This window comes from Neolamprologus multifasciatus, chromosome 13 (assembly GCF_963576455.1).
Source record: "Neolamprologus multifasciatus chromosome 13, fNeoMul1.2, whole genome shotgun sequence".
NCBI lineage: Eukaryota > Metazoa > Chordata > Actinopteri > Cichliformes > Cichlidae > Neolamprologus > Neolamprologus multifasciatus.
The window spans coordinates 8694174-8957490 of NC_140451.1; the positions used below are offsets into that span (position 1 = coordinate 8694174).

The 263317-nt window shown below is 41.2% G+C and overlaps 2 protein-coding genes and 2 long non-coding RNA genes across 4 annotated transcripts; all 4 read left to right on the plus strand.

Annotated features, from left to right (window-relative positions):
• Positions 1-39050: 39050 nt before the first annotated feature.
• On the plus strand, positions 39051-229836 carry adgra1b (adhesion G protein-coupled receptor A1b). Its single transcript, XM_085183349.1, has 19 exons — positions 39051-40308; positions 59653-59724; positions 78634-78705; positions 80980-81051; positions 81231-81302; positions 81611-81774; positions 92345-92558; positions 108487-108651; positions 112057-112276; positions 112709-112858; positions 114534-114695; positions 115030-115263; positions 166070-166280; positions 166796-167004; positions 195812-195939; positions 203047-203170; positions 211111-211256; positions 222392-222487; positions 222853-229836. The coding sequence occupies exons 1-19, from the start codon at positions 40091-40093 to the stop codon at positions 224264-224266; spliced, it is 4143 nt and encodes a 1380-aa protein (XP_085039475.1). The 5' UTR covers positions 39051-40090; the 3' UTR covers positions 224267-229836.
• On the plus strand, positions 59731-75499 carry LOC146504999 (uncharacterized). Its single transcript, XR_014877703.1, has 2 exons — positions 59731-69955; positions 72120-75499. It is a non-coding gene; the product is annotated as an uncharacterized LOC146504999 (long non-coding RNA).
• Positions 168046-177247, plus strand: LOC146505000 (uncharacterized). Its single transcript, XR_014877702.1, has 2 exons — positions 168046-174262; positions 174293-177247. It is a non-coding gene; the product is annotated as an uncharacterized LOC146505000 (long non-coding RNA).
• Positions 229837-243531: 13695 nt separating the features above from the next.
• LOC146505001 (uncharacterized) lies at positions 243532-257630 on the plus strand. Its single transcript, XM_085183615.1, has 3 exons — positions 243532-243681; positions 243785-248216; positions 257404-257630. Exons 2-3 carry the CDS (start codon positions 244331-244333, stop codon positions 257628-257630), a joined length of 4113 nt encoding a protein of 1370 aa, XP_085039741.1. The 5' UTR covers positions 243532-243681; positions 243785-244330.
• Positions 257631-263317: the final 5687 nt, after the last annotated feature.

The window sequence follows — 263317 nt, forward strand, 5'->3', positions numbered from 1 at the left end:
TTGTCACTGTCAAAATCATGGAGTCTAGAGGTGCCGCTGGTTGTCTTCAGAAAATTCAATAATCATGTGCTTATGGTAATCTGAATCAGGATCGTGGAAATAGCGTTGATGGAGCCGTATTTCTGGAGAAAGGCGGAGACTTCCTCATCAGTTTCTAATCCTGTTAAACTAGCAACTACAGAACGGGGAATTCTGACAGATTCCTGTTGTACGACATCCATTTTTTTCCAGACTTCATGATTCAGATTTGGCACTTATGAAAACACGACAGAGACAGGAATGGGAATTTAAAGAATAAGCTGGCTTTAGTGAACAGAACCATAGATTTGACCACCACCGTTTTATGGTTCTTAGACACAATTATGAAAAAGAATAAAAAATCACAAAAAGTCCAGACGGGAAGGCTTGTCATCTAAATCAGTGGAGAAATCGCCCACAGAAACAATCCAGGATACAAACAAAAATATAACATCTCATCACACAGAGTCAGAGGAATGATACCCGTATTAATTACGCTGTTCTAGATATTATCCACAACTTAGCTTTTTGTATATATCATATTTGACATCATTTTGTAATTAACATAGCAGGTGGGCGGGACACACAGCAGCAGTCTGTATTCCCATTTGTCAAAACAAACAGGAGGCTGTGTATTCTGATTGGTTGGGCAGGCTGTCGCTCTTTCCTAAGCTCTGTCTTTTTTTTACAGAAGTACCCTCATTTTATATTGGTTACACTAACCTGGTTTATTACGCGTGCATCATAAATTTTTATCTGTAGAGCTTTTGCAGTCAGCATTTCCTTTGCTTTATTTCCAGGTTTACCAAGTAGCAGCTTTTAAAAGCAAACAGCAAACAGGTTATTTAATCAGGTGTTTTGCTTTGGTAGTTTAAGACAAAAATGGAGCTAAACAGTAACCTAATTTTAGACTGTGGTGAAAAGAAATCCTAGTACAGGTGTAATTGTCTGTTCTTTAGTGTCTGATGATTGTTTCATTATCTTGTAGCCTAGCCTGTAGAAGAGTGTGTCCCTCCATGGATATGAATATGCATCCCCACAATCAACTGGGCTCCACAGTGCTGGGCAGTGAGCACAGGAGGGCCTGACTAGAGGATGTCAGGCCCTCAGGCTGCCCTCAAGAAGTCTGTTTCTTATTCTTTGGTTAGAGACACTGACACCAGTGTCCTGCTGGAGGTCATTCTGAGGCTCTGGCAGAAATTAGGAAACATTGGGAGGTAAAGTAGAGAATGACTGAGGCAGTCTTTCCAACATGAAGTTCAAGTTGCTGATTTCCTGTGTGGGTGCCTGGTGGAAAAAATATGTCTCAAAGTGTTGTCAAAGCTGTACCATCCTCCATAAACCTGTACATTGTCATTCACAAACAAAAATACATGCACAGAAATCTTTTTAAAACGTAAACATCAAAAAAAAAAACCTCTCAGCAGGGATTCAACTTCACTTTATGACGTCTGGTAAACTTATTTCCACATCATTTACTGAATGCATCACAGCATTCAGAGCCTTGATGGTCACAGACTATGCAGAGCATACACCGAAAATGAATACATTTCCCTAGGCTTCTGCAGGAAAATCACATCCCAGCTTACGTCACTGCTGAAAATATGATCACTCCTGCGCTGAGGGAGAGCAAAAACACACTCGGAGAACAGTGAATTACTCAGACACGTAGAGAGCATCCACCTCACACCTGAAAGTCTGTTTGTAATGAAGAATAAATGCTGAGATAAAACCTTTGTTTTGGCTGTATTTGAAGGCTTTGGCATTGAATTGGAGGATTTTAATGAAAATGAAGCCTAAGACTAGAAAACTGACAAAAATTGCAGTAATTTGTAGAATTCTTGTCTTATGTTCATTTTCCATTTAAAGAAAACAGTGCTTTTTATGTGTTTTTGTTTCAGATGTATGCAGCAAACATCACTAATAAAATAACGGACGGTGAGTTCCAACCCTACAATTATTAACAGTTAAACTACAGTGTTTCAGTATTTCTGCACAGAATGAAGGTAACAATGAGGATGAAGTAAATGTATTAAATACATTTTCTGTTCAAAGCACAAAAACCTAGAGAACAAATGTATATGGGAGTCTTCTCCTTGAAACCACAGGTGGTTCCTATTGATATAAGCTAATGAATTTAAACCACAGTACGCCTCTCTCTCTCTCTCTCTCTGTTCTGTTATACAGTCAGTAAACATAGCTCACCCAACAGCCTGTTCACTGCATTTCTCTCACTCTCTGACATCAATATGATAGTAATCCTTCAAATAAGGCCACATTTATTTAATTACACTTTGGATCTAAGTGTTTCAGGGATTCCCCCCACTGGTCTTCATAATCCACAGCAAAAATAATAATAAGTTGCTGTTTTTTTAAAAGTAGGCATGTGTGAGTATCTGCTTATAATAAATATAAGTATTAGAAAAATTAACTTCTATAAATACAAGACTCAGCCTGAGTACCACATGTAGCACTACAACGGCCCCTCCCAGAGCCTGGTTCTGCTGGAGGTTTCATCCTTTTAAAAAGGAGGTTTTCCTTCCCACTGCCACTGTTGCTAAATTTCTTTAGCGAGGCTAAACTTCCTGTTAATGTTTATATATCAACAATAGTAACTGAGATGGGGAACTAACATAAATGGCATACACATCTGCTTCACACCCACTACAGCGGAAAATGCTATGCTACTTTGTTAGAGTGAAGATATCTGTTCGTAGCAGGACCTCAGTGCTTGTGTGTATTATTTTTGAAAGAATATTAATAAAAGGAACAGCTACCTTTAAAATACAACAACAATGCTTTTTCCAGTTTATAAATAATAATAAAAAAACATAATTGTGCTTGTTCTAATGAAACAGCGTAGGCAGCTTTCATGTACTACAGCTAAACAGTCAGATAGATCAGTAGACCATTAGACTGTCATATGTGATGTCTCTAACTTTTATGTCTCATAAAATAAGAGGAACATGAAGAAAAAATGGTTATTATAGTGTGTCATATAATTGCACATATTATAAGCCTAATTTAACCTTGTGCTTTTAGATATTCTGCTATTACACCTACGAAACCACAGCACTGTAATTATAGTTCAAGTTTCATAAAAAATAAGTTTGAGCACTGATTTAAACTTTCACAAGTATAAATATAATTACCAATATAACTGATAATTTTTGACCATTTTTACATTGTGCCTTGATGATGTAATACCATTACACAATAGGTCAGTTAAGCTGTCCTATTGTTCACTGGATAAAACCTTAAACAGAATAGTATCCTATACATTTTCTGGATATGGGTGTAAGAAACCGAAGAATTCCATCTTATACTTACACAAAAATGAAGAAAAATAATGCAATGTCAAGCTTGATGCTCCAAGCAAAACTCACTCAATCACAAAATATTTGTCGACGTTTTTTGGTGGAAAAATATCCATTATTGAATTCTGATCAAAATGTCTCAAATGCAACATTTGCAGGCTACAGGAGGCAGGAATGGAGGCAGAGAGCAGATCAGCAGGGGCCTCACCTCCTCAGGCTGGGTTATTTATTTGTTTTACTTTACCGGATCACAGCCAGCTCAAAGCATAAGCAAACTAAGCAGTTCCCACAACAGCAGGGGTGCAAGGGCCCAACCTCTGCCCACATATATGCAGTTAGGAAGTATTTTGTACATTATCGACACAGCGCTGAGTTCATCATTCTATCATACGATTTTAAAGCAATGACAAACTGTTTTTTATTTTCCCAAATCTCCTCACAGTAGGTAAATAGGACTATTATGGAACAGTACAGTGAATATAGTGACCTCTCTTACAAATAGAATAGTTTTATTACAAACATGCAAATATAACTCAAATAACAAGAGAAAAGAAAAACTTAAAATCATCATGTTTTCATAAATATCTCTACGTCTACACAATGTTTATTACACGGCTTCTATTTTTAAGATAAGATGACCTCATTGTTTGAATAAGAGTCCACCACAGATGATTCACAGTCAAATAATCAAGATGTGATTGATGTGCAGACTTTTACTTTTAATTCAAAGGGGTTTACAAAAGATTTACATTAACAGTTTAGGAATTAAATTTCTACACAGCAAATTCAAAAGTGTTAAATGTTTTGGTGTTAGTAGTCTTAGAGTTAATTTTACTCTAAGTAGAGTCACATTCTTTTAATGTAACTCTGAGGTGTAAAATGATAGTAGTTAAAATCGAGTGTTAAAAATGAGTGTTTCTATTTCAAATCTGGAGGTGTTACAATGGAAACATTAACTCTTGACCTCTTAACTCTGAACTCCTACAGGGGCTATGACACTAATAGAGTAAATTCACAGACTCCGCCCCCAGCACGGCTCCAATCGAAGCTGAAGTGAAGCCGTTTCAGAACATTTTGCTCTACATATTTGAGTTGTTTGCCATGCTTGGTAAGTCATGTTTTCAAAGATTGTTTCAATTATTGTTAATAGTTTTTACTTCTGTGGCTCTTTGGAGTTGAGACAAAGCTGTGTGAAAGGCATTAGCCATGTTGCTCGCTGATAGCATAATATTCTGTTTTAGCTAGCTGAAAGGCATTAGCCATGTTGCTCGCTGATAGCATAATATTCTGTTTTAGCTAGCTGAAAGGTATTGTTTGCGGGCAAATACCACAGCCTTGAAAAAAAGCTTGCATGTGAATTTTCAGTCAAATTTCTTGGTCAAATACACTTAAAACAATGTCTAGAATGTGAAATGTTGATATAATAGTGCTACTTGAAGCCTGAAAACGATCTCCCATAAAAAACGAGCAAACAGCAGTAGCAGACGTCCCGACTGAGTTCTACGTTAGCACTTAGATCCCTCCAGAGTTTTGTGCACACGGTTTAGGTAAAAATGAAAAAGGCTGAGGTTTTACATTTAGTTCAGTATTACCTGTTGTCTGTGTCCTTGTCTTTTGGGAAAATACTTTACACAAGTAATGGCTCAAAAAGGATTCCTTTTTTTTTACTGTGCTGCAATTGATTTGTGCCATTAATTAGTGTCAACTAATTTTTATTCAATCTCCACATAGGATATGCTTGTGAAGATGGAATATGGGGGAGAGCAGAAGTGCGTTGAAGTTCCACAAAGTGATGAATGAAGGACATGCATATTGTATTTTGTATTTATTGAAATAAGTGATGAGAATGCTGTTATTTGCATTTACCAGCTCACCTATGTCAGACTTTTTGATAAACGAAATTCTAATGAAAGTGAGAACATGTACACTGTTACATCTTTCAGAAAATGTTTTGAAATTGTGGTGCACAGTTCAGAATAAATGTTTTTCAAAAACCATTGCGTCTTTTTAGTAAATGTTTATTTCCAAAAGAAATTTCTAGAAGTTCAGAACGGTAAAATTCCCGCTTTTTAGAATTAATTAGAAGATAACTCTTACGTAGTTAAACTAAAATACTCTTTGAGAGTTAATATATAAACTCTTAACACCAAGTGTTAAATTATCAACTCCAGAGAGATTTGGTGTTTAACACTAAATCAGAGTTAACATACCAACTCTCCAAAAAGAGTTAAATTAACACTCTCTGGTGTGGACCCATATAGACACTTTAAAAGTGTTGAAATCAAATCTGACAGTGTTAATTTGGACATGCTGGAGTCGCTCATGTTGAATGGTACACTCATATAAATTTAAATATAATACTCGTTTATAGTATTTGGACAAAAATACTTTTCCAGTCTGTAAACGCCTAAAATCTAGAACCATGAACACCAAAAAATGCCGTGTTTGTTCCCTTGGGAACAAAAAGCCAGGCTTTTAATGCAGCGGTAACCTTCAGCTGCTGCTTGTTTGGGGGTCTTGCTACCTTCAGTTTTGTCTTCAGTAGGGATGGGTATCGTTTAGGTTTTATACCGGTACTTTTACCGGTACTTTTGAAATGGTGCCGGTGCTTAAACGGTGTTCAAACCGGTGCTTAAAGAATGGAGAACACAAAGTTTATCCAAAAACCTCTCATGTTCAGCTGTTTTCCACTTTTTCTTTGGTCATTTTAGCCTTTTTTGGCCAGGGTGAAGGGAGTATCTGCCATCAAACAAGAACACAGCCGCATGTAACTACGACAGTGTTTGCTAGTTCACCTTACATACATTAATGTAATAACATGGTTAGCCTACTCAACGTAAATTACACACGAACAACATTAAGCTACTCACGCAGAGAAGAACGGCTGCTGCTGCATCATCATCCTCATCATTTCTGCTACACTGGCAGGGCTAGGGGCCAGGACTCTCCTCTTCGGGTTTTTTGGGGGATGTTGCTAACTCCGGGTCCGATAACAGGCACCACACCCGCAGTAGATGTGCACGGTGTGAGGTCTCGCAGCAAGCTATCAAATACGGTGCATTTCTCGGCTTTTAAAAAAACGCTATGCGTCACCAGGTGTTTCATCAGATTTGAGGTGTTACCTCCTTTGACAGTATCACAGTATCACCTTAAAGCACTTGTTGCAGGCTGCTGAGTTTGCATATTTTGCTGTGAAAATGCCTTGGGCATTTTTAATCTGTAGCTCTGCTCTAAAAGAACGTACGTACCTGGGCCCGCCTACTATCCTCGGAAAGGTAAAATGATTGGCTAGAATCTAAAGTGTATCACAGCTCAGGAAATAAAGCACCGAAATGTGCGCTGCTTTTCGGTCTGGTTACTACCGTTTATGTCAGAACCGGTACCATCATGGCACCGGATACCGGTACCCATCCCTAGTCTTCAGTAACTAAAAAGCATGCTTATTGGCTTAGTGGATGGAGATGAGGTGACTGGCTTGGCCATCGAAGAATATCCCATTTCTTTCCCTTAAGAAACTCTTGGGTTGCTTTTGTATTACACTTGGGGTTATTATCCAATAACTGTAAAGCTCTGTGCAATCGGTTTTGCAGCATTTGACTGAATCTGAGCAGAGAGTATAGTCCTGCATTCATCCTGCTGCTTCTATCAGGAGTCTTGTGATAGACTGGACTCCTGATAGACATCAGGTGCTCTAATGCAATGGTGAAAAAAATTCTACAAATTGCTGATGAGACCCTTTGTGAGACTGTTACAAGAACTGTAACTCCGAATATGGCAGTCATCCGAGTTCGCTGCATGCATGCAAACAAAGGAAGGGTTATCACAGACACTGCTGTGGTCGTCATGCCACCTTCACCCATTCAGTTCTACACAATCACCATCAGCAGTCCTATCAGATGCTGCTGTTAGCACGAAATCTTCCCAAAAAGTGCTTTTCCGCTCCTTGTCATGTGCAGCTGCAACACAAGAATGAACCCCCTCGTATTCACCCTCTCTCTCACCTTCTCACACAAAGACACACATGCATCTACCTCTGTCTGCCTACCACTTTGCCCATCTGCGAGATCACTGCAGAATGGCAGTGTTTAGCCTGTATTGAGAGCCCCCGTGCAGGGTGTGCAGGATGAGCCCTTATCTGCCCTGAGATCTGTGCTTCTCCCTATGGCCTGCAAACACCATGTAATTTGGCTCCAATTGGAAGCAGGCTCTGAGCTTGTTTATGTAACAAGCGTTTTGTGTGATAACGCCACCGTGCTGTCTGTCGCTCTGCCTGGCTCTCTGCAGACTTCCATCCACGCCTCTCAGTAGGCAGTGCACACTGAACACGATATCAGTGCAGCCCAAAAAGAGGGGCCACACTATCAAACAGATGCATAGCAACTTATGGAACGTTTGTATTTACAGGTAACTTTGAATCCACAGCTGGTTAATTTCAAGCTTAATGCATTTCTCTTTTCTGTCGTTCTGCATGTTCTGTTATTAAAATGCACATTCTTTTAAAAGCATAGTTAAACTGATCGTGCATAACATTATGAACATCTGCTTAATATTGTTTGTGTCCACCTTTTAAATGATTCATCTGACCAGGCCACCTTCTTCCACTGCTCAGATTGGGCACCCTGACTGGTCTGCGGCTAGTCTATGTGATATCCTCGCATCTGTGTTGTTCCTGGATCAACATAATAATGTTTGTCCAGGATTAACATTGCACCTGATTAATCACATTGTTATGATGTCATTGATGTGTGACTTGGAAAAACACCTGCTGTTGTCCACTCAGGAAAAAATCCAAAAAAGGGGGTGGTAATGGTTGGGGTTAGTGTTGGGGGTTAGAATGTGATTGCTGTTAGGGTTACAGGGCTATAGGGAGGATTTAGGGTTGAGGTTTGGTGTGTGGTGTGACGGTGTTTCCGTGTCACAAAGCCATGACATCACTACAGTGTGATTAAACACTTGCGGTGTTGAACCAGAACCAACTTTACTATAACACAAACACAACGAAGTCACATCTAGGGTTGCAGCTATTCAGCCTCATATGCAACAAACTGCGATGCACCGTGTATTCTGTACGGAGCCCCGCAAGGGACGTGGGAGAAAAAAAAAATTAGATGAAGTTTTGCAAGATCTTGCAAAAGTAACTCGGGATCTCGCAAAACTTTTGCAATATCTTGCGAAATTGACTGCATCCTTCGCAGGTCGCATTTGAAGGCCAAGTCGGTGTATCCTTCGTGACCCGACCTATCCCAGAATTCAAAGCACGGCCCAGCCAATTCGTTTCCAACAATGGTGGCAGCTACTTAGTTTTAATATTATTCGTTCTGAGTCACAAAATTAACTTTTAAGATATTTTTCAGGCATGAATGTAGCTGTGTAAACTTCAAATATCTGCTCGGTTTATCAAGACATCACATATTTGCAAAAGTGCTCCGATGTTTTCAGAGACGTCTGTTACCCACCATCTTGAAGCTAACATGAGGTCAAGGCCCACCACAGCCTAGGGGGACACCGCACTCCCGGGACATCGTGCCTCGACCTCCCGGTTGGCTTTGAGCTGGCGGCCTCCATAGGATGCGGCCAAAACATTTCATCTTTATTTTTTTTCTCCCATGTCCCTTGTGGGACTCCGTAATTTTGACACCTTTTTTATCAGAACCCACAATAAATTTTTTAGTAGTTTAAGCCATAGTAGCTCGTTTCTTGGACCAGATCACACTGATCTACGTGCTCCCCATGCAGATCAGTGAGCCTTGGCCACCCGTGATCCTTTCACTGGTTCACCACTGTTCCTTCCTTGGACTTTTGATAGATACTGACCACTGCAGACTGGAAATACCCCACAAGAACTGCAGTTTTGGAGATGCTCTGACCCAGTTCTCCAGCCATCATAATTTGGCCCTTGTTAGATTTGCTCAAATCCTTACACTTGCCTGTTTTTCCTGCTTTATCAAATCAAATTGTAAGACAAAATACTCACTTGCTCTCTCACATATCCCACCCACTAACAGTCGATGTGATGAAGACATAATCAGTGTTTATTCACTTCACCTGTCAGTGGTCATAAAATACTCTGTGTATAATGTGGTGTATTTTAGTGGAACGGTTAATACCTGGCAGTGGATTTCAAGCCAGTGTCCAAGCGTTTGTTAAGCCCATGCCTCTCTGCATGTCTCTGAGCCGCTCTCTCTGCCTGTATTCTTTTGTGTCTGACCTCAGAGATCTCACTGAGAGCCCATGATGAGTCATAGCTCAGTCTGGAGCCTCTGCATCACAGTAGGGAGTCGGGAATACAGAGCAGCTCTGGTGTTTCAACACACACAGATACACCCTCACTCAGGCACACGCATTTGCAGATGCATAAAGGTGGGCAAACAAACAGGGGAGCAGCAAACTCACAGGGAACGGTGCTGCACAAGCAACATGACCATGCATCTATGTGTGTATAAATATTCATGGAGAATGTGTCAGAGAAGTGTGTATGTGGGAATCAATCAGGTACTAACAGGTAACACCTTTGAGAACCTTGTGATCCATACCTTCAAATTAACAAAAACATTCCCGGGCACGCACGCGCTCACTCACACACAGACATTGTCATTCATAATAATACCTCCCTCATCCCAGGCAGCAGATTATCTTATTGTCTAGCCCTGATCCTGTAATATGCAGCACTGTGACGTTCCTGTGATCTTTTTCACTTTTGCGGGAATCGTCAAGAGCCCTCCACGTCCCTGATTAATTTCACTCTGCGCCGTGATTGAAATTCACGCTACCACCTAACGCACCGCTACATTCAGGCACTTTGCGCCGCTGTATTCCTTGCCATCTCTCGCCGCTCAGTGTTTGAGTTTCATCTCTCTGTGACTAAAGAGTGTGTTTTCCATTCTCCCACCCCTGCACCCCCTGAGACTGCAGCGGGATCTCATAAGAACAGCATTCTGTGATGTATATTTCAGCTACTTTCTTCAGAAAAACTCCCCTTTTTTCTTTTCTCCATCTTCCATCATGTCTTGCAGAGGCGGTTATGCAGTCATGACATCGACACCCGAAAATGTTTAGCTGGGAAGCTCCTGGATCCTTTTTTTCACCCTCTTTTTTAACAGGTTTTCAGCATTTCCCTGATCAGTGACTTGGGTTTGAGCTATGTGATATCAAACATCAGATGGGAATAAAGGATTGCACGGAGAAGATCACTCTCCAACTTAGCCTGGTGAGTCACACATGAGTTTAAATATCTCTGACCTCTAGTGGGTAAAACTGCAGAGATGAGTTATGGCTAGGACCTATTTTGTCTCAGGAAAAACAGCCACAAGTCCTGCAAAAACAATGTTCTGCATGATTAATGCCAGTCAGTCAATTCCCATTTACAAACTAGGTCTAGTGCATTTAGACATTCTGAACCTCTGTTGTTACCATGAAACACAGCAAGGGGAGTGTTCAGAGAGGGGAAAGTTTGGTTTGAACTTTCTCTTTGGCTTCCAGTGCGTCCTTATTGTTTGCACATAAACACATGCAGACGGAGTTACAGACTTTTATAAATGTGTTTGACTTGGAGAGTTTTAAAATCATGTTCAGAATTGAGGCAGCAGGCCACACACTCCAACAATTAAACTCATCAAATCAAATCATGCCCCTCATTCTTCAACAGTCCTGATGAGTAAATGTTTCTTCTTTTTTAACTCCTTGATACCAGTTTGTAACAAAAATGTCTGGTTAAGCTATAGTCCATTAATGCATCAACCTGTGCTTCACCTTCCAAGCAACGCACCGTAGCAGCACATGTACAGTGTATTAATCAGCTAACTGTGTTTGAATACTTTAATCTTTGAACACAGGCGGGCTAACTGTTTCCTTCTGCCTACACTCTTTTTATTATCTAAGCAGTGACAGAAGGCACTGTTCATGTTTATATTACCAATTTATATTTACCAATATGACCATGGATGTTAACTTGTTTTGCATACCAATGTTATTGTCATGTAACGACTGTGTGAAGGCAGGAAAAGGACCCAAAGTGCAGACTCCTCGACAGGCAAAAGTCTACTTCCAAAACTCAGCTTTACTGCTGGATGGCAAAACGTAACAAAAACCCAAAAATACAAAATAAACTTACGCAGGCAGACAGAACACACAGCATGAATGAGAGTAGATTGCAACACGGACTCAGAGAAACACAGGGCTTAAATACACAGAGGGAGCAATCAGGGAATGGGTAACAGGAGGGAAACACAGCTGGGGCAAATCAGGCCTAACGAGACAAGGGGAAGCGAAACCAGATACATTAACATCAGACAAGGACCTTCAAAATAAAACAGGAAACATGACACAGACTGAACTAAAGACACAGACTCGCACGCACTGCAACAGAGGGAACAGAGACGTGGGACCAGGGCAGACACAGACACTGACTGGACACGGGGATATAGCAGACCGGGGAGACAGCAACTAAGGATTACACAGAGACAAACCATAAGACATAACTCTAACAAAGAAACCAAAGAATAGAAATGATAAATAATATATAAACTCAAAACCCTGGGTCAACAACCCAGGCATCCTAACAGTTATAGTCATATTGGCATACCTAATGCAGAAATATATATTTATTTGTTTATTTGGAGTTTTTTCCATAAACAGAAACAGTCCTGAAGAAGGCGAATGTAAATTTGTGTTTGTCTTTAGATCACAAATAATTTTTGGGCCGGTCCAGATAGCTGGTTGGATGGTTAGCAACATGGCTAATGCTAACAGCATTACAACATTACTATTGTACAAAGCAAGACAAGATCTTATGAATGTCTGTCTAGCGCCAATTACACATTTTGGTAGTATCTTAAGTTTACATGAAAATACTAAACTGTACAAGTGTCAGGCAGGTTTTGCTACTTACTGATCTCTAGAACTCTGTATTGAAGCCCTTTAAATCTTGATCGTGTCTCTATCGTACAAATGCTTGTCACTGGCTAACTCTTGCTTGCTTTGTCCCATTTCCAGCTGCTCTCTCCTTTCCCTCCTTGTTGTTTTTCCTTTCAGTGATTGCATTTTCAAAGGTATCTGTGTATTTGCCATGCCATACCTGCTCTAATTAAATGGGTTGCTGCCAACTACCAGAAAAACAGAAGAAGACAAAGAAGAAATTACACAATAGTCATGCAGCGAGCGAGACAACGCAGCGCGTAATAGCAATAGATAAGTATTTGAAAAGAAAAAGCAGTCACTCTGACCTGGGTCCTGGAGAAAATTCCAACCCAGATGAAGGCCCTAGTATGAGTAGTGGTCAGAAGAAAGCAATAAAGGTGTACTGGGGACAAACCGAGCCAATTCTGCTATATCTGGTGCGCAGGGAAAAATGATCAATATGCTTTTTGTGGCATTTTTGTTTGGTGGTGTGCTGTGTGATTTTTCTAATGTGAAAAATGTGCTCTGGCTCCAAAGGGTTGGGAAACACTGAGCTAGATGACCACCCCTAACTTCGGCCTTATCAGATAATAAAAAGGCTAGTAACGGAAGCGGTGCTTGCCAGAAAACTGCTGCGGTATTGACTTCTGAAAATAGTTTACACCATTAGCGTAATGGGCTAACTGCTAATTTGCTGTAAACGGTAAACTGCTTCCGGATTTGCTTGAGCAATTTTCTTTAAAAATCTGATTTGGTGCAACAAAATCTGATTTCAAGTGCCTGGTGGTTGGCTAGTGAGAGCACTGAGGTAAAAAATTTTAGGAAGCTGAAAATGCTGATTTTTTCAATAGCTATTACGTAACGATAGGCTTCATAATAAAAAAATTAAAGACAAAATGTTATTTAATTTAGTGCTGTATGAATATGTGTCTGTGAATCAGTGTATGTCGGTTTTAGTAAAAAGTACTCTTTAACAGGAACGCAGAAATCCTACCAGATCTAACTGCTGGCGAGATATCAGACTTACCATCCAGAACTACTGCTATGATGACGCACAAGCTCAGGATTCTCACAGCAGGACTTGAAAAACCTGCAACCTGCTTTGGCTGCCTTCACTGTGATTTGATGCTATGTGTCCAGCATTAATAACACTGAATGTGGGCCAAAGGATTCGGGTAGTGCTAACCAGCCAAAGGAAAATAAATGCTGATATTCAAAATTGTTTAGGATGTGCGTAATGATGCAACAGTTTAATGGAATAAAAGCCAGTCCTCTCTTTTTGCTCGTTAAATATCAGATGACTTTAACAGCCAATGAACTCACCCCCCCATCACCACTGTTAAAAAAGGAAAATAAAATTTCAGTACAACAGTAATTTTAGAACTAGTTCAGTATAAAATACATGAGTGTTGCTATTTTGAATCAAAGTTGTGTGCTTTTTGGTAAGTGCGTGGTAGGAGAAACAAAAATAGAGCAACTGGTGTTACTGTTTGTTTTATGTAACACAGAATGACTCATTAATGTGCAGTATGAGAATGACACAATGGAGCAAAGAGGGATTCAGATATAGGTTAGACAAGTATCCAGCTGGCAGCGCTCCAGAACAGGTTGTGTTCTCCATTCAGAGTGACCAAGTCACAGCTATAAGCTCGTGGCCACTGCTGAACTGTTTCCACATGCAAGTTTTCTGAGCTCATTTGTTACTCCTGAAAATGAACAAGTTTGTGTTATTCCTCCCAGGTTTGGGAGATGATTTAACTTTAATTTCCTTAAGTTTAATAATTCAATATTGTCCTTAAGACAAGCCTTTAACAATGGCAAAACAAGTGAAAATGGCTTTGTTATATATGCAAGTGCATGTATGAAATTTGCATAAATCCACTATTAAATTAACATGAATGTAAAGTAGAGAACTAAACTGCAGTGACTCACTCAACCTAACTGAAAACCGTCAAAGGTCGGAAGTCAAAAGACTATTCTGCAGTTTATCAAAGCAGCAAATGTTAGCTCAGAGAGAGAGGAATAAAGAGACCAGTGAAAAAGTAGACAAGAAATCAGCAACTAAAGTAGGATTTACACAGGTATTTGCAACAGTCTGGCTTTTCTGGGGCTTTATTCAGTGCTGTAGCAGCAGCATAACCTCTGAATCTGTATGTCTGAGATGCAGCTTGACTGTCTGCTGGATGTATATTGTTCAACTATGCTGGGATGTCCTTGCTGAATTTTCTACCAAAATAAAGTTTCTGTTCAAGAAGCACTTTTATTTGCAACGGGTCACCACAGTGCATAGATCTGCATACACAATTTTGCACAGGTTGCTGATGCAACCTTCGCAGGGATTAGTGTCTCCTCCTGGTGTTACATGGAAGCTCTCTCGCGTGTTAGGGGAATGTGACCACTCAAATCATTTTATATGATCTTTTTATCGTATATAGTGACATTAGGAACAGATGGTTATGGTGATGGTTATGACCAGTGTTGGGGTCATTACACAAAGTAATGTATTACACATTACTCTTTAATTTTATTAAAATAATGTAATTAATTAATAATTAATTACTCACCTGAGAGAGTAATTTGTTGCACTACTCTTTGCATTAGTTTCTTCTTATACTGTAAAATAACCTGAAATGCATTGTCACCTAATTACCAGTTAAACCTTAGGCCAGAGACCCGTACAGCAACATAAATCCTGAACCTAATCAGGACTCACACTGGATCTTTCTTTTGTATTTACATATGAACACATAGCCGACAACACAAAGAAAACTTTAAAATGAGCCCAAACTCCAAAGAGATAATGAACAGATAGAAACGGGGGCAGCAAGCCAGACTGCTTATCCTCACTGTATTTGTAACCTGCTGAAGATCAGGCTCTGGCTGCTTGACTGGGGTCATCATGCAATCAGCTTTAACATCAGTTTGGGTTCTTACCATGCTGTCTGTGCAGATGCTTTCAAATAGCTGAAGTTCTGTTATTGCCATAATGTGGCCGTTTCTGTCGTGGATGCAGTTTTCACTTTACTGTCATGGCACAGTGGCCCGTGAAAATGGGATGGACTCAAGCGGAGATTCAAAACCGGAGGCTTGAAGTGCGGTGTAACACAAAATCTTTATTCACAACGTCTGTAGTGGTAAGGAAACTAAAAACTCAGACTAAATTTAGTGCGGAACATAAACTAGACGTCTGAGGCAGGAGAGACTAAAACAATAACTAAACTATGACAGATCACTGTGACGATGGGATGCAGGGACTGGGCGGAGGGAGCTATGGCAGACCAGGGCACTGAAACTGAGGAGAGAACTGTCAGAGTTCTGTCCAAAGAAAAGTTGCGAGTTAATCCAGGAATTATAGCATTGTGCCGCCTGATGTGCTTGCAGGTGGAGACTGTTTGGAGGGGAAGGCATGAGGCGGACGCACCTGAGCGGCACCCGCAATCACACCTCGCCGCCTTAACGTCTGTGCTCTCTATGCTGTTGTGTTGGTGTGTGTCGGGCTGTGAGCTTTAAAACCGGCTGTATGCGTACAGCAACCGTGTGTGAAAAGTGGTCAATAAAGAGATGCTGAAAAGTGTGTTCATGGAAACATCGTCGGGTCTGCCGTGATATGTTTACAATGGGACTTCTGCTCCTGAACCTCTGCGCACAGCGTGTGCAAATCGGGGCTGTACGAAGTCACTTTCATCTTTACAGGACTGTAAGCTGTCATCTGTGAGGCGTGAGCGGTGTTTCTTTTTAACATAGTTCACGGTGGAGAATAGCTGCTGACATAATGTGCATCCAAAGATCCATAATTGGCCTACCTGGGGTTGAAAGTCTTGATAAATGCACGGCGTTTCGGCGAGTATATCGGCTTCCGCAAGTGTGGCGCTTATTTTGAGCGATCAAAAAATAATAGAATATAATTTTATATTTATTTTTCAATATCACAATAATCTTCCAATTTAGAACTACAAGTTAAAAAAAACTTCAGCTAATTACTTAAAACAAAAATAAATTTCCCAAACCACGCGGCCACAGGTTGCCGACCCCTGACCTAGAATTAATGATCAGACCTTGAAGTCACTATCTGTATGTTTTTGAGGGCTGGGAAGGTACACATGTGCACCATTTGTCCCGGACTTTCAGATTAAAGAACTGTCAGCAGATCTTCAAAACCAGCCTCTGTTATATACAAGGGTAGCAAAAAAGTGCTCCCTGTCAAAGGATCAACAGTTGTACCGAGAGCAAATTGCCCCTGTCACGAGCCTTTGTACTCCCTGAGGTCCAAAAAGCTACTGTATCTCCTGAAAGTGTACTTCCCATAAAATAAGCATTCATTGTTTTCTGACTTTAAGTGGTGTTCCCATGAATCACGAGACACAAACTAAGGAGGGAAAAAAAGTCAAACCACTGAACCAAGCTCCACCAGAGGACTAGCTTTCAATCTAGCAGTCAAGTGTTTACTGCACAGAACCTCGTCTGTTTGATCCCATTGAATCATCAAGCGCTTGATTATGTTTAACTAAGAAGGTTCTCCTTTTTAAGGAATAAGGCACACATTTCAAAAGATACTCAGAATGGTTGGGCGGTTTGTGATCAACCGAGTTTGGGGTTTCTTTTTTAAACTGAGTACCCTGTCAAAGATAGCATTTTTCTGCTTTTTCTCCCATAAATGGAAAGTGTAATACCGAAATATGCCAAGGTGAAGATCAAGGTAGCTCAGCTCAATAGAAGGTTTTTCACGGAATTTTGAATTCTCCAGATGTTATGCTCATACTCTTCAAATATTTAAGGGTAGCGAGGGCGAGCAACAGTATCCTTCACGCCTGTGTAGTTTTTAATTTATATAACGTTTCAAAATGGCTTCTTATACGAGGCAGACATAGAAAGGTGTGAAATGTCAAAGGGTTAAAAGAAAAAAAAACACAGAGAAAGCAATTCTACACCACCTGAAATTCATATGCTGCCTTTATTCCTGCAGAGGAGCTGTTAAAATTGCCAGCGAAAGCAGCACGAAAGGGAGCAAGGACAAAGAGTGGCAACAGCAGCAGCGAAAGAGAGAGAGAGAGAGAGAGAGAGAGAGAGAAAGCTATGTTATTGAAATCTCTGATATCGCGTTTCATCTGAAGTCGCTGGTCCCTGTGTTGGGTTGAAGAAACTGGGGAAAGTGGGTTTTTATGGCATACCCCTGTAGTGTAATCAGGAGCGCTGGCTAAGCAGAAGTGACAGCAGCGGTTTGGGATTAGGGTCAGTAGCAGCACACGGCTTGCAGCTGAGAGAGAAAAAGGAAAAGGAGGGGGAGGCATTGTGTTTGCCAGTGGGTAGGGGCCAGCTGGTCGAGGGACCGCCTTGAGGTTTGAAAAAAAAGAAAAGAAAAGATCCTAAAGTTTCAATGCTATCAGAAATAACACATCTGCAGCCAAGGCTGATTAACCACCTAGCCACCCAGAAAAACAAGGTTTCCATTTTTTTTTTTTGACTGTCATGTAGGTCAATTAGCAGGTGTCAGAGGACGTCTTATAGAGTGAAAATTACGACAGGACCCTATTTCACCCTGGAGTCTGCACGACCTTGTGCTCATTAATGGTGCGCTGCAATCAAATGTTAGTGCCCCTCTGAGATTTGGGATAGTGTTCTACCCATAATAATGGCGCCATGTAATGCAGCTGTAAACGCATATGTTTGGCTCTCAGTGACACTTGTGATGGGTCTGAATCCATTTGCAGTCAGTTTATTTTGGTCCGGAAAAGCACACAAATAGCAAATAAGACCACTTTAGCTTTGATTGCATGCTGCCCCCTTCACTGCTTTACTTACCCAGTAATGTCTTTTAGTGTTTATTCTTGGTATTTTGACTTTTTGTTAAGAATGTGACCACTCCATAAACCCTCTTCAGGACTAGTCGGGCCTGACCTTATTTCAGCTGCTACAGGGCAACAAATGCTAGTTTGTTGCAGGGTTAACTCACACAGACAACCACTTACACTCGCATTCACACCTATGGGCAATTTAGAATTACCAAATAAGCTAACCCCACTATCTGCATGTCTTGACCAAATGTTAGATTTGAATCTGTGAAACAACAATGCTAACAACCACGCCACCGTGTTTAAAGAGGTAACCAAAGAAGATTTAACATTCTGGAAGACTCTGAATGTTTTCCCCTATTAGATCCTGAACAAGTACTTGAAATTCAGCGTGTGAAGTCTTTTTTTCAGTACAGAGGAATTAGACTTTACTGTAAAAACAAAAAACCCCAGCTTACTTTCAGTCAAAAATGTAGAGTCTTGTGTGCCTGTGTGCGCATTTTAAGCAAAAAATCAGAGACATGGAGTCTTTGTTTGCAGTCAGTAGACCTGCAAATGGTTGGTGTTTGTGTGTTACCAAAGGAGAGTGGTGGAAAAAGTTTTCACATCATTTATGTTACTGAAATCAGGTGCACCATGCTATACATCTTTAATATCAAGCACAGTCAGAGAGTCAGAGATGTCAGAGCATATGTGCTGGACAGGCGACCAACAAGGGGGCATTATCTCAACTCCCACTGTAATTTTGTCTGAAAAAACAGAGTGCATTTATGCCATCACTTACTGTTTGGAAGAGGAATTCCTGTATAATTATAGCCTATTCACTTGGCTACCTTTATAGGCTACACAACAAATTCAAGCCTAAACAACTTACTTTAAACAACATCATGAACCCGTAACTAATCACAAACAGGCATGCATAGTATATTTATTTCTAGGTGCTGAAGTGCATTAATGACCTTACCACAACACACAATTCCATTTGTTTTATAGTTTTTGTGTGATATCAGGCACACAAATGGTCTCTTTTTAGTTCCAAAGAGATGTATATGTGGGGGTTGAGTTATTTGTATTTGTTATATTTTTTAACTGCAGATAAATAATACAATTTTTCACATAAGTTACATATAAGATAAAGATTAGCTTCCAAAGCAAATCTGGTATTTGGTGTTTAAATTTGAACGGAAATATTTGCAGCAGTTGATTTAAATTTAAATAATTTTGTAAAGTAATTAAACTTTTTGAGGAAATATATTAAAGGCAAATGATTAATGATGATTTTTTTTTCCGTTTCCAAACTTACAGCTACTAAAACTACAGCATTGGTGTTATAGTGAAGCTAACACAAGTGCTCCTCCTGCTACAGCTGCTGTCACTGCATCTGCTGAGGCTGTTGCTATGTGACTGCTTTTTCAGTTACCAGGTCAGACAACTCAAGGCCTGTAAGTTAATATTTGTATTAATTTGTTGGGAATATGAGAAAAACATTGAATGATTATGTTGACTTATCGCCATAGCAGTATGGAGATCTAAACATCCTGTCCAAACATTTTCTGACTGCTTTCAGTCCGAGCATTTCTGTCCATAGTAGGGTCACAGATAGCTTCACCCAGTGTGGGTGAAGCATCATTTGCTTCAGGTGAGGCTCAATCTGCGGAACCGTTGGCAAATGCACCTTTGTCAACTTCATGTGACTCATTGTTAACCTTTGAAGCTGAGAACATGAAGACCGTTCCTGACAACTGAAGCAGTGCCACACATCATAGTTAAAATTTGCAGGCTCATTTCATGCTCTTAGAGCCTCACCCAAATCTTCCTCTGAAGAGGCAGAGTCATCCGTTAATCTGGCAGCGCTCTCTGAGGCTTCTTGAGCAGCTGAGACGGCGTTGTTTCTGCAAGTCATTTCAGATCCAACTGCGGCATCATCTGTAGCAGCGTGAGCCAAAACCGTGGCACAATCTGAGGCTGATTCTTTAGTTGTTGTGGTGTTGCCTTTTCCTGCTGATTTCACCACTGGTGAGGACACTAAGGGTACCTGAGGTTATGTCACTGGATGACGAAACTTTAATCTCACTGCAGAAGTGTAAGCCAAAAAGCAATACACACAGAAAATCATTCACTCAAAACTGGTGGCATCACACGATTTACAGGTGCTCAAACACGGGTGTGTCAGCGCATCACTTGGTGTAGTTCTCCTTTGAGGATTCAGATGCTGCATCATCCCCAGCAGGCTGACAAACTTTATCTTGTCCTCATATGTTTCCACATCTGGGTACAGCTGCATTTGGAGACATATTTCATGTATATTTCAAACACCCACTTCCTGACTTACAGATGAGTTAAATTCAATTTTACATCCACAGTACAAGGACTACCTACCACCACCAGGTCATACAGACTTTTGAACTCAGTTGCTTTGCCTCTCTGAGGTGGGAATCCAGTCCCAGTCGGTACGCTTCAGACATCTAAAAAGCAGAGAATATATTTGAGAAGACTTAAGGGGAAAGACTAAAAAAAATCTAAAACACAGAGAGAAAAGGAAAATATCCTTTGATTTGTGCATTTCAGGACAGCATTGCAGACCTGGAGTCCACGTGAAAACTTCAGGAGATCTGAGAGTGGAAGGCAAGAAGTAGTGATTAGAATGACTTCCTGCAAATGTTTGCATATTGATAAGAGTTATTGACATCAGATCAAATTATCCACAAGGAACCAAACATAGCCGAAGTTAGAACACCAATCTGGAAACAAACCGGTATCCAACAGGCTGTATGATGTAGCTTTGTTCCACCTCAGCAGCTTTTATGGCTTAGTGAGAATCTAGTTTAACTGTGAATGGTTGGACTTCCTGGTTTACCAGCATGATGTTGCTGGGTTTGATATTTGATGCCAACATTCTTCAGAGAGTTGAGCGCAGAAAACAGTTGCACGGACAAAGGAAAAACTAGACTCTGTTGTTCAAATATTTTCAAGCATGCACATTTGCACCCTAAATTAGCAGACGGTGCTTCGTGATAGACTGATGATACCTGCTATGTTATGGGTTTAATCTCATGAAGGGAGAGTGGTTTGCGGGGTAGCTTCTTTTCTAATATGTCTCAATCCAAAGTGTAGCATTTCATGTCTAGCAATACTAGACAAATGTGCCTTTTTGTTGGAAGTCCTCAATGAACCAACCAATACTCACAGGGTCACGCCCACTGACGTTTTTCAGCATGGTCAGCTGGAAAGAAAATATGAGACACTGGGCATGAAATAAAGTCAAATAACATTTAATGTTTATGATGAAGTGTGGTGGACAAGAATGACCCACCTCTCTGTTGGGCTTCTGGAACTCATTGGCGATCTTAAATATCTTTATGACCAAGAACTCTTAGGTATTTCTGCACTTAGCGACTTTGCTAAAGCAGCCATCAAAGCAGAACCGTGAAAACTGGTATTCATTAATTCTGCTGGACAAGTCCTAAGAGACATGGAGAAAACAGCTACACTGTTCCAAAAAATAGTAATGTCAAAGTATCTTACTGTATATTTTACAGTTTTGTACTGTCTTTCTAGAATATCATTAAATTTACATAAGTAGACTGTGATTTCACATTTCAAATGTAAATTAACGTTAAATCACTGTAATGTAATAAAACAGAATTTTCATGATTATTAAATGTATCTGTCTGTACATATGCATATTTCGATTGTTAAAATACATTCACAAATGTATCATGATTTCACAAATATCTGTCCATTATTTGAAAGATTGAACTGTTGAATTCAAATGTAATGCCATGGAAAAATATATAACATGATTCCTATAAGCTTGTGTTACATCCCATAAGTATTGTTATCATTGCTATTTTGGCCGATCGTGGCTCAAGAGTTGGCAGTTCGCCTCGTGATCAGAAGGTTGCTGGTTCGAGCCCTGGCTCGGACACTCTCGTTATTCTGTCCGTGGTCAAGACTCTTCACCTACTGGTGATTGCCAGAGGGGCCGTTGGTGCGATATGCCAGCCTCGCCTCTGTCAGTCTGTCCCAGGGCATGCAATCCATTATTATTTAAATTAACTGTATATTTCTGTACATTTACGTATTATGATTCATATTGCCACATTCATTGACCTTGTTTATAGGTAATTTCATTGTTTGATCACGTTAAAATGTGATGTAATGTAATGTAATGCTTTTAGACATTAAAATTTAATTTAATGTCTAAAAGCACTTGGAAAAGGCAGAATCCCATGTAAAATTAGCACAACAAACTCTATTTTCATTACTCACAATAACTGTATTTTCATGAGAAAGTTATTTTCTGTTATTTTACGGTAGTATTTTGGCGCCCCAAAGATGTTTTTTTTAACAGTGTAGCTATAGTATATTCAGTCAGCACTTGATGACATGCAGGTATGAAATCAGTGAGGGGGAAAAGTATAAACCAAAGTATATCAGTTGTACTTTATCAGTTCTAAAAACATACATTGTCTCACAGCTCCCATTTGTCACAGAACTGTATAATTTGTTTTTTAGATCACAAGCTTTTATTCACCCATTTGATCATAAATCTAAATGTAGCCTGAGGCAGACTCTTTATGTTTAACATTTTCTTTCTGTTTTCAACCTGTTCTCACAACTTTACTGTAATTTAATAGAGAAGCATTAATTGGTAATACTTAGTTTTGTAAAAACGTAAATATGTGAAGTCGAAGATAAGAAACAGTGCTCATTGACTTCTTCTTTACAGGCTACTGTCTACTATATAAAAACAGAAGCATACTTACACTAACCCTATGAAAAAGAAAACTTCAGCAGAACACAATCACTAAAGAATAGATGTACATATCTCAGCACGCAGCGTAGGACAGGAACATTTTGCAGTCTGTAATATGTGAAAACATGTTGGTGTGCAGTGTCTCTCACCTATTTGATTTGAAGATCCTGACAGCTGCAGGTTTTGGTTTGCGAGGCTTGGAAATGACATGTTTTTGTCAAGGTTTGTAGTTTCAAAGTACTCGAAAGCAGCTTCACTGTGTTTTTTGCCTGAACAGATGAAACCAAAATAAAAAAAGAGTTCTGACTGAGTTTCCAAGTATAAAAACCATTTGACACCATTTTGTTCCATTGTATTAAAAATATGAAGTCTTGAATTTGAGTCAGAGTCCAAAGCACATGCATCGCTTTTAATTCAAACCACTGAAAACTGAGGGGACACAGGAACAGCGATGCAGGCAGTGTTTGTTTAAATATTGCCAATTCTCATGAAGGGATAAGAAAAGTCTTGTCCTTTTGTCTTTCCTGTGCTCACTCCGAAATAAAACAGCAGTATATAGCAGCTCCTTAATTTTTTATACATTTAAGTTATACTCTGGGATGTTTTTTTTTTTAATTTGGCAAATGGTGCCTTCTAGTTTGGCATACATACTGTAATAATCAGTGCAGAATTTTAATGTTGCGTTCCATTGCTTTCTGAGGTGAGATATGCCAAAGCAAGCGCTTAGATCCTGCAGATCAGAGCATTTGAACGTCGACAACACACTTGAAAGGTCCTAAAGTTTGATTTATAGGGGTATGCCTACAGACTGTCGACTGCCGCAAACAACAGCCACTTTTATAGTTGCTAAATAAACAACGGAATAATCTTTTACCTTTTCTGTAATGCAACAAATTCCAATTTTTGTGATTTATCAAACCCATTACCAGTGGAAACCTTCCTCTGTCACAGCTGTCACTCTATAAAACACAAAGACAAGTAACACCATGTAAAATTTCACATATTCAGCAAATGCCCACTGATAAATCCATCATGTGTAGCCGCTAGGGTAACTATCTCTCAGCTTCCAGTGAAATGAATCACCTTGTTCCTATTGTAGGACTGGAGCTGAGCTGCACAATATAAACTAAACCAACTGTTCTAGCATCCACCAAGCTTTCTGTACTAGCGCTACATGTGTTGGAATGCAAACAAAAAAGCTGAACAAAAGCATTCAGATAGGAGGTCAAATACATTTTGAAAAGCGCCTCATCTTTGCAGTAATTTAAGCACAAAGTTTTCATTACTTTTCACAGTAATGCATGAGCTGAGTTTCAGTTCCCTCAGTGCTAGGGAACAGTTATTTGACATGCCATTAAACTGGCAATAGTGACACTATCTTTGGTGTTGCTTTAAATGAAATCGGCAGTCGGGATTAAACAACAGCATCATACGCTTTCATTTTAAGCACCTTAAGACAAATCCACCCCCGTGTGTTCTGACCCAGAGAAACAAATCAGTCATCACTTCTGCGTTAGATGTGTCACCCTCCACTGTTGCCATCTAGACAGCAATCTAAGTGAGATTTGGCAGCCGCTGGGCTATGCTCGCCTTACCTCGCTGAATCATGATGTGTGATATTTACATAGCCATAAAATCCCCTCCAGAAGTGAAATGCTCACTGCTTCCCCTAATTAAGCACAAGCAGACATAAACATAGACACAACTTCACACAGCGTAGGCACACATACGCACGAAGGATGCAACATTATACGTGCGTGACTTAACACTCGCACAGGCACACAGGAATAGAAACTTTTTATTTCACATGCAGAAAAAGACCAATTCACTTAATGTATTACTAGCATTGCTCTAGGCAAAGGGAAAGGTAGATATCAGAGTTAGTAAGCATCGAGTTTTCCATCTGTCAGAATAAACAATAACATATTTAGATGAGATAGTTGTCTCCCCTGCTACTCTTTTCAGCCAAATACCTAATGTGAAATTGCTGATCAGTATAAATCCTGTAATATCACCTCTCAGATAATACTACCGGCCTGTCTGCTCACTTCATTAGTTGAGATTGAAGGCGTTTGGGGATAGTAAAAACAGGTTCAGTGCAATATTTATAAGCGGGAACAGTAAAGTGTTGAGAGAGCTATGATTTTACTGTCAAAGCTTGCAGTGAAATGCAGATTGCTGCACAAACACCTGATGCAGACACATTTACACACACACACGCGCATACACATACACTCTACGAATAAGTCTAGTTGAAGAGCAGTCCACTCTAGATTAACTTGTCACTAAAGTTGAGGACTACAGTCCTCAGGGGTTGTCTTATCCCTGCACAGATTGGCCTGCTAGCTGCTCCTTGTTGTTTGGTGAGCTCTTATCTGCCACTTGGAGCTGTGGCAAGTCAGACTTGGATAAGAACACATTCCTGACATCGCCGACACTCAAAAAAAGGATTTGTGTTTAAAATGGCATTCAGTCTGAAAGCTTTAATTGTAGGGTAACAATTTTACAAAACAAGCTGAAAGGTATCTTTAGAATTTGCATATATACATTTACCAACCACTTTATTAGGTACACCTTTTCAGCTGCTTCTTAATGCAAATATATATAATATATGCAAATATATAATGCATATATTTAATCAGCCAATCACATGGCGGCAACTCAGTGCATTTAGGCAGACCTTTTTGAATCTGTGCCACAAGAATTAAAGCAGTTCTGAAGGCAAAAGTGGGTCCAACATAATATAGATGGTAGCTAATAAAGGTGTATCTAATAAAGTGTCCAGTGTTCATTACACATTTTACAGATTATATTTTTATTTTTCAAAAATTGACTTTTAAGTTTATTTTTTTTTAAAAAAGCAGTTTTGATAATAATAATAATAATAATAATAATAATAATAAAACATTATTTTTTAATAAAGCTTATAGTTAGTGTTCTCTTGATCGCCTAAGACTTAAGCGTATATTTATTTTCTTACTCCTTTTATATCTATTTATTGGCTTTTTTTTGCACTGATGTAACCGGAGCTCGTCATCTTCCTCTCTGTATGCTGCACTGGATATCGCAGAGATGACAAAAAAGTTTACTTTGACTTTTTCAGGCAAACCCGAACCATCTCTTAGTGTTTCTTCTTCACTCATTTCTTTCCACTAACTATTTAAACGCCAGTACTGTACTTAATTATTAGTAATTATTAAATTATTATTAAACTTTGTGTCTCTCTTCCATAGTTTGCCTTTTGGCGTGTCGCACTCCTCTCTTTCCCCTCTCCCCCCAGCCTTTAGCGGCTGATGACTGTCCCTCCCTTAGCCTGGAGCTGCCAGAGGTTTCTTCCTGTTAAAAGAGAGTTTTTCCTTCCCACTTTTGCCAAGTGCTTGCTCACAGTATAGGCTACTCTGACCCGTGCCAAATGTAGAAGCAGCCCCTGGCATGAAAAACAGACTGAAAAGCCCATTGTAACCGTTCCTTGGTGTTTTAAAACATCAGGAGGATCTTAACTCTGAAACCAAGGGACACTCCACACTCTTGTTGTAGTGACTTGTCAGTCACATGGTATGGATGACCTATTGTTCATTCTTGCTATAATAGGGGACCGTTAATTACTGAGTGAACACTGACTTTATATTCTTTAAGACTTAAAATTAGTACTTGAGCCCATAAACTCATCAGAGTGTTTACTGAGGTCTTATTGACATCTATACTATATAACTACTTTTTGCAACCAGAGGATTTGCCCACCACTGGCCATATAAAACATAGCAAGCTTAAGGCACCCACAGGCTTTACTTTTTCAAACCCAAAGCTAAAAACTATCATTTATGTATAGATTGCTGATTGGAATCACTGCATTAAGACACCACAGAGTGACTCATTCAGGAGTGAAGTACATCTCCTCGCTGCCCCAGGAGGCAACAGAGCCTGATGGCATGATAAAATACACCAGCGACCACTGAGCCGGAAAACTGTCAACTACGACCTTGGCTGAAACTGACAGGTGTCTAAAAGCACATGCATGACTGAAGCTTAGTAATAACTTTTCAATGAAGGATGTGCAGTAAAGGTCAAGCAGAATTTGCAATCTCATAAGCTGCAGAGCTGCACGGCAGGTGTGAAGTGTATATAAAAAATACAATTTAAAAAGGCTGACCCATTTTCCAGTGAAGGGAGCAGTGTAGCACACACACACACACACACACACACACACACACACACACACACACACACACACACACACACACACACACACACACACACACACACACACAGATTGTAGTGCACTACAACAGTTTCTGTATGTTTATCAGTCTTCATTTAAGCTTGCTTGTAATTTAAGCTAAACAGACACATCATCAAGAAAGCGGTGGGGGTGAAAACATCTGAGGAAGGCTGTGTGAGATTTACATCCACCCGTATCAGGACAGATTATAAAATTGCTTGAGATCTCATTTATTCAAACTTCTTGGATGGATGATGACCGCAGCAATATTTCATTTTTGTAACTAATCATCAGCCTCTCCGAGAGACACAGCACACTTGTTTATCTGTGTGAGTCACAACACTCCCATCCACAGGATAGGAAATAAATAAGTCAATAAGGTAAATGTTAGTATGACTTGAGATAATTTCTTCAACTCTGTGGGGATCTTCGAAGCTGTTACAGCTGCAAGAGTAATTACGCCGACTGCAACAATGACAAGGTTGCCCTCAGGGGATACGTGCTGAAGTAGCTTGAGCTGGTGCTAATTGAAGAGGAGGTAAATATGAGTGCACCATAACAGCTTCTTCTTTAAATACATAATTGAGTCGAAGGGCGCTTTACCATTATTCCCATTACAGTTTTTATGTTGTATATACTACGGGGCAAATTGATTTTGTAGCTGGTTTGTTTTTGCAGGAAATCTGACCTCAATCTGTCTTACAGTGACATCATCATTCAATAAACACATCTTGTTTCCTCTTTAGTGAAAATGGTTTTTCTTCGCACTAATCTTCCTGTCAAAATCTAACAAATGATCAGAGTCCGCCAGAGTAAAGTACGCCTGTAGGTTTTCTGAGCAGATCTGTGTAAATCTCGATAACTGATATGTTTGTAGCCATAAACCTTGGTAAATAACTGAAATTCAAAACAAGGTATGTAAAAAAAGACTCTAGCTACAGCTTAGATTGTTTTAAAAAAACCAACCTAAATACCTCTTCCATTAAAATATTTTTGTTCACTGAAGCCATAAAAAACAACCCGTAAACAAACTGGAAAATGATGGTGACCCGTCAGCACGCTATGTTTCTGAATAACCAGTTTAGCTTAGCCAATTCCATAAGCCTGTGTGAAGGACCTCAGATAGAACTGTGTTTTGAAAAGAGGTAATCCAAGGCCTCAATACATCAATCATGTGGTATGGATGTATGGATAGCACTTAAATCAAAGGATACTAAATAAAGCCGATTCTCACCTACTCACTGGCCAGTAGGTTCTACAATGTGAAGAAGAGAAGGAGAACTTGCTTGTCTGAAGTACATTTAAAGGCTTGTTTATCTTAAACTATGCAACATGCCATAATAAACAAATAAAATAATTGTAAAATCTGTCCAAAAATAAACATTAATAGAGAGAAATGGGTGTATTACAGTTACAGTTCAAACAGTATTTTATTTCAGTTTTTCAGTACCTTTTTTTAGGGTATCTGTGAATACTGGCTGCCTGTCTGATACCAGTGTAAATCAATAAACTGTATTCATCACTGTAACCAAGAGACTCTGGGAAACAAATCTTTGTGTGTATGGCAACATCAAGCCAAATAAAAAATAAATTAAAATATAGCAAATAAATGCACTGACCAGTATACACTTAATTATTTGAGGATAATAATAAGATAATAAATGACAGCAAATAAAAATAAATCAACAAATAAGGGATGGATGAGCAAATCGATTCCTGAGTGGTTAACTGTTGACACTTAGTCTCTAGTGGGCATTCCAGGCTCCAGTTGCCTAGGTAACCCTCTCTAATGTATTTATCACCCTGTCATTTGTACTCTCACCTCAAGTTTAAATTGGGACCCGCCCACTTTACATTGCCAGAGGTTGTTTCACCCTCCACTGGTTAAAGTTGTCAAATGTCTTTCACTTTCTATGATCTTTTCAAGCTTTTCCATATTGTTTAAAAAAAACTGTCATGTTAATAAAGCACCTTTGAATTGAACTGATGTGTCTTTTTTATTGGTTACTATACATATATGCTCACACTGACATGTCTGCAACATTGTAAAATGTTCCAACGCCTATTGGTCAGTATAATAACTATTAAATCACCCAATCTGGAAGAGATTAGATAACACGTAAAACCTTTGGCTTCAAACCTCTTTAAAACTAGTGATTATTTATCCAGATGTGTTTTTTTAGTCATATATTTTCCACGCCTCCACAAAAAAGTAATTCAATGAACAATTCATTTTAGAAACACGAACATGAAAAGACGGCTTCATTGCTCTACAATTATCAAGAGAAATAGCATAATTTAACATCTTTAAGACGTAACTAGGAGTACAGATTGTCAGAAAAAACCTAAGAAGTCAGCTTTATCATGACCCTAATTAGTCAGTGTCAGCAAGCTAAACCTGGTGTTCACATTCGAAGAGTGAAGCTGAGTGTTTTGGGCCATTCAAGGACAAATGTGGTTTAGTCTGGTAATGACGTTCAGCAGATGCAATTAGTTGTACATAGTCAAAGTACTTTTTTTTCAGTGCTTACCAACCCATGACAGAAGCAACTGGCTGTTGTTTATCTGCTATGACTCATACGTCTGGACTAAAGTTTGTTTTTCTTTATAGTTTTCCTCTAATTGTGAGTTCTGTTTTTCTTTGTGGACTGAAGGCGGTAAGAGACTTGATTGGGATGTCACTAGCCCACTCTCTGGTCTGCTTAGCTCTGCGTTCTCAACACAATGACAGGATGCAGGCTGCAGGCAGTCTGGGCCAGGGCTTGCTGGCGTTTGGGGTACAGTGGTGACCAGTTACCCACAAATGAATATAAAGAGTTTAGTCTCAAAGAGAGCCAGATGGAGAGAAAAGACTTTATTTCGGTCCGTATTTAGATCCTGTGAATGTGCCTGTAAAAATTGAGTGGTCTGTTTATTTTTGAATGTCTTGAGAATTTTCTGATGTGAATTTTGTTGAATGAAAGGAGAAGGAGTTTTCCCTTATTGAGCGTCTTGTTGAATTATTTTTTTCCCACTGGAGTTTCTGAAAATAGCTTGACCCTTTAGTGACTGACCAGCAGGCACATTAGACATGTCAAGCCCCTTTGAGGATAAATCCTGTTGTCTGCCCCCGTCTCCTTGGAGACTCAGGGGCAGCCAGTGCAGAGGTTCTTTCAAAAAGTATAATCTGAAAAAGCTTTCCTCTCCCCTAAAACCGAATTCTGGCTATTTCTCAAGTGAGAAATTTGGTCAAAGTGCATTGGCAAATTCTCTAAGGTGTGCTACCTGCTTGCTCGTGGAGGCCAGTCGTTGCTCAGTGCTGTTTGCAGCCAGGGTTCAGACTCCGCAGAACCAGCTTTGTGAGTGACGCCGGGGAATTGGCGTCAACATTTTGCTTGGCGAGCTTCCAGTGTCATGAACTGGAGGGAGTGCGAGGGAAGGGAATGGAATGAGCAGGAGAAAAAAAAGAACGGGAAATAGAGCTAATATTTTTAACTCCTGCAATGCGTCACAGAGATATATGGCCCCATCTGCTGAAAATAAAGGCATCCAGAAAGAAAGGAACCCTCAGCCAGGATCTGATGTTATTCGGTGACACACAGCTTGCCTCAGGTTATGATTCCATGATGTCTGTAAGAGGTAGTAAATATCTCCTTGTCTATTTTTGTAGCTATATTTTTATTGCCTTTCTATGTATAGATGCAAAAAGGGACGAGTTGCTGCGCATATGTGTGTGTTTAACTGCAAAGACTGTTGATTCAGCTGGAGCCTCCTGAACGCCTGACAGCCAAGTGACATCCTCCGTCACCGGGTGCCGGTGTGCAATCATGACTCATTAAGCCCAGGAAATCAAGGGAGAGCCGGAGAGTGAAAGAAACACACATTGGGACAGAGCAGAGTGAAGAGCAGTGGAGCAGAGGTTAGCAGGCCTCGGGGGCTTGTGGGCTCCAGAGCTGAGCTTCAACTTGCATACATCATGTTCCAAGACCTCCCTGGAGAGTACAGAATGTGTGAACATGAGAAACCCTTTGGGTGTGTTGATTCGAACCTGGGTTAATCTTCTCTTCATAGGAGCATATACACAAAGTCAAAACACTGAAGTGTGATTGGTCATAATAAGTTACTATGTCCCAAAAATATCAACATGGGAGTGTTGAGCATTATAAAACAAGGTTACAAATCTTGACAAACCACAGTTATTGCACACCATAAACTGCACACAAAAGATGGACATAGCACAGCGCCTTATACTGGTGTTCTTACTACTGGCCAGCAGGGGGCAACTCCTGAGGTTGCAAAATAATGTCAGCTCCCTTGTTCTATGACCTCAAAAACCTATTCACTAGCTGGGCCTATGTCCTCATTTTAGGTTTGACAGTGTTTTAGTAGATAAAGTGAATGGCTTGGACGTGAATTGAACTGCGGTTTGGGGAATGACTCGAAGTTGACTGGTGGCGACTCCCGGGCCTAGCATGTGACTGAGTCACGAATTTGGATTTTGCTGATCTTGCATATTTCTTAACCCAAACAACCCTTTAGACTTCCACCTGATTGGCTACCTGTCCAGGGTGGATGGATGGATCAAACAACTTCCGATGCTTGGTAAATGTATTCATTGTGGGGAATAAAAACCTAGATAAACTCCTGGTAAATCCAATTTAAAGCACTAACCACATTCTGAATGGGAAATTACCTTTAAGAATGTTTAAATTCATATAGTTTACTGATCACAATATAAGCATAAATCTTGCTAACTAGCAGGTTTACAAATTAAACAGGTTTTGTGTCTAAAAATGGCATGAAATCAAACCATTACAACCTTTATGAACAGTGACCAAATTACAGTTTCACTACAGATCTCCAGCGTTGTACAGCAAAAATGACGCCGCCAGGTGCGTGACCTGTCGCTCTGTAAAAAACTGAAGAGCTTGTTTTGCCAGAGACCTCAGTACCCATCTGCTGAAGCAGCTCCTGCATCCACTCCTTCATTATTGCCAAATGTTGTCATGTTCTCTGAGGAGGACTAATTTTCCTGTGTTGTTTTTTCTTAAGGTTTATATGAGTCAGTCAGGAAGAAATATGTTTGCGTCAGACCTCCACCATTAAGGTCAATATTTTAACAAGGGCAGGGTACTGGCTCGTGACAGTTGTGCAATTAAGGTAATAAATTTTCTGCGTATTCCTGCGTTACACTGATGTAGTTATTTTAACAGTAAACTTATCCATGTAGTCTGGATATGCTGAAAGATTTATTTAACCAAAGCCATGTCTACAATTTGCTGAGTGAAGGGAATTAATTGACATGAACAATAAAAACATTTGAGGATCTCGGCTTTGTGTTATAAATGTATCACTGTAAGGGTACGCACTGTAGCTGAGACATGGGACGATATCAACTGTAGATTAAAAATGTGGAGACAGACCGGTGGAAATTTCCTTAAAAAAAAAGAGAGCATTTAAACTCATACAGTTTTTGCAGGTGGCAACATCTTTAGCACTGTCTGTATTTTCCCAGGTCGATAAATCTCACCCATCTGGCATCTCATCTAGTCAAAATGAATAATTCACACCTGCGCACAAGTCTGTTTTTTACCTGTAGTTACTTTCTAAATACACAACATATGCTGAGTGCAGTGATCTGATTTAGCCTGGAGTACGCTCATCCACTTTGGTTGCTGTCAGTTTGGATATTTGCGTTGGGGGTTTGTGTACAAACCCACCAAGAGAAAAAACAAAGGCACCAAAAAAAGGAGAAAAAACTGGAGGTATGAAAGCTTCCTGCTTTTCAACCGCTCGCTCTCTGCAAAGAATATCTCGCCTTTTCTCGTGGGAGCCCTCAGATTTAATGAGCTCAGCTGTTCAAGGCTATCTGCTGTTTAAGTTCTTCTGGGAATGCTCCATGTACGTTTTTCTTTTTCTCCCGGTGATGCCAGCCGTGCCCCTCCTCCTCGTGCCCACAGGGCCGCCGCTTCCTCCCAAGTCTTTGCTGTGGCAGAGAGCTGGTGGAACATTCTGTGGGGAGGCTAAGCCACAAGAGCCAAATCAGAGGTTTTGACCAATTAGAGAGCATTTTGAGCTCAGGGTTCCGGTTTGGATGGCAAACTGAGCGGTTCACAAAAAAGTGTGAAAGCACCGAAGAAGTTGGACGCAGGTGAGGAGGAGAGGGGGAGGATGGGCTGAGGCCGCCGGCAGATCCTGACCATGAAATGCCAGTAAGAATGTGTCACTAAAAAGCCCATCTATTCTCCCTCTTGGCAAACCATCCCCTTGTTGAGGGAGGGCTTAACTGGAGGGTGTTTTTTTTTTTTGGTTAGCAGCATATGCTGTCTTGATTTCCTCCTATCCATCCGCTTTGATGCGGGTGGGAAACAGAAAAGAGATGTTTTTTGTATGAAGGCCGTGTCAAGGATGAGTGGATTTGCAATGAATTAGAGCTGGTTAAAAAATAGAAGCACTTACTGAGTGCGCGCCGTCCTGCGACGGAGATGGAAGCCGGGCCTCGATACACTTGTGCCAAAGTGCCCAGCTGTAAGCCCCTCTCAGCGCCGATGAAGAAGACGTCTCCGCAGCAGAGCCAAAGCGTGTCTTTTTAATAGAAGAGGAGGAAACGAGATAAAGAGACATCCACCGACAGGCGTGAAATATCTGCCGTGGGAGAGCTTCGGCTCTGACTCCGCGATGACCTATCTCACTACCGAGAACAAGTAGCAATTATGCTTACAGAAAGGGCCATGATAGGGCAGGATATGGGAGCCCTGCTTGTTGCCCCTTGCTATTCAAAGTTTACAGCCACTGAGGTCAGGGTTCAAATGCAAGACTCCCCTCAGGGCTGTTTTTAGATTCACGCCATCGCACAAAGCATCCTTGTTTGAAATTGAAATCTGAAATAGATTCTCTCTGATTCATAATGCGTTACTGCTTTTCTCTTTCCTATTCATTGTTTGTACTATAAATAGAGGACAACCTGAGAACCAGTGTGTTAAACCCAGTCAGGTTATGCAACTTTTGCTAACAACAAATCCATTTTGGTGAAGATCACGTCCTCCTCCTCACCCAATTTCCCCAAGAGGGCCCAGTATTGCTATCTAATTCTCATGCCCATAATTGGATCGCACTATTCATACCTATATATTTTTTCTTTCTATGCGTGTGTGCACATGTACATATCCTGGCCTTTCCCAGCTCTGCGAAATAGACAGTACTGCCCAATAGGTCAGATTACATGTAAAGGGCAGCAGGGAAATGTTTTCATTTCGCACTGCTGTGAAAAATGTCAATAGAAATAAATCTGTTTTTCTCAAACGTTTTAAAACAATTGGAAAAGCCACAGGAAGGAGTATCTTTATACCAAAGGATCAGCGTGATGTTTTGAAATATCACTTGTCTTTTTTTTAAGGAGGGACAGAGAGGAGCTTAAAGGAGCAAGTGAATTTTATGCACCATGCTGGTAGATTGCTTTCAATATTTTGTTATTTACATGACTTGTTTTAAGACTGGGAATGCAGTTAAGAATTACTTGTGTTTCTTTTATTTCTCTGCCCTTTCCTTCCCTTTTTTCTCTTTTTCTGTCAGGAAATGTTCCCAGGATACCTCATCCTCTCATTGGGTCCCCCGCTCACGCAGCTGGGATTATGGAGAGAGGCTAGAATACTTATAAGGCCGAGTTCAGCGCTGCATCGCAGACAGAGTCGGACCGTGTCTCTCCGCCAATGCTGCTTGTCAAAGCAACAAAATAAAAGCGGCGGTACGTCAGGCCTGTGCAGCTTTTATTTGTCTCTGACTTATTGTTGTGGATCGACAGACGGGAGCAGAGCGACCTCCATCAGCGCTAATGATGACAAATGAGCAGGCTGATGAAATTTCATGATGACCGTATTGAGATGTGAAAACAAGAGAGGAGTTTATGTGCCGAGATTTTTATGAGACTTCGGGGGAAAGAGTGATTACAAATGAATATACTCGACTTATTGTCCGCAGCCTCCCTTGAAAACAATATCATTGCGAAAGCTTGTCATGTGCCCTGTTTGTAAATGAGGTGAAAACGACTGGAGCTCAAGCTCATTGCTGGCATCTGGTTTGTGGCGCTCTCCTTGTATTCTCGGGTGACGGCGAGTAAGAGAAAGCTGCGGAGGCAATAACAAATCAGCACTCTCATAAAAGGGCCTCCAAAGATTCATTCTAGACATCTCTGTTTAGGTCATTATACACGCTCCAAACTTTTACTCAAGTCTTTGCGCCGTGCCGCGGTGGTTGGTGGTCAGTGGGTCCACCCAGTCGCTGCAGAAGCGCCGACATGCCAGCTCGCACCGCAGCGTCGTCCGTTCTCAAGTTTAAAAGTAGCCCTGGTTTCCCAAATCCTCTTGGCACCTTATTATAGTGAGTCTCAGTTTATTGCTGGTAAATTCATCCCAAGACCCTGTTTAACCGAGAAGGGAAACCAGATTGTTTGGTGTATAACATGTTATTAGATTTTCTACTGTTTTGTACTTCATGCTCTCTGCTTTGAATTACAATTCAACTCTGTGTCCTTATGTCCCGTTTCCCTCCCCTCATCTCTAATCCGTCACAGCAGATGTCTGCCCCTGGATTGGTTCTGCTGGAGGTTTCTTCCTGTTAAAAGGAAGTTTTTTCTTGCCACTGTTGCCAATTTCTTCCTTGTGGGGGTTGTCTGTTTGTTGGGGTTTTCTTTTTATCATAGTAGGGTCTTACCTTATAATACAAAGCACCTTGAGGTGACTGTTGTTGTGTTTTGTGCACTATATAAATAAAATAAAATAAAATTGCATCCATGCATCAGCGTAGATGTGTGCCACTCTTGTCTCTAAGTGCTGCCTTTTCTTCTCCTTTGTTCTCACTCATATGATGAAGCACTCTAAAGAAAATCCATGTATGACTTGATTCGACTTGACTTTTGTTGACTAAAATCCTCTGGGCTTTAAGCTGGTTAAAAGCCATGGGCTCATGTTGGTGTTAGTTGTGTCACAACAATACATGTCACAGGTGCCTAGTGCCCACTCGCATTTTCTCAGACTCCCACAAGCACATGGGAATATGGTAGGGAAAAAAAAGATTGCTTGTTTATGCTGAATAGATGTGTGGACAGCTCATATTTGAGCGACGGACTCATTACCTCTTGGGATTTGGAAATGAACCTGCCACAGTTCTTTAGAACAAGTTTCTAATCAGTAATAATGGACAGCAATATGCACTAACTTTGCTTTTAAATGAATGGATTACGCATGCAAAAGACATCTATATTAAATACATTACACATAAAGACACATATTTGTAATAAATACAGAGGATTAGTGGGGACACAAGTTCTGTCTTGTTATTTTTATGGAAGTATTCTTAAGGAATAGGATATTAGCATTAGAGAACTACATAAAGGCACAAATTGCAGTTGTCCACCTAATGCCTTCAAAGACCCAATTATGTTGTTCCACTCATCCATGTTTACAGCTGAGTTGTGTTGATCTTTTTCCTTTTTTTGGCTGAACTAACGTCGATCGTCTAGGCACTCTGGACTGACCTATAAACAAAAGCAAAAAAGAATCCTGCCCCCAAAAAGAGCTTTTTAAACCTCATTTTTAAGTCCTGGTGACATCAGTCCATCTGTACACGTTCAGTTTCTTATCCAATTTAGGGCTGTTAGTGGGGCTGGAACCTGTCACCGCTCTCGAGGCAGGGTGCACCCTGGACAGGTCTCCAGTCCGTCACCTGGCTAAGACTTTGAGCCAAACTCTTTCCAGGAAAGTTTGAGGCTTTGTTTTTCATTGAGGCAAGTGTGGCTGTACAACTGATTAATAAATCTTTGTTCCACTCTTTTCAGTCAGATGCAATAGTCCGTCCCGCTGTGCATTCACAAATAGCAATTATTGGAGTTTTAAATTTGAACCCTTTAAAATGCTTCAAATATAATATAAATAGGTTTTGTGTGCTTGTTTGTGTCCAGAAGGTGGAGAAACTGAGTTTTGACCAAAGTAAGGAGATTTTGGTGCAGCACTTTCTTTATGACTGATTTCACTTGTGTCAGCCAACAACCTCCACTTACCAACTGGTTTGGGACATGCATTTTTCCCTTGTGAGGTTGCTGCCCGGTTGCAAACTGGTTTCCTTGTCTCTGAGACTGTGAAATTAAACAAAACAATTCAGTAAATGAGAATCTTATAGTTTATATAACTTTTGTTTGACAGTTTGTTGGACTTGACTCAAGTGCAGACTTATGATTCCACGACTTTTCTGGGTATTGCCCTTAATGCAGGCCCCACAATTTTATTTTCTAAGTCATATAAATATTACATGACTGCTTTTCACATACCCAAAGAGCATTCGCTTTAAATTCACCTGTATGTTTAATTCAGGGATCATTTCAACCGCCACTGTCTTACTTCCAGCCAAAACACAGATGGGGCTTTATGGTACTTTTTTATTACTCTTTCACACCCTTCAGATAACACCAGTGTTAACGATTATGAAACTAGAAACCACCTGTCACATTTGCTTAAAGCTAAAACAACAATTTTTTAAGTGCAATATTCCATATTAACGGAACAGGTTTGAACACCTCGAGCCTTCATCCGAAAAGTCATGGACTAATAACGAGTGACTCTCATCCTGCTGTACCCTGGCCTCTTCAAGTTCAGCAGGTAAATATTTAGTGAGGACTGTGATCGCTTGCAGCCAGGGTCTATTCATCTCTGTCACAGAGTAATAATGGAGATCTGTGAACACTAATGTGCACGAGGGAAAACACAAGAACATGCTCTGCAGACAGACACGTTTGCGTTGCTTGACCAGGACTGACTCCATCCCTTCATTGTGCACTAATGAGGTTTTATTTTGAGTTAATACTGCAGCACTATTTTAACAATAATGTTCAGCGGGATTTCATACTTTCAATTAAAGTTGTTTGTGCCATTCAAAACAGGCTGTTGGTGTGAAAATATAGCCGCTGCCAGACAGGAAAACCTTTATAGAACACACTCGAGTACATGGATCTGTTTTCCATTAAGAACATACAAGTAGCTCAGTGAACAGTCATGGCTTGCATCCAAGGAAAGGTTTCCTTAGGGTCTATTAAAGATGGATCACTTCAAATGTTGATGTCTGCTACATCAAGTGACTTTTCTTTCGCTTCCCCAGAGGTCAGCTGGTGGGTAAGATTCTCCTCTGCACTTAGAGGTACGAGGTAAATATACATCTGTGTAAACAGATGTGACTGACAGTCTGAGGCGGTGTCGTGGGAGCACAAGGGCCTCCATATGTGGATAAACAGAGAAGGGAGGGTTGTGTCTTTCTCAGTATAGCATGCTCTTGGAGAAAAAGGGAGTCCATGTTTGCCAGTCAAAACGGAAGAATAGGAAACACGGGCTGCTTGCAGGGTCAGTGGGAGCGGCTTCAAACCCTCCTTTGTGCTCTCGGGCCTGTGCCGGAGACAATGTGGATAATGAGGGAGGATTTTGGCCCAGGGTGCAATGCACATGGACACACAAACACACAGGGGAAGCACCTCACCCTAGCCCCGGGGAACCTAACTAGCCAGCTGTCTCAGCTTCTGTCCCCCTGGGGCCAAGCCCTCTGTACAGATTATGCCCCAGAAAGAGACGAGATTGATGTCACTGGATACATCGTGTGGGCTGTACAAAGTCACTATTGCTTGATAAGAATAAGTGCACATTATAGGACAGATATTGGTCCACATCGTTTGCTTTCTGTCTCAAGAGGAATCAAATGACATCTTGGATGGAATAAAAAACAAACAAACTAGAGTTCATCCAAGCTCATCAAAGTTAATCTAATTTCAAAGAAATGCCCCAGTTCACACTCTCTTTTAAGTACCTCTAAATCCTAAAACATAAAGACATTTAAAGTAGTCTTTTCTATATTTACTCATTAATCATCTTCATGAGGCCAACAATGCGTTTCTGTGTCAACCTCCAGCTCATATTCTTAATTTATTGCCATCAGTGAAATGAACTCCAGGTTTACAAGTGTGTCCTCTGCTCGTAAAATGCCAACATCTGCGGCAGCCTCTCACTGCAGCAAATCAAAACCGAGCAATATGGAAACTAACGAGTTAAAAAACAAGATTCTACTTTCGTTTAGGGGGCATGTAAAATAGTAGAACATCATGTTTCCCAAGATAACAATTCAAGACATTTTCCCCCCGAAAATGTGTGTTTCGCCTGTTCACCAGCGCTGTGGCTCATTTTCAGTTTGTGTACAGGTCACGGGAATTGGGTTCCTTCGTCCCTGAGTGACTGAAGAGACTAAAACAAACAGCAGCACTTTTCATCAGGCAGTGTAAATGTTTGTGTTTGAGAAATCATGGGTCTAGAGGATCTCCGGGGACTCTCTGAGGTGGCAAAGACGAGAAAATAGTTTAATTTAGCCCATCTGTGATCCCACTCATTGATTATTATTTGGATGAGAGGATGGGCTTCTCCCCCCTGTTGCTTTCAGTAAGCGCAATCCGAAAGAAAAAGAAGCCGAAAGTCTTTTTCAGGACGTTATCTAACGGCCTCTTGTAGCAATGAGAAGTTTATGAGCCCACACCGACGCCTGTAAGGACTGGACGGGGAGGGACTTTCGGGACACTACATGCGCAACAAGTCCAAGGGCGCATAAACTGCGTGATGACAAAGAATGACAACACGGCATGCAGCGGTTCAAACAGAAGCACTTTAAATGGATCATGAAGGGAATATTTCTTGATTTCTCCATGCTGCCAGCGCGAAAGGTAGTGTCGCCGAAAAGTTTGACTTTGAAAACGCACTTTTGGAAGTTTTCTCCAGAGCACATGACAGAAGCCGGCTTGTAAGACTGTTGTTCAGAAATGTCAGCATTTAAAACCCGCGATGTTTAACTTTATTCCTGGTTTAAAAGCAATAAAACAGCGAAAGTATTCAGCTCATTACAGCGCAGCAGGTGACGAGCGGGGTTTGGGATCTGGATTTCGGCTCAGGAACGGAGGAAACTTTATTGTAACGGGAGTCAATGTGAAATGGTCACTGTTTGTCACAGAAGCTGGGACGACATCACTTGAAAATAGCGTGTTTCTTTCTTTTTTTTCCCTTTCTTCTTCTTATATTTTAAGTTATCTCAGTCCACAATGAGGGCGCTGAATTTATTGTGCGTAATAGTCCTGCTGTGCAAGTCGAGCCTGAGCAATAGAAACTGCCCGGATCTGATCATTGACAGCTGTCACTGCTCCGTTGAGAGGTCCAAGGAGTTGAGCAGGCAGCAGGTCCGAATCAAAGTTGTGTGCGACGACGTGGATCTGATGGACACCTTACAGCCCAGCTTCTTACCCAACAGGACCGTTTCGCTGTAAGTAGGAGCAGTCAAAACTTTCACGTCACTAATATAAAGCGCACACACGAGGTAGTGTGTGTTTGTGAGACTCAACATATAACGGATTATCAGGAAGAAAACAGTGTGGGGAAAAAGATAATTTTATTTCCTCTATTTTCCAATTCATCTACGGGGTCCCCGGGCCCCGTTAGGGCGTCTGCCTGCATGCACAAGAGCGTTAAGTGTTATAAATTGATTCCACACAGTTAAACAACTTTGACATAATTTGCCAGTAAGTCATTTATCGAGTTGCAGAAGAATAGTACACATCAAAGAATAATGTTACCTTGTACTATTACCATAAATATGTTGTGAAATATGTGGTTGGCAGCCAGCCTTTCTGCAACCTTATTACATTATTACTTTACTGCCCCCGCCCACCCAGCCCCACTGCATTAAGGATGCCACTGAAAGGTCACTAAACTTACCCAAGATGCACTCTTCTAACAAAATGATTAAAAAAAAAGTTACACATCAGATTGGTTCCATTTCAAAATCAGAGGGCTAGCAAAGTCGCTGAGGTAATCCCCACAGTCATAGATATGACGTATAATAAGTAAATAATAATGTATAATGTAGTGTACCTACTATTCTTCTTTATCTGCCAAACCTTGAATTAACCTTGTAGTAACTTGCAATTTAAAGAATCTCTTCTGTTTTATTCTGTTTTCCACACTGTAACTGATTTCTGTGATTAGAACAGTATTATAGGGGAGCGCCAAAAGTAAGATACTATTATAGGTTTATACGGCTTATACTGGCATCCAGCTGTTAAATATACAGAAATCTGTTTACACTGCTCCGTTTAAAAAAAATAAAATCAGGATTTTTCAGTTTGATTTACTCTTATTGCTTATGGTTAAAGAAATGAGGCCGTTAGTTAGCACGTCATAATTAATTAAATAATAAAGAGATTTTATAACTGGAAAAACTGGTCAAAGACTGATCAATAAGTGAAATGAGATCATTGTTAACTCTGATGATCAGTCTATTATTTGGATGGATTAATTATAAAATTTAGCAGCATTTTTTTTTTTAATTTTTTAAATTCAATTTTTTAAATAGCAATTCTAACCCTTTTAACAGTTTTTAATGTGTTAGTCTCACATTTCCCAACAGATCAGCAGGTGAAGAAAGGAGAGATAATATGTACAAAGAAATGCAAGAAATGGGTTGCACATACACACATATCAATAGAAGGAATGACAATTACAAACCATATCACAAAAAATGGTCCAGATGAGACGCTCCAGGTTCAATAAGTTCTGTAATTCATTCTGTTTATATGGTGCAACTCAGTCTGTCGGCATTCTCAGAATGTTTTCTGGTGGGTTACTGGGAATTAATCCACCCTGAACTCTGCTCTGATGAATGACAGTTTTACATTACAGTCTTATGCATTGGCAGAGCATGCAGGAGGCATTTACTTCTCTTCCTGTTCCTGCACTGATGGGGGTGTTTAGTATGCTGTAATGAAGAGTGATCACTGTTTGTCTACATGCTGTCTGTAATTTCAAAAGGGAGAGAGCAGAAGCTAGTCCTTGTAAAATCCTGCTCTTATTACTAGATCACTAATTCAAATAATAGTTTGAAAAATCTTTTCCTTAGTGTGTTTCTGGACCCACTTTGAGATCTACCTTCCCCCTGTTAGTGACAGTCAGACTTCATCCATTGCTCACATCTGCATAAATCGTTGTCCCTACCCTCGGTGCTGTTTAGAGGTGCAGTTACCTTTACTGTATTGAAAGTCATTCAAACATTCATAGATTTTGCTCTTCCACACCCTCTTGGAGAAACCTCTCTTAGTATTCATCTGTGTCTCTCTTGTGGATGAAATAGCACTTCAAATACTTGAGGGGTTGATAACTCCCCCCCCCCCCCCCACCTGCTCCCTCTCCCCTTCTCTCTCTGCAGGTGCACAGATTGACGGCAAGATTAATAGACTGCTTTATTCACGGAAACTCGAGGTCTGCCTTTGGAGTGTAAAAGCAAATACTTAATGTAAAGGCCCTTGACAAGTTACAGGCGACTACTCATTCTGAACCACAAGCATAGTTGATTAATGGCAGCACTTTGCTTACAGCAGTTTATCTGGATTGGTGTTTGTTTCCGCGCAGGCAGAGCTGCTTTTGTTTCTTTTAAGTGGGGAATGGTTAAAAAGCTTTGTTTTATCCTCGGCGTTAGTAAAAGTGGAGGCGTTTTTAAGGTTTCACAGGTACTAACGAGGTTTGATTTTTTTCAAAGCGGTCTACACAGAAAGATAAAGTAAGGTTAACCTTCACAGTGCACAGTAAGTAAGCATCAAACTACAGCGACGCAGGTCGAAACGTCTCCTTCTTTCCGAGTTTGCCTGAGAAATTTGAGGTAGTGTGTGAGCTGTGCTATGAGCCCACATGTACAAGTAATTCTACACCTCACCCAGCACTATTCCTTGGTGAACTCCATCTTACAGCAGAGCTCTTACCGGCCAGGAAGCAGTTTTCCTGCGTTAGGAAATGTGACCTTTGTCAGGCTAAAGTGACCTCCCCTGCGTGCTCTTTTGTTTAGATGTGCTGTACAAATAAACATATATCAGGGGAAGCATGTACATACCAACCGCCCCCACCCCATAAACTGTCAGCAAATTTCCCAAATGTCCTTCGGCATGCTCTCTTTATTTTCTCCTGATCTCACCACCTACATAGACAATGAACCCCTTGTTGAGCCATTTCCTCAATGACAACCTGAGCGCAGTATGTCACGTTCAAGTGTACTAGCCCAGATCCGAGCGCCACTTCTCATTAGAGGCACAGATTGTGCTTTGTTGGTTTTCTTTTTTGCGTTTCAGTATTGTATCTATAAAATGTTTATGAGGAACAAGCCCTGCAATAATGCGGCGCCCTGCGACTGCCAAAGAAAAACAACTTAACGAGCAAATGAAAGAACATTTGCATAAACGAGAGAGATGAAAATGAACTGTATGAGAGAGCGTGTCAGTAAGTCTGTGAGCCGCACAGCGCCCTCGATTAACACCTCCGCCTGTTTTTCCTTATCGTCCATGGGGAGGGGTTGGAGTTGAAGAGTTTAGAGCTTGTCCTGACAGCTCTGTTGACCTTGGGCTCTATCTGGTGTAATCGTTTCAGCGGTGCGCCGTTTCACTGCAGAGAGCAGCGGCTGAGATCGTCGCTGACACTTGTCTTAGGCAGTGGTCCAGCAGGACCACGCCTCGCTAGATTGTGGAAGAGATGCACGGATGGTTGTGGTAGGGGGAGATGGGAGATTCAGAGTAAAAAAAAAAGCAGTTAAAGGACTTAAAGGAGTGACAGAGAGGATGCTGGGAAAGTGAGGATGTCAAGTGTTTGGTAGAAAATCACCTGAGGGCTGAGACTGATGATGAGAGTGATACTGAGGAGATGCGACCAATGCAAACAGTTGGGATGTGGAGGTGCTTGCACACTCCACACTCACAGCTTACTGTAAGTGAGCTTGTGAGTCTCTGCTCTGCTGGAATCTACACCCAAAGACATACTGCACATACAGTGCACTAGCAGAACTGACAACTTTTAATAAACATTACAATGTTTGTACTGCTGCTTTTCTCCCTCTTGCTGAGTTGCTTTGTTGCAGCCTGACCCGGGTCGTGTACTATTTGCATATTGTTTGAATACTCATATATTACCTGCTGAGAGTAGCTCAACGTGTGGAAGCTTAAACTGAGTTTCACATATTTTTCAGCTGACTGTTCTACAACCACACTTTCTACTGTAGTCCTGTGTGTTAACATAGTACAAAACAGGCAAGTCAGGCTGCAGTTTCTACACATGTTAGAGTGGTGTGCATGGATCTAGAGCCCAACCAATAAAGGACTTTTAAGACTGATACCAGTACCAATAATTGGTCAATTCAATTCAATTCTGTTTCATTTAAATAGCATCAAATCACAACCTCAAGGTGCTTTATATTGTAAGGTAGATACTCTACAATAATACAGAGAAAACCCTTACAATCAAGCTACTCCAATCACAGTGACAGTGGGAAGGAAAAACTCCCTTTTAAACTTGAAGAACCATGCGGCTGAACCACCTCAGGGAGGGGGAGCCGTCTGCTGTGATCAGATGGGGGTGTTTGGAGGAAGATAAAAATGAAATATTCCAACATACGAAAAATAAACAGATTACAGCAGGTTGTTGTGTTTACATTAGATAAACAAATAGTTAGCCAATACCCAATAATATCAGATCACTAATAAACTGGTTGGGGTCTACTTCTGGAAGGAGTCACTGGCTCAAAATAAATAGTTAAAAATATTCCCCTTCTTTCCAAAGCCAAAAATGCATTAACAAAGTTGTAAAGAATGGTTTAAGGTGTCAAGGGTTGCCCTGATCCAGTATTTGACACTGGCCAACATCATTAGACTGAATATAGAGAAAAAAAAGTGCCGTCTGATTCATTAGCTTTAACTATCATTTAAATATATATTCCATAACACAGCATGAAAAAGTTCCATAGGTAAGGATGGCAAAGCAGCCAACTAAAATGTATGACTCTTGTGTGCAAAGGATAAATAAAAGAAGGAGCAGTATTATTTACGGTCATGTTACTGTACAGGCTGTATTTCTTCATTCAGGGGAATAAAATACTTGTTCCACAGTTTGAGCACGATGTTTTCTCCACGGCGAATTAAGCAAAGTGCATGTTAACAATGAGTCAGTTTGTACACTCAAGCACATTTCACAGCTGACAAAGCTGTCAGTACTGCTTGCAGCACATAGTAATAGTAGAGACAGAATATTGCCCATACCTTGATTTCAGTACACACGAAAAATCAGAAATCCACACTCTGTTGCTTTATTAGAATTAGCATGTAGTTCACCCAACAGGTTGGTTTTCAACCTGTAACATAATGTTAATACTCAAAGTGTTTGAAATGAAATGCATTCAAGTGTTCCTCAAAACAATGTTTCTGTCTTCTACATGTTAGAAAGTGATGAAGATGCACCCCAGCCCCAGTCTGATCCGATGTTATAGAAATAAACCAAAAAACTTTCTTCTGTTATTCAGTGACTGATTTGCGAAGCATAAAGTTTTTGTTTTATGTTGTTTTGTTTTTTGTTTTTTTTTTCCCCCTTATGAAAATAACTCATTAACCACAGTGGTGTTATGTACTCTGAATCCTGTAAATAATTTATTATTATGAACTTCAAGTAAATAAATTCAGAACTTAAACAATACCATGTTCAAGAAAATTCTAAGGCACTTTTTTAAATTAAATTAATATGTGCAAAATTCTGAATGTTATATTTTTAGTCAGTTTGCCAATCAAATAAAAGCCTCTTTGTTGTCCTTTAAATGGTGCCACATCTGTAAGAAAAATGTGTTTGTGGGTTGAGCAGCAGAATTGAGTTTGTGGGTTACATCTATGAAAAACCACTGAAAAAGCAATGCCAGTGCCAAACAGCTTATTCTTCTATTAACTCTTGTTTTGAGCTTCTGATACCTCAACTGCAGTCAGGTTTAGTGCCTTAATGGCAGCACTGGTGAGCATGGACCCTGCTATAGCATCAGTTGGTGTCTGCTCCAAACACACCATGTTGGACTGATCTGGATAGGTCAACTTTCGGCTGATGTTCCACAAAGCAAGTTACAGCATTATTTTTAGTGAGCCCTTATATCATCTCCAAACTAAAGGCCAAATTCCATATAACAGGGGACTATAACATGCCAGATACAGGCTGCGAAGTTGGCGTCCCAAGAAGATGACGCTACAAGAAGACTGTTTCCTCACCCTGTCAGAACTTAGGAACTGTAGGCAGTCTTCTACAGATTTGCAGACAAGGTTTGCAGGACAATATGGCCGACAGCTCTCTACCCAGACAATACAGAACAGAGTGCACGTAGCCAATCTGTGGTCTCAAAGGGTTGCCAAGAGGCCTGCTGCACCTGCCCTTGACCGTCGGGCCCATTTGCGCTGGTGTCAGCACCATGCGCATTGGAACCTGAACAGTTGGAGAAATATGTTCAGTGATCAGTCCAGATTGTGCCTACTGCAGTTGGATCAACATGTTGATTACTGCATAGCTTTTGGTGGCAGCATTGTGATGGTGATGTCACTGGAAAAACAAGGCTTGTTATCGTTGGAAGCAACGTCAATGTTAAACGACATTAAAATTCGAATCTGCAGTTTTGGCAAACCCAATATCTCCACAGTCTGGGACCAAACTCTATCCTCCAAGCTTTGTATGGTTCTTCCAGAGCTATTGAGGCATCTGTTTGTTAAATGAATAAATAGTTAAATTGCCAATATGTCTCGATTCTTCAGATTTCAGTCATCCAATCCAACAAAAGGCACCAGAGAAGACGGAAAACATTTGACAAGGTTTTCACGAACACAGCTCACATACTCAACGCTGTTGCTCGATCCACAAATGCATTTCCCTTTTTCAATGTGGCACCATTTAAGGGGAAATAAACAGGCTTTCATCCTTAGTGTGTCATTGTCTTTCACCCACATCTGCAAACGGGGAAAAAGGCAACTTGTTACATTAAATGCTGGCATTTCAGCCAAAAATCCCTTTTTAAATATCCATCTCATATCACACAGTAAATGGTTTATTTTGTCTTCTTTCGTGTGGAGCCCAGTATTGTCCTTGTTGCAATCAGTTTCCAGAGTTAAGAGTTCAGCGATAATAAACAAATATAATTGCAGTAGTGCATTATGTTGTTTTTAATATCTTAATTTAAAAAACACAACTATAATAAAATGTTTGTGATTTACAGAAGTGTCAGCTGAAATTGATCTACTTAATTGGTGCGTGTTCTCAGACGCTAAGCTCCTTGAAAGCCTGGTTGTTCTCCAGTTTGCTAGAGAGAAAAATGAGGGCATCTGGTTTGGGCTAAAGCCAAATCTGTAGTATCCTCCTCTGTGGACCTTCGCCACCATCATCATCCTTTCAGTTGAAAGACAGGAGGGATGTTTGTGGTGTCAAGAGGGAAGTGATCAGGATAGGGCAGTAGCTCCCTCCAAACCACTACAAGAACATGTCAGTCAAAGTGCTGGCAGGGAAACATTGGAGGAAGCGTGGCCGTAAAATAGCGGGTGGATTTTAGATTAATGTGCTTCTTTGCTGTAGATGGACAGGTTGTGATTAGCATGATCAAAGGATTGAGAAGTTTATATTGATCTGCATTGTCACTGTGAACAAATACTGGATGTAAGAGCATTTTATTTTTTAGTATTGCTATAAATATAATTCTGTATATTCTTTACCCCCCATTATATTCACTCCAGCTCTTTTCTTCCTTGCTGTTATTCCTTGGGGGCTTTTCTCGTCTGCCGAGGTGCTGTTTGTGCTCTACCCTCCTCTGAGTTCTGAGTACTTCTGCATGAATATTTCATTGCACACATAGCCTGTCCATATACTCCTGTGCATTAACTCATTGAACAACCTTGTGAGTGCACAACACATCGGATCAAGACATTCAGAGTGTTAAATGCCTTAAATGATATGACATTCAGATCCACAGAGAGCTGGATGTTAATCTAAAGAGATGTGACCAAAATGACCCCGATAAAACATGGTGTATCTACCATCTCATGCTGTGAGGAGTCATGCCAATCTCTGTCTCTTTCTACTGGCTTTTCTCATTCTTATCTCCACTGATATGGAAGATTTTTAAAAAGCAAAAGGTTCAGCTTTAGTGCACTCACCAGTATCAGTCATCAAAGCTTCAGAGGGTGCAATATTTTAGATCCCCAGCACTTCTATCTTTGCTGTTGCCAAGGACCTCTTTCCTCATGTTATCCGTGTGCTCAAGAACAACAACATGAGCATTGAGCTGCTGCGTATTGGAAACATTAACAGAATATAGAAGATGTAGCTGCAGGGACGTCGGGACTGCCATGTTTGTTTGTTGGAGCTTATTGTAGGAATTTGTTGGTTTTTAGACAGAACTAACATTTGCTTCCTCGCTCCCACATCACAACTTGCTAGCTGCTATTTTAATAATTAATAAAAAGTTGATTAATGCTCATATTTGGATTAGAGTGTGGTTTGCAAGCTACATTCATAAACTGTAAAGCTCAATTCATAGCTAATTTTACCTGCTAATTAGGGGGTAAGGTCGTCACCATGCTAGAATTTCAAACTTGATATCAATACAGGAATAATATAATAATAATAATAATTAATAATACAATCAATAATACAGGAAAATACTCTTTATTTCTTCCATCCATCCACTTCTCCTTTTCAGGGTCGTGGGGGGTGCTGGAGCCTATCCCAGCTGTCACAGGGCGAGAGGCGGGGTACACCCTGGACAGGTCACCAGTCTGTCGCAGGGCCAACACACAGAGACAGACAACCATTCGCGCTCACATTCACACCTATGGGCAATTTAGATTAATCAATTAACCTATCCCCACAAGCTGCATGTCTTTGGATGGTGGGAGGAAGCCGGAGTACCCGGAGGGAACCCACGCAAACACAGGGAGAAAATGCAAATTCCACACAGAAAGACACCAGTCTGATGGTGGAATTGAACTCAGGACCTTCTTGCTGTCCGGCAACAGTGCAAACCACTGTGCCACCGCACTCCGTTTTTTTTTTTGTATTCTTCTTTATTTTTTTAGCTCATGTAAATGTATTCAGTAACAGCCCTGCTCATTTCGAGTGCTTCTGGAGACCTGGCACCATATTTCATTGATAGTTAAGCAGGCTGCCACCATTTCTGCCGAGGTGCTAGTAGATGTCTTCAATTTGGGTCTTTAAGGGAAGCAAAACTCTTTTTACACTCTAATAACTGTGCCTGTTAAATTCCATTTGCTACCTAGTTCCCACATGATTGTATTATTAGAAGTAGCTTGCTAACCGCTGTTTTAATGACAGCTCAACAGTTGGCTAATGAGGGGTAACTGCTAGAAGTGAAACAGTAACATTCTTGCTGTTTAATACTTAGATGTTGTTGAAATAGGGGTTTTACTGACCACACAAAATTCTTCATAAAGACCAGGATGTTGGTCTCTAAGGTGATCTGCAAAGTTTGTGGTACTCCTGTTCATGTGTTCAGCTGGTGCTGGGAAATCTATTTTGCAAATCTTGGTCATGCCATATTTTAAAACGAGAGATTAGCCACAGTCAATCAAAAGTCATTGGCCAGTTATCAAGCAGTTTCTCAGGCTGCCCCCACCCCACCTTGTCAAATGTCATAAAGGCTTCAAAACGAGAATTCAGAAACCAGTGAGTGATGTCACGGTAGCTATTGTACACCCATCTGTGGTCAGCATATCTGAAGAAAACCTAACGTTGGTCCTTAACAAAATCTAAATGGGTGTAAATGAATGAATAAATAAATAAAAAGTCCCTATCTGTACAGTTGTGTTAAAGGGGGAAACTATGGAGGCCAAAACCTTTTTGTTCCTGTTCGTTAAAGTTCTTACGGTGGGCATTTTTATCAATAGAGTCAATAAGAATTGACATGCTGGAGCCAGTCTCAAGTGACCACTCAAGTGCGGTTTTTACCACTTCCATGTTGGCTTCATTTTACAGCCACAGAGGTGGCTGCTCTTTAAGGAAACTGCCAGTCTTCTTAATAAATAGCCATTACTCAATCTAGTTACCAGCAAATGCCAATGATATTGTCAAGGTTTCTTCAGAGGCTACAGATATATCACTTAGAAGCTGGCCTTCACACTGGCTGCCTGAAAATCTCTCTGACCTCAGTTGACATGGTTCAGGTCTGATCAGTTCTGCTTTAGACAATAATGATTCAATGATCGAGAGTTCATGACCACTGGAGCAGTCGCTGTAAATCCTACCGTAGCATGGAAAAACCAAGAATGTGTCAAAACCCAGACCTACTACCAAAAAATATTAAGTAAAGACAAATACAGTGTCTGCCAAGGATACTTCTTTGTGCTGCTCTCCCTGCCTCCTTCATACGCCGCTGAGTAAATACTAAAGTTACTTAAAGGGCCATAAATTTGAGAGAGCAGTGGAGGCCAGCTTAGAAGCATGTTGTCTTTACCCGGTTTTCTGACTAACTGTACAACAAGGTGATTAAAGCCCCGATGTGTGCTGCTTCTGTTGCAATATGTGATCCCAGTGGGAATCGTATTAGCTGTTCTATTTGTCTCACAGGAGCCTTGGCAGGCTTTTATCAGCCCTGTGTGCTAGATTATGAGCGTATGCCTGCCTCTGTGTGTGCACGAATCAGGGAGTCAGTGTATCCATTTGTGTGCACATGTAGGAGCCCTGTGCTTGCATATGTGTTTGTCACTCAGCTTCTTCACATTTTTCTCCACTCACTCAACACAAGTCACTGATGCTATATGTGTATGTCTGTGGTGAGCCTAATAGTTAAGACTGCTTAGGCTTCCAGTCACGTAGCTTCAGCATTTAGCAATGCCTGTAATCACAAAAAACAAACTTTTAAAAAATGCTTATTTTTTCTATTGAACTTTTCCTTTAAGTAATTTCTCGTGATGTGGCCTTTTTCGTATCTAAATATCATTGCTGGTTAATATATAATTCAGTAAATGAACTTTTGAATTCTTAGCCTACAATATTGTAAACTCAAATCTCTGATCTCCAATCGCCTTTATGGCTCAATCAGACTAAAGTTAAAGTAGAATGTCACGCTTCTTATGAATACGAAAAAAAATTTAATTGAATTTTTGTGGTGATCAGTTGGTTGTCCCGAGGTTGAGCGAGACTGACTGAAGTCACTCTGAGACTCAAAGGTTTGCAATTACCTGACTGACAGACTATCTACTTTATGAACACAGACTGTTTGCTGATATGTTGCAAACAGTCAATCTGAATCCGTCTGCAGTCATCAGTGCAGAGTGTAGAGCTGTTTATAAGATAGTACACTAGAGGTGACGTAATCGGAGGTTATTGTTGTGCTGGTTCTGACAACTTATCAAATTATGAAGTCACATAATTAAAATCAACAAGACATTCCTAAAGGTTAATTCCAAATTTAAGATACGCAATATTTTGCCCTAACAAGAAGATGAAATTTTGCTGTTCTGTTCAATAGCGAGCGTATGTCCAAACCCAGCGAATAGGGCACTTTGCACAAAAAAGGAAAGTAAGCGAAGACTGCACTCTTCTCTCTGATTCACTCTGATCAGAATGAAGAGCATCTAAGGCATCTGAAAAACTATATAGTTGCATGCAATATATAATAATAAAGATAAGAACTTACTTTTTTGGAGTTCCCCAACTGAAGAACTCAACTAAACAGAACTTTCTCTTTTGTGAAAGATAAGCTTCATTTTATTGCTTCATATTTAAGTCAAATCACAAGAATAACACAGAATAACACCTTACTTTATAACATTCTGTAAACACAAGTAAACAAATCTGACTAACTGATCTGCAACGGTAGAACAATTGTGATTCAGTAATGTGAAGGAAGGACTGTGTCTCAGTCAGATGACCTTCACCATCATTTAGAGGCCATGTGAACATCTGTTGGTAGCTCCTAAAGCAATTTTCCATCCAAGGTCAATGTTAGTAGATGTGAAATATGTTATTTTGGTTAGCCCCGTCTAGTAACTTGATCTTCTAAAAAAACACTGGGTTTGGCTGTTTGAAGAGAAGTGGCTTGAATCCTCGAGGCCAGCAGATCTAAATGTTTGCCATAGTTTAGATTGTGATCTTTACTCCCTTCGCTCCTCATGATCGGTGTGTTGGATTACTTCCGTGGGAGCTATTTTCGTTTCTATTCCTCCATAATGATATAGCTGAATGTCTTTGCTCCAGCCAGACTGGTTTCTAGAGCACTGACTTTGTTGGGCCTCACAGAAATATCCCAGCTGTGGTGTGGAGGGAGATTAAGAGCAAGAGCTCCTGTTTAAAGGAAGAATTTTCTTTATATTTGGCTAGGAAATGGGAAATAGGTGCAGCTATTTATTGAAACATGTCCAGACATTAAGCAGCTTTCTTGTCATTTCTTGAAGTAGTTCTCCGGGCTCCTTGAAGGACATTCAAAGCTCTTCTTTAGATATTAGCTGCCTTTTTTCTGTTCTCTATTAGAATGATCCTAAACTGCCTCAGATATGTGATTGATTAGTGTTCTACTTTGTGTTTTTCTGTCAGGTTTGCGTTTACAGAGGCAGTGTGTTTACAATCATTGTCACGTTTAAAATTAAGCCATAATAAAATAAAAAAATCCAGAATGTTTTCATTTATTATTATTATTTATTACATGGTAGATTAGACTATAATTTTCTGTGTTTATAGTTGCATCACTTCTGACATTTTGACAAGATCCCAAACACCACTGGAATGAAATGCAGTCCTAAACAATGACAGAGCCTTCAATTTGTTTTACAGATGACTGTAGACAAGCACTGTCATACCTCTCTGCTGGCGTCCTCCATACATACTGGTGACAGTCATCAGTTTTGCCTTTTACCCCTGTTTCCAGTTCTTAATAATGGCTCTTTGGCAGCCATCCTTCCACTGAGACTATTTCTAATAAGGCTTAGAAACAGTAGATGGATCAACTAAAGGTCCAGACACGTCTCTCAGGTCCCGTGTCAGGTCTTTGCTGGATTTTTTTTACTTCTCAATGACATGACTTTCAGATACTGTTCTTAAGCTGTACATAGTTTTTCAGGTATGTCACTTTTTATCCTCAACTTGTTCATGTTCCTCAAATTTTTTAAGAGCTCATTGCACACCATGCTGAGATATGTTTTCAGCTAATGGCTCTTTGGGAATCACCTTGTTGGGAAAAGACAAAGCAACACACGACAAAAACAATTTTATGCCTGTTAAACTGTGTTAATGGGAACAAATGATATGTTTTTGCAACAGGCTGCTAATAAGTGCCCAAAGAAACATTTAAAAACTGATTTCCTGTCTGATATGTGTAGACACAACACTTGCTTATCTGTTGAATCAGATGTCTTTTTATTCTTGAATTATTCCCAGGTTATGTCCAAAAACTTAAAAGTCTTGAGAACTATTACTCAGGACCACTTAAATAAAAACATGGGGGTGGCTCAAGACTTTCGTACAGTACTCCATTCTCATATTTCTCATCAAAATCTTGGCATTTTATTTTGAAAAAGGACTCCAGTGTGTATCAGTTATCAAAATACAGTCACACAAATTTACTATCAATTAACTAATCAACTGTTTAACCTTCTGCAGTTCTTCAATCGTCCAATTTTATGCTTGCAAACTCAACATTCACACAAATGAATGCCCTGTGCCATGTGGGACTTTTGTGAAAATGCAGCATTTACTAGATAAACTATACACATCTGGCTGTGGTTGGCGCTGGAACACAGTAAGCAATGACATAGACCATTTGCTGCAGCCCACAGAGACAATACTGAATCACTTCTCCTCGCTGAAAGCAGCTTATCCACAGAGAACATAATTGATAATGTAAATACAGAGTTGGATGGCTCCTCCACAAGTTTGTCATGGCCTGTTTACATAATGTTCAATTCTGTTTTTCCTGTGATTTCCTGGACGTTGCGCAGAGGCCTGAGATAGGCATGCAGGGGTCGGCAAGCAGGCACATCCACACAAATCCGCACACACATACATGCAGCATAACACAGCACAGGACACGCTTGAGTTTGCACAAACAGTGGCTGCCTGTCCCTGAGTGGGACGTCCGTCCGCAGAGGGAGGTGTAGGAACAGAATGGGAGACGCTGGAGAAAACACAGCGACAGCAGTGAGTGTCTCAGCTCGACCACATTTACCCTGCCACATTGTTCATATGTGGCTTTAGAAAAGAAGCGCAGCAGTTTTGGCACAATTTATAGTGCTAGGATTTAGAAAAAGCTCAGGAAATACCAGAATCAACTCCACCTGGCCCTTCAAACTGTTTGAGCTCTTTGGTTATCTTTCAGTAATTCTCTGTGTGAAATATTGTGATATTGACCTGCTCGGTTTTCCAAGGAGTTTCTCACCATGTCCGGCTGCTTCCATGCTGGCTTGTATCTGCTGCAATTTTCTGCATGCAGAGAGCTTTTGTCAAGACGAATTCCAACTGACACAAACGCAGCAGGATACTGATGTTTGGATCAACAACAATAGAAATCCATACAAACTCTTGCTTACTCACATTTGGTGGTCTATAAATCTCGTCCAATCTGACTCAGCTTAAAGGATCAAATTTACAAATTTACTGCACCAATGAATTACTCTCTTTTGGTATTAAAGTGCACAGGGTGCAGGTATTTTCGTGACTGGGCGTGTTGTGCAGGTCTTTGTAGGAGTTTCGGTTTTAGAGTGGAAAATCAGAAAGGTCTGATAAAGCAATTCATTGCAAATTGCACTAAATTTAATGCATTTAACTTTAGATCATGTGTTATTTTGCACCGGGTGTGGCTGTGATAGTCGCCCCTAGAAATGCTGATATACTCAAAATGAGTGAGAACGAATTTGTATATAGTTGATAGCTCAAAGTTACACTGTAAAAAAAAAACAACTAACGTTTTAACAGTTTCTGTAAGTAGTAGTTGTAATTGTGAACTGTAATTGTTATGTGTAACATTCAGTTATGGTTTAAAAATTAATCGAGAAAATTCCTTCATTTGAAAATGGCACATCATAAGATTTTTTTTCATGCACATATTACCATATTGAAACAACTGTCAAAATGCAAAAATGAATGGCACTCATACACTTCTAGACTGATCTCTGATGTCTAGTAGGTTTTATAAAAGTCTTCCTAAAATGAGAGAATTGCTTGCATTATTGCACATAACACAGTAACAGCAAGTTCATCGACGCACAGATGGGTAAGTATTTGATGGTAGATTATGTTTTGTGTTATTCTACACATCCTACAGATCAGCTGTTGCAGATTTCAAGTTTACACTATGGGATAGTTTGTAACAGCCCTTTTTCTACACAAATCCTGTGCTCCTCTGATTTATCCAGAACATAAGCAGCCCTCAGCAATTTCTAACAGAGAAGTTTGCATTAAAAAAAGACACGAAATTACCATTAAGTTGGCTCTCAGTGATCTAAATTGCCATTGCTGTAACTGGAGACTGTTTTATTTTGATTACTAGACTGCTTGTCCATTATCCAGTCTGCTTGTTTTTGATTTGTGAATTTAGGTTTTTAGTAAATTAGCCCAGTGTTAGTTGAGCTGATCACCCACAGAACTTTTTTCCCCTTCAACCCATGAGTTAATTTGGCCCTACACTTTCTAATTGACTGATTATGCCAAGCCCACATAAATTGCAAGCCTTTGAATTTCACCATGTCCCAAAACAGTAGACACAGGGCTCAAGTAATGACTACACTTGATGTAAAAAAAAAAACAGTTTTGTAAAAATAAAATGGCACAAAATAAAAGTGAGCTAAACAGGACGTTTTTGGCATGGGTAACATTTAAATTACGTTTTTACTGATAATTGAGGAATTAGTTCAGGTGGGATTTCAGTGCAGACAGATTTGACAGCTGATTGGCAAATCTCATATAGGGCATGCTATTTACATTGCTGAGCAAGGTTAGCAGCCCACCTCCATTCCAGCTCCTCCTCCTCTGCCATGCCTGACACAATCAGTGTCTTTTCTGTCATGTTAAAGCTGCTCTGTTCTGTACCACCGACAAGGTGTGCTCTTCTTCCCACAAGCAGTGGCACATAGCAGATGGAAAAAAGTGGTACTGGCACAAATGTCATATATAACTACGGTTAACCATCTCTACTATGCAAAACATGCCCACGCTCCTCCTTATTCCATACCGACGCTGATCATCAGCTGGTGACAGTATGACTTCATGCGGGTGACGAGCAGCTTTGGCCTCAGTCTTCTAACACTAAATTCAGTGGACTGTCAAACGACAGTCGTTCGTACAGCAGATAAAATAGATTTTCACTTGTTGGCTGGAAATGAGAAGCCTACTGTTTACTTCCATGTGAAATCAGCTGTCATATCATTGTTTAAAGAATTACTGCAAATTTCAAATGATAAATGTGCCTGTGGTATCAGTGTGTAAAGTGCTTTGTGCAACAATGGAACACTTGACAGCCATAGCAGCAATAACTGGATGGAGGGGCTTAGTGAAAAGTCTATTATCTCACCCGATTATTTCTATCTTTTTTTGTGCATTCTTTGTCTCTTGTATTGGCTCTGCGGCTTTTGTCCCGCCTGATCTTCCCACTAGTTCTCTGTCAAAAACAAAAAAAAAGTCATTTTGGAAGTAATAGAGATACGATCTCCTTGGAAGTTTGCTATTGGGGGAGGCCCAAATATAAATACAAGCTTAGATGTTGACACAAATTTGCTGACACGAGTTTGCGTCCATCCTGGCCTTTTGCTGAGAGGGGACTTCCTGTCATCAATTTAGCTTTTCCTGCCAAGACAAAGAGGTGCTTACCCCAAATATCACCCAGAAACAAACTTATTCAATTAAATGAGACAATTCTCCAGTGCAAGTGCAAAAAATGGCAAGTGCAAATATCATTTTTTAACCTTTCTGTCAAAAACAGAGAGAAATCTTTATAGAATTGTTTATTCTCATGACCAAAAAGACCAAATAATTATTTCCTGTTGTGAGTTCATGCCTAGTTTGCATGTCTGTTTGTGCCTTCACAAGAACATTTTCATTGTGCACACTCTGCACCCTGAGCAGTTTGGCCAGCGATTTGCCCGTTCAGCACAATGCATTGTGGGATCCTGGGGTTAAAAATGAGCATGTAGCCATAACGAGAGCACTGTCGTCACAGAAGAAATCAACACCACATTCTAATTGGCCCTCTCTCCTTAAACCTGGGTGATCATTCCCACAGCCCATTGTGTTAAAAGAAGATGGGAAGGTAGTGGTGGAAGGTGATAAAAGGATCTGACCTTGTGCAAATATGCCACTGTCTACCTGTCTGAGTGTGTGTGGGTAAGTGAGTGAAGTGGCCATTGGCTGACAAGAAGATACACAACATGTAAAGGAGAGCTCAAGGCAGCAGATCACATGGGTATGTACGTATCCACAGCATCACAGAGCGAGAGAGAGCAGCCCTGCAGCAGACGATTTAAGAGCTGGCTGGAGAAATCAATATTTTAGCAGATATAAAACCTTGAATCTCCATTGGAGTTGTATTTAAAATTATGTGAGTCTGGGCTGCAGAATAAGCGCTGCGTATATCATCATCCCCTCGACTCTTGCACCATAGCCTACAGCTATGTGTAAAGTTGCGTCTGCATCCATGTGTCTGTAAGGGCAGGGAAAATACCTTTTTTGGGTATTTTTTACCCCAACAGTCCCTATAAATACTATTACCTTTAATTACTCTAATTAAATGTGAATGAGAAAATTACGTGTATTAATTTCAATAAATGTATTACATTTATTGAAATTTTTACTTTCATTTTTTTAGTTTTTAGTTTTTTGTCGCTTGACACTAATTAGCAGCTGTTTGCATTCATATAATGTGTAACGCAATTAATGCATTCATATTGTTCATGGAAGCTTGGTTAGCAAGTTTGCTAGCATTAGCTAATAACAAGGAACCCACCAATCTGTTGAAAACAAAAAGCCTCTTTAGCCACTAAACAAACCCACAAAACGACACAAAATACTAACGCAGAAGCAAAACTAATGGATGATCACATGGTGGCTACCTTCGTCTTTTTAATACAGGGTATGTAACTGTTACATAATAAACAGTGTCTCTCCTTTGAGCTCTGTTTGGGCTTTCATTTTTGCATCACTGCTGTTTTTTGTGGTGAGGTTAAAAGATATAAAGTAAAGGAGAAAGTCAACAACCTCTGTGAAACTACAAAATAAAATCACAATTCTCCGTTGGTTTTTAGCTACAAGCAATCCTCTTCACATAGACAGTGAGTAGTGTAGTGAGTAGTAGTTTCTCATTTATAAAAGCTTTAATCTCCTTTGACTGTGTCTGTGTGGTTGGATATGATTGATTGGCACCAGGCTTCTGAACTGACACGCAAACCCTAGGTGTGGCGGTGCAGTAGTTAGCACTGTCTCACACTGCCAGGGAAGTGTTTGAACCCACTGGCCAGCCTGGGCCCTTTTGTGTGGAGTTTACACGTTCGCCCTGCCTGTCACCTCACGACCTCATGGGACAGTCTCCAACCCTGAATTGTCTAAATAGAAGAATAAAGGGATAATTGGTGCATTGTAACATGCATCATGTATTACCACCGTCTCGCTGTCTTAAGGAAATCTGAGGAAATCTGTATAATGAAAAAAACTCAAAAAGTCTTTATTTGCCAAAACATATTGTGCTCATGGAAGTCCGGCTTGAGAGAGAGACTTATTTCAGAGTGGAGCCCTGAACTACCTGTTCTTGTCTGTTGTATCATTGTATTTCCAGCAGTAACTGGTTCAGAGGTGACTTTGTGTGGTCATGTTATTCTCGACAAACATAGCAAAAGTAATTACTGCAGCGGGCTTCGAGGAGACTCGGGCCCTTATCTGGAATGCCTCTCGCACCCGCAGCAGGCGCCCGAGCTTTACGTGGTCTAATAAGTCACTCTGGGTTTTGTTTTGTTTTTTCTACAGTAAAAAAAACCCCACCTGATTACCTTGATATGCCCCATGTGTGTTTATTTGTTTTAGCTGTGCTCATTTCTGCGGATAGATAACAGAGGTTTAACAGAAATACCGCAAGTGTAGCGTGCGTTAAATTGGATTTCCCTTCGTTTTCGCGACACGATAAGGTTGTGTGCGTGTGTTTGTGCTTTCAAGTACTCTCCGAGAAGTCCTGTCCAGGCGCTATTTTTCTATTTCCCCCAAACACATGCATCACTCAGAGAAACATAGTTTCTCATTTTACATCCAGCCCAGACATAATTCATCCCCAAAAAAGGGGGAAAAAAAGAGAAAAAGCAGTGATGGCTGTCATAGAAATAATCAAAACGGAGGCACTGCGTCTCTTCTGAATATTAATTCATCACTTAAAGATCCCTGCAGTGCATTTCATTGATTTGTTTGCTGTTGTGGTGTGAGCAATGGATGACTGAATTGTGCTGACCTGGCGTTTCCTTAAGCTTTTCTATTAGGCCGATATTTTGACATGAAGGAGTGCAGGAGGGGGCGTGTGGGGGGTTGGTGGATGGCTTGGATCATTACACATCTTAACCACAAATGGCCATAAACAAGTCCAAAACGTGGCTTGGATGAGTAATTTACAGCCACAATCTCATCAGGCATAAATCCTTATCTCTTGCCAACATATTGTCAGGCAGAGGATAAACAATTTATCAGTCATTTGAATAAGTAATCTCCCCCAGCTCTGTTTTTGTGATATTTACAAATGCACCTCCCCTTACTTGCTCTGCATGCTCACCTCGACTTCTCTCTCTCTCTCATATCTTTTGCCCCTAAACAGAAACCTGAGTAACAACAAGATCTCTCTGCTGAGGAACGGCTCCTTCTATGGCTTGGCTGCCCTGGAAAAGCTGTGAGTACTTAAATCAAGCACTCTTTAATGTTTTGTCCTCCCCAGAGTCCTAATAGCTGTCATCGCAGCAGCAGTATTGCACTGTAGCTGGGAAAAGGCAAACAGGGGACATGGTGGGAATTAGGAGATCCTTGTCAGGTTTTACCCTGCAGGAGGCTTGCCAGCGTGTTTTTTTTTTCTCTTTTACCTTCCAGCCCTTGCGCTTAACCACAATTGCCACAGTAAATGTCCTAAAAGCAATAATATATAGCATCATGTTAGGGACTAATGCAGTGTGAGATCAGGGTGCTCTGACAGTGTGACTGACTGTGGCGGGCCCGTGTCGATGACTCTCGCACCATATGCAATCTCCCAGAGGGCTGTATTCATACAGCCTGATGATGAGCTCCATGATAGCTCTTCCTGTGTCCCCCCCCCCCCCCCCTCCCTAAAGTCAGCTATTGATTGCTTTCACCTCCGTGCAGCCCAGTTATAGCTGCTTTTCTACCTGATGGTGACACAGACACTGGCTGATGAGGAAATCAGAAAGGGGCTGAAATCACACAGAGCGGATGGCTTGATAACTTGCTCTGTTCAGTCAGTCATTCCCGGAGGTATGTGCATGTGAAAGCACACATATTAAGCTCACCACTCACGCCAAAACACACACACGCGCGCACGCAAACGACATCAGTGACTGCTGTGAATATTATTCCAGTCAGTTTTGGCCCCCGTCTCCCCTGACTGCTGACTGACAGTTAAATTTAGATTGGAATAATGGCAGCGGTATAATTCTGCCTCTCTTTCACTTCTTTTTGGGTGGCTGTGTCGCCTGGTGACCTACAGGATGGTGTCACCTGTCTCTCCGGGCCTTATTAGTGCCATTAAATTGTCCGACTCTCTCTCTCCAGTTCCATTGGAGTGATGGAGATGATGATTGCGAGGCTTTTAAGGACATTCAGCCAAAGGTCTGTCGCGCCTGACCTTTTGGAGCAGCAGTTGGCGGTGCCTATCCCTTCCTTCACCTCACTCCCTTGGTTCAGTCTTTCCATTCTTCCTGCCACATGCAGCATTTGGCAGAGATACGCCTGTTGCTGGAAGCTGATGCCAAACCAGGTAGCCTCAGTGAGTTGAAAGTGGCGGCCAGCTGTTCCCTCGTCTGGCACAGCCGACTGACTGCCTTCCTGTACGGCTGGCTGACTGAATGGATCTGAGGGTTGTGGAGAATTGGCAGTTGATTGACAAGCTTAATAAGGCATGTGTATATGTTTGCACCACTCTTGCTGCAGCTGCGCTCTCAATGTTCTTCAACAAACAGACCGTTTGGGGCAGGAATGGAAACTTGGATCCCACTGCAAGTTTTTTGTTTTTTTTAAATGAAACAGAAACTGATTTGCACATCTTTTCTTATTTAACGATGGCTCTAGATATGCAGATAATTTTAGTTTCATTCATTTTTATTCTGAGGCAATCTGTTTCCTTTCTAATTCAGTTTAGGCACAGACATAATAAGACAGACAAAATACTCTGTGAATGACAAACTGAAATCCAGCAAACATAGAAGGTGGAAGTTGGTAGAAGTTTTTAGTAGATTTGACAAATATATGGTACCAGATATATTATTGGCACAATATACTAAGCACACAATTTAAGAATTTATTGATGGAAGATCTATATACTGGTAAATTTACCAGAATACTGACTTATTAGATTATTTATTAGTTGTCAAATCTAAACAATATAAATTAGTAAAATGAAGAATATATGTAGTCTGCAAAATTAATGATAAATTCATATAGAAGATTTAATACATGACGGGTTGTTCATAAAGTCCCTTATAATGTGATGCTTATCCAAACATTGTGTTCTTATCCCCACAATGTTGCTGCCCGCTTTGCTGCAGTATTTTCTAAATTTTAAATGCTTTTATAGTGGCTTATTTCAATAACTTGATCGATAATCAGCTGCACCAAAAAGTTTAAATATTTGCACTGACGGTTAAAATGCATAACAAACACAACAACACACTCAATTGAACTATCAAATGTATAACTACATATGATTTGGGGATTTTGTATAAGATATTTGTATAAGTCATATGTATGTTAGCATTCACATTACCCTAGAACAGGGGTGTCCAACTCCAGGCCTCAAGGGCCGGTGTCCTGCATATTTTAGAGATCCCTGGATCAACACACCTGAATCAAATGATTAGTTCATTACCAGGACTCTGGAGAACTTCACGACATGTTGAGGAGGTAATTTAGCCATTTAAATCAGCTGTGTTGGATCACGGACACGTCTAAAACCTGCAGGACACCGGCCCATGAGGCCTGGAGTTGCCCACCCCTGCCCTAGGCAGTGTTTATGCAAATTTACATCAAGATTGATCCACTCATCTAGGAGTAGCTAGAGAACATGCAAACATATATTGTATTATTTTCAGAATCTTAGTTTAGTGCACTTGCTCTTTTGGACAAGCAGAGCAGAAAAGAAGAGCGTGAAAACTCGATGCACTCATATTTTTAGGTTTAGGCATCAGTTGAATGTTAATCAAATGTAGCACTTTTCATGAAAATCACTACAATGGTTTTACAGTGGCGCTTGGGGAAAAGTTAGGTGCTCTGGAGACAAGGTCTGAGGAAACATTTTAATAGTAATTTCACTGAACCAAATGAGCATTAACTTTTTCATCCGAGGTCATGGGGGAGCATTATTAGGCTTCCCAGTCCAATTCCGTGATGAGAGTATACTGTTTTGCTTGTAACTTACTAATCCTAGCTAGGGGCTGGACTCATATATATCATCATTATTGTTATCATCGTTGATGAATGATGGAATTTATACAGCACACTAAGCGACTTTATTAATCCCCCATAGAAGTCTCTTTTGATGTGATTTGCTTGCCCCTGTAGGCCAGATAGAGTCCTTTTAATGGAGGGTTCCTGTATTGTGGGTGATGGCCTGAATCCCCCCCACCCCCCATATGGACACCAGCCCACTGCCGTCAGCCAAACTGGGTCCCACAGGAGCAAAGCAGAAACAAAGCCCATCTCTGTTCTCTGGTCAGGACACTAAATCTAGCTTTTGCCACTTCATCATGTGTTTCCACCGCAGAAGGCCTCGCTGTGCGAAGGGTCTGTCTGAAAGAAACGAGGCGGGCATATCCTTCTCATACTGATTACACTCATGAGCAAATGTTTTTATAGGAAGATTGCACTTAATTTGAAACTATTGCGGACATTATAATATTCTATTTACATTCTTTATGTAACATCTAGAGTCCAATGTAACAATCCAACAACAACTGCAGAAAATAAATGTTTCCTTAATGATAAGGTCGAGATTCTTCGAGCACACTTCTGTTGGCTTCAAGCATGTTGTTGATTATAGGTGTCAGAGAGAGGAGTGGGTATTTTTGAGATCATGACACTGGCTATGACAGCAGATTTATCCTTCGCAGACTGTCCAAATGTTTTCTTTACTGAAAGCAGAGGATTTTTTTTTCTTCTATTTGACCAAACATTATTTGTCTAGCCCTGAGGTGTTTAGAGGCAGGCCGTCAGACTGAGCGGACCACGGCTCAGGCCGGAGACAGTATCAGAATTCAGAGTAGCGTCTGCAATTGCTCATCCTGAAAAGTGGATGTCAGAGGTGTGAGGCAGCGTCCTTTAAAAAGTTTTGCGAGTCCTGTTGTTCATACTGACAAAGTGACGTTTATTCAGTCTTCCCTGTGAATGCCTCTCCTTGGGAGGTGATTGATGATGGAGTGGCAAGGTCGCTGAAGGACACATCGCCCCGGCCGGTTGTGCATAAGAATGTGCGGCCGGGTAAAGTCCAACGCTCCGAGTGAGGAGTGCAGGTCGGGAAATGCTTCATGATTATGCGATCATAAAACAGACTGACCCTGAGGTTTTCCTGCAAGGGTTAAAGGTTAAAAGAAGCTGAAAAAATGAGAGCATTATTAGAATTCTTACAGTCCACATGCAGTTTAAAGGGAAAAAAAGCCTAAGATTACATGTGTTAGTGTAAAAGAAAAAGAAAGAAAATCAAATATTCAAATGAACCTTTCCATTACTGATTGACAATTGAATAAGTTCATTTTGTTTTCTCATTAAGAACACTTAATAGATGGAGTGAAGCCATCTGATTAAAGACTCAGAACACATTTTTAGGTAGTGCCACAGCTACTTGTTCAATCTATTTTAATTTGTTAACCATTTATGTGTAATTATTACCAACTTAACTCATAATTGTATTTATCCTCCATAGGAATGCGCTCTAGTTTTCATGTAAGACAACACTGCAGGTGAACTTGGGCTTGCTAGTGCAGTGTTAGCTTGCTTTACATTTCCCAGATTTCCCCATATCACACGAAAGCATTGCTATAACCCCCTCAACCCCCTTTGTTTACCTAAGAGAAGACGTGGAGTATGATCAAGCCTTAAATGGATCAAAGCGCATGCTTGAAATATGAATGCTTTTATTGTTATTTTAAAGGAGATCATTGTTGGGTCGCAGCTGAGGTAAAACATGTGAGGAGCATGGGTGTGACCGACTCACTGACCAAGTTTGGAGAAACAGAGGGGGAGACAGAAGAACAATCCGTCTCCCGCTCTGTTTTGGTAATCACAAATAACCGTCTCCCACGATTAAAACAAGCAGCAGATGAGGAGCGTAGACTTTCAGCACAGACTGGTTATAATATTCAGGTGTAACGTGGGAGTGTTGGGATGTGTTGTTTGCTTTGTTGTGCTATGCTATTTAAAAAAAACATCAAAAGCGTCTCTTAAAAGAACTTCACACTCTCTTTGACCTTTTGTTTTGTTCTAATAGAAATCTCTCACACTGATGAGAGGGGTAGTTCCAAAATTAGATACCGACGCTGAGCTGTTAACAAAGAAATTTTCTTCACATTTCTGGGATCCTTAGAAGCATTTCCCCCAATCTGCTATAAAACCGCCTTTGATGCTTTTGTGTAACTCTTTTAATTTTAAGTGTTGCTTGACTAAAGGTTATTTTTTTGCAAATGTGACTGCTTTTATTGCTACTTTTCTTCTAGGTCAGAAGTGAAACCTGAAAAATCCCAACAAATATTTCATTTGCACTGCCAATCGACCCACTAGGAAGGAACCTGCACTCCATCAGTGCTTGAGAAATATTAAGTGGTGGCTTTTAAACGTTTCCCCCCAAAAACAAATACATTCGCAGTTCATACAGATTATTTTTTGATTTACATGGGTCTACGGTTACTGTTTGAATAATTCGAATAAGAAGGTTGAATAATTAATTTGTGCCCACAGGTGCTGTGGTGCCTACTGTATGTAATATTTTATAATGCAAACACACACAGGGAAGTCCGCCGTTTTAAGCTCTGGCAACGGTAGCTAGAAGCCTGTCACAATGCATACACATTCACTCTGTTTAATTGGACTGAACTGTCTGACTGTCTGCCTTTTTCCCCTTCTCAGTAAGCTTTCAACACGCATTTATTTACAATTCAATAGGTGGTTATCTGCCTCAGTGAGTGTTTGTTATAATTCAGTGGATGTGACCAGGCCTTCCCTCAAAGCACCTGCAAACTGACCCATGAATATTTAACATGTGAATAAATGGTTTTAATAAACACCATCCATATTACAATCAGGTCTGGTGCCAATATACTGTAGTTTAGCATTTAGTCAAGTTAATGACAGAGCCAGTTAGAGTTTTCATGGGGACAGCCTTTCATCCAGGTTTAGGTTTAGGGAAGGCTGGAGCCTAGTCTAGTTGAGATAAGGGGAAAGGCAGGGTACATATTGACACATTTCAGTACCCACAATTATTTCAATTTTTGTTATTTTGCAACATGCAAAGTTTTGCGATTGAATGGGGTCGGTTACATAAATAGTTGAAAATCACACATCTGTTGTTGTCTTCATACACTGAAATTCACAGAAATATAACTATTAATGTAATAGTCATACAGAAATAGTTATATTTCTGTATAAATATTACATTTATGTTCAGCAATCTTCATGTTCTTTGAGTTGAGTCCTCTCGAACTGGACTCACTGACAAAGACTGATGGCAACATGTTGGCGACCTTACACAATCTGTCTAACAGCCAATTAAACAAAAGTTTGCTCGGGTAACTTTATCTCAGGATGATGTTGCATGAGAGGAGCCCTCTTGTTCATAGTATTTCTAAAGTGTTTTCATTCTATAAAATGTTGATATTTGGTGTCCCTGCATTGATACAATATCACCACACAATTTGTCGTAACACTCAGACTGGACTCATTTGAGGCTAGATGTTGCTATCTTCTCCTCTCAGATTACAACATCGGAAAAAAATAAGCGTAATCCACAAAATTGTCATCGAAATTATATCACAAATTTGTTATCTTTTTAAACACACGCTTGAGTGTGTGATTTGATCTGAGGTGGATTTTCTTTACACAGCCATATAAGGGAGGAGAGGGTGACTATGAAGGCGGGATGTAGAAAGAAAAGGTAAAAGAAACAGTATAATTTCTTTTGCCTGATATTTTTTAATTTGCTGAATACAAAGGGTAAGTGGCTACAATCCTCTGGAAACCATGAATTTGGTTTTTATGTGGCAATTCATCCAACAGTTGCTAAGATATGTTCAAGTCCACAGATCCATTTTCTTAACTGCATATTAAATTCAAGGTCATAGGGATGCTTAAGCATAACCCAGCTGTCATAGGACAGGAGGCAGGTACATCTCCACAGGTTTACCACAGAGAGACAGACAATCATCCACATCTACAATTTAGAGTCACTAAAAGTCACTAAGATCAAACATCTTTGGACTTTTAAAGGAAGCCAGAAACCTGGAAACACCCATCCAGGTACAGGGAGGAGATGAAAACACAGAAACGCCCCAGAACCCTCTTGCAGTAAGGCAAAAGTACTAACCACTGCTCCACCAATACAAAACCAGTTGGAATCACCTTAATAAGCAGCCAGTTTTCGTTTATTACTGATCTAAGAGAAATAATACCAACTGAATAGCTAGTCGTTTATACCCTCTCAGTTCTCAGAGTTCTTTCTTAGTTAAGGAAACTCCTCTTTTGTTATCTGTCAGCCTCTATCATCACTTTGTTTACTCTGACAATTAGGAGTTTTCTACAGTTATGGTTCAGTCACACTAGGATAAATAGGACAGCAACCTCCTTGAGACTTGAATAAAAAACACTGGTCGCAGAGAGAATGCACTGAATTTTTTCAGATTGGGTGACTTTCTGCTAGCAGCTGCAGCAAACAACTGATCGCCGAGATGATGAACGTGTAACACGCTTAACTTCTGCATGACCACTTTCAATTGCAAGACAGTTACACAAATCACCCAGTGGGATGCAACCGGTCTCCAAATATTTGCAGTACCACAGACTGAACGCAGTCACTATCAGACAGATCAGACAGTCTGCACTGACGAGCGCATTTATTTGCAGTGACACATCACTGTGCAAGACAGAACTCGAATGGTTGTATTCCACTTTTATTGCTATATTAAACCGAGGTTTCTGGACACCTATGTGACTTTGCAGTTAAACTGCCATCCTGCAGCTACTGCATCACTGTTTGTGGAGGCATTTCAGTTCCAGATCTATGAGGATCTGGCAGGACTCTGAATGTAAGTAATTTCTGTGTATGTATACACACTAGATTTGCTTCATATGGCAACATTTATTCATAAACAGGTTGCATGTAATTGTTAACGTGGCCCCATTCAGTCACAGACTGATAGCAGACTGACTCCGTCTTATTGCCGTTTTATTGCTTGGCACACTTTCACTCACACTAACTTGACACACAAAGCAACCATTTCAAAGGCAACAAACTTGTAAGTTAAATATACATGGTGTCAATAATGTTGGTCGTATTGCAGTCCCCAACCACTTTCCCCTAGTGTGACGGTAGCGTTACTCTAGTCGTTCCACTGGCCACCATTGTAGCTACATGGGGAGAGTGATCAACAAAACTGGGATGCCTTTTCTGTTTTGGTTGAGCAAGGAGGCCTTTATTTTCCTGCAAGATTTTGTAGCTGATGGCAGACTGATTTGAATCGTGAAAATGAGTTTTAGTAGGAAGCAGTCAAAATGCAGGTGTTCTCATTATCCTAAGACCACTGGACTGTACGGCTGAGACTTCTATTACTAAGTAAAGATAAGTGAAAGAAAAAAAATCTGCTTGAACGTTTGGGAATCACTCAAATACAGTGTGCACAGCATTTTGAAATAAATCCTTTATTTATTTCATTTTTTGGAATAACATCGATGAAAAGGTTATAGAGTTATCCAAGTTGGTGCACTGTTAGTTAAACCATTAAACCACTTTTAACTCTACCCCATCTAGTCTTGCCTGCAGCATTATGTGTGGGAGTGCAGTATCTTTGTATCGTCACTATTCTGAATATTAGTCTTCTGTTCTCAAAAACCAAGATGGCCTCGCAATCACAAATGCTGAGACAATACCGCGCCACTGAGAAATACGATGCAAGTTCAGTTAATGAAAGCACGTTGTGGTCTCATTTCATTAACTGTGCACACAATCGAATACGTCATGCGGCATCACTTTCCATTTGGATGAGTGCCCGAGTAGCCATAGGAGGCTGCAGTTTTATTTGCTTATGTACTTCAAGTAGAATTTGACTTTCAGTGAAACTGATGGCGCTCTGATGATTCAATCACCACTGAGATTTATTTATCGGGACTACGCATGATTAAATAGGGCTTGCTTTTAAAGAGAAGGCAGTATTGTGTCTGGAGCATGTGTGTGGCGTGTTCTGCGTGTGGAGATTTATCACAGCGACTGAATGCCTGTGCACGCTTCTTTATTAGTGTAACAGTGCGGTGCGGTCCTTTGGATTCGTGGAGGAATCCACCCATTAGCGTCACATTGCAAACAGGCTGCTCTCCTTGGGATCACGCGCGTCAGGAGAACCTGAGCTGCCTAACATATACAGTCCAGTTTAAATTAATTGGGAAGCACTTCAGTAGCTTTTCAAACGTTAACCACAAATGGTGGAGTTTAAACTTAGGGTCGCTACTGCTACTCAAACAGGCAGGAGGGGAGTAGAAAATTAAACACTCGTCTCATTTGAGCTACTCCAGCTGTATCTACAGCGGATATGTGGGGCAAGTCTCCCAAAGGTAGTTATCATTTGTTTGTGTGTCTGTGTGTGTGTGTGTGTGTGCGCGCGTCATAAATACTCAATAGTGGCCAGATCTTTTGTTTACCTCAGCTGAAGAGAGAAGTGGGCTTTTATTTGAGTCGGGCTACTATCTCACCACTTATATTCGATTTCCCCTTAAATATACTCCATAAGTGTATTTAATGTGCTGAAGCTACTCCTTTTTTTCACATTTTCTCCACTTTGCTGTTATATACTGCCACTGTGTCCTGTTACTTTAGATTCAGAGCTTAGAGCCTGAGGTGGCATAATCTCTTTTCTTCCTTAGAAAGCATTTGCTGAAAAACTGCAACTGTTTACGCAGGAAGTGTGGAGCTTTTGTTTGTCAGTATACACTAATATGTAGATTAAACCAGTGTGAGATATTTTCCTTTCTACATTACAGCCATAATGTAGATTTTACTGAGTTTACAATATAAGTTAGTATAGTTGTATTAGCTGTATTTTGTGTGGTTTCTCATTATGCTTGTACACATCTTCTTTATGTTCATAGTGCCAGGTCTCTGCTGCTGGTCACTTGCCTCACAGCTAGTTTTACAGAATTATGGAAGTTAATGGAGGTTTCCTTACTGGTGAGTTGCAGGCCAAAGTTGCCTCACTGTGAGTGGATCTTGGATGGGTTACAAACATATGGCTTGACTTTGTCAAAAAAAAGAAAAAAAGGTCTGAGTGTTGGTTCTTGCTGTGTGCTGGAGGGGTTTTTCCACTATCAGAGACAGAAAAGAAACAAGTTCACCTCCTAATCTAAGTGACAAATGACATGGAATATTTGGCACAGATGAGACAAAGACAAAGAACGTTTCTTTTCAATCAGATTTAAATATATATATATATATATATATATATATAAATTTATTACCAGGCTTAGGTACAATTATTTTAGAAAATTGTTTGAATCCTGCAGGGAGATCCTAAGTTGGACTGACCTGAATATTACATGCAGAGCTTATAATTCCTCCATAAAACTCTGGAGCTGTATACAAGTCCATATTTTTCCCTAAATGTAAAGTCTAGTAGACATTGTATTGGACTAAATATTAGATCTAAAAGGTATTCAATTCAATTCAATTCAATTTTATTTATATAGCGCCAAATCACAACAAATGTCGCCTCAAGGCGCTTCATAGATACAGAGAAAAGCCCAACAATCATATGACCCCCTATGAGCAAGCACTTTGGCGACAGTGGGAAGGAAAAACTCCCTTTTAACAGGAAGAAACCTCCGGCAGAACCAGGCTCAGGGAGGGGCGGCCATCTGCTGCGACCGGTTGGGGTGAGAGAAGGAAGACAGGATAAAGACATGCTGTGGAAGAGAGACAGAGATTAATAACAGATACGATTCAATACAGAGAGGTCTGTTAATACATAGTGAGTGAGAAAGGTGACTGGAAAGGAAAAACTCAATGCATCATGGGAATCCCCCGGCAGCCTACATCTATTGCAGCATAACTAAGGGAGGATTCAGGGTCACCTGGTCCAGCCCTAACTATATGCTTTAGCAAAAAGGAAGGTTTTAAGCCTAATCTTAAAAGTAGAGATAGTGTCTGTCTCCTGAATCCAAACTGGAAGCTGGTTCCACAGAAGAGGGGCCTGAAAACTGAAGGCTCTCCCTCCCATTCTACTTTTAAATACTCTAGGAACAACAAGTAGGCCTGCAGAGCGGGAGCGAAGTGCTCTAATAGGGTGATATGGTACTACAAGGTCATTAAGATAAGATGGGGCCTGATTATTTAAGACCTTGTATGTGAGGAGCAGGATTTTGAATTCAATTCTGTATTTAACAGGAAGCCAATGAAGGGAAGCCAAAACAGGAGAAATATGCTCTCTCCTTCTAGTCCCTGTCAGTACTCTTGCTGCAGCATTTTGGATTAACTGAAGGCTTTTCAGTGAGTTTTTTGGACATCCTGATAATAATGAATTGCAGTAGTCCAGCCTGGAAGTAATAAATGCATGAACTAGTTTTTCAGCGTCACTCTGAGACAGGATATTTCTAATTTTAGAGATGTTGCGCAAATGGAAGAACGCAGTCTTACATATTTGTTTAATATGTGCGTTGAAGGACATATCCTGGTCAAAAATGACTCCAAGGTTCCTCACAGTGTTACTGGAGGCCAAGGTAATGCCATCCAGAGTAAGAATCTGGTTAGATACCATATTTCTAAGCTTTTCAGCGCCGAGTACAATGACCTCAGTTTTATCTGAGTTAAGAAGCAGAAAGTTAGTGGCCATCCAAGTCTTTATGTCTTTAAGACATTCCTGCAGTTTAACTAATTGGTGTGTGTTATCTGGCTTCATGGACAGATAGAGCTGGGTGTCATCTGCATAGCAGTGAAAATGTATGCTATGTCTTCTAATGATGCTGCCTAGGGGAAGCATGTATAATGTAAACAGAATTGGTCCTAGCACCGAACCCTGTGGAACTCCATAATTAACCTCAGTGTGTGAAGAGGACTCTCCATTTACATGCACAAATTGGAGTCTATTAGATAGATATGATACAAACCACTGCAGTGCAATACCTGTAATACCTACAGCATGTTCTAATCGCTCTAATAGAATATTATGGTCAACAGTATCGAATGCTGCACTAAGGTCAAGAAGGACAAGCACAGAGATGAGTCCACTGTCAGAGGCCATAAGAAGATCATTTGTAACCTTCAATAAAGCTGTTTCTGTGCTGTGATGAACTCTGAAACCTGACTGAAACTCTTCAAATAAACCATTCCTCTGCAGATGATCTGTTAGCTGTTTGACAACTACTCTTTCAAGGATTTTTGATATGAAAGGAAGGTTGGAGATTGGCCTATAATTAGCTAAGACTGCTGGGTCTAGAGATGGCTTTTTGAGTAAAGGTTTAACTGCAGCCACCTTGAAGGCCTGTGGTACATAGCCGATTATTAGAGATAGGTTGATCATATATAAGATCGAAGAATTAATCAATGGCAGGACTTCTTTGAGCAGTTTTGTAGGAATGGGGTCTAAAAGACACGTTGATGGTTTGGAGGAAGTAATTATTGAAGTTAACTCAGAAAGATCGATTGGAAAAAAAGAGTCTAACTTAACATCAATGGAACTAAGAGTAGCTGTAGATAATATTACATCTGTGGGATGATTATTGGTAATTTTTTCTCTAATGATAAAAATTTTATTTGTGAAGAAGTTCATGAAGTCATCACTAGTTAACGTTAAAGGGATGGTTGGCTCAGGTACAAAGGTACAAATAAGTTTTATTTGATTTTAAGATGCAATGAAAATGTCACGGTGGTGGACGGACTCAGGCACAGACTGAGGTAGCACGGTTCAACAATACTTTATTAATCACTCCGGTGCGCTATGTACACGTGAAGGGGGGGACTCCAGGGTCCCGGGGATCAATAGGCCGGGGAAACACACTTCTTCACACTTGCTCCACTCCTTGTCCAAACACTCCTCACACGAGCAACCCACTCACACTCACGGGGTCCAGGAGTCAAAACGGGCGGGTCCAGATAAACCTATAAAGATAGATGAGGGTAAGTCGGTGGCAAGCACGGGAACAACTGATTCACAATGAAGCCAGGCAATACTGACGAGGGTTACTCAATATTCCAGCGACGAATAGCTCAGAGCCCCAGCCTTAAGAAGAGCCAGAGATCAACTGCAAATCACTCGAGATCAGCTGCAGATGCATGGGCCAAGGGCGGGAGCCCAATCAGAGCTCCGCCCAGGCAGACAGGTAGGAGAGAGAGAGAGAGAGAGAGAGAGAGAGAGAAACAACAAACACTTGTGGCCACACTGGGCTGGCCGGGGAGGCACAGGGATCAAGACAGAAAAGAAACTCCTTGTGTTCAGCCCAGTACTAAAGAAAATGAGGCAATACATTAATTTAACAGATAAATCATTTCCTTATTTATTCAAGTTGACTGGAAAACAGATAATATACTCTGACAGGGTGCAGCGGTTCATCAAGACTTCAGGGTAGAACTGGCCTACCTTGAGTCCAGAGCTTTCAGCAACTGAAAGCATTTGGCACATCATGAAATGAGAACTATGACAAAGAACACCCTGGACTGCTGAGAAGCTTTAATCCTATATTAGGCAACCGTCGGGCAGTATTTGTCTTCCAAAAGTCGAGTGGCTGCTCTCATTAAATCTCAGATGTTAATGGAGTGTTGTTAACAGAAGAGGGGATGCTACACCGTGGTAAACATGTTGCTGCCATCAAACTGAAGACGAGCTAATAGTTCTTTTTTAAATGGCTCTTTTTCTCAGTTTAAAGATTTGAGATGTTTTCCGTGTTGTTCTCTGAATGAAATATGTGTTTATGATATTTTCAAATAACTGCATTCTCTTTTTAATTCACATTTTACACAGTGTCCCGACTTTTTCAGCATTGGTTGTGTATTTTGAATGTGAAAGCTCTACATTTGTGGTTTGCTTTGCAAATCCATGGCCAGGCGGTCACTGATGGGTCACTACACCTGCATGACTGGAGCTTTAGCAATTTCATAGTAACAGCCACCAATTTCTAGCAACCACTTGCACCCGGTTGTGGAATACTCATTTTTCTGTAGTGGCCAGTAGTTGCCAGGCGATCTTTAACCAGTTCTCTGGGCCTATGTGACTGAGCCTTGGTGAGAAACAAATGCTTTATTTTGGTGATAAATCTGGGGTACCTTCACTCAGTGTGTGTTGATTTTTTCCCTTCCCTAAACCCCTAAGCCCTAAACAGGATAAGCAGCTAAGAGAATAGATGGATGGAAAATAACCTTGAATGAAACTTAAGCTCTTCGATGTGTCGACTTTACTATAATGACTGAGAGCGAATGTAAATCAAGCCGCTGGGAACCAGTGATGTAAGTGACAGTAAACTCAGCAGGGGTCTCAAAGCTTGTAGCAGGGAAATTACCTTGGCAAAATTAGGAATGCTAAAAACAGGGTAGAAGACATTATTGCATTTTTTTCAGGGTCCTTAACCAACAACTACAAATCCTTCAAGCTTGACACTATGATGAATGAGGACATAATGTCAGGCTGTTAATCACAGAAAAGGATGCAAAACTCAATTTCAAATAACTTCCTCTGATTGTTCTGACTTTTGGCATCCATTCTGTTGCATTATGTAGCAGACTCCACCCGTCCTGAGCCAGTTAATGACACAGAATCATAATTTATAACATTTATTTGCAGATATTTGTTGGCTCAGGCCTGATGACCTTAAAAGGTTTTGCCTGTATTGTCATCTGTGGCTTTAAACGTGACTGTATACAGGAAACCACTAACACAAACAGGGCCACAGCTGGCATGGTCTGTGAAACCCGGACTAAACATCATAACAGGACAATTATTCTCTTAATATCCAGAGGAAGTTCAGATACACGAGTAGCTACTGTAGGAAATGTGTAATTACAAATCAGCTAATTGGTTGTTTTCTGTACTTTATTCAACTCAAATCACAGCAACAGTGATTTGCCTCAAGGTGCTTTAGACTATAAGGTAAAGACCCTGCAATAGTAGAAGGAAACCCCCCAAAATCAAATGAACTCCAGTGAACAAGCACTTGGCAACAGTGGAAAGGAAAAACTCCTAGTTGGGCGTGAGGGGAAGAAAACAGGACAAAAGAAACATTGTGAAAGAGAGCCATCCATCCATCCATTCGCTTCCGCTTATCCTTTTCAGGGTTGCGGGGGGCGCTGGAGCCTATCCCAGCTGTCATAGGCGGGGTACACCCTGGACAGGTCGCCAGTCTGTCGCAGGGCCAACACACAGGGACAGACAACCATTCGCACTCACATTCACTCGCACATTCACACCTAGTGGCAATTTGGATTAATCAATTAACCTATCCCCACAAGCTGCATGTCTTTGGACGGTGGGAGGAAGCCGGAGTACCCAGAGGGTACCCACGCAAACACAGGGAGAACATGCAAACTCCACACAGAAAGACCCCGGCCTGATGGTGGAATTGAACTCAGGACCTTCTTGCTGTGCGGCAACAGTGCTAACCACCGTGCTGCCGAAAGACAGACGTCACTCTCTGGCTGGCCTGTGGCACAGTATGACTCAGGAATCTGTCCGCCGTGCCTCGCGCCGCTCCATGCTTAAGAGAAAAGCTACTCGTGCGGGTAACTCCACTTGTAGCACCAAAGTTAGTGATGAGTCTTACGTGGAGGAGGATGAGGAGGAAATGGAGAAGAAAGAGAGCCAGAGATGAATAATAACTAATAATTAAGTGGAGAGTCATGGATAAAGACAAAGAGAGTGAAAAGAGGTGAATGAAGAAGAAATACTCAGTGCATCATGGGAAGCCCCCAGCAGCCTAAGGGAAGGGTCAGGGTCACCTGATCCAGCCCTATCTATAAGCTATATCATGAAGGCATAAACACTGAAGGCTCGGCCTCTAATTGTTTTAATTTAAATTAAAAGAATTAAAATTTTAATGCAATTCTTTTTTACTTTTAAAATTTATGACACTGGTTCTCAAATTCGGGTCCAGCAAAATAATTTTCTCTCGATCATAAAAATGTGTTATATCCTGACTAAAATGAATATCTAGGTAGTGACCATTTATGACAGTCATCCATGTCCGTCATCCATCATCCACTTGCACTTCAACACAGAATACACATTATAAAAAAAGAAATTAAAAAATGGGGTAAAGTCATGTGGTCTAGTGTATTTTGGGGTATTTTTGATGTAAAAAAGATGAAATGTGACATTATGGTTGGATGCAAACTATAATGTGGTATTTAGAATCCACACATGCCAGTATCATTTCCTAAATGTTGTCAGTACAAACAATGGCAGTAAGAAGCATAGTTTTGATAAAGCTTTATGTAGGATTATTATCACGTTGACCATCAGATCAACCTGCTGACATTGAAGGAGAGGTCAGAGGTCAAATGTGACATGATATTTTAAATCTTTATATGGTACTTTCTATGTGTTGACCATATACACCACACTTGTAATAATCATAGTTTCTAAGTTTTAATGCTTTTTGTCAATTTTGTCAAATTTCATCAGAATTCATTTGAAACTTTTTGAGCGATCCTGTTTACATATAATGACATGCTCGCACAGACGGACATACAAACATGCTACCAAAAACATTACCTCCTTGGTGGAGGTAACAAGTATGTATTTTTTCTCAAATTAGTTATAATTTCATTCAGTAAGTTAATGGGTCATTAAAATAACAGCAGGAATGTTTTGCACCTATTAGCCAGTTAGGTAGCTGGTGAGAACAGGCAAAACTTTTACCTAGTCCACATCATCAAGTGATGACTGACCCATGCCAGGTTAATTGAGAAACTATGCAGGTGGTAATGTCGTATTTAGTTTTAGTGACAATACCATAAGAAGACCAAGGTGCACCACTGGACTAGAAAATTAGACACTTGAAAAGTCATAATGCTGTCAAGCTGAATCCAAATGCAATAAGATTACCCTCAGAAGTATATAATTGATATAAGCATGATTTAAAGAGCATTTTTTGTGTTTAACACTATGAATTAGAAATATCTCTCTGAAATATGCAGTTTTTACAGTGAGATTTGATCCAGTGGCATAAGAGTATTTATTGTGGTAAGATGGTATATGACAGCGGTCCCCAACCCCCGGGCCTCGGACCGTGAGTCGTTTGGTACCGGGCCGCAAGAGTTGAGGCTCAGGTGTAAAATGTATGGTTTTCAGGGTTTTTATCGGTTTTCGGCGTTATTTTGTTATCGTTTTTATCGTTAACTCGGTTTTCCTGGGTCTTTTCACGTGTGTTATGAACAAACCTTCTTTTTTTCGGTACCGGTACTAGTTTTATTTTGTTGTATTTATCCGCGACACCTTAAAGGCCGGTCCGTGAAAATATTGTGGGGCGTAAACCGGTCCGTGGCGCAAAAAAGGTTGGGGACCGCTGGTATATGATACTATGTATATTTAATCAGTGTTGGGATTATAAGGGGTTTCTCTCATGAAATCTTCCTCCACTCCAAACCTGCTTTGTGTGGTGCTTTGTGGGATTTCACATTTCCCAATAACACTTGCAAAGTAACACATTTACTGTGCGTAGACTCTCACACACAACAGTGATCTCGGCCCTTTGGTAGGGCACTCAGTCGATAAGGTGGAACATTTTGAACGTTCAGCAAATTCAGAGGCAGTAGAGCAGTGAGCTACACGACTGTTCGGGATAAAAGGAGGTGCTACAGGCGCAGTGAATGACCTTTTGACCTCAGGCCTGCACCGGCTCTTTTGTAGACTATCATACATAATCAAAGATAACTTTGGATGAGAGCGGAGATGAGAGCTAGGCGTTGGCTGACCCTGTTTGACTAGGAGGTTAGTCAGTCAGGAAAGGAACTTCAGTATTCTTCCTAGAGCGTGGTAGCCCCTTCCTGTGTGAATAACAAATCCTGGAGGATGTCCATACAAAGTCTCATTAGTGAGTAAGAGGCATACAAAGCTGGCATGCTCAGATGATGACATGTGACATGATCACTCATATATGATGAAGAGCATATATTTTTGCATATAACACATAGTTTGGATGAAAGTCCGCTTGGAGAACTTGTCACAAAGTCTTAAGAGTACAGACCAGGCGTGTGTGTGTGTGGTTTGTGTGTGGTTTGTGTGTGGGAGTGTTTTTTAGCATGGACCAAACAACAAGACACAGATCATTAACCCTAAACGAGACTCATTTTTCTGCTGCTAATGATGGCTTGTATCAGTATGACTAACTAATGCTTTAAATCAACTGAATTAACACCAGTTACTGTAAAACAGCCACAACCAAAGGTTTTCTTTGAAGTCCACCATCAGTAGGGATATAGCCATCAACGCCTTCAACCTCTAAGGGGAAATCTGCATTATTGAATGGCTCCTATAAATCTTGCAAATCCATTCTGAGCTTTTTGCTCAAAAACTGTCCCATATGTCAAATAGAAGAGCTGAAGCGTTAATTCTATTTTCACTTTGGGATGATTATTGTGTCCTTTTGGTTTTATTTTGTTTCTTCTGGCTGACCCTAAGTTGACCTGACAGATAATTTGCTAAAGTTTTAGTTGAGCTTTGTTGTTGCTCACATTTGGAAAAAGGCACTACCCTTCATCTCATTCTCATCACACTGGACATACAGTTCAGAGTCAAAGGAAACCAGGGACACAATTTCAGGAAGTTTTCTTTGGCCATCTGAGAAAACCGGAGAGGAGATTTTTCTGGAATCCAATTTTAGCATCGTCCGAGGTTTTGGGGTAGGCAGAGGGGGTGGATTAGAAGTCCTTGGCTGTAACCGCAACATGTGTGTTTTTGTCTCTTGGCTGGATGTGGTCTGGGTCTCCAGCATGCAGGAAATTGTCTGTGTCATCCAGCTAACAGGTGCTAGTCAACCCACAAATACTGTCTCAATTAGATGTCAATGTAAAATAGTGAATCTAATAGAAATTTACAAATAGTGCAAATATTTAATTTAGTTTTTTTTTTCCATTTTAAATTCCTTGGCAGTTTAGTTCTTCTTGAAAGCTTGAAAACACAATTCTTTGCTTCAGTTCTAACTGCAAGCACGCTATTATAAGGTGAACTGGACTCTGCTGTGTGCACATTGTGAAAGAAACATGTTTTGCAGGATGGTGCTGGCTTATATGGTCAGATTTCTTTAAACCAAGCAAATTGAATCTCAGAAATAATCCCTAAACATCCATAGATAGATAGAGAGACAGACTCCTATCTGACTCTTTTTCTGCGTCTCTTTTCTCCAGGGACCTGAAGAATAATTTGATAAGTACAGTGGAGCCTGGGGCTTTCCGTGGTCTGCTAGCACTGAAGAGACTGTAAGTATGATGAAGCCTTGTAATAGCCTTCTCCAGGGTACGCGGGGAGAGTCCTTTGGCTTTAGAGACAACGAGAAAGAGTATTTTAAAGTACAGAGTTGAAGAGTGGACTGAAGTGTTTGACTTAGGCAAAAGGCCTGCAGTACAGTTTTAGACATTCACAAACCTTCTGTACCTGAGCAAAGCTAACTCAGGGAAGAACAGAATAGCTGCAAGTTAGCAAACTGACTCCGAAAGCAGTCAGCTTCACAGAATAGTGTAGTTCCAGTTTGCTAACAGTATCTACCATTGGAACACTCTCAATTGGACTGCTGCAACCCCTTGAGATGAGGATGAGGATTACGGGATTGACTGAGCTTGTGAGCCCCGGCACTCTGCTGGCATGCTAACTGCCACTGTCTGGTTTTAGGACCTTACCAGGTCTGAAAAATGCAACCTCAGATCATCAACAACACATGACATAACACCCTTACTGCTTCCATACCAGCAAGTGTGAGCACCTGTATAAATGCAGTGTGCTGAAGGTGTGTTAACACAATGCCAAGGAGAAAGGACATCAGCAATGATCTGAAAGAAACAGTTGTTACTGCCCGTCAGGCCATTTCCAAGTACATCTGAGACTCTATAGACCTCAGTTAGCATGCTATATGCTAAATCTAATTCATTCAAAAGGACTGAACAAGTCTGACTTGTTTGGAAGGGCTGGCATGAGGAAGCGTCTTCTCTTTAAAAAAAGAACATAACAACACGACTTAGGTTTGCAAAGTTGCATCTGAACAAACCACAAGACTTCTGGAACAATGTCGTTTGGACTGATAAGACCAAAGTGGAGATTTTTGGCCACAAACCGCAATACCACAGTACCACAGTACCACATACCAAATGTGCATATCAGCACAAGCACCACATACCAAATGTCAAGCACAGTAGTGGAGGGGTGATGATTTGGGCTTGTTTTGCAGCCACAGGACCTCGGCGGGCACCTTGCAGTCTTTGAGTCGACCACGAATTCCTCTGAATACCAAAGTTTTCTGGAGTGAAACGTGAGGTCATCTATATGACAGCTAAAGCACTGCACACCAGCAAATCTACACCAGAATGCCTGAAAAAGCAAAGATTCAAGGTTTTGCAATGGCCCGGTCAGAACCCATACATCCTCAACCTTGACGTGCAGTGTCATGACCTTAAGAAAGCCATGCATAAATCATGGCCTGCAAACTGAAGCAACATTGTTAATGAAGAGTGGGCCAAAATTTCCTCCACAATAGTGTGAGAGACTGAAAGTCATACAGAATGACTTCATATTGTTGCTGCTAAAAGTGGTTACTGGTACTGAAGCTACTGAATCATGGAGCGTACTTAGTCAGAAGGTGTATTTTCTTTTTACAATGCCTGTAAGTAAGACTATATATAGTCACCAGGGTGTATTTTATTGCCTGCAAGTAAATGTTCTGTGTATAAAAATTACATAGCAATTTTAAAAACGTTGAATGTTACTGCCTTACTAAGTTAAAAATGGCACTATGCTTACATCAAATGAATTCTTCTTTCCAATTTTCGATTAAAGTTATGCTTCTGTTAAAGTTACAGCAACATTTCAAATGTTTTACAGACTTAATTGGAAGGCAAATATTCAAAAAGCAAATGCAGTATTAAAGGTTAGCTTTCCTTTGTTTGTGGTTTTCGTTGATTTCTTCTCTTTGGGTAATTCTCTCAATCATTACCCTCATCCTTTCTACATATAGGCTTAGGGAGTGAGTGACATGATTGCAGCCTGATAGTTAGTGGGATCTGGGCTGGCAGGGATGCAAACAGTGAGTTAGCCGCGCTGATTCGGGGCGCGTGTGCGCAAGGCTCGGAGTGCAGCGGAGTGCTAATTTAAGTGCTCCCCAACTGGTGATTATTCGAGTGCTCTGCTTATTTTCCCACAGCTGCTCCAGCAAAACAGCTCTTTAATTACAGTGTGAGGGCACGGAGCCACGGACGCGACAACGCTCAGCCACTCGCACATGGAAGCCCAATGCGTTTGCACATGTTTGTGCATTTCGTGCTCCGTGTGCCAAAAATGGTTATGTGACGAGTAAAAGATCAGGACAAATATTCCAGGAAGTTGAATAGGCTTTACAGCTGTTTAACTTCTCTGTTCAAGCAGCCATGAAAACAGACATATTGCTTTCCAGTTAGCTCCTATTCCAACTCGCTCTGCACAATAATATCAGCAAAATTCACCATATGAACAGAAGCATTTTTCTCTTTGCCTTTTTGTTCATATAGGGATCTGTCCAACAACAGGATTGGCTGCCTTTCCCCTGAAATGTTTCTCGATCTGGGTAACCTCTCGAAATTGTGAGTAATCCCCTAAAATTGGAAACATGTCTTGCATCTCTTTATGCTTTGTATTCACCAAATCTGTAGAGGATATGTTTGGTATGGTTTCAGTAATGTATGAAAAAAAAAACAGTAGTAAAGCCTTTTTGTATGTGAGGAGTGATCTGTTTCTCTCTGTGTGCTTTTCCCACAAACAGGAATTTATCTGGGAATATCTTCTCCACTCTGACCATGGGACTCTTCACACACCTAGCTGCTCTCAGAGTACTGTAAGAGAAACATACAAGTGTACAGTATAATGGCCTGATCCATTCAGTTTTCTACGTTTCACTTGTTTGTTGTAGTCAGTTATTGGCTATTTTCACTGCAGTTATTTTGGCATGTCATAGGAAGAAAATGACATTAATAATAGCTATGCAGCACACACAGTAGGTTGGAAGTCTTGCCAATGAATGACCATAATACATGCACTCAGCAACTAGACCAGTTTTTCCTGTTATGACATCAAATACGTGTTAGATGAATAAAGTCCAAACACAGGCGCATGGGTTGTAACAGTATGCTGTATTCTCACCAGGCACTTCAGCGCTGAGACTTTGTTCTGTGACTGTCAGCTGAAGTGGCTGCTCATCTGGGCTAAAAGCAACTCCGTAAAGATCGGCAATGACACGGTCTGCGTTTTCCCTACCCACCTCCACGGCCTGGAGTTTCGCAACCTACGCGAACCGCAGCTCAAATGTGGTAAGGATTTAGCTAATGGTGGTGGCTGGCATTTACTGTCTCCTAAAACTGGTGTAAATGTCGGGGCTATTTAGAACAAAAGAACTTGACTGTTGAAAGTTTTTAGCTTGCAAAATAAAATGACACTAAACACTAACCTGTTATTTATATAGGTCATATTAAACATGGCCAAAGTTTCACATAATGAGGTAATTGTATTTACAAGTAATCCCCGTGAGCCAAAACCTCAGACTACAGACTGCTCTGTTGCAGTTTCTTTCATGATGTATTTGACATGATACAGCCACTGGTAGCTGGTATAGGCTCCAGCCCCTCATGACCCTTATAAGGATAAGTGGAAGAGATGGATGGATGGATGAAAGGATGGACAACAACTGGTTGCAAGGGAAATTTGCACATTATCAGACTGGTTGCAGTGGTCCCTGGAGGTTGCTGGAAGTCACTAGGTGAAACTGATTGCAAAGAGAATGCTAAACCAAAATCCCCCCTGTGAATGTTTTATTTGCTGGCAGCTTGCGGTGGTTGACTGTAGTTTGCATGAAAGATGCCAACTTGACTGCAAACACTCACAAATATTAGCTAAGATGAAGTAAAACCTGAGAAAGTATGGTGCAAGTTGGAAATGGAAAAAGTTTGCCTCACTAGGCACAATGTTTCCAGTTTGTGCTGCACTTTTCACAGTTTCACAAGAATAGCTAGCGAGTGTTTGTAGACAAGTTAGCCTGTGATTGTCACAACCAAAGCAACCGCAAGGAAGTATTATTTAACTGGTTGGGAATACAGATTTTTTGCTAATGTGTGAGTGAGTGGAGACTGGACGTCACTCACATCTCGCTAGAACTTTATTTTTACCAATCTTTTCTTTCAACATCCAGAAACCACTCACCAACCAGTTGGGGAATGGACATTTTCCCTTGGTACTGGCAGATCCCAGATGGTCATTGACCAGTCTCTAGGCCTATGTGGCTGGAACCTCAGAATTGTCACACGCTCAAAACGGCTGAGACATTAACGCCATGTGGTTTGTGGTCATTTCTGTTTGCAGCACCTCACTCTGCACCAATTCATATAGTGTTTTTCTACTCTTGGATATCTATGATGAAAATGATGGCTTGTCTTTAATTTGGCCGTCTCATGCACACAGCTTTGGCTAAAAGTTGACTTAAAACAATTACAACTTTACAGTGAGAGGAGCTAAAAAAAACATAAAGATATATAAAAAAAGAAATAAATATGTAAATGTCTTGTTTCTGACAGAGGACAGGCTAATGGGACACTACGGCCCAGTAAAGGGTAAAAAAGAAATCGTTTGAACTTTTAAGGAGCTACTATTATTCAGTCCAAGGATAAAGTGCCCTCTGTTTATAATTCCAAGTCTGTACGTCTAACTACAGAGCCCCGCAGGGGCCATGGGAGAAAAAAAAAATTAAGACGGACTTTTGCGAGATCTCGCAAAACAAACTCAGGATCTCGCAAAAGTTTTAGCCGCATTCTTCGGAGGCCGCCAGCTCGAAGCCGACCGGGAGGTCGAGGCACGATGTGCCAGCTCGAAGCCGACCGGGAGGTCGAGGCATGATGTGCCGGGAAAGCGGTGTTCCTCCCGGCTGTAGTAGGTCTCGACCTCCCGTTAGCTTCGAGATAGTGGGTGTCAGATCTCCGAAAACGTCGGAGCACTTTTGCAAATATGTGATGTCTTGTAAACCGAGCAGGTATCTGACGTTTACACAACCACATTCACGCCTCAAAATATCTTAAAAGTGTATTTTGTGACCCAGAAAGAGTAATATTACAACTAAGTAGCTGCCACCATTGTTGGAATTCAACTTTTGCGAGATCTTGGAAAAGTTTTCCAAGATCCCCAGTTAGTTTTGCGAGATCTCGCAAAAGTCCGTCTTAATTTTTTTTTCTCCCATGTACCCTGCGGGGCTCCGTATCTCACCAATAAAAAGTGAAAAAAAACCCAATAAAAAGTGGAAAAAAAAAAGTGGTGGCTGTAGCTCAGGTGGTAGAGCAGGTCATCCACTGATCGGAAGGTTGGTGGTTTGATTCCTGGCTTCCCCTAGTCTACATGCCAAATATCCTTGGGCAAGATACTAACCCCAAATTGCTCTCTGATGCATCCATCGCATCATCCATTCTTCTGCTCAGATAAGTAGAAAAGCGCTATATAATAACCAGTCCATTTACCATAAAGTTATGAAAATAGAAATTAATATAGAACCACTTTAGAGTAATAATAAGGTATTTATATTTAAACACACATGCATTTATTTTATTACTAACGTTACGCATATTGTAGCAGATAGAACACAGATGCTGAGACAAAGAATCTGCAGTGAAGTTAAGTTTTATGGTTGAAGTGACACAACACTGCAAATTATGGCTGTATGATTATGATGTTTTATTCAAACACTTGACATTGTCAAATTGTTATACTACGTGACTTAAAATTTTACATATTTTTTCATAACTTAAGAAAGTGAAGCAAAATATTATATAAAGTCTAAGTGTACTTCATTTTCCAAGTAGCTGGAGAGTGCAGCAATGTTTTATTTGACGTAAATAAAACTGTGAGTCAGCAGTTTCCCACATTAGTTGTAGCACTGAATTTGTCCCCGCAAAATGATATCCAACAGTACCCAAATAATGCTCAATTTAATTAGCACTTTTGTTAATTTCTTAATTAATTGAGTCCACCTGTCATCCCAGGCGTAAATGAGTTTTTCAGTCTCAGGCCAGAATGAAAGCCAGCAGGTCTCTGAGTTTTGTAATTGACTGTCTGACAAATGTTTACAGGGAGAAAATGTGTGAAACGTATTATTTTTGTCAGCGGGACACAATTTCATTGTTGATAATTATAAAGACAAAGCAGTGACAGCATATAGCTCAGGTTTTTATGGACGAGAGTTATCATATCTTTTTAGTACTTGCAAATGAACAAAAGTGCATTGTACCACATAACAAAGGGCACTTGGATGTGGCGCTGGAGCACCATAATCTGAAAAGAAACCTCCTCCTACCTTCAAATTTACAACCAGAAATGTTCTGTACACTACAATCAAAGCGGTTACAAACGTTCACTCAAGCATTGTAAATACTCTGAGTGGCCATGCTATGCTGTGAGCTACCTGTTGAGCCCATCGCCATGATGACAGACTACTGCTGTGTTGCTGGTCTCCCCTGCCTGCTCCTTCCCACGTCTGCCTGCACACACTGAAACAAAGAACAGAAAGGGCAACAAAACAGATGTGGAGACACTGAAGTGAAACACGTTTGCTTAAATAATGCTACACAAATAAAGGTAACATTTTCTTTACCCTCTACAATCCAGATTGCACTCTGCTATTCTGATTTGAGGTCCACTTTTAGTCTCATTGGGTCTTCATAAACTATGCATAATAATGTTACAAAGAAAAAGCAATGTAGGTCACTGAGCCACTGTTTCAAAAGTCACATATTATGAAATGTAATAATTTGGTTTACTTTAAACGATGTTTAAAGCAAAATCTAAAGAAAAAAGTTACTTTCAAACTTTGTATAAAGTTTCTTTTCACTACAGGAGAGTAAATACGATTTGAGGGAAAAACTAAACAAAGACATATTTCAGTTGTTATTTCAGTTGTTAATGACCTTGTAGTACCATATCACCCTATTAGAGCACTTCGCTCTCGCTCTGCAGGCCTACTTGTTGTTCCTAGAGTATTTAAAAGTAGAATGGGAGGGAGAGCTTTCAGTTTTCAGGCCCCTCTTCTGTGGAACCAGCTTCCAGTTTGGATTCGGGAGACAGACACTATCTCTACTTTCAAGATTAGGCTTCAAACTTTCCTTTTTGCTAAAGCATATAGTTAGGGCTGGACCAGGTGACCCTGAATCCTCCCTTAGTTATGCTGCAATAGATGTAGGCTGCCGGGGGATTCCCATGATGCATTGAGTTTTTCCTTTCCAGTCACCTTTCTCACTCACTATGTGTTAACAGACCTCTCTGTATTGAATCGTATCTGTTATTAATCTCTGTCTCTCTTCCACAGCATGTCTTTTATCCTGTCTTCCTTCTCTCACCCCAACCGGTCGCAGCAGATGGCCGCCCCTCCCTGAGCCTGGTTCTGCCGGAGGTTTCTTCCTGTTAAAAGGGAGTTTTTCCTTCCCACTGTCGCCAAAGTGCTTGCTCATAGGGGGTCATATGATTGTTGGGCTTTTCTCTGTATCTATGAAGCGCCTTGAGGCGACATTTGTTGTGATTTGGTGCTATATAAATAAAATTGAATTGAATTGAATTGTTGGGGTTAAACTGTGGAATGATGTTGACATCAATATAAAAATGGTTTTGGTCTTTAAAAGTATGCTAAAATATATTTTGGTGGGTTCCTCGTGATAATATTGTTGCTGCTGTCTGTTTCTTGTTGCTGTTTTTTCATTTTCTACTTGGAAAGTAGGGTAGCTTTAATGATAAGAACATAGGCCAGGCATCTATACACATGTTCAGTGGTTCCTATATTAATTGTTTTGCACATTCTGTGTAGTCTGTGATGACTGAATGAATAAATAAATATCAATGTATAAGAATTAGTTGATTTTTCAGGTAATAAGGGCCTTTTAAAGAATTTTAGCATATTCTGATAATGAAAAAAAAAACTAACATTGTCATCATATTTTTTATTTGGCTGTCTGACAGCTTTACATTTTCAGGTTTGCTTTTGGTGACTTCTCATAACAAGAACCTCTAATGTCATGAAAGCTGCATTTATCAAGTGTTTTACCCATGAAAACATGATTAAGTAGAGCTATTTGGATGATAGGTTTCCTCCTCCGCTGTTATCTCTCCACCTACTGTGAACTGTTTGACAAGCTTAACATGAGCCAGTGATTTAGTGCAAATTTGCTCGACAGAAAATTGCAGGCAAAGATTGTCTCATAAAGGTGTTTTTGTGTGGTCTTTGGCCTGTTAGGCACCGCTCGTTCATCTGTAAATGCGGCGTCAGTATCCCTAAAAGGACGAAGGAGCTCCAAGATTTGCTTGTTTCTCTTTTCCTCAAGTAATAATAAATGCTCTGTTGTTTTCCCTGACTCACACACTGATGCCAAAGGACCTTCAGAAAAACCTGCTATTCACTCTGTTGAAGCCAGCGGTTGAAGGCTATAGTGTAACTGGAACTGCAAAGTGCAAAAATGTCTACACAGAGAAAACTGATTGCACTGCATGCTGTTGGAGATTTTGTCTGGGGAGCTTGCTAAATTTGTGGAAAAGTCATTTTGGCATGCGCATTGGACTTTTAAAGACCAAATATGAGTTTAAAGGCTAAAAGATTAGCACAGATATGTTGTCTATCAGCAGTGGGGGCATCAAAGTGAGTTCTTTAAGCAGATAAAATGCTATCTTTACTGACTGGAAACTGTTAGTAACAGCGAAGAAAAATCCACGAGTCTTTGCTTTCTTTTTCTTTTCTGAAAGACTGGTTACAGACAGGCAACCTCCCCCTGCCTCCCTCTGTCTCCCCTCCATTCCTCTATCTCCCTGCTCCGTGCTGCTGTCCACAGGGGAATTGTATCTCATATGTGATAGAATCATCCTCCTCTTCTCCTTACATCTGGCTCGCACAGGGGATATTGCACTGGAATGAGAAAAATCATTGTTTAGTGCTGGTGTATGTCTGTGTGTGTATGTGTATATATAATGCAAAGGGGCATTACATTGGGATGCACTGTATGCACAATGTCAAATAGTTTGCAGAAGGAAAAAAAAAACCTAATGTAGACCATGTGCAGAATACATATCTCTACCCTACAGTTTGCATTTTTGCAGTTGCATCCAGACACTGCAATGCAGACATTCTGGAGAAATTCTATGTAATCCTAACTGTATGTGTTTTTCATTTACGTAGAACAAGCCAAACCAACTACAGAGTAATTCTGCATAGTCAGTGGACAAAGAGCCATGAGTGGAATCCAGTGGCAAGACAGGAGGCACTGCTTTTAGGCCCTAAAGCATCCATCATGGAATTACAATGATAAAGTCCTGCTCTCAGGCATGCTTGGCTCCATACACGTGTCCACAGTACAACTCTATCTTACAATACCTTATCCATTAACTTGTGTAGTGCTCTGAGAGTCATATTTTAAATGTCATTTGATGATTGCAGTTTTCATATGGCTACAGTTTGTAAAGGAATGTTTTCCAGCAATGTACATCCAAGTACGTGACTATCTCTCAGCACCTGATACCACATTCTTGCTATCAAGAAAAATGATGACCTGGAATATAATAAAATTCAAACATGGAATCAAAAGTATGCTTAAAATGAGATTATCCCCTCATTGTTTTTATGAAAATTTGTCACTGAGGACAAATTTGTTTCCCTCTCCAACGGCTCCTGCCTGATGGTTTGCAGATGTTTACACCATACATTCCAGCAACAAGCTCTCATCCCTCCAGTGATACAGGTCGGGTGCTGCCTGCAAATGAGGGGGAACGGAAGAGTGCACGCGGCTTCCTTAGGAGATCAGGTGCTTCCTGTGTTGGGGTCAGGGCTGTCTGTTTGATGGACTCCTGGTTCTTTAACCCTGGTAGGAGGAGCACAACAGCCCAGACATAAAGTGCAAAACTAACGCAGCATGTTATACACTGCCCAACAAGACCCTGCTTTCTTTAGCGGTTTTTATTGCATGATGACACAGTAGTGCAACTGCACGGGTATCATGTCATTAAACTGAGTTTCACGTGCAGCATTACGTCTCTTAGCCTGTGGTGTGACTCCAATAATTTAATGATGCAAAAATATCATGAAATATACCTCAAGATAGTCTGTCATACAAGTCTTTGAAGTTCAGTCATGCACCTCTTTTAAAACCAGTTGCTTTGAGAAAGGGATAATGAAGTGACTATACAAACAGACAGTACGTGTTTGAGAATATCTGCGTGTTTTATTTTGTTTTATTTTTAGTGTGGATTTGAATTCAATTCAGTTGTGCATGAATACAGTAAATGTAGCAATAAAGAAAATAAATCCCCTAGGGGGGCAATGATCCATAACAAATGGGGGATGTGGAGGTTGGTCTATACTTTAAAAATTGCTAAATTAAAATGATTGCTCAAATAGCCGTGTTATGGACTGGTGGCCTGTCCAGGGTGTACCCCTCCTCTTGTGGACTGACAGTTGAGATAAGCTCCAGGCCCCTCCGCAACCATGAATTGGATAAGCAGTTAAGAAAATGGATGGATGGATGATTTCTTAAATTGATGAATTGAATTTGCATTTGAATGATGCAGCAGCAACAGCGCTGAATGACTTGAACCAGGACACAACTCCTACTGACACAAGCTGAAGCTTCTGTTGTCTCGCTCACTGTCTTTGACTTGGACATTCACATTTTAAGTGACTTCTACATTAAAATCTAGTGTAAAATCCCACTACAGCATGTCAATCGAGTTGAATTTGAGGTCTGGACCTTACCATTGCAAGACATTGACCCTTTTGTTTTTGAGCCATTCTGTTGTAGACCTACTGCCATGCTCAGGATCTTTGTCCTGTTGAGTGAGCCAGCTTCAGTTAAGCTTTAGCTGTCAGACGTATGGAAAAAAAATAGTAAAAACATAAAAGACTTGCATAAGATGTGGCCTACTTCATATAGTGAATCATACAAGGCTTATATGATTTACTCATGAAAGTGGCCACTTTCTCATTACTTTCATATATTGTTTTAGTAAGTATCCAAAACATACAAGTTTCATTTATATCATTTTTCAAGGGATCTTATATCTGTTTTCACTCTTGTATGCTTTTCATACAAGTTTCACACAAGACAGATACAAACTTTATAAAATGTATATATATCTTTTCCATATGGGACAGATGGCATCACATTTGACTCTAGAATACTTTGGTACATGGTGGAGTTCATGATTGGCTCAATGACTTGGTTTTTACCAAAAGTAGAGCTGTGCAGTATGTCCACAGATTTCCATCTTGGTGTCACTGCACCAAAGCACATTGTTCCAGAATTCTTGTGTATTGTTTAGATGCAACTTTGCCATACTAAGCTGCACCGTGATCTTTTTTAGAGAGGAGGTCAAGAAGAGCGGTCCAATAGTGAGTGTCTACAGCCATCTGTAAAACATGGTGGAAGCTGGGTGATGGCTGCATTTTAGCCAGTTGATGTTGTCTAAACCGATGGAGTTATTAACGCAGAAAAGTCCCATCAGATTTTGGTGCACCATGCAGTATAGTCTGAAAATTGTCTAATTGGCAATGGCTTCATTATATAGCATGAAAATGATCCCAATAAAGTGCCAGTGCAGTGAGTGAAAATACACCTGAACAGAAAACACATAATGAAACACAATCAGCACTACAGATTGGCCTGGGTTGAAGATCAAATTTAAACTTTCAAGATGATTAGAATCATACTAACTCGATGTTTACCTTTGGCTCTTCAGTTAGAGTCATCTTCCAGATCTTGGCATATCTGAATAACTTGTACTTACCTGCAATTGACAATCTGCAGTTGTTTAGAAATGGCTCCAAGAGACCTTGTGTAAATCTACAATTTTCCTTCACTAAGGTTCTTGGACTTTCCCATTTTTCCGACCATTGGTGAATCCAATGAGTCCTGTCAAAGAAGTAAATTTCATGCTAGCAAAGAGAATCTTCCAGTTGTAGTCTGTAGAAAAGTTAATTGACACTTTAGCACCTTCATCACCACTTATTAAAAGATTAAGATGACTGTATGTATATATTTCAGTCTCTATGTATAGTTGTGTCCCTGTGTAGGTTAGAGAAATTCCAAAATAAAATCAAACATGAGCACCCAATTATTATTTTTTAATCATTAAAGATGATGATTGCTGGAAAAACACCAGTTAAAGGAAATTGTTAGAACCTTCAAATTACCATTACATTCATGCACATGATGAGTGTATGGAAACTTTTGGCCACAACTGTATATTTTACATAGGATTTAAAAGAAGATGCATACATATAATCTGGTGCTAAGGCACTGCTAATTCAAAAGCATTGTACTGTTTTTTTTTTTTTTTCACAGACTCGGCTACAGTGCACATGCCCCTAGTTCTTGCACATATAATTATGTCTTTGTCCCTGTCCCTGGCTTCCTTTGGTTGTCCTACACACACTCCCAAACCCACAGCCAACAATTACATTTTGCTCTGACAGTGTCCAGTGGCCAAAGGCAAGCAGCCACACTCTGATCCTTGCCTCAAAGTGTTGTTTCAACAGTGTTAGCACCAGACTAGTCAACAATCAATGGCCCCCATGCTGTTTCTGTTGTGTTTCATGCAGAGGAGATAGCAAAGCCTCATCTGCCACTACTGTCATAGAGTCTCGACAATCTAACAGGGTCATCAAGCAATTACACTGAGATGTTGCCGTGAAGGAGGCAATATTAGTGACCAGTTTTTAAAGTCACTCTCAAAAGCATGTCACTTTTAATTACACACCTATGATTATAAACTACTTATGTAGAAAGCTGAGGTCAAGGCTCTGCTTGTCTTAATAGCTGTGATTGCCCTGTGGGTTCTATGTTACAATAAGTAATATTGCTAGCTACTGAAGGCTACTCAAGGGAAATGTCAGCTTGTGAACTTAGACCTTTTGCTACCACCCAACATGGATCTTTCACTGTTTTCCTCTTTCAAACCAATTCATCGAGCAATAAAAAGGGTTTATGAGCCACAAATTGAATTGTGTGTCTGGTGCTTTCAGCATATATAACTCATTACAAAAGACACAATGCAGGCAAAATGCCTGCTTATGTTGCTCTTTGGAGCATGTGCAAGGAACGTGAATAAAAATAAAATACCTTGATTTTCTAATTATTACATTATGTTTATATTTAAATGATTTTTTTTAACTGGATGTTTTTTTTTATTCACAGACATTTGTTTTATTGTTTCAAGCTCTGAGAGAGTTCCCAGTGTAGTGCACTGAGCTGTCAAGGCACCAATCCATGTCCTGCAAAATAGACAACACTGATCTCCAAGGGTTCAGTATGATTAGAAACATTACACTGTGTTGTATATCATATTTCAACAGTATGCTTAGATCAATCATTTTTCCAAAACCAGGTCCATTTTCTGGCACTAGACTAAACACTCCTATGGCTTCTAATCTCCTCCCAGTTGTAGCCTTTTATCTTTGGCAAAAAAGCCTGTTGACCTGGCCAGCTGCTGGCACTATTGTCAGCTTCCTATGTGAAAATTTTAGGTGTCAAGGAGAGTCCAGGGGAGCACTCTAGGCTGTCACTTTATCAGCTCCTGTTGGTTTCGCTGAGCAACAGCAACAGTGTGTGAAGAATGGGGGAGGGGTGTGACCTTGACAAAAGGTTTCTGTGTGTTTATAATATTTTAAGGAGCATGCGTGTTTGGTTTTCCCGAGAAGAATGCTTGTGGTGGAATATGTGGAAAGACCTGATGCCTGATTTGAATCAATATGTGATGCGGAGTCTGTAGAACTTCCATTCCCCGAAAATCTCCATTCTGGCTTTTTTCCTGTCCCAAAGAAGCTAAAGGAAGCTTTCCAAGATAACCATTCTACTTTAAATCTTCTTCGTGTTCCAGATGGACCTTTGGAGATGCCCCTGTTTCAGCTCATTCCCTCCCGGAGGCAGCTTGTTTTCCATGGTGACCGACTCCCCCTGCAGTGCACCGCTTCCTACTTGGACCCATCAGTGGAGCTGCTGTGGCGTCATAACGGGCACATCGTGACCACGCAGGAAGACCGAGGCATCTACGTTGAAGAAACCCTCATTCACGACTGCTGCCTGCTCACAAGGTGTGCACAGAGGATAGGGGAGTGCATCTAATGTCTGATTAGCTGTTGCACTGACCCCACATGCACACAGTCAGAGCCCGACTAAGCCCACGCAGTCAAAATCCACATACAAATATGCTGATGCATGAGGAGTTTCGTCAGAATATGCATGTGTTTACTCATGCAGCACAGCCACTTCCACGGGAACAGATGTAAAATATGCGTGCGGAAACACACACGCGCTCTCTCACTCACTCATAGAGGCTGTGATTTACCTTTTGTTATTACCGCCCTTGATAAGGATCTGAAAGGACAGGGCAAAATTGGCTTGGCACGGTGCCAACACCTCAGAGCAATCCGCGGCCCGTCTCTAGAGGTTGGCCGTCCAGCCGCTCCCCGAGCACTAGCTGTTTGCACGCTAAGAGGAACAGATGCTGAATCATAATTGCAGTGATAAATTAAAGCAGCAACACTGGCTTTTGTGCATTTTTTAAAAATGTTTATTTTTTGATATAAGACGTTGCCTCAAACCTCTGTCTTCTTCCCATCTTTGCTGCCTTAGCGCTGGCCTGCTTTGTGTCATGGGCGTGCTCACGCACTCCTCTGTTTGCGTGTTACAGTTAATGTTTTTGACATAATGCCGTGGCAACAGGGCTCAGACACAAGAACACATTGCTGCCAATTGCTTTAACTGCTGCCTTTTTCTTACTTGGCCTCTCTAACATAAATATTGATGGAGTGCTGACAGAAATATGTTTCCCTGTGTTAACGGGGCCAGAACGCCTCTTGTTGTGTGGTGTGTTTGGCAGCAGCAGCACCAGCTACTTTTCCGCTCCATTACTGGGAAGGTATAGCGTTTCCCCTGCTGCAAATACCACTGATAGTCAGTGGGCTTTGTTTGCTTTTATTATGTAAAATTAACTCAGTGGTGAATAATCGTTCTCGGTGATCCCTGTGGTGGCATAATTAGATTAAAGGTAGTGCGGGTGCTTTTAGTGATGTATTGGTGTCTTTGTGTCTCAGTGGTGATGAATGTTTTAGGTTCATTTCAATCAAGGTGTTCACCGTTAGGGATCAATACAATACTTTGTCATTCTCTTCTTAGTGCTTACAGTCGTAACAGGAAAGTGCTACCAAATACTGGCACATTTCCAAGGTCCTTAAGCCTGAATAGTTTGACATCATCCTGCTTTATATGTTCTTAATTACAATTTAACAAGAAATATTGTACTTTTTTTTTATCCGCTAAACACTATTTGGCGGCTCGTGCAGCTTGTATTGCAGATTAAGATTTTACATGCCAAATACTGTATAATCAGCTTAAAATTGTAATGCATTATGGATTTAACTACCTACTAGCATATTAACTAGTAAAATTAATCACCAGTCTTAAATGTTCCTTAAGCCTCATTTGTGGTCACCGCAACGGTTGTCACTTGTGCCAATTGTGACATCATCACAGCCCTTTATTCATTTACACTGATGCTGGAGGCATACTGGACTTGGTGGGCTTCTAAATGACAGCTATAACAGCTCAGAATAAACCTCAGCATCAGCATCACTTTTCTTTTTTTAGGGTTTTCTCCAGAATGTCTCCTCTGTTAATGTGTGTGTTTAATGTGTATGTGTTAGTCCCCATAGGGAAATTGCTCCTCTGCATTTAACCCATTCACGCAGTGAAGCAGTGGGCAGCCACCAATGCAGCGCCCGGGGAGCAGTGTGTAGGGACGGTACCTTGCTCAGGGGTACCTCAGGGTAACCGTTCAGTGGAGTCGAACCCCCGACCTTCCGATCATGGGGCCACCACTCTACCTACTGAGCTATCCCTGCCCCAGCCTTTTTCAAGTTGTCCCTATGCCCCTGCATTGCTACAACACTGAAAACTGCAATAAAGATCGACCCTCAGACACTTGTTTCCAACTGAACTGCATGTACATACACATAATCTAATATGCAGTAACTTTTTCTAATAGTGTAACAAAGGGGACAGTGGAAGTACTGCAATACTAAACTGTGTAGGTAGCGTAGGTTGTAATTCTTCAAGAAGTGAAGGGTGAGGGATACACTTAAAAGAAGAAGGATGCCCACAAGCATTGCACATGCAAGACATGACACGGCGCAGCAAAAACTACATGTTGAGTATGGTGACTAGTGCAGCTGCTGCGATAGCTCAGACCTGTCTTGTTGATAAAGATAGGAGCATCAGTTGGGTATTAAGTACAAACCCAATTGCGACAGGCTGGAAAAGTAAATGGCACTAAACAGTAACAGCTGGAGGAACATTTTGAAACTCATCAGCAATACTTTGGGGTATAAAAAGGGGGTCTTAAAGAGGCAGATGTTCTTTTTTTTTTTTTTTTTTTTTTGCCTGTCCCATTTGGTTCTTTAGCCGTCAGAATTGTTGTCTGAAGACCAACAAGGATACCCAATGGATTTATTTTGCCAAATGGATCATCATGGCATTGCTGTATTGGTCCATTTGATCAACCTTTGTTTTTATTATTTATTTTATTTTATTTTCAGTTGTTACAGACGGGACAGACATGAGTGAGGGATAGGAAAGGGAGAAAGAAAGAGGAAGGAAAAGAAAAACAGAAGGGGAGAGGGACAGTGAGAAAGGGGGGAAAAAATATCTCCGGCATCACCTGTTGAGAGAAAAAGAATAGAAAACAAGCACCATCGCATTAATCTAGCTAAGTGTAAACAGCAGTAAATACTAAATATTGAATGTTGTTGTGCAGCACGCAGGACAGACAGCGCACAATGTGCTTTGAAGTAGCAGCCAAGAAAGGTGTGATTTAAGTCTACGATCAGTGACGATCTCCCTCCGCGCCCTGGAGAGGCCTGACCAAGCAGCAGGCGCCAGGCCCCGCCAAGTAGCCACCGGGAGTGAGCTGGTACATACCTGAGCGCCCAGCCCCGGACACCAAGAACCAACAATGCACCGACCCCTGAGGGCATCAGTCACCGGCAGGGAGTGTGGTGAGGGGAGATAGGCCTCCACACTTTGGAGGGCCTGGGAGTTCCCAGAGAGGTGGAGTCTAAGACCCGACCTGACATATAGACACAGACAACCAGGCACACACAGACACAGACATGCATTCCCACCCTCATGCACACATATACAAACACTCAGCACTCACCCAACGTAGACAGATGTTCTTAGAATTAAAGATGGGCAGAGGTTCACCAGTCTGCAAAAAAACTACATCACAAAAGTGTGGTTCAATGGCATTAATTCAATTTAAGGCAGCACATCATTAAAAAGTGGCATTATTCTATTATGGAAATCACAGCATAGGTTCATAAACAGTTACAGAAATCACAGTTTGCGTGCCATCCACAAATACAGGTTAAAGCTCTGTGATGCAAAGAAAAAGCTATATGGGAACATGATCCAGAAACACTACCGTGTTCTTTGGGCTAAAGTTTGTTTAAAATGGACTGAGACAAAGTAGAAAACTGTTCTGTGGTCAGAAATTGGAATTTTGAAATTGTTTTTGAAGAGCCTGGAGAAGGAGCACCCCTATACCATTCTCTGATGGTATAGGGGTGAATTAGCGGCTATGAAATTGTCGGCTTGCACATCTGGAAAGGCGCCATCAATGCTGAACGGTTCTACAGGTTTAGAGCAGCACATGCGTCCATCCAGATGAGGTTTTTGTTATAAGGGATGCCTTGCATATTTTAGCAAGACCATGCTAAACCTCATACTGAATCTATTAACTCAGTATGGCTTCATAGTAGAAGAGTCCAAATGCTGAACGGGCCTGTCTGCAGTTTTCACCAGCTGAAAACATTTGCTGCGTTATGACATATGATGAAGAAGATCCAGGACTGTTGAGCATATAGAAGTCCAGCAGCTGTTCTCCTCACATCCCAGACATTTATATACTGTTGTTAAAGAAAGAGGGAGTGCTATACACAGTGGTACACATGGCACATGACACAATCTAAATCACAGTTTCTTATATATGTGCAAACAAGCCAGGTGAGTAATGATATTGCAATATTTTTTCAAGCTAAAAATATGTGAATGATTTCTTTACAGCTGATGAATCTGCAGTTAAGTCCAGAAAGAATAATAATGTAGGCTTTTATACTGTTTAATCATTTTTTTTTTTATAATAGTGAAGAGAATGTACTGATTTTTTACAGATTTATCATATTTCAATATCTTATTTTCCACGTCCCCGATATTTTCGTTTTATTTTCAGTTTGATTGAATTTAATCTACAGTTTTGATCTCCAACTTTTGATTTGTGAGCTCAGATTAAGATCAGATCACATTATTCGTATCCCTGTTCCTGCTGTTATACATCATTCTGCCATAATCCAAAACATTCTTTGCAAACAGTAGCTTAAAGTAAAGAGTCTGAGTACAACTTTCACCATTTGATGTCATGAGAAAGAAAACTCACTGGAGACAGTGAGATTTAGGCTCACTCAGCCCTCATTATGCATATTCGGGGGTCCAAACACCTTATGTAACAAACCCTCTATTATGGTTGTGTAGAGACTGGTGACGTCTGTCAGTGTCTCTTCCAGCCTTCTGCTTCATCAGCCATATCACTGTAGACGACACGAACCCATCTCCCTCTCCTCAAAACTTTGTCTTTCTTTTCCAGTGCAGTATCCCGATGAATTTCCCAACACTCCCATTCTGATTAGGGCCCAATTTGCAATTACGCACCACTCTTATCCCAGTATACAAAAGTAATGTAAATTTCTACTCCAAGTGGAACCTATTTAGGTCATGTTTCTCTTGGCACCTGAGAGTGTCTCCCTCATGTAGAAAACCTACAAAAAGCAGACATTAGTTCCATAGCTGATGAGTGAATAACAGAGCTTGGGGCCAACAAAAACAATCTGCTGTGCATGGGCTGAACTTCACCCTTTGCTGTATCTTAAAGTGGAGTGCTGAGAGAACAGTGTGTGGGAGGGGGGGAAATTAGTGCTTTGACTTCATCAGCCCTGCAAAAATTTTGTTAAAAAAAAAGAAAAAGAAAAAACTTAACTGATGTTTTGACCTTTGACATGCCAGATGCAGTCGATGCTTATTTAAGCACAGTGGACAAGATATTAGTCATCGCAGGCCGTGTTGGTGTCGTTCACCTTGGATAAATGTCTTCTGAGTCAGTGAGCTTCGCCCTGCATGCCCCATCAGAGGGGAAAGACTGAATACACAGGATTTAGCGCGTAGCTTAAAGCCCTCATCTGGATTTGTTGCACAGCGTTGCAGCAGTGTGAGCAGAGATGCCAAAGCCTCAGTGAAGTGACCTCTTTGAAGGTGAACCCAAAATGTTTTGCGGCTATTTTCTCATCTAAATTCTGCTTTATCCCGCTTTAGGCAGTATCAGGCAGGCAGCCAGTGTAGACATTCAAAGCCTGACAGGGTGTTTTGCTTATTGAAACGGGCATAACATTATGAAAAGTGTTTGGTTTTTTTGTTTTCTGTTTTTTCTTTTTTTGTATCTATCAGCTCCCTCTCATTTCATGCTGTGCCATGTCATCATGGCCTCTCATTGCTGGAGCAGGTGGGCCAATAAGCGAAGCTATTTACATTGCTCACAGTGAATAGCAGCAAAGAAACGGGCCCCATGAGGCCTGGTGGTTCTGCGATGCGGGTCAAACTCCTGCTGAGTAATGGTGTCGGGCCAAACTCCCAGTGTTAGCTATGCTAGCAGCAGCAGTGGGATCAGCCTGTGATTCATGTTTCATTAATCAAACATTTCAGAGCCCTGTAGCTAGCAACAGCAGACACTTTGGATGTATCTTCCTTAATCCTCTCCATTTTTAATCAGGCTAATCTTACACAAAACCTGATGTGGATGCATTACTGAAGGCAAAGAAGGCAAAGTGTTTCTAATGGTGATCTCTCTAAAAGCTCTTTTTCCATTTTGTTGCGCATAAACTTTAATTTCTTTCTGCTTTTACCAGCATCTCTTCCCTCTCTTTAAAGCATTCTGCAGGGTTTTCCTTAAATTTCTGTCTCTGTTTCTTTTTTGGTAGCTTTTTTTTCTCTCTCCTTTGTTTTCCGCGCTGGATTTCGCCATTTGTTTACGAGCTTTTGTGCAGCGTCAGTTGATAAGGAGACCAAATGTGATTATGTCCACACATACTGTAGGGTTTTACCTCTGGGTTCATCACTTTACTGCTTGCCAGTTTCACTCAATAAAGAAAAATAAAAGCTTTTAGTTACATTGGATGAAGTCAAACAACGATAACACGAGGTGTAAATTATTTATAGTCCACATTATATAGTGTAGCGCATCGAGTGGTTTAAGACATGGAGCTAATTTGATGGAAGCTGCTACAGTGGGAGTAGTATCTGTGAATTATGCCACCGTGTCTGTGTGTGTGTGTGTGTGTGTGTGTGTGCATACCATGGTTGCACACATATACTCGTTTAGGCATTTAAAAATTAACAAAATCAGTTAATGCAGATTCACAAACGATGCTGATTTGGAACATTTGCTACATAGCTGAGTTGAGGTGGGACAGATTGAAACTTTACAGTTTCATAAGCAACATTGTGTAAACAAAGTGTTAAATATCAATGCACAAGCATAAATGTTCTTAATGAGTCCTTTGGGAGCTGCTCTACAATAGTGCAGTATTACTGAGGATGTAGGTCAGTGCTTTCTGCGGCTTGTGTGTGCCTCTGCCCTATTGATTTTCACTAAGTGGTGTGATTTCTTCATATGTTCATTATGTGAAAATGACCTTTTTCCCCCTCCCTGAAAACTAAACAGGCTGCTCCATGGTTTCCCTGCTCTTCTTTCACTCTGTTTTTTTTTTCTGGGTGCAGCAGCTCACCAGGGATGTTAGTGATCATCCCTCAGCAGAATATTTAGCAGCGAAGTTGTCGGGGGGGGAAGAAGGAGAGGAAAAGGAGAGGTGAGGGTGGGAGGTTTTGTGTATGGGGGTGGGGGTATTTCCCTCTGTATTTCCCAGCATTCAGAGATTTGGCATTTGTTCAACAGTGATGTAACTGTCCCCTCTGCGGACTATTCATGTCTAGAGATAGAGATAGAGAGACGCTCTAATTTAGAGGAACTGCTATCACACTGATCTGTTTTGGTTTGTGTGCTGCAGTGACACCTATTGTGTAAACATTCCTGATAGGGTTATTATTGACGCCACACCAGCAGGTGTGGCGTCAATTTTTTTTTTCCTTTTTTTTCTGTAAACACAATAGCTTGAATCTGATAAAACTTTATAGGGGTTTAGAGCAAGGTCATGTTAACAATCTGGTGAAATCTGGATTATATCCACCAAGGCTCCCCGGATCAATTTAAGGATTTACTGGGCAAATTTTAAAAATAAGTCTTATAACTTGCTAACATGTGAAAAGTACTGGACAAAGATTCAAAATATCATGTCACATTTGACCTCTGACCTCTCCTTCAAGGTAAATAGATTGATCTGAATGTCAAAATGACATTAATACTAGAGATGGCACGATACCACTTTTTTATGTCCGATACCGATACCGATATCATAAATTTGGATATCTGCCGATACCGATATGAATCCGATATAGTGTGTTTTTTAATCAATAAAACGTTTTTTTAATATCTTGCTGCATTTTGTATAAGTTTATACTCAAGTTTAAATAAATAACAACACTAAAGCTATTCTGTTATACCTGTATGTAAAAAATACACTGCGCCCAAAATATTTCATAGTTCAGCAACACTGATCAATCTAATAAACTTAAACCTACTCAATCCTTCCTATTCTGGTATTTTAAAGAGTACTTAGCAGAAATATTAAGCAACCTAACTAATAGGGTTGCAAACTCCCAGCAAAAAACAAACAAACCACCCTCCACCTCATGATGCTTAATTGATGTAATCAAATTTAATTTGATGCAGGGGGGAAAATGCACAGAAATAAATTATTTTTCAAGAATAATTAAATAGATTCAACATCTTTCTTCAACAGAATTGCAGACTGCACAGATGGTATCTTCCCAAAGGAAAAAGTACTATAGCTTACTAGGGTATATTAGACTTAACAGTTACTATATACAGTAATGGACTTCTATAGATTTTACATCAGATTAAAACTTTGGGTGTAAGAGTCAGATAATTATTTATTAAAAGCTAGACATTTTAATTGAGAATAAGAAAGAAAAGTATGTCTTTGTGCCCCCTTTTCCCTGTTCATGCCCTATCGGCCCCCCTGGCTAAACTTTGCTAGATCCGCCCCTGCACAGTTACCAGCCGCATAGAAAAGGATCCTGGTGTACAAAGTAATATTAAATAAATTCTAACAACAGCTTATCAAGCTTAATAGTGCTGCTGTTGTTCAGCCGCTGGTTTCCTCTGTCTGGTGAGAAGTGGGCCAAAAACTAAGAAGAGAGACGGACTCGCGACAGAAAAGCCGATCAGCTAAGCATTAGCATTATCATTAAGCAGTTTCACGATTGAAGTAGCAACAGGAGAGAGAGAGAGAGAGAGGCAGTCGCTCCTAATATCTGTTGTTAAGCTTAACAGGGGAATGCTTTACAGACATTCAGAGATGAACTTACACACTTGCTTTACTTCTCTCTGGGATAACTTCCTCGGAGATGAAATGCTGGTTTGCTAGCAAGGCTACAAATACACACAGCCTCTCTATCACGTGATGCATATTGCTGCAACGTGCTACGGTTATGAGCCGAGTTACGCCGTGTAGCAAGTTTTGTGAGGTGCTTTTTTGATATTTAATGGATCGGATTACATTTTTTATTTCTCACCGATATCCGATCCAGTAATTTGGGTCAGTATCGGACCGATACCGATACGTAATATCAGATCGGTCCATCTCTAATTAATACTATTAGAACTTTGTTTTATTTTCTATGTTGACATAATATAGGTATATAGGGAATGATATATTTACATTCTAAATATAATGTTTCATTACAACCTTGCTATGTTCGGCACATTAACAGGTTACAACCATTACAGTACATGTGCAATGTTCCTGAATAAGTGTTACTGTCTATTGGGAAACAAAATGAAGATTTTTCACATGTGTTTATTAGTAAACATGTAAATACATGTTACATGTACATTAAAGTGATGACATAAATAATTTGAAAAAACTAATGGTGGTTAGGACTGTTGTCTCACAGCAAGGTCCTGAGTTCAATTCCGCCATCAGGCCGGGGTCTTTCTGTGTGGAGTTTGCATGTTCTCCCCGTGTTTGTGTGGGTTCTCTGTGGGTTCTCTGACTTCCTCCCACAGTCCAAAGACATGCAGTTCGTGGAGATAGGTTAATTGGAAACTCTAAATTGCCCATAGGTGTGAATGTAAGTGTGAATGGTTGTCTGTGTCTACGTGTTAGCCCTGCGACAGACTGGCGACCAGGGTGCACCCTGACAAGGATAAGCGGAAGAGAAAGGATGGATGGACTTGGTCCATTTTCTCAGAAATGTAACTATACGTTTCAACAGTGTTGGGGAGTAACGGAATACATGTACCGCCGTTACGTATTTAAAATACAAAATATGAGTAACTGTATTCCGTTACAGTTACCGTTTAAAAAGGTGGTATTTAGAATACAGTTACTTTGTTGAAATAAATGGATTACACGGCGGTACTTCCCTGTTTCATATTGTGGCGGGTCAGGACTGTTCGGGTTTTGTTTGACAGCTACGTTCTGTTGTTCCAGGTGGCAGTGTTACGGTTGCCATGGTCACAGGGTGACGCTCTCTTTGCGTGTTTCCTGGGTGAGAGAGGCCTTTTTGTTGTTGTTGTGCTAAGCTAATAGGCAGAATGCTACAAGTATAGCTCTAAAGAATGTAGCATCATGGGCAGTGTAGTCCGTGCTGCAGGGAGAATGGACTGCCATACCCGTTATGTGTCTGTGAGCGAGGGAGGGAGAAAAAGGAAAAGTAGGAGCTGTCATCAAGCAAAAACGGGAGCTGGAAGCATGTAAATATAATAATAACCACTGCAGCCAAGAAGAGAGCCTGACGAGCCCAGTTGTAAGTAAGCTATTAAGACTCGACTGTACACCGTGTTCGTGTTCTCCTCCAAAAACAATAAGTTCCTTTGGAGCAGCCTTTCAACACCTCTCTCTGTCTCTCGCTAGCAAAGTTAACCCAGACAACAAAGTAAAGCTAGTTTTCGGCTGAGCCCGACACAGAACCCACGTATAAGCCAGAGGTCCCTTTACTACGGTTCGGAGCCGCGGACCTTCAGTAACAGTAATAAATTACAGCAATAGTACATTCATGTAGTTGTAAACAGCACGATAATATATTAAGTAATCCAAAGTATTCAGAATACGTTACTCTCATTGAGTAACGTAACGGAATACGTTACAGAATTTTGGGGCATGTATTCTGTAATCTGTAGTGGAATACATTTTAAAAGTAACCTTGCCAACACTGCGTTTCAACTACTGCCACTGTGTGTTTCACTGTGCTCATTGTATTTAAATATATGTATCATTAAGGGACCATGTCAAAGATTGATAAATGTTCCACTAAAATCATCAGCCAGTTTGTCACCATTAAGTGTATAATGTATATTATAGTGCTTGTTCAAATATACATCCATTAAGCAAAAGAGAATTTCATTGCTTAACTTTTTTCACTGTATGTTTGTATGCCACATGATTTATGGTTCATCTATACAAGTCAAAAATATTCACCTAACAAAATTCATGAAATTATGTGCTGGAAAATGTTATAGGATTTGAAATCTCTTTGTCTTAAGTACATTTATACAGTTATTTATCTGACATTAAATTTTTGATATATCCTAAATACAGTAAACTTGACTTCATGAGTTAATATATAAAATGATGTAAAACAATCTTGATATTGTATTAAACATCACAATTTGAAAATATCCAAAAATACTATATTTCATTAAAAGTAAAAAAAAAAAAAGTCAAAGTATAAATGCAAAGAACGACGCCATTTACCAGGGCAGGGATTCTACTCACTACTATAGATTATACATTTGATACACTGTACATTAAATTAAACATTATAAAATTATTATTCATTTGTAATTCACTAATTACTTAATTCATTATAGATCACACTAGCGCTGCCTGGTCCGACTAATTTTTAGACACTATTGACAAAATTGTTTGATGATGAAAGACAGAAAAAAACTGGCATTTGGTCACGAGCACAGCAGCTCCACCTATTCAGACCTTCTGCTTAGGAAGGGTAACCAATCAGAGGAAGGTAAACATAAAGGGAGCACAAGACAACTGCCTTCATATAGTGGATGATGATAGAGCTGCACAGAGGGTCTAAGATAAATAGAAATTGGGTTGAATTGTAAATCAAACAAAGCTACTCCCTTAAAACCCAAAAATGAAAGTGAAGCGTGAAATGAGTACAAAACATCCTCTTTAAGTAAATACAACGGCATGAGCAACAGGAGCAGGTGATCCCAGTCATTAAAAGGTTCCTATGGAAACTGGAGGAGGTATTGGACAGGATGAAGTGGAGGATGGGAGAAGAGAGTTTTGGGTGAAATGAGGACGCTATCCTGTGGAAATTGTATATTATTTTTTTCACTCTAATACGCCACAGAAGAAGGTCTGGAATTCTCGGGTCTCTTCGCATCTCCGTTGCTAAATCAATAAACAATTTACTAAACCTTGGGTTTACAGACAGCAAGAGTTTCCCGTTTCATTTTCCTGTGTAAAAACAAAATGTAACCACCATAGAGTTTGATGAGTAATCTATGAATTACTGCAGACCCGTTTAATACAGGTCCTGTGCAAGTAGCCTGAGAAGCTTGACTTGATCTATGGATTTAGTCTTTCAAAATACCTCCTAATATTTTATCTATATTATCTGTTTGTATTGGGTTTCCAGACACCATGTCCTCATTGTTGTATGCTGTGCAACTGTTGTACTGTGAAGACAGGCTTGACTGTGCCAAGAAGGTTTTAATGGAGAGCCCATCCAAAGTTTAACGCAACATCCTTTCTGTTCCACAGGGCTTCATTTAAGTTTAAGTTGGGCTGGAGAAGAGACATGGGGAGAGAGAGGGTGATTGAAAATGTGAGGTTTTTGTACTGTGTCAGACAGAATAAGCATGTAAAATCATCGCAGTCAAGTTGGAGAGTATGTTATTCCTGGAGTAAGGTTCAGTAAGGCATGCAAACATTCTTACTGTATATGTAAGAAGATCTGTCATAATGACAGTACAAGGCAAAAAAATAGGTCCTTTTTAGACAACTGAAAATGTACTTTTGCTCACAAAATGCCACCACACAAATTTACACTTGCACAAAAACAAAGAGGCAGGCACATGCCTACACATTTGTTTTGTAGCCCTGAATGTCATCATCTCAGTCAAGCGTTCAAATCTGATTTAGGGTGTCTTAGAAAAGCAATCAGAAAGGAGAGCTTCAGTGGAACACAGAAGATGAAATCAGGACTCATTTTATTCATTTCCATATCTTGCTCACAGAAAGCCATTGGAGCAAAGTCATATGTTGGAAATGTTAACAGCATTCACTGAACTCCCTCCTCTTTCTAAACAAGTAGCAGTGGTGATGAGTTCACATGAAAGCACAATGTGTTTTCATTTGGAAACGTCACTGTATGATCGCATCACCTCTGTAGTAGATACAGATCACAAAGTAGAAAGATTTCATTTCAGTAACAGCTCTTTTAACTGATGAACTGATTTTGCATTTTAATGCATGGTCTTCTCATTTCAATTTATTTGCATTAGCAGTTCATATGTTAAACACGAGTCGGACTCTTGCTAGTTTACTATTATTTAAATATGTTTTGTGGTTCATTTACACCTATTTGTTTTTTGTTTCAAACAAAATTCACAGCTCTATGCAAATGTTTGCTTTTAGTGTGAAAATGAAACCCAGTGACAGCTTGTCAGCTGTCAAGTAACCAGTCTAATAAAGGATATATTCAAGCAGCATGTGCCATATGTTTTTGTAAGATTTTTTGAAAACCATGCCAACTGGTACTGTATGTGCACAACTGTGGATTTGTCACTAATCAGGTAAAGTTAAATAAATTTTTAAGTATTCACTTGGCTAAGCTAACTGGAAAAAGAGAGAAATTACTGTACCTGCACTTCTTAATCTTACTGATTACTTAATAAGCTAATTGCTTAATTTATACTTTTGCATTAGTCTATGCAGAGCTGATGACTGTAGCCTACACAAGAGGCAGACTATTGCCAGTGTTTATAATCTGTGTGGGCTGCATCAGTGGGGATGTGTAGTTATATTTCTAGGAAGGTACACCTCAGGTTACGGCACAGGGTTTCCAAAGGGTTTATGACACGGGGCCTTCATACCTGTGGTACAGATTTAACGCAGAAGGATACATACACATGCTTTAAGTTGTGGGATTTTATTGATGTGGACAGTAACTTCTTAAACTTTTTACTGCTTATGTCTGTGAAGCTTCTCAGTCATCCAGGTCATCATATTCAAAGGAGCTTGCAAAGAAAAGCGTCTGGACTTCTTTAAGTTACTTGAAGACGTTTCACCTCTCATCCGAGAAGCTTCTTCAGTTCTAAGGTCAAATGGTGGAGAGTCCCAGATATAAACCTAGTGGGAGTTAGCCACTTCACAAGCGCATGGCACAACATAGAAGAGCCACCTCCACAGGACAAGACTCAGCTGTCCATCTGCATCTTAAGGATAAAGGACACTCTTTCGAGGATGCCAATGTTCACATTTTGGACAGAGAGGACAGATGGTTTGAAAGAGGAGTGAAAGAAGCCATCTATGTCCACTGTGAGCGACCATCTTTGAACAGAGGCGGTGGTTTACGACATCAACTGTCTGCCATCTATAATCCAGTTTTGAGATCCCTTCCCAGACGCCTTAACGCCCACTCACATCCTGGGCCATCTGACCTCAGGAATTCGCATGATAAGGTGGGGCCAGGTTTCACAATGAACTCACCCGAAACTCTGGCTGATTGGTACCCACACCCAGTTTCACACCTTGACTCAGGCGATTACAGGATCATCAGGGGGTCCTTTTGTCCCTCTGTGGGGGGATACTCCCACTAGGTTTATATCTGGGACTCTCCACCATTTGACCTTAGAACTGAAGAAGCTTCTCGGATGAGAGGTGAAACGTCTTCAAGTAACTTAAAGAAGTCCAGATGCTTTTCTTTGCAAGCTCCTTTTTACTGCTTACTTTTCCAGCACATTTTTGGTCTTAGCTAATCTAAAATATAAGATGGCTTGTTTTTCAACCTTAAGTTTACTCTAAAAGCATGTGGGTTGTGTAAAACCCTCCATCACAAAGCTGCTAAGAACATTTTCAAAGTCTCTTCAATGCCTTAACAATTTGTGATAATCCTTTTATCGGATATTCAAGCTATCTTTTATTTGGCTTAGCTTAGCACAAATACTAAAAGCTAGTATGCATTGATTCCTAGTTATTTCTGTAGATAACCAATTAAAATCGTACCTCTTTTATTTCATGTGTGGGAAATTTCAAAACTAATTCTACAGTTTGATGCGGTAATGAGTGGGCTTCTGAAGAGTAAAACTAACTTTATGAGCTATTCTGAGATTTACTTATATGTCCACATCAATGCCAGTCTTTCTATTTGTTCTAGTAAATTGAAAAAAAAAAAACTAACCAGGGTTATATACATAAACTATATTGGTATTTTAACTAGTTATTTCACGTACATACTGTACTACGAATATCTGGTTCTAAGATAATATTTCTTTCTTGTTGGTTTGTTGGGAAAGCAGATAAGTTGTAGGTTTTTCATACTGTGTAGAAGATATTGTCCTGTTTTTGTTTTGCAGTATTAGGCTGGGATGTGTGAATATGTTTACATCTGTTGGTTGTTGGGATGGTTGTTTTGACTTTCTTGAAGTACATGCATGGAAGCCCGAATTGATTTTGCTAATAAGCATATTGAGACAAAAAGGATGACAGGGAGAAGGAGTGAGAGAAGCAGAAAAAAATGAAGGCATTTCATTTTTCGAAATAAATGCCTTCCTCACACCGTCTGATAAATGTTTTCTGGGATTACAGCTTTCGCACATCGGCGCCACTCAGCCACTAATCATCTTTACTCTGAAAGATTTTCGTTTCTTGTCCAGTCTGTCACTTCAGATTTTCCATGTCAGCTGTAATACTTTCCCATTTGTGCAGCATTGTTCCTAAAGTCGCATTTAAAAACTTTATGCAGCCGAGTGGGTGTATACAGTGGCATACTGTGTATTACCAACACATGCAGCTTAATTAACACACAAAAAAGGCATTAGGTTTTTACACAGACACAAAGCAAAGTGTATATTTGACTACAACTGGATTGTATTTGAAAATAAAACAGTTGGCATTTCTTAAGGAGGTAGAATTTCCATGGTGATTATTCCCGTTGCTTAGCCATCTCCAGCGGCTTTTCTGTTTTTTTTTATAACGAGTAAAATCCTCAAGATTAGTCGCGTTGGCAAATGGCCCTGCATTGGCTCTTTGTCACCGTTTCACCATTCTTTGTTTAATCAGGCATTTTCCATTGAGATAGGAATCGCTGTGACAAAGTAGGAAAGATAAGCATGAGTAATGATCATCTTAAGTCGCAGCCAACGTTTTAAGCTACCACATACTTGTATATGGACAAAGGTCCCTTGAATGAATTAGATTGGGTGAACCACGCAAGTGCACACACATCTTTGCACTCTACAGACTACAGACGTCTTAAGATAACCTTAACTCTTTATGCCTTTTGACTGACTTTAATCCTTAGTCTAATCCAAAAATAATTCAGAGCACCCTAAAATCAAGCCGCGAGAGAAAACGAATCCTAAAACTACATTTAACCCCAAATGTACGACTAGGCTCTAATTCGGTACTTCGAACTTCTCCCAAATCTCATAGGAAGAGGTTCACTGACACAACCCCCTCATGGATATGTCATTTTAAAAACACATTTTCATAGTTTTACGTGTCTTCTCTCTTCCTCCAGCGAGGTTATTCTCTCCAGCATCGATGTGCCCATTGCTGGAATCTGGGAGTGCCTGGTGACCAGTTCCCGTGGCAACACTTCTCAGCAAATGGAAATCGTGGTTCTGGAAACGTCAGCATCATACTGCCCTGCTGACAGAGTCACCAACAACAAGGGGGACTTCAGGTGAGTGACCTTGCAGCCACAGACAATGGCAGATTAGTTTTTCAGTTTTATTATACAGGCTGATTTGGAAAAAAAAAGGTCTTAAAATAATAGTAAATCTATTTTTGAGAGTTGGATAAGAAACCTGGTACATTTCATGTGTTTGTGCAGTTGTGGCTTGGCCAGGAACCACTTCTTCTCATAACCCATCACCAACATATTCTGACACATGCAGATACCCCTTCGATGTATGTTTCTCATGTGAGGAGGAAAAATAAACCCTAGCAATATCTGTATCTGGAGGCACTTACCTGCAACCAGAAGATTGCTGTCCAGAACATCTGCTTTTCCCACATTAATGTTTACTTGCATCACTTGCTTTTGCCTATATCTAGGGACAAAACTGGTTAGGTAAAGAATTGTGTTTTGTGTTAAAATACACCCTTCATAACCCACTAGCTGAATTTTGTTATCATTGGTATGAGCAAGAGTTCCCACCAATCATCACATACTCATTCTACAGAATTAGTACATGGGATTTACATTGGGATTTAGAATGACATGGTTGGAAACAATCAGTCTTTCTCTTTTCAGAGATAATAAAATCCGTCTTAACTGACACACTGATTACTGTAATAACCTATAATCTATAGCTTAACCAGCTTTTGCAGTTCTATTAACTGTTAACCTAGCTAGGTTAGACCCAAAGGTTGATTCTGTTCATCTGGACGTAGCGTTTTTAGTGGGAGAAACGTTTCGTCACTCACCCAAGTGACTTCTGGAGTCTCAGCTGACTGCAGGTTTCCCCAGCCTTATAAACAGTACATTGCACAATAACTGAAACCAGTACACTGAATGAACAATGGGCTGTGAGGTCAGTTTCTTGATCAGTAATATGAAAATTGTCATGACCATTGATCAACAACCACTGATCAAAGCCCACTGATCATTGATCAAAGACCATTGATCAATAAATAAATAATAAAAGTTGTAGTAAATATTATGTAAATAAACAATTTCCTTCAATCTGCCTGTACAATGTACTTTGGTCTTGTGCTTGGCACCAATGGACTGGTTTTCAAAGCTGAAACCAGGAAGTCTCCTGATATATAAAGCAGTAGTTTAACCCCACTATTATTTATTTCACAAGAAATATTTCCAATTATAAAGTAGCATGTTATAAAAATTAATACTCTAATCAAAGAACTAACTCACTCTGTTGCTATCCCTCTATAGCATAGGTGTCAAACTCTGGCCCTAATTACATTTGGCCCGCAAAGCCATACCAAATTATTATTAGAGCTGGCCTACTGGTATTATACAGCTAATATATATATATATTGTTTAGTATTAAGCTTTGCTTGTTCCATATTCAGTTTTTCAGCAAAACTTGTCTGAGTCCATAAGAAGAGATTCATTCTTAAATCTGGAGGAAGATTTTTTTTTTAATAAATATTAATGTTAGCCCACGATCTTGTTCCAGTTTTGAATTTTGGCCCACTGTGTATTTGAGTTTGACACCCTGCTCTATAGAGTGCCCAGTCAAGGTACTTAAGTCTGGTTTTAGGTAGTTTCGTGCTGCTTTTCGTTTCATCTTACAACTGGTGTGCCTTCCTCCTCTTCCTCCTAAGTTTGGCTCACTAGTACAGCAGAGTCTGGACAGTTCATATTATTTAATAATAATTATTATGTGCGATAGAAAAACTCCTACACACATTATGGCTCATTGTAGTCCAGATTTATATCATGACTACAGAGAACAAGATGAATAACTAAAGTCTCACATAGACCGAAGAAAAACGCCACACATCTACTGTGCACTCCATTTTCGCTGTCCTCGACTCCATGTAACCACGTTAAAACTGCATTTGTTAACATACATGCACGCACACCCTCCACCTCTCTTCCCTTGTGGGTGTGCAGTTGTCGTGTACACTCTTTTGTAGCTGCTGTACTTTACAGCCCACTTCTAGTGCAGCAAGCACAGAGGCTTTGTTTCTGCTGGAGCATTGGAGTAATGGGCTGGAAAATGAGCCCCCTTTTTTGTTGGGGGCGAAATTAATGCCATTTATTACTAAGTAGCTGCTGCAGCAGCAGCAATGTGGATGACTAGAGGTGGGGGTAAAGAGAATGGGGTGGGGAGTAGCGCGATGGCAGGTCTCTACCCTCAGAACAGATTACTAGCCTCCTGAGAGCACTGCTCCTTTATTTTAATTTTGATGAAGTCAAAAGCGTTCGTTTTCACATTAAACATTTTTTCAGCTTATTTTCTGAAGTACAATGTGATGCTGCCTCTAGCATAAAACCACAAAAATTAGACACATGCTCCTTCTTTGATTGTTGACAAATTGATCAACATGTGAGAACACAAACGGCTCTGTCCCAAGGCTACAGAAACACAGACCTTTAATATACAGTGATGCCAAGTAACAAAACCCGGAGTTCTTTTGTTATCTGCGAAATACAGGCTAGTGTCCTAGACTGTGAATGTTTGGCTGCCTTTTTACACCCTAATGAGCTTTATTTTATTGAAACACTAACAGGCATTACCCAGAAAATGGAAATGATCCATTTGACTGTAAAATCACACTAGCCTTTATCATAGGTTGGTCAGTAGAGCAGCTCCAGGACTTGGTTCTTGATGACATTATTGAGAAAGTCTCATTTCTTGCTCCAGAGGAGTCTTCAGTGAACTTTGTATTACCGTAAGAACAACACTTAATTTGAATTTCCCTTTAGGAGTAACAGGCAAGAGCAGGTTTCTGCTTGAAATATAAATCCTTCACTGACATTCTCCATCTGCCACTGTGGTGCATGTTTAAATGGGGTACGCAGGCGATTTTGTAACACTGTTTCAATATGCTGTGGAAGAGTAGAGGATGAGGTATCCTGACTTTCAGGCCCTCGTGTGGGTCAAGCTGTGCCACTCCACAAAGCCAGCTTTTCCGAAGATCACCTTGAGAGTATTTATTCTGTTGTGCCTGCAAGAAACTAAAAATACCAGAAATAACTGTGACGACGTCACACAAGTTATTTTTTCACACAACTGGAGCCACAGGAGGTAAAAGTGGATGTCTTTGGATAGTCAAATGTGGGACAAAGCCAGAGGAAGCCATCATAAGCAGAGGGGAGAAAACATCAACACCTTTAAATGTCTTTTGTGATTAACAAAAAAAAATATTTCACTGCACCAAGTGAATAGACAATAAACTTCATTTATAAAGTTAGTAAATAAAATGAATTCAGAAGTCGTTAATAAGACAGACGCATGTTTCACAGTCAAGAATCTGGGAGTCATCTGCAAAATAATTAAGCCTAGCTGTAAATCATTTATGCAAATTAATACTTTCCTAAGTACGGGGAGTATGAAATTGCCATCTGGTGCCGTTTGTGTAGATCCTGATATTTCTGATATTTTTTTGGCAGGTGGCCAAAGACGCTGGCTGGCATCCTGGCCTTCCTACCCTGTGCTCCTGCCACCTTTGGCTCTGCCCCTCACCCATCTGGCAGTGCTCCTCACCCCTCGAGCCGGGCAGAAAAGAAGGCGTGGCGACGTTGTGACCGTGCTGGGCGGTGGGCTGAGGAGGACTATACTCAGTGCCCTTATGCCAGTGAACTGACCCGTGTGCTGCATGAGCTCACCCAGGTATCAGCATTAGTGTAGATCTAGTGCCGAGAACTGCTGGGAAACAGGATTCATTTATGGATTCTGTTTCTTTTTTTTTAAATTGTCCATCAATCCTTATTTAGAAATTTTCCAGCTTACTCTTAACAGCAAGATTTCAAGTTCATATTCCCTGAAAACTACCAGTTGCTTTGATTCACCTGTAGCCTGCAGGTATTTCCAGATCTTTGTATGAAACATTTATATGCAAGCTGTTTTAGTCTACTCCTGCTCAAAGGATTCCTGCATTAAAGTGACAAAGTTTGCAAAACTACACAAATTCTTGAAATTTTCATTCATTTTATTCATCTTATCAACTGTGCAATGTTTTTGTGGAATTATTATAACAAGCCGTCATGTTCGTCCTCTCTGAAAATTGTTGCATACTACACAATATATTGATTTCTCTTCCAGATACCTATTAATACGACCAACGCTCAGCCTTTTGGACAGCAGTTGGTGGCCTTCACCAGCAAGGCGGCGCACTTCACCGATGTCATGGATGTCATTTATGTCACCCACCTGGTGGAGAGACTAACGAGGCTAGTGGAGAAACATAAAGATGTAAGAGGAAGCACAGAAATATACTACATCCAATGCATTTATAGTGGTATCATCCCAATATTTTACAACTGAATTAAACAGAATCAAACCCCTAAGATGCTGTGTAAGTGAACTGTAAAAGCAATTACAAGGTTTTGGAATAACCTGTACATCTTTGCAACCAATGTGAGTGACTGCAAGCAATGGTGGTTGCCGGGCTGCCACCAGCCGGTCTTTAGACTGCGGACACTGGGGCCTTAATGACAGTTATTTAGCCTAAATCAGCTAGTCCTACTCTTGTCAAACAGTGTTTATTAAAAGTGAAAACACATGTTGTTTCTAGGTCTCCATTGTAATACCTGACCCGTTTCACTCCCAGCCAGCTTATGCCATCGGCTCGTCTAACTGTCAGAAGAGGGACTTGATTTGCCAAGTAACTTTTCTGGGAACTCAGGACAGTAGGAGGGGAACCCTGCGAAACATATAATACCTGCAACGTGCTATTCTTGTCTACACTGACAATTAGACAGCAGCTATTAGGCCTAAAGAGGAAGGTATTTTGTTTGTTGTTATAAATCAGGGTTGAATTTGCCAAGGTCGCCCCAGACAGCCTTAGACAATAGTTCTAATTGCAGTTCCTATTCTGATCTGTGCACATGCTCATTCATTCATTTTTCCATCACCCTAAGAAAGAATAAGATTTTGTTTAATGCTCATCTAGAGGTTACCCTAAAGACCACACCATACCACATTACCCATCAGTTAGTTGCTCTTGCACTAGACAAGCAATATGACTGAAAAACCGAAAAACCAAGAAATGTCAGTGACTTGTCGATCACAGTGCAGGCCTTCTCTAAAGATACCCTACGTTATCAAGCATTTTGACTCTAACAGGGACCATGATTTACTAATTGAACATGTATTTATTAAGACTTGCAACTAGCGATTAGGACCACATAACTGATGAACGTCTGCACAACCATTGCTCACCAGATCCCAACAAGAAACCACAGAAGCTTCCTTATAAGACACAGTAACATGTTTCTCACCTCATACAATATTCCACTGGCCATTGTGGCACTTGACCCGAATGGGAATCATTGTTAAGATGCATCTCGTGTTTGGGCGAGTCATGTTTTTACCTTGAGTGAATTTCTTCAGTAGAGGCAATGGGATTGTTATACTGGCATCACACTGAAGGTCAGGTTGTGCGAGGGGGAACGGTGCTGGGCTTAGTCAGTGAAAAGAATCAATATTAGCTCTCACTTGTGCAATTATTCAACACAGGTCACTCGGGAGGACATATTATTAGGAGATACTAGGAGTTTTATCATTCCTAAGACAATGGTGACGAGACCACCCTCATTCACGGAATAAAGAACAGCCCAATGAAGCAACAATAAAAAGTACAGTAAGTAAATAGCAAACTGCCATCCTAAGGAAGCAATTATGCCCCATTGGAGCTCCTAATCTAAATTAAATCTCCCTGTAATGAATGAAGCCACCATTGCCTCCCTCACAATCCTGACTGCAGATTACAAATGTGCCTGTTCTATGATTGATGTGCACGATGAGTCTGCTTCTTCCTTGCATGTGTGCGTGTGTGTGTGTGTGTGTGTGCTGTACACGCACAGTGCAGTTTGTGTTAGTGTGAGCGAGCAACCATTTGCATAAACGTCTGCTTGTGCTTCCTCAGCTGGGGGACTATATATCAGAGATTGCCAGCAACATGATGCTGGTGGAGGAGCATATCCTGTGGATGGCACAGAATGAAGCCAGGGCGTGCACTCGAATCGTCCAGTGTGTGGAGCGAATTGCTGACCTGGCGCTGACCGGAGACAATCAGGCCATTTCTAAGGTATAGCTGGACTACAAAATAAATTACTCACACTCAAGGCCACACTTAGGGCAAGGGTTGCTTATCGCGCTAAATGACGCAAAGCTTTCACTTTTTTCTCGTGGTTTAGAATAATGAGAAGTCAATTTGGCTTAAGTAGATAGTGAAAACAAAGCAAGCTAAAGATAATTTGCTTCCTTTCTTGGTTTCCTCTTCTATTTTTCCCTCCCCATTGTCATTGGGGATAAAAGCAGTGGCTAAATTAAAAAAATATGAAATTGTCTTTCCTCCCCTCGCCGCTCTCCTACCCTTACCTCTCTCTCCCCGCTCCTAAATCCCGGGATGCTCATCTTAGGTATCTGCTAACATAGCTCTGGAGGCCTTTCTGATCCGTCCGTCAAACTTCCACGGTTTGTGCTGCACAGCCCTTCGACAGCCCCCCTCAACTGCCGCCTCACCCCGTCCTGACAGCCACTCCCACTCTGATAAGGACATGAGCAGAGAGCGTGATGCCGTGGGGGAATCGTTGCTCAGCTTCAAATGCCACACTGTCAACAACAGTGGCTCACCGGTCAGTCAGCTAAGCAAGGTAAGACGCAAGTTAATAAGCGGTGTGAAGCTTTCTAAAATAACGCCACTATCTTCTGCTGCTTGGACGTGTTAGCTAGGGGGGGAAGAAAAAATATTCTTTCCCTTCCTTTCCTTTCGTTTCCCTTTCTCACTCCCAGCAAAAAAAAAATGTTCTAAACAGACATTCACTTTTGCAATTTTTGATTCTTAGTCCAAATACAGGAGTGAGAGAAGCAGGGAAGATGCTCTGAGAGAGGACAGAAATAAAATACGAAAACAGGGGTACAGTTTGTATACTAGCTCATGGGCACAATAAAATGAATTCCCGTGCACCACGCCTTTGAAGCATGTGAGAAAGATTACCTCCTGCCCTTAAGTCTGTTGTTGCCTATTTGTCCTGGCAATCTGACACCTTTGTTGGGGTTTGTTGGCGCGCTATAGATCATCTCGTTATAGGTGGGGTTGTGGTGGGAGCAGGGACTACAAATAGGGCAGCAATTTGGGAGTCAGGGAATGCCGACCACTCCCCAGTGATGGATGAGGTGGCCTTGTGTACCTGTCACTTTAAATCAGCTGAAGCTCTACTACATCTCCAGTTGTGGTTGTCACAAATGAGAAATAGACGTGGGGCACTATACATCTGCAGACAGCAGGCAAAACACTCAACTCCCCTGGCACTGTAGTGTCATATTTGTGCAACATTTGTACAGTTTGCACCCTCCAGCTATTCAGTCCACGGATGAATTCACCAGTGTACGTGCGTGTGAACACACTGTAGGCGCATGTTCGTGTTTATGAGCAGGAAAGAGCTCATGAGTGCGTGTTTGTCTTTAAATCCACACGATTGTTTCATTTTCCCCTTTCTTCTTTGTCAAGTCTTTCAGGTTTTGTCAGCAATTAGAGCACTTTGTTTGTAGCTCCAGGCTCTGCGTAGCTTGCACGCATGTATATCATTGTACAGCGGTGTCAAAGGTTTTCAGCAGAAGTAGGTGTGTTATAGGTTTCTTTTTAATACTGAGCTCAGGGATGTGTGAGGGTCATACCAACTGTTGCAGTGATCCTTATTCAGCTACCTTTTTCTTATGATTCATCTCAGCATTTCAAATGTTTCAAACTTTTGCTCGGCACTTTTTCTGTCTCTGGAAACTGACCTAAATTAGCAGAGTCACATTCGTCGACCTCGACGAATGAGGAATCAACATTTATTTCCATTATCGACAAGTGATCTCACTGCCAGTACTTTCAGTTTTAAAAGGTTTTCTTACAGCAGAGTCCAAACAAAAAAGAATATTTTATCTTCCCACTAAACAGTTGCAGCACTGTGTGACCTTGAGAAAAATACTTTAGCTCGAAGCTCGTATGTGATGTGTAAACTTCAAGGGTTCTTATCAGTGACTCATCTCAGCTAAGTGTTTCTTCAACAGCTGCACAGAAAAGGTTCATTATTAAGACAATCAACATTTCAATTACAGATTCACATAAGAAAACTGTTGTTAGCTCAATGTCAAAATAAGAAGGTGAACCTGATTTGATAGCAGGAAATCTTAATGACTGTCAAGTTAAACTCTATTGAAGTCATTGCACAACTCTATAAAATCACATCTTCCTTGCTAACAATGGAGTGCTCAGTGCTGCTACTGATAGCTGAAAACAATTGATTTTCATAGTCTCGACATGTTCCCAGTAAAAAGACTTTTTTTGGTAAGTTATTTACTACAAGAAAGGGTAAAAGCATCCGTGTTATTGTTGAACTCTGTTAAACTGCATTTTTTCCAACATCTGAACTGTTAAGCCCGGGGCCTCTCACCAGTCTTACTGCTCTTCTCCTGTTGTTAACAGTAATGTCCACTGTACAAATCCCATAGGTTATCATTTAGCTAAACAGTATATTTGTTTTGCAATGTAAAAAAGAGAAACAAACAAAAATAGCTATATGTGACCTACAGATGACTCTCTGCCAAACTCCTGTCACTAGGGAAAAGTGGTTTATTCCCCAACCAGCTGGCAAATGCTTGGTGGTGGTTGCTGGCTGTTTCTAAGTGGAATTGGTCACAAGGAGGCTGTTGTATTAAAAATATCTTTGTGATGACTTTGGTCACTAGCAAATTGCTCCAGTTACCCATACTTTGCATGGAAAATGCTCATTTCATGTCCATACAGCATTACTACTCAGGGATTCTGACATTATCACCACAGAGCTGGCATGAAGAAATCAAAATCCTTCAAACACAAACATATGAAACTAAAGGTAGAGTGAATGTTATTTAATCTTAATTTAACAAGCCCCACTGAAGGGCCCCACATAGATGAAATACTTAGATTAAGGCCCTGTCCACACTAATATGTTTTCGTTTGAAACTAAAGATACAGACATCTTTTTCGACGTTTTCGTTCATGGAAAACACAGCTTTTTGAAAATGCTCTCCGAAGCGGATATATTTGAAAATGCAGTTTTTTGCGTCGCAGTGTGGACAGCGAACCCGGAGCCTTTTCGAAAACGATAACACATTTTAGTCATGTGATGCAGTCGTGTGACCAATTAAACCAAGATAGCAGAGGGCCATTATACAGCAGTTGTTTTGTTTGCTGTCACTTTTGACAGCCCTATTAAAGATTAATATCAGTTAGTACATGCTCCAGATAGCTTTTCTTCAAATTCTTTAATTCTCACTCGCTTTTGCAACTTTGTACTTTTGTGTTACTCGCAGCAACAACTCCACCTCATTGTTAGTCCATTTAAAAAACTCGGCGCTTTTCCTCAAAATTTTGCCACAACGTTTCAAAGAGCCTGAAAGTAAATAAGCGGCAGGCAGAAATGAGGCAGGTCGAATCTTCTTGCGTTTCATGCATGCGCAGCATTTTCAGCATTTTCAGCTGTTTCAATGTGGATGAGCAACTCTGTGAAAACAACTGAAAACGCTCGTGTGGACACGGAGCTAGTGCAGACGTAGCCTAAGGCAGCACAAAGTAGCGTGCCAATGTGTGAAGAGACAATTCTTTAGTCCAGTGTTGGGTGACTAAAAAACATGCTTTATTAGCCTAGGACGAGAACATTTTAAAGAGATAGCTATAACAGCTTTATTTGTATTGTACATTTCATTATGTGTAAACTCAATAAGCTTAACAGAGAAGACAAAAACATAAAAACTAGTGCAGGTTATAACATCTTAAGGCAGCAAAAGCAGCACAAACAAAACAAAACAACAGCACCCATCAAATGTGCGCTTGAAAGAATAAAAAGGTCTTAATTTTGTTTGTGAATATGTGCAAAGTTTTAATTGATCTTAAGTCAGCAGGAAGTTTGTTCCACAGAACAGGACCACAATAACTGAAAGCACCTTCAGAAGGCCAACAGACTGACAGCTTTGTGAACTAAAGGAAGGATTTTAAAAGTAATTCTTCATTTTACTGGGAGCCACTGGGAGAGGTAACGTGTTTCCACCTACCTGTAAGGATTCTGGCTGCTGCATTTTGAAGTCATCCTAATGTCTCAGTTCCAAAAAGCTTTGAGACATCCAGCATTTAATGTCATCAATGCAGCTCGTTAACATGTGAGGAGAGCTTAGATCAGATTAGATGCTGATGTAAAATTCCAATTCTATACAGCCCCACATTTAAAAAAAGGTGTTAGAATCAGTCTTAATACCCACAGGTGCAGGTTTTCTGCAGATGTACTGCTCTTATTTTGCATTTTTATGTAATATTTATGAGGTGCATACAATTGTCAGTGTCAGATTTACCTTTAAATAGTTAATATATTTTGGTAATTCTGGCAGAAAAAATCTCTCCAAAGGTCAGTTTTTGGAAGTGAGATGAAGAATGTTATATTATTTCCAACTCACTGAATGTGCAGAATGAATAAAGCGAGAACTCTCTGGGCGATTTACACTCTCACACCTGTGTTATGCCTCGTCTTGCTCTTTAAAGGCTCTGGGGTGTGATGCAGCGCCCTAGTATGGATCACTTCAATGTTAATTGTAGGGTGGACCAGAGTGGCATCATTTGCATGTGAAATACTCTTTTCTAACTAACAGCACCTTGAAATCAGCCTGCATAGTATCTTTTTATTGGCCTCCTCTGGCCTTAACAGTCTGTCCAAATTACTCAGGTCTTTACAAATGTCCAGTTCGCAAGCATTCATGGCTTCTAACACAGTGATGAAGACTGCCTGGTGACTTACTGTCAAATAAAAATATAAAATATAAGCAACTTTATCTGTGTGTGGTCATAATATTTTAGTTCATTAGTATATTTGTAACAGATTTAATTAGAAGATCTGATGTTTTTTACAGAGTGTGGACACCAGAAAGTGCCTGAAAACTGCACTCAATCGTTTTTCTAACCTTGATCACATGGTATCAAATTAGAGTCTTAAATTTAAAGCTTTACATAACCCTGCATTCAAATGAAACGCAATCAAAGCATAGTGTGTAAATGTTGCTATGACAATAACTCAACTCAACCTCATTCAGCTGAGATAAAGCTGCTAATTTGGAGTCTTGCACCAAGCTGCCTAAATCAGTGTTAAGTTGATGGATGAGAAAACAGAGGGATAAGCAATGCACACCAACTAATGCTTAAACAGATGCCTGTGATTAAAACCCAAAGCACAGTAGCAGACATAGTAACAGTTATCAGATATGACAATTGTCACTCTTAAGTGAGAGTGAAGGCCTGTTGTGTGAAAGTAAGCATACTTTTTTTTTTATCCAATGGGAACGTGACACAGTTGTGCAGAGTGTGAACTTGGTGTGGGCTCAACGCATTTAGTGTATCCAGAGCAGAGATAGAAATGCACATAATACACGCTTACGAACACACAATTCCCAATGAGTCATCAGTCAGCCTGTCTAACACTGCTCAGTTTAACAACACACTGTGAGGGCTACAATAGACACCTAGCACCACAGCTTGTTTTCAAGCACAGCAGTTACCCCTGAGATTAATACACACTGGAAAGGATTCACAGTCACTTGATAGTCACCAATTCAAGCTAGCTGGGACAATGTCTAAAATGTAAATTAAACCAATGATTGAAAGGATTAGAAAGCCATTGAAATGGTGTATTTGTTTGAAGATATAGAAGCACAAAACTGAGATAATGTGTTGCTTTTTGAAAAGTACACCTACTTTTGATTTGCGCTGGGAAAGGAAGATTTTGGAAACGTTTTAGGGACAATAAAACAGACGTGACATGTACACTGAAAGAAACCCATACCCTGTATTAAATGCTGTAGTTGTATATGAAATGCCTTCATTGTTTCTGACATGGATTCTTCCCCCTCAGCACCCCCATAAAAGCCTCAGACAACCAGTAGATTCAAACCACCACCATTACAACGAAGCAACAGCACTAACCACTGCACAACTGTCCATCAACAGTGATGCTGACGAATGCTTTGACTGTTCAGATGGTCCATACAAATAAGCTCACCATGCGACTCAATTGGCACAATTGACATGAAGATATTTATATATAAATTAAATAAACACATTTTAATATTACAAATAAATTGCCATCTATAATTAAATAAAGGACACTAAAAAGAGTCTGGTATCAGTTTTTTACAGTAACAGTGACAGAGAACTGTCTTTGGAAGGGGCTCTAAAAGTGAGAAACAAGCCGAGACCTAAAAATCTGCACTTGTCCATAAACTCTTCCTTTTCCAGACTGTTTCCTTCACCATCGTGTACCTGACTGAATGATCCCCTCTCTGTCTCACTCTGGCAGGAGCTCAGCACAGTTTAGAGCCATTTTGAGCCCAACTGGACTTAGACACACAGCATATGGCCCTGCTGTGCCAACACCTTGCCAAAAAGTGGCATAATAAAACAGCCAACATGAAACATGTGATCCTCACTTAACTTCTTAAAGAGCTATTTTTTTCTGTTTCTTTTTTGCATTTTTTTTTAATAGTTATTCACCAACTGTTTGCAACCAGAAAAAAAGAGATATGTTATTGGATGTTTAAAAGAAACCACATATTTGTCACGTTTCGTTTCATTTTCTGTCAGAAATAAGACCTTGTGACAGAATAAGATATTCCATGTATTTCATATTGCACATCTGAAGCAGCTTAGAAGTTCTTCCCTGAAAGCATGCTGTGATTTAATGAAGCACCCTGATGTTCACTCAGTGGCAGGTCAAATTTAGTGAGATTTATGTGAGAAAAGAAGAGGATCCAACACTGGCTGTGTAGAGGAACATAAGAAGATTATAGGTTACCTAAAAACAAAACCAACACAGCATCAAAGTGTCTAAGTGAGCTAAGGCTCGCTGCAGGTATTTGGTCAAAAAGAAAAGCAGTGGGCAAGCTGTTTGGTCCAGTGATGGTGCTAGTTGAAAAGGCAAAGGATCAACGGAAATACTGCATTTTATCCTGAAGGGAATCTGGGTGTCCAACGTAATCATTATTGAGGTATTCCAGGGAGGCTGGGATATCTCAATAAACATTATTGCCAGAATTTCACTGTTTTTTGTTGGTATGACATTGTGATTCTCATATTGAGTGTTGCTTATTGAACAAAACACCAACAATGTTCGAATCCCTGGGTGGACAAAGAAAGCAACCAGTTTCAGGTTACTGACTGTTCATTTATCGGAAGAAGATAAGCATGCACCCTCAAATCAGCCTGAATATTGAGCACCGCATTTTAATGCTGACCTCATTATCCATTTAATTGGGTTTAGTGAACTAGGTGAGAGAATTACAATTTCATACTTGACATTTATATGTTTTCTTTATGATTCCCATTAGAAATGAATTCCATGTGCTCAAAATATGTCTACATGTGAATGAATATATGCACACATTGATCTACAGTCAGTGGTTTTTACTTTCTTCAAATATGAGCTAATGTTAGCTAATGTTTGCTAACATTAGCTAACAAATTCTTGCAGATTAGATTAGATAATATACTCACACTTACTTGAACTACAAAAAAGAGTCTAAGGCTCTGGTTTCTATGTCAATTTACCTTGCAGTATCTTAAAATAATGCTTTAATGGGCTTTTATCAGTTAACTACAGAAACGATAGCAGTAGTGAAGCTGAAAGCTAAACAGCAGGGAGCCCGCATTATGTTTGTACCAAGCAATGGAATAGATAAACAGCTATTCAATGACAACCAAGTAAAATTACCTTCATTTATGTTCTATATTTCATGTTTTTGAGGAGTCTGAATGTCCAAATCAGCTAATGGTTGGGGCGTGAAAGAGACAAGCTTTGGAAATTAGCTGTGCCCAAAGAACATGTGACCAAAACTGGCAAGGTGTGTGAGAAGAGAGCAAAAGGGAAGATCAGACAGTAGGTCAAGGTTTTAAATCTGTTTTTTCAAAACTTTTTCTGCTTCTGCTTCTTCTGCTACGTCAAGTGGTTAAATGGAATAATGCCCTACAGTCTTTTAGATGACACAAGGAGTTATCAATGAAGACTGTAGGGCATTATTCCATTTAACCGGTTGACGTAGCAGAAGAAGAAGAAGCAGAGAAAATTTAAAGGCATAAATTAGAAATTAAACAAGCTTTTGAACAACAAAAAAAAAAAAAACCCTGACTGTTTTCGAGATCTTTTCAGCATCATGCCTGATTACAGCATGCTTGCCAGTTGACCTCTGGTTGGTATCACACAGTTCCACTTTGTTTAGAACAGACTCTGAACTAATTATCCCTAAATTACACAAACATATGGCATCTTATCCTATTTCCCAAGTCAGTGGGCGTTATCCTTGAACTGAATTGCAGAGTGTATGGTTCATTGAGGATGACAGTTTGGGACAATATTTACCACTTTAGATCTCCTTCTTCCTTGTCATTGACAGGTAATTAGCGGAGGCCTTTAGGCTGAACGGGTGGAGTATTTGCACCTCCCTCTCCCCTCATATAGCCTTTTGTTGCTCTACAGAGCTCCAGTGTTTTTTAATTATGCCCACCCTGTTTTGCGTGGGTGGGTGTGTTTGTTAGTCTGGTTTTTTTTTCTTTTTTTGTGTGTCTTCATGTGTGCGTTTGTGCTTTTTTTTTTTTGGTGTGAGGGTGTGTTTGGATGCGTGCCCACCAGTCGCCCTCTAGGTGAAGACTCTATCTGGGGACTCTGTTGTAGAAGAATAGAGCCGCAGGGCTGCCGCGCAGAAAACGAATCCTCTGCGTGTCAGCACTGGCATCTGAGACCACCAAATATAACCCAGTTTGTCCTGATTCAGTAAACATGGAGCTTTACAAATGCGGATGCCTAATGTCTCAATAATTTGCTTCTAATTGGGATATGTTAGGGATGTGTTGTGTACACTTCCCTAATAAGCAATACAGGATTTCAAGTACTTAACTCCAACACGAACAGTGCAAGGACTCTTCATTAGCTCGTTGACCTGTGTCTCTTTGTACGGGGGCCACAGATTGAGGAAATCCTCCCGCCATATTTGACACGCAAACGACCAGAGGTTAATTGTATGGATGCTGAACTCTGTTAAGCACCAAAGCCAAATGGCAGCAGGCATTAACAGTTATTAAGTATTAAGGTTTTATTAGTTTATGTTATGCTTCACAATAGGGCGTGGGCGTGTTGTGCATGTGTGCTGGCTTGTGCGGACAGTGTACATGCATCCTTGCTTGTGTGCGTGTGTGTAGGCAAATGGATTTATACATGCTCCGGATTTTGATTTGTGCAAACTATTTGCAGCTCATACGGTATGTGTGTGGCTAAGTGTCCATGCAGATGCATTATTCTTCAGCATGAAGGCATATAGAATTTTTACTCCCTCCCAGAGGAATCACAGCTTTTTCTCTCTTTGCAGCTCGGTGAAACAAACAGGCCTGTGATGCAGCAGTGAGAGGCCTTGAATGCTAAACACATCATAAGAGAGGAAGGCAGAGAGAGGAGGAGGAGGAGGGCAGGAGGCAAACAGAGAACTGAAATTGGAAAAAAAAAAAAAGAACAAGACTGAGTGCAATACAGCCAAAAGTGACAAATGAAGGACTAGACACAGACAGGTGGACACATCCAGGAAATAGAGAGCAAGAAGTGAGAAGGCGAGACTTAGCAGGAAACAAGAGAGGGTGATACTAAGAACAGGAGAAAGAGAGAGGAGAAATTGTTCCATCAATGACTGGAGATCAGCACACCCGGGGGACTTCTATCCATTTCCACTGAATGAGAGACAGTGATTTATTTCCCTTTTTAGAAGAGCAGAGGAGCTGATCCTCTACTTCCTGTGTAGATTCTGTGCTGGACAAGTTGTCCCCAACTGAATCAATCAGCCCATCCCATCCCCTTAAAGTGCACTCTGGCAGCATAAAGGTCATTCCTAACTTTTTTTGTTTTGCTTTTTTAAATTAAAGCCCACATAGCGCCTTCACTTTACTTACTGCCCCATCCAGTTTGTGCTTATACCCCATTAAACATTTTGCTGAATCTTCCAGGATACTCCTGTGTTTGTGCTGTGCTTACCCAGCCTGTCTGTTGGCTGTGTTGTCCAATGCAGTGTTTTGCTGCTGCATAACAATGTGGATTTTTTTTTTCATCTCACTCTGCAGCATTGTGTAGAGATGAATGGAGGCATTTGCTCATCTCTGACTATTCCCCCCCTTTTTTTATACATTTAGCCAAGATCTCATTTTCTCTGTGGTGTGACACACTCTCATCAGAAAAGCTGTACCACATACAGACAGCTTTGTCCTGACAGCTTCTGTAGGAAAATGACAACTGAAAGTTTTAGGAAAATAAATCCAATGGAAAATAGGTCATTTTAAATTATATATTGTGTCTGCATCATAATATTGCTTCCCGTCAAAAAAGACTATGTTTAAAGTATACTGCCCGTAGCCATACTGTAAACCTGCATCACTCTGGGGCTCCTCACATGAGTAGAGATGTTTCCCTGCGTGACATGAACTGACAAAGACTCAGTTGTAAACATGGTATATACTATAATTACTTTAAAATATATATTAAATTCATGTTTAGGGTGATTTTGTGTATACAGACCTTGCAAAATCTAAAAATAGTCTCGGGAAAACACAAGAGGTCATAAGAGCGCAGATGATGTCAGCTTTTGTTGTAACTTGTATACCATGCCAAGGATTACTTCACTTAGGCATAAGCCATTAACTAAGTGCTAAAGCATAGTGAGTCTGACCTACCACTGTTTGGATCAAGTATATGAAATAACCTTTAGTTAGGTTATTAAACACAAGCGGAAAAGTTCAAGTTAAATTATTTTTTTTGCAATGCAGTAGTGGGAATCCACCATTTAATAAAATTCTGAAGCTTCACTTGGTGCAAGACACATGGTATCGAAGTGGGAATGTGGGGAACAAGACTCTACACTTGCTGCTAATATTTGATTTGGTTATCAAGCCTTGTCCCATTGTTAGTGGTCTACAGGAGACATAAAGCTCAGAATAATTAAACCTTTAAAGCCGGTCGGAGCGGGCACGCTCCGTTTTCCCTAACTATTTTTAAATCCCGGTAGCACTGCAACCACGTAAGCTAGCGCCATCATTTTTTTTGCATATGAAACCAGAGGAGTTGTACTTACATGCTATGCCATCAGCTTGGCCTAGGTCACGGTTTCCTTCCACATATTGCTTTGCAAAAATTGCATAAAAAGCGCTTGCAGCAACAAAAACATAATATTCCAGAAACAGGCTTTGCCAAACCGATCAGCTGTTCATAACACTTCCTACGTTGGAATAGACGTCAGCGCGAACTATCGCATGTCTGCCATGACCTGCCCGAAACTGGAAGTGACGTCGTTTTCGCGGAAATGTAGTTTTTTTTTACCATCAGGGCCTTGTAAGCCTATAGTGGTGTTTTTAAAAGTTATGTTTGACTTTATGACTTTCTGTGTCGTTTCTGGGATGCTTAGAAGTCAAATTGAATCGCTGAAAATAGTTTATTTTGATGCATATGCTGTATTTTTGCAAATTTGCACTATAATATTTATTTTCGTTTTTTCCTGCAGTATATAAAAATTGGTGTATTTCAAAAATAAAACTATGAAGACACTCAAAATAAATTTCCTGCGGTGGGAAACTATTTTGAGCAACTTTTTTGTATTTACAGTTTTGAGGGATAAGCCTCTTAAATTTCTCTAACTAGAAATATATGTAAAAAAAACCCCAAAAAACGATTTTCAATTTTTTTGTAGTTTATTGCACTTTGTTGCAATTTATGTAATTACTATGCACTTAATGCATACATATTATTAAAATTTGGGCTATAATGGTTGTATTGATGTATAGCAACTTGAAATGCTCCCAAAAATGGCTCCTCAGCATGTAAAAATATAATATAAGCTCTGGCGGACTTGGTTCTATGGTAGGTCTTAAAGGGTTAAGAGACACAAGGATTTATTGGCGATGTAATCAAGTAGTCCATATTGGGAAAAAAAACCTCAAACAGAGAAACATGAGATTTTTGTTCATGCATTATCTTGTATCCTTGTATCCTGATCCCATAAAGCTACTGCCAGGGCATGGTGTACTTTACTAAGACTGAAGACGAAGCAAATCCAACTGGAAAAACAGAGCTGTCACACCTATTTGAGCATCTTGTGATTTACAACAAGCTAATATTAGTTTTGTTGACATTGTATTGTGACTTTTCTGCAGCATCCGTAGTTGTCACAATTCACAAACACAGCATTTCATCTTGGATCATAGGAGCTTCTTCAGATAGCATCACTCAAACTTTGTCACCTTGAAATCCGTGTAAAAGCATGGAGTGCTTTCTTTGGGCTGCTATTAATATTTTGTGGCAGTTTCTAAAATTTAGTTGCATTATACATGTATGTATATTTTGTCCCCAATTATCCAAGTAAAATCTAAAATATTTTTTCTTCTCTTACATTGGATGAATCTGTTGCTGCCTTTGAACTATTTTCCCATATTCCAATTGCTGCACTTGTTAAATTAAGCATCATCGTTTTTTTTTTCATTATTATTTTGGCATTACTGGTACTGAAATGCTAGTTTCAGCATCTTTAGTTATAGCAGATGCTTTTTCAAAAAGACAAGTTCAACCTTAATCTGTGAATTTAAACATGTAGCTCCTCATTTTTCTTGTTGTGCGATCGTGGCTCAAGAGTTGGGAGTTCGCCTTGTCGGTCATTGTGTCCTTGGGCAAGACACTTCACCCGTTGCCTACTGGTGGTGGTCAGAGGGCCCGGCGGCGCCAGTGTCCGGCAGTCTCACCTCTGTCAGTGCGCCCCAGGGTGGCTGTGGCTACAATGTAGCTTGCCATCACCAGTGTGTGAATGTGTGTGTGAATGTGTGGATGACTGGATGTGTAAAGCGCTTTGGTGTCCTTAAGGACTAGTAAAGCGCTATACAAATAAAGGCCATTTTACCATTTGTTGTGAGTAACACAGGTCAGTTGTACAGTTTCATATGTGGAAAGCCTAAATATCAGGGAAAAGCAAGTATTCTTGATCTTTCATGCATGCATGGAAAGCCAAAAGTAAGGGAGCGTAGCTGAATGACCACCTGACAGAACAGAGCTGTCATGGTGGTGGGTTGCAAAGCAGCTGGCAGAGTCAGCAGGCTAACACACCTTTGTTAGAATGCCCCATGTGAGATTTGCCAACAGGATGTGCAGAAGCATATCAGCAGAGTTTCAAAACTCTATAACAGTAGTTTGTCCTGTGATAGACTACTGACCTGCCAGGGTGTACCAACTCTCACCTAGTGTGAGCTGAGATAGGCTCCAGGTGCCCCACAATCTGGATGGATGGATGGAGCTTAGTTTGTTTAGAGACAGACACTATCTCTTCTTTTTAAGATTTGGCTTAAAACTTTCCTTTTTGCTAAAAGATATAGTTAGGGCTGGACCAGCTGACCCTGAATCCTCCCTTAGTTATGCTGCAATAGGCATAGGCTGCTGGGGGATTCCCATGATGCACTGAGTGTTTCTTCTTCAGTCACCTTTCTCACTCACTATGTGTTAATAGACCTCTCTGCATTGAATCACACTTGTTATTAATCTGTGTCTCTCTTCCACAGCATGTCTTTTGTCCTGTCTGCTTCTCTCGCCCCAACCGGTCGCGGAAGATGGCCCCGCCCCTCCCTGAGCCTGTTTTTTTTTCCCCACTCTCGCCAAAGTGCTTTGCTCATAGGGGGTTATATGATTGTTGGGCTTTTCTCTGAAGCTGAAGCTCACTTGTGAAAAGAATATTGGCAGTCAGTCATTTATCATAAATCAGTCTGTGATTTAACATGACAAGTCAGCACATACAACAAGTATAACAGAACATTAACTAAGTTAATCACAGACACAGAACAGACAAGGATCTCCAGCAACTTTCGCCAAAAATCAAAATCAAAAAACTAATAATGGCGAGTGAACTGTGATGTGTTCAGTGACCTCTGAAAAATCACAGCATACAGTCATAAAAATGTACACACCAATCTGTTTTTAATAATGAAATAAAATGATGACTACCATGACAGGTAAGTCTCCTGCTGTTATTTCGTTTTACAAACTTTTATGAACTACCTTCAGGATTACATCTCCAGCAGATAAATTCCTCCTTTAAAAAAGTAAAGATAAAAAAAAAAAAAATCTCAGGCAAACTGAAAATTGAATAGTTGTTGACATTCAGGTTTTCAGCCAACAATAGCAATATGGTTTTTATCCCAGTATAACTCTGAAAGCGAATGAGTCATACATTTCCTCCTCAAATACACAACTCACTCAGCCAGCACTAAGACTGGCCAGAACTGGAAGCCTATTGTACCTGGCAGCTGCCAGCTGTCACCACAAATCTAAGGCAAAACAAAACAAAAAGCAAAACAATCCACCGTGCGGTTGAGCATACTCGAGTATTACATCACCCGATCACCTGAACAGTTTAAATGGCTTTCTCAACTTAGCGACAGCCGTTGACATTTCATCTCTGAAGCCAGTTAACTGTGTCTCCAGTTTGACATGACATTAGGTTATTATGGTGATCTCACAAGTTGGGCTACCTGCTCTGCAACAGTCAGATGGCATTCATCACCCAGTGCCCTGTCACTGGCACCCCTGGCAGTAATAAAGAAGCACACTTTAGCACTGGCATTTTACAATCTAGACACCAGTAACCCGCTCGCATTTCATATTCGCATAGTTGTCTGATCTTTTGAACTTTGTCCCTTTATCTCTAGAACACACACACACATGCACGCACAGGCACACACTTCTGAATATAAGACGTTTTGATTTTGCACGAGACTCGTTGCAGGGGTTAAATAATACATAATTTTATTAATAATGTTAAACATCTCTTGTGTCAGATGGCGTGCAGAATATTACAGCACTACTGCTCTGCTCTCTACGCACACTATGATGCCATTAATATTAATTGTTTCACGAATTGCTGTCATAATAGCAAAACAGCTCACAAAATCCGACGTGCATATTTTAACTCTTCCTCTCACTCCCTGCTGCTCTCTCGCCTCCTCCCTTTGTCCTTCTTTGTGGCTAAAAGCAGTAAAACACTCAGCCAACTAAGTTTGCCTCCCATGTGCTGGTTAATCTGGCCTGTCTAGCGTCATCTTCCACCTTTTGCTTCTGGTCCACAAATCAAAGCTCGATCGACTCCTATTTCTATCATCTCCTTTCTCCCCCCTGTCCTCCCCTCATGCCCCGCAGCAAGCGCCTCCTTCTCTAAGAAAAGTAGGGTGCAGCAGCAGGGAGTCCTTTGCAATTCTTCTGTGTCTCGTCTCATCAGCCCCACCACAACGCCGTGTTTCTCTCAGCTTGTTCCGTGCTGCTTTCATGTGGCATCCTGCACTTTGCGGCTGTAATTAAATGTATGCTGATAGAGCATTAGGTTGCTGGTAAAGCTGGATGTCCAAGGTCAGGCTCTTAGTGTTTGACAGCTGTGCAGATAATATCAAGAGTAAACAATTGGCTGCAGACTTTTATAAGATATGTTTCCTCATAAAATTCAGCTGTGCAGCGTTTGAAATCCACATAAATCTTGCAGCACATAAAAAAAAAAGCTTTTTTGGTCATCTGCACTCTTTCTTGCACTCAGCTGCTTGAACGCAGCTTTTTGCCATATGGTGATGTAAAGTGCTTGTTAAGAAGTGCTGAAATATGTGGACAGATGTTTTAGACATGTATGCTACGTGTGTTCGGGACAGCATGCCATATGCTGCTGAGTTGGTACTCACACAGTCTTTGGTGGGCACAGGCAGCGACGTCTTTCCTTTGATGAATGAAATCCAAATCTCTCCTCACCCTCATTTCTTATTTTCACTGCCCTTCACTGTCATTTTGAAGCGATCCCTCTTTTAGGATCTTTTTCTCTAACTTCCCTTCGCTTATATCAGCTCCATCCACATCGTGTTTTCTGTGATACCCTTGAAAAGAAGAGGTTTCGTTGAGGAGGGGGCCTTTTTTTCTAATTACTCTGTGGTGTGTTTGCGTGTTGCACCATCTGTGAAGCTTCTGCTGTTCCCTCAATTAGAATTCTTAGATCGACGAGATTGGAGTTTTACTGCGCTGCCAGTGTTTGCTCAGATGGAGTCTGCTGCAAAAGCACTGACTTTCACAGCTTATAATTACAGTAAAACTGTGCTCCTCTCTCAACAGTGGGATATCACTCTCTCTCTGTATATTTCTCTCTAATTATTGTTATTCCTCATGTGGAAATAGTAGTTTTCACCCCCTATTGTATCTGTTACTGCACTGTGCAAAGCTGTAAATTTGGCATAGCAGTTACAAGTCCTCCCACAGTGTCCATAATTTTGGATTTACTGAAACAATATAAGCTGCTTATTTTGGATGATACACACACAGACGCAGAAACAAACACACGTACGCGGGATCTAAGCCTCGTGGAACGCTATGTTTAGAAGTTATCCATGGGTCCTTAAGGGTGCCCATCACCAAAACTGTTTGGGTACCGCTTAAACAAACTGAACTCTTAGCCATTTCTGGTTGGTTTAGTTGTGGTGCAAACAGTCAGTCGCAGTCTGATGCAGACTAAAAAGTTATACTAGTGTTGATTGTTGTCCTAGCAAAAAAATGTGTTTATACGAAAGCAAAGCAGCACCTTATTTCACACACTGTGTGCTTACACACCACTCCTTAATAATTAGTTATTATTAATCTCTGGCTTTCTTCCACAGTGTGTTTTTTATCCTGTGTCAATCCCCTCATCCCCGACTGGTCGCAGCAGATACCTGCACCTCCCTGGGCCTGGTTCCGCTGAAGGTTTCTTCCTGTCAAAAGGGAGTTTGTCCTTCCCACTGTCACCAAGTGCTAGGGATTTCCCTGTATTAGGGTCCTTACAATATAAAGCAATATAAACAATATAGAGTGATTTGGTGTTGGATGAATAAAATTGAATTGAATATATATCAGCTACACATAATGTCACATTAGTTTTCTGTGCTATCCATTTTTTGCTGCTTATCCAACTCAGGGTCGTGGTATGGAGATACCGTAGGCCAGACCTTCCCAAAGTGTGGGGCCCACCCCCTAGGGGGGGCGCAGAGCCATGGCAGGGGGGCGCAGGATGAAAAGGGGGGAAAAAAAACAAAACGCTTGGACACTGCTAGCATGGGCAGCAGGAGATGAAGCATCGCTGAATATGTTTCCAAACCAACTTCATTCTAAGCCAAAGACTAGAAAATATGGTGAAGCAAATCTTCCCTTTGGCTTCACCTGCACAAGTGCCGAGGTAGGTCTCCCTGCAGAATTGGTTTTCCCTTCATCAGGAGCAGCGCTGGGCTCTTCAAATCACGGACAAACAGCATCCCACATTCTTGATTTTTAGTTCACAAACACTTCTTGTAATGACTAACTACTCCTGACATTTTGGAGATATACATACTATACTATACTTTATACAGTAAATTTACAGCGGGATACAAATAACATCAGGCTGATCCTGCCGCGATTTGTTCCCCCGGTTCAAATCACGGACAAACAGTATCCTACAGCTGTTTATGTTTTTAAACCTATTTTGCATTTTTTGAAATGTATTGATAGCAATGTTGAATATTATTACACAGGAAAAAAAACAACTACACGTAAAATAATCACACCGTGACGCCTCTGCCTTTGTAAATGGAGGGACAGTAACTGTGTGTGTATGTAAGCGTGTAAAACCTGCAGATAGTCAGATTAACAGTATTTTGTCTCTATCTGCCATTCTGCAATTCCTCTCATGTAAACAATAACGTGGCGCACAGCGTGACGTGAAAAAACGCACATAGCTTTGACGTTGCGTGATGAACTCTGTATTCCTCGTCCACACGTAAACGCAAAAAAGGAGTTTTAAAAAATCTCAGTTTTCGATGATTCGAAACGCTGTTTACGTGTGGACGAAACAGCTGCGTTTTCAAAAATACTCGTGTAGGTGTGGACGTAGCGTAAAAGAGTTAGTAGTTTATTTTCTTACTACCTGTAATTTATTGCAGATTACTTGTATTTGCTTAATTGTTTACTAAATGTTTGAGGTGTGAAATAAACCGCAATGGAGCAAAATATGGATGTGTGGTTGGAGGATGTGTGCGTGCGTGTGCGTGCGGGGGGGGGGGCGCAAACATTTTTCTTGTAAAACAAAGGGGGGCCCAGCAAAAAAAGTTTGGGAATCACTGTCATATGCCGAGTGGCAGGGTGCACCCTGGACAGGTATCACACATGTCAATTTAGAACCAATTAACCATTGGAGGAAGTCAGAGAAAACCCACACGTATATGGGGAGAACCTCCAAGCACCGCACAGAAATGCCCTGTGGGGGATTTGAACCCAGGACCTTCTTGTTTTGAGACAACAGTGCTAACAAGCACACTACACATGTGCTGCTTTCTGTAAGTTGGTGGCTTCTTCTAAAAATCTAGTGGCAAAAAAGTGAGAGTTGTTAGTTTTTTTTTTTTTTTTCAGTTGTTACATTTACCCTAGCTTGTGTTCACTGACAGTGATAGTCACATTTGTATTTGTATCAGGTCACAATAAAAGCTAAAAGACAGAACTGTAACTCAAAATCACACTTTCCATTTTAATGATACAATAACAAGAAGAATGTCGGCAGCTTTTTTTTTTAGTTTCCTTTGACTGGACATCACCATTTGAATGTTTGTCTGAGATCGGTCAGATTTCCAAGAGTTTGTGTTCTCAGTAATGGAGTCTTTGAAAGATGCTTATACCTGTCAACCAACAGTTGCAAGTTCTTGATAGTGCTGAAAAAGAGCTGAGAATAAATCAAAGTCTAAACTCATGCCGAGATTACAATTTCAGAAGCTGGAATCAAATTGGTTCCAATCCCCTCTCTGGTACAATGACAGCTCCACTGTACTCTGTCCATTTAATGAGCTACTTGGGGGCCTGCTGACTTTTATTTACTTGCACTGCTGTGAGCCTAATTGTGATCGTAAATGAGCTAAGCATGAAAAACCATCTCTGCTTCAGGGGAAAGCAAACAAGTTGTAGGTAGAAAGTGCAGATTTGCTGGACAAATGCTCCAAATACAACTGAATATCATGTCTGTAAAACATAATGCAATCTCCAATTTAATTGAGTTCAACTGAGTTCAACCTGGCACTGAATTTAGTGCCAAGTTAGCACATGAGTAATTGTGGTGCATTTAAAACAAAGGTCTTATATACAGTAGATGCAGTAAAATATAGACTCACGCTTATACAACAATGCAAAAATGAACCCTTTGAGGAAGCACCGGTGAGGAAAACCACCACAGACAGGACCAGGCTTAGGAAGGGGAGCTATCTGCCTAGACTGGTTAGCATGAGGGGGGAGGGAAGAGAGAAAAGAAAAGCTCTGAGAAATAGCAGGGGAAAAAAGTATCATAATAAACACTTGGCATCATAATGATTTATAAGCTCAGATGGAGGCTCGAATGAGACCAGCATCATCTTTAAGTGGGTGAATTAAGCTTTTCAAAAGGTGCAGCTAGCTGTGATGCAGTAGTTTGTGGCTGCATAACAAACCCCCCCCCACCTAGTTTTCTTTGTAGGGCACATTTCAACCCTGTACCACCATACATTATACAGAGGGTGATGCTGCATCCAGTATCCACAATACATGTATTATTCTGTGCTATCACTACAGAAAGATGGAATCCTCCGTCCTCATTCACACTCACCTCTTGAGTTCATTGCTGCGCCTGCCCAACTGCTCCTTCTGCAGTCTACTTCTCCCACATACTCCTTCACAAACACCCTGTTATCGCTTTGGAGTCAGACTCGGAATGCACATTAGCTGTCCTCCGCTGCATAAATACAAACCATTTGCTGTAGTTTTATTGTCCAGTTTAAGGGGCTGTCTATAAATTTATGCTTTCGGGGACTGCATCATGGTTATTCAGTCTGAGTGTAGATGGGGGGAAGTGCAGAACACTGTGAATAGTCCATGGGTAGTGCATACTCACACGATGGTGCATTTGGGGGTGTCGTTGCAACAGACTATGGGTTCCCCTCTTTTTGGTTACTGGCCACACTGTTGCGAGACTGTAATCATATTATTCTTCTCTGTACCAAAGTAAAGTTAGATACTGCTGTGCGATACTGGACATTTTGGTACCGATATCAATATTTTTACCAATAAAGCCAGCTTATGTGAGGGAGAGCAATATATCATGATTTATGAGGTGAAACATCATCAAGTTGCAAATTTTAATGTGTTTTGAAACTGTGTGATTTGAAGCGCTGGAATGTAAATGTGCCTGTCTCTAAAGCATTTTGGGTCAGCTTCTGGCGTTCAAATGTTCTACAGACTACAGGGAGTGCAGAATTATTAGGCAAATGAGTATTTTGTCCACATCATCCTCTTCATGCATGTTGTCTTACTCCAAGCTGTATAGGCTCGAAAGCCTACTACCAATTAAGCATATTAGGTGATGTGCATCTCTGTAATGAGAAGGGGTGTGGTCTAATGACATCCATCCATCCATTCGCTTCCGCTTCTCCTTTTCAGGGTCGCGGGGGGCGCTGGAGCCTATCCCAGCTGTCATAGGGCGAGAGGCGGGGTACACCCTGGACAGGTCGCCAGTCTGTCGCAGGGCCAACACACAGGGACAGACGACCATTTGCACTCACATTCAATCGCACATTCACACCTAGTGACAATTTGGATTATCCAATTAACCTATCCCCACAAGCTGCATGTCTTTGGACGGTGGGAGGAAGCCAGAGTACCCGGAGGGAACCCACGCAAACACGGGGAGAACATGCAAACTCCACACAGAAAGACCCTGGCCTGATGTTGGAATTGAACTCAGGACCTTCTTGCTGTGCGGCAACAGTGCTAACCACCGTGCCACCGTGCTGCCTGGTCTAACGACATCAACACCCTATATCAGGTGTGCATAATTATTAGGCAACTTCCTTTCCTTTGGCAAAATGGGTCAAAAGAAGGACTTGACAGGCTCAGAAAAGTCAAAAATAGTGAGATATCTTGCAGAGGGATGCAGCAGTCTCAAAATTGCAAAGCTTCTGAAGCGTGATCATCGAACAATCAAGCGTTTCATTCAAAATAGTCAACAGGGTCGCAAGAAGCGTGTGGAAAAACCAAGGCGCAAAATAACTGCCCATGAACTGAGAAAAGTCAAGCGTGCAGCTGCCAAGATGCCACTTGCCACTAGTTTGGCCATATTTCAGAGCTGCAACATCACTGGAGTGCCCAAAAGCACAAGGTGTGCAATACTCAGAGACATGGCCAAGGTAAGAAAGGCTGAAAGACGACCACCACTGAACAAGACACACAAGCTGAAACGTCAAGACTGGGCCAAGAAATATCTCAAGACTGATTTTTCTAAGGTTTTATGGACTGATGAAACGAGAGTGAGTCTTGATGGGCCAGATGGATGGGCCCGTGGCTGGATTGGTAAAGGGCAGAGAGCTCCAGTCCGACTCAGACGCCAGCAAGGTGGAGGTGGAGTACTGGTTTGGGCTGGTATCATCAAAGATGAGCTTGTGGGGCCTTTTCGGGTTGAGGATGGAGTCAAGCTCAACTCCCAGTCCTACTGCCAGTTTCTGGAAGACACCTTCTTCAAGCAGTGGTACAGGAAGAAGTCTGCATCCTTCAAGAAAAACATGATTTTCATGCAGGACAATGCTCCATCACACGCGTCCAAGTACTTCACAGCGTGGCTGGCAAGAAAGGGTATAAAAGAAGAAAAACTAATGACATGGCCTCCTTGTTCACCTGATCTGAACCCCATTGAGAACCTGTGGTCCATCATCAAATGTGAGATTTACGAGGAGGGAAAACAGTACACCTCTCTGAACAGTGTCTGGGAGGCTGTGGTTGCTGCTGCACGCAATGTTGATGGTGAACAGATCACAACACTGACAGAATCCATGGATGGCAGGCTTTTGAGGGTCCTTGCAAAGAAAGGTGGCTATATTGGTCGCTGATTTGTTTTTGTTTTGTTTTTGAATGTCAGAAATGTATATTTGTGAATGTGGAGATGTTATATTGGTTTCACTGGTAAAAATAAATAATTGAAATGGGTATATATTTGTTTTTTGTTAAGTTGCCTAATATTTATGCACAGTAATAGTCACCTGCACATACAGATATCCCCCTAAAATAGCTAAAACTAAAAACAAACTAAAAACTACTTCCAAAAACATTCAGCTTTGATATTAATGAGCTTTTTGGGTTCATTGAGAACATGGTTGTTGTTCAATAATAAAATTATTCCTCAAAAATACAACTTGCCTAATAATTCTGCACTCCCTGTATAAATAAAATAGTCAGTCAACATAAAAAGGTTCAGACATTTTTCATAGAGCATATTTGGAGTTAAATTTTTTTTTATTACTCAAAAGATTGTTTATTTAACACAATTCACTGGGTTACATACTCAAATTAGAGGATAGAAATAAAGTATCGGTCCACTACTACAGCAGCGTTGGCGTTGACCTCTAATGTTAGACATGTTAGACGGTTCCTAAATTCCACATTTGAACAACTATGCAGTGAATGGTGCAAAGCATGCATTCAGGCAGCTTAACCTGTCATTGTCACATACTTGTAAAGTTCCTTGCTCTCCTCACGTAATATACAGGTATGCAAGTTGCAACCATGTTTATGCTGCGTCTTCTCATCCATCCCTCATGTTCGGCTTCATAAAACCAAGATGGCAACATTAAAAATGCTAAAATAAAGGCTTCAGAATAGTTCATGAAACAATTACTGATCTGTATTTCCACATTATAAAATAGGTATTTGTGTTGCCATGTGGGGATATATAAGGTTTTATAGGTCTGTATTGTCAACTGCATATTACAGGGCAATGAATCTTAGGTGATATAGTTTAATGTAGATGTATGGTAAGAAGCATTTTAAGTAACTGTTTATTCTAGGGAGTAAATAAGTAAAATAAAAGACTGTTTCTCTTGCACTGTGTTACCTTTTATGTATTTCTATCCAGCTTCCAGTGATACTGCATTGAAATGGCTAGCATGCTAACTCTGTTTAGTCTAATAGCTACCTGCTGTAGATGTGGAGCAGGAGGGAACTGCATTAATTACAACAGAGAAGGCTGATCTTGTTCCACAGGACTGGAATGCTAATACCTTATCAGGCCCAGCACATATGACTGCAGTTGCAGAGGGCAGGCAAGGAAATACCCGAGGAGCTGTTCAAGGCTGTTTTCTGAGGGAGTGTGTATGTGTGTGTGTGTGTTTGTGCACCTTATAGTGACTTTAGAATCGGACTAATGTCAGATTTCACAGCTGATTCTACACCCGGTTATTTGTGTTGTCTGGAAAATGTAAGCAAAACAAAAATGTTGGCTGGAACGATCACATTTTTCTATTTGATATGAAGGAAGATATCTTTCTTGTGCATGAGTTCATTTTTTTTTTGCTCCACCCCCAATTATTTCAAATCAAAATCAAAATCCTTAAAACCATTTTTTAAATATATCAATGAATTTTTACTTTTACCATCCAAAAGGATTGATCAAATTGTAGCTATGCACTGTAGCATTTTATCAACTCTAGACTGTTTTTTAGCAACAGATTTGATATGCTAGTTAGATTAACTTGCTAATAAACTACTGTGTGTGTGTGTGTGTGTGTGTGTGTGTGTGTGTGTGTTCATACCTAAAAACCCGAGTGAGTAGTCAAGGCCTGTGGCACATGAATAAATTGTATTACAGTTTAGTTTGACAAACAATATGTGTTTTGGCCCTTTCTTGAGATTTCTATAAACTTTTTAAATTGATTATTGATGATTTCAGTTATCTTGGTCTGTCTCTTCCATGCATATACTCTTGACTACACCTAGTATAAGGTAGGACACTACTGCATTATAAAAGTTCATTAAAGAGAATAATTGAACCGAGTGCACAATATCTGCTAACAAGCCAGATCGCAATCAGTGTCAGGCTATGGCTCACTGTGACTAACTTCTTTCTCATGCTAATTAAAGCCATCAAGGCACCGTAATTACCAAATTACAATGAATACACAGCAACTCGTATGGGTGACACCAGCACAGAAATATCAAACATGCTAAGCAGTTACCAGGGAATGGTTCTTTCATTCAAGTAAACAGAACAAAAGTTTAGAAAAAAAATATCCTCATCCATTCTTCACAGGCACACCTGTCTGACTGTACTGTTAGGAAGAGGATGTGTAGAATTCTCTAATTATCCTTGCTGCTGTGAGCTTGTTCTTTCTGTTCATCCCTCTCTCACATGCATTGAAGTGTGCAACCTTTTCCCCAGCTGTGTAATCCAGTGTGGCGCTACTCTGTGCTCTCCTGAAGAGCATAAGCAACTCCCAGCCCCACTAATCCATACTGGAGCTCTCAACTCTTTCTATGCACGGCACCCGACACGAATCCTAAGACGAAGGATCATCTATGTGTATTTGCCAGAAGCTCGGCTCATCTCGTTAGCTGCCTCCCTTCCTTAGTGTTCATACTGCCTGCAGCCATATTGTTCTGCCTCTGTGCAATGGCATATATGTAGGTGAAATGCAAGACAAATACTTTAGAGTTTCGACTTAAAAATATGTTCCTGGTTGGTAAGGGAAGCCACCAGCCAAAAGTTCAACCACTTTTTACTACTGACAAGTAAGGATAGATAGCAAGCATTTGTAGTTTTTGGATATATGGCAGGCGTGAGCTTTTTAGTGGCTCTTCTTCTCACCTGCAGCTCAATGAAAATCCTTTCACCAGAGGGTTTCAAGGAATTTCCATTGATTTTTCATCATAATTTGAGTGAAATGGCCTTTCAAATAGACCAGAATCAGAGGTGCCACAGTAGATTTGAGATGGAAACAATGACTTCTATGAAGTCTCCCAACAGAGAATACCCCAAAATGATTAATTAGTAATGATAATCACAAATCTGCAGGCTGTGATGTTCCCAAAGTCAGTTTATTGCTTTATTTATGATGTAAGAGAACTCCTGTGTGATGAGTTATTTAATGCTTGTAACTTATGGTTTAAAGAAAGATGTTCAATTGAGTGTTGCTATGCCTTCAGGTTCTGTATTTGATAAAATGATCATTAACTGCATATACTGAATTTGAATTCAAGGCTGAAAACCCGAATGAGCAATAATCTCGACATCCCTCAGCCTTCTCTCTTCTTCTGACCGCCCCCTATAACCGGGGAACTGAATTTTATCTATAGAGAAGCAGGTGCACAGTGTGTGCCTCGCCAAGAGATGCACATAGGTGCAGGAGTGAGACAGTCGTGTCTGATGTGTGGACCTGAGAGGTCCATCAGCTCACCCCTGGTTGCTTCAAGTTGACCGTTTGCAGTAGGCAAAAAGCTCAGATCTCTGAGAAATATCTATGGGCAGTCCACCGGCAGATCACCATGATGGACAGTACAACAAAGATGTCCCATCAAGTGTGAGTCTCAGTGTGTATGACGGTGTACCTGTCTGACAAAAAACCCTGATCTACTGCTGTCATGTCTCTGTTTGGGGAATAATTAATAGTTATGAGTTATTCGTGAAGCTCTCTTGTTCTCAGGATGGTTAAAGATTCTGCTTTTCAGTGGAGTTGCAGGTATTTAGTAGCTGCAGAGGAGAGACCTCAAACATAAAACTGATGAGCCATACCAGGAAGCTAAAAAGAGTTGTTGAAGCTGGATTGGGAAGAGGTGACATCAGCGAGGAGCAATGTGGAGAAAGAGCACTACAGATGTGATGTTTGTTTCTGAGAATGTTGATGGAGAAGTACAGATAAGGTCAGGAGGAGCTTCAATGTGTCTTGTGGATCTAGAGAAAGCATATGATAGGGTGCCAAGAGAGAAACAATAGTGCTGCATGAGGAAGTCGGGAGTGACAGAGAATTATGTGAGACTGGTGAAGGACATGTATGAAGACGGCGAGACAGTGGTGAGGTGTGCGGTAGGAGTGACAAATGGGTTTCCAGTCTTGTTTGCAGTGCTGATGGTAAAGGTGACGGATGAGGACTCTGTGGTCTGTGATGTTTGCACTGTGATCTGTGGTGAGAGGAAAGAGCAGGTGGAAGAGAGCTTCAAAAGGTGGAGGTATTCTCTGGAGAGAAGATGGATGAAAGTCGGTAGAAGCAAGAAAGAATACATGTGTGTGAATGAGAGGGACACGGGTCTAAAGGTGAACGTACAAATAGACAGATAAGTTCAAATCCCTGGGGTCAGCCATCCAGAGCAACAGAAGAGAGCGAAGGCAGGGTGAAGTGGGTGAAGTCTCAAGAATGATATGTGACAGAAGGATAGCAGTGAACAGTGAAGGATTAAAGCATGGTACTGAGACTTGTATGATGTAGGATGCAGGTCTGATGTATGATGGTGGCACTGACAAACTAAGTCATGGTGATCTCTGGAACATCTGGAAGTTGCATATTTTATGCAACTTCCTAAACACTGAAGTCCTGGGAAAATCTGGCCAGAACTTCAGCCAACACTGACAAGTTATTGTTTGTATATATAAGCTCATGTTACAATGTTTGCTTAAAATGATTAGCACACAAAGAAGGCTTACATTTGCCAGTGAGTACAAATCATTATGGAGAGCATACTGCATTTTTTAAGTATGTAGCATGGATTTGGGTGGGAATGTAGTCATTCTTCCCACTGCTAAATTGTTCAAAATCTAGTCTTAGATGGGCAGATACATGGCAGAGAGGTTATTTCAGCAATTTAGCTGAAATAGATTGGGAGCAACAGTCTGGGAACACAGCCGAATCGCCACTGGGTTCAAAGGTTGACCTGGAGTCAGTCTGTTGGCTTTTTACTTCAGTGGTGAGAAGGTTTCTTGTGTGACAATTGCGCATGATCTGCTTGGATTGAGGTTTGGCAGGTGTATGGGGGATCACACACACACACACACACACACACACACACACACACACACACCCACCCACACACACACACACACACACACACACACACACACACACACACACAGGTTTTAGGGGTCACAACAGTCTAAATAATTCACCTCACAGACCTGCAGAACAAGGTGTTTCTGACTGGAATGCAGTACCTCTCCTTTCTGAGCTGCTTCAACAGCGAGGCAGGCAGACAGTGAGATGTGTTTCTGTCCAGGCCACTGGACAGTGGCCCTTCATAATTCATGAGAGTTTGATAAGGAACTAAAAGCTTTCCCTTACTTAGACAAAAAGCAGGTGACAGAAAGGTAAAGAGAAAAGGGGCCAGATGGCTGAGAGGAAAGAGAGTCCATCAGGTGGAGAGATTAAGGTGTATAGAGCCAAGACACCGAAAGGCAGAGAAAAAGTGAGGGTAATTATAAGTGTGGAGGACTGAGAGGAAGAGACGAGGTAAGAAATAGAGACAGAGGTAGGCATAAATAAAGCATGAATGAAAGAGGGGGAGTGAGTGAATTTAAAGTTCTTTTTCTTTTCATTGAGCACACTCGGGTTGCCATTCCCACCACATATCCCGAGATGCTGGGTTGTGCCACAAGAGAATATAGGGAGAAAAATAGTCCACCACTGAGTCATCCTGCACAATAACCTGCATAAAACCTTTGACCAGCAATGACTCAAGAAGAAACACATTTTCTACAAGAGGAGCATTTCAGAAGGACATATCCATTCGAAAAAGATCTTCTCCAAGTGAATTTAAATAGGATGATTACCATGGACGACAGGTAGATAGATAGCCCTGAACACACTTTTGAATAATACAGAAATTGTGATGCTTCCTCCATCCCCCCTGAGCGCTCTGGTTTTTGCAGTTCTTTCTGGGCCTCTGTGTCCTTGGCTCTGCTTCAGTGGCAGTGTGCGATCATTAGAGCTCTTTGCTCCTGGCAGCCACACAGTGGTCCGAGGATCTGGCTGTTGTCTGAAAACCCCTGGAGGACGAAGCAACAGCCAATCCCACTGGACTACAGGAGGAGAGGAGGTGTGAGCCACGCTCCTTTTGCAATGATTGGTGCATTGTTTCAAGGCGCTAGCTGCCTGGCAGATTGACTGAGTGGGATGCATTGAAAGAGGGTGATAGGAAGGGTAGAAGGTGAGCAGTGAGGGATTGAGGATAAGAGAAACAGACAGGGAAAAAAGGCAAGCGGCTGCTGCCTACTGCACTTTTAGACATTTCTTTGCAGTTGTATTTTGGAGTTTTGGAGAACATTTGATGAGATCTGGATAAATAGAGAGGTAATTTTCCACATGTAAATTTCACTTATTTAGAGATTGCATACTTTTTTTTTGTTTACACATATTGTTAGGTTTTGTATTGTTGATTGTCATTTATGCTTAGAAATATCTACTTATATATGCTTAGAGGTGTATAATTAATTGTGTAGTGATAGGATGTGTGATCTTTAGCAGGCTGCAAAGGCTTGGTGTGCATTCCAGAGTGTTCTGGAATCCACACCTACATCCTGGGAGCATGGGAAGAGGTCGTACCTTGTTTTATTGTTTTATGGTAGGATAAACGTGGCTATATCCGTTTTAGGCTAAGTGCCTTTTGTTTAGGTGGACTGCTGGACTTTCAGACCAGCAGGTTTAGGGAAGTCTTTATGGGGTCACGCTCTGACCACACACACACACACACACACATACACACAATCCTTTGTTCACATGTATACCTATGTAAGATGTTATATGTTAATGACCCTATGCATATTCATGTTACCACAATAAAAGGAGTGCTATGGGGAACCTGGCTGAGAGTCTGACGGAGGTCAAGTGGTGGAACGACACTTGGCTCCAGGCAGGTCTCCTTCATGCATGAGTAACACGAAGAACTTTGCCTACTTGGTGTTCAATGCTTTTGCTGTGTTTTTAAATTGTCTCGTTCCAGCGGTGGGCCTGTGCTAGACAGACCCAACACATATTCTTTTAGGAAAACATTTACACCTCCTTATTCATGCAGTTAACCAATCAGCCACACATTGACAAAAAAATGCAGAAATAAAGTCAATTTTCACCTTACATATAACTGATTTTAGCATCACTGACTGCATCATGATTATTAGACAGACTTGTTTGAGGATTTCTAAAACTGCTGATTGCCTTCACCGTTACAGTCTCTATGGTTTACATGGAATAACAATTAAAAACAAAATAAAACAAAGAAAAACTTAGCGAGTAGCAGTTCTGCTGATGAACTGCCACTGAGTTGTGTGATAAAAATGTGACCTAATTAACTAACTTAACTTTGATTCTACCACAGAGCATGAAACAACCCATGTAGGCATTATTGGAATCACATCTAATAGAGCTGACTTAAAACAGCCCAAAAAAGTCCATGTTAGGAAGCAAAAACACTCAAATTTCAACCAGGGGACCAGAGTCCAGCTCTCATCTGCAAGCATTTTAGTTTTCACTGTTAGGCAGGAAAAGCGGGTTCAAAGAGTGCACACTAACCAACAGCTGAAGGCTGGAAAATGTATCCTGCTCAGATGAATATCGAACTGCACTCACGCTGCAGATTTGGCATCAGCAGCACTGACTCTGTGGATCCCGTCTGGCTTGTGATGGAGTAATGCTGATTGTTTGTTTCTTACACTTTGGGCCACTTAATACAGAACAGTCATGCTTTAAATACCACGGCCTACATGAGTCTTTCTAGTAACCATGTGCAAACTCTATAGCACCAGTTTACTATCTTCCAGCGGGCAGAGCAACAGTTCCTGCCTTGACCTGCTTTTTGTCTTTGAAACACCAAACACTGGGTCAAAACTCCCTTTGCTCTCAGAACAAAGTCCTCTTTAAGGCTAGTTTACCAAACAAAGGATGGTAGCTCAGGGTGGCAGTGTTTGGACTTTTTAACTTGATGAAACAGGGTTGTGATAGCCACAGGCTCTCACCACTGTGACAGCGTGGGCACTTTGTGTGGAGCTGGACTGGCTATAATGCAGAACACCTGGTCAGTGTTTTGCAGGGTCACTTTAGTTCTACAGGCACACACCAAATCTTCCATTTATTTGCTTTGTTTTACACTTAAAACACACAGCTCATATATGCCCATACATTTCTTTACACTACAGGGTGGGCCATTTATATGGATACACCGTAATAACATGGGAATGGTTGGTGATATTAAAGTCCTGTTTGTGGCACATTAGTATATGTGAGGGGACAAACTCCTCAAGATGGGTGGTGACCATGGTGGCCATTTAGAAGTCGGCCATCTTGGATACAACTTTTGTTATTTCAATAGGAAGAGGGCCATGTGACACATCAAACTTATTGGTAATGTCACAAGAAAAACAATGGTGTGCTTGGTTTCAACGTAACGGTATTCTTTCATGAGTTATTTACAAGTTTCTCTTTGTTCACAGCCATTGACATGTCGAAGAGGTTAACACGTGTGGAGCGGATCGAAATTGTGTTGATATCTGGTGAACGCAGTAACCGGGTCATTGCAGCAGATTTCAATGCAAGACACCCTACGAGACCATCCATCTCCCATGCTACAGTTAGCAAACTGCTTGCTGAGTTTTGTGAAACTGGTTCAGTGTTGGATTTGCCAAAATGTGGATGCAAGAAAGCCCACAGCGTAGCACTCGCCGCATGTCTAGATGCCTAGATGCCTAGATGAACAGTTACCTGGAAAGTGGATTGGTCGTCGTGGGCCAGTTGAATGGCCCCCAAGGTCTCACAATCTGACCCCCTTAGACTTTTTATCTTTGGGGTCATCTGAAGGCAATTGTCTATGGTGTGAAGATACGAGATGCGCAGCACCTGAAACTACGGATACTGGATGCCTGTGCTGGCATTTCTCCTGCGATGTTGCTAGTGTGTGAAGACTGGGAGAAGAGGGTTGCATTGACAATCCAACACAATGGGCAGCACATTGAACACATTTTATAAGTGGTCAGAAACTTAAATAACTCATGAAAGAATAAAGTTACGTTGAAACCAAGCACACCATTGTTTTTCTTGTGACATTACCAATAAGTTTGATGTGTCACATGGCCCTCTTCCTATTGAAAAAACAAAAGTTGTATCCAAGATGGCCGACTTCTAAATGGCCACCATGGTCACCACCCATCTTGAGGAGTTTGTCCCCTCACATATACTAATGTGCCACAAACAGGACTTTAATATCACCAACCATTCCCATTTTATTACGGTGTATCCATATAAATGGCCCACCCTGTACTTATACTAATCTTCACACTATGGCATCTTTTTGTCATATATTTCAGTAAACATTTGTTAATTCCTCATGAGCTGGCAGTCTATCTCCTTTTCTTGTTGTCGTCTCTAGAGCTTTAATTTTCCTTTCACTATGCAGCAGATATCAGTGGAGATGGAAGAAGGTGAGTGTCAGCCAATGGTGTGAGCTTTACCTACTGGAGTATTGTGTTTTGGGTGTTGTGTATGTTAGTGTGGAGGCACAGCGGAGTATCCCTTTCCGTCTTCACTCACATTGTTCAGCAACATTTCTTTGGTTTGGGGGGTGGTTGTCAATATTCTGTTCACCTTTACGAGACCAGCAGCTGTAACCACGCTTAATTAAACTTCAGCATAACTGGAGGGTTGAAACAATGCTTTGACTTTGTGTTGTGTGGAATACGATGGGTGGCGCTTGTTTATCTTTTTCTCCGGCCATTCCTTATCTGGAAACAGAGCGTGTGTCGGTCATGGCTCACTACTCAAACACAGCACACTGGCAAATCTCATTAGCTGTCAATATTTCAGCACTACCAAATAATCTAAGTAAACTAATACTGTGAATATGTACCGGACATCAGTGAATTATTATTTTAGAGGCTACCCAGCTAGATTAGAGGGTCAGTTATTCTGTGATTTAAACATTTAAGCAGTTAAAACGTTCAGTAAAGTATCTCTTACTCTTTTCATTATCATGCGCATCCAACGTTCATATGGTCGACACGTTTGCCAACCTACCTCAAAAATGTCGCTGACAAACTGGCAATGTTTCATCACTGCCACTGACTTTTATCTTACTGTCCCAGTCACACAGGATAAGGGACTGATGGGTGACCCCCTGGAAACCATGGTTGTTGGGGTAGAAAGTGTATTTGTTGACAGGTTGGCGAGTGATTACTGGAAGTTGCTACCAGTTGATAGGTGAAAATGGTTGCTATGAGGAACAGTAAAAGTTGCAGCTTTTGCAATGTTTTACAATCAGTAAGGCACAATCTTTACTAGGATGTTGATTATTTCCTGTTTGCGTTGCACTCTTCACACCTTCACTACCTCTCGGCCAGCAGCTGGCAACCATTTGCAGAGATGTCTGCATCTTCCCCGCAAACTATAGGCAACTGCAGCAATCCTTTAGTAATCAAAGAATTCACAAGGACAGTGCAGCACACTCTTTGTGTCCAATTTCACCTACGTAGCGACAGTGAAAAACCTCAAGCAACTACTGTTGCTGTGTGTCTGAGGCCTAAGAGAAGAGACTCTTGACCCACACACAGATAGCAAATTATGGAAATTATGGGAGGTGGAATAACTATATAAATTCTATAAACTCTGATGCACAGGCTTAAATCCAGAAAGAAATAATGCCATGCTCCACTGAGACTAGGATTAAGTTTTGTAGCTTGGATTAGCAACTAGATAGAGATGCAAGGCTTTATGTAATGGATTAAAAAAGTCCATAATGCAGTATTTTAATTCTCTACATGTTGTTTTTTGTCTTTATGGGGCAACAGACTATATGAAAATGACACCGCTATGTGACATGGAGAGCTCTTATTTCCTCATTCCTTAGGACATCTCCTGTCACATCCCATTATGATGCAGCAGCTTTGGGAATAGAAGAGGGCCTGACAGACTGAGATGAATTTAGATGTAGCGATCTTGTCTGGGATAAGCTTTAATAGATTACATTTTATGGTGATGTGGCCTGTCCCTTGTCGTGCAATGTGCACTTATCCTTTACACATGCATGGTCTCACATGCACAAACCCACAATCCCAAACAAACACGCACCTGCCTGCTCTCATCAAGACTCTATGTGTCCCTATCGCTCCCTCTCTGTCTATTATGCTGCTTCATCTCTGCACCGTTTGCCTCTCGCTCCCCACCTGTGTCTCCTCTCTGATGAGATTTAGAAGCTTCCTGAGTGACGTGTCCATTTGCCTTGACGTTAAGGAATCAGACGGGCTAAGGCTAACGATGCCCTAACTGCCTAGATTGAATATGCTGTTGTTCAGATTTGCCCTTGTCTCTCCACTCTATTTTTATCAGGACATCGCCCGGAGCGACTGGGTTGTTAGCAGCTAATGGTGGCAAAGCAACAAAAACCTGAAATTACATTTGGCACTGGGGATTTAATGGTTCAATAAAAATCAGTTTTTCCCACCACTGCCTACCTAGCCACCCACCCAGCCATCCCACCAACTACAATCTCTTTTTCACCACTCCAGTGGCCTCTGTCCACACCTCATGTGTGTAAAAGTGCACTCCAATAACACTCTAAATATGGACTCTTGATTTTTTTTTTGGCAGTGCTGCTATCCGCACGCCATATGGGTTTTAGGTTAAGAGAAATGGCTTCAAAGGATGTGACTTTAACTTGTTGGAGCATTGATTTTCAACTTCGGTCCCATCTATCTTTTACTGTGAACTTATTGATATTGGTGAGTCCCATGCCAAATCCCGATGTGACCCAACCCTCCCCATGCTGCAACCTTAATCAATATTACTCTGATGAATGATTTCATATTAAGTAAGTGACTTCACTTTCTCATTGTTTTACTGCACCTGAGTGACCTTGATAAAAAAGAAATGGTCAAATCCCCGCTTCATAGTGATTGGATATATGTCAGCGCACAGCATGAATATGAATCACATTTAAAGAAAAAAGCTGGGCAACAGATTTGGAAGACAAAGGTACTCAGACTGTATCTCAGTTGTATCACATGAGCACATTTTCAACTTATTGTTTAAGCATTCATTTTAAATCCTTTTTTGCCTCCTGGGCAAAAACCTAGTGCTTCCTGATCCAGCCAATCATAATTTATTCATTAAAAGCTGTTATCTGATTATCTCCGTTAATCGGCGTTGCGTTCTTGTAAACAGAGCATGAGGACAAAGACGAGATCCACCTGAACTTGTTCCCAGCTCCTCGGGCCTGCAGCGTGGGAGAAGAGCCAGTAAGATTTGGGCTGTGAGTGAGTGCGGCCATCGATTAAGAATTCATAATGCGAGAAGTAGGGTGGATAGGGCTTGTGTAACAGGGGATGCTAAACAAAACAACCCAAGCCAGTGCCAAACATGGAGCCAAGGCTCTCCTTGAGCCCATGAATAATGTAGCAGAGGAAAACATTTAATTCTGCTGTCGCACCACAACAGTAAACACACGATTAACATAATAACTCACAAACTCCTATACAAACCCCAGAGTGGGAGGTGTGTCCTTAGTGGTAGTGATAACTCTGACACTGCTTTGCAAATGAACTGGTGAAAGCAAACTTTTATATGTGATATGAAAAAGAGGTTTATGTCTTTTTCTCTTTGTTGGCCTTCCTTACAGTTTACTCTGCTTTGAAAAATCTGTCCTCCATAAAGTATCTTTGTTCTATTTTTATCCTAATGCCCTCATTTTCATTCAGTCCGGTCCTTCTCATAGATTTCCTTATTCAGTACTTATTTGAATGGGATTTTCAAGGCAGCTCTTCTCACACTCCAACTGCGGGAGTTAGTTTGGTTATCATCACTAGGCGGTGGTGTGGCATCACTGAATTTCCCCATATTTATATGGGTCAATTAATGGGCAGACCCCATTTAATGAGCTTTAGCCCATTAAATGAGCTTTAGCCCATTAAATGGGGTCATATTTGGGGCAGGGCTGAATTCCCTGCTAGGGGTCCATATTTATGTGTTTAGATTTTCTTATTGTGATATGAACTATGTGCAATGAAGCAAATGAATCCGAACTTTCAAAATGAATTAAAGTAGTTTTAAAAAACTATTCCTGGATCCTAAAACTGAGATGATGCTGAGTAAGGCGCTGTTTCCTTGTGACATGATGTTTCTTATTTTCTTTTATTTAAAATTTATATTTATATTTACTTTTGTGTGAATCTGAATTCTCCATCTGTCTGTCACTTTGCTGCTGGATTACGTGAATTTCCCCAACAAAGGACAATAAAGGATATTTCAATTCTATTCTATTGTATTCTACATTTTAAATTACCTACAAAAACCTTACACAGCCTTTATTTTTAAAATCTGTAAGCTGTGAGTCCTGGTTGTTTTAGTGATGCTCACGGTCTCTGTTCAAAGATCTGGTACAGACCTGTTTCCTGATATAAAATGAGACTCTTCTTTGAATCTATTAATAAGCAAATGTTTTAATGTCAGGGGTGTTTACTGTCATACAAAACTGCAGGATTTTGCAGTACTCCATGTCTTATTCCTGTTGGACTTCTGTTCTACTTCTAATCTGACAAAATATGCCTGCAGACTTCAGGTGAGAACAAAGAAACCTTTTAGCTGCAGGCAATAAATTTCAGTCAATATCCAAAACACAATCTTGACAGGTGGGAAATTACAGCAAATACCCCGTGAGCAGCTGCTCTGAAAACAACTGACATATTTGTTTATAGTACAATCACATAATACACAACAACTTAACAAAAGCAACTTCAATATCAACAAAACAAATTAAAAAGAAACAAAAGTAAATAAATAAAATAACAAAACAAACAAACAAAACCAAAAAAAAAACGTATGCTAAGCTAACACAGCTAATTTATTCCGTAGTGAGGCTAGCTCATTACACAGTTCTCTTTCTTTAGAACTAACTGAAGCTTCTTTTGTCATGTAAGAAGTTTTCTTGATGTCTGCATCTATCAGAAATATCATCACATATCATCACAGAGAGATACGCACAGTTTGCCTCCCTTCAGCACCCAGAGTCCCGTTTTTGTTCATGTATGCTTAATCTTTTTTTCTCATTTGCATTATAATTCTCTCTCTTTTATCGATTAAAGTGTTTATAAGCCACAACTTTACAGCAGTCTGAGCCAGACTCACCAGTAATGATTACAATCTTTGACAAAAAGTTCATTGTTAATCGAGACTTTGTTGCTTCCTGCTATTTGTTGAAGTCTTTCTTCTCAGTGTAATAAATACCTGCAGCATCAGACAGCAACACTGCGACTCAGCTGCCCCTGGTGCCCCTGGATTACTCACTGATTGTTTGAATGTCTCTTAGGGTGTAGGAAGTGGCTTCTGTAATCTTTAAAGTTAGGTAGTAGATGATATTGCGAAGGTACCATGGCTCATTCTGTGAATTTCATATGTACACAACACGAAGTGGCAGGAAAACGTAAAAGGTAAAATTGATCTATGTCTAAATGAGAAAATACTACCATTTTGACATATGAAGTTAGTAAGCTGTGTGTTCTTTGCAGCAAGTTAATGCTGTTCTGAAAAGGTGTTAGCAGAAGTGATAGGTAGGGAGAAAACATTTTCTAGGACTAGCCCATTAGCTTAAAGTACCATGAAGTGTTGAATGACTATTGCTGGAAAACGTCTAATTTTTAAAAAGCATTAAAAGTTGCGATTACTAAATCATTATATCACTGGAAAAATATTGCCTGATGTCAGGTGACTTTCTGAACCTGCTCAGAAGCCTCTGGCTTGTATGCACGGCGAATCATCTTACCTAGTTTTGTACTGACAAGAATCTCATTGATTGACAGCGCCTGTTTATGCTGAACTGTTTGGAGCATTTATCTGGATCCTGCAGCCCCAGGAGTGTACTTTGGCCTCGATTGGCAGCTTTGGAAGGAGCTTTAGTTGTAAATGAGAAGGCAGATGTGATACATTGTGGCCTTGAGGAAAGAGATGGATGGCAGTGTGTGTTAGGTTAAGTCTTCCAGATAGAAACCTAGGCTGGAGCCTCCCACAGGGAGCCAACAAAGGTCGATTGTGTTTGGGATGACATGACAAGTCAGTTGTGTGTAATCCTGTATACTCCTCTTTCTTTCCCCTGCCCTGGGACTGAGGACTGAGGACTACATGGAAGGTTAGTTTGTTGTTTGGCTGTGGAGCTGTGGAATAGCTGCAGTTATTGCTACATCATGGCAACAATACAATAATAATAAATCCTTTTGTGCATTATTTTTATGTTTTACAATAAAAATACAAATACTCGCCATCTGGTGTGCCAGTATAAACTATGTGGATTAAACACGTAAGGAAGAAACTGCAGCTGAAGAGTACTGCTTGCTCTTAGCATTAGCAGTGCAACTTGAGCTGATAGCTGATAGAGTTGTCCATTGTCTATCGCACAATCTCCAGACTGTTAGCTGAGCTGCTGTACGTGGGTTCTGATAAAAAAAGAGAGCTCTGGATATCACACAAAACCAGACAGCCTTCTGCTAAAACTTCAGTATATCTCTTAAGCTTGCATGCATGTCTTTACATGTCATTTTTAAATGTATATTTTAGTTATTTAAATAACTAAGAGTGTGCTACTGTACTTTATTTTTGGTATTTTACACAGTAAAATACATGCAGATATTTAAGTCTTCTCTGAACTTCCTATTGCTTCTGTGGTTAAATGGATTTTGAGATCTTAACCTCAAAATATTGGCCATGCGGAATTAGATTTGATCGCCCAGTGCTTCATGCATTGTGCGGATGAATGGCAGTTTAATGGAGTAAAAATGGGACAAACTGCAGGTGCCACAGCACCTGACGATATGCACACACGCATGACTGCACACTCCGTATGCACGAAAGCATATCGCACACGTTGCCACACATTGCTTTCATTTCTCACATCACATGTTGCTGTCTGTCTTTTTTCTTCCTGACTCTCGCTCTCACTACTTAATCCTGGATGTGAGGCGAGAGGGTACCTGAGGTGCTTTAGCTGAGTGAAAATTACATTTACACTGACATGGAAAGGCAGGTCCATCCCTGGAGTGGAACTAACGTCTGGCTGGTGCTAGCCACCGTCGAGCATCCATTCTTATACAAAGCTCCCTGGAGGCTGCAGGTTTGCAGCTCACTTTTTTCAGGAGCTTGGTGGAGGGAGGTGTCACAGTCACCGCCAACATCTCAGTCAGCTGTTTTTTTTTTCATCATTTCGCTAGCAGCCTTCCTATACTGAGTGGATGAGACAGAACCAGTGTACCATCTGCACATTTTTCTCCGTGTCTGATTTGCGTCTGATGAAACTAAACTGTCCCTTGACTCAGATTCTACTTCACGTGTGTAAGGATTAAGAGTCTTTCTAGCTGTGCGCCTACATTGCATTGATTTGGATTATTACGTGTTAGGGTATAACAAAAATGACACACATGGTAAATCCAAGAATAACTTGAAGAAAACAAACGGAGAGAACTTTATTTTCAAAAAGCTGTAAACAATTTGGAAGTTATAGATTAATTTAGCAGAGAAGAGACAAAAAAAGAATTAGATGACTGTTTCACTGAGTATCACCACCTTGAGAGAACATCTTAGTAATATTTTTTTCAAGAAAAAAAATAACATTTAAAATATTTGCTATTGTTTCTAAATGAAAGTGAAAAATGTGAAAGATAAAGGTGATGAACAGCTACTAATGGATTTTGTATGAAGCTTTGCAAACTAAAGTACCCAATTTGAATAATGCTTGACTTATTTGAAAAGCAACAAAATAAATAAATAAATATAGTGATCTTGGAAACAATCTATATAAGTATCCTGCATATTTTTTCAGTTGCTGCTGAAAAGTACGAATTGTTTTTTCCACTCTCCAAGGAGATGAAAATGAGTTCCTAAAGTAATGCGACTTGAAGGGAGGAGCATTAAGCAGCAAGTCAAATTGCTTTTTAAATGAATTTCAGGGCAAAGAAAGGAGTAGATCTTTGCTTCCCCTTCATCACTGCCACAATGGTCAATTCTCTCTGGGTAATGACACCTTGATGATAGTACTAACTTCTCCTGATGAGACCAATGGAGACAGGCTTCCTGAAAAGCGACCAATTAGCTCCAACCCCTGAGATCCATGTAGCTTAGATGCTGTGACATGGCGATGGTAACTGGGGGCATGTGGCAAGCTCCTTAGTCTGATCGAGTTAAACGTGGCCAGCGGTGGTGACCCTGAGGTTAAAGGATCACCGACAAATAGCTAGATAGTGTCTCTCTCACGACAAATGGAACAGCACCAATGAGCTTATTCGTCCCCCTCCTCTCCCTCCACCACTACCACAGCTGATCCTACTTCTGCCTGGCACTTGCAAAGTAGAGGCAAGAGTCGTGCCTCTTCACAGAAATGCCACACTGTACATCTATGCATACATTATGTTGTTTACTGTTGGTCCTGCAGGGTTCAAGGACCTCTCCCAATAAATTGCCCTCAAAAATATCCTTCTTGACTTTTGTAAGATAGAAGTTTCACTTGTCGTGAATGTCAGAATGTGATATCACTGTATGCATACACACGGGTGGGTGCATACACACAGCTAACTTTAGCTATGACAGAGTGTGGAGCTTTTAAAGAACTGCCACTTCCTCTGAGAAGAAGACCTGAGCTATAAATCATTTAGTGTGCTGTCCAATGTGGAACAGCTACAAAAATCAATCATACGCAATTGCTTCAAATCTCTGTCTTGGACTTTTTTAGAGGCTCTGCAGCTTGGACCAAGAGCTGCAGTTTCAAACATATGTTAAAGAAGGCGATGAGACAAAGGTTAGCCGGTTGTTAACACCATTACATTGCTTGTTTCCTAATCAGGGTGAAAACAAATATCTGTGATGAATGACTTCTCTTCCCCTCCCGTCCTCATTCCCTGTCTCTCTGTGGTCAATGTGTACACTAAGTGGGATGGCTAATAAGTCCCCGTTGGGCTGCATGGCTGGCTCCCAGCTAATCACTTTTTTAAACAGAATCTTCAAAGTGTGCCCTCTTGTCTGATGTTAATCTGGGCCAAGTGGAGGCTCTGTAGATTGATGGATGTAGGCAGTGGCGAGATTGGCTCAAGTAAGCTCTGCTCCATCCAAATCATCAGTCTGCCCATTTGAATAATGCGCTATGGGTGACAATGTAAAAGTTCTAACATTGACATTATTATGAGCAGCCATTAATTTTAGATAGTGATGGTGGACTTGGGTCAATGACAAGGAAAATGTTGCATTTATTCTTAAATGAAGGGTGTGCATGGAGAGAATGTGTCTCATTTATTTGTTAACGACTTACAAGACTAGACTATGGCACTGATCAGACTATGTGTTGAGTATATACTGAGACTCCCAACAGAGCTCCACTAACAAGAGCAAAATAAATGACTCCTGGGTAGGTTTTCTACACTGTGCAGTATTTTGTTATATGATCTGTTAACCTTTAAAGTAGTAGAGAAGACGCCGTTAAGATTGCCTGTTCAGTATTTATTCAGTATGCTTACATGTTATATGACATAACAACAATTGTAAAAAAAAATGGTTTATTGGGGGAAGTGGGAGAAATATGATGACACCTTGAACTGTGCTGGCTCAGAAACCAAGAATCAAATCAGGTATTAGTTTAAGATGTTTCTTGTTTAAGTTCAACCAATGGCCTTTTTTTCTCTCCCCCACTTATAATTTCCTGTTTGCAGTTTCATAAAGGCCTCAACCCCACCCAAAAAAATTATAGAGAAAAATATCACATGAAGTTTTTAAACTGCACTGTGTAGGCAGAGACAATTCCCTGGATGATTGTTTCCAAGTTGTGTAGCACCACTTCCATGACAACATGGATCAACATGGATATTTTGCTGCAGTTGGGCTAAAGAGGCAGCTTACTGACTCCAGCTTATTAGCCTTGTTTAACACATTAAATGGCTGATGAATTGAGTGCAGATCCCCGGGGATTTCGTTTGCTCAAATTAAGCCCCAATCATCTTTCTTTTTCTCATCTTACTATGAGATGGCGCTGGAGAATTTGCTGTCGGTCTTTTCGCTGAAATGGTGGACCTGATTGAGAAACAGAAGCTTTCATCTGCGCTTCTTGAGACATATATGAGTCAATTTGCTTTGGTTCCACTGTATCATGTAGGAGTGGGGGGGGGGGGGGGGGGGGGGGGATGGAACAGTGGATGGACTGTTATTGATTACAGCATGGGGAGGGGGGTCGGAACCACCAAAGTGAGCTGACTATGGTAATGCTTAAACAGATCGATTAAAGTGATGTGCATCTGAGGCACGAGTGCGCTTCAATAAATCCTCCTACCCTTGCTAAGAGCGTTGTGTTTTGGATTCTTCAGCGTGACCGAGACTGAGAGGCTTGTACAGCATAGCAAACAACATCTGTGAACAAAAACCAAAGTGTGCATAAAGACAAGCTACTGAGAATTGACTACTGCTTTGTATCATGTTAATTTAAAATATAAAGCCAAAATGAACTATTATATTTAAATTAAAATGAAATAATTCAAGTTTAGACTTTGTCTGTTTGTTGAACTGAGTTTATTTGTTTGTCTCTAAACCAAAAACCTACCAAAAAGCATGAATACATAAGATGGGCAATGTCATAGCCTGACCAGGTGTTCTCTCTTATTTGGGACTGCATAGTTTCGTTTTGTAATTTGTCTCCAATCTCACTTATAGAGAAAATGTCCCACATTCTGATTGGCTCTATTTTAGAAACTTTTCAGAAGACAGAGACGCTGGTTAAGATTAGCCTTTTCAATAAAGCATATAGTTAGGGCTGCTGTTGTGATTTGGCACCATATAAATAAAACTGAATAGAAAATCAAATTGAATGGTTATCCATCTATGTGTTAGCCCCATACATGCCAACCCTCCCAATTTTTCCGGGAGAATCCCGAATTTCAGTGCCCCTCCCAAAAATGTCCTGGAGCCACCATTCTCCCGAATTTCTCCCAAATTCCACCCAGACAAAGAAATTGCTAAACCATCCTTAATTGGGCTGCTGTTTCCGGCCTGACAATAATAACCGCGACACCTCGAAGTCAAGCATGGGAATGCCACTGGCTACTGCCCCCCCCCCCCCCCCCCCCCCGCCAAAAAAACCCAAAAAACAGCCCTTTTGAATGTCTCCCTAATTCTGAGGTGTCAAGGTTGGCAACTCAGGGCGTACCCCGCCTCTCGCCCTACGACAGTTGATCCAGGCTCCATCCAGCACCTCTCAGCATTAGTAATATCCTGGATTATCTCACACTATCATTCTCTTTGCTCCACGTTCAGTTTGTTGGAAAAGATGTGCAGCTCACGAGCATGTTTCACATCTTGGCTGACATATATCAGTTCCAATTCCAGACCTAATTTAAGACAAACAAGGTCAAGTCGACGTTCTAAACAAGCCATTTTTAGTCTCTTTTGTGCTGGTCTCCACAGCCCAAACACATTTCCCATCTGTTCACACAAAGCGGTTGCAGCTGTTGGATGGATTCCAAGTGTTTCTGTTGGGGGCTGATCTTGTGGTTATCTAGGTAGCAAGTGAAATCCACTAACCCATGTTGGCTACTGTTAGAAGCCTCTGCAGAGAAGCAAGCTTCAAACATTTCAAAGCCCTGTCTTTTCAAAGGAATCTGCCTTAAGTTGTTGACATTTTATTTCAAACTATTGTTTGAAGAGACTCACCCTTTACTGACTTTAAAATGCGGAGGCTAGATTTTTAATAAAGTCAGTGTGAGTAAGCACAGTGGGCAGAAGCCGAGCAGGTTTGGTGAATATGCCTACTTTTTTTCTTCTTTTTTTGGCTTTTTTTGATCTGTTGATTCTAAAGATATTTCTGTTACACTTCTCATCTGTATTTTCATGTTTGAGGCGTGAAGGTCTGCGCTTGCTTCGTGGCCAAACAATCACAGATCCCCATGTAGTCTGTGAAAGTCTATCAGACACATGGAGACAAAAGGGACATAATAATAATGAATGTTTTTAAAAATCTGGCCAAGGGATTGAATTGGTGATTTTGACCAGTGAGTTCATCATCACCCTGGTGAGCCAAAAATGGCCATCAAAGCCATTACAGTTTTATTTGGTTCAGCTGAAGGATTAGTGGGAAGGGATTAATATGGTGCAAGAGGGCAAAAATATACAGCACTTTCCTTCCCCTCTTCCTCTGCTTTCATTTCCCTCCCAGATCTGTTAGATTTGCCGTGCTGATGCCCAGGAGCATTTTCCAGGAGAGGAGCTTAAATGCAAAATGAGAGAGTAGGTCATTAAAGACAATCGCATCTCAGGACAATTCCATTAGCTTTAAATACATTATGGCTAAATGAAACCTTTTGCATTTTTATATAATGCTGTGTTGATTAATGAAAATGGCTCAGTAAACCAACAGTTAATACCTTTTTTAACCACGCAGCGACACCTGATTGTTCATAAATGTTATTATGGCATAAATGCTTTCATGAGGATTTGCCATTATGCATCCTTCGTCTACGTATTGAGCATTGAGCGAGCAATTTTATATCGTGTGTATATTTATAATTTACAGTTCACTGCCTTTATGCTTTGCCATTCAGCTGGAAGCAGTCGGATGGTTGCAATATCTACCACAGTCACGGGACCACAGCAGCCCCAAAATGCTTTTTGGTTGCACATGAATGGATCCACTTGATCTCCAAAGCGTTATTTTTTCTATACAGCATGAGTTGTGTTTGCTGTGTGCAGATGGTGTTGACCTCTCTAGAATCTCACAACAGCTGGTGTGTGTAGGTGGGATCCAGGGAACCACAAGGCCCGGCACGCAACATCAGTGTAATAGAAGTCCTAAAAGAAGCCAGTGCTACATTGCTAGTGTTAAATTATCATTAATGAGCTCACAGACCACTCCGTGTTGCATCACGCTCACAAGAAAATGGAATATTTAGACTTTCCTTGGGTTGATCAAATTACATGTAAAAAATTAATTATGTCTGCTTTTTAAAAAAAGAAAATCTTTGAAATACGGTTCGTGTCTGCCGCCGCCGGTCAGAGGATGGTTAATCATGTTCCCCGAGCGGAGGTCTGGAAGTCAGAAATCCCACTCTACCATGTTGTACTCGAGTTTTGCTGATGAATGACCCCGGTTCCCCACCGTCATACATATTCATGCATACCCATGTTGATGTAAAGGCACTTAGCACATGAAGCACTAGCTAGCCCTCCACTCTGTGGAGGAAACTTGTTAATTCACGCAGACTAATAAGCAGGTTTCCATGGAGACAAGATCAGAAATGGGAGGAGGCTCTGTGTGCCATCATATCTTACTGGATATTGCTATCAGCTAATACAGACTATAGATCATGTGAGGGGAACATGATACATATTTTAAACTCGTGTGTCTACATAGGGATGTGTGCTAGCGTTACAGTGTTTGGATTCACGGTAGCATGAACATCAGTTGTGAAGGTTACACTTTCATTTTTCGTTTCATTATTTCATTCCAATTGATTTGCAGAGTTCACCTCAGTCCCACGAACTGCAAACTGTTTGACGACGTGCATTTATGCGATCAATACTTGGCCCCGGCTTGCCAAAGCTGAGACTGTTGCCACATGTACAAAAAAAAAAAAAAAATCAGATGACAGGTGGAAAGTAATTGTATAATTCAATCTGTGAAGCGCACACACACCAGTTCACATCCATTCCACCTGTGTGGCGGATCTTAAATTACAATCGAAAAAAGTCCCAAAGAGACTGCAATTGTTCTGCCCCCGTCTCTCCTCAAATGGAGATGTGCTTAATCATATTGTTCGAGTCAAATGCGCCCTTTTCTGGGTAAAGCTGCCTTTACAGCAGCAAGCTGCGACAATTGATATCACTGGAGCAATGTTGTTTCCAGGCTTCAGCTGCAGCGTGCTTGAAATAAAGCTATCCGACAAGTGGAACAAAAGTGAGAAATCTATTAATGACTTCAAGCCTAAACATGACTTTAATTGTATAGCTGTCATGTCCTCTTTCACTGCTAGATTGCTGACCTGGAATAAGTGAAAGTAAATCTGGAAAAGAGTATAAAGTCAGAGGTTGTACATGTATTGAATTAAGGGGAACTCAGACATTTATCCACCGGGGCGGTCCGAACAGAGAGAGGAAAGGCCCTTTGGCATAATCCAAAGTTATGAATCGGTTTCACCTCTCAGGCAGTGCTAGCACACCCACTTTGTGTGATCGCCAGCTGTTATTGCTACGCCGAATGACCGACCATTAATCTTGTCTCTGCAACCAGCAGGTGAATCTAAGTCAAGAAGCAAGAGCATAAGATACAGAAAGTGGTGACAGTAAAGCATGAGCCAGATCAACTTCAAGAGGACTTTATGTATGTTGTAACAACCCTTTTGGGTTCTAGCACCACTAGGGGGGGTTGCCCAACTATTGTAGTAGCTATGGGGGTCTCCTAGTGGGTGTGTGTTGTTGCGGCAGCCATTCCATGCTGCTCATGTTCCATTCTCCAAGAAAACACCTTACTGTTGTAACAAGCTGGCGCTGGCGATACCAATCCCCGCGCATGTATGCTCGGACGAGTACAGCCGAGGAGACCTGGCATTATAAAGTGTAATGTTGCTGACGGCGAATAAAGGTCTGTTATTGGATTTAACCGACTGGCTTCGGGTTATTCAGCTAATCCCCACACCACACGCTCGCTGGACCTGCTAGCCGCTCCTTCCTCGTCAGACTGCTGTTACAATGTGTGTGGCAGCGCTGTGGTGGAGGTAGCGGTGGTCTTTGTTCTTACAACTTTCACCAGTAACTAAAGCAGTGACATTATTATTATTGTCCTTTTACCCATTGGAAACATAAACAACAGCACAGATCAGTTACTTTCAGCTGTTTTCATCACTTTTTAAAAATGTCCTACTTCATGCTAATACTTAAACGTGAGCTAGCTAGTGTTAGCTACCTTTTAGCATTTGAATCTCCATGACACACAGGGACGTTGTAATAAACTGAGAGTCAAGGCTCCTTACTGCCTCAATTAAGCATCACTCGGTGCTAACTAAGTGTACTGACCTCCTTCAGATAATGTTTAGAAAAGTTCAAGCCTGCAGAGCATGTATCAAAATGATGACATGGTACTGCAATTCTACCACTTCTTGCCTTTCAAAAACAGCAAACTTCACACAGCGCAGCGATTTGCTCAGTGCTGATGTTTGCAAAGCCGAGCCCTTTCAGTTTGTCTGACAGCTTCACACATGCAAGTGTCTCCAAGGAAAAAGGTGGTGATTGTTTGGGACTGTTCAGAGAAGTCCTTCTCATTGCTAACGCTGGTTTCAATTTCACTAATTAGGCATTTTTCACAAAATCCAAAATTCTGATTTATGCAGTCCATTGCCTATCGCTTCTTTAAGGATATCATTTAAATGTACTGTGAGATAGTAAGACGGTGAGCATTGAACACAATGGCAAACTTGTCAGCAAGACACACAGATTACTATTAAAATTACTATTTTAACAACCTAACATAGAGGCAAAACTATATACTTTGGGTCTGAGCCTTCCAAAACTACAAGCCCTACAATAGCCTTTTTATAGACTCCTTAAAGATTTGGAGCGATAGTCATTCCATTTTTAGACGTTTAAAACTAATTGGAGAAAGCAACATAGTTAAACTGATTATCCACAATACTTGAATGAAAATCCTTTGCAGTCTGTGTCTGCCTGGAGTCACCCATGGGCATCACAAAATACTGCGTTGCCTCCCTTGAGATGCTCTGTCTGGCTTTTACCTTCAGCCACTGCTTGTGTTCGCATGTTTTTGCATTTAGTTGTGTCTTCAGTGAATAAAATGCATTCTCAGTTGAGGTCAGTTGAGGACTTGGCCATTTGAGAACATTCTCTTGGGTCGTTTTTTAAATGATGTTTTGGGTCATTATCTATCTGTACTTTGGAGTTCTGTTTCTTTACATTTTGCAGCGTTTGACTTTATACACTGTTTCCACATCATCGCTTCTTTTTGCAGAGCTGGGCAGGTTTTTCCAGTCCAAATTTGACCTTTCACTCTTTCAGCATTAACAGATGTATAAATCCTCTTTAGAAACAGAAAAAAGCAAATCTTGACTTTTCTTAACTCTTTTTTCTTCTTCTTCTTTTATTACTAAGAAAATAATTCTTCAGTTGTCCACGTTATTGTGTCTTGTGGTTTTTTTTAGGCCTTTTGTTGTTTAATTTTAAAAGCCAACACATTGTAGTTTTGGCGACTCCTAAAGGTTCTATCGCCTCGCTGTTAGGTGTCACATGCATCCACAACACTTCAGATCACATATCAAGGGTTCCTGTCAAATACTACCAATGCAAAATCAATACTTGGAATGAACTCCATACCTTTTATTGCCTTTAATTTTTCAAGAAACACTCAGGAAACAGCAGAAACTGGCTGTCAGCTCTCAAAAGTAAGAGCATATTTTTTGTTAAAACCCTTAAAATTAAAGGTGAAAGTCTAGCTTCATTCCCATCCTGATTGCTTCATTTCCAATCTATTGTGCTGAGCAGAGACAAAATTACACAAAGTGCCACCGTCCAAATATTTATGGGTCCGACTGTAGATGGGAGATGAGTCAGAGCAATGAATAATTCTTTTTTCTTAGTGTGCGCAAATTGCTTCTTATCATTGTGGTAGTGCATAAAAATGTTTTATTTCAGAAGCCACTCTGTAGTGAGTCACGGTTATCTTTGCTTTCACTAATAACGGGCACGTAGGCTACGCTGACGTGGCAATGACTGACTAATGCGACAAACTCTTACTGACCAGTGAAATTCAAACATTTGCATTAAAGCACTATGATGGAAATGTGAATTCCCCTTTTAAGGTTCTTTTATGGCCCTTTATCAGTCACCTCGCAGCAAATTCATGAGTTTTATCCACCGCATACTCATTAATTAATCTGTAATCCAAAACGGCCTTTCAGTCAGACAGTATTGTCCATCTGCTGGGGCCTCTTGAATGTTTTTGTTACGCCACTACTGTGATGTGACAGTTTGAGTCAGAGCTGACTGAGGAGAGCGTGGCTGACAGCTGAAGCACAGCTCAGCCTCTCCAAAGACGCTGATTTCCTGCTTCATATATGCTCAAATGCCCCCACCCAACCAACTAACCAACACAACACGACGACGCCACACAACTCATGCAGGGGGGGGTAACAGATTCCTGTTGGCATGGCAACCGTGTGGGATTGTGTTTAATTTGTCTTGATAGGTAATGCTAACAACGCCACGGCGTAAAATTGCTCAAGAGCAAAACGCATTTGAATCTCGCGAGCAGCAGTCATTTGCTGTAGAGCCGTTTTTCCTTTTATTTGTATTTTCGGTGTCAGGAGATATAAGTGTGTTCAAATATTGAATAAGCTCTGGCAGCATCCTGTGTACAAGCTTTTTGTTTAAAGAGAAAAATAAATGTTTCTGAGCAAACTGTGATTTATTTTCAGAATCACTCTAAAACATCAGGGGTAGAAACAATCCCCCTGAAGTCTCCTGATGTCTACCTATTTGTCATGGATACTGCGCCTTTGACCACGTCTGTGCTGACTGGACTGCCAATGATTATGAGAAAAAAAAAGAAACAGAAAAATTATGCAAGTCTCCCATCGTGCTTGTCAGCAGTTCTTCCTGGCTGAAGGCGAGCTCAGCGAGCTGCCCTTTGAGCTAAATCCATTCCGTTCATACTTAATTTTGAAGTTTCCGCCTGCGCAAATAAATAACTGTATCGCTCCCACAGATATATCTACAAAGGCACAGAGCTGTGGCTCTTTCTAATTTTGGATCGCACACTAAAGTGGCTCTCCTAATTTTCCACCTCTTTTGTCTAAATAGCAATCGCTCCTGTAAAGTCAAAAATCTGTGTTTAAGCACGATGTTTACACTGTGATTTGGTGGCCACCCCAGGTCAAACGCCGCTGTTGTGTTTTGCCCAGCAGGCTGTTTTGCAGCTTGGTGGTTCCATCAAGCAGGGCTGTGCATCAAGGAGCAGGCAGGAGGAGACTGGAGGGAGGGAGGTGGACGAGCAAGGAACAGCTTGAAATAGGAGTTGACTGCTGACATTCACCTAACTGCCCTCTATAAGGAAAAGAATAAAAGAATAAGCAGGGGGGAGGCTAGAATGAGAGATGGAGGGGAGCGTGTGATTATGGTTACTAAGACTACAGCATGCTGCCCTGTTAAAAAAGGGAGGGGCTTGGAGGAAGGTCAGGCAGCTGAGGTACAACCAGCTAAATCAACTCTGAAGTGTGAGGTCCCCGGTGGCATTGGGGTTGAGGAAATGTAGCTGTTTAGGTTGCTCAGGAGGAACATAGATTGTTGCTGAGAATGGGACCTTACGCACGCCACGGCTTATGGCGCACACACACACACACCCCGGGGCTGTAAATCACTTTGATACGCCACATAAAAAGGGATAAAAGATGTAGGAAGAGATGCAGAGACAAGTATACGAGATATGGTTTATTTTTTGAATTTGTGCGATTTGAAAACATTTCCCCTGGGGATGATGGGTCACTCGGAATCTGTGCTCACTGCATTCGAATAGCACGCCAGGGCCCGTGTTTAACACCACCTAGATCGTCAGCTAGGCTGAAATCCTCCCTGACTCCATCCCTGATGTCTGTATCCTGTGACGTCTTGGAAACAGACTGCCAAGCTTGAGCTGCTCACAGAAAGGAAATGATGCAACATAAATTTCAAGGCAAAGATCCTCTGTCTTTCTTCCTCTCCCTCCACACACACACACACACATGCACACACACACATACACACACACCCTGCAGGGTGAAAATCAACACCTTTTCAAGAGTGAGTCAATGCAGAAACAAATAGCTAACAAAGCTGATGCTGCCGTGGTGTCTCGGACGTAAAAAGAACTGTGCTTAAGCACACAGCTGCTCTTTGGCACATTTATTTTCTAGGATACAGAAGGAACCAGGACGATCAGGACAAAGCAGAATAAAAGGCTGGACAAACGCCATGGTTACTGTAATCAACATAATACTGGACAAGGAAGCTCTTGATTAACTCGATTAAGAAATTTGGCTATCTTCCTCCTCGGCATTGATTGGGTTGAACATCTGACTAAGCAGCTACCCATTAACTGTAAGGGCACTTTCCGTGCATCCACATTCATCTCTGGCAGGAAGCTTCCCTCCCCTTTAGGTTCAAAGTGCTGATCCTCTCACGCCAGGGAGGGTGAAGCGATTGAAAGCTGATTAAAAACAGACTGCATTCGGAAAGCAAGCCGCAAGCAAGATGCCATCATTATGCCTATTATGAACGGGTATCATCAGCAGCCTTGTCATTAGCATCATTCTCCATCAGGGTCATCTGATGAATCAATGTGAGGGGTCAGTCATTTTGCTTCTTCCGAGAAATCTGTTCATGTCGCGCAAATTCTGTTAATAACCTAAGGTGCTGGCTTCATTTGAAAGAACATTTTCTGTTGTAATCACTTCTTCACAACAACAACAAAGATCTCAGCTTGTTTAATCGCTACTTCACACTCTGATGAAGATTCCTGACTAGAGAATGATCACTTTTCTGAATAAAATCACAGCTCAGATAATGTCAGCAGAAAGCCTTTTCTTTTGAAACACGCGTTTGCTTAACTTTCCGAGCACGCCACACTTCCCTCTGCTGTATTTGTGCATGGCATGTAGAATTCATGAGCTGATGCAGATATATCAGTTGCGCAGAGTTAAGTGTGTGTGGCCACACATGCTGACAGTAGCACTTTAGAAGCCTTTTTTTCTGATTAAACTTGCTCTTTGGCAGCCTAAGTGCTGCCTGTCCTGTCCTAAATGCAGTCACTCACTGGTCCACACACCCTTGAGCAACATTTCTGTCCACCAGGATGTCAAGTTACTAAATCGTGAGCGTTGCCAAAGTTCCCGAAGCTGTAATCATGCCGCTCTTGTGGGGCTGCTGGATCTTGATTGTAGCTCAGACTTTCTTGGACAGTATGGACTACTTAGTTATTTGGTCAGAATATAAAATGATCTGCTTCAGGTCATAACAAATCAGAGGGAATGTGGATCTTGAATGCAACTCTGGTGGGGATTTTTTTAATTTTACAGGCAGGTTTACATTACAGTTTGGATTTTCTTCTGCTTAAAGATGGCGAGAGTCTTCACTTTGGCATTCCCAAGCTGTGCCCCCCCCCCCCCCCCCCCCTCCAAAAAAAAAAAAAATCTTGCCAGGGATGTTATTTGTGTTCTTTGGTGTTTACAGTTGCTAAAAAGAAGATAAAGTCAGACCGGTTGTCTCTTTAAATCAAGCTGCAGTGTTGATGTGCCCTCAAGCTGAAATGGTAAGAACCATTTCCACCTCTGCGGCAGGGAGCTTGACCAAATAGGCGCACTAGAGCGCTTCAAACGTGATTCTCATTCCCTTGGTCACTTTTGGTCTATGGTCGCCTCCACTCCCGGAGAGGAAAGGATTTTTTTTCAGTTTTTTTCTTCTTCTTTCTTTTTTTTTTAACAGAGTTTTTTTCCCCCACAGCGCATCACCGACACATTATTTAATTTTTATTTTCTTCTCTCTCTCTTTCTTTTTTGTTCCATCCGCAGAACTCAGTGGCAGTCGCCTCAATCCATTTACCGCTGGCTGGTACGCCTATCTCTTCCTCGCCGTTGCAATCTGTTGATAACTCCACTTGCAAGCTGCAGTTTATTGTGTTTCGCAATGGGAAACTCTTCCCTTGCACCGGCAATTCGTCAAATCTCGCAGACGACGGGAAGCGTAGGAGCGTTTCAACACCAGTTGCTTTCACCAAATTAGGTAAGAGGAAATCCATTTTTATCATCATGCCTGTGATGTCAACGCCGTGCTGTATTTGCCGACACGGACATGCTTTACACACGCACACACGCGCGGACATAGCCGTAGTCCATCAGTTTGCTCTGCGCAACATGTTGACACACCGCTCCCGTGCGTATTCCCGGAATAAATGAAAGAACTCTGTTGCGGTTTCATTTACTCTGATTACAGAGGGCAGCGCGTGCTTCAGATCACCCTGCACACTCCGCTGCTGCATCGTGTCCGAAAACACACCATGTTTTAGCAAAAATATTATTATTTTTTGGTTTTGAAATGAAAGTTAACTGCAACACTTCACACACCAGTCTATCACCCGCAGTCAGCTGTCTGACACTTGTCTAGCCTGTGTGCATGTGTGTGTATAGCGGCCGTGGGGGTGGGGGGTTCGTCCTCTCATGCCCATGCTTTTTTTGTGCCACAGCACTTACAGACTTTCCACATGATTTCCTTTACTGAATGTGTTGCTTTCCTTGCAGATGGGTGCAGCCTCGGGAGCGCCGTGCACTCTGTTACTATTGCTCTGAGGCACTTCGCGCTGGGTGTAGACCCCACCGCAGCCTATTGGGATTTTGACCTGCTGGATGGACACGGTGGCTGGAGGGCAGAGGGCTGCCACATAACAGGCTCCGGGGGCAACACGACCACCATTCATTGCACCCACCATAATAACTTTGCTGTGCTAATGGTGAGTAGTCTCCTGTGTGGTACCGGTGTCATTCTTTTTTTTTTTTTACCATGACCTCCCCCCCCCCTCCCCTCACCCCCACCACTACATAAATGCTTCCTCCTCTGCTTAAGGCCTGTTATGGATCAAATGCATCTGTTTTCACCGTGGAATAGGCTGGAGTCACGTGTTTTAAGAAGGGACCTTTAATCGCTTCCTTTTATTGTTGCTCCTCTTCAGCAGAGGGAAAAGGATTTGTCAAATGCGTTACGGGGATTTATTGGCTTTGGAGTATGCGCTATGCTAAAAAAAAAAAAAAAAAAAAAAAAGAAAAGAAAAGAAAAAAAAGAAAAGAAAAGAAAAGAAAAATTCTTCCCCCCACCCCGTATCCTGGAAAGTTGCGGGTGTTGTATAGTCTGCCACCTTTTTTCCAAAAAGCAGCACAGCAGCTGAAATAGAAGCGATGCTCAAGAGAAGGAGCGCCTTGTCAGGAGCTATTCGCCTCCGAGCGCAAGTGGTGTGCTAATTGGTTGCAACCATCGCAGAGAGAAAAAAAAGAAAAGAAATGTTGGACTGCAAAGCGTAGGATCGTTCATCTGTGTCGCTCAAGTTGGTCTAGACGCCGACGAGATGCCTTCTTCCGACGACGTCCCTCTGTTCGAATTGATTTCATGAGGATAATACCAAAAGCGCAATGGCATCGCATCGCCCAGTCGCTCCATAGAGCTGCTGCGCCTGGTCCGCTTTTTTGGATGAAAAGAAATCCTCCGGATGTTTACCGAAGAGTGGCATTCGTTAGACTGGGAGGTCAGTCCTCGGCAGAGCATGAAAAGTGTTGTGCTTGAGATGTCGGTGCTTTTCCGAGTTGCTTCTTTTTTGTCTTCCCTTTTATCTGCATATTTTATGAAGCCGCTGTTCAATTTGGTTGTTGTTCCGAGTGTGGAAATGAGCTGGGTCGAGGATGGAGGAGAAAAAAGGAAGAAGAAGAACAGCCGCATAGGAATGGGGGGAAAAAGAGTGGGGCATGAGGGGAAAAGCGGCACATAAAAACGGCATGGGGTGGTGGTGGTGGTGGAGAAGGGGTGGGGGGTGTTGCTCGAGGGGGGGAGTGGGGTGTCTGTGGAGAACACTGAGCTGTTGTCAGATGGAGAGCAGATGTCAGATTGTCATTGCACATGTATTCTCTATCAAACGCGAGGCTCGGGCAGGCGCACCGTCAGTGGGCACCTTGTGACTGTCAGAATAAACGCTAAATCGGCATTTTTATTATTATTATTATTTTGCTCAAATTTCCCGGCTGCAGATGAATGATTTGAACTTCAAGACACGTACGATAAGTAGCAGGTAGTCATAGCGATGGTAGAAAGCCGTGACGGGAATGTCCACATCGTGGTCTAATGTGAGCTTTTGCGCCGGGGATTGCGCGTCTAATAATGCAGTCACCACACCCGCCTGCTCTCTGCAGTGCCCAAGAAAGAAGGACCTTTTATTTACGGACTTGTGACATCATTCTCCTGATGGTCTCATCTAAAATACTGTACTATTGCAACGGGGATATTTATAGCCCAGGGTGGCTTCTGCAAGTACTAAACCTGTTGCATAATCTTTTGCATGTCAATCTGAGGGGAATTGCCAATTACAGCCCGACTGCAAGTTGACCATTTTTAATTTACAGTACTCACAAGTGGGGGGGGGGCTCCATCAGTGAAGCCACCGTTTGTGACTAATGCAGTAAAAGCACAGCGACCAGCTTAAGCTCAGCTCTTGCTTTTGGTGTTCTAAAGCAAAATCAGAGTAACAAGTTGAGCCGAGTTCCACATTTCAGCTGCTGTGGGTGAAGTTAAACAAGGTGACCGTGATGTGTTTTTTATTCTCTGGGTGTCAAGTCATGGCTTAGCCATCATGCTGGTGTCTTGCATAGCTGTATCACCTCCCTTACACCTGACCCCGAGATGCTTTTATATCAACTGTCTGCAGTGTGCAGTTGAAGTGTCTGTCAGGGTTAGCAAAGGACATGCAGGGTGGGTGGATGTTGGACATTGAAATATCCCATTCCTGTTGATCTTGACTTTTTCTTTTCCATTGAGTTCTTACTGTGTCTGTGTGTGGAGATGATTAGTCTACAAATAGCATGGCAGCCTAATACAATTGTCCCTGGGCACTGATGTTTGGAATATAAAAAGCACTCTAATGACAATCTTTTTGACTTGGCTCAGAAGGAATTACACGGTAGAGAATATCCCTCTCCTGGCTTTGTGATCAGAATGCCAAAGACATGACTTTTGGATAGGATCTGTGTGGAAATTTGGTGTAGGTGTAACAAATGCCTTACTTTTTCTCTTTTTTTGACATGGGAAGGCAGGTGGCGCTGACCTGTTACCTTCCAACTAGTGATACAAGTTGTTTCAGATGTGGGTCAGGTATTAAAAAGACTCCCTCTATTTTGGATTTTTTTTTCTTCCTCTCCTTCCTGCACTGAGCTGAACATGAAGCTGTTACAATGCAGCCGCTACAGATTTCAGCACCGGGGACAGTTCCCATGCATTTCTCTGTCTTCCTCCTTCTGTCCCGCCTCCTCCTCTTGCACCCCCCCCCCTTCCCCTCCCCCATCTGCCTCCTGCAAGCCTGTGTCTGTCTGACTGAAGGGAGGGCTGACTCACTCGTTTACAGCAATGCAGCCTCATCATCAGTCTTCATCACAGTGACAAGCCTCAACCCCACATTCCCAGCAACCTTTTAACCCCTTCTACGAGACACACCCCTCTTCTGTAACCACGCTGAGTACGGTGTGCTGTCTCGGAGGTAGCAGGATTCATTTATTTATGCATGTATTTCCTGAGGAGATAATGTCGATGAAGGAGTTCATGCATTTTACTGCTGCAGCGGTCCAGACTGTTTAATATGCAGGAGCAGACCTTTAGAACGAAAGAGAGACATGGTGTGGGTGGCTGGGTTTTGTAAGTATCCAATCATAACAAAGGGCCCAAGGCCGAGGTCCAATAAGGGAAGAGCTGTTTAGAGATATATCCCCATGCACTGTACACAATATAACGAATATGTCAAGGGAAGTGGGTTCCTATAGAGTGGTGGATCCTCTGTTTTATCCTCAAGTGAAACAGGAGACCTGTTGGTTAAACACGGCAGAGTCACATACAGTGTAATGGTAAGTTTGTAGTACTGTTTAGTGTTTGCAGATGATGGCTTTAATGAGAAGATGATGACAGATGAAAGAGTCATGGTAGGCTGATTGTTTAGATCCTTTAGTTACAATACAATCCAACAAGTGCAGAATTTACAGTTAAAGCCCAAACAGTATCGGTGGGTGATGTTAACAGCTTTTTAAGAATGAGAAGCAAAAGAAGTTGACCAATGAAAGATTTGACAGATTGGCCACAAGGCTCGCAAAATTTCAAAATCTCTGGTAGCCCTTCGGGCAGGCATTCTTCAGTTTTTGGTAGCCCAAAATAAATTTAAGTAGCCCGAATAAAAAAGAAAGCTATTTTTTTTAATGTTTTGTTTCATTTACAATATTATACATTAAAGTATAATATTGTAACGGAAACAAAAGTTAATCAAAAAAATTGTTAAAATACAAATCACAACAACTGTATAAAAATTACAACCATCAACTCAAATACTTGGTTCTGATTGAACAGAAATTTCTATGAACTTGTAAGAACCGTGTAGAACATCAGTCTGTGTCATATCCTGAATCTGAAATTTCCACTGAAGTCACGGGTAAGAGGCAAGTGGAACCAAGATCTAGGCCATTTGCTTTTTGAAGTTTGCAAAGACTGATACATTTTGCCAAAGGTAGTTCACTCTTTGCAATATAGCACGCTGTTCTAAACAGCTTTTTCAGGAGTTCTTGTTGTGCTTGGTTTATTTTTAGTATGTTTTTTTTGCAATTGCTGTTTGTTCTGGGAAAGATTGCAGACTGGACAATAATGCATTTCTTGCATTTCTCATGGGTTCTGATGGGGTCTTTCTTAAAATGACTGGTCCCAGTAACAAAGGCGCTTGTCGACTCAGAAATCAAATGAAACTCACAACACACCTGGCAGAACATCATGTTATTTAGCTTGTCATATTCCAGCCACAGAAATTCTTTTGTCCATGAAACCAAAAAAGCTGCGCTTTCTTTTTGCCTCATAGTCTGATTTGTCATAACTTTTCCGTTTTGCGGTAGGCTTTTCTTTGGCTGCCCCTTCTTCACCCTGACCTGTCTTATTTGGCTGAGCAGAACTAAAATACCAGCTGAAATCCTGCTGCTTTTACACACGCACTCACATAACGGTCAGCGATTCTTTGCGCTCTCAACCTCTCACATGTTTAAGCTTGCTGCAAGAGATTTCACTTGTCGCGTTTGAATAGTAAGCTAATGAGTGATAAGACGATGTCAGAGGAATTGGTGCGCAATTAATCGTCACTCACCAATCAGTGCTGCTGCTCTCTACACACCGTTCGCGCGATCGCAAAATGAAAGTGAAAGCAAAAAACAAGCGCAAATTCAAACGCGATTTCAATATGTCACATATTGACAGTGGCTCATCGATGCCAATGACATAATTACTCAGCTACATTGGCGAAAGAATGCAAAAGCATAGACATATATTTTCCTTCCTATAATAGCCCGACGGGCAGGGCTGAGTTAGATTTTGGTAGCCCGACTGGAAAAATCGCTAGCCCCGGGACGTCGGGCTAGCGATTTTGCGAGCCCTGGGCCGTGTTGTAGGCAGATCATGGTTCTGGATGGAATGCCATCCAGCTTTAATGTCAGTAACTCATATTGCTAAAAAAAAGTTTGATACATTGGCAGGTCAGAAGCAGAGAATCTGGGTACCAGGAAATACCATGAACTAACATAATGAGATAAAAGTTCAAACTTAACCTAAGACACAGAGAACAACCGCTAACAAAATAAAACAGGAAAAAAGACAGAAGGGAACGGGTGAACCCAGACCAACTGGACAGAGGAGATGCTAAAGGACAAAATCATAGAAGCGAGACAAGAGTGGGACAGAACACGAAAGGCAACTAACTAAATACTGTTTAACCAAGATACACAAGAGACTGCTGGAAGATATAAATGATATCACGGCGAAAATCTACACAATACAAGCTATGTTACATAAAAAGGGAACAAAATTCAAACACAAGTGATTCTCAAATCCAAAAGGAATCACCATCCCACAAAAACTCAAAACCATGGGTCCAAGACCGAGGCACCATTAAGCTGTTAATACATCACTGTGACAGCAGCCGACTGAGGGAAAGCAAGTTTCAACTATTTTCTGTTATACAGAATTTGGCATTTTAGATCAGTGTTTCCCACAGTGGAGTAACAAAGGTCATGAGTTGTAAGGAAACTATAAACTGCTTTTACACACAGGGTCACGAGTAAACAGTAAAAGCCTAGAAACACTGCTTTAATCTCTGATGATGGCATGTTGCATTTATGAACTTGTATTTTTAATTCACTAGCTGGGCCCACGTCCTCATTTAAGCTTGACAGCGTTTTAGTAGGTAAAAGTGAATGCTTTGACATGAATTGAGCTGCGGTTTGGGGAAGGCCTCGAAGAGGACTGGCGATGGCTCCCGGGCTTGGCAGATCCCCATGTACTAAATAGAAGTGAAGAAGTTGAAGAATGGAGAAGAAGAAGAGAGGGAGGGTGGGGCACGTACTGGGGCAAGAACTAGGGGAACCTATATAGATGACAGCCGGAAGGAGCGTGTTTGGAGGCGTGGTCCTGCTCCTGAAATTCTGATACATAATCTCCAAAATAAAATAAGGTAACTAAACGTCACACAGTAAAGTGGATTTTTTCTCTAAAATGTTGAGGTGGTAAATGTTCAATCAAATTTACATACCAGAGTAAAGTCTGGTACCGTGACAAAGTGCGGTGAAATATTTTAAATATCCTTAGTCAGTGGTTGGCAGATTAGCTGATCTCAGTGCCAGCCCATGTCACCAGCCTGTAGCTCAGCTGATCTCCTTATACACATTCAAAATGGTAAAGCTGTTTTAGCATTAGCCTGCTTACAGTTTCTGCTGCATCTGCAGGCTACTTTGCAACCCACCTCCATTCCAACTCCTTTAATGCTGCGTCTGAACTGTAATGGACCATAGACTGAGATTTATTGTGTCATTCTAGCCCGAGTACCTCCCGTTTTAGGACACTTGCATAGATACTTTCAAAATGACCAAACAAACCATGATTCACTTGGCTGCTGCGCCTCCACCTTGAACCAAACCAGCCAAGACAGGATCCCATCTAGATAAATTACCTCTCAAAGGCTGAGCCTTCTGCAAGCCCGATACTGCTGTGACATTACTGCTGACATCTGGTGCTGACCACCAGGTCTTGTCTCCTACAGAGAGGAAGAAAATATCTGTAGGGCACAATGTCCCTAAGAATCCATCCATTCATTGTCTTATCCTTATCCTAGGTGGAATAATCCGGCTGCATTTCTCAAATATTAGATCAGATCATTGCATCAGCTTTGCTTTGGTCTATGATTCATTCAGAAATGTGTACTGCCACCTGGATCACGATCATTGTCTCCTAAGGGAAATAAAGGATGAAGGAGGGAATAGGAGCGATACATTCAGAAATCCTTCTGCCCTTTTGCTTCATCTTAAAGATGCCAACTGGCTGTGTTCTAGAAAACATCATCAAAAGGGAGTTGTTTATTCAAATTCAATCCACATTTGGTGTTTTCGTCTTCGGCAATAATGGCTAATGCACACAGACTGTAAGTTGTGCTGGATACGTGTTGCTAATTGAAAATAACCTCCCGGCTACTTTCAGATCCTCTGTAGTTCAGAAACACTGTTTTCTTGTTCGGGTCTCATTTTCTCAGTCTGTTTTGGTTTTTTTTTGTTTTTTTCCAGCAACACATAAGTTATGTGTCCTCATTAGTCCTTTGTCCACATCTGTGCTCAAGGCAGACATAATGAGACAACAAGCCAGCTTTCATTGTTCGCCCACAAGCGAGACCCAGCTCCTGCCTCCCTCGACTTTATCCTCACACCCTGGACTTTTCTATCTACGAGACGTGTTCATGCTGAAGGAGCTTTGCTGTGTGTGTTTTAGGTGATGAAGGGATTTACAGTGGTAACGATGATGACCCGTTTAGATATGCAACCATGTCTCAAAGCACTATGTTGATATTTTCTGTTGATAGGCATTGTTGTGGGAGGGGAAGAGGGATGATAGGCTATGATATCTACAGAGGGAAAGGGTGGCGATGCCTTGTGATGGCGTGTTAGATGACAGTGGATTGAAAAAAAAAGGTTTGTTTTGAGAAAACAGGCCACTTGACAATATACACTTTTTAATACGTACAATAGCCATGAACTAAATATCTCACATGCAGTAACTGTGGTTTTCAATTAGGCTATGTTGACATTCTTGTTGGGAGTTAAAGGAGAAGAAAAACACTTTTCTGGTCAGACACAGCTAAAATGTGGTTATCAAGTATTTAAGCTTAAATGATAGACAATGTGTTAATTAGTGTCCTTAAGGGCCCTTTCATAACTGGCACTAATTTGTTAACTAACTTGTTTCCTTGGTGATCTGATCACAAGCAGACTCCTCTAAGTACCAATGCGCCAATGACACACAGAGGACACGCTGAGCTCAGACCACATTCGGAGGAAGTTTGGGCAACATATGGCCAATTCTTCTAGCAGTTTGCATGCGAATGAGTCCTTGACCACACAAAAGGATCACCCACTCAACTGATGTGCTTCTTGCTGTGGAAAAACAACAACACGTTTTGTTGATCGCTATAACAGGTTCAGTGCGGACAACTATTATTAGTCATTTGTTTTACATGGCCGATTGCGCAGCTAAAAATTAAGCCCTGTTAATCATGGTTTGTGTTGACTCGTGATAGCTCCAGGTGACAGGACAAGAAGCCTGCTGAGCTGTGTCTGTAAAATGGCCTACATTTGTATAGCGCTTTACTCAGTCCCTAAGGACCCCAAAGTGCTTTACACCACATTCAGTCATTCACCCATTCACACACTGGCAATGGCAAGCTACATTGTAGCCAGAGCTGCCCTGGGGCGCACTGACAGAGGCGAGGCTGCCGGACACTGGCGCCACCGGGCCCTCTGACCACCACCAGTAGGCAACATGGGGTTGGTATCTTGCCCAAGGATATTTGGCATGCAGCCAGGAGGCTGGGATCGAACCACCGACCTTCTGATTAGTGGCTGACCTGCTCTGCCACCTGAGCTACCGCCACCCACGTAGAGCTGTTGTTGTCCTGCACATTGGGATTTGGGGTCGGCAAAAGAAAAGAATGCATTTGCTATTTAACAGGATAAGATCTCATCACAATTGGCCACTTGAGACACATACGGAGACCGACATACACTATATTGCCAAAGTATTTGCTGCCTTCACGGACATATAAACTGAAGTGACATCCCATTCTTAATCCGTAGGGTTTAATATGATGTTGGCCCACCCTTTCCAGTTATAACAGCTTTAAGTCTTCTGGGAAGGCTTTCCACAAGATTTAGGAGCGTGTTTATAGGATTTTTTTTTTACCATTCTTCTAGAAGTGTATTTGTGAGGTCAGACAGTGATGTTGGACGAAAAGGCCACCGTCTCCGCTCTAATTCATCAAGCATTAAGGGTTCTTTTCACTGGAACTAAGGTTGAAAAACAACCCCATGCAATAAACCCCCTTCCACCAAACTTTACATTTGGCACAGTGTACTCAGACAAGTACCGTTTTCCTGGCAACCGCCAAACTCAGACTTATCCATCGGATGCAGCCGCTTGGACATGGAAACCCATTCCGTGAAACTCTCCATGCACTGTTCTTGAGCTAATCTGAAGGCCACATCAAGTTTGAAGGTCTGTGGCGATTGATTCTGCAGAAAGTTGGCGACATCTGCACACTGCGTGCCTCACCATCCACTGACCCCACTCTGTGGTATTACGTGGTCAACCACTTCATGGCTGAGTTGCTGTTGTTCCCTGTGCTTTCACGTTGTTATAATACCACTAACAGTTGCCTGCTGAATATTTAGTAGCGAGAATTTTTCATGACTGGACTTGTTGCACAGGTGGCATCTTATCATAGTATATAAAGAATATAAAATATGATTCTACGAGCATGCGATAGGCTGCACATAACCTGCTTAATGTGTGTTTGTGCTTCGCCGTAATCATACAGCTCAGGCTAATTCTTTGAGTAAATGCTAATTATTTGCAGCTCACTAAGCATCGTCTACCTTTCACCCTTCACCTCACTTACGCTTGTTCCAAACATGGCAGCTGGCAGACCAACTCTAATCCGCCTCATTCTGTGGCGAGGCAACCATGCAGCTTCCTCACGGGCGGCTGGCTTAACCAGCTACGCTGAGGCTCAGGTGTGTGCTGCACTCTGTGAACTTACTGCACTTACAGTCGAGTTTGGCTTAACTTAATATTTAATAAATGCACTCGTGTTCCATTTGAAAGCATTAACTTAAATTTGATGTCGGGCACGGTTACTTTGGCACATGAGGTTTGCTGTTTGTGTGTGTGTCTGTGTGTGCATCACTGCAGACTTTCTTTCTGTTGCTTCTGTTCTGATTTAAACTCTCTGTGTTTGCTGACTTGCTTTGGTGTGAAATGGGGAAAAAAAGGGGGGGCCGGCCCACCTCCACTCCCACAGCAGATTGCTGCTTGCCAATAAGCTGACATGTAATGCAGATTGTTTTCTTCCTGACTAATGAGTTCAGAGCTCACAGACCACCATTTATCTCAGACATCAACAGTTTTGCTCTGGCGTTTACACAGTAAGCCAATACTTGGCACTTTTTTCCCTTTTTAATGTGTGGCGCTCTGTATCGGACACTCTGTTTTTAATGCAGAGTGCCCCTCCTTTACCCTGTATACAAATTGCACTGCTTTAACCTATTGTTATTCAAATTATGTATGCTCCTCAACCAGAGTGTATGAAAGATTATAATAGTGCTTCTGGCAGCAGAAAGGATTGTTGCACTTAATGTGTGCGCGCGTCCACTGTGTGCTAAGAAATCTAATGGGATATTCGGTGGTCTCACTGTTTTGATGACGTTTATATGCAGTTACTGATTAACTGGCAGCTCAGCTTGGTGCTCAGAGTTTTACACACCGGCAAACTCGCTCGCTTGAAATATGAAACTGTCCTTGCTGACAAGCTGTCTTTATAAAAGATAACGACGCAGACGCATTTTGGTTTTATTTTCAAGTTGATGATTTTGGCACACATTTTCTCAAACAATTAGTGAGATATGAGCGCTTGAATGGGAATCAGTTCTTTTTTTTGCTAGAAGTATTATGCAGATTTGAGTACATCTGACGCGCAAGTCCACGATTACTCACAAATGATTAAAATGAAACAGGTCTCGCTTGTCCTCTCGCATGCGATAGGGGCCATCTGACATAAATGATTCATGTACTAGGACACTGTTGGTGCACAGAGTCGCATCCAAACAGTATTTGAGCTTAAAAAAAAAACTGAGCTGTTCACATCATAACATGGCATCTGATCTGAAACTGTCCTGGTCAAATGTCCCCACCTCCCCATCCCCTTTTACCAGCTGTTCCCTAGTCATCAGTGCGACCCTCTCTGAACCCGAGACAGCTTGGTAGAAATGAGGGCATGCCGTGTAAACAGCCTCTTTCTGTCTCCCTCTCTCGCCTCTGTTTGAGTTTCTGTCACTGGCTTTCAATTGGGTCGCTGTATTTGTGAACTGCATTTAACTAAACTGGACAGCGACTCATTTGCACAGTGCTGGACAGTCTAGACAAACACATTAAGTGCTTTTTTTCCCTCTATTAGGCCAGTGTAGACAGCAATTCTGCACTGTGGCTGGCTAGATGTTTGGCTGGCTGACCATCTGCATGTCCACTTCTGTTGTCAGCCAAGACAACAGCAGCTCCCAGAATGCCATTGCTGCTGCTGCCGCCTGGCTGATTAGCAGCAATATATCTGAAAAGCCAAAGGGTTAAAGGTGAGAGGCATTTTCATAACAGACGCGAGAAATGAAACTCTCGCAAGTTATTTTATATCTCGCCTCAACCCGTGACCTATGCCATATGACCTTACCTCTTTATTGTTTTTGGAAAAGCACATTAGTTCCATCAGCATGCAAGAACAGTACAGCCTGGCCCAGCAGTTGCATGTTTTCTGCGTGTGTGTGTGTGTGTGCTGTAAGGGTGGAACTGCTGCTGCTTTTGCTGGTTTCTCTGCCGCAATTAGGGAGAATATATTGATCCAATGTGGCCCCCTGTGAGCTTCTATGGGGAAGATAAGCACAGCAGAAAATGAGACTTAAGTCATTTGAAGGGGTAGCGATAACACGGCAGACAAAGGGGTATATATTTTCATAAAGTCTGTTAATGGCCCTTCAGATTTCAGGGGTGACACATATTTATGCAGATTTCCAGCTGTTCAATTGTTCCTTTTTTTCATTTTGACTTGAAATATGTTCTTCACCTGTGACAGAAAATTCCACACAAAGAGCAGTTAACATGCAATTAACTGATAGCACACACCACAAAGCAGTAAGGACAGAGCAGCTGTACAGGAGCAAGCGTCTCTCTCGCACACGATTTGATCCTCAATTATAAGTATTACAAATTTTGCCAAATCCTGACACCAAACCTCAGTGTTTTATACCGCAGCACCTGATGGCATGCTTCTAAATGCCATGCTTGCCCAAAGTGTAGTTTAACAGACTGTCTTGATACCATGAATGAGCACATCCGTAGTTCATTCAGACCACAAAGTCAAGCTCAGGTGGTGATTAGCTCAACTTTATGCTAGCCACATCACTGACGGCCTGCATGCATACCGCTGTATGCATCTAATGTCTAAGTTATACTTTTTAAGTTGCTTTATGCTACAAGGTACTGTGTAGAAAGAACTTTTTATAATGTTCCCTGTGAACATGTTGCTTGAAATGGGGACCATGTATGTGACTTCCTGCAGTCAGTTGCCACCTTCAAAGCAACTTCGGTACATCAAGACAGCAGAACAGCAGGGAGTCAGTCTGCTATCAGTTTGCAATTGATAGCGATCAAGTTGGGAGTTATGTGCATGTGACAGTTAACCGTTGCTGTCTTTTGCAAATCCAACTACATAAACAGAAAATCCCATTAAAGAGAATTTCACATTAACTCCTTGCATTCAGACTCCAGCCAGAACCTCACAGATCTGAAACTGTAATTCAGAAATTCTTCTAGCGATGTTGTCTGTGAAGGTTCTCAGTCATCCAGGTCATCGTAGTCAAAGGAGCTTGCAAAGAAAAGCGTCTGGACTTCTTTAAGTTGCTTGAAGACGTTTCATCTCTCATCCGAGAAGCTTCTTCAGTTCTAAGGTCAAATGGTGGAGAGTCCCAGATATAAACCTAATGGGAGTATCCCCCCACAGAGGGACAAAAGGACCCCCTGATGATCCTGTAATCGCCTGAGCCAAGGTGTGAAACTGGGTGTGGGTCCCAATCAGCCAGAGTTTCGGGTGAATTCATTGTGAAACCTGGCCCCACCTTATCATGCGAATTCCTGAGGTCAGATGGCCCAGGATGTGAGTGGGCGTTAAGGCGTCTGGGAAGGGATCTCAAAACTGGATTATAGATGGCAGACAGTTGATGTCGTAAACCACCGCCTCTGTTCAAAGATGGTCGCTCACAGTGGACATAGATGGCTTCTTTCACTCCTCTTTCAAACCATCTGTCCTCTCTGTCCAAAATGTGAACATTGGCATCCTCGAAAGAGTGTCCTTTATCCTTAAGATGCAGATAGACAGCTGAGTCTTGTCCTGTGGAGGTGGCTCTTCTGTGTTGTGCCATGCGCTTGTGAAGTGGCTGTTTGGTCTCTACGATGTAGAGGTCTGGGCATTCCTCGCTGCACTGTACAGCATACACCACATTGTTAAGTCTGTGTAGAGATGTTGTTGACAGTAATTTAACTCCAAGTTGACTAAGGCTACGTTCACACTGCAGGTCTTAATGCTCAATTCTGATTTTTTGATCAAATCCAATTTTTTTGTCTGCTTGTTCACACTACAAATAAAATTCGACAGCAAACGCGCTCTAGTGTGAACGCTCAAACCGGCCCGCATGCGCAAAAGAAGACGTCACACACAACGTGCTCTGTTTAGACCCAGAGCAAACAGTATTGTTTGACTGATGGCTCTTAATATAAAGACTTCGGACTTTACGTTTCCCAATTTTTGCTTTAAGTTATTTTGTTATTTACATAATAATGTAGATAACCTAATAATTATCCTTATTGCTGTTTTAGAGGAGCGGTGCTTCAAAGGATAGTTGCAGATTTCTGTCAGAATCTGCAGATTATACAGTACAAATAAAATGTTCACGTTTCTCCAACATTGTCTTCCCAACAGTTTCACTAACATCTACACTGGATCGCCACGAAGCGTTTGGATGTCTTCTCCGGCGCTGATAATTGGTGTCTGTCTTGTGTCAGTGACGTAAAAGACGGATTTAATGCGACATGACCGTTCAAACAGCAGTTGCTTTCTAAAACATCGGATATGTATCGGATTCAGTACTACATACGAAAGTGACCCAGATCGGATTTGAAAATATCGGATTTGTGCCGTTCACACTGTCATAACATGATCGGATATGGGTCGCGTAGGGTAAAAAAACCCGGATTTGATGCGCTTTCGCCTGCAGTGTGAACGTAGCCATAGACGCTCAGAAACCTTGCTTTTATAAAGGAATATAACCTGAATGCAGTCAGCTGGCAATCAAGTCCTCTATTACAAAGACCCATGTCACAGACGACACAGGTTGATTGCAACAAGTTGCCAATCTGTCTGCATGTCTAACCGAGATGGCAATTATTTGCAAAGCTTTGACCAGTGATTGCAGTCAGTCTGAGGCAGACGGCAGTTTTCCGGAGAGAGGCAAACTGTGCAGTTGCGTTGCTGATCGAGAGTTCAACCTCTCAGCCTCTCAGCAACTACTTGGTCACCTTAACTACTTGCAGTCTCCAAAAGCAGGCATGTTGATGCTCCAGTTTTCTGGTATGCACACAAAAGGATGAATTCTAAAGGATTCCAAAACCCATACTTTCAAGTATAAATGTTAGACATCTAAATAACGGTCTTTTCATACACTTGTCCTAACAGAAATACTGAGTATCTCATAAATGCACTGTTTACTCCTGTTTGCTTAGTGTCTAGCGTTCATGGAAATTTGGTGAGAAAAATAAATAATAGTGAACAACGTCAGTGTCATGCTTGGCCTCATAGATCTTTGGTCACAAAAGGATGGCATCATAGAAAGAAAAACTCTAGTGATGTTTGGTATCAATACTCAGCTGAATTTAAATGCATTCACTTAGCCATTGCAAATGCAACAGGTGTAAAGCACACCTGTTGCATTTGCGGTTCATGTAGGTGCAGCAGCAGAATACGCGAAAGGGGTTGTTTAAAGTGGAATATAAACCAGAGGGTGTGACGGTTAATAAATGCACCCTTATCTGGTCACATCAACGATCTCATCGCTCTGAAACAGCTGTGCCAATCTCAGTGACGCATGACGACGAGCGTGCAACAAATGGAAAAAAAAAGCCTCTACAGGAAATTATATTGTTGTCTGGCTGGTGCAGAGAAGCACGACCTGAACACTGGCACCTCAAATCTGCAGGCAGAGGCAGAGGCAGGCCCTGCACATTAATGATAGGATACGGCAAAATATGTCATTTGTAAAAGCCCACGTTATACCATCCACGTTGGGGAGTGGGGGGGGGGGGGGGGTGGGGGGGGGACTGTCAGCTGCTCTAATCTGGAGTCTTCTGCCAAAGCAACAGAATACCAAATCATACCAGACTAGTCAGATGTGTGCAGTATTGAGTAGGATTACTGTGCAGCAGCCTGCTGTTATTTACACATGATTTAATAAAGGTAAACAGTAGACTGTCGTGTGTAATGGCATGACACTTCTCAAATCAGGTGCAGATTTGCCAGCATATGTGCCCTCAGATGGCTGCAGGGATTTAATGAACTGAGGGTGGAGCTTCTTTTTTTTTTTTTTTTTTGCTTTTTTTTTTTTTATAACAGCATAAAGCAGATGTGGACAACAAGTTACGGTAGAGTCACATGTATATTTATCAGTGCGCACAGAGCTCCAGACCTCCTGCTTCAAACATCATTTTTAAGCAGTGTTATTTAAATAAAAACACTTGCAGGCTGCTGAGTGATAAAAATGGTTTATTTCCACTTTGAGCTTCATTTTTCTCACAGCTCTGTATGCTCTGTTTAGATGCCTCCTGTCAATAAAATGGTCAAAATGGCAGCATGTTGATCCTGGGTTTTACATATATATATATATATATATATATATATATATATATATATATATATATATATATATATATATATATATATATATATATATATATATACCCCACCTCTCGCCCTATGACAGCTGGGATAGGCTCCAGCACCCCCCGTGACCCTGAAAAGGATAAGCGGAAGTGAATGGATGGATGGATGGATATATATATATATAAATAACTTGGTAACCACCCACTTGTTTTTCCTGTCTTTGCTAGTCAAATCAGCTTTTCACTCATCATTGCTGGTAGCCTCTTTCTTTGTGTAATAAGCATGTGTAAGACATACAGTATGTGCTTTTATCTGAGTAAACTCCAACATGTGTACACCTGTCTTCTCAAATGGGAAATGAAATTTTAAATGAACTGGTTCTTATCTATGACTATCCTGTTCTACCTGAGCTCTCAAAGTGCTTTATGCAACATTCCTTCACTCATTCATACAAGCACTCTGTTTCTCTAAGCTTTAGTGCTTTCTATTTAACATTCACACACACTGACACTCCAATGCATCCTCCCCAACAATATTTGGCATGAAGACTGGAGCAGCCAGGGCATGCAACAACTGCTGTGGTACGGAAAAATAGTGAATTATTGATCTGTGTGGTGACAGGCCTAATCTGAATAAAAATGTAGTGAAGTGTACATTTTGTTTTCCTCAGGTAGTAATGTGTAGTAGCGTGACAGTTGTGCACTACCGCTGGAATGAGCTGGTGCCGCTGATCGTGTTGGTAGTCTGGATCGAGCTATAAATGAAGTGACAATGTCTCAGCTTTTTTTAATTGATCTGGGCCAAATTGGCAGTTTTTTCAAGCCATGTTCAGTAGATTTGATTGGTGATTTTCGACAGGCGGTTTTTCTGTCTCACTTACTCTGATCTCTCTCCACGTTCATTCAGATAAGGCCTCGGTGCTCTTAACTGCCCAGAGGCATTACCAGAATAGGGGGGGCTCTGGTATAGTATTTCTGTGATGCAGCAATACAAGAATGTTTGCATGAATATGGTCTAATTCTCTAAAGGGGAAAAAATTGCCCGTAGGGTATATCTCCAGTGTACCGTTGCCACGTGTTTGCATATGTCACAGTGGGTTAAGATATGTGCAAAAAGTTTGAGAGTATGTGTATCTGCAGCTGGGCCTTTGAATAGCTGCTTTCAGCCTTGAAGCTTGCTCAAAAATTTGCCTTTCCGAAATCCGATTCGAGTTGCTGAGCGATATGCTTTGGTATCAAAAGTGAAAACTAATCTAAGAGCTGAAATTCTGTCTTCATTCACTGTCCTGACACTTTGCCTTTGCCTTACAAATGGCCCAAACAAGATGCAAACATGTAAATTGCCATCAGAGGAGATGGAGTGTCAACTTAAGTGTAAATGGCACAGATAGCGCAACTGTCAGATAGTAAAATGGAACCGGGTTGAGATCACCGTGAGCTATCTGTAATCAGAAATGGAAGAAAATTGCTTTGCTGTGCGAGGAGGATGCATGGAATGGAAAAGAAACTAAGGGAAAAATCCAGCCAGACTTACAGTCCCTTCCTAGGCTGAAGGGGATAATGATTTACCTGGGTGTCCTTCTCTCTCCATCTGTCTCCGTGCTTTCTGTCTCTATAATGCCATCATTCTTCATCTCCTTATCCCTCCTATCGCAGCTCTTCATTGTGGTCCCCGCTACAAGCTGTTTTCTGTTAGATGCATCGCATAACATATTCTCCGCACATTTATTCTGTGCGAAGCTGACTGCTTTCACTCAAGATCCCCCATCTGTTTTCTCCCTCAGCACCCCTGTCCCAGGGGGCTAAATGGCACCACAGTCAGAACCCACACCGGCAATGGTCAGTTTCACTTCCTGACCACGCCGAAAGCAGCAACTAAATAAAACCACGCTAAAGCCATTCATTTTCTCTTATGTTTAGTGGGGGTGGGAGCGTGACCCCTTACCTGCAAACATGCATTTTATTTGAAGAACCTGAGGTGGTAATGTGGTTTCTATGGCAATGAAAATAGAGTCACCAAAAGCCCAACGTTACAGGGTTGGTTTTTATGTAGTCAGCCAGCACTAAAAAGGGATGATAGAGGTTTGTAGTGGAGACAGAGAGACCGTGAGAGAGAGCGCACATGAAAATGGTGGACAGCAACAGATGTCCGCGTGCGAGGCGGGCTCCACGTAAATGCTCCACCTCTGCCGTGAGAAGAACCACACAGGCACACCTAAGCCTATTTACGCGCTGAGACCTCTGTAGCCAGAGAGCGATGCATTCTGTTGAGAGAGAGGCTGTTTGTATTGTGCTGCTCGCAGAGACTGGGTGTGCATCCCCCCTCCGTCGCGCCGTCTTTAAGTGTTAACAGTGCAGAACCTGTGGAGTCCTGGCCTCCTTCTCATCTATTGTTACAGGACAGAGAGAGAAAAAAAAATGGCACGCTTCGGTTCAACGCGTCAACCTGCAAAGGAACGAGGTGTGGACCGGTGTAATGTATGCTCCCACTCAGCGTGCTGAACAGCGTGCCATCTCAGAGAGCTGAGATCAGAGCGCGAGCGGGGCGCGCGTACGAGGGGCCGACGTGTTTCTTTCTGTGTGCCTAGTTTTGCCCTCATGTGGCTCTTTCATGTCCTCGCCTGTGACTATAAGCTCGTGTGTCTGTGTGCGCGCACATGTGAGCAGGCTTCCATTGAGCATTCTGTAGTGTGTAACGATTGTAAGATGAGTCACCCCTCTAAGACAACACCTACCAACCATCTCTCTCTGTCTCCGTCTCTTACACACACACACACACACACATCTAAAAATGATGAGAGACATGGGGAGCAGAGTTTCAGGCTTGCTCATACATTCACATTCAGAGAGACAGCGAGAGAAAGCAGTCTCGTTGCAGCCTCTTTGCTCCACATTTTAAAGCAATTCCTCTCAGATTTATTTTTATTGATTACGGTTCACAGAAGGAACAGATTCTCTCACATTTATTTCAGGAGCAGGGTTTGCGGCTGGAATCTAATAGCTAAACGGGTTGGTGTGATGGTTGTGTCCATGACCACACAGTCGGGTGATATTTCTTCTTCTACTCCCATTTTCACATTTTTAGTCGGCAGTTACTAAAGCTACACAGCAAACAGCTGGTTTCTATATACGTGATATGGTTAATTTGTTTCAATACATTATGAAAATATGACATGTTTTGTTAGTATATTACAGATACAGCACAAGCAAGTATATAAGAAATATATATAGCAGTATGTACGGAGGCTCAGGGTGTAGCTTGTTTAAGTCCAGAGGCCGACCGAGTGGACTTAACCATCTGCTGTAATCACATGGGGGGAAATGTTTGGGTTATTTTTTTGTATTAAACCTCGTTATTGTCCCTGTGGTTTCCCTTTTGGAGTTCAGTCAGTGGCTGAGCTGTCTCTCATTTGGGTTGTTATGTTTTAACTTTTTGTTGAGTGTTAATTTTGAGTACGGTTCTTGTTTTTAGTTGACCTCTTTTATGGGCCCACATTTTCTTAGAAATAGCTTATTTTGCTGAGTGTGTATTTCTTACATTATTTCTGTGTTTTTCTGGGTCTTTTTTGTTTTGATTTTTCGGTCGCAGCAGATGGATGCCCTTTGTTGAGCTCAGGTCTGCCTGAGGTTTTTCCTTTTCACTGTCGCCAAAGTGCTTGCTCATTGGGGGTCCTTTTGTGTTCTCTGTATTATTTTAGGGTCTTGACCTGACAATATAAAGTGTTTTGAGTTATCTTTTGTTGTGATTTGGTGCTATGTAGATAAAAGTGAAATGAATTATATAATAAAACCCATATTTTGGAAATCACACCTGTGCCTGCAGGTCCTTGGCTGCTTAGTCCCTGACAGTTGGACATTGCTGGCTGTTTGCTGTTTATATAGTGATGAGCTGAGGTCCCTCTTATCCCTCTTTGCTCCTCTTTACTGACAAACACGCAAAAAAAGGTTTTTCCTTGTTCCAGTTTCACCACAGTTGGGGTGGCTTTGTGTGCGACTACAGTTAGTCTGCAAACCGTAAAAATGAGGCATCAATGGCACCTCTCTTGGCATAAATCTATGTGTTTTCCAGCTAATTACATCCATTTCATGAACAAGGGGGTCTATTATGTTTGAGCAAATGAAACCGTAATTAACAAAACTGAATAAAAAACTAGTTCATTGCATTGATGATTTTCATTTGGCTCTGGCTAAAAAGTTTTTATGTTTTTGGGGGGCTCCAAACATTTCTGCATACGTCATGCTTCTGTGGTCTTACTTTAAGTTAAAGTGCCTCGTGCACGCTGGTGACACTACTGTGATTGCAAATAGACTTTCTGTGCGGAGTATGTGCTAATTGTGACAGTGAATTGTTTTTTTTTTGTAATAATCACACAACCGTCCACATCCGCCACCGTGTAAACTGTAGAGAAGGAAATATTTTGTGCAAAGGCCTGACAGACTTTGAATGCGTCACTTACTTTCTCGTGGCTGCGGCGCAGGAGGTAAAAGAGGTCATTGATTAATCGCAGGGGTGGGCGTTTTAATCCCCGTCTCCTGCTGTCCACATATCAAATTGTCCTGTCCGCTGCTCCCAAACGTTGCATTGCAGCGGAGTGAGTGCAGACTGATGAGCGACACATTTTCATACCTTGTGTCATGTGTACTGTGCATTCAAGACTGTGATTCGTGCTCACAAACTGGCACACGAGCCTTTAGGAACAAAGCGTCTTAAATCCCCGACTGTTGTAGTGGAGATGCTCGGTAAACACCAGTCAGCTTGTGGTCAGATTGGGCCGCTACCAGTAGCCAAGTTAGCAGAATGAGGCATCACGCTCAGGAACTGTTGCTTGAATAAATAAAAGCCCTATATTTTATTTATTCAATAAATAAATATGCCCTATATTAAAAAGCAGTCTTCTCCCTGCTTTCACATTTGTCTGTATTGATTCATTCTGTTTGTAGCAGGCTTTGAGTATTCACATTTCTTTGTTCCACTTGGGGGCGGGGGGGGGGGGGGGGGGATTTGGTGAATTATGAGCTTGTTCTCTGTTTGCAAGGTTGAACAGTGCACAGGGCTCGTTTCTTCGATAGTCATGCTTTGAATATCTGCGCGGAACAGCGATTACAATAAGTTCTGTATAGGAATTTGAATAGCCTAAAGCTAAATACAACACTTCTAATCTCGGGCTCTGGAGAAATTAATGCTAATGAAACAATGCCCCCTTGATGTTCGAGGAGATAAATACAGCACCACTGATATGTGCGCGCATCAAACGACGGTGGGCTTCATCTTTTATTCCCGAACAAGCGTCCTCATCAGCTCGTAATGCTTGTTGATTTGATGGATGCGTGCTTGATTCCACGTGATTTGATTACTCGTTCCTCGCAGTGGGCCTCGTTAGAAACTGTTGAACATTCACCGGGCGAAGTGGCGATTACGAGCATGACCGTATCTCAAAGCTATGTGCTGAGTGACAGCCACAGGGTACCGGCCGAAACACTGATGACCCGCGTTAATGGTGCATGACCATTTTCCTGACAAGTCCGGAGGTCATTCTGTCCTGCCTGCTGTCCTGTGTGTGTGTGTGTGTCTCCCTCTCTCTCTGTTATTCAGTATGTATGGGCAAGCCAGAGGTTTGATTTGCACACTCGCTGAGGTTCTGTTCCAACATTGGCACGGCCACTCAAGGATGATAAAATACAGTGCTTGGATGGGAGCTGTGAGCCGCGAGCCCGCGGGCTGTTCACTAGAAGATTTTAATTTTGTTTTTTTTTCTCTCAGCTCTTGCCTCTTTCCCAAATTGTTTGTGCATTCTTGCATTCACCAGTGTGATTACAGCTGGGAATGAGCAAAGCTGTACAGTGATATGTGAAATTCTGTGCGCCACTGGTCCAAATTTCCGTTACCATGATTAGTTACTCGTGTGATCCCCAAAAGGCATAAAGTTAAAAAAGAAACATAATTTTTTTTTTTACAGTAAAACAAACAAAAAAAAACAGATGTGTAGACAAATATAGCTTCCCAAAATGTGGTTCTGCTCTTTACATACAAAACATACAAAGCTCGCTAAACTGTGTCGCTCAATTAGAAATCACACCACTCTGTAAAAGACTTTGGCATACCCCTCCCCCGAAACTGATCAGTCCTTATCTCCTTGAGGTGCACTTAGGGAATTGGAAGAGCCTTCACAAAGGCTAGGAGGGGGGGTCTGTTGATTTCTGGGTCACATACGTAAAGAGGAGGTGAGGAAGCATAGCTTAATGAAATGAAATGTTTCTTCTTTTTTTTAGGGTTAAACCCTGTTTCACCCCAGCCGCAAGGAAAGTTGACTTATTTATTCCCATTTTATAGCATTTAATGAACAAACACTTATGTGGACTTCATGAATATACCTAAAGAAGCTATCATTATCACTTTATTCTTTTCTATTACTGGTTGTTCTCTATAAATGGCCTTTTCTTTGTGTCTACAGGTTTTCACATTCTGAATCCATCCTCGAGCTGGTTCCTTGTTCATACATGCTGGAAAACGTAAAATCCGCATGGCCTGTGCTCTTAAAATACTTTACTACTGTTTTCCCGCGAGTTAGATCAGAACTGACCAATAAAAAAAAAGCAACCCCCCTTCCTCTTGGCATAATCTGCAGGAGCTGGTTACTGTGGCATAATTAAAGTCAGTTTTAAAGGATGAAGAAAACAGCCTTCTTGGTTGTGTAACTGCTCTGGTCCTTAAATAACTGATATTTTCCTGCGTGTGAGCCGGCTGTGGTGCTCCACAGCTGTATTTGTCCTTTTGTATTGTTTGTGTTTATGTTTTTTGACAACGTTTTGCCGCCCTTGGCCGGGCGATATTTAAAAAAACAAAAGAAATAAAAGACCTTAAAAATCTCTCAGCAGCCTTCAGCTGTTAAATAGAGGATATAATAAATAATAATAGTGCAAGTTGTGTTGCTCAGCATTATTCCCAATCCCCGGGATGAAACACGACACCGAGCTTATAAGGTCTCGCACATCAGCAGTGTACTTGTCCTAGTTATATTTTCCGGGCCTGATAACCTTGCATTGCGCTGTGCTGGATCGAGATTACGGATCAAGTTTAATTGAGTCTGGTAATCTGATTTTGGCACAGGGATGGAGGATCCTGGATTAAAGTTGTAACTACAACATAAACAGGGGATCAGGGGCCTCTTTAGCTGCAGAGGCTAGGGGACAAGGGAGGCATGTTTAGATGTAACATGCCACTGCTAATCCAGCATAGGCTAAACTAAGCTGCCCTGTATGGTAATATAGTTGCCTGGCTGTAATGAATTGCACTGTCAGGGGAGGGAGGGGCTGGTCACATTGCCCTGCTGTACAGACACAGTAATAAAGTGGCCACAGTGACGTGATGTAATATGATAGCAATAATGATAATAACTGGAGTTGAAGAATCCCATTTGAAGCTCGCTGCTGCTGTCCCCAGATGACATCCCGCTATTGGCTTCTGCATGCAATGTTACAATAGGGAAGCGCTGTTTAGAGCACGCTGCGAGCTACACCAATAGCCTATCAGTCATCATGACAGCCAGGTCAACAAGGGAATTGCAACTTCACAGCCTGCATCTGTTGCATGGGACAGGAAGATCTATACATAACGTAAATATAGAGCATGTAAAACTCAGGAGTAGTAGACTTTGGGAGGCAAGGACGATAGAAAATCCTCTTTACGGTGTTACTAATAAATGAGAAAATGCCAAGTGACAGAAAAAAATGAAAAGACAAGGTGAAAAACTTTATAGCCCTTGAGTCAATGCTCAGCACTGCATATTGTGCATTCACCCCACTGAAGTCGTCTCTTCTGAATTGCTTCTGCAGTTTGCCCCCACACCACCCCAGGAGCATAAACACTGCTTCTAGAAGCCATATGAACAATTTGTTCTGGGCAGCCTGTAGTCTACCTCGCCATTTTTCTCTGGGCTGATCCATCTGCTGAAGGGAGCGTCTCCCTTCATCCTTCTTCCTTTCTTTCCCTCTATTTTCTGTCTCCGCGTGCTCTCTGGGCTGTAAGGTCTTTTTTAACCTTTATTTGTCTACTGGAGGTTTCTGCTGAGCATGCATGTTCCGTTGCAGCTCTGCCCTTCTTCACATTCATACCCCGCCGCTGTATAGTCTATGTTGCCCTATAAAAATGGCAGTTCCTCTACTGTTGGCACCTTGCTCAAGGGTACCTCTGTTGTAGTTGTTGAAGAAGGGCTGTTACTTCACTTTCAGTCAGGCTATTTCCCTCTGCCAGCCGCCTCCTTCTCCTTTAGGCTACCGCTGTCCTTCTTTAGCTTGTCTGTGAGCCGCCAGCTCTTCTGCATAATGCTTGCTTGTTTACTTTTTCTATTCCCGACTGTAACCAAACGTTAACTCTTGCACTGTCGCATCACATGACAGATGTTTGTGATGGTTGTAATTAATTTTGGAAAATTCTCTGAGAAATGATGTTGCTAGTGTCTGATTTTTCCTGTAGGGCTGGAGATTATTGAACATTTTCATAGTAATATTTCAGCATTCTTCGAATATCTCGTTTAAGCATTTGATCCATTGAATATCCAAAAATACAAACACCCATTTTCCACATGGCACAGTAAGTCTGCGTACTTTCGCAGTCTTAGAAACATTTTTATTTTGGTGTTTTTGATTGTGATTAATGAAGGATCAGAATTGCTGCAGATTAATTTACTGTATATCATCTAACTAAATTGTTGTTTCTGCTCTCGTTAATGTATTAACAATATGATTGCTCTCTTGGCAGTCATCACCAAAACTAAATGCCTTCTACGTATTAGGAATCTGACTTAAGATGCCCTGTGTGCAAATGCTATGTCTGCTGGTTAAGCTGTGTAGACCTTTGTTCAGCTTTGGAGGCACCTGATTTTAAGCTCCTCTGTCAACAGCGCAGCTTGGCGATGTTAGTCTGTCTTAGTTTAGCTGGCTGCTGGGAAAGGTACATTCTGCTGTTAGCAGGGCTTTGAGGCTAATAATCAATATCCAATTTGCATAACTAATGCTATTTCTAAATGCGTTTCAAGTATCTTCACGTATGCTGCTGGAAGAATTGAGCAAATTAAGCAGGTTCTAAAATTGCTTGATTATTGACGTGGTGTTAATGGACAAATGTTTCACAATGGCAAAAGCTTGAAAAGATGGTGAAACTCTATATAATGGCATGCTGTAAAGGATTTGAAAACACACTAAAGGTAATGTTAAGTTGCAAGTCAGTTGATGTTTTTTAGCTATTATACCTCTGTGTTTATTTACACTGATCAGATACACGTGGAGGTACACTGGTTGTATTCTATAAGGGTTATATAAGGGTTATGTCCTATCCTATTTTCCTACAGACAGGGTCTGCTGGGATTTCATCCTGTTTGAAGGGGGTCTTTCCTTTCTGCTGTCACCAAGTGCTTGCTCAAAAAAGGAACCTTTGATTATTGGGGGTTTCTTTGTATTATTTTGGGTCTTTTCATACATTTTAAAGTGCTTTGAGGTGACCGTCTTTGTGATTTGGCGATATACTAATAGAATTGAATTGAATATGTCCATCTGGGCCCAAGATGTTGGCAGCAGATCAACTGGGAAGTCAACCATGACGGAATCAAGATTGTTATTATGCAAAGAAAGTGGGATGTTGAAGCTTAACACTTTGAGCTTTTTCTGTGTTTTTTACTGTTCCTCGACATGGACATGTCTTGTGGTCAGTGGGGATATTTCTTCACTGAAAAGTGGAATTGCCATTAGAGTCTCGGGGGGACTTTAGATTAGGTCCTGTGTAACATACACATGAAATGAATACCAGAACACAAGGTTCTCCAGCAGAACATTGCATTGTAAAAGACACAATCATTGTTATACACATCACCTGTTTTTATGTTTAACTCATTCTCCCATAAAAACGGCATTCGACAACCTCCTCGTATCTGTTATGATAAGTTCTGGCACCTCGCTATGTATCAATAAAGAAGTGAATATGTTCCAGGTTTTGCTAAGTGTAGCTGCATAGAGAGCATCACTAACTTCAGATCCAGTCATGTTGTTCTATAACAAATATGACAGGCCTGGCTTTCGAGAGATAAAACGAGTACTAGAATAAGGTACTGTATGATCAGTGTGTTACTCAAATACGTAATGGCAACATGCATATCCTCTTGTGAATTTTGTGGGGGAAAAACAGCTCAGTAGCTGTTTATTTACTGGTTTGAGAAATGGTTAAAGACTCAGGAGGTAAGAGACTGACATGAGCCAATAGTATAAGCCAAATGATGGTGATGATAATGGCTCCCATGAGACTGTTTGACTTCCACCTAAAGCCTTTTAACAGGAGCTCTCCTTACTCACCATGTGATGATTAGCATCGCATTTAACTCCTCAATATGTGTGGGCAGGTTTTTTCCAGTTTTTCCCAAAGAGAAATGTTGTTTTTTTAAATTTTTCTTTTAAGTTGATGTTTGCATGGGGTTCATTTTCATGATCTAAACTCATATGAAGCGCTGTTTGCTTTTTAAGTATATAAATCAGCTTACTGAATTGGCGGCTTCATTTCAGGAGGATTTCGGATGCTTCGGGCCATGATTCTTTTCAGCACCATCAATTCATTGAGCTGTAATTAACACCAGTTTTGTCCTTCCATGACATCGCTTAAAGACGTCATTCAAACTTAATAATTCCATGAAAATCTGTAACTACCAAATTATGTGAACAAATTGGAAAGCGTTCTTCGTGTTGTATTTTCACCCATAAAGGCCACTTCCTCTCTGTTCTTTCTTTGCTCTGTATGTCTTTGCTCAGGTCTGATGGCAGACTTTCCTCCAGCTCTCCTTCCATGCCAGCATCTTGTCATTACTGTCCAATCTCCAAGCTCCAAAGCCATATATGTCAAAGTCAGATCAGTTGTCACACTGTTGTATCTTCCACTGCTTTTCAGAGTTGGGAACAAACAGTTCTTTAAAAATGTCATGTTTTTTGTCATTGTCGCTCATAAACCTGCAGAGAGTCATCACCTGACTTTCATATTACAGTTAAGCTACAGCTCTATAGTGGAGTCTATAGAGGCAGGCAACTGCTTTTAGTGAAAACCTCCCATAAACCCACTACATGCATAGCACCAGATGGAGCAAGTTAGCTCCTAGCTAGTTAACATAGCGAGACATCTGTCAGCTGAAGAGATTTCTATTTCTATTTCTATTTTAAGTCAGGTGTCTCCCTGAGTCCAAGGGCATGCTGATATCTTTTCTGGCATAATCGTGGTATAATTCACCATGATAATGTTCTTTGTGATTTTCAAACTAAATATAGTCCTTGATTACAGAGAGATGATGTCTATTTAGCTGATTAAAATGATCACCCACCGCTTCTTTTAGCCATTGCCAATAAAGCTATGCGGAGCTACTGCCCAAAAAGGTTATAGCTGTACCAATAGATGGTTTATTCAACCACCTGCCAAGTATTTTTGGAAAGTTTTTTTAAACTTTTGTTCACGGTCTTCGTTAGAAAGACACCCATCTTACAACATTTGAATGGTTGCTACACTGATGGTGTAATAAGTTAAATTCTGCAACGCTGCGCCTCTTTCTCCTCTTATGTTCCATGTCTTGTGTGTCTTTAATATGACGATATAGATCGTTACGTGTAACAAATAGTCTGGTGTGTCAAAGTTGTTGCATCGTGCTGAGCTGCATCACCACTGCAGTCCTCCTGTGGGTGCACGGATGTCTCCCTGGTAGTCATAGTGATCATTGCCAGGGCCACATTTGATGATTTCACCATGGATCTCAAACATCAGATTCTGTGTCAGGCTGACCAAACTGTCAGGCTGACTATGATCATTGGTTGCTTGGACCATCAGTGGAAAAGCTTGCAAAGTCCAAACCCATGCCACCAAGAGTATGCTGGTTATTTACTTTGGCGTGTGGTGTTGTGCGCCATCAATACATTCCCCATGGTCACACTATCAATGCTAATTTCTACTGTAATATAAAATTGCACAGCATTGCTGCTCACTGCCTTCCCATCCAGATACAGGTGTTACTTCATCATCTTCCCTAAGATATAATAATTCAAGCTAAAAGATTGCTGTTTTGGAATATAACTAATATGCAGGTGGTCAGGAGAAGACCGAGAGGGATCCAACATAGCCGAAATGCTGGAAGCATTGTTTGCAGATCAGTGACTGCCTTGAAGAGAATTCATTTTGTTGTTGTTTTTTATAGGCGCAGTGGCACCTTGTAGCTGAAAAAAAAACACATTTAAAGGTTACATTGCAATTTGAAGCTTGAACAGATGACTTCCAGTCTTTCCCTTTGCCTCCTTAAACACACATGAAAAGCTTTATTAGATTGATCGATTGAGCCGCGTATATCGCATCTTCTCCTGTTTTACATCTCTCTAACGTCCTGTCCTGCAAACCCTTCATTTTAACTCTGGCCACTGCATTACAGCTGTGTTTAAAAAAATGTTTCGTGCTGGTCGAGACCCCACAGAGGCCCCATCAGGCTCATCTGCGTCTAGACAACCAGGGAGAGAGAGAGGGAATATCCCACTTGGCTACTCATAGAGACAATGATGCAGTCAGACAGCGTGTCTGCGGATCACTCTCGCAGACACGACCTCACATTGAGCCGGCGGGTCATGGAGATAAGGTGTGCTTTATTTAGCAACGTCAAGATGATGGAGCCTAAATCATGACGCCACCGTTGGCTCCACACCTGCCCGTGGCACAAAGCGAGGGCAGTCCAGCGCACGAGAGTCGAGTGGGCCGACTTTAAAGCCGTCTCTTTTATCTGTGCACAGCAGATCCGAAACCGTTCACAGGCAGCGATAAAATGGAAGCATTAAAAATGCGTCTGAAGTCTGGGGATTTTTTGTCGCCATGTGTGCCGCAAATACGGAAGAAGTTTGTCTTGCAGATTGTAAAACATATGTAAATAAATTTCCGAGCAAATCGACTGTGATGTTGATAAGGGCTTAATGAACGCGTGATAGCATTACCGTCTTTTAGAAACACAAGAAAATGACTTAACTTTGTTTTCTTTTTTCCCTCTTTCCTTTTTTTTCTGTTCGCCTGGCTCCTATCCATTTTTGTTTGGGTTTTCTTTTTATGTTGGCAGACAAGGAAGCTTATGCTATTGTTGCATTCAGTTGCTCCGGCTAAGTGACAGCTAAATGCCTGAAATGCAAAATGTAAATGCAGGAGGAAGAATGTTCCCTCGACAGGGTTGTTACTCTTTTATGCTGATTTGGACCGCATTCTAACTCAAAGACATTTCCTTGACATTCATTTATATTTTGGCTGCATATCTCGTCAGCGCAGCATACTATGCTTATGCATATAGAGAGCTCATCATGCTGTGACTGTGCAGGCCTGGCTCTTGTTCTTGATAGTTTCTTTTTTTTCTTTTTGGATACTGTGTTTATGATGACTTTTTGTCTGATCCCCATTATTTTCCTCTGTCTCTCTTTTTTTTCTGCCTCAGGATCTGAAGAAGGTGCTGTCTTTCCCCCCATACCCTGGGGAGTTTTTGCACCCGGTCGTGTATGCCTGCACGGCGGTCATGTTGCTCTGCCTCTTCGCCTCCATCATCACGTACATAGTGCACCACAGGTATGAAGAAAATCTCCACCTTGATTTTGTTTAAGTATGCATTTGGGCTTTAATCCCTCCCTGCACGCCTTGCCTCGATTTCTAAAATTGCAGCCATTAATTTTCACTTCAACATCTGGACATTCAGGCAGACGCTTATGTAATCTCCTTATTTCCCGCCCTTTTACCTTCAGCTTCTGTCACAGATCCTGAGCTGACTGTGGTGTGAGTCAGATGCTTTAGGCTGGCATAAAGTACTGCAGCCTGTCTGACTAAGAGGATATAAAAACATATACACAAATGTGTGTATGTGTAGCTGTGTTTTAGACAGCTACAGCAGAGATATATGCGTCTAATGGATTTCTAAGGAGTACTTTTACCAGCTTTGTTCTTTTTATTCGGCATGGAGACGAGGGCAAAAAAAATTAAAAAGTGGACCCTGTGGCTCTTGCGGTTTTGTACGGTGGCATCTGTCTGCTCATCTTAGTTTCATCTGCTGTGAATGCTGTTATTAAAGCAGGAGGGAGCTTGACTGGCATATTGTTTCAGCACAGCAATTCATCATCTGTTGGTCTTGTAGAGCATCACTCATTTTATCATAGTTTTGGCATTAATGTGGTATTATTGGAATAGCTTTCCATCTATTTTCATATAAAGGAACTAAGAAATATCTCAAATGTCACATTTTCAAAAAATATTGTTTTATAACACAGTTATCTGGTATATTCACAGTCAGATTTTTATTTTCGTTGTGTTTTTTTCTGTGGGTGGGGTCTCTGTTCTTACGGAGACTGAACTGAATTTATTAAACTATACGAAGGCGCAGAGGCTCTCGCAGTTTACATCCATCTGTGACACCTGGGATGGAGACAGGGTGGGTCCTTCTGCAGTCAGACAGTGATGACAGCATCTCGGGCTCCAAACAGCAGCATCACTTGCTGTCGTCTGGCACTGCAGTATTGACGTTTGAAGGAAAAATTGGAAATCGCCATAGAGGCAGGAGACTGAGATGTTGTGGTTTTGAGTGAAATGAAAAAAACAATTCCCAGATACTGGTGTGCATTTTGTAGTTTTTCCACAAAATGCAATTAGAGACTAAAATAATCAATTCAAATTCATTTGAATTTCTCTTTGTGGTGTATAGTTAAGGATTGGATTTTTAAACCTGTATTTTGATTTTTGATTATTTAAGCTTATTATCTTATTATCTAAGCGTTATAGGACTTTATGAGAGGCCCAGTAACTATGTTGTCAGGGGCACCTTGGCCCACAAGGTAAATCGGTCCTGAGTGAGGGGTCAGACTAAGTGTAATTCAAAATAGTCCTATGAAGACAACATCTTGGCACATATCAACACTGCCTGGTGAACGAATGTTGTGGCACTACCCCGAAGCAAGGGCTGGGAAAGGACTCTGTACATAATAAGCCACATGGGTCCAACCTGCTGTAGGCTTACCACTCGCAGGAAGCGTAGCAGCAATCTGGGAGTTACAGTTACACGCAAAGGCAGAGACCGTGATAAGACCAGGAGAGACCATTCATTAGAAAGTCAGAAAGGAGCTGCGGTTCCTCTGCATCGAAAAGAGCTAAGGTGGTTCAGCACCTCACTGGGATGCCCGAGTGGTACCCAAGAGGCATATCCAACTGGGCACATTCAACTGTGAAGAAACACCAGGGAAGACCCAGGAAATGCTGGAGAGATTATGCATTAGCTGGCTAGGGATCACCCTCGTATTCCCCCAAGAAGAGCTGGAGGAGATAACCAGGGAGACACAGGCCTGTGCATCACTGCTTACTTTGCTTCCTCCCCAACATTGAAATGCAGCAGAAAATTGGTTGGAACTGCTGTTCCAATAAGGATGGTAGAGCATCATCGGGATTAAACAGTAGTTTAGAGATGTTGTGTTTACATTGATAACACAGCTATGATAATCCCAATAAACTGAACAAAGCCAAGTAGACAGACATTCATTCATCAGCGAGTGCTTTTCGGAGCAAGAATGCAGAAATTCCAGATTAAACTAGAGTGAGAACAAGCCCATATTTAAGATATGATGCCAGAGCTTTTGTGGTGTCTGTCACACACAGGAGAGGGTTAGAGGGCTTTTCTTTCAACAGCGCTCACATTAACAAACTCCAACACCTCCTCCTCCTCCACACCTCCCTCCAGGCTCTCCCTAGTACTAAAACACATCTCTGTTTAGTAACACTTTACTTGTGTAGTATCACTCCAGCTGAGTGACAGTATCCAAGCTGTGAAGCGTTGGGACCGTGTTAAATGGGCAGAATAGAATAGAGGCTGTCCAAAGGCACCGTGTGCAGTGGGCACGTTGAATCTGTCACATTCTCACTTCAGCTTACTAACACATACACACATGCATAAATATAGGAATACACTGTGTGCTTTAGTTCTTTCTCTGCCGGCAAGATAATAAGACAGAATATGTGATTAAGAGTGCATGTGATGTATGATGTATGAGCCAAGGAAGAACATAGTGGTGGGTATCACGTCTTTGAACCCCAAATCCTTTGAGTCCAATTGATGAAATTTGAGTCAAAAGTGTTTACAGTCATGACTCAGTGAATATTCGAAAACACTGATATCATGCTGTTAGAGTCAGAGGAATACTTCAGTAATTTCCAGTTTATACAGTAACAGTTTATCTCTATAAACAGATATCTGCATATGAATTTGCATAATATGCATTTGTATCGAGACTTCTTTTGACCCAAAAGCTTTCTGCTTTCAGGTCCACTAGTCTGCTTGTAGTCTTATCATATTTGAGCAGGCTTTGGTAAAGAGTCTGTGTGGAGTTGAAACAGGGATTTCATATTCCAATGCAATCTCCAAAGCGTCATTTAGGAGCATAGATGATGGGTCTCCATTCAGCACAATCACAAACCCTACCTGATTTAAATTTGGCTAATCTTCCCTTCAAGATCGGTCCTTGTGCATCTCAACTGATGCCGGTGTGAAAGCTGTTTTTGTTTTCTTTGTTTTTCAGAATGCTTGTGTGTGCGGTCTGCGATTTCACCATAGACCTCAAACTTACAACTCAGGCCTCAAGGATCTCATTAGCGTTGTTTCCAGCTGGAGCAAGCAGTAAGAAAACTTTAAACCACCTGCAACCCAGTGGTGAAGCTCACTAGTGAATTGAGTAGTGCACTCAGTAGATAAAAATATACATATTTTCTAAAGTTGATGGACACCAAAAGTGATCTTATTATATTATAATATTGCACTCTGGACTCACATTTGTCGGGAAAATTAGTCCAAATGAATTCTATTGTTCCTCCAAGTGTGCTGGATGTGCAAATACACAACTGCTTGCTTATATATCCTCTACAAATACATACATACACATTACCAAAAGTATTCGCTCATCTGCCTACACATGCATATGAACGAGAGTGACATTGCATTTTTACTCCATAGGGTTTAATATAGGCCAGACAATCCCTTGGAGCTATATCAGCTTCAACTCTTCTGGGAAGGATTTTCACGAGGTTTAGGAGTGTTTATGGGAATTCTTGACCATTATTCCAGAAGCACATTCGTGAGGTCAGATGCTGACAGATGAGAAGGACTGGCTCTCTGCTCTAATTCATCCCAAATGTGTTCTGTTGGGTTGAGATGAGGACTCTGTTCAAGCCAGTCAGGTTCTGCCACACTAAACTTGCTCATCCATGTCTTTATCCACCTTGTGCTGTGCACTGGTGCAAAGTCATGTTGGAACAGAAAGGAACCATCCCCAAACTGGTCCGACAAAGTTGAGTGCGTGATGTTGTCCAAAATATCGTGGTATGCTGAAATATTAAGTTCCTTTGACTAGAACTAAGAGGCTGACCACAACTCCCGAAAAGCAACCCCACACAATAACCCTCCTCAACAAAATTTACATTTGGCACAGTGCGGTCCTGGCAACTGCCAAAGTCAGAATCATCCATCTGATCACCAGATGGAGAAACGTGCTTCATCACTCCGAGTATGGTGGTGGCATTCTTTACACGACTGCATTTGATACTTTCCATTGTGCTTGGTGATATAAGGCTTGGATGCAGCTGCTAGGCTATTCTGTGGAGCTTTCTATGCATTATTCTTGAGCTAATCTGAAGGCCACATGAAGTTTGAAGGTCTGTAGCATTTGATTCTGCAAAAAGCTGGCAACATCTGAACACTATGCACCTGAGCAGGTGGCCTACCACTTCATGGCTGAATGGCTGTTGTTGCCAATCACTTTCATAACTTTGTTATAATACCACTGCCAGTTAACTGTGGAATATTCAGTAGTGAGGAAAGACTCGCTGTGCTCCTTGCATAGGTGGCATCTTATCAAGGTACCATACTGGAGTTCACTGACCTCCTGAGAGCGATCCATTCTTTCACAGCAGCTGTCTGCATGCCTAAGTGTTTCATTTTATACACCTGTGGCCACGGAAGTAACTTGGCTAGGGGAGTGAATACTTGTGGTAGTGTAGTGTATGTCATATGTTACTGTTTCTGTGAGTTTTTCTTATTATAATATAATATGATGGGCCACAGTTCATTGCACTGAACACAAATTATATTGTGGTTGAAATAGATTTCAACCATATACCCCAATGCCTCCTCTTTTTCCTCTTTTTCCTCCATCATAATTAACATGCATTTCCATGCAGCGGGTACCATCTAACTGTGTAACGGTGCTGCAGCCTATAGTTTATGGAGCTTCAGCAGAATATTTGGAATGTGTCTGCCACCAATAAAAAGACTTGGCTCAAACTACTCATTGCATAATGTGTCATATTACACTGTCCATAGCTTTATTGTCCCTTGCATTTGGCTGAGGACCGGACACGGGGCGAGAGAGCAGATGCAAAGTCAGGACAGTTTTATTCCCCCTTCACACTGGGAGATGGGGACATGGAGGGTTGCCAGGTTAATGTACTTGACCCAGTGAAAGCCCAGAGCAGAGCCTATGAAAACCTCCTTCAAGGGAGGCCTGAAGCCGGCCTGATTTATGGCCTCTTTGCTGGAAGGAGTTCAGTACCTGGACCGCAGGAGAGGCATCGACAACGGTAGCTTTAATTCTCCCTCCCCTCACACAGAGCAGTGAAGCCCGGCCTCAGAAACACCTCATGGCTCACTGCTGAGCCACTGCTTCATCTACAGTTGGCTCACGTGCAGCTGGGGCTCTGCTCCTCCATTTTGGGGAGTGGAGATTTCCAGCACATGGTTATATAATTTCAAATGGTGACAGTGACTGTAAGGTTGAAAAGGCTGGAGCTGATGTAGGAAAGTAATTAAAAGAATAGATGGTCTAGTAATTCACACAGTCCAACTAATGTGTTGGTAATGTCTGACCTATTCAGCTTATTTTCAGCTGGGTGAAAAGCGATGGTTTGGGTTACCATAAATGTGCTGCTGCACAGAGCGCGGCTGCTCTACCATATTTCACAAACAGATGCAGGGCTTAGATGAAAAATCTAAAAACTTCAATTGGCCAAACCAACTGGAGGCAATCTCCTTTTATTTCATCATCAAATCAGCTGATTGATTCTCATTTGCGTACATATGCTGCATGTATTGTACGCGAGAAGGTGGTGGAAAAAAGCTGTGTGGAAAGGATGTACATTGAATTCTTGTAAAAGAATCTGCAAATATCCCTTTGCCTGAGGTCCATCATTCTAAAATAAGCATTATGCATTTTGTAGCAAGGAATTAAATCATTCGTATCTTTTTTTGATGACACAATATTCTGTCTTTCACTTTGTACATGCAGGGATCTTCTTTTTAAAAGGGCCGTTTTTGTTTTTTGGGGTTTTTTTTAATGCACTTTCCTTTTTTTATTGTCACAAGACTTCAAACAGCATTGCTGTAAATAGCATTCTTCTAAAAGTTCAATCAGAATGCTCTTAAAAGTAGCTGAACTGCTTTTTGTTGTGTAGAAAATACTTGTAAAAATGTGATTTTTGCAGTTCTTTCTGCTTTTAGCAAACAGTATTGATATAGTAAATGCAAAGAGATATATGTCGTTTTTTGCACTTCAATACTGAGTCTTCTTATAAAATAATATAATAGGGACATCATTTAATTCTTTTTTTTTTGGTAACACAAATGTCATATATTTGAACATAGTTACATGATTATCTTTGGCTTTGTGTTATGGTGATCTCTATCAACAGATATGTAGGCAAGCAGCAAGATTTCTGGAATTTGAAGCTTTCCATTTTCCATTTTTACTCCGCTTGTAGTCCATGTTCAGTTTCAGGAGGCTTTGGCTACATGTGTCTACATAAACAGTCTGAATGTCTTACAAGTATGAGCTTTTTATTAGTGTTAAAAGACTGATGAAGTACTGTTGTCACCCTGGCAGGCGGGTAGGCGATGTGGACATCTAAGTTTGCAAATGTGATAACTCGAGAACGAAGCGACGTAGGAGTTTCATTTTGAATACCATTGGTGTATCTACTTGGAGGCTGAGAGGTGCCACTGGCCACTGCCAGTATTTTTAGAGATGTATTTGCATTTGTAAACAGTGACTTTCTGGATAAACCAAAGCGCCAAAATATTGACTGTTGCAGGCTACGTCAGCACAGTAGTTAATGGGTTTCCAGATTAATGTTACCTGGAAGCAACTATTGTTGTGATTTGGTGCTATATAAATGAATAGCATTTAACTGAGTTGCATTTTTTCTAGTGTACCATTCATTCTCATTGAGAATGAATGGTGCTGTGGTGCCACAACTGATCTTATGTGTATGGTTGATAATGATTGGCTGGGATAGTGCTTCCCAAGTTCTTCAAGAGAAATCTGGTAAAATTCTATGCTCCTCCATCTGAATGTGGAACTGTCTTTTCATAAAAATGTAAATATCTGCTACTCAGCAGGTGTATTGGTAGTGAAGTATATAAAACTTTGTTTATACTACTTGGTTTCTATGGACAGTATTACCAGGTTTTACTGTTAATATATATGGTAGGAGATAAATGATAAAGAAAACTGATGCTGACCTTTGTAAATAATACTGAAAGTAACACAATTTCAACCAAATTTACAAAAGGTAATCCACAAAACTCTTCACAGTATGATATTTATCACTATTTATCAACTAATTTTTTTTCCCTTGAACCTTTCTTTTTGGCAGTGCAATCCGCATCAGTCGGAAGGGATGGCATATGCTGCTCAACTTCTGTTTCCACACAGCGCTGACCTTCGCTGTGTTTGCTGGCGGCATCAATCGAATCAAATACCCCATCATCTGTCAAGCAGTAAGTGCATTCCCTTTTCATTCGTCCCACTCTCAAAGCTTTTCAAAAAATTGATTGTGAATGTCTATTCAGGTGTCAGCAACCAGGCCACTGGGTGCAGTATGTGGATGTACAATAACCCCGCTTTGTGTGTCTTTCATGCTTCAGCTGCATGTATGGTCTGGTCACTCTTTTAGTAAAGTGGTGGCCCAGTGAGTGCGGATGATTCAGGCCTTCCCATCATAACTGCACTCAGTAGCAGGCTCTCTATTGTCTATCTTTGTCTCTTTCTTTTTGCCCAGGGGTTAGTGGTGGGCATTGTGGCACAAACATTGTGGATGTTTTAGAAATTGTTAGCATATAAAAGATTTTCTGGTCAATAGAATTTTGTACAAACATGCTTTTCTATGGAAATTTCAATGTTGCATTCAACACATCGCTTTTCATTAAAGGCACCCTGTCTGTGTACTTGAGATGCGACATGATTGTTGTGGATTGCGTGTCTGTCTTCATAAATAACCGCAAAAGCAGTTTCAAAGGATTTTTAAATTACTTCAGAAGCATCCGCGCACAAATAAAATAAGCTCCAGGATTTTTACGTGTTTGAATAGTATTTGTATTTGCTTGATGAAACACTTGTTTGCTATGTTGCGCTCCTATCTGTGACAAGGCAGTAATGTGTTAAGTTTGTGTATGATGGTTTATGGTTCATGATTTGTGTTTTTCTCAACCTAACATCTGCGCAGATTTTGTTTTTTATGCCAAGCTTGTGGGTTACTGTAAAAAATATTAAATGCATTATGGTCCCTGGATAAATTGAGGGCCCCTGCATGCTTAAAGTGTTTTCACTCCTCTGAGGCATCGGGAATCTTATAGTATAGGCATTCTTTAATTTGGTATATGGCGTGCTTTTTAGATGAATCCTGAAGCTCACATCATTGAAAGTGTTTTAGATTTAGAGTTCAGTCACTGCTCATGAGCTCGGGTCCTGCGTGTCCCTGCCTGCAGGTACTGTAGCCCTTTTTATCCTCTACAGCCTTGATGAGGGTTGCATAGATTTAGGTAAATCATATGTGGTTAGCTGGACCAAAGACGGCGAGGCAGTTGAATGACAATGGAGACCATTACAGCAATCACTGAGCCTAGCTATAGATAGAGAAACAGGCCCTGGATAGCAGTGACTGCATTTTCATATTGAAATACTTGCATACAAATCTAAATAACACTTTCTACACTCTGGTACTCCACTTGAACTTAGAGTGTAGCTGTTTTCGACAGAGTTTGTAACTTGAAAACAGAAAAAAATACCTGAATAAAATCACATCAAAAATGAAATGCCTCAGTATCTACACGGCAGATGTTCATGGTTCCAAGAGGGTGTCACCTAAAGAAATATACTGATTCGCTGAATTGAAATAATTAGGCACCATAACTTCCCTATCTGTGAATAATAAACACATACATACTTATTATATGCTGTAATTATAAAGCTAATACAGTACTGTGCAAAGTTCTTGAGCCACGCCTCGTTTCTTTATATTTTGCTATGAAAAAAGGGAAATAGGGGTAAAGAGACATGCAGTTTGTGAAATTCTAATGTGCTTTAAAGTCAATATTTAGTATGACCACCTTTGTTCTTCACACAACTTGATCTCACTTGGGCAATTTTTTTGTAATTTCTTTGGATAGATTGCAGGAATAGTTCTGCAGGCTTCTCGAAGGAAAGACAAAACCATCTGCCATGATCGGTTGGGGGTGAGGGGAAGGAGATGGGACAAAAGACACACTGTGGAAGAAAGCCAGAGCTTAGTACTAACTAATGATTAAATGCAAAGTGGTGTTTAAACACATAAAGAATGAAGAAGAGTGAGGGAAAAAGAAACCCTCAGTGCTCAATGGGAAGCCCCCAGTAGCCTTAATTCAACAAAATCAAGGGAGGATTCAAGGTCATCTAACTAAACAGTTTATCAAAAAGGAAAGTTTTGAACCTAATCTTAAAAGTAGAGATGGTGTCTGTCCCCTGAATCCAAACTGGGAGCTGGTTTCGCAAATAGCTGAAGGCTCTGCCTGGCGTTCTACTTTTACTTTATCATTTCTGTGTCATGCTGAAAAATAAAGCCATTACTAATTAGATGTTTTCCAGATGGTTTTGCGCGGTGGATCCACATATCGCCACACTTTCCTGTGTTCATAATTCCATTAGTTTTGATGAGATCCCAGACAGCACTGGCTAAAATGCAGCCAAAACAATGACAAAGCCTCCACCATGTTTTAGAGATGGCTGTAGACACTCACTGTTGTTCACTGGCCTCCTCCATACATCACTTTGTTTTTATCGGATGGTCTCTTTAGGGATCGCCACAGTGGATCATCTGCCTCCATCTCACCCTGTTCTAACATCCTTCTGTTATACCAATCCCCTGCATGTCCTCCTTCTCTATACTGGCAAATCTTCTTTTTTCTTCCTGCCTCACAGGTCCATATTAAACACTCTTTGTCCAAAATATCAAACATCCCCCTCTCTAACTTTTACAGAAGCCCATGAAAAATATTAAATTAAAATGTCAACATATGTGAATTTGTAAAGAAGCTGGAAAAATCAAAGAGGCTCCTGACATAATTGCTGTGTTATTGAGCTGTGTCTCTGATGTTTGCGATGACAGCGTCAGAAAGAATGAAAGTGAGAATAAAAAACAATATGTCTCTCCTTTAACTTTTTTACATGGTTAGAATACCATATGGTCCCTGTGGATTTCCTATCCATTTGATTGATAGCTTGACCGACCTCAGTGTGAGCATGAAACATCAGCTGGAGCAGAGCATCTTCCACTGTCAGTTCACCTCAGCAGGGGGGCATTTACTGTATGTAGCCACAAAGAGATTGATGTACACCTCTTTTCTACTTCTCACTCACAGTTTAGACTGTCTTCAGTCACTACTTGTTTGGATCAGTTGGCCTCCGATGCTCTATTTTTTTGCGTGCGCTATCACACATTTGGGACTCAACTCCTTCTTCTGCTGTCACAAGCACTTTAGGTGGCCTCCTATTCCATAGTGTAACAACTCTACCTCTGCTGAAATATAGCCAGCTTTTCTTGAGTTGTCTAGCAGAAGGCATGTCTTAAAAAAAGTCACCACTTGTGTCACAGCCGTCAAGTCTTCCCGTACGATGGTAACTGACACGAAATGGCTGGTATTTGTCCCTTTACTCTTAGAGAAATGGTGAAAGGGACACAAGAGTAACTTAACTAGTTTTTGTCTAGTGAAGCACATCAAATCATTTTTGATTACTTGACATAAAAAAAACACCCACAGGGGTAAGAAATTCAAATCTTCTATCATTTATTTTACGAATAAGGTGCAATTTAGATCAAGTTCAGAACTATTTGCACTGCTCAGATGCATAGTGGTTTAAAATTTGAGAAGAGAACTGATGTAATGATGTACCTTTTGAAGATCTTAATGAACAGAGAATGTGGTTATCTTCTTCTAATGCGTATGAAGGCAAAGTTATATTTTCAAATAATACACAATTAGATTTTTAGCATGTAGCAAAGCCTGATGTTGAAGGTTATCCATGCAGCAATGTAAGAACAAATACATCTCTTAACAGAAGAACATGGTGGTCCTCACAGAAACATGAGCGACTTCACTATAAGAATTCAACTGTTATCTTTCGTTTCTGTGCCATTTACTCCTCTTTTTCTTAAAAGCTGGATGGAATTTAGTTTCTGTACCTCTGAGTGTATAGGTGGCAGGGAGACATTGACTTTTCAGCATTCAGTACAAGCTTCAGAGGAGAGAAGAATGAATGATGTTCAATCATATTGAGGAATGTGTCATCTGCATAAAAATCATCTAAACTTAGTATGAGCTACATATTGTTCTATATGCTTTTGAGTTGTGGCATTGTAAACAAGCACTTTGGCTGGTGTGTCCATGTTTTGAGTTTTTCACTCAATTAGATACCCAAGCATTTTAAAATGTACTAAATTAGGCGTTTGTTGCAATAATCTGTTGCCTCTAAATCTTTTTTTCTCTTTTTTTAGGTTTGTCCTTGAATTGTAAATCAGTGTTTAATGTTTTGAAAGGACAAGAAATAATGTTATTATTTTCAAAAACCTATTTCTCATTAGAAAAAGGATGTTATTTGAATTCTACTTATGTAGCCACACACAATCTCCTGCTTTCCCTCAATATCAGTGCAGAGTTTTCTCATGGAGCTGTGTAATTTAGCTGACCTTGCCGCTGGTTTTTAACGTACTTACCTTTCATTCATTTATTCAACTTTGTCCTGGGGCCTTTGAATACTTTTTGATGCTCCTCCTTTACCTAATCACTGCTAGCAAAATCACTCTTGGCAGATTTGGGAAGGAGCCCAGATTGTCTTCAATCCCACTGGGATCGAGGCAGGCCCCACCAGACACAATTTGGGATAATTACAGGAATGCTTGAGGAGATGTGTGATGTCCCGATGCATATACACAGTCAGATTCACACACGGATACACGCATTGCCTGCTAAATTCACTGTACCCCCCGATCACCCCGCCAACCTCCTTACGCACACACTTACCCCCCTTTCCCTTCCCAGGAGGAAAAATAAGTACATGCTCTCGCTCCAAACTAAGCAACTTCAAGGGGCTCTGAGTCTAGATTTGGCAGTTCTCGCAAGACTTCAAGCACACACTCCCCACCCAGTCTTCACCCATCCCCCCTCCAACACCCCCCCCAACCTCCTCCTTTTCCTTCCACACCTGCATCCCATACTCGTCTGCCTGTTCTTCTATCTGTATGCCAGTCTTCAGTCGTGCACCGCAACTCCACCCACTGTGGCAGTGTCGCTATGCAGCATCCAATGTCTTTACAGCTTCAAAGTCAAAGTCATCTCTAATCTCAATTTCTATCTTTTCTTCAAACAAGGCTTGCTTTATCATTGATTTGAGCAACACCCTAGCTGTCACACTACATTTTCTGCTTGCCCGGGCTAAGTAGGAGAACAACATACAGTATACCACTGTTTCCAGTCGACTTACCTCATGTTACCTCAGACCATCAAAATTTGGATTACACATCGCAGATGGTTGTTCACTGAGTGTGACCGGCGTTAAATAACCTATTAATTTAGAAAAGGACTTGGCTAAGGATGACCTAGATCTGAGGTTACATCCAAGTGTCAGCTTAAAGATGCTATACAATGGATTTCCCTAATTAGCACCGCACTGTGAAATTAGTTGTGATGGCAAAAGCTGTGAAAGCGAGAGAGAGAGAGAAGGCATTACAGTATAGCAGTGATTTTGCTTTGTTTTTCCATTGGGTCTACTTTGACTGTTCCCAAGTTTCCCTGTACATAAACACTGTAGCTTGGAGTAGACTGGTTACCCATGTACCAAAAATAATTTGGAAACAATATAACAAAGATGTGATAAAAGATAAAACACTTTAAAGGTAGTTTTTAATATCGCACTTTTAGTCTGTGCCAAATGTTTTAAAACAGATCATCTGGCAATATTAACTGAAATAAAAATGTAGTATAGAGTTCATTGAAAATTCTTAATCGCTTGTTATTTTCCACATTTCTTTTCCCTCCAGAACTATGATAATGTTTATTCAAATTTCAAATCAGTTTTCAAGGACTAGGTTCACTGAAAAAAATACTATGAAACTGATTATTGTGATTTCCAGTCAGAAGGTATAAAGAGCACACGTGCTTTTCTAGACTTACAATATTATTGTTGCCTTATTATTCTGCTTTTCCTCATTTTCTTTGATTATATTTTACAACAGTCACCTTGAAGGGAAGGAAAATGAAGGGAAGGATTTCTTGCCTTTACCATCATCTAATACAAAAGAGTGTCTAATAAATTATTATAATTATAAAAAAAAAATACTCTGTAGTTTACATACAGTTCTGGTCAAAGGTTTTGCGGTCAGGAAATACAATGTGTGTGAAAATAAGTTGAAATCAGACATGATTTATGATCATTTGTGATAAATGTTTCTATTAACCATTAATGGTGGTTTATGAGATGAAAAAACATGTTTATTTATTACTTTAGTTTATCAACAAGACACTTATAGGATTAGTGAGAATACAAAAACGATGCTGATTCCTTATTAATTTAACATTAATTTCACATGATGCTTTTGTTTAGGAGCTAGTAGAATCCCGGGGTTCACTGATACTGCAGAAGGACATGCTAGTGCTTTGACAAGTTGCTACTCTTCTTCCACTGACCACACATGTATGGAGGAAAGTAGCCGACAAATCAAAATCAAGTCACTTTTTTTTTTTTTTTGTGGAGTGTTAATTTTTTCATGTCTCACCAACATCTCCTTACGAGATAAAAGAGGGACTGTGAGGAGACAGAAGCAGTGACTGTTTTAATGGGGACACATTGATCAGGCTTCCTGGGCTGCTTCCAGCTTCTGTTTTGTTAACTGTGTGATCATTGTGCTGCTGCTCACTGATCCGATTATTGACTGAAATTTTGTATTTACCCAGATTCTGTGCTAACAATGGCACATCAGGTGAAAGCACACACCAGCTCTGAATAGTAAAACATCAAATATCAAAATATTGCTGTGTTTTTTAGGAGTCAGGTCCCTCAAGTATATACCAGTCTAAATGATGCACCTTTCACAGACTCAATAACGAATACACATGGTCACAAATAGCTCCAGTCACCAATGGTTACAGCTATAATTGTGACCACCTTCGGTTCTGAAAGACACCAGAAATTCTGCTTTATTATCAAAACAAATGTTAGCATAGGGTTTTTTAAGCACACTCACACACACACACACACACACACACACTACTGGTCCACTGCAGCTTGTGTGTGATTTTTTGAAAAACTGCCAGATGGGCAACTATAGCTGTGTCGCTTTATTATTGCTGACTTGTCTCAGCTGATGTGGACACTAAAGTTTTGTTGCCATTTGATTGATCGTGCAGTTGCAACAGCAAAACAATATTCAGGACATTAATCAGCCAGTAACAATCACAGGTCACGCTCCGTACGTTAATATGAGAGCCCCCTCCTCCCCCATTAAAACCATATTTAAAGATACACTTCCCTTCTGTCTGTTCTTGGCACTAATGAAGCTCTGAAGAGGGTGGACTCTGAAGCTGTGATTGACTTACCACCCACTCTCTGCTCTCTATAACCAGCTCAAGGACACTTCCAATTAGCATCTGGACTGGTAGCTCGAGTCCCTAGGCCTTTCGTGCTGGAGAGAAGCCATTTGATTGGGTACCTCAGGTTGCCAGTACATCATGAATGCACTGACTGGTTGGAGAAAAGGCTCAGTGCATTTTAATCTTCTGTATCCATTCTCCTTTCTGTCTTTTTTTCTTTTGCAACTGTCATGTCTATGCTCTCTGTCTGTGAGCTAGCAAAGCTTTTAAACAAAGTTAGATTAGTTTCCCCATTCAAATATAATTCATGAATATTAAAACACGAGGAACGGAGATATGTGTACAGTGCGTTTTTGGAAAAACAATCACACGCTGATAGTTGTCAACGTGACTGACATTTATATTCAGGTTTGTTATTCACGGTGCACACCTCATGTCCTCTAACTCAACTGATAAGGAGCTGCTCAGTATCCACCAGTATAACCTCACTATGCTGCTCTTATCCTAGACAACCTTGATGATTCAATAGCACTTTTTGAACCTGTCTTTCCGTCATTCTACTATTGTCTCTTACTGGAGGATAACACAAAGCAGCCAGGTCTTTAAGGAAAACGTTTGTGGAGACACCCTTGGAGTGACATTGATGGTTATTTTCTCAAGAGGAGTGGCAGCTCATCCTCAACACTTTTCTTCTTTGAGTTACAAGGATATAATGAAGTCTGACATTTTTCACAGAGACACACTTTACAGTATTATGTATAAGCAAAAGTTCAGCAAAGTCAAAGAAGTAACTTGATGCACCCTCCGTCACCCAATCTCAGGTCGGGGTCGTGCTGCACTACTCGTCGTTGTCAACCATGCTGTGGCTCGGGGTGACGGCGAGGAACATTTATAAACAGGTGACCAAGAAGCCTCCACAGAGTCAAGACAGTGACCCGCCTCCGCGCCCTAAACAGCCCCTGTTGAGGTAAGCACAGATGTCCTCGCAACCCTTCCCAACCCTGAATGCCGCTCAACAGAAAGTTCATAAACATTTGTGCGCACATATGTGTTTGTGTGTGTGTGTGGTACTTTTCTTTGGTCTTTTTTGATTGCTTCATGTGTGCCTTTAGAGGCCAAGGACGGTTCACTGCGCAGTTATTTGCTTTCTTATTTCATTTTTTTGTATATACACAACTTGACCGAGGCTGAGATATACTGTCATAGTAGGTTTTTTCACATTTTGACGAAAGAAGTCTTCAGATGAGTAAAAATACAAATACAGCGATGATCGATATACTCAGTTATAAGGGTCCTGCCCCAGACCCCTGAGTCTTATATTGTGTTGCCTATTTTATGTGCGGCGCACTATACATTGATTAGGTTGATTTGGTTTCTACTCATCTTTTGGTATGAAGTTTGAATGTTTTTCCCTGTGCCCTCATAGGTTTCCGCCAGGTGGTCCAGTTTCCTCCCACTGACTAAAAACACAACTATTGGCTTGACTGATGATTCTAAAGGGCCATGGATGTAAGACCGATAAAGGGCTTAGACTATATAGAGTAGAACGCTGTATGAATGCGTGGTTAAATGTGGCTTGTAATCTAAAGCTCTATGACTGATCAGCAAGGCTGGAAAAGCACTGTATAAATAGATTTATATTTACTCCCAATATTGTGGGACTTTGAGGATTTCGCACATTAGCTTTCACAGTTGTTAGAACAACAAAGTCACACCATAACATAAACTTGCTAACAGATGGAGGCAGTGGTAGACCAGGACTTTCACTTCGGAGTGAGAAGTAGTTTTTCACAAACAGTTTTTTTTTTCACTGGCTTTAAAGGTGGAAGAAAACCTTTTGCCAGTTTCCAATTGTCAGCAGTACAGTGATTAGTAATAAACTATGGATAAGTACCTTCATGCACCTACTAAAGCTAACAGCTAACAATATGTGGCATATTTGTGATAAGCTAACTTTGCAGAGTTAGCAACATAGCATCCTCTATACCAGCGGTCCCCAACCTCCGGGCCTGTCTGTGAATCGTTCGGTACCGAGCCGTGAGAGTTGAGGCTCAGGTGTGAAATTTATGGTTTTCAGGGTTTTTATCGTTTTTTATCATTATTTTTTTAATCGGTTTTATCATTAACTCAGTTTCTCTGGGTCTTTCCCCGTCTGTTATGAATAAATCTTCCTTTTTTTGTTACCGGTACTGGTTTTATCCACGACACCTTAAAGGCCGGTCCGTGAAAATATTGTCTGACATAAACCGGTCAGTGGCGCAAAAAAGGTTGGAGACCGCTGCTTCACACCCTTTGAGTTGGTGGGATAATGAGTATTGCTAGCTTGACATGGAAACAGAATAAAATTCTTAGTGGCTTTCAAATAGCTAAATATGTGTTTGTCAGATTACTCAGCCATTCCCTTGGGCACGTGTGAGCTACGTGGACTTTACTGTGGAGTAAACTTTAGGCTCAGGTGTTTCAGAGGGGAGCGACTGTCATGCAAGTGTTGCATAATTTATATGAAAATAAAACCCCAGTTGGTTTGCATTATTCAACATCAACAGCGAGATGGCTATCAAGACTTTCTGTTGATACACTTTGCATCACCTTATTGATTTCTCCCACATGTCTTGGGTGTTGAATAGTAAGGAGTGACTTTATGTGAAAACTGATAAACCACTGATTAGAGAACTTTAAATTCCTTGTAATCAGCCAATTTCCTGAAGAGAGACCACTTAAAATGGATAGAGGTTGTTGTTAGGGGTGACATTCAAGGTTAATATGAATATGCAGTATACCGTCAGTCATCAGCAGCTCTCAGTAGGGCATTTCCTGAATTTCCCCACTGAGCTTGTCTGGCTAATCAACTTGTCTGATATTTTCAGGACATTAAGAAACAGCCTCACTGAACTATAGCAGACTGAACAGAAAGTGTTTTGATCTGTTTGCTAGAATCATTGCAGTCACCGCTGCAGTCTTGTGATCTCTAGCCCAGAAACACTCTGGTGAATATCTAAGTGTATTTGTAATGTACTGTATTAATTGTAAAAACACGAAAATAAGGATCGTGACATAATTCAAATAAACATTTAAAAAAGAAATTGACCTGTAACACTGCCTGTTACACTTCTTCGTAATATTTATGTATATCAGGAATCACGGACAGTATGAACAACTGTGACAAACAAAAAGCAGCCAGTGTTACAGGTTAATCAATGGAGTTTCACCTAAGAGGCAAGGGTTTGGTTCCTATGTGAAGACAAGAGTCAGCATTGACTTGATTTGTTTAAAGCACCTGCAGCTCCCTTGTGTTGTCCTCGGGATTCCCATACACTTGTTTGCCATCACCTAGGGGTCATTTTTGACCCAAGGACAACACAATGGTTAAGTTAATACAGAAACAGCTGCTTTCTGTTATAAGTTATAACATTATTGGCAAGTTGTTTAAATACTTAATTTTGAAATAAGCATTCTTACTTAAAATACTTTGTTAAAGTAGTTTTATTGGATTAAAAAATACTATGTCTGCCGCTCCAAATGGCAGACACGAGAATGCAGCATTGACTAAACTGAGGTCTGACAACATCAACAATTTGATAGCTGCAGTTCAGAATCTATGTAAATCAACACAACGCAAACCTTTGTTAGCTGTTCATCAATAGGCATTTCAAAATAACCTGAGACATCATGTTTTGCCTTTTTAGAGATTTTTTTTATAGATTAGTGAAAACACAGTGTATGATGCATGTGTGAGCTTTCCTTCCACACTTAAAGGTTTAGTAAGTAGGAGGGAGTGCAGGTGAATTTGAGGAGGAGAAGGAAGGACGGAGAAGTAATTGACTAAAGCCCTTCACCATAGCATCACCTCCAGTGCTTTTACTAATTACCGCAGTCACCCAGGAGGCCACTGAGCCAGAAGCTTTATCAAAAATCTAAATGTATTTAGCTTTTTAACCCTTTAATTCCTCTTCACTTAGACACACGCGCACATGAGATTAAATTTCTCCTATTTGTGTTGTTTTTTTTTCCCCTACTTCTTCGTTTTATTACTTTACTGCTTACGCCTAACATTTGGCACATTTAAGAGGATCATTTTTTGGACCCATGCGGCGCTCCGCCTCTGCGGTGACAAGGTGCTGTGTGAGCTCTTCAGCACATTGCAACCGTGCTGCAGAAGCTGCTGGAGCTTCAATGAGAAATCCTGTTAGAGGAAGGTTTCAGAGCAGCAACAGAGAGGCAAACAGGGGGCAGACCATAGCAAATGTATGTTTGTCATTTAATCTGTCATTTTCTTAAAGCCTGTTGGGAAATTTCAGTTGCATGAATTTTCTTGAACTTTTCAGAATATTTTGCAGGAGATACAGCAGACGACCCCAAACTAGAAAATGATTTGAACATGTGGAGCTGCACTGGATATGAACCCTGCTGCAACATCTTACGTGCTTTTAGAATCGCTGTCTGTGGGGTGATTTAAAAGGATTATTATGACGAATATAGCACTCTCATGGGCATTTACTGCCCATACCACCCGAAACTAATATCTGGAAAATTTATAAAGGGGCAGATTCATATGTCTGACATTATTAAAATTCGAATCTCTCAATAACGTATTCCTGGCGAGTCGCTGAAAGTCTGAGGATACGGACGCCACTAAGATAAGGATCCCCTCAACCTATAAGCAGCACTTTCCTTGCAAAGCAAATCCTCAGACACCTGCGTGATTCAGGGGTTTAATATGGAATGTTCTCGAGGCTCTCCCATCATGCACTGCTTGTGAATGAGATAATTTGTCTGGGGGCAGACGGGGGGATTGTGTGGCACAGCAGTCAAGTTGATCCACAGTGATTGACTGTAATGCTCCCCGTCAGACAGGCTCATGCAACGAGACTTAGCAGCTGGAGACAAATCAATTTCTCTCCCCTCCCAACAACCCACCTATTTCTCCTCATCTACCTCTTTTCCCTTCCTTCCACTCTTGACAGCATCTGATGGCATATCCAGCCGACCATTACACCGACCCCTGTCAAAAATCTGCCACACCATGTTGGACCGCACACCTTAAATGCCTCTGTTTTTGCTATTAACTAACAGCGATCTGGAGTGATGAGTGCTGATATTTTCTCTAAAACTTAACAGAGGATCCCTCCCACTATAGAATCTCCATCAAATATCTGACAATTATTGATAAAAACTTCTTATACCAGACGTCGGTGTCAGCGATGTCAAAAAGAAAACTCACATGACAAGCGCAGTCATGTAAGTGTAAAATAACACTACATGTATAGCAGGAAACAAGGGAGAAATCTAAGGTAATGTATTATGTAATGTATTGTAATACTCATTTAAATCTTTTTATAGTAGTTTAAATTTATTCATATTAATTTAGATGGACAAACAATTAAAATATACCCAGCACATGAGATGCTGCAGTGTGTTTTAAAGGGAAAAGGTCACCCATCAAGTCCCTGAATAACCCAAATAAATAGATAAACAAAAACAACTTTAATCTACTGTCTGTGTGTCATGTATAATTATCAGTTACACTAATTTATGGTACCGAGAAGGCATTAGTTATGTTTTAGTGGGTACTTTGCTGAGAGGTCATGTTCTATATCTACTTGGGAAGCATCCATAGACCTAAAAATATCTCTGCTGCAAATAGCCTACAGTGAAACTCTAAAACTGAAACTGTGTGGAAAAACTAGACATGACAGAAAACTATTTGTGACTTTAGAAAGGAAAATGTCCCAGCAATTATGATGGTGCTCAATACTCGACCTGAGGAAAACCACCGGGTAACAAATTAAGCGACTGTAGCCTTTGGCAGCTCACCTCTCTCAAATAGAGAAAAGGATACAATGCTCTTTGTAATTATATCCTCCATGTGTTTTGATTAGTGACATGAAATATAATTTACAAAATTTTACAATATTTGCAAAGTTTTGTAAAGTGTATATGTAGGGATGGGTATCATTTAGGTTTTATCTGATACCGGTGCCAAACCGGTACTTTTGAAACGGTGCCGGTGCTTAAATGGTGCTTGAACCGGTGCTTAAAGAATGGAGAACACAAAATTGGTCCAAAAACCTCTCATGTTCAGCTGTTTTTTTAGTAAAAAGATAACAATGTTAGCCTTTTCTGCAGCTATAGGGCATATATGGTATCACTCTTGGCTGGAAGCAGTGCTTAAACAATGGAAAAAACAAAAACTTTGTCCAAAAACCTCTCATGTTCAGCTGTTTTCCACTTTTTCTTTGGTCATTTTAGCCTTTTTGGCCAGGGTGAAGGGAGTACCTGCCATCAAACAAGAAGACAGCCGCATGTAACTATGATGATGTTTGCTAGTTCACCTTACATGCATTAATGTAATAAGCGGTTAGCCTACTCAACGTAAATTATACACGAACAACATTAAGCTACTCACGCAGAGAAGAACGGCTGCTGCTGCCATCATCATCCTCATCATTTCTGCTACACTGGCAGGATAGGGGCCAGGACTCTACTTTTTGGGTTTTTGGGGGATGTTGCTAACTCTTCGTCCGATAACAGGCACCACACCTGCAGTAGATGCGCTCGGTGTGAGGTCTCGCAGCAAGCTATCAAATACGGTGCATTTTTCGGCTTTTAAAAAAAACGCTATGCGTCGCCAGGTGTTTCATCGGATTTCAGGTGTTACCTCCTTTCCACAGTATCACCTTAAAGCACTTGTTGCAGGCTGCTGAGTTTGCATCTTTTGCTGTGAAGTACAGCAAGACTTTTGACCGCTTCGCCTTGGGCATTTTTAATCTGTAGCTCTGCTCTAAAAGAACGTACGTACCTGGACCCGCCTACTATCCCCGGAAACGTAAAATGATTGGCTAGAATTCAAAGTGTATCACATCTCAGGAAAAAAAAGCACCGAAATAAAGCACCGACATGTGCGCTGCTTTTCGGTCTGGTTACTACCGTTTATGTCAGAACCGGTGCCATCATGGCACCGGATACCGGTACCCATCCCTATGTATATGTGCAAAACTGTTGTTTTGGAGACACACACATGGATCCTGCTGTATGATGCTGCAGGTGATTAATGAACTGTTTAAAGAGCACTTTCACTCGCTGGGCCACATCCTCATTTGAGGTTTGACAGCAGTTTAGTAGATAAAGGGGAATAGCTTGGACATGAATTAAGCTGTAGTTTGGGGAAGGCCTCCAAGGGGACTGGCGGCAGCTCCCGGGCGTGGCAGATCCCCGTGTATTAAATAGAAGTGAAGAAGTTAAAGAATTGAAAAGGAAAAGGAGGGTGGGGCAGGTAAACGAGAACTATGGCTTGTAGAACTGGGGGGACATATATAGATGAGAACCGGAGCGTGTTTGGAGGCGTGGTCCCGCTCCTGAGATTCAGATACTTTATCTCCAACAAAAAGTGATTCTTTGCCTTCATAAATATGAAGCAATATAAGCAATATAAACTGCAACTGAAATAAAATCAAATGTTCGTTTATTCAAATAACTAATCATTAAGGAAAGTATGATTGGTATAAAGTGTATACCAGTCAAGTTTATTTTTGTTTTTGACAAGATTTTGACCAGAATTTGATCAAATTCAGCATTTGGGGCATAATTATTTTGAATGAGAAGACTACCACACTTTTTTTAATAGATGTGAAGTTTCAGAGCAAAGTGAATCCGGCTACACTTAACCTACATAAAGTCTCTGCGTGTGCTTCTTTTAGGCTTTGAACAAAGTGCTTTGCAGACTTTGTTCTGTCCTCTGTTAGTTTTATGCTTAAGGGGGGATTTTAAGGATTCCTCTTATTTGTGACAGTGTCTCAAAGCTGTTGTCACATGATAAAAGTAGCAAAAAATGTATCAGAAAACAAAATGGTATATGGAAGAACATCTTTCTTTGAAAAAGACTACTTGAAATTAATATAGACTGTTCAGAATTTTTGCTTGAGTGTTGTCTAAGGAGCTTGGAAAGAAAAGCATCTGGACATGATAGGGTGGGGCTAGGTTTCACAATGTGCTCACCTGAAACCTTGGCTAATTGTGACCTTCACTCGTTTTCACACCTTGGCTCATGTGATTAGGTAGAGGATCATTAGGGGTCCTTTTGTCCCTCTTGGGGGGTTACTCCCACTGGGTTTAAATCTGGGACTCTCCACCATTTGACCCTAGAACTGAAGAAGCTTCTCGGATGAGAGGTGAAACGTCTTCAAGCAACTTAAAGAAGTCCAGACGCTTTTCTTTCCAAGCTCCTTAGACTACGATGACCTGGATGACTGAGAACCTTCACAGACATATTGCTTGAGAGTTATTTTGTGAGTTGTTTTTATTCTGTTTGCGATCCTTATGTTAAGCTGTGGTAGCTGGCACAGCTTTCTTTTGGCTGTGGCATCAATCTTCGCATAAATCTTTGCATTTAACTCTTGGCAAGTAAGCTAATGAGTATATTTCCCAAAGTGTTGAACTGTCACTTCATTCAGCTTACTTTACCCATTAAAGAGAATTCAGACCTGCAGGACTGTGGTTAATGCCAAGTTTATGCCTTAATGTTCCATCCTCCAGCTTTACTCCAAAGCCCTTGCCCTCTGCTGGAGCTGAATATGACCATCCGTTGTCCCCAGCTGTGCTATGTATATCCTGGACAGGGTCCAGAGAAAGGACAGTGCACAGTCATAAAAACAGAAGATAGTGCATAAGCATAGGAACAAAACGAGGAGTTGCTGTAGCTACTGACTAAAAGGCACTTTAGGGTCTATTTATATCAGATGATTGCTGTTCCTGAACTCACTCAAAAGCACAAGACTGCATACACAGCCATTTTGTTTGAGTTTGAAGGCTTTTTTAAAAAAGTAGATTGGCCAACAAAGAGGACGAGTGCATTCAAGGGGGGCAGGATTTTGTGTGCATATTCATATTAGAATGGGTGCATTAGCAAGAATTTTAATGCGGTAGACCATGGCTATTCAACTACGAAGTTAGTTGGGCCAGATTTTCAAACCGAGGAATTTATCTGGGCCAGATATTTTTTTTGAAGCCAGTAAGCAGCAGATCATGATCAATTTCAAATCCACACAACTGTATTGAAAAACAAGTAATTTATTTATTCCTTTTCCCCTGTAAATCTGGTGACCTCTCACAAATGCACACAATAAGGTCCATTTAAAAAAAGGGAGCTATAACTAAACTATTTTTTGCACATTTGAAATAATAATAATAATAACAAAAAACATTTTGATAATTCCCTTTCAAATTAAAATAAATATTTCGCTGACCACTCACTTTTCCTGCCATGGATGGAGCCCCATCCGTCACAAGTATACAGACATGCTTCATATCCAGACCATTTTCCTCAAAAAGAGCTGAAATCTTCTCAAACATTATTTCGCCAGCTGTGCGTCCCTCTAACGGTAGTAAGCCGAGCAATTTCCCATCCAAAAAACGGACATATACGCACAACTGTGCATTATCAGTTCTGTCTGTGATCTCCTGCTATAGACATTACATCAGTTTTCTTCAGGTCATCTAACAGCATTTCAAACTCGTCTGACGCCAGAACTTCAACTCTACGAATATTTGAACTGTCCTACAGGGGTACGTTTTTAATAGCAGATGTCACACTTACTTTAATTTTTTCATCACTTTTCACCGCATCCACCACGGCCAGCATGCAGTATTTCACTGTTTCAGAATCTGTGAAAGGCCTTTTCTTCTTTGCCAAGAAGCAAACAGGAAGGGAAGATGCTGCAGCTCTCTCTTGGGCTGTACAGGACCCTCACCATGGTAGTACAACTCCGGTTGTAAGATTATTAAACTCGGTAAAATGAATAAGTATTTGTCAGTCCAGGCAGGGTTAAACCGACAGTTTTCATTGTCAATTTTGTGCTTTTGGAGTGAGAAAGACATGCTGTTGTCGCATCATATATTACGATGATTGTTTAATATGTTTACATCACGGTGCATTGTGGGTTAAATATTGCTAGGCTACTAGTAGTGTTGCATTCACAGTCTACACTACGCTGTAGGAATTTAAATTTTTTTTTAAATTAATTAATGAATTAATTTTTTGCGTTTTCTCGGTGTTTCTGCCAGGACCACAGGCAGGGCCACTCGCAGGTTGCTTCTGGGCCGCATTTGGCCCGCGGGCCGCCATTTGAATAGGCTTGCGGTAGACCTTTTCAAATAAAAAAACGAGGCAGCAAGTAGACTGAACTATATCACATGCTCTCGATACAGTTTCTGCATGTACTGTACATGTGCTTCACTTGGGACCACGTCTTAAGGAAACACATGCTGGCTTTCCTAGAAGGGATAAAAGGGGAATGAGGGTTATAAAGTGCTGGGTCCTTTAACATCTACTAGCTCTTCTCATTTATGCTTATCTAGCTGACGGGTGTGTAAATGGCTTTCTGCTGGAGCAGGGTCCCCCGGGAGAACCGTTCCACTCACACAGACAGTGACAGGCCAGTAATGCCCCCCCCCCCCCCCCCCCCCCCTCGAAAACCCCCTGTCTTTGCCTCACCTCCAGCCACCCCTCACCGACCAGCCCAGACAAACATCTTGATTGTAATTGAATTTTCAGAACGGCTGCTGTGTGACAGAGTAACGATTGGAAGGGGGAGCGACAGAGAGAGAGAGAGCCACAGTAAGAAGGGCTGGAAGGGAGGAAACTGAGGATGAAGACGGAGGAAGATGGAGTGGTGGAAAGGTTAGAGTAATGACAGAGGGTAAGACTGAACAGGAAGGAAGAGGAAATAGCATACTGTTGTATAGCATACTGTTGTATAGCATGACAGCGGAGGGAAAGCCAAGGACAGGAAGCTGCTGGGGGATTAGCTTTGTTTCTGCGCCGAAGTCTTATTGTAATATACTGTTGTAATGCAAGTTTCATGGTTCACATACCTGCCGCGCGCATGCATAAGTGTAGCTGACATGTTAAGATCAGGGAGAGGGAAAAAAAGCACCGAATAATCTGCGGTTAACATGAGAATATCATCCTTGAGAACATTTAATCCGGCACAAAGTAAACAGAACTAAACACGGTAATACCTAGGGGCATAATGCACTGTTGTTAAGATCATACTTTATTAGTTCCGCTTCACATCTTTCTCCCCTTGATATTATTGTTTGTTTGTTTTTTTTCTCCAGCTAGCCTTATATAGTCTTGATTTAATTGGATAAACCGCCATTACAACAGCTATGTTGGCAAGTGAGGTCAGAGCTAATTCACTTAAAACACATGTTAAAATTAAAGGTAGTTCTGCTAAATTTCTTGGTGGCTTACAACTTAATGCGAATGCTGTATTTCTGGGGTTGTTGCTATGAAAGCTAAAATAACTGCCACTTAGCTGTATAACTCTGTCCTTCATTGTTGTGTAGTGTTTTTTTCATTTTCTCTATTAAGTGACCTGCCCTCTTTATGATAATGAAAGCTGAAGTCGAGGATACAATCCGTTTTCTGTATGTCTGATAAGCCAGTTTTGATAAGTCCGCCATCCCTTTCCTATTAAATCCGCACTCTCTTTCCATATTTGGTGCTCTGATGAATAGCAGACGCCCTAAATGAGCACTGACAAGTTTATCGCCGGGAAAACAGATTTGTTTATATAGGAAAATTTACACTTTGATTTGTGGCAAAGAAAACAAATTGTAGGTGGCGATTCCTCCCATGGAGTGTGGTCACAGGCACAGTGATCTTTGTTCATTCATTTATTTTAAGACACTCATAAAGCTGCATTCACCAGTGGCTCAATACTGTAGTGGTTAACACATTTGTCCCAAAACAGAAAAGCTTTCACAAGAGGAGATACAAATTCTCAGGGGGTTGCTTGAGCGATGCCACGTGGTGTTTAAAAGAAAAAGAAAAAAGCTGCCAAATCAAATGTGTGTGTCCATCTGCTGTGGTAACCAGACCATTCACAGCACAAGTCAGCATCTTTCATCCGTCACCTTCTTTGGCAGCTTTTTTAATCTTCCTGAAGATGTGATTATAAAAAGTGTATTTTTATAATCCATATGTGTGACACAGGATTTGTAAATGTCTTTTCACTTCCAACTTTGATATTCTTGCCTACTGACCCTGTCTCGCTCTCTCTTTTTACCCCCCCCCTCCCCCCCTCCCCCATACCCTCAAAGATTTTATCTAGTCAGCGGTGGAGTGCCCCTCATCATCTGCGGGGTCACGGCAGCTGTCAATATAGACAACTATGGCAGCAGGGAGCAAGCGCTGTAGTAAGTCCTAGATTTGCTTCTTCTTGAGTCAGGCTGTGATGATGTTTCACATTGTTATGCAAATAAAGAGTTTTTTTTTTAAATTTAATTCCCAGAAATTAAATTTGATTAAATCTTCTTTAAACGCTGTTAGACGTGTGTATACATAGACACAAGCATACACTATCCTCGCTTTGTGCGCTTTAAGCTCCCTTTGGTGGATGTGTATTTCATTTAGTTACTCTCTTCTCAGTAAACACATAAAGATGATGTGACTTTATGAAGGTAACCATTTAATTACAAACAGAAAGTAAACTTTGAATTGTTCCGTATTTCTTAAGGTATTAAAGTGCAGTGGTGTGTTTGTGTGTGTGTGTGTGTTGCAGCTGCTGGATGGCGTGGGAGCCCAGTCTGGGAGCATTCTTTGGCCCCGTAGCTTTCATCGTCCTGGTCACATGCATCTACTTCCTCTGCACTTTCATCCAGCTACGGCGACACCCTGAAAAGAAGTACGAGCTCAAGCAACTGACGGAGGAGCAGCAGAGGCTGGCTGCTGTCGATGTGCCGACACACTGCCACCAGGGAGCCGAGCCCGGAGCCCTGGCTCCACCGCCCAGCGGGAGCCACTGCCCCGCCGGCTGCCCTGGCATTCCCATCAACCCCGCGCTGCTGGCCAACGAGCACTCCTTCAAGGCTCAGTTAAGAACAGCGGCCTTCACCCTTTTCCTCTTCCTGGCAACCTGGACTTTTGGGGCACTGGCTGTGTCACAGGGCCACTTCCTGGACATGATCTTCAGCTGCCTTTATGGTGCCTTCTCCGTCACCCTCGGCCTCTTCGTCCTCATCCATCACTGTGCCAAGCGGGACGATGTTTGGCATTGCTGGTGTTCCTGCTGTCCTGGACGAAGCGCCGACGCCTCCTCTGGTGCCCCCGTGCCCGCTCAAACGCGGCCCAAAGTCAACGTGAACGGAGATACCCCCGGGCACGGCCACGGCCACAGCCACTGCCACCATGACTCACCTTGTCAGGCTAAAGCTCTAAGCTGTGGCCATGGCAGCTTAGCTCACTGTAAACACGCTGCCCTTCCTTCCTCACAAAATCACATGACGTGTCTAGCGCCAGTGACGCCGTGCTGTGCCGCGCTGCACAGCCAGCAGCTTATGGAAGAAGAGCCCGCGGCCACGCATGTGCTGCTGCACGCTGACCCGGAGGGTTACCGGCCGGGGATCCAGTTGCACCCCTGCCTAAAGAGCAGCGCCAGGACTAAAGGCCGACATCTCAGCCGCAGGGATGGGGCCGGTGCTTGTGGAGCGGGGAGTGAGAGGGAGTACGCTTATCACATCCCCTCTAGTGTGGATGGAGGCAGCGTGCACAGCTTACACACTGACAGCCCCCACAGCACACACGAGCGTCACGCCCACATCTGTCCACACCTGGCCCACGAAGGCCACCATGACGTGCATCACACATGCCACGCTGCTGCAGAGTCCCTGGCATGCCATAATCCCTGCCACAGGCACATCTGCTGTGCCAAGGCAGACCTTTTCCCTTCTCTGTGCCCGGCAGAAGCAGGAGACACGGGCGTCTTCCTGTGCGGCTGCGGCAAAGTGGCTGAGGAGGACCCCGTGGCAACACATCACCATTTGGAAATGCACGCCCCGCGCAGACAATCCTACCCTCAGAACCCGCCCAATCAGAACGGGATTCTAAAGGGGAGCCTGCACGAGGGTCTCCTCTACACGTCAGACAGCACAGGAAATATACGCACTGGACCCTGGAAGAATGAAACTACTGTGTAGTGTGGGAAGACTGAGAAGAGGGGATGCAGGCAGCATTCCTGCTTCCCCTTCTAGGATAATAAAAAAAACAAAGAATTGTATAACATTTTAAAACATCACAATCAGCGTGGGATATTTTTTTATTTTAATGTCCTCTTGATTTTATGTGTGCTGTTTTACTGTACAGAATTTCATTTGAACGCTCTCCAAGGGGGCATCCACTGACAGAAACCGAATTTCTTCCATCACAATGAATTTGTGAAAACGTGCGTCGCATGGCGCCTTCAGATGTAATCGAAGGTGTCGCCACTGTTCCATATTACTACAGATCTATCTCTCTCTATATATACAAGAAAATGAATGGTTGTACGTATGAATTTGTGTGTGTTAACGCTCAAAGGCAACACGCTGCAAGATATTTTTTACACTTTGAAACGCGTCAAATAGTCTCTGATGACAGTGAACCTCCAGTACTTAAAAGAACTTCTTGGCATCCATGTTTTAGACAACTAAACCAGCAGTTTTAGACTTCATGGGTATTTTTGCCAGTCGGTCAAGCAACTGTGAATATCTACTAGAGTTTTCTAAAAAAAAAAAAAAAGAAATATATATAAATATATATAAAGATACTGTTGCTTACAAGAGATGTGTGGATGCCAGTTAAGTTGTGAAAATTCAAAGCAACAGAAAAAGAGAAGTGAAATTAAGCATCCTCTTATCCAGGTCAGTATTGATCGTGCTGTCTATATGATGTCTTCACTGTTGTGTTTCTTTTTTCTTTTCTGTTCTGGAGAGAATAACGGCACATCAGCAGCAACAGCATTGTGTGTAGAAAGTTACTGTCAGTGAGTCATTGGATCCATTGTGCCATAAAGAGCCAGGTCCTCACAGCAAAGTTCATTGCCAAACCGGTGTGCTGGTTTTTATTCCGTTCGGCTCAGTTTGCACACGCTTCATGTGACGGTATCACATCAGCTTATGTTTCTCTGTACAATCAATCTAGAAGAAAAAAAAACAGCAACAACAATAACAGCAAGCTGCGTCAACATAACTTTGGGAAACCAGCCCAGCGTCCTGCAATTTTCCCTCCTATTAAAATGCTAATAAAATATTTCAGACTCACCCGACATTGGCCGAAGCCAAAAAAATTATACATGGCAGAAACCAGAGCAAATTCGGCCCTGTTGTGTTTTATAAATTTATAATTTGTCTTATAAAAGCTCCAACGCATGCACGCTTATATGTAGCTGTGTTTTAATGGTGTAAATGAATGCCTCTCCACAGACATATCGTTTGACTCGACCCAATGCAGCTTGCCATGTGTCCTTTTTTGAAGCACTTGTGGATTATTTCACTTCTCAAAGAAATACAGTAATATTTGGCTCTTGTGACCTTCATGTTGCATCACTTTAAAAAGGACCCATTATTCTCATTTACAGCTTCATAGTTGTTTTTTTTTAATCTTCAATCTTAGAATCATCTTTGCAAGATTCATAGTTTAAATGAATCCTTCTTTATCTTATACCAGGCTTTAGTGCAGTTATTTCTGGGCAACTGCTTTAGCCCAGAACACCCAGTTTTCTCCTGATTGGTTGCCCTTCAGAAACAGCACGTGTGGCCAAAAGTAATAGCCAAAGCTGATACCCCCCTCACTAAATCAAACAGAGTCGACACTAGAAAAAAAAAACATTTAGAGAGGTTTCAAGATTGCTTTTGACATTGTAACAATATATGTATTACAGAAAATAAGATAAAGCATAAGCTATCCCTTTATTCTTACATTTATTCAGGAGTCCAGTCAGTAAAATCATATGTCCTGCTTTGGTGACAGCTTTTATCAGGAGAGGTTACAGATGAAATGTGAATCATTTCTTTTTTTTTGTTTTTTTAAACCGTGAAGGTCACACTCTCTTTGAAGAATTGCCACTCGAAAGAGAAGCCAAAAGAGTCTCCGTATTGATTTAGAAGCGCTTGTTTGTTTTATGAATGATAATATTTAATACAATGCTCCAGACAAAACAAATCATACATTTCATCAGACAAGCCAACACTTCATAAAAAAACAACATCCAAAGCATAATCTCGCAGCAAAGCCCACTCTGGCGAAACCACCTCAGCATGCGCACCACCTCTCTATCCATCTCGTGCACTTTTCGTCCGTGTATATAGAATTGGTTTCTGATGAATTATTTTTTATGAGATTTAAGATATTTAAGAATAAAATAAGTCTATGTAAAAGAAAGTTGTATGGGAAAAAAAACTGACCTCTCAGTGTTATAATGCTCAGTATCTGAGTTTAGAAATGTCCTTTTTGTTTTCAAATGCCTTTTTTTTTTCTGTCGACTTCATAAAGTATGCAGACTCACCGTGTGTTGTGAGACTTATCCTGTCATATCAGAAATAGAAATGCACTACCCATTATAACGTTTGGCCTGCCAGAATAGCATTTGTCACTTACGGTGTCGTTATAATAGAAGTGCTTGTTCAGACAGACCTGAATTAAGGGAAAAAATTCAGAGAAAGAAAGCAAAATATTAATGTGACAGTCCTTCTGGTTGAATGGCAAGGCTTTGAACAAGTAAAGGAAGGCAATGGTAGACATCAAAGATGATGCATGAACCTCATAGCTTTGCACAGGGCCATTGGAGTTATTGCCAGGGACTGGGACAAAATGGGATGTTATGGGTTCAGCTTATGAGTTATAAAACATTGGCCCACAATTGATCATACAATATAAGCTCCTTTGAGCCAACTTGGATGCTAGCAGCCAGCGGCCCTGGCTTTATAGTTATTGGAAAGGGATTTGTAACAGTATCACAACAAAATCATCCCACATTAAACCGAGAGAACATCGGTCTAGGTTAATTGCTGTACAACATGTGCATTTGCTGGTGGTGTGTTTTAGGAGCAGCCCGAGCTTTTCAGTGTCTGTGAGACGGTGTGTTTGGTATCACTGGCCGCCATAGGCCACCTTCTCTGTCGCCATCAGTAACAGATGTACTGCCCCAAACAAGCTAGCTGGCTTCGTTTCGGCTCACCAGGCGCCTGCTGGAATATTCACCTGTGGTACTGTGACAAAACCTAAAGCCAGTTTTCAATTTTTTCTACATTGACACAGATTCCAATAAATGTATTTTTTCACCATGCAACGGACGAGCGCGTCTTTGGCTTTGTGTTTGTGTGCCTGCCACCTGTGTGCATGTGTGTGAAAGTGCATTTAACATATGTGAAGATGAATCCAAGTGATCGCAAAAGCCTGTTTTTTTTTTCCCTTTTCTTCTTCTTCATAATTCTCTTTTATAACTTCTGCCAGCGTGATGAAAATTGAGATGTCTTTTGGACTCACCGTGGGGGAGGAATCAAGTGATAACAGGCTTGACTGCTGTTCCTGCTGCTGCTGCTGCTGTGCGAGGATGTGTGTCTATGTGGTGCATGCCCAGACTTTTGTCCACATACATGCACAGGCATCTGCACGTGCACATATCTTGCAGGAAATGAGACACTGTGTCTTCCGTGCATCACAAACGGCACCCTGATTTGACAGGCCGTGAAACGCCTGAGCACATTTAATATGCAGCTGGATTTTTTTTTTCCTTTCCAAGGCCACACAGCTCTCTCTTCAGCCCCACAACCATCAGATTATTCGTGTGACTGAAAGCCATGTGAAATATCAAACCCCCCCAATCTCCTTCTCTGTTGGCTGTGAGGACCCGGGCTTAACATGAGTACTGCAGGGTGTTATGAAAGGTGAGTAATGGATGTCTCGAGCCTCTATCTTTTAAGGAAACCAAATTATTTCGTGTGCTGCAGTGCCAAATGAGTAGCTGCCATCCTTGTATATGACGCTTGCCCGTGTCTTTGAATAAATAAGTGTGTGTGTGATTTTTTAAGTGCTCAACAAAGAGTCAATAAAGCACATGGATGATTCACCGTGAGGCTTGAAGACTGAAGGCCGTGGTAGGTGAGGCCATGGTGGTTTGGCAAAGGGAGAAATTGGCCCGGGGAGGCAGCTGTTTCATTAAAAATTAATCTGATTTTAGCAACACAGATGTGTGTTTATGATACAATTAACAGTGTTTTAATTTCCTGTTGTAATAAATAGGCCTATAAGTAGGAGTATTAGCCAAAGAAGAAGAGCGGGAGATGTGAAGAGAAATGCTTATGTGCCCCTGCAAAGAAATATGCTTCATGTATGGTACGGAAACCATACATGCAGTACAATTCGATTTTACTGAGGGGCTTGTATCATGTACATATGAACAGGGGCATAATTTGTGAGTCTCTTTGTAAGCCTGTCTCTTAACACATGTCAAAATTGCTGTTATCTTTCGCTATCTCTCATGTAGATCCAACAACGTATGGCACGTAAACAATGTTCCTCTGGTGTGTAGAGACTTGTATTACTTTGTCTTACTTAATCAAGAATGTCTTTGATTTCTCTCAGACCATGTTATACCGTTTATATGCCTTTGGCTTCCTCCCTTACTCCCCACACGTTTAGTAGCTCTACCCCCCTCCTCCTCCTCCTCTTGTCTTGTCAGACAAGACTTGTGATAGAAGGCTGTGATCGTCATGCTAATGTTGTCCTTGGCTTAAATAACATGCTAGAGATTCGCGGGGTGGGCAGAGCGAGAGGGAGCAGCAGAGTGAAGGCGGGGTGGTGAGGAGGGGGCGGTGGGTGGAGGGGAAAGCGGGACGGATAGTTTGAGGCTTATGAGAAGAAAGGGAGGGAGGTGGAGAGATCAAAGAGGAAGAAAAGACAGAAAGAGGTGGGCAAAACTTCTTATTAGATATCATCACTTGGTTTCTTGGAAGCTACATTTCTAATGGGTGTCCGTGAAATGTGTGTGTGTGTAAGTGAGAGTGCATCTCAGGCTTGCTGCAGTGGAAGGTAATTTACTCCAGTGCCAACGTCACGACCACTGGTTTTACACATGCAAATCCATTCATCTATTGGAACGGATATCTATAAACATCTATAAACACTGTAACATAACCTATAAAGGTGGAGCTCCTCAGAATACAGCGAGTCCTGATGATATCACACTGGTGTCACTATTTAAAATATCCACTTTTTATGAAAAATCTGAACTATTAAGGGTTATGGCGTCCACCTGAACGGCAGCAAGACTTCGAGCTCCAACCTTAACATCCTTTAAGTACGCCTAAACAGCGGTTAAAAGTCAACCTTTTAGTGGCTTCCTCTCCGACCTAAGCTTCTGCTCTGATCTAAACAGCTAGGATGCCGACTAAACATAGGTTTAAATCTAAAACAGCCGGAAAGGATGGATCAGACGATGATGCTAGCAACGAACTTGAAACCGAGAAGATGGAAGGAGCTAGTGCTAGCGCCCAACAAACCGAGGCGAGTGTTTTGGCCGCAATTCAATCGCTGAAAATACACTTCACTGCTCAACTGCAAGAAGTTATAACATCAAACCAAGAAATAAAAGACGCAATTGGAGTGTTTTCAGAGAGGCTTACCTCAGCAGAAACTCGCATTAGCAAAGTTGAAGACGACGTCTCTTCCCTCACAAGTAAAGAGGCTTCCCTTCATAAGAAACTTCAAGAACTCCAGCTAAAAGTGGACGACCTTCAAGACAGAAGCCAGAGATCCAATCTGAGACTCGTCAGATTACCCGAGAATACTGAACAAGGAGAAATCACAATATTTTTGCAAACATGGCTTTTTGACGTTTTGGGACGGGACGCGCTCCAATCCCCACCTATCATTGAGCGAGCACACAGGCTACAAGGCCGAAATACCCCAAATGGCCCACTCCGTGTGATCATCATGAAGTTCTTGAATTATCAAGACAAGATGAGGGTGATGAGAGCGGCACGTCAAGCCTCCAGGTTGCATTAGTGGTAAATACATCATATGGCAAGAAGATACTGAATCTGTTCCTGATGTTTCTGGGAATGTTGTAAGATCTGAGGCTGACGTTTCAGATAATGACAGAGAAGAATGTTGTTCCAATAATTTAATAATTTACTATATACACTCATTGCCCACTTTGTTTGGTAAACGAGTTTGGTAAACCTTGCTAGCACTGTTTTGCCTTCAGAACTGTCCTAATCAGTTCTGAGGCATCACACAGTTTCAGTAACAATACTCAGGTGTGGTGTTAAAACAATGCTCGGTTGGTACTAGGGGCCCAAAGTATGCCAGGGAAATATCCCCATACACCAATAAAACACCAACAACAGTTTTAACTGCTGAAACAAGGCAGGATGGATCCGAGTTGTTGTGCCAAGTTTTGACATAGCCATCCAAATGTCACAACAGAAATTAAGGCTCAGGCAACATTTTTCCTGTCTTCTGTTGTAGACTTTCCCGTTCTTAGTTAACAGGAGTGGCACATGTGGTCTTCTGCCCAACTGCTTGAAGGTTTGGGTTTGGTGTCTTCAGAGATGCTCTTCTGCATACTTTGGTTGTGATGAGTCTTTATTTGAGTTACTGTTTCCTTTAGCTAATCTACTCTGACCTCTAACATCAACGTGGTCCAAAGGACTGCTGCTCACACGATATTTTTTCTCATTTCAGACATTCTGTAAAAAAAAGACAAGGTTGTGTTAAAATCCCAGTAGATTACAATTTGTGAAATACAAACACGCCACATTCGAACTTTCTTAAGTCACCTCGCTTCCCCATTCTGATGCTCGGTTTGAACTTTGGTAGTTTGTCTTGAACATGTCTACATGCTTAAACAATCCTGTTTTGCTGCTATGTGAGCTATGTATTAGCTCTTTGCCTTAACAAGCAGTTGAACAGGTACATCTAACAAGGTGGCCAGTGACTGTGTGAATCATTTTGTTAACGTTTAACTCCATTAAATTGCTGCTTATTCTATGCCTATGTATTTTTACTCTTTACTGTTTTCTTCCTGTTACTGTAGATGGTCTGTTTTACAATATTTTTTATGCATTCTGTAGAGAATCTTTACACTGGGCTTTTTCATATTGGAGAAAGAGAGGACAGAAATCACAGGTCTATATAAGAAATGAATGATCAACCAATCACATTTAACCCTTTATTGTGCTGTTAATGTCATACTGTCTTACTGGGACACCTAAACAAATGTATACCATCACTAATGTGTGTTTTCGCTACTTGTAAGAAGTAGATGTCCTTTGAAATTGATTATTTCAAAGGTACAAATGTGAAAATGTGGAGTGTGGCTTACAAGCTGACGGTGTGAATCTGAATTACAGTCAAAGACAAACAGTTCAGGTCAGGAAACAAGTGAAAAGATCAACAGGAAGACTTTAAAAGCATCTTGTGCTTATTCTGCTTTTTAAACACCTCCCTGTGGGGTGGCTGTAGCTCAGGTGGCAGAGCAGGTCAGCCACTAATCAGAAGGTCGGTGGTTCGATCCCAGGCTGCCTCCTGGCTGCATGCCAAATATCCTTGGGCAAGATACTAACCCCATGTTTGCCTACTGGTGGTGGTCAGAGGGCCCAGTGGCGCCTGTGTCCAGCAGCCTCGCCTCTGTCAGTGCGCCCCAGGGCAGCTGTGGCTACAATGTAGCTTGCCAATGTGAGTGTGAATGGGTGAATGACTGAATGTAGTGTAAAGCGCTTTGGGGTCCTTAAGGACTAGAGAAGCGCTATACAAATGCAGGCCATTTACCATTTTTACTAGTTCTTATCATGCTATCACCAACACTCGCTATGAGTCACCTATGACTTGCTCATATCAGCAAAAATGAAAAAAAAAAAACATAGAAGCTTAACACAGACTGTCTGATTATCACTTTGTATGTTCTCAACCTGGAATCTTGAGTACAGCGGATATTTAAGGATTCATCATGGTCCTGATGGATCCTATTTGTCTCATTTGTTTGTCCTCAATAACAGCAGCTGTGCTCTTTGCAAGCCCAGATTGTTTGATTTCATCTCTTTATGTCTCTCAGGGTTGATGATTGCTTAATTTTTACTCTGTGCATACGAGAGCACAGCTTCAATGTGATAAGAATACTCTGGACTTACAGGAGAAAGGCTAGCAGATATCTTAAGAACAAGCCGAAGCTCTGCATGAATGCAGCCACTTGGACATAAAGACAACTTTAGAACTAAAGGAGCCTTGAGGCCTTTACAAAGTGTAATATTACATTTCTTTCATTGTTACTTGAGAAAACTGGTAAAGTTAGCCTCAGTCTCATTATTGTGTAACTTTTTTTTTCCATACGTGTTTTTTTTCTATTCTTTTTGAGACAGAAATTTCAATTACTTTGTTTCTGTTCATGAAAGCAGGCCAGACTCACATTCACTGTTTATGTAGCCTTATTTCTGTCTTCACCATTCCTCTTTAACAGAAAACCAAAACACTGTTGAACTGAGCAGTTACTACGCTACACCGGTTAGGCACAACAAATGACCACCTGCCTAATATTGTGTTGGTCTCCTTTCACTGTAGGTAAATGGTAGGAGGTACGTGTCAAAGTAACATTCATTTCCATTTTATTTTTATGTTGCCAAATTGTAACTACTTAATTGTCTCAAGGCACTTTATATATGTAAGATGAAGACCCTATAATAACACAAAGAAAACAGAAAACCCCAACAATCATATGATCCCCTATGAACAAGTGATTTGGAGACAGTGGGAAGGAAAAACTCCCTTTTAACAGGAAGAAATCTCCAGCAAAATCAGGCTCAGGAAGGGGCAGACATCTGACGTGAACATTTGGGTTTAGGGGATTAACACAGGACCCAGAGATGAATAATAACTGATAATTAAATGGCATCCACATAGATGGCAGGACCCAAGGTTTCAGAACATTGCACAAAGCATCACACTGCGTCCACTGGCTTGCCCTCTTCCTATAGTGCATCCTGCTGGTACCAGGTGTTCTCCAGATAAGCAATGCACTTTCACATGGCCATCCACGTGATGTAAAAGAAGGCGTGATTCATCAGACCTGGCCACCTTCTTCCTCTGCTCTGTGGTCCAGTTCTTCTGCTCGTGTGCTCATTGTTGGCTTTTTTGGCAGTGGACAGGAGTCAGAGTGGGCATTCTGACTGGTCTGCAGCCCCATGCACAACAAACTGTGAGGCACTGTGTATTCTGACAGCTTTCTGTCAAAACCAGCATGAACTTTTTTTTGTCAATTTAACCTGCAATAGCTCATCTGTTGGACATGACCACAGGCCAGCCTTTGCTCCCCCCCATGCATCAGTGCACTTTTGCGTTTGTCAAACTCGCTCAAATCCTCATGCCCATTTTTCCTGCTTGTAGCACATCAACTTTGGGGACAAAATGTTCACTTGTTCCCTAATATATCCCACCCACTAATAGGTGCCAGGATGAAGGATAATCAGTGTTATTCATTTGTCTTTCAGTAATAATGTATTTATTACTTAATCCCAAGGTTATATAATATGTAAAGGTTAATGTTGGTGCTCCAAGTGTGCATATAGTGACATATACGCATGTTAAGCATTGCTGCTGTGTCATCTTACATTATTCCCTTGGAAGAGCCAGCCTGCTACACTTACACAGACTTGTACTGTAGTTGTTTGCCTGGCGGGCACAGGATATGATGTGTGATAATGCAGTGCATAGGGCCTCCAAACATAGGAAAACAAAAACAGCTCTATTGGTTTACTTGCTTGTCATAGCTGTGTTGTGCCTCAGCATATGTCTCCCTATACAGAGGATGCCTTCCAGCCAATAGCTATCGCTCAGCTTCCCCAAAAAGACCTCTGAAGACTTACATCCCCCTCTAAGTACATAAAAGTAATGAACAAAAATCCCAACCTATTTTACTGAGCTCAACCCCATTCTGCTATTTCACAGTGGCTTACTGTCAACACATCCACACCTGAATTTCAGTCTGTGATGTGACACTATGAGCTAGCTTCTTGTGCCAAAAAGAAAGAAAGAAAAGAATAGAAAAAAGGACTTTGACATCTCAGTGAGTGACATGTCTGAATATTCCCTTTAACTTGTTTTCTCGACACAAGTATTGGCCCCTGCTGCGCTGCTGAATTCCTTTATGCATCAAATCCTTTGTTGGAATTGTGATGTGTGCCATCACAATGCCTAAGTCAGGTAAGTTTGAATATTACTGCGCTCTCTAACTCAAAGCTGTGCTCTGGCTTTGGAGGGAGCCAAAAGCTGCCAATCTGTGTTGTTCTATGTATTTGACAACCCTCCCCCGTATCTCCCCTCCCACCCCCGCAGTCTCTCCTTGTTATTTATAGCTTCCTCTAATGATGACGCAACGCAGCACAACTGCAAGAGAGCAAAGCATCATGTGACGGTTTTAATGCAACAATCCGGTGGATTATGGGGGCCTAAGAGGCTGCCGTTGCAGTATGTAACATCAAGGCTCGTACAACAGCCAGGCAGACAGGGAGGGAGGGCTAGAACCAGCCAGCACACCCTCCCCTTCCCTCCAGCCCCTTCCTTCTCCCTTCTTTAGTGGAGAGAGAGGACAGGACAGCTGGGGACGGCATGGTGGGCCAAGGACCAGTGAGGATGGAGAGATAGGATTGCAACAAGTAGATTATGCTACAGGAGGTGTTTGTTCTGGGTCTGTTAAATCCCACACAGCTGCCAATAACCAGTGTTCACTGCCGCTATAGGTCAAAAGGGATTTTTGATCCTGTAAATGGTAGATTCATTTGACAAACTTTGCAAAGAGAACGGAAACTGCAATGGAAAATACACAGTACAATGTCATGTACCCACCCGTCTTCTTTTTTTAAAAAATTAAAATGTAAAGAGAAGTTGATTTAAATGAAATAAAATACATATGGTTATATTTTCTGTTGTTACATGTTTGAATGTGGCTACTTTCTTGCCACAAAGTAACAAATAAATATAAATTGGTGGCATCTTAATATAGTGGTGGGCAGCAGGTTATTACTGTTAGTACTGTGGATTTCATATTGGCTTTTGGTCCTTAAATAATTATATTAATTTAAACAATTTACAAGTAATTACAATAATCAGATAAGAAATAAAAAAGGGATTTTGTTTTTTGTTTTTCTGTTTTATGTCATTATTATTATATTTGATTATTATTTTGTTATTATTTATTATTTTATAATTGAAATATTTTTAAAAACAATGCTATTAATTTGTTGGTGGTTGATTGTTGGTTTTAGCAAACCCTGTCTGACTTTAAAAAAAAAAATACACAACTCAGGGTGACTAAAAAACATGTAATATATATATATATATATATATATATATATATATATATATAGATAGATAGATAGATAGATAGATAGATAGATAGATGTAAAATATATGCAATTGGAGCTGTGACAATGTGGAAAAGAAGCATGGAATAGTTGTGACAGTATCGTTGTTTTTTAACTGCATCTCTTATCTATTGTTCTGTTGGTGATTCATGCTTTTGCTCACTTCTTATCCAAATCGTAACTTTTCATCAGACGTGAAAGTTTGTGTTTATCTTTTACAACACTTTTTTTTTCTCGTCTTTAATGACTTTGTTTCTCCCGCTTCCCCTAAGCAAGAATTTCTCTTTTCCGTAACCACCATTCGCCAACCACAATTAGCCACGCTGCTCTGGGATTGCGCATCGGCCATGTGCTGCACACTGCTCTAGCTTAACCCACATCTTAAGCATTTTAGCCAACATAAAATCTGTTAATTTCTTTTGTCAGTTTCACAACCCTACCCTATGCTGTTTCACTTTTCTACAGTCTCCAACATGTGCATATTTATCTATGAGTTATGGTTTATGGTCTTAATTTTCCTTGCGTGGCAAGGGATTCAAATCCTGGCTTTGCCTGAGTACAATTTCTCATTTTAAACTCTACATTCCCTCAGTAGGAATTCAGTGCACTGACTGTATGCTCCAGAAAATCAATCTGTCACCAGTTTCATTTGTTTTCACCAGATGAGCTCTGGGAATCTCAGCCTGAAAATGTGCACTTGACTTGGAAAGGCTCTAAGCATATGGTCCAAGTGTGCAAATGTGACTTCTAAAATGGAGAAGCATTCAGAGGGCTCCTCTGGGTTCCCTTTCGGTGTGACAGAAATCAAAATCCTGGATAAAAGAAACATTGGGAGTTGGAAATAGCGACAGAAATGGCTACTCCTGTTCACCTACGATATGAAAACAGACAGTTATGTTAATGCATGACATAACATAGTTGGTAGTGGCTTTAAGTGTCAACAGCATGAACTGAGAGGTCTGATTTCATGCAGCCCTGCCTCCGGTTTCAGACTGAGGCTGTTTCCTGCTCTCAATACAGGAATGCCATCTAGTGGTTAAAATCAGTAAGTTGACACGTGGAAACGTATTGGAAAATAGCCCTTATGTACAACAGGTTAATAGGCAGGATAGTGCATGAGCTTTGTGTTAATGACTGCAACACAGCTGCAACATAACATAGCACAAATGCAACACTTCCCTGCCAGTCACACGGTATTAACTTGGCAAAGTGCACCAAAACAATCACAACGCACCGATTCGCCCTCCTAAGACAGCCTATTTAACAGATCTTTATTAAGTAAAAGATTAGCCAGCTGAAGTAAATAAGTGTTCAAGATGGAGGTAAAACGAAACGGTAGGGTGGGCTTGAACACCAGCCCCCAACCAAATGCAAATGTATGCAGGAATAACTGCTTCCCTTCTCTCTTCCTGTGATGCGTAACCATGAGGCAAGTCTATGGGCGAAGTTCATAAATGTTTGTCCCGCTGTAACATATTGAGTTAGCTGCAGTTATTTAACCTGCACTCGTTGCAGAGATTGTGCCCCAACACTGTTTTTGTCTGCAAGGCCTGATGAATATGCATTTCTTCCCTCTCCCTGTCTTTAATGCCTAAGCGCTTCCTCAACCACACACACACACACACACACACGGGTAAAGTGATACATTTGTGCACAGTACAAATCGTCATGCATATAGTGCTATTGACATACAGATAACTTTGCAAAATACCTATTAGAGCTTCTAGAGCTACTTTAAAGATTAGGATGAAAACGTTCCTTTTTGAAAAAGCGTATATGACCGCGAACCCTTCCTTCATTATGCTGCAATAAGGTCTAAGCTGCTGTGGGCGCCTGAGTGTTTCTTCTTCACCCACCTTTTTTCACTGTCTGTGTGTTTCTACAGCAATCTGCATTTGATTTTTAGTTATTATTGATCTCTGGCTCTTTTCTACAGCATGTCTGTTGTCCTGTCACCCGCCGCTCACCCCCAACTGGTCGTGGCAGATGGCTGCCTCTCCCTGAGCCTGGTTCTGCCGGAAGTTTCTTCCTTATAAAAAGGGCTTTTTCCTTTCCACTGTCACCAAGTGCTTCTCATAAGGGGTCTTCTGATTGTAGTCATCTGAGCTCTATGTTGTTTATTACAGGGTTTTTAACTTGCATTATAAATTGCCTTGACGTGACTGCTGTTGGAATTTGGAGCTATATAAATAAAATTGAATTGAATTTATTATTGCCAGTCTTGGCAGCCGGGGATCAGTCCGCCAGGGCCTCCGCTCCTGGCCGCCACCCGGCACACAATGCACCCGACCCTTATGGTGCCTCCTGCGGGTGGTGGGCCTGCGGGAGGATGGGCCCATGTCTCCTCTTCGGGCTGTGCCCGGCCGGGCCCCATGGACTAAGGCCCGGCCACCAGACGCTCGCCCTCGGGCACCCTCCCCGGGCCTGGCTCCAGGGCGGGGCCCCGGTAAACCTATCCCGGGCAGGGTAAACTGTTCCCTCGATGTTCTCTTCATAAGGGTCTTCTGAATCGCTCTTTGTCTGGTCCCTCACCCAGGACCAATTTGCCATGGGAGACCCTACCAGGGGGCAAAAGCCCCCAGACAACATAGCCCCTGGGATCCCTGGGACACACAAACCCCTCCACCACGATAAGGTAGCGATTCACGATTGTATCCGCGATACAAGCGGCAGAAATGAGCTTCCTCCGAAGGGTGGCTGGCCTCTCCCTTAGAGATAGGGTGAGAAGTTCGGCCATCCGGGAGGGGCTCAGAGTAGAGCCGCTGCTGCTCCACATCGAAAGGAGCCAGCTGAGGTGGTTTGGGTATCTGATAAGGATGCCCCCTGGGCGCCTCCTGGGTGAGGTGTTCCGGGCATGTCCCACCGAGAGGAGGCCCCGGGGCAGACCCAGGACACGCTGGAGAGATTATATCTCTCGGCTGGCCTGGGAACGCCTTGGTGTTCCCCCGGATAAGCTGGAGGAGGTGGCTGGGGAGAGGGAGGTCTGGGCCTCTCTGCTTAGGCTGCTGCCCCTGCGACCCGGCCTCGGATAAAGCGGATGAAGATGGATGGATGGATGGATGGATGAATTTATTATGTAAGATTTTTCTTGATGATGAAAATACTAATTAAAAGTGTAATATAAAGTAAACAGCCAGATATGCCAAAAAGATCACCAAGAGAACAGAACACATAAATGCATCATCAAATGCACAATTGTGTTTTTAAACAGAAAAATAAAAGGAAAGTAGATGATAGATGTGTTACATAATTAACTGAGTGGAATGATAAGTTGAAATGGAGGAAACGGTCAAATATGGGTAGCGTTTTGTAGCGTCCTAATGACGCTGTTTATAAGATTGGGGAAACCTGCAGTCAGCTGAGACTGAAGAAGTCACTTGGATGAGTAATGAAATGTTTCTCCCACAAAACGCTACGTCCAAATGAACAGAATCAACTTTTTGGAGATTTACTTTCCTGGATGATTGAGAATGCATCAAGAAGTCAAATATGGGCTTTTAAAAACATTTTTACATTTGTCCAACTGGCTTTACTAAAGGCGTGCCAAATTAGTTATGAGCAGCTCTCTATTTATTGTGAACTCACACTGAATGTAGGTGGGTTAGCTATGACCAGAAGACAAAAAGACTACACATCCGAGCCAAATGGTGGAACAGATAGTTTAGATCAGTGGTGTCAAACGTGAGGCCTGTGGGCCAGAATTGGCCATCAAAGACAGCCTAATGGATAGCTTTAATAAAATATGAAGGAATTTCTGTATCTTGCTGATACAGAAATTCCAATTGACCATTCAGACTACATCATATTAAATAAGTAATGTATTTCTGTAATTTTACTGCTTATAATGTATCCCTAAAGAGTTATGCTGACAGATATATTTGATTTACTACAATAGCATTTCTTTATTATGTGGAAAAACCAAGACTCGCTGTTGAAACTACACTTCTTATTCTTATATTAAAATATCTCAGGGATTAAATGTGTAGGTGAGTTTCACTGGTCCTGCCCACATCAGATCAAAGTGGGCTGTGTGTGGCCCTCGTTGTAAAGTGAGTTTGACATTCCTGGTTTAGAGGAAGAATTGAACAGACAAATCTGAGTGTGGTTTATTGCTGTTGTTGCTGACTTAACTTGTGTTTCGAGTCAATGGGTAAAATGAAATTTATCTTTCAAGATGTCAGTGCCCCGACATTAAAATTGTGTGGGGAAAAATAAATACTAATAAATTAGTTTTGCATGTTTTTAAGAATTGTGCAAAGCACGCATATATTTAACAGTTAGAATTTGAACTGAGCAATTGCAATTTTATTTTATTTGAGATAAAATGTTTATTCCATCTGGCTAATTGCACTGCCCTCAGCTCCACCATCTGTTACCCAGGTGAGGCAGAAAGACTCTCCTCCACACGTCTGCATCCTGTCCAGGTGAGTAACTCTCGTGCTCGTGCAGTAAACACAGTTTCCATTTATTTTCTTGTGATTCTGAATCCTCCTGATATTACTCCAGGTCTACCCACTCAACACTTGTCATGCTAAATAAAATTGAAAGAGTTACAAGGAGTACACAGTTGCCTAGTAGCAAATGTTTTACTGTGGGCTTTGTGTGTGTTCAAAGTGTTTGTGTAGTTCCCAAAATACTGGCCAAAGGGACTAAACATGTTCCTTTTTCATTTTTTATAATGAGGTAGTGGAAAAACAGATGTCAGTGTTTGCTTGTTCGGGGGGAGTGAAGGTGAAAGCAGGGCGGGCCTTTGGGAGTGCTAAAGAGACATGGTGGTAAAGCTTCGACTTAAAGACACTGCAAATAACAAATACTACCAGGAAGCTGTTATTTACAACAAGCTGCAACTATTGTTCCTTCTGTTTTAGATCTATACTGGGAGGAAATGGATTTTGTGATTTTTATGATATTTTTTTACTATCCTTTATCCATCAAAGTAAAAATGTTTTTGCACACTTCTGTGAATTTCTGTGAACAATAGTGCCCGGTAGAGTGTTCACAATGCTGAGGGATCTAGGACTCAACAGCCGTCTGTGTGCATGTGCGCATGGGTGTTGGACTTCCTCACCGGCAGAACTCAGGTGGTGAGGATGGGTAGGTGCGTCTCCGACAGCATCACCATCAGCACGGGAGCGCCACAGAGGTGTGTCCTCTCACCACTGCTCTACTCCCTCTACACTTCAGACTGTGTGGGCACCCATGGCTCCAATACCATTGTGAAGTTTGCTGATGACACAGTGGTGTTGGGCGCCATCTCCAACAACAATAAGGCGGCCTACATGGATGAAGTGAAGAATCTGGCATCGTGGTGCCAGCATAACCACCTCCAGCTGAACGTCGGCAAGACCAAGGAGCTGAGCTGGTAGTGGACTTCAGAGGAGTCAGCACAGAGACTACAAGCTGGGACCATATCCTTGGTAACGATAGGCGATGAGGAAGTATGAACTGGTGCTGCGGTTTGGGGAAGGCCTCGAAGGGGACTGGTGACGGCTCCCGGCCCGGGCAGATCCCCATGTACTAACGAGAAGTGAATGAAGGAAAGGGAGAGAGGAAAAATGGGGGGCGGGGGGGGGGGGGTAGTGTGGGGCATGAAAATGAGAAGAGCAGGTATTGGTGAAGGGGGGCTTTTATAGCCTGAGGCCAGAGGGGGCGTGAAGGAGGAGTGGTTCCGCTCCTGAAATTCAGATGATATCTCCACTAATGGAGCTCAAGTGGAGAGGGTGCAGTCCTTCAAGTATCTCGGTGTCCACATCTCCTCAGACCTGACATGGTCTGCCCACATTCAGGTCCAGTCCAAAAAGGCTGGGCAGTGCCTGTACCACTTACGACAACTGAGGAAGTTCAGGGTCTCTCCAGGGATCCTCAGGACTTTCCACATTCTCATATCACCCTGATCCTTCTGGCTTCACAACAGCACAAGACACTTTAACACCCTACCCACGCAATGTACACAAGCTGTAAATTTCCAGATTGCTTTATTTTATTTTACCTTTATTTATATAATGTATATAACTCACCCACTTGCTGCACATAATGTCCTCTTTGTATATACTCATTCACTGTATATAAAGTTCTGTCTCTCTTTTTTGCACAGTCGAGGAGCGTATCAGGTCACATTTCACTGCGTGTTCATTTCATTTCATTTCATTTATTTGTTCATTTTCAGGCACAACAAATACCTATATTGAACATAAAATGCACAAAACAAAAAACAAAAATTGCCTGAAAAAGGAGTGGAGGACTATACTCACTCATCATCAAAAAACAATAAACTTCCCGCAGCTACGCCCATCATTACATACAGACCCATCAACAGCCCCGGACACATACAAGCATCTCAATGGCAGCTCGCAAACAACAATTAGAGCCTTCATAACTGAATACAGAATATATAAATTATAAATTGTATTACCACAGGTAACAGGCAGTAATAATTACAAGTAACAAAACACACATACATATACATACATACATACATACATATATATCTACACACACATGCACGTATATATACATACATACACACACTCTTTTTTTTTTTTTCTCTTGGAATCCATACCAGCAATGGTAAGAGAACAGACATTACAGAGCACACTAAAAAACCATCATTGAGTATACTGTGAGTAGTAATACACCTGCACTTTTTTTGCCCCCCCCCCCCCCCCCCCCCCCCCCCCCCCCCCCACCCCCTCACCCCCCTCACCCCCTCACCCCACCCCACACCTCCCACCCCACACCTCCCAGACATTGAGGAAACAGGACCTCCAGACTAGGTGTCTTTTGTCTCTTCGAGAACTCTGGGAAGTAGCTTGGGGAGTGTGAACCTTAAGGTGTGAAGCAGTTGTGTACTGAGGCTAGACTAATTTTATAAATCTGACAATATCTCAGCTTGCTGCGATGCATGCAATTTATTTTGAAAACGGCACAAGTGGGAATTTCTTCCGAATGGGTAATGTCGGCATGTTCACAAGCGTTTTATTTAATTTAACTAGTTTTCTTTCCAGGGTTGATGCGATCATTTTATTTAAAAATCGGGATTTCGCAATGTTGAACTAAGGCAAACCTGTCTAGACAAATGGTAGGGGGTGGGGTGTAGTAAGGTTGATGGTGGGAAACAGGACCTCCAGACTAGGTGTCTTTTGTCTCTTCGAGAACTCTGGGAAGTAGCTTGGGGAGTGTGAACCTTAAGGTGTGAAGCAGTTGTGTACTGAGGCTAGACTAATTTTATAAACCTGACAATATCTCAGCTTGCTGCGATACATGCAATTTATTTTGAAAACGGCACAAGTGGGAATTTCTTCCGAATGGGTAATGTCGGCATGTTCACAAGCGTTTTATTTAATTTAACTAGTTTTCTTTCCAGGGTTGATGCGATCATTTTATTTAAAAATCGGGATTTCGCAATGTTGAACTAAGGCAAACCTGTCTAGACAAATGGTAGGGGGGAGGGTGGGGTGTAGTAAGGTTGATGGTGGGAAACAGGACCTCCAGACTAGGTGTCTTTTGTCTCTTCGAGAACTCTGGGAAGTAGCATGGGAGTGTGAGCCTTAAGGTGTGAAGCAGTTGTGTACTGGCATTGTTCCTGGAGAAGGTATTTAACCGAGACCTATGCGAAGCTCAGGGTGAACTCAGCATTCGTCGCGACAACATCACTTTCTTTGAGACCATCAAAACTATCATCGTTCTTTATAACATGGACATCTTAAGCGGTAAGTAAAACAAAACCTATTATTGTATTTTTAAAAGTGTTATGTTAACATATTATAGGATATTCAAACTATCTTTTTTCCTAAAACAAAAGCTTAATTTTCAGGAGTTCGGGAGAACGGCACAGCACCCTTTTCTTTAGAAACGGGGGATTTTAAAGATGGAACAACATCTCTAACAGGCACAAGGTGTGTACAGAATTACGCGATTTTTAATCGTATGTATGTTTTAAGCTTGCGATTGTTTTAAATTATATAATAACAGAGTTTTTCTTTGATTTGTTCCAGGGTTAACAAACTGAGCAGGAAAACATTCAGACACCGCGACCACAGAGCCCATCCTTACAAAAGGTATGTATACAACGGGGTGTATAATTGTGTATTTAAAAAAACAGCAAATGGGTTTAAACAATTCCAAATGTTCTAAAACCGACCGTTTTACACATACAGAGCCACGCCAGAGAACCTTATGTGCGGAGAACCAGGGCCGTCAGGAATAACGCACACTACAAGGTATATATATAAATTAGATAAAAAGAGATAGAGAGGGAGACACGCTTATTCTGTTTGAAATGGGTACATGTATAAATGTTTTAACACATATCTATCTTCACAGACTGCAGCACAGTACCCCTCCACATAATGATCAGGACACCGTACTCCAGACGTTTTTGGAATGTTTAAACAGTATCGACCTCCCAGAACAACAAAAACCTGGAGCTTTGTGCAACAGTGGAGAATCAGAAGCGATCTTCATCAGCGGTCCTGCAACACCCCCGAGTGAGTGCTTGCCTCGTGATTTCTCTGATGTTTTTGAATACAGTATATCAGATTTCGATCTTGTTCATATACCCACCCCACCAGAATGTGTCAGAAATAGCATTGATTCACACGTAGATTTTGAAGACGACGGTATAACAGACTCTCAAATATCAGCGGCGTATGATGCTTACATGAAGGTTTCAGACGCTCAACCTGTTGAACAGAGTCATATAGCTTCATTAGTTGATAAATTATGTTTGATTGAAGCTAGACTCAATCAATACCACCAAGAAGCACAGATACAAAACCAACAGTTTATCAAATTCATAAAAAAAGTGTGTAGTACATTAGACATCATCTGCAGCAAAATTTCAAGTCCCTGACTTTTAAAATCCAGACCATGGACCCTCCAAATAAATTATTTAAACATAATAACGGAACCTCCAGTCCTGTTAGATGTTTTGACTTAGAGGCTTTTATGCAGTGGGCTGAAGAAACAGATAACAAATTAGACAATATTGTAGCTAGACTTAATAGTGTGCCTGCATCAGCCTCATCTGATACACATCCTCGTCAGACTGTTCCTACGCCTGCTATTGCTGATGGGTCTATTGTTGTTGTTAATAATAGTGGTAGTACATCAGGTGATGCTCGGACCACTGTTGTTACTGATGCTAACCGTATTGTTGCTGCTGCTGCTGCTGTTATTGAGTCTGTTACCGCTTCTACTAGTACTACAGACGCACATGCGTGTCCGGGCACCGCTGCAACACCACACACCCCCTCAGTCATTGTAAATTTCTCACAAAGTGATACTATCGTGATTGAGCCCGTTGTGCAATCTGGATCTGGCAGGCGCTCCCAGCCACACATTAGAGAGATACCTAATTTTAATGCTCGCGAATTGCGTGAGCGCCTTGATTTTAGGGGTATAAGTCTTGATCATCCAGAACAAGTACCTGCGCGAGTGCGCGAGTGCTTAGCCAATGTGGTAGACCGAGCTGTGGCTGGATCTCAACAGGGCAGCGTTCTAAACGTAGTCCTGCGTGGCCCCTCGCTGGCTTCAGATGTTCAGGTTGTTTTAAACGCTGATGATCGGTATGATCCGGAGCTGTTTCTCGATCGAATTGCACAAGTTATGCAGAGTAATGATGAATCTATCGGTGATGATGAATTAGAGTTTATTGTCACGGTAGCTCAGAACAGTAGTGGTGGGGCTCGCTTAAGACTGGCACAAATCCCTTATGATGAGATTCTCTCAAAGAAAGGCAGACATTTATACACACCAAACAACACACACAACAATTTGTGCTTCTCCCTATGTATAGCACATTCATTAAACTCATCAGCCTCTGAGCTAGAAAAACTCGCTACAGCTAAACGGATGCATGCTGAAGTAGGTCTATGCGACAAGCAGCAAGTATCATTCACAGATGTCAGTAAATTTGAGAAGCACTTCAACATTAAGATTGTAATCTATTACCACACAGAAGGGCGTAAACGCCTGGAATGTTTTTTCACACATGAAGAGCCAAACACAAACACGTTGATGATGTATCTCCATAATCAACATTACCACATGATTTTAAACCCAACCGCTTTTCTTGGTGCATCCTATGTGTGTAATTTCTGTTACAGTACATATAATTCACCATTACATCATTCCTGTAAACATAGATGTAACACATGTTATACACTCTGTCAACACCACAGGGGTCCCACAGTGAAATGCAGCGACTGTAACCGCATCTGCAAATCACAACACTGTTACCAGCAACACAAATTACCAGAATTAAAACACAACATGATCCCCTGTGATAATATGAAACATTGCATGCACTGTGGCACCACATATAAAGAATCCAAGAAATCGCCACACAGATGTGCCCAGCCTAGATGCGAGCACTGCCGCGAGCCTAAATTAACCGGAGACTCCGACCATCAGTGTTTCATACAGCCTGTTGAAAAACAGAAGCCTACCGATAAATACATTTTATATGATTTCGAGACTAGGTACCACAACGGTAAACACGAGGCTAACTTTGTGTGTGCGTCTGATCTGAAGGGCAATAAGTTCACATTTAACACATTAAAGTGTGTGGAGGCGTTTGTGCAACATTACAGACGCCCAAGGTTTCGTGGGTACACTTTCATAGCACATAATGCATCTGGCTTTGACAACTACATACTCCTCGAGTACTTTGTCAGACAGTGCATAACACCTAGTGTCATAATGAGCGGCAGCCGTGTGATTTTGATGTATGACAGGGACTATGACCAGCGATGGATTGATTCGTTCAGCTTTTTGCCCATGGGCCTTGCCAAAATACCCTCTGCTTTAGGTTTTCAAGATCTGCAGAAGGGCCATTTCCCACACAGGTTTAATACGAGGGATAATGAGCATTATGTGGGCCCGTACCCAGACCCCTCCTTCTACGGCTATGAGTACATGTCTGAAAGCGATAAGGTGCGATTCATGGAATGGTACCAGGTTGCCTCACAGAATCCCTTTGATTTTCAGGCTGAACTCAGGCGTTACTGTGTTAACGATGTTGATGTCCTGCGTAAAGCATGCAGCATTTATCGTGACACGTTACTGGGTTGTACACAAGTTGATCCATTCATGTATACCACCTTGGCTGCATTTAGTATGGGTGTGTATAAAACGCTGTTTCTGCCTAGAGACACGCTCGCTCTCACGTATGACGGGGCATACGTTGAGCAGAATAAGACGTTTTCTAACGTCTCTATCGAATGGCTTCAATACGTGTCCCACACCACCAACAAAGTGGTAAAACATGCTCTCAGAGGAGGCGAACAGAGGGTTGGACCGTATTTTGTGGACGGTTTTGACCCCACAAGTAATACAGCTTATGAATTTGCAGGATGTTTTCACCACGGCTGTGTTAAATGTTACCCCGAGAGCGAAGTTAATCCTGTCAGCAAAGCATCCTATGGACTGCTGCATCGCATGTTTTGTGACAAAGTTGATGCACTGAGATCACAACACAGTGTGAACGTAATAGTGATGTGGGAATGTGAATGGGCTGCCTTGAAGCAGACAGACCCTACAGTTGTGGCTTTCATGCACACATACAGAAAGCCAGAACGCATGAATCCCCGAGACGCTCTTTTTGGAGGTCGCACAAATGCTATAAAGCTGTACCACAAGACTGGTTGTGATGAAAAAATATTTTACTACGACTTCACCAGTCTCTATCCCACAGTGCAGTCTAAAAAAGACTATCCTGTAGGACACCCTCAAGTCATTTACACCAACTTTGACAAGCTAGAAAATTATTTCGGCTTTGTTAAATGCACAGTGCTCCCCCCTAAGGGTCTTTTTCACCCCGTCCTTCCCTACAGGTGCCACGGAAAACTGATGTTTCCACTCTGCAGCATGTGTGCTGAAGACCAAAACCAGCATACTGCATGTGGACACAGGGACAGTGAGCGGGTATTGAAAGGCACTTGGGTCTCATTTGAGCTTGAAAAAGCTGTTGAGAAGGGATACAGGGTTCTTGCTATTGATGAGGTGTGGCATTTCCCCAATAAGACCGACACATTGTTTAAAGACTATGTGAAAGCCTTCCTAAAACTCAAACAGGAGGCCTCGGGGTATCCTGAACACGTCAAGACACCTGACGAACAGAAGAAGTACATAGACGAGTATTATGAGAAGGAGGGAATAATGCTAGACCCATCCAAGATTTGTGTAAATAAAGCTGTTCGTAACTGTAACAAGCTGTTGCTAAACTCGTTATGGGGTCGTTTCAGCATGAGGTCAAATATGGCATCATCTGAGCTCATTACAGACCCTTCCAGATTTAGCCAGCTAATGTTTAGCGACCAGTACGACGTGCGTCAGTTTTGTTTCATCTCTGACGACGTCGCAATGGTGCAGTGGCGGCATGCTGATGGTAGAGCTTCCCGTGTTAAGGACGTTAATGTTTTTGTCGGGGCCATGACCACTGCACACGCCAGACTCATGCTGTATGATTTGCTAGACAACTTGCAGCAGCGCGTGCTGTATTGTGACACGGACAGTGTCATTTTCACGGCACGCCCTGGCGAGTGGATGCCTCCTCTAGGTCCGTTTCTGGGGGATCTCACAAGCGAATTAGACTGTGGAGAGGGTGGTGTGGAGGATTACATAGCGGAATTTGTTTCCGGTGGGCCAAAATGCTACGCGTATCACACATCGTTGGGCAAGACCCAGGTCAAATGTAAAGGCGTGACACTGAACGCACTAAACTCAAAAGTTGTCACCCATGAATCCTTGAAAGGTTTAGTCCACAAGTTTGTAACCAATCAGACATCAGACGCACACCTAGTTGCCGTGTCTGATAGCATCAGACGCGATAAAAAGAAGCTTCATTTGAAGAATAAAACCATTGTGAAAAAAGTTAAAGTTGTTTACAATAAGCGCCGTGTGCTCCCAGACTATACAACTGTACCTTATGGATTTTAAATTAGAACAGGGGTTTGACGCCCGGTTGCAGCACCCGTTCAGTATGGTGGTCAGCGGTCCCAGTAACTGCGGCAAGACTTTTTTTGTTAAAAGCATAATTGAAAATTCTTCCCGGATTATATCATGCAGCATTGACAATATTGTATATATATACTCATGCTGGCAGCCATTATATGACCAGCTTCTTAAGATAAGAGACATAAACTTTGTTAACGGTATACCCGAATCTCTTGCTGATGACACCCTTCTTCCTGCAGAAAAGAAAAATTTGTTAATTATAGACGATGTAATGAACGATGCAGCTAACAATTTAGAAGTTCAAAATGTGTTCACAAAGTATGTGCATCATAGGAATTTGAGTTGTATATATCTAGTTCAGAATTTGTTTATTCAAGGAAAATCCAGTAGAACCATTTCCTTGAACACTAACTATCTAATATTGTTTAAAAATCCGAGAGATAAATATCAGGTTATGCTTTTAGGTAGGCAAATGTTTCCGGGTAATACTAAATATTTTATAGAAGCGTTTAATGATGCCACATCCACAACATACGGGTATCTTTTAATAGACTATAAAGCTAAGACCCCGGACTATTTAAGACTCAGAACAAATTTACTATCAGAGCGTCCGGTTGTTTACATTCCAAAACAAAAATCAGCAAAGAGGTGAAAGGATGTCATCACGCATGCGGAGGAATCTGTCTCTGTTGGAGATGATATACAGGGCTCCTCCTACTCTACGCAGAGTTATTATTAGTAATTCAAACTTAGATTTTATCAATGCGCTGTGTGAGATAGCCTTTAATGTATTGCATGGTAACATACCACTGACCAATCAGCAGTACAAACAGCTGAAAAAGAAAAAATCAATAATCAGACTGATTGCAGACAAAAAAATAAAAACTTTGAAAAAGAGAAAGACAATCAACCAATCTGGAGGGTTTTTACTGCCGCTATTAGGGGCTGCAATCCCTTTCATAACCAGTCTGATAGCAAACAGGTGAAAATGGAACATGTGCAAAAGATGTTTTTGGTACCCCAACACCAGTTGGACTTAATAAAGCAACACCAGCAGCAGCTGCAGCAGCAAACAGACAGCATCAGACAACAGTCTCAGAACGAGTTGGACAAGGAGATGTTACAAGTGTTACAAGATTCTGACATAGATGTGTATGAGAAGGCTAAAAAATACAGCGATATTCTCCAAAGATACCTTACCCTTGTGAGACAAGGTGCCCGTGAAAAGAATGTATTGTCTTTATCATTACCTGAACAATTTAACAGGGATGTGCAACCCCAGTCGACGGACACATCGCCTGTTCATGGTGATGCAGGGGTGAGGGATCTTGTTGCGGAGAATGTTTTAACATACATACCTAAAAGGTGTAGGAGGAATGCAGAACTTATTCTATCAGCGGTGAGCCGTTCGCCACACTTGATCTCTTACAACGACAAAGGCGAAATTGTTGTTGATAAACACACCATCCCTGGTTCACACATTTATGATCTAATTAAAGGCGTCACAACCACACACACACCCTCTGAGGGTTTGAGACCTATCGGCTGGACAGAGTTTTTAAAAGCTGTCTCAGATTTAAACGTACCGTTATCAGCCATATCTAACACAGGCATACGTAAGACCGTCGCCATGTATAAAACCGATCACACACTGTCTGAAGACCCTGGTTTTTTAAAACACACACCAAAAAAGATCACCCCTGGTGGACCGCTGCGACATAGTACACTAAAAAAAATAAAGAATAAAAAAAACAAATTAAAGGGGGGTCCTGTAGAGTGGTTGGATTTTTGAATTCAGGTTTTTTCTTATTGCACCTGAAATTGTTTTTTCTGCTAAAAATATTTGCTGTTTGGTGTTTTTTCTACTGTAATGTTTTTTTCACTTATTGCTGCTAAATTGTTTTGTTTTGTTTTATTTTATTACTGTTAAATATATTATGTCTTTATTACTGTTAAATATATGTTTTTCTTTTTTATTACTGGTTAATGTTTGATTTCTTTTATTTATGTTTAAACAATGTATGTTGTAAATCTATATATTTATATACGAGATTTGATAATAAATACCATTGACTCGATTATCATGCTCTCATGTTGTTTTTATTATTCTCATTAGTACATGTCAGTATCCGCATTGCACACACACGTAATCACTGCATACAGCAACAGGTTGTATGTTGTTGACAAATCGACACACCATAGCATCATTACAAATTAAATCAGACCCATACATGTTAAGCACACGCTCATAAGATACACCATTTTGCACATGATATAAAAAAAATACACAGTGTTGACCGCATGTGATGGAGAAGTCGTTCTGCACTTGTTTTCCTGAATATAAAACAGTGGAACAGTTTTTTAGAAGAAACATCTTTATTGCTGGGGGAAAACTGTCTAACGAGTGACCAAAACTATCAAAAAAATAACCGCGTCTGTCTCTCGAAATATAAACAGCAAGCCAATGTTCCCCGGGCATCGTAGAAGGGTGGGTGTTTACAATACTCATAGCAGGGAGTCTTTGAAGCCGTTCAGTGGTTAGCTGATCATAGGCTAACACGCCTAGGAAATGTGTGTTTTTATTGATAATGCTGCCGATCACGGCTGATAGTTCTATAGTGTTCATGACCGTTTTTGTCTCAATAGTAGTCCAAGAGCACCTGTCTCATGTTAGATATTTCAATGACTGAATCAAATACCGAATAACACAAGAGGTTCACTGTACGGGGTAGTGGATTTCTGAAACGGGTTTCCAATCTCACGTTCCCTGTTTTAATTAACGACACATTCCCTGAATGTCCTTCGTCAGCTTCCAGATTGAAACAGAATAAAGTGTAGCCGTTACCAAAGTCCGCACGCGTAATAGCTAAAGATCTATCCTTTAAATGTCTTCCTGTGGTTTGTATCAGCTGGTAAAATTCTCTGGTATAGTGTTTTCTCTGGAAATTGGGCTGGAATGGTTTAGCAGGATAAGCCTGACTATCAGCATATAAAGACATAAATTCTATATCGCAGTTTTCAAAATGAAATGGATTACGCTGGTAGGAGCCAGTGTATGCTTCATTGTCTATAAATGCAATGATCACAAATTTAGGTATCCTACCCATAAATAAATTGTCATTTGTTGATATTCTAGCCCCTGCAGGTATGGAGAAGGTCTTTAAAGACACTCTGTCTACCGTGTATTTTGCGTTTGCATGGTGCAATGCCTTGCTGTGTGCAAGTCTGACGGTCGGTGATACACTAACTTTCTTGACAAAGAGACTGGCTGAGACAATTTTAACTCTGTATGCATTGGCATCCGCTGTCATGAGAGCAAATTCGTCTTTAGAGCGCACAAATTTCAGTGACAGGTCGATTCCATTAAGTAACAGTTTTTCTTGAAAAAACAGGTCTGCATGTACTGGTGCAATCAATTCAACAATACTGCTATTTGCTGTGTAGCCACCTCTGGTCACCAGGCCCTGGTTCTCTCCTTCTATAGATGTGTCATTCATGTGTGATGATGTATCCTTACAGAATAACCCGGTGCTGAACTGTGTGTCTAAAGTGTCCTTATTATAATTGATAAGACATTCTATCACACCTCTGTATGGATATGTGTTGGATGATTGACTAATGAGGCGGTCTCCCAAATTAACATCAACCTGACTAAATATGCTGCATCCAGGATAATTAATAAATCCTACATTAGCGTCCCTAGCCAGGTTTGAGCCATCAGCGTTTGTGATTCTCACACGTGTGTAGATATATGAGTCATTTAGATCCAGGTAATCTTCACCGGACGATGAGATGTAAAACTCGATCGGCCCTCCATCAGTGATTGCAGATACAGGTGGGATTTCGATAAATGTACTTTTCTCAATGCTAGTCTGTGTGTAGGGAACAGTAAACAGGTCCAGCTCTGTTTTTACACATTCTCCAGAATGACTGTGTAACAGTGCCATTTAGAATATGTCAAACTCTGCAGTTTTAGAACGACTGGTTCTGGGTCTTTTCACTCTGCGTGACGGTGTCCGTTTGCTAGCTCTCCTGCTAGGTTTTGTGGTTTTACGCTTTTTAGACAACGGTTGCCCTGGGGGTGGGGTCTTAGATGGTCTGGGCGTATACACATACAATCCGCTACCGTCCTGCTTAGTGGTTGAGGGTCTGGTTATGTTGGTTATGACATCAGACACTATGCCCGATGCGGCTGTTTTTAGGTGTGGTTTGACTATGCTAACTCCTTTTTTAAACAGTGGTACAGCAAATCTAAACAAGCTGCGGAACAAACCACCCAGCCCTGACCCATATTGCGTACTGGTCCCAACATACCCTCCGAGCTCTCCACCAGCCTGTGATAAGTAGTATTTTACATATTTTGAGTCATCAGTGTTGTAGACGGCCATCCTTTTTTTCAAAAATGGTGGGTTATCGGTCGGAAGTGTAACTTGACAAACACCTTGCCGTATAAAAAGGGTATGTGTTGATTTCGATCGTCTTTCAAATCAATTTCTATGTCGTCGATCAATGTCTTTGACACAGGTGTGTAGTGTGGGCTGTCAAATTGTAGAATAGGCAAGCGGCGGTCATCGTCCGTGATATTTATAGCTCTTAATAGCCTCGCGTGGGCGTCACCCACAAGCTGGTAATCAACGATATCTGCATAAATAAAGATGTTATATTTTCCCCCGTATATGTCTGCGGGGTGCGGGGCATATGTGTTTTTATAATGAAGTACAAACGGCTCTCCTGTTTCGAATCCTAGGATTTCCGCCAGTCTCCCTCTAAATGTGAGAATAGTCCCCCTAGGTCCCATAACACAGGCATGGTTAGTAACTGTGTTGTATTGCATTTTAAGGTCTCCAGTGGTTTGGTACTGCTGACATTTAAAATTAAATTCTTTTATTATCTGTTCCACAGATGCATAATGACCCACAGACAGTTCGATCATGGTTACGGCGATGGTTCCATCTTTGACTGGGTCATGAATTTCCACTTGCGAATCTGATTGTGGAAAAGACATCCATATGCGTGGGTACTGTATCTCTATAACAGCAACCTCATACGGCTGATCCAAAACGATAGGTTTTGCTAGCTTTGTTCTAAAATTAGATATCTTATTACCCGGGTAAACATGCGCCGAAGCATTCGAGAAGAGGCTTACATAGAAGCCTGCATTGTTGTTGTTCTTTTTATTCATGCTTTCTCCGTCTATGCTCAGTGTTGAATGAATGTGTGTAGAGCTGCGTCATCTGAGTTAATTACGCCTCAACGATGTCTTTTTCTGGAATCCACGAATTAAAGCTGTCGGGCCATCCTAGCCATTTCACTAGCACATGCTTTTTCCGACCCACTTTTTTTCTAGCCAATATGTTTTCAATTTTAAATGTTTTGTTTTCATCAACAACCACACGTTGTATCTCAGGCTCATAAAATGACCCTTTCAATACCTCTCCTGCTAGATCCGCTAGTCTGTACACTGGGGGCTGTCTCCCTATACGTTCCTTGACTGTGAAAATCTCATCGGTGTAGGTCTGCTCGTATCCTTTTCGAAACTTTCCTCTCAGTTTTGATATTCGTACAGTGTCGCCAATATTAAATTTAAAGCACAGTTCCCTCTGAGGCCTCGTTTTGTACAGCGCGTTAAACACCGACTTCTCATTATCCTTATTCACCTCTGCCGGAGCCATTTGGATAGATCTGTGATAAGCATTGTTATATGCTTGTGTGAGATCTGGTATGACATCTACATATCTCCGGGAGTTGGCTGATGTTAAGTACTTCCACATTCTACCCTTGAAGCTACGATTGAATCTCTCGACAATACTGCATTTAACCTCGCTAGCTGTTGAGAAATGCTTGATATTATATCGCTTCATTAGCTGTTTAAAGGTTGTATTATAAAACTCTTTGCCTTCATCTGTTTGTAGTTTCACAGGGATCCTACCCTCACTAAGTATATCCTCAAAAGCAGCTGATACAACATTCGCTGTCTTGTTTGTTAGGCATCTAACCCATGCGTATTTTGAGAATACATCTATACATGTTAGCAGATATCTCACATTATCATTATCTGACACATATTCACACATGTCAACCAGATCGGCTTGAAACTGTTTGTCGATCCCTGTCACCAATACTCTATTTCTGGGGAAATGGATCCTCACAGGTTTATGGAGTGTGTAAGTGTCGTCTTGTTCTAAATAATGTTTGACCTGAGATATTGGAGGTGTTACACCTGATGCCTCCCCTGCCGCTATACGTAGCTTATTTAAACTGGCCAACCCCGCAGGATGGGCTGGATCATGATATATTTTATGCAATGTGCTTTCCATGACTGTGCAAACCACAAATGACTAAGAAGTTGGTGTTAACACGTCTTTTTATTTAATTTTCACACAGACACAATCACAGTCAATGGATACTTGAACAGCACACATTAAACCAGGTGTCTCCCACCCCAGTAGTTTCCAATCATGCGGAGCATGGCTGGTTTAACACGTCGGGCGCAAGTACTTGCTTCTAGCAGGTCCACAATGTTGTCATTAATGGCGCATACTATATTTCGCTCTGATCTCAGTTCACACATGAGGTGTTCTGCAACTCTGCGGATTTGTGTTCCAGTCCCATCTGTGGTGTTTGAGCGTACAAACAGCTGGATGGCTGGGATGAATCGGTCAGTCTTGAGCCTTATCATCACATCGTCATAGTAGGTGTCGAAGAAATACTCAGACAATTCCTGCAAGCAGCTGTGTTGCACCTGACTGGGGTGGCCTGTTTGGCATCCGTAACATGTCTCTTGTAGAAACTCATTCAGCGCCAACATCAACAGGTGGAGAGTTGCGAGTTTGATGTCGATTACAGTTTCCTCCCACAGGTCTGATATGAGGGGGTCCTGCGAGCATGATGGTGAGGGTGGTGGAGTCTGGGGGGTCGGGATTAGCAGCCCTATTGATGGTGACTCTGACAGGTCCCACGACGGCGAGTCATTCTCTGTAAAATGAAAACCACAAGCTCTTAATTTGTCACATAGATACACACGCAACCCCACACACACCCCTCACATTAAACCTACCAGTTTATTGTTTAGTTGTCGGAAGGTCTTATGATTTTAGGTTTGCACAGGGTAGCAGGCAAACCAGTCTTCGGACAACTCGCCAGATCGTCAAAAACAAGGCGTTTTCTAATACTCTCGTACGCAGTGTTGAGTCTGTCCCTCTTGATCGCGTCGTCAATCTGGCTAAACAGACGCGACAAACCTCTCCAGTCGCACCACTGTATAAAAAACAAGTCCTTAAACCATCTTGTGCGCTCTTCAAGGTTTAGAGGGTAAGGATTTAACCTCCAGTTTTCAAGCCCTCTGGAAGCAATAAGACTATCCCTGTCATCACATGCACTGAGAAAAATAAAGTCTTCAGGGTTGCGATTGAAACGATCAGCCTCAACCCTGTAAAGCTCAGGGCCTGATGCACTGTTCCACTGGGAAACATACAGCACCTCTGGGAAGCCCACATTGTCCAGGTCCGCACACACTACGGTCCGGAAGAGCTTCCAGTTTTTGGTAGAGATGCTTTGGGGTTCCCCCCAAAACAATCCCTCGCCACAATCTACACTAAGCACAACTGTCCCTTCGGTATATTTAATGGTATACACATACCCTTCAGCGCCGCGATATTCTAACTTAAATACAGTCCCATCTACGGCATTTTCACAGCGTTGCTTTTTACGTTGAGGACCCCGGCTGCATACTCCTGTAGACATACCTAGAGCGGCTGTGGCATGGGCGATGTCCTGGCTGGGTGTCATGGTTGATACAGATGGTATTCTGTGCTCCTTAGGTCGGTGAGTCGTTGGGGTCCTTAGCGCGATGTGTCTGTGCTCCTTAGGCCGTGGCGGTGATGGTCTTAGAATGTGAAAGGATCACTTTTATACCTATATAACCTAAGCCATCCCACTAGGAGGAGTCGATACCGCCCAGAGGGTGTGTTTTCACACCTGAACGCGCATGCGCCGAGCACATCTGAACGCGCATGCGCACACGCACGAATCCGACCAAACGGGGTGGGAGGTGTGGGGTGGGGGGTGAGGGGGGTGGGGGGGTGGGGGGGGGGGGGGGGGGGGGGGGCAAAAAAAGTGCAGGTGTATTACTACTACTGTGACCAGACCAACTGTTTGTAGAGGAATTTAAATCTATGAATATTTTTGCATTGTTTCAATTGTAAACTCAGACTGTTCCAGATTTTCACACCACATACAGACACACAAAAACCTTTACGGGTTGTTCGAGTTCTGGGTAATTTGAATTCTCCAGAGCCTCTCACATTATAAACCTTTTCTCGAATTTCAAATCTAGTTTGTAAATTTGCCGGTAGAAGTTTAGTAAAAGCTTTATACAAAATTATGGATGTATTGTAATTAACCAGATCCTGGAATTTAAGTAGCTTTGCCTGAAGAAAGAATTTGTGAGTATGATCTAGATAACCAGCCTTGTGAATAATACGCAGTGCTCGTTTCTGTACTGTGACTAATGGATTAGTTGTATTTTTATATGTGTTTCCCCACACTTCCACACAATATGTAAGATATGGAAGAACCAGGGTACAGTACAGAGTACGAAGTGCATCTTTATCAAGGTATGGTTTCACTTTGTTCAAAACTGCGAGGCTTCTGGAAATTTTGGTTTTTATGTGTCTGACGTGGGGTTTCCATGAAATTTTGTTATCAATTATGACTCTCAAAAATTTGTTTTCACTCACATTATCAATTGGTACACCTTCAATGATAATTGGTAATTCTATATTATATTTTAAATTACCAAAAAACATTGCTTTAGTTTTATTTATATTTAATGATAATTTATTTATGTCCATCCATTTTGTTATTAATTTTAGCTCCCTATTTACGGTCATTACAAGATCAGTATAATCTGTGTTATATCTGTATAACTATGCATGTGACAAATGAAGAATCTTGAATCTTCTTCTTTCAGCTGCTCTCTTTAGGGGTCACCACAGTGGACCATCTGCCTCCATTTGACCTCGTCTCCTTGTCCTCCTCTGCCACACCAATGCTCTGCCTGTCCTCCTTCACTACATCCATCAATCTTCTCTGTGGTCATCCTCCTTCGTTTTCCTCCTGCCTGGGAGCAACATCTTCAGCATTCTTTGTCCAGTATATCCAGAATCCTTCCACTGCACGTGTCCAAACCTGTCCTAGAACCAGGTTTTGACTTTTTGGGCTGCTTAGGGGTTTTGTAGTTTTATTTTTTGATGAGCACGTCATGGTCTTGGGTTTTTTGAGACACTGCTTTGTGTATTTCTAGTGTAATAGCTTTTGTTCTTAGTTCCCAATAACTTAAGAGTTTAATTCCTCCCTTTGTAGTCCTCCCTGCTGTGTCAGGTCACCTGTATTAAGTTTATTCATGTGTCAGTGTCTTCCCTGTTCAGTTATCACTCTTCCTGTGTTTGTTGTTCTGTGTGTGTTGCCTTTAGTTTTGCTTCCTGTGTCTCATCTTCTGTGATTTCATTCACCGGTGTCTCATCCTGCCCATAATCAATCATAATCCCTTAATCAACGTCCTGTGTATATATTGTCTAATTCTCTCTTTTTCCTTTGTCACGGTGTCAGTTCAGTTTTCCTTCATGTCTCGCAGCTCCAGGATTAGGTCTCAGAGTCTGGTTAGTTTTCAGTTTCTTTCTGTACCTTTTTTTTCCTCACTTTGGATTTTCTTCAAATCAACCTAAAATGGCTAACCTTTTGCTAATAAATTTGCCCCTTGAATTAGTTATTTCTTAATGTTTATAGGTCTTCATTCCCTTAACTGATGCAAGTTGCTTTTAACTTAGTTGCAGGGCCGTGCAGAGAGGTTTAAAGGGGCGGGTGCTCAAAGGGGCACATTGAACCAGGCTGAATAACAACAACACACATTCATCAAGAATCTAATACGGGCAACAAGGCAAAGCAAACGTAGCCGATGTTTTACTTGATGGGTACAATGTTGCTGTTGAGGGGTTGCTGTGGATAGTGCTGGAGGGCAGGGCTGTGTTGATCTGAGACTGTAGACAGTAAAAAGTCCATAGGAGAGATGGTAGCTGATTAAACAAGTGTCATGAGATAATAACAAAATGCAAAGATTGGTGACAGCGCTTGGAACCATAAGGCAACAAAAACTGTGAGAAATAATTTAGGCTCTGCCTGTGAATCACTCTTTGCTTCTCTTCTTCCATCCCATCATTTCATATTTCACTCTCCACTTGCTGTCTATCTGAGAACAAGGCACAACTTGCTATTGCAATAAACTATAATCTAATTATCCACACCTAACAACTCTTGCACTTAATCTATAATAAAATGATGAGAGAAAAATGTTATAGCACTGCCTTTAGTAGCCTCACACAGCTCCTACTGTTTCCTCCTCATGTCCTTACCAGGCATGTCTGGACAATGTTATATCAGGAGTAATTTTTTTTTTTTTTTTAAATCCATCGAAATAAAACACACACATGCACGCACACACAGTACATTTTAGACCTTCTTCAGAATACTGTATATACTATGGGCATCACGGTACTGATCCAGAATCCTTACATTATTATTTATTACTAGAGCTACAATAATAAAGCAATGAGGAGGGGGAAGTAATAAATATGAAATAATGTATTTATGATGATTCCATTTGTTTCACTATCCACTCTGTGCAGGGGCAAAGCTTATTAAACTGTAGAGATACAATAATTTTACTGCTGTAAAATCCAAATTTTGTCTTATTTAAAATATAAATCTAATATAATCTGCTTCTTAATGTATGTTCTTTAAAATACAGCGTGTGTTTTTTAAAATATTATAATAATGCATAATTATGTGGACATGCATATTAGATCGTTTTTAGTGAAATATAATCCCTCCAGAAAGGCAGGAAAAGCCCAGAAACCTACTTTAAAACTAAATATGTTCTAAATACTTTAAAACTAAATATGTTCCCTAAAACGGTGACAGAGCTACAGACCCATGCCAGCCTTACACAGTGAGCCAGCAGCTATGACCAGCACTATATGTGCAGTTAATAAAAGGACAGGTAATGTTTGTCACGCTGTTGCACACACAGCACGCTCGTTTGTTTCAACTTACCAACGTGTACATAGTAAGCTAATACTCCTGTGTGCTATACACTACAGTGTACGCTGTACACCTTACTGGTTTGTCTGTGTCTCTGAGTTAATTTGTGTTTCTCCTACAGCTCCGGACCGCAAAAAATGCGCGTGCTCTTTGTGAGCTCATTCCCGGCTCGTAACCAGCGCGTTCTGCCGTCATTGGCGATGGGCGATCATTGGGCGATCATTGGTTAAATGTGATCATGTGACTGATGCAAGCCAGATCCTTTTATTTAGCAAAACTGTGATTAATAGTTAAATATTATTGTTGAGGAGCACAGACAGGACTCCGCATGCACACATACATTAAAAAAAATAAATACTTTTTTTTTTTTTTTTTTAAGTTGCCTCAACAAAAGGGCACTTTGGGCACCCATCAGGAAAGGGGCGGGTGCTGACGGCTTTAGATGACCTGACGGCTTTAGATGATCGGTTGGGTTTTTCCCCCCCATTTGTATTCCAATTCTGTCCTTTCAATCTTGTCTCCATGTTTGTCCATGTTCTGTGTCAAGCTTGTATGTCTTTGTCAGTGTTAGTTATTTTTTCTATATGATTTTGACAGTCTCGTGTCACCAGTGCTTTGGTTAGTTCTAGTTCTCTGTCTCGTCATTAGTCTCAGCAGTTCTGCCACCTTTTGCCTGTTCCTTGATATCTTATGTTTGTATATATTGTCATTTTAAGCTCTCTTGGCTCTTTGTCACATTCTACCTCCCCGCTCATGTTTTCTCCTGAAAGATTCCTAGCTGTAAATGATTTTTTTTCCTGACCTGCTTTATGTTTATTTTGTAAGAAGCTCAACAATAAAACTACCTTTTAGTTTGTAACTTGTTTCCAAGTCTTGCATTTTGTTTCCAACTTGTGCCTGCCACACAAACCGCCAGGACACAAACCATCTCAGCCTTGCTTCTTTAACTTTGTCTCTAAACCGTTCAACATAAAGTTGTCTCTCTTGTGAATTTGTTTCTGATCTTGTCCATTCTGGTCACTCACACATATCAAATCAAACTGTTGTCTTTTTGTCAGTGCCATCATCTCCAAACAGCACATCACAGCAGGTCTCACTACCATCTTCCTTTTCACTCTTGCTGCTATCCTTCTATCACTAATCACCCCAACACTCGTCTCTACCACTCTCCTTTACCACTCATCTGCTTTGTTTGTTGGTTTGGATAAACTGATCACTACAACTTCTCCTTGCGTGTCCATCTTTCTACCAGTCTCCCTCATATTCACATTCTTCTACTGACTGTTATATTGTTGCACACTTGTTTATGTTTATGCTTTTATTTCTACTGACCATCTACATAGTTTTACATAAATTGTGATATAATGCTAAGACTTGGATATGGACAGTCACATATTACTATAACAAAGTTTTACGTAACAGATGCAATGGTAAGAAATTATGTCTTTGCAATGACCTTGTTCACTGCATCAACTCGTCATAAAATGTGATCTGATATTTTTGTAACTCAGGCATGCAGACGAGGTGTGCTTATTAAACGGAGACCTTTATAATTGAATATGCTCATAAATATTCACTGACTGGCCACAGGTGTAACGACTCTGTGACAGGCCCTGGTACAGAAGCTTAAACTAGGCCACAAGCCCAAATCAGATTCAACCTTACTAAAGCAAGACAACTGTAAAGTTTATAAGCATTTAACAAAAGACAGAACTCCATTAATCGTAGGTTCTCACAAACTGACTGGATGGGGTCATTGTGTAATAAGCACACTCGTCATTCAACAGTCGTTTCAAGATCAAGGTCAGGAAGTACAAGAATACATCTTGGTTATGCATCTGGACACACCATCTACCATGATACCTTGGGTCATGGTGTTGGTATCATGGGGGTTTTTTTTGACGTACATCGGGTTATGAAACCCAGAGTTTATATAACTGTAAACTCTCAGGTTAGCACTGGACATCAGCTAGAAGTGATAAACCAAGTGGTGTTGGCTTCTCCACAGAACCTTGGGAATTGATTATTCCCTTGATCATGGTGATAGTGACTTTTCCACCACACCAAAGGGTCAGTACTATCGCCTTGTAGCAAGAGTTTGAATCCATTCGAATATTCTCCCGTGTCTGTTTAGTTGCTCCTGCTTCCTCTCAAGCCCAATGACATGTTAGGGGATTCTAAATAGGCCGTTGGTGTGAATGGTTGGCTATATGTCTGTGTTAGCCTTCAGATATAGACTGGCAACCTGTTCATCGTGCACCACACACCTTTGCCCTTTGCTAGTTTGAATAGACCAAAATCTAACTGTGACCCTGAATTATACTGGAAGAAGAGGATGGATGAAGGTGAGCTTTCCAGGCTCAAAGTTATTATGTTGGTTTTACTGTTATTCAGTTCTTGGATGATGTTTTTATGCTGGTATGCAGACCCAGTTACACATACGCATACAGGGACACACAGCGCTAAATATGTAGTGCTATGTGTCCTGGAAAAATTCAACCTTTGTAGCACTTTTATAAACTAATAGTGTTTAGATGCACATCCATCACCATGTCCTGTCATGAATACCATACCTGTTTATGATTTGTGCATGGTATATGTTAGGGACAGCTATCGCAACCACTTAGCTAACAATTGGTGCTTTTTTCCCTTCCAGAACAAAACCCGAAGTTTTTACTTTCTCAATGATTCTCTGCTTGCCAGTTAACAGATTTTATTAGGTGATTAATGTAACTTTAACTTCAAAAAAATACTGTCTTTGGCCTACTTTTCAACATTTCCATCTGACTCATTTTAAGATAAGGTTCTGGTAAATGAGATCATTAATATGCATGGTAGGCTACATAATTATACCATGCTAAAATGCTGAGACTAAAGCTGCATGCCTCAAGAAAACAGTCACAATCCTCAGCTGATGACCCTTGAGGAAGAATAGTGAAACAGAATTATTACTGCATCAGAAAATAACCCTATTTTGATCATTAAGTTACAGTTAGAGGCCATCACAATTTAAGTGATAGATCTTATAAGCAAGAACGAAAGCACAACCTGGTTGAACTAACCATTCATGTTCCAAGTCAAAGCTACTCTTCGGATTTCAGGTGAGCCAGCAGAGCTCTTGACTTCTATAATTTTACTGTCACTCATATATGATATGATGTAAATAAAAGAGTATAGAGATTCAACATTTGCATGTGGCTGAAAGTCAATATTACATATAGTTCAACATACTGCTCTTGCTCATTTAAACACAACACTATACTACACTTCCTGCATACCTCAGCACCTCCAAAAGCTTTCTTGCCATTTTCCCAAGTCAGATATTCTCAGAGGAGCTTCCCTGCTGAGACACAGCCATACTTTAAAGCTTCATACCAGAACCGAAGACTATAGCAACTTTTGACATCTCTGTGACACATCTGTAAATATTCACCATTTCCAGAAGAGGCTGGCAAGTTTCCACATGCTTGACATTCTATGTCCATCATGGATTTCCTCTGAAACAATGCTTCCCAGACTTCATAGGTCAACTATCAGCCTTGGATACAAACAAGATCCAAAATATGGGTCACAGCTTTCTTTTTCTATTCTTTTCTACAACAAATGTTTTCATGCATAAGGATTTCAAATGGGAACTATCATTTTACATGTCTAGTATGTTAACTGACTTCAGTAAATTAGCTAATTTTTGCATATCTATTAAAACACTTAAACAACAATATTAGAACAAGTCATTCGTTTTTGGTGGCACAAGCCATGAGTGCATGCATTTGAGGATTTGGGCAGGTTTGAGCTGAAAAG

Bases quoted from the DNA above. Each gene is read 5' to 3' on its own strand.
- adgra1b (XM_085183349.1), top strand. From the start codon at position 40,091: ATGAGGGCGCTGAATTTATTGTGCGTAATAGTCCTGCTGTGCAAGTCG. The intron at 40,309-59,652 runs GTAAGTAGGAGC...GCCCCTAAACAG, and splicing joins CCCAACAGGACCGTTTCGCT to AAACCTGAGTAACAACAAGA. The intron at 81,052-81,230 runs GTGAGTAATCCC...TCCCACAAACAG, and splicing joins CTGGGTAACCTCTCGAAATT to GAATTTATCTGGGAATATCT.
- LOC146505001 (XM_085183615.1), top strand. From the start codon at position 244,331: ATGGACCCTCCAAATAAATTATTTAAACATAATAACGGAACCTCCAGT. The intron at 248,217-257,403 runs GTTTAGTCCACA...TGCTCTCTTTAG, and splicing joins CACCCATGAATCCTTGAAAG to GGGTCACCACAGTGGACCAT.